The following is a 243,793-nucleotide window of genomic DNA, read 5'->3' as shown; positions in this document are numbered from 1 at the left end:
GTCCTAGACCCTCCCAGTCAACATGACAAGGGAACCCTTGGGCAACTTAGAGAACTCTTCTGGCCCTCTGCTCTGATTGGAGACAAGGACATGAGTCAGCTGCTGAAGACTGGTTCCTAGGGTCACTCTGGAGAAGACGTACAGGAAGTACATGGAAGAGAAGTTCTGTGTGCTCCAAAGCTAAGCATTTAGGGACACTGAAAACACAAGGTGCTTCAAAAGAAGGATGTGCAAGTTCTGTTACGTGCAGTGGAAAACACAGCTCCGAAAGACAATACTGCAGCTTTCCAAACCATTTGCCCATGTATTTGCACAGAAAATAGCTGATCTCACTGAAAGACAACATATGGAGATCTGCATAGACTGTTGCAATGCATCTCTAAAAATAATTATTATTGCATAATCTTAAGAAGGTTGTATAATCTTAGAAGAGGTATGCAGCTGTGAGGGGGCATGGCTGTTAACAGCTGAATTTGCCACTGCATTACTGCCTGGTACTGTCCCAGCTCCTGCCAACCTAGCAGTTCAAAAGCATGCCAGTGCAAGTAGATAAATAGGTACTGCTGTGGCGTGAAGGTAAACGGCCTTTCCGTGTGCTCTGGTTTCCATCACGGTGTTCTGTTACACCAGAAGCGGTTTAGTCATGCTGGCTACATGACCTGGAAAGCTGTCTTTTGACAAACACTGGCTCCCTTGACCTGAAAGTGAGATGAGCGCCGCAACCCCATAGTCGCCTTTGACTGGACTTAACCATCCAGGGGTCCTTTACCTTTTTACTGTACAGCATCCCTCCAACCAACACAGATTTCAAGCCCTCCCCTCCCTACACACAGCTCCAGGGTTCAAGACTGACTCTGGATGCATTGCTAGTCAATATTTTTTATTAGTCAGCAATCCATGCCCTGCTTTTCTGGGATGTCCAAGAAGTTGTCTGCATCCCAGTTAGACCATGGTGGTTCCGGGTTTCCTGCGGCAGGACTGGATGATGCTGAGGAACATCAGGAAAACAAGGAACATGGAGAGCCCAACAATCAGCGCTTCGATGATGGAGTAGGTGTGGCCATGCTCCCCAGAGACTGGCACGACCCCGGAAGAGGCCACAATGAACTTGCCCACCAGGTGCCCGTTGACATAACACTGGTAATAAGCCCCATGCGATTCGTTCTGGAAGGAGAGGCGTAGGATCCCGCCGCCGGTGGCCTTGTCCAGGCTCTGGGAGCTATTCTTCTGGAGAAGTTCAAGGCGGGTCAGCATGGTGGGTCCCGCTTGCCAGTACACAGGACTGAAGAAAAGAAGGGGGGGGGAGAAATGGGGTTGGCATTGGATGGGGGGGGTGCAGGCAGGCAGACTCTCCCAACATTTTGCAGACAGAAATGCAGGCTGTTACTGTCCAGTTAGCATCCTAGCCAATTAACTACAGGTGCCTGAGGTGATTAATTCATTGCCTTAGTCAAGGATGCTTTTTTTAAAAAAAAAGTAGGCTGTATTGAACTAAATTACAGCTCTCATTCATGATATACATATACAGTGGTATCTCAGGTTACAGATGCTTCAGGTTACAGACTCCGCTAACCCAGAAATAGTACCTCGAGTTAAGAACTTTGCTTCAGGATGAGAACAGAAATCGCGCAGTGGCGGCGCGGTGGCAGGCCCCATTAGCTAAAGTGGTACCTCAGGTTAAGAACAGTTTCAGGTTAAGAACGGACCTCCAGGACAAATTAAGTTCTTAACTCAAGGTACCACTGTAAAGCACTCTTCTAACACTTTAACAGTCATGGCAATAAAGGATCCTGGAAACTATAGTTTGCTAAGGGTGTTGGGCATTTCTGAGAGGGAATTTCCTAACAACGTTCAACAGCTTTAACAAACTACTGTTCCCAGAGTTCTTCCCAGAGGGAAGCCATGGGCTTTAAAGTGGTAAAATAGTGCTTTTAAATAAATTGGTGAGCCTCCTTTGGTCATCTCCTTTATTTTCAGTGGGTCTACCCTGAGTAGGACCAACATTAAATACAATCCAGTAATTCCAAGCATAACTTACTTTGTTTCTAACAGGGATAGAGAAACTTCACCCCCCCCCCAACACAACATGGCCCCAAACTGGGAAACTCTATTTGAGGTCTGCACTCCTGTGTGAGATCGTAAATCCGGAAAAAGTACTTTGGAGGGCAAAGTGCCCCAAAACACATGTTCTGGGGCACCATGTGAGATCACAGACCCCCCAAAAAATGCTGGGGGGGGGCAAGGTCTTGGCTCAAAATCACATGAGAGCACGACACCCAACATGGCCATCATACACTTCCAGGAAAAAACTAGTATCTGCAGAAGTGTGTATACACACGAAAGCTCATACCTAGAAAGCTTAGTTGGTCTTTAAGGTGCTACTGGAATTATTAAAAAAAAACTTTTTTTGAAAGATTCTTTTAAAGACTGTCTTAAGACAAAAAGACTTGATTCTCTTAAGGGAGTTCTTTTTGGATCATATATATAATATCTTTCATCTCGTTATTTATTATGACTACAACAGACCAACATGGCTACCTACCTGAATCAGGAAAAAACAAGGTGTTTGGTTTTTCCGGGGCAGTTGACACAGGTATGAACCTTTGGCCTTCCAGATTTTGTGGCTTATAATTCCCCACCCCCATGCTCGCTAGGGTTGATGGGACCTGGAGTCCCCAGCTCTACCTTACAGATAATATTAAGAAAAACCACACAGACTATATTCTACCCAAATGCTCAGCAAGAATTGAGACAGCTGCTGCCTCCCAAGTTTCTGGTCTTGTGGAAAGGCACAGAAATGATTGGCAGACAAAGGTAGCAGCAACATTTTGGACTCAGCTATACAGCTGCAAATATAATGTTTTAAGTCCATTCCAAGTGCATCATACAAATGTGACACTAGATGGCGATGGTGGGCTAATGGCAAATTCAATATATATTTTAACACTTTTTTGGAAGCATTTTCACAGCGTTTTTTAATATATGTCTAGATTCAGCCCTTGTTTCATTGTCTTGCTTTGCATTGGCTGACAGGTCGTCTACTTACTTATAATTATTACAAATGTCTATACTGCCTGTCATAACGAATGCCAAAGCAGTATGCAGCATATCACAAAATGCAATAACATGCAAATCAGAATAAGTTAATTCAGATTATCTATACAGTAGTTATGTGGTTGGGCTGCATTACAGGGAATGCCTGAATAAACAAAACAAGAAGTTTAAGCAAGTGCTGAAAACTTTGTACTTTTGACACATGACCTTTTGTTCTAGAAGCAATGGAGACTTGCTAAATTGTCCACATGCTATCTAAATAAACTGCGTTTTTTATTTTTTGCCCCTGAAAAGCACTTCTTGAGAAACTGGTTTCATTCATCAAATAGACGCTCGTTGCAGACTGATTCTGCATTGCCTCAGTGTGTGTCTGTTTGAAAACAGGTAAAAACAAATGTGCTTGTGTGTGTATCCATCACACCTGTCCAATAACACTGTGGGTGGATACATATGCAAAGACTTCAACCACCACTTCCTTCTCCCTTCACCTGGGAGAACGTGCAGGTAGGAAAAGGTGTGGATTACCTCATCAAGGAGAGCCCATCACGTAACCACATTCCCTATTGCATACAACAGGAGCTAAAATCTATCTAGATCAAAAGCATCATCTTCTTGAGGATGAGCACATACAATTTCAGGTTGAGAAAAGACGTTGTGCTACCAATGTCCTACACAACAAGAATGGCAGGGCAGGACCGGCTTTTTTCAAATATTTGTCAGGATGCAATATAAACAGCAGTCAGATCGTTATCAGGGCCAGATCCAGAGATCATTGGATTCCCATCCTGCCAGACCATAGCAGACTGTTGTTAAACTTTCGCTTTAGCCTCGTCTCAAATGTCTTTATTCCTACATAACTTCTTGCTTTTCCTGTGAACTGTTTCCTACTTCACTAAAGAGTAGGATTCAGTTTGCTGCTACTGATACTTTTTTAGTCCCGTCCCACCCCCCAGCTATTAATCGGCATTTTGGCCTTGCATCTGGAGGTGAAAGTCGAGTCACCTGTCAATCATTAACTGGCTTTTTTCTTTTATTTGAGAGAGAGAACATACACAGGCGAAACTTAAGTGCTATGAGAACACTTATATGGGACAGCATCTCCCCTTCATTCACACAGACATTTCCTCGTGCTGAAGATTGTGGTGGGTGAGCAGCTAATGCCTAGGATGGTGAAAGAATTGGAACAAACCATATATGGCTGCATACAAACCATGCATAGCTTCTTCCAAAGAATCCTGGGAACGGTAGTTTGTTATGGAAGCCAGGAATTGTAGCTGTGTCAAGGATAAACTACAGTTCCCAGGATTCTTTGGGCAGAAACAACGTGCTTTAAATGTACAACGTGGGTGCAGCCGACTTTAATTCTATGCAGACTTACTTGGGGCGGAAAGCTGTGTACACACTCACAGCAGAGTCGGTAGAGCATGAGACTCCTAATCTCAGGGTTGGGGGTTTGAGCCCCACGTTGGGCAAAAGATTCCTGCATTGCAGGGGGCTGGGCAAAATGAGCCTCATGGCCCCTTCCAACTCTATGATTTACTCTGCACCCAGCGTGCTCCCACTGCTTGCTGGGGGAGCACTGTGCTCACAATCTTGGCCACAATCCATATTTCCTCTGTAGTTTTTTATGAAAGCTTGCATTTTGATTTGCCCCTCAAACCAGTTTTGATCTGGATTGGGAAACATGTACCTAGCCGCGTAATGTTTACACAGCCTACACGGGATCTAATTCAGATGAACTTACTTCTGAGTAAACACATGTGGGCCTGTGCTACATTTGACTATTTTATTGGGGTGAAAAGGGGACAGATTAAAAAATCAAAGGTTCCTCTGTGCCCTCCTGGCTAGCGTGTAGGATGGGTTGCTGGAAGAAGTGGATAGCGAAGCCTTGCATAGATGGTGTCTTAGGTTCATGGCGTGGACAAGAAAGAGGTCAGTCTGATAAATCAAATCTTTCAGCCAGGAAAAAAGGAGGGTGGATTTCCCCTTTCCCATCTAAGGAAGGTGCAATCTGGGTCGGTCTCTCTCTCTCTCTCTCTCTCTCTCTCTCTCTCTCTCTCTCTCTCTGTGTGTGTGTGTGTGTAAAAGAGAGAGGGGGGGAGAGGGGGAGAGAGAGAGATCAGCTGTAAGCTCTGGATACATTTTGGGATGTGTTATGTACTGAGTTGAATAGGATCCAAAATGCAGCAGTCTGATTGGTCCTAGAACAATAGGATTCAGAATACAGCAGTCTGATTGGTCCTAGAACAATGCAGCAGTATGATTGGTCTGCAGGAGCCACTCAATCCAGCTCCAGATGGAAGTGAATCCACAACCTGATTGGCCTATAGGAGAATCCCGGAATTAGCCAATCACGTATAGCCCATTGTGTAAATAATGTACAGCAGTGTTTCCCAACCGGTGTTCCGCGGCACACTAGTGTGCCGCGAGACATCGGCTGGTGTGCCGTGGGAGGGAGGTGGGCGAGTCGGGCGGTGAGAGGCGGCGGCGGCGAGGATCCGCGTCGAGCCGGGGGCGGCTCCGCGGTGGTGGTGCCGAGCGGCGGGGCAGCGCGTGCAAATGGAGGAGCGCGAGACAGCGGAGGAGGAGGAGGCCGGCATGTCCGGGCAGCAGCAGCAACAGCAGCAGCAGCAACTCCCGCCGCCGCCCCCTCCTCCGCCCGCTATCGCCGCCACCATCACAACAGCCGCCGCCGCCTCAGCTGCCGCCGTCCCTCAGTCCCTCGCTCTGCTGCCTCCCCACCCCCACCCCCAAAGCTTGGAGGTTCCCCGGCAAGGGGGAGGGGAAAAAAGTGAAAACTTTCACTTTCGTGCGTCCCTCCCGGCGTGACGCTGCGCGCTGACGTCACGGGGCAGTAATGGTGGTGTGCCGCGAGATTTTTTTGATTAAACAGGTGTGCCGTTGCCCAAAAAAGGTGGGGAAACACTGATGTACAGTATATAAAAGCAGATACTTTGGGGGAACATTCATTCCTCCTCACCACTATGAGCTGAATAAAGAGCATGAAATCCACGCTCGACTCCAAGTATATTTCAGGATGCTGGCTGCTTTTCTAGAGATCTGGCACGGGGCACATTACCTGCATTGCTGGAAGAGGAATGCTTCTGAATAGCCATTGATGGCAACAACACCAAGGCAACAATAAGATGCTTTCGGTTCCTTGCAGTCAGCAGCCACCCGCCTGTGTGACAAACTGAAACCACCACCTCAGGCGGTGGAATCCGGGGGGGAGGGGCGTGCTCCCATTGATGCCCTTCCCCAACAGAGAAGTGAGAAGTGGCTGCGGCTTCCAGCGAGCTCTTTCAGGGCTTTCACTGGGTCTAGCCAAAAGCCACTTCTGCTTCTCCTCGCTTCTCCGCAGCCATCACGGGAACTCCACCCACTGTCACAAGAGAAGTGGCTTCAGTGCGACTGCAGCAGCGGCACCTTCCTGTTTTGCCTCAGGCGGCCAAATGGGATGTGCTGCGCCAGAAGGCAGTTGTTTCATGGAGCACTGAGCTCCACCTGTTCACTACACTTCCATCCCACCCACCCTTTGAAGAGCTCATGGTGGGATGCCAAGGGCTTTCCCCAATTTTATCGTCACAATAACCCTGCAAGGCAAGTTTGGGGCTAGAGACACGACGTATCAAGGAGACACAGCATATTGAGCTGCCTTACAGACCATCGGTCCATTTGCATTTGGTATAGTCTTAGTGCAGGGGTCAGCAAACTTTTTCAGGAGAGGGCCGGTCCACTGTCCATCAGACCTTGTGGGGGGCCGGACCCACCCTCTCCTGAAAGCACCCCCCAAAGGACCCCCATCCCCAAAAGACCCCCCCACCGCTGCCACTCATGCCGCAGCCACTGCCTCGTCTTCGACAGCGTCGTCATTGTCCTCTGCCTTGGCTCTGTGCCCCGCAGACCCCATGCTGCTGGCCTGGGTGGCAGAGACAGCCTCCCCACTGCCGCCGCTTCCTCTGCCTTGGCTCTGTGCCCCGCAGACCCCATGCTGCTGGCCTGGGTGGCAGAGACAGCCTCCCCACTGCCGCCGCTTCCTCCCGCTCGGCTCTTGGCCATATGCGGCCACCTCGGCGGGAAGGAAGGGGCATCGCCCAGAGGCGTCCATGGCTTCGGATCGGCTGCAGGAGCTTCTTGCAGCCAATCCTAAGCCGTGCCAGCGTTGCAGAAGTCAGACCCCGCGTGGCGCAGCCTCCACGCCACACTGGTTCAGCGTGGGGACTGACCGAGTGGGCAGCATGAGCCCGGTGGGCCACATCCGGCCCCCGGGCCTTAGTTTGCCGACCCCTGTCTTAGTGTCTGTCTGGCAGTGGCTCTCACTCCAAGGTCTTAAAGAGAGAAATATGCTGCTGCCTTCTACCTGCTCCTTTTAACTGGGGTTGCCAGGGATTGAGCCAGGGCCCGTGACTCTACCACGGAGCGAGCTTGAGGTCCGTACCTGTAGATGGAAGAGGTTGGGCAGCGCAGGTGGGCGACAGTCTTGAGCTGGGGGTGGTAGGTGGTGAAGACGAGGAGCGGAACGGCGCTGGCCTGATCCTGGGACAGCAGGTAAGACGCATCGCAGGGCACCTGGCAGCTTTCCACTCGCAGCTCCGGGCCCCTTCGCGGCAACGCCGGGTGCTTCCTCCTGACCATCCCACAGGGCAGTGGATCTTCATGCCGGTCCTCCCGGGTCACCTGGGCATAACAGAAACCCACTCGCTTCCTTTCTCCAAGGTTGCCGCAGCGGTCGCAAGACTGCCAAGGGCTCCAGGAGGTGAACAGCTTGGCCCGCGCTCCGTCTTCTAGCTCGGCGGTGGAATTGCCCAGGGTTGTCTCCCCGAGGCCCGCGTGCGAGACATGGATGCTCCCGGCATCCTGGAAATCCACATCGTAGTAGGCGATCGTGGCACCGCCTGCCCGGCAGGAGTACAAGCCGGAGTCCTCCTCGCTGGGGTTTGGGATATACAGGTTGCCAGCGACTAGGTGGGATTTGAAGCGCAACCTCCTCAACTTGGCATGGCCGAGCAAGGGCCAGATGGGGCCCCCTGAGCGCAGGAAGGTGACGGGCTGCTCCTTCGCCCAGGCTGGGTCCAGGTATTGCCAACTGACGAAAATCTTGAAGTAGACATGGGGGCAGCGCAGGATCACTGGGTTGTCAGAGATGAAGGCTACTGTGCAAGGCTGGCCTGGGACACATGGCGGCCCCAGGGAGTGGCCCTCGTACAGGCTACCATCAGTGAAGGCCAAGGCCAAACCCAGGAGCAGAGCCACAGTAGATGCCCAAGAGGACATGACCAGCTGGGCACTGTCGCACTAAGGGCAACTGGAAAGGAACGTTCTAGCTGACCTCACTATGACATCGTAACTGAGGTGGGCAAGAGGATGATGTCATAATGGAGTGTGGGGCTTAGCCAGAGTACGGTAATTCTAATTGCTGATGTTCAGCATGACTTTGGTTGTCTGGAGACCCAGACATGCCTCTCTCCACAACTGCTGCCAGGGGGTGGCGAGTCATTACTCATTCTTATTTTTGTTTTATTCCTGATCTGATCTGGGAGGCTTTATCAGCTGAAAAGCTGGGCAATATTATTTTTCACACGAATAAAATTATTAGATGTTTCTTTCTCCAAGGAATTTAGTGTAACACACATGGTTCATCCCTTCCCATGGCCCATTTTATTTATTGTTAAAGATAATAAACATTCTTAACAGCAACCTACTAAAAGGAGGGAAAGATGCAGCCATTGCCTTTACAAATGTATGTAACAACAGAAAATGGTAATGAGGGCAGTACAGATAAGTGAAGAATTATGGTTTATGAAGGTGCTAAAAACTTCTTTCCCTTACTGTATATATATATTTTTAAAAAATATTTTTCATCTTATTTTACAAATGTTTTAATGAAAAGACAAAATTTTTACATAATCTTTCCTGTACTGTAAATGCACTTGTTAGACTTAAAATAAAAATAGAAATAAAAAAGGGGAAAGAACATTAGAAAAGAGGCAATATTGTTATGCACCACCTCAATCTTTGAATGCTGAGAGATTCTGGGAGTTCCCATGCTTACTAGGTTTGGTTAAGAATTGATGCTTTTGAATTATGGTGCTGGAGGAGACTCTTGAGAGTCCCATGGACTGCAAGAAGATCAAACCTATGCATTCTTAAGGAAATCAGCCCTGAGTGCTCACTGGAAGGACAGATCCTGAAGCTGAACTCCAATATTTTGACCACCTCATGAGAAGAGAAGACTCCCTGGAAAAGACCCTGATGTTGGGAAAAATGGAGGGCACAAGGAAAAGGGGACGACAGAGGACGAGATGGTTGGATAGTGTTCTCGAAGCTACCAGCATGAGTTTGACTAAACTGCAGGAGGCAGTGGAAGACAGAAGTGCCTGGCGTGCTCTGGTCCATGGGGTCACAAAGAGTCGGACACGACTAAACAACTAAACAACAACAACAACAGGTTTGGTTTCCTTGGAATGAAGGTCAGAGGAGACTGTGGTGTCTTTGGGATATATTTACACTTACCGACACATATGAGCGTAGGATGGAGGGGCTCACAGCACTAACACCCCAAAAGGACTTGCTTCCCTTTTAAGTTTTGAGGGGAGCCCCAAAGTTCAGCTCAGAGCAACACAGCGAGCAAGCGATGTCTCTCTGTCTCCAGCTTCCAGCTCCTTCACAATCCAACTGCGGCTATTGTTCTCCTACATACCAGTCAGGTGAAGGGGGTGAGGGGAAAGGCCCACCCTTGCAGAGCAACCTCTTTGGATATGCTAAATTGTGGTACTTAACTAGCCACTCAAACAAAGGAACTGGTTTGGCAAGCCCTCTTTTATACCTTCTGCTCTCAGAGACACAGGATCAAAAGTTTGGAAGGGTTTTCATCCAAACTGAACCCCCCCCCCCACCAACTCATAACAATAGTAAAGGGAAAGAATACAGAAGAGGGAGAGAAGCAAGAAAGGACATTACCAACAATCTGCTATGAGATTTTGATTCCATTTAAGGGAGCTGGGCCTTAGTGGAGGGGCCAATGTGTTTGCCACCTAAATTGGGGAAGGAGGGGGAAGAAATGTCAGGGGAAGAGAGGCTGCAGACAAAGGGTCAGGAAAAAAGTGGGGCTTAAAACTGCGGGATCTACATGCACACCATAAAATGGTAGAGAACTTCCTTATAACAGGATGTTGCATTTGTTTACACTAGCCTTCACCAGCATGGTGCTCTCTCTCACTCGCATTGTTCAGGACTACAACTCCCATCAGCTGGCTGGGGCTGATGGGAGTTGTAGTCCAAAACATGAGGGCAGGGCTTAGGTTGGTGGCTGGCCTGCACTCTGACTGGCAGCAGCTCTCAGGGTGTTAGGCAGGGGCTCTACGTACCCTGATCCTCCTAAGTACGGCCTCATATTTCCATTCACCAGTATTTTTTAAACACACACACACACACACAAATAAAAGACCGGTTACACGAAAGATCTCTCTAACCATAAAAGGTCTCTCTTGCGAACAGAAAACATACACCGCTCATTCAGCAAACAGTGATGAAAAAGAAAATAAATAATGACTAATTCTTCTTTTTACTAAAGGAAACAAAGAGTGTTTTAAACAAAGTATGATGTGGTACAACAGGAATGCAACTGTAAGTTCAAAGTCTTTTTTTAAAAAAGCTCTTATTAATCTTCTGGAATAATAATCAAATTGAGGTTTCCGACCCAGGGATGGGCTGCCTGTGTTGGGGTTGGCTCATCTGTGATAATGGGACTGGAGCTGAACAACAGGTTCCCCATTCTGGCTATGTATATTTATTCAGACATAAGTAGCATTGAATTCAGTCGGGTTTGCACCCAGAGTTCCCTGTGAAGAGGGACTGATGGTTAAACCACTCTGCTCATAGCAGTTTCCCAAACTGTAGATCAGTGCCAGCATGAAACTCTGCAATGATAAGATTGTAGGAATGACCCCTGTGCCATTTGCTATATGCACAGGAAAACATCTGCCTCTGACTTTTATCTTTCGGCTTATGTTTTCCTTCCTTTCCCTTTCTCCTTTTATCCCAAGTGGCAGAATTTTAAAACAACAAGAACAGAAGTTATTTCTGGCAAGTAGCAAGCAAAGCCTTTCTTCATCTTTGCTTGCTTATGTTGGAAAGGGCCACATATATTGATGGTGCTGTAAAAATAAATAAATCAAAATACTCCTTTTGTTTATTCACGTTTAGCATTTCTCCCCCACCTTTCAGACAACTTATTTATCACAAGTTGCACCGGCTAGTTCCTGAAGGGGAAACAATTCAGTATATAGGAAGATTGTGATTGAAAGATTGTGCCACCAGACAACAGCAGAAGGGAAAAGATATGTAGGAAATTATCTCTCAATTTAATTCACAGGGTTATTTATTATGAGGATAAAATGGTATGGGAGGAGAAGCACATAGACTGCCTTGAGTTCTCCTTGGAGAGGAGGTGGGATAAAAATATTTAAAAATGGCAATAATAGTAGGCGTAACAGGCTGGTGAAATATCTCTCACAAACCTAGTGCGCAGAGATCGTATCAAGCAGTCCTTCAGCTCTTGCTCAGCAAAAGGCACTCACAACTTATGCACATTTAACTTGTGTGCATTCAGCTGAGCTTCAGGTGCTTGACCAAAAATTAAGTAATTAATTAATAAAAGAGGGTGGAAATCTAGGGGGGCGGGATTATTTGGCCATTGCACCCTATATCTTTTGACTATACTGTACACAATTTTGGCTTTCTGCACTTATCCCTGCAATATAAGCCTGTGTAAGTTGAGTCTCAGATGTACCTGTAAAGCACGTTCTTTCCCTCAAAGAACTCTGGACACTGTAGTTTGTTAAGAGTTGCTGGAAACTGTACTTCTGCGATGGGGGAACTACAGCGCCCAGGACTCTTTGAGGGAATAACGCGCTTCGAATGCGCTTTACAGGTACAGTAAAGTGGCTGAAACCCGCTCCCTACCCTCTTGGACCAACCCGTCCTCCACCAATCACGTTCCCTGCGCTTTTTAAATCTGCCCTCTGTATCCCTCCGCCTGCCAAGGCAGCACCTGGGCAAGTTCATTTCCATATAGGGGGAGGGGGGAAGGTGGATGCAGCAAAGTTTAATAGCTGGACGCATCCTCCCCCACCCTTTTAAGTTGGCCGGCTCGTCCTCAATACGGCCTGGGGGGGGGGGCTGAACCACCTACATAAAAGTGATGGGGGGGGTCGTGAAGGTACAGGTGAGCTTTACTTTTTGCCTTGCAGTAAAAGAGACTCCCAAAGGCGGCAAACGGACGGGCTTCCACACCACACCGAAAGCCTTTCCGTGGCCGGAAAGCGCCTCAGCAGGTTCGCGTCTCTCCTCCACGCCACCCCCCTTTCTCCTCCTTTATGGGAGTTGGTAGTTTCCGTCGTTTGGGCGAGGCACCCACAGCGAGCGCTGCACCTGAGGCGCGCGGAGAGAGCGAGAGCCCAGAGAGGGGCTCGGCAGTCGGACGTAACTCGGGGAGCTTTCCGCGGGACGCGGCTGTTCCTGAAGGATTCGGCTGAAGTGTCCGCGGAGGGAAGAAGGGGCCGAAGCAGTGAAGGATCCGACGGAGTTCTCGCTTCCCCCTCCTTTGCCTGCGGACCACCCCTCCCCTCCCCGCGTCTCTCAAGCCAGCGGGGTGGGAAATGGAGACTCGGCCGGCCATGCTGCCCTTGCTGTGGCTCTTGGGGAGCGCCTGGATCTTAGGTAAAAAGAACTTTTAAAAGTTGTTTGTTTGTTTTACAGCGCGAGCGGCGGGACCCCCTTCTACCTTGCCCCTCCACCCTCCTCTAGAGGAAACTCGTCCGGGGTCTTCTGTTTTTTTTGGCGGGGGGGGGGGAGACAACTCGAGAGCTGATTGGGCGAAGGGCTCGCGCTCCTTTCTCCTTCGCGCCGACCTTTTGTTTTGTTTTGTTTAGAGAGCTCAAAGGGGGTTTCTGTCTTCCAAAGGTTATGGGGATATTTCGCAACTTGGGAAACCCACCTGTTCCAAGGTGTGGGCTTCCTGGTGAAGAAAGGGTATATGACTGCTATTTTCTCTGCACCCACCCCCCCTTTCACAAAAAAGAAAATAGGGTTTCCGACAGGCAGACATTAACAGAGTGAAGCCTTTTTCTTCTTATGGAAGTGATGAGGGAAATCAGCACCTGTTAGGTTTCTAGCTGTTTCGTAGTTGTCGAAAGATACGGAAGTTGGCAACTGAGATGTTTTATCTACTGTATTTGGCTCCCATCTTTTTCTCCAAAGGGTTGCAGGTGGTGTACAGAGTTTTCTCTCTCTTTCTCTCGCTTCCCCACATTTAATTGCCACAACAACCCTGTGAGGTACGTTAGGCTTAGGGGCGGTGACCAGCCCAGGGTCTCCCAGTGATTTGAAATTTGGTCCTGTAGGGAGGCCAAGAAGCTTCAGTTTTCCCTAATCTGCTTCCTGTACCTCTGGGATGTAAAATACATGCCTTTTCTCTTCAGTTCCTGGGCCAACCTTGGATTGAAAAACCAAGTTGTCTTATTGGCTCCCTTCCGGCAAGGCAACAACCTTTCTCAGCTTGAGGGATTGTCTGTGTCTTTCTTTGCATATAGGTTTGTCTGGTTACAGCCCAATGATCTGCCTTGTTGACTTTGACTCCCTCAGTTTGTTGGGAGAGGAGGCTCATTGGGAGATTTAAAGGAACAGGGGCGAAAATAGGACCTAGTAACCCCATCTACGTGTTGCAGAAAGTGTCTGTGTTTTCAAGGATAGAAGGAAAGGTAGTAATATCCAGCATCAGGGAATCTTATTGGAATTTCAACAGTGTTTAATAGTTGGTGGAACATAATAAATCCTTGCTTGCTGAGAAAAGTACCTTAACAAGTTTCCAGCCCCATGGGAGATAAAAACATTTGCTCCAGGGGGAAAGATTGGGATCAACCCATTGGTGGCTTAAATTTAGGCATGCTTTTATACCCCTTCCCCCACTGTTGGCTGGGATTAGGTCTACCACATGGCAGGGTGTGTGCTTTGCATTTAATGGCCTTCCTCCAAAGTAAACACCCAGGAAGGGACTGATAATTGTTTTTGCTCAAACCTTAACCCTTTTCTGTAATCCTGGTTTCATGACCTAGAGAGAGGGATAGTTCTTCTGCAGCAGGTGATGTCACTTTTGTGGTGGGTGTCTTGCTTAGAAGCCTGGACTCTACTCAGACCCAGCTTGTGGGAAATGTGGTCATCTCCATTCCTCTCTTTTTCTCGGGTGATGTCTCATCTTGGCTGCTGTGGCAGCCATGACACGCCTGCCGAAACTGATCTCTGTACCAACCCACCCCCCTTCAGGCGAAACCACAGGAGCAAATAAAAGGAAGAAAGTTGATGCAAGCAGTGGACAGGGGTTTGCTTTTTTCGGTGAAAAGGAAATTTGGATTGAAAATACTAGTGCAGTGGACAATGTAAATATCCTTCAGGCACCTAATAAAAACAACCTTGATCTGTCAGGGGTTTTTTGTGTGGATATTGCTGGTTTGCGTGAACGCTTTGCTTTTCTAGACTGTTTGCTACCTGAGAAGCTAAACGGAAAGCAAATGACTGAGAGGATAGGAGTGAAAGGGGAGCAACCTGGGAGAAGGAAAAGAGAATGGCTAGGGTAGGGGGGGAGTTGAAATTTGAGTGCTAGGAAAGAAGGTTGGAGTGACACAGAATTGTGTGTGCCTCCCCCCCCCAAAAAAAACCCCTCACAAGTTGAATTCAGTAAATAAAGTGGTCCCTCTTGCAATTGTATAATTGTTTCATGAGTCGTCCCCCCCTATATGGTGCTTTTGGAGCTACCATGGCACAGACACATAGCTCTGAGGTACATTTCCTGATGGATCCTCATTTTTTTTATAAGGGGTCCCCTCAAACTACCATCACATCAGAGGTCACCTCTTTTTACACAGATATACCTGTTCTGTGATTTTCAACTGATTAGATGTAAAAATAATGAGGATCCATGACTTGAGCCAATGTTCTTTGGTACTGACAGGCACCAGAATCCCTAGTTTATTGTGACAGGACCAGGTATGGCCTTCCCTATCCTTCCCTGGTTGGGCCCTGAAGAAGAGGTAAAAAAATTATGCTCCTGTTTTTGGTTGATAACTGAACCGAACAAAATGTGTTTAACTTACTAGGATGTGTTTACAATAAACTAATTTTACTTTACTACACAACCAAACTGGTTTCTTTTAACAATCCATAGTTAACATTAAGCATATTTCAGAGTTCAGATACAACCATAATTGATTATCATGGTGTCTGAGCACAGCCAGTACATGAAGTATTTATGCATGCCAGCTTGGCTGCATATGTGGAAAGGTGAAATACTTGGGGCGGGAGACTCCTATTGGAGTTTTGAGTTTCAGGGTTGATTATGAACAGTGGTTGTTGCATGACTTGGTAATCAGATCAGAAGAATTTTATTTGCATCAGCCACTAGCCATAGCAATAAAATAAAATAAAATGTACTGAAGATAGATAAATGTACAGAATACATTTTAGAGGTTTACATCAATAAATAATAGGTAGCAATTGGTGTTGACAAGTGTTATGAATAAATTAAGAAGTAGCTGTGGCCCATCACTTCATTTAAGTGCTAGAATGTTGACTGGTTTGATTGGAAGAAAATGGAAGGTATGTTTATGTAGTATTGCAAATAGCTGCTCCCCTAAATTAGCTGCAAGTATGAATGCTCTGCTGAACTGGAAAAACTGTTGTGTGGCTAATGTACTGCAAGTATGTCTTTGTGGATTTGCAAGTTCCATGTAGGCTTATTTACAAGGCTTGGCTAATGAGTCAGTTGGATTACTGCGGAAGATGAGAATAACGTATGCTGGGTTAGCAGCCCATCGATAGGAAGTCATTTGTTCCTTTCAGAATGGGAAACGATTTTCTGTAACCCAGAAGCTGCTGCAAGTTTCCCCTTCTTCAGGCTGTTTTTCAGTTACTGATTAGCCCTCCTGGTTTAGCATGTGTAGCTCTAGTTCTGTGTTTAGAGCAGGGTGAGGAACTGGCTGGTGGTGGACTAAATTGCCCCCACCCCTTGCAGGCTGACTGCTGGGCAAGACCTCCGGCTATCTTAATGATGCAGTTGTGATTGACGCATGTCAAAGTTCACTGGAGGTTGCTGAGACGGCTGATCAGTAGTAACTGCAACCTCCTTTGAAGAGGTACTTTCAGCACCATTCAGCTGATTGGTGCTGGGAGTGCATCTTCAAAGAGGCTTGGTGTAGCCACCAATCAGCTGATTTAAAAATGGAGCATTTCCCGCTCTCTGCAGAGGAAGCAGTTTGGATTCAGAGTCCTTCCTCCAGTGTTTTGAGTCCAAAGCATTTCCTTTGGAGGAGAAAAAAAATTGCTCAGGTGTAGAGCAGGTGGGGATGATTTGTGGGAAATGTTTTTGCAAGTCAAATTGAGTCCTGTGGCAGGCCAGATTAGGGCTGGAGGTCTCCCACCTCTGGTTTAGAGAAAGTAGGCAGCTGGGTTGTGAAAGTGTCTAAAATGCAGAGCTGGAGAAAATGTTACTCTCAAACCTTTGCGCTTGTTTTTTCGTGAAATGTGGTATATAAATATTTGAGATAAAATAAAGCCTGGTGAGTCAAGGAAAGAGATCGTCTTGAGAAAGATTCCTTGAAGACAGACTAGAAACAAAGGCTCATGGGGTTCATTTCTCTCTCTCTTTCACCCCACAATCCTGCATTTCTTTTTGTTTGAAAGATGCCGATAACAACTCTCTGGCTTTCTTTTCTGCCTGTGAGCCAGAAACAGGTTAAGGGTATGAATGAAATTAAATGCATAATGGTTCTCTTGCCTGTGAGAGTGCATTTCCTTACTCTGTGCTAATGCCAGTTCTTGTTCCCTGTTGAAGTAGTGATAAAAACCCTTGGCTTAATAAATTTGCTTCTGCATTTGTGACAGCAAAGCTTTCTAGCTCACCTCACGTGTAGAACGATATATCAGATTCCCAGGAGGCTAGGCTGTGGGATATTTCCTGCCTTGTCCACCAACATTTGACATGTTTAGATGGCCAGCATTTAGTTACAGAAAATGCTGTGTTTTCACTGAGCTTGCAAACACCATGTCTGATTTCCACACTTGAGACTTAAATGTTTATTTCCTCTTGAAAGATGAAGCAGAGAAGCCAAACTGGCTTAACTAGGTGGTAGGGCTGACTGCATGCCCCTGAAATGAATTTGTTAAAAAGTGTAAGGGGCGTTTGCTAAGAGGATAAGGCAGGATTATTCACAGTCCTGGATTCTAGTGTGCAATGGTCGTAGTAATTGACTGTGGTGGAGAAACATTCCAGGAGGGAGCTCTGTGGCATTTTCTACTACTTTTCTGCTCATTACGATGTCGTCCTATCTGACTGTCTGCTCTTATCTCCAGATCCTGCCTCTGCAATGCAAGTCACAGTGCAGAACCCATTCAACGTGGTCATCCTATTTCAACCTGTCACACTCCAGTGCAACTACCAGACTTCGGCCACCCAACCACCTATTGTCACGTGGAAGTACAAGTCTTACTGCCGGAGCCGCTTGGCAGATGCCTTTAACCCCAGCGGCCAGGACAGCCAGATCACCAACCAGCTGCAGCAGAACAACCCCGGGTACAACCCATACGTGGAGTGTCAGGACAACTCCAGGACGGTGCGGGTTGTAGCTACCAAGCAAGGCAATGCAGTGACCCTTGGGGACTTTTACCAGGGCCGGCGCATCACCATCACCAATAGTAAGTAAATAGCAACAGGAGTGGTGGCTGTCTCCAAGAACCCTAATAGCAGCTGCTCTGTGAGGTAGGTTAGGTTGGGAATGTTGGGGCCAAAGTCACCCAGAGAGCTTCTTGTTTGGGCGGCGATCTGATCCTAGATCAAAGTCCCATAGGCTAACTGTGGCATCAGATTGGCTTTCTCAAAGCAGGTATGTATGTATGAAGAGAAAGAAATGTTCTAAGTGAGCACAGGATGATAAAAGTTAAGGATGTAGACAGGTCAGGCTCATGGAACAGAAGCCAAGATCTGGAAGCTGGACAAATGGAAGATATTTTTTTGGAAGTGTCTTTCAGTCAGATCTGGCTTACCTTGGAGACAAAGGCCATGATCTTAAAACACTGTGGCTTATTTGTGGCTACAGATTCACAGCTTGGTACAGCTTCGCAGTGGCTTTATTCTGCTGTTAGTCTTGATTTTTTGGTACCCAGTTCCTGCTGTCCTGTGATTCTGTCAGTTTCATTGGTGCAGGCTGCTGTGTTTGCAGTCTTCTTGCTGTGGCTCAGATTGCTAGGTGCCATAGGTTCCTTTGGTGAGAACAGCAGGATATGCATTCTAAAGACAAAATAACTTGGGCCAGAGGAGGAGCATAGCCTGAGGGTTGAAGGGTTGCATTTGGCCTGAGGTTCACCACCCCTGGTCACATGTTTAGGTGTCTTCAGTGGTGCATAAGCCCTAGAAGGATGGGATGTAAATTTTCACATAAATAAAATAAAAATATCACATTGCTCTTGTAATGATTATTGGGTAACATTATGTGAAGTGCTTTGAACATATAAAGCACTGTCTCACTTCTGAAGTATTCTTTCCCCAGGCTTTCTGTTTTGAGTTTCATGGGGCTTTTTTTAAACCTACGTCTTATCTGTAGCACAAGGAAGAAGAAAGGCAAAGTGCCAGGATTACAACTGGGTGCGACCAGATTCCACACCTTCCTGTGCCCCAGTTTCTCTGTTGGCTGGAGCTAGAGAACAATAAGTTTACAAGTGCTGGAATGATTAGCTGTGCTTCCTGGCTAGGACAACTCCTCCCCTAGCCTAACATACAACCGCTTAATGTGCAGAGAGCATTTCAGTTCTGCGAGAAAACTTAATCCTAAAAGCCTTTGGAAAAATTGAATTTTTGATTATTTGGCCTCAAGCTACAAAAGCTGAATTTGCAGGCAGTGCAGTCCCCAGAGTTCTGTGTAGCAGCACTCTACAGGCCATACTTGACAAGAGACTGATTTTGTCATGTAAACTCAGTGCATGAGTTCCCGGTAATCCATGTTAAAGCCAAAACCAATAGCCTAGATAGCTGAGTTTTTGTTAACTCTTGTTGGTAACAGCTTCCCCTTCCTGGGTCTTTCTCAGCCCAGATACTTGAGATTAAGTGGAGGTGCCAAGAATTCAGTGTGAGAGCATACAGGCAAAGAATGCTATGCCTCTAAGCTTCTAAAGAGAAATTGTGGTGTTGCAACAGTATTCACATTATTGTGTGTATTAGGAGTCTTCTGTGGTGGAGAGAGAGACTGGGTGATAGGTGCTTGAGTCACTTAACAGTTTGACAAATCACAAGCTTCAATGAAAAATGTTCTGCTTGGGCTGGTAGATTTGCAGGCAGCAGGTACTTGATATGGCAGGATTGGGGAGGGTCAGAAATCTGATTGTAATTCAGGGGTTGGCAAACTAAGATCCGCAGGCCGAATCAGGATCCGGCCTGCGGACTGTCTGTGGATCGGCTTGGGGATTCTGTTCGTTCGGGCTGCGCCATTTCCCCCCTGTGCCATTCTATTCCCCTCCACACACACACACACACACACCGTGGTGGCGCCTCCTCCCTCCCTCCTCCTGGCTTCTCCCTGCCCTGCCTAGAGGAGGAAAGGGGCTGGCTGAGCGCCATTTTAAGCAGCCCCTCCGGAGCCAGCCCTTTCGCGCCGCTCATCTTCCCTCCGCCGCCACCCTGGTGCTCCTGTGGTCCAGGGAGCGGAGCGGATGAGCTCGCTCTGCCTACCCACAGGAAAAAGCAGTGGTGGTGGCTACTTTCCCCCCTCGCCTCTTCTTCCAGCTCCTACTCCCTGATGCTGCTTCTCCGGCCCACCACAAGGTCTGAGGGACAGCGGACCAGCCTGCAGCTAAAAAAATTTGCCGACCCCTGTTGTAATTGATGGAACATGGCACTGAGATGTGTAGGGCCAAATCTTCTAAAGTTTTTGAAAGGTCAAAACCACCACCCTCGGTTGTACAAACCCTGGAGTACTTAAGCAATATACTCTCTTTATGTTTCGCTTGCATTCACTCTATGTAGGTTTTGAGTTGTTGCTTCTGTATGGATTGAATGTTTTTTTTTTTAACACCCTAAAGTATTCTTGCAACCAGCAAATGAACTGCTTGGGGCCCACTACAAAATACATCTTATCAATCGTAAAACACATGAAAGGGCTTTGAATCCAGTTCTTCTACTACCCCAACAACCCTGTTAACTGCTTTTTGAGGATATTGGCAGGTATTGCACAACTGGAGAACAGTGCAGTTCACTGGTTGATAGCATGACTTCTGAAAGCAGCAAAATACTAAGCCAGGGGGCAGGGAACGTGCTGGACTGCCAACTTGCATCCTTCCTGAGCATTGCCTATGTTCGCTGAGGCTGCCAGGAGTTGGAATCCTGCAGCATCTGGAGGGCCCAGGTTCCCACATTCCTGCGCTAAGGAGAGAGAATGGAAGATTCTTTTCTAAGGGGAAAGGAATCATACTTGGTGTTGTACCTGTCTTTTCCAGCAAGTAAAATCTTAGAGGCATTTTCCCTTTCTCTCTTGCAGAGAGGAGAATGCCTTCTGTTGTTGTTTTTTAATTGTCTCAAAATGACTTCCAACAGATTAATCAAGACACCTTTTTAGTCTGATTTAAGGTTGTAGTCCTAAGTACACTTAGTCGAGAGTGAACCCTATTGGCCGTGGTGAGGCTTGGTTCACGCATAACACCAAGCCAGACTATGACTCTGCAGGAGAGTCCATGTTTGTGGTTAACTGGAATGAAAATGGCAGCTGCTTTGCTCCAGCGCCATTCCTGCTGTTGCCACACTGGCCAGAACTAAGCCAGCCTCATGGTTTGTCTCACTCCGAGCAAATCAAGAGCTGTGACCAAGGTTTGCACTTTGTATACTGCTTATGGTTTGCCTGAGGTTTACAGACCATAAGCCTGGGATTGCATGTTATTCTAAAGCAAACCATGAACTAGCTCTGGGAAGAAGGAGGAGGAGGAGTTTGGATTTAATATTCCGCTTTATCACTACCCAAAGGAGTCTCAAAGCGGCTAACATTCTCCTTTCCCTTCTTCCCCCACAACAAACACTCTGTGAGGTGAGTGAGGCTGAGAGACTTCAGAGAAGTGTGACTGGCCCAAGGTCACCCAGCAGCTGCATGTGGAGAAGCGGAGACGCAAACCCGGTTCACCAGATTACGAGTCCACCACTCTTAACCACTACACCACACTGGCTCTGGAGCAGGGAAGAAGCAAAGTTTCTGCTCTGGGTATCTGCACCTTTGCTCGCTCCCTCTAAGCCAAAGATTGTCTTATTATTGGGACTGTTTTCCCAGTAAGCATGCATAGGATTAAGCTGTATATATTGCAGCCCTAGTTAGTTTAAAATAAAATAAACCAAATAAAAATAATTGCAAATTGGGACCAAGAACAGCAACCATTTTGCAATCTTTTCACTATCTCGTTTTTGCTGTTGTGCTTAACAAAATCAACCCTGCTAAATTCTGGCAAGTACTGCTGCTTTCTTTCTCTCTCTCTCTTATGAACTCTGACATCAGCAAAGACTTGAGAGGAGAGGCAAAACAGGAATAAACAGCATTTACTGTTCCAGCAGGTCAAAAGTCCATGGCAAAAACCTATGGCTTGTGATAACATGTTTCAAAACAAGTGTCAATCGCCAGATTTGGAGTCATCACAGGCATGTTCTCTTTCTTGCCTCCTTGCAAACCCATGGAAAAGATTGCAGTGTGATAACAGGGTTTTTTTCTCTCCTGCTACACTAAGGTCTGACTCACATTGCAGAAAACCAAAACAACCCTTTTGGACACCTGTGCTGTTTTCCCCCTGCTGCTTAAGCTCTGCATAGTTCTCGTCTTAGTAATGGGCAGAGTGAATTTAGTTGTGAAACCTTCAGCAGCACCATAACCAGCAGTTAAAAAAAATAATTGCAATGCACTTTCCATCCTCGCAGCACTTTCTAAGCACCTAATTGCAGTTATTTCAGGAAGCACAGAAGGTCTACTTACAAACTTGGTGCAGCTTAGGCTGATGTTCAGGTTCTGGAAACAATTGGTTTGTAGAATATGCTGATATTCCGCTGATTTCCAAGTGTTGGTGCACTCGAAACAGGGATGGTGAAGTGGTGGCTCAAGACCTTGGTGTGGTCCTGGCCTTTGTGCAGAATTTTAATCTTAAGAGTGATGCATCATTTGCTCAGTAAGGAACAGGAGAGGGTGGGGAAAGAATACACATGTGTATTTGCAAAACCCATCTATATAGGTTTTTAATGGTCCCGTCCAACTCTACAATTCTATGATTCTATGCTGCTGTGCTTGAGCATGTCCCTAGTATCTCCTGGGCTTATGCAGGTGGCGCTGTGGTCTAAACCGCTGAGCCTCTTGGGCTTGCCGATCAGAAGGTCGGCGGTTCGAATCCCCATGATGCAGTGATCTCCCGTTGCTCTGTCCCAGCTCCTGCCAACCTAGCAGTTCAAAAGCACACCAGTGCAAGTACCTCTGCGGCAGGAAGGTAAATGGCTTTTCCGTGCACTCTGGCACTCTTCACAGTGTCCTGCTTCATCAGAAGCAGTTTAGTCATGACCCGGAAAGCAGTTCTGTAAAAGTGAGGCCAACCCCATCAACTCTTGTATTGCCACTGCCGGTGTATCTGATATTTGCACATATATCGGTTTGCTATGGGGAAACATTCCTGAGGGCTGTTGTGGAACAAACCTTATTTTATTTATGCAGCTGTGAACCCCTATAGCAAGGCTGCGGGTTCCCTGCCTGAAAAGACCCAGTTTCTCATTCCTGCAAAACAGCAGAGATGCTGTTTGTACCAGGGGTAGTTGACATGGTGCCCTTAGGATGTTCTTGGGACTACAGTTCCCATCGTCCCTGACTGTCGGGCATTCTCACTATGGCTGATGGGAGAGAACATCTAGAGGGCACCATGTTGGCTATCCCTGGTTTTTACAATCGGAGATAGTGAGCAGTACTTGTTGCTTCAGCAACTGCGCTAGAATGTGTATGTGACCAGTTTCCTTCTCCCTCACCCAATGCTGCCTCTGTGGACTTGTTAAAGTGGAAGAAGTTGAAGGCATAAATTGCCACCAGGTGAGTTAGCACGTGGGGAATAATTGCATGTTATTTTGGGCTGTGTGAGGAAGTGGTTTCCCTGTGATCTTAGGTGTTGGTGGCTTGATCTACCCAACTAATTGTTGTTAACTTGGCCCAGCCAGAAGCCTTGGAGCAAATGAGGAGGACCAGAATCCAAACCAGCTGAGAGAAAACCCCTTTCCCTGCACTTCCTTGTCTCTCGCCCTATTTCACGCCTCCTATATTTTCTAGGATTGAGTCATTCATTCTCCACACTGGCTTTCCCTTGGAGAGCCTTGATGGGCCAAAGCTGTCTACTTTCCAGAGAAGGGAGAATAACTGGCCCATGAATTGCCACACAGCAGCAGTGCAGAGTTGTGCAGATGAGGGGGAAATAAATACTTGGGAGATTCAATACTTCCTGTGGGCTGGTCCTTGCCTGCTTGCGATTTAATTCTACTTCATGTTCAGCCATTTCTGTATCCTGGTATGACTCAAAGAAGGAAAAAAAGAGCATCTGCTAATAGCCCTTACCTAACCATAGCGAGAGCTTCCAATGCAAGGTGTTAAAATTGTAACTTCCCTTTTAAGAAGGGGAGTACCATGGTTGATGGTTGGAATTTTGTACAGGGAATATTTTTTTCCTTGAGACTTTGGGCAGAGAATCCAGCAAAAGTCTCAAAACAACCTTTCCCCCCTCCTGCTGCTGGTGAGTGGTCCCAGCGTGAACTACCACTGCATTGGATACTCCCTTCTTGTACCCTCCTACTAAATAGAAGCGCTTACCTGCAGAACTCTTCATCTTTGCATACCTCCATCCTTAGCCAGGCACAGAGATTGGGCAGTAGTGTAGCATATTCAGAAGTGTAGGGTCCCTTCATCATGGTCAAAAGCCACACCCCTTCTAAGATTATACAAGTTCACCATAATCATCATCATCCTCAGAGGTACATTGCAACAATCAATGCCGATCTCCATGTGCTCCCTTCCTGTTAGATTTATTTTCTATGCACACACATGGGCAAATGATTTGGTGTGCTCCAATATAGTGGCTTGTGCTCTACATGAAGTTCAATTGTGTGTAGAAGAACTTGCACACCATTTTTTAAAAAAACTGAATAGCCTTGTGTTTTCGGTTTTCATAAATGTTTGGCTTTCGAGCATACAGTGGCTAAGAAGCTTCCTTTTTGTGCTGATTGGGCTGTTCTTGGATGCTGGAGACAGGGACACTGCTGCAGAAATAGTATGGGTGTTCGACCCTTTATGACCTTGGACTGCTGCTTCACTGAGTGCAAGGAGGAGAGCCACCTTATATTGTGTCTCTTGTCTGTAAAAGAAGGTGTAGGAGGGACACCCCCCCCCCCGCCCAGTCAAGCCCTCTTGCAAGATGTTGCTGGGCAATTTAATCGTGAATTTGGAATGTGTTTCCTGGAGAAGCCCCTCTGTCAGTTTCTGGCTTAATCCCAGGACTTTTTCCCCAGGCAAGGTGGGGTGGCTCGCCTCTGCAAGAGATTTCCTTTTTTACTTTTCGCGTTCCTCTTGAACAATGAGTCTTCCACCAATTGAGAGAGGCCCAGTATGGTTGCCTATTTCTGATCTCCTTGCAGCACAAAAGCTAGGATAAGCTTTTGAAAATAATTCAGGCTGAAATTGGGGCACGGCTTCTCTCTAGGGCCCAGAGCTTGCTTTCAGAGACAGGTGCTATTCATCACTTGTGCACAAAATACCCCCACCTTGCTGCAATTTCCAGTTCTTACATATAGGTAAATTTCCTTAAATGAATGGTTGGAAAGGTAGGTATCCGTATGGTTTCTCTTCATGAGCAATGGTTTGCAGCTTCCCTACGATGCTCATAGATTCCCAAGACAAAAATCAAACTGATGGTACAATATATAATAACCAGCGGAAGAATATTATTTTTCTTTAGAACAATATTATGGTTTTCTATGTAGGAATATACCTTGAGAGAAGATGCTGTGACTCTGCTTAACATTCATCTATCCAAGGAGCTGACATTTAGCATCTGGGTTGATACCCTTTTCTTCTTCTCTGCCTTCTTTTTCATCCTTCTCCTCTAGATGCTGACCTCAGCATTGACCAGACAGCTTGGGGAGACAGTGGGGTGTACTACTGCACAGTGACTTCCAATCAAGACTTGCAAGGCAACAACGAGGCCTACGCTGAGCTCATTGTTTTGGGTAAGTGACAAGGCTGCTGTTGAGCACACAGGAATCTCTCAGGACAGATCAGGGCAGCTTAATTGCATGCTGTGGGAGGCTTCGTAGGGGAGGATGCTCTCGCACAAGACTAGCTGGCCTATTGGGTAAATCCCCAGGAGGAAAGGAAGACCTGGATGGTTGTCAAGCTTAGTTTGTCCTGCAAAACTGGTGCATGTACCTTTGCTTTCCAAGTCCCACCCACTCAGAGGAAGATAAGGGGTTTTGGTTCATCCACAGAAGAATGAAGTGATGTAGTTCATATTGCAGGTGGTAGCTTTTATTTTGTTGCTGCTAGCCCAGATTTGTTGGGTTACAAAAATACACCAAGGAGAAAAACAACACAGGAGAGAAGAGAGGTGCTGTGCTAGTTTTCACTCAGACTTTTTAAATGTAAGGAAGCACCCAAAATGTTTAACTCCCCACCTCAATAACTCAGGGTCTGAACTGGTGCAGTCCATTCTGTTGCCCAGGCTCTACTGTGGGGGGTCGGCAACCTAAGGTCCATGGGCCACAAGCGGCCCATGGGGGTTGTTTAACTGGCCCATGGACCCCCGCCGCCCACTCGGTCAGCTCCCATGTGCTGCGCTACGGCGTGGAACAGAGCGGGGACCGCCTTCTGCAACACTGGCTGGCTTCCTGAAGCTCCTGCAGCCAGTGGAAAGCTGTGCAATGCCTCCTCCATGCCGGAAGGCGTGCCGGAAATAGCGTTTGTGCGTGCATGTGTGCATGCGCACACACTCCGGCCCATGGCGGCATCTGTGGGACTGTGAACCAGCCCAAGCTACGAAAACTTTGCCAACCTTCTCTACTGCCTTAGCCTGATTTGTGCGCTGCACTAGCAGCCTGAGAAACCGCTTCTGGGACCCCAGCACTGTGCTTCCTGTCCTAGCACTGGCTGTATCCAGGCAGGCATATAATTCCTTCTGTTTGATTGCCTGCCATATCAGCCCCACTGCTTTATGCCCAGCTTTGTTATAGCTCTGGGTGCCTCGCACTCCCAACCTATGCCACACCCTATCTGGGACACCCATTTGTAGACACACAAAAATTTGCTACTCAGGTGTCCTCTTGTAGTCAGTTGTAAATACTCTCCAATGTGTGTGTGTGTTCTGGGAACAAAGCAGGGTCTCTGGACTGGAGCCAGGGTGCAGGTTGATCTTTCTTTGCTATGCACACAGGACTCTTTCTTTGCAAAATCTCTGTGTGTGCGTGTGCACGTCTGTGATACTGTACTGGAGGAACCAGTTCTAAGGGCGGGTGGAGACTGGCATTCTGAAGTGTCCCTTTATCGTGGGCAGTGCCGCGTCACCCTGCCCTGTAACATTGGCCCCTGTCATGAGGAATTTTGTGTCCTTTGTGGAGCTTAAAAAAATAATACTCTTGTATATTGTTACTTAAGCAAAATGCATGGAATTTTGCTTATTCTGCGTGTTTCTGCCTTTTTCAATGATTGTGTGCTACGAAGGGCACACAAGCCTTAATGCTACCTGCTGGAAATATTATTGCTTGAGTTGCCAGGGATTGATTTTGGGACATTGTGTATATGCAGTAGTAGTTGCAGTTAAGACTGTCTTGGGTAGCAGGGCTGGGGACAACCCTTTTGTTTTGTCTGTGGACTTGAAGAATTGTTGATGGTCGGAAATGGATCAGTGGTCTAACTGGGTGAAAGGCAACTTAATATGTTGCTTGGCCTAATCCCACTCACCCTCTTCCTTCCAGGTCCGTTGTAGTTGGATTTATTTCATAAGGCTTTGCCTGTGTACTTTTCAGGCTCCTTGTTACATACATTAGGACTAGAAGTTTGTTTTGTTCTTAAAAAAACAAAACCAAACACAGATCCTTAGTGTTGAATTTTGTGCACCAACACGCTGCTTGTGGTTGTGTGCTGTGAGCAGATCTTTGAAGCAGAGAGGAAATGAACATGAATGGACTTTCCTGCAGTGGCAGGGATTAAAAGTGTGGTGCGTCATATTTTATCTGTTTTGCTTATTAACATCTTTTGTATACCAAGGGGGCAATGTGCCCTTGGGACCCAGTGTGAGTTTGTTTTCAAACTGCTGTTCTTTTTCGTATGTCTGTGTTCTTTAATTTGTATTTTGCAATTTGTGCTGTGATTTTTACTTAACTTTTGCACTCATGGCTCTTGGCTAAATGGAACCTCAATGTCCAGAGCAAGTACCGTATTTTTCGCTCTGTAAGACGAACCAGACCACAAGACGCAGCTAGTTTTTGGAGGAGGAAAACAAGAAAAAAAATGTTCTGAATCTCAGAAGCCAGAACAGCAAGAGGGACCGCTGCACAGTGAAAGCAGTGATCCCTCTTGCTATTCTGGCTTCTGGGATAGCTGCGCAGCCTGCATTCGCTCCATAAGACGCACACACATTTCCCCTTACTTTTTAGAAGGGAAAAAGTGAGTCTTATAGAGCAAAAAATACAGTATATCTCTGTGTACTGTACGTCGAGGGCAAAAAACAACAACATGGGAGGGCTACTGGCTTTATGCCCTGGTGAGCTTCTCAAAGTCATCTGTGCGGCCAGTATTAGAATCAAGATTTCAACTAGGCAGATCGTTGGTCCTATCCTGCAGGCTCCTGAGCAACTTTCTGGCATTGCCTGACTGCCAAGTTAACATGTTCAGATCTGTGACCTGGTTCTCGTCCCACGCAATTATGTTGTTTACATCAATCCATTTCTCGGGGGGGCTCTAGGAGTTGTCCCACCAGAGGGAGCAGAGCAGGCAGGGAATATATTGGGACGCCTCTGTGCAGGCAGCTATTTCATACTGTGTGTAGTATTGTCTTGAGGTTTTCTACTCCCAAGTTGGCTAAAACTGGGAGACCTGCTTTCTTCCAGATAGTACCCTCTCCGTGGAACGTGTCTGCTTCCTGTCAGTTCCTGTACTCTTCTTTTTCCTCTATTTTTTTAATGTCAGAAACCATATTCCGCCCCCATGCTCAGGAACTGCAGCAGGGTGATGTGCCTGGCTGTGCCAGGGTTGCATGTTCTGAAAAAATGCCGGTTGCTTACAGCAGGGCCTGGGAGAGGAAATATTTTCCCAAACATTCCACTCTGTAGGTGAGAGTGCGTGCCTGGCTTGCAGTTGCTCCATCAGGGGGACGGATGGGGACACACACACAAACACCCACCCACCCAGGAATGTTAGTCCTTACCTCTCTGCCTTCTCCATTTCCTTAAGACAAAAGCAGTGGGCTTATCTTAGGACAAGGTAACATTTGCAGGCTCATCACTTCTTGACTGCAGCATTTAAATAAGGGCTTCTGTGCATCACAGATAAATCACTGCAGATGGAATTTCTGATATTACCATTTGCCCCTCTAGGGTTCCTTTTCAGTCTGCGGGCCGCATTTCCTCATAAACAGCCTTCCAGGGGCCACATGCCAGCACAGCGTCCTGGATGGTTTAGCCTTTGTACAGTGGGCTTCGTTCCAGCTGTGCAGAAGTCTCTTGTTTTCCACGCTCTCTCACACACACACCTCTCCCATCATTCGTGCAAGCGCAGAGCATTATGATAGTCAGAGGAGACATTCTAGCCAAGCCAAAGCTGTTGAGGAAAGCGCAGAGCAGGGACGGTGTGGGTCTGGGGTGAGTCCCAAAGACAGAGGCCTGGAAGGGCCTGCATTTGGCCCTAGGTTCCAAACCACTGCTTTAGCTGGCCCAGAAGTGCCTGCCTCCAGGAGCAGCCAGCTGTATTTAGTAACTTTCTTTTCCCTGTGTTTTTGTTTGTTCTGTAGGCAAATCCTCCGGTGTCTCAGAGCTTTTGCCAGGCTTTCAGATAGGGCATATGGAAGGTACTGGCTTTGCTTCTTTTTCCATGCTGTCTTTCCTGGGGCTGTGAGGGGTGGGTGGATAATACTCCTTTGTTCTTTAATATGTCCTATCCTTGAATCTGTCGGGGTAGCAGTAGGCGTGCCTGGGTTTGGAAAGGAGGCCAAAATGTCTGTCTCTTAGGGTACTTCTTTTGTTAACTTGCTAACGCTGCAAAACTCTGTAGGCTTCTTTTACGTTTCTTCCAACCTCCCCACCCACCCACCACCTACCTCTAACTGTGATGTACAAGAGAACCTGTCTTTTCATGTCCCTGCTGTAGAGATGCAGGCTTAAGTGCAGTGTGCGATTCAGGGTTCCTTGAGCCTGTAACTGAATTAGGAGTGGTTCACACATACATTGGGGGTGTTCACCTAAAAAAAAAAGGTAAAGTGTGAAGACATCTGAAGGCAGCCCTATTTAGAGAAGTTATTAATGACTGATGTTTTAATGTATTTTTAATCTTTTGTTGGAAGCCACCCAGAATGGCTGGGGAAACCCAGCCAGATGGGCGGGGTATAAATAATGTATTACTATTATTATTATTATTATTATTATTATTAATGTTACCAGCATCTGGATTGTGCAGAAAACACATTTGGGCAAGCTGGAACTGGCTGCAGCCTACCTGCCGAGTGTAACTTCATAGCAAACCTTGGTGTTCATTTGCACATGATATTGTTATGATGATGGTATGCACAGGGGTTGCTGTTGTGTCTTAACACTAGCACCCTCAATAAACTTTGTATTGGAGTTCCCCATTGTCCCTGATCACTGGCCATACTGGCTGGGGTGCTGGGAATTGTAGTGCAAAACATTGGGAGGGTGCCAGGTTGGTGAAGGCTGGGTTGTGCATTGTTCTGATGTTCTTTGGCTGGAGGGCATAAGCAAAGGGTCCCCAGCTTTGGTTTGTTAGGACTTGTTTAGGGGCTGCTGCTATGCAAGTCCTTTCAGCCCCAGCAGCTAATGAGAGGGAAGGGTGAACCACACTGGTATCCTACACAGAACGCAACTGCTTGCGAAGCAGAAAGGCAGTCCCCTAACACACTATTAGAAGTTGGTGGGAGAGCTATACTTAAAACCACGCTCTAGCCAGCTGAACACAACCAACTCATCCTGGAAAACTATCGTTAGATGATGAGGACTGCTGAGGCTGGCTTCAAAGCATGAATGATGGACACCAGCACTTGAGAGCTTGCTGCATTTGACAGACTTAGGTGGAGAGATCTGTGCCATGAGGCCTTGTCCCTCTTTGAGTTGTGGTGTGTATGAGTTTGAAAGAGAACACACTCCACACTGCAAGTTCTGCGGTCTTCATCTGTTGGGCTAATCCCAGATCCTGTGTTGGTAATATATGGAAATTGGTCTGCCAGTCTAGGATCATATTTCATTTTGCAGCTGTAGGGCCCTTGAGTTTAAAGAACCATGTATAAAAGCAGTGGATAAAGCACCCAACAGAAAAAGAAGGAACGAGAGTAGCAAAAAATGTGGCACACTGAAGGCTTTTGCTTCCCTTGGCGACTTGTTAGGTGTAGGTTCAGCGTTGACACTGGACTTCCACATCACTGACACATGGGAGGGATTTTGCCTCTGCAAAGCAATCTTGGTGCAGCAGTCCTTTTGCTTAGGAACAGCAAGGGAGGGGGGTGAGGTCCTGATCCTGTAGGAGACAGAACAGTGCAATGAATGGGATAGATATAGAATGAATGTCTAGATTTTTAGCAGCCCTTTGGGATCCAGGATTCAAGAGGACCTGTTGGCATGCACTCAGCATTCAACAGGATCAGTGAGTGTCTGAGAGGAGGGACTTCTGGGCCTGGGCGATGCAGGAGCTGGTGTGAGGAGGGAGCTGGAATTGTCAGTTTGCTAAGGCTGTCGCACTGTGAGAGCTGTATATTAGGGCAAGGAGTGCCTGGTATCACAACTGGCATTCTCTTCCTTAACGGAAGCTTGTTGACTCAGTGTAGAAGCTGCCAAGATGGCCTAGCCCTTCTCTCTAGATGGAACTTGATTCATAGGCTCTGTCTCAAAAGGACTTTTCCCTCCCCACCCCCCTTTCTTCCCAGACTGGCTCTTTGTCGTCCTGGTGGTGTTAGGGTTCTTTCTGGTCTTAATGCTCTTTGGGATCTGCTGGTGTCAGTGCTGCCCTCACACCTGCTGCTGCTACGTCCGATGCCCCTGCTGCTCTGAGAAGTGCTGCTGCCCAGAAGCACGTAAGTCGTCTTCTTCTCTTCCCCTGAACTGCGAGAGCAGGCAGAGCAGCTTCTGTTCTCAGATCTGCCATGAACCTTCTGCCTGACCCGAGGGCAAGTTCTCCCATCTTTGTGTGACTGCCCACAGGCTTATTATAAAACACCCTTGGCTCTGTGTCAGAGCAGTCCCTAACTTTCCCCAAACTACCTAATGCTGCATTATATCAGCATATTTCTGCAAGGGAAACATGGGCAATATGGAAGCCACCCTGCCTGCATTTGCCCTGATGAAAAGTGGAGCAGGGTAAATGTTATCGCTGAGCCTGAATTTGTGATTCCCCTGAATGTTGCTGGAGGAATGCCCTGAACATTTGGCTTAGAATTCCTCTTTTCCAGCATTAATATATTGTAATCCCTAACACAAGCATGTCTTCAGTCTACCTTGCAGGGAAAGCTGCAACTTCAGGGGCCCCCAGTGTTTATGCACCCACCCTCTATGCATCCAGTAACCATCTGAAGCAGGGGCCCCCAGCCACTGTGATCCCCATGGGTCCAATGCCTGCCATGTACAATGGTTATGGAGTGGATTACGACAGAGCCAGTTCAGGTAAGTGGCTTCTACTAGCCAAATCCTTGCTGCCTCAGAGCTAGTTCCCTGCTGGACTGAATTGACAGTTCTAAAAGGCTTTGTGCTAGCCAAGGGCCTGACTCTTGTGAGCTCTCATTTGGGCTTAACCCTGGTCTGCTGGGTGATAGAGCTGGTTCCTCACTTCCTGTAACTATTTGGGCAGCTGCTGTCTTGCTCAACACAGTGATAAGCACATTCGGCTTTGGAAACAATCATGTAGAAGGGGATGGTGGGCTCTCCTTCGCTGGAGTTCTTCAGGCAGAGCAGGTGGTGAGGATCCTCTGGCTTGCGGGTCAGATGTGGCCTTTGAGGCTGTTTGCCCCCATATCACACCCACCTACCCACGCCTGGTGTGTGATGTCAGGGGTCAGGCAAGTAGAGAAGTGGCTGCCAGTGCACAACCAAGGGCCTTAAAGTGATTTACTCCAGCTACAAAATATGAGGCTAATGAAGAGGCCTGAGACCATCTGGGCTGTGAGTCCTCATACCTGCCTTGCAGGCCTTCCCCTGCCCCCTGGCCTGGGAGGGCACAGCCCGGACTGACTCCAGCTACAAAAGCTGAGGCTGCTGAATAGACAGCTGAGTAGGGTTTATTGAGGGGTGTTGTTACTATCTTTATTTTAGCATTTACTATGATTTATGTGGAAATTGTCCAATTTGTGTTTTATTTGTTTATGCCTACTTTTGCCATGTTTGTAATTATCTGATTTTTTTTTATAAGCCGCCTTGAACCTATGGAAAGGCAGCATACAAATAAAATTATGAATGAATTAATGATTGTGCATTGGCAAAAGAAGGCAGGCTTCACCTCTGCCACCTAGTGACTAATAGGAAGTAGAGCTGAAGCCTCCAGAATTGACTGTGTGTCATGCTTTGAAGGCCCAGCTTTTGAGACTTCGAAGTGCCGAATCACCTGGCATCAGGTGCTTGACAGGCAACGCTAAGTAAAAGGGGACTTGTTTACAGGGTACAACAGTGAACCCCAGAACTGCAAGAATGACCTGATATTGCTTGTACAAGTTTGCAGGATTGAGGAGTGTAGGCTTGAGCAGTCATTCTCATGGCTGAATACTAAAGTTCTTTGACAATCCTTGCTGTCTATTTCATTGCAGTTGGTGGGAACAGCTCCCAGGTGCCCCTCCTGAGGGATACAGATAGTATTGCAAATGCTGGTAAGAAATGTGTGTATTGGAGATAGAAGCAGAACTGTCTGCTTGGACCTTCATTGAGGGGCATATAAAAAGGAAGTATTGACAGCAGGCAACCTTTTGGGTGGGCAAGTGCTTCACCATTGGCTGAACTAACCTGCTTTATTGTGGGGGAGCTGCTTATGAGCTCACATGGGGAATTATGCTTTTGTGTGATCCATCTGTTTGTATTTGCAAGCAACTGAGGTTGAAAGCTTATAGGGTGTGGGGAGAGGGATATTGAGGGCTAATGCTTCCCTCTGCTGCACAGAAGCAGAATTGCTTGCTAATTAATAAAGATAGAGCAGGAAATTGCTCATGTAGTGAGTTTGCTTAGGATTTCCTTCTCACCTTCCAGATGCACACTTCTCAGGATAGTATGAGAGGATACCGCATAGGCTTCTGAGATATTGTCCTGTTTAGTGCCCAGGAAGGGCACTTGCAAGGTCCTGGGCAGCTCCTTGCTACCTCTTCTATGCTGAGCAGGGCCAGCAATGGTGCCACTTGGAGGAATAGCACCCCACCCCCCACCAAAGTATCTTAACTGGGAAGAGTTCAATTCCCCCAGTGGGCCATTGCTGACCATATTGGGTGGACAAGTTCCTATATAGAATCTTCGAGTTCCCTAAATGCAAATATGTGGCCAGAAAAGAAAGCTAAAAATGCAGCAGCAGCAAAAACAAGCCAGAAAATGGAAAGACTGGCAGAAAGTGGACAGGTTTTTAAAACTCCTGCTTGGAACAGAGGTGGCAAAAGAACATAGGCAGGGTGCTGTTGCCCTCTTTGTACTGATACTCAGTTCTGTAGGACACCTAGTTTGAGCTGTTGCTCGGACTGTGTGTTACAAACATAGCTGTGCTGAATACTTGCTGCTGCATGGTTTAGGGTCATAGTGCCACAGATATATGAATGCTATCCTGCCATTTGCACTTAGAAAGCCTTGGAAAGGGATTCATGGAGACAACGACTGCCTCTTGGGGAGAAACGTCATGCTCAGCAGAGGCGAGAATTTTCCAGGCTGTGTTGGGAGGACCTTTCCCATCATGCAGAGAAATGTGCCCTTGTTCACAGAGTGCCTGTTGCATCCTGGAGGTTCCTCCTTTATTTTTAAATCTGCTGAAGCAGGTGATGAGGTTGTCGTTTATTCTCCCACTTTCCTGCCCCCTGCCCCTTCATCTGCTGTAGGCTGTGCAGGCAGGTTGGGGGACAGCTACAGATCAAAAGACTGGGAGAGGCAGGGTGCAGGAGAAGGGACAGCTGTTGCCTCTTTCCAGTTCAGAACTGCATTTTCTTGGTTGTAGCCCTGTTTGCTGCGTTTTGTCCCATGGATGATATTTGGCTCCCTGCAAATGGGGAAATGGGCCTCTGTCCTAAAGCCTGCTCCTGATGTCTCTTCCCCAGCTGTGCGCAGCGGCTACCGCATCCAAGCCAACCAGCAGGATGACTCCATGCGGGTGCTCTACTATATGGAGAAGGAGCTGGCCAACTTTGACCCCACCCGCCCTGGCCAGCCTAATGGGAGGCTTGAGAAAGGTACTTGGGTTGGGTCCTTCTTTACGTGTGGAAGCACACCACGGGGCTCCCCAAGAGCAGCCCTCAGGGACAGCTGTTTTTTAGGAGAGCATGATAACTAGCTGATGATTCATTTGCAGCACGGTGGCCTAGAAGCTTTTGACCCTCTCTCGCACTTACTTTCCAGCCTCCGTGATGAGCGAACTGAGCTCTCTGCATGAGGACGATCGGCGCTACGAACTGCGGCAGGGGCTGGGGCGGCTGCGCGGCCAGGCCATGTCTCCCATCAGTGACGTAGAAGAGGAGAGCATGCGGAGCAGCGAGACCAGGCGCTTGCTACCCCCCTTGCGGCGTGGCCACTACGAGGACCCTCCGTCGCGAGGCCATGGCCGGCGGCCCCGATCCCGCTCGGTGGATGCTCTGGATGATTTGGACCGGGACCCTTATCCAGACCGGCCCAGGAGCCGCGGCCGACGTGGCTCCGATGATGACGAGTGGCACCGCCGCGACTATTCCCCGGACTCCCGCGACGACTATGACCGCTATGGCGGACGGCGCAGCCGGAGCAGGGATGACCTGAGGGACCTGGACCGATCGCACTACGATGACCGGATCTTGCAGGAAGCGCTGCGGCGGAAGCAGAAGGCAGGCGGCCGTGAGGACCGGGATCATGCCAGTACATCGAGTGGGAGACTTGGCAACAGGAGAAACGGAGATGACGATAGCAATGGGTTCCCCCCGCCGCCACCACCTCCGTACACAGAGACAGAGTCTGTTTCTTCCCGTGGCAAGAATGACCGCAAGCTCCGGAGGGTGAGTAGGGGGGTAGGGCGAGCACCCTGCTAACGTGGTGCATGATAGCATTGCCTTGGCATTTCAGATGAAACACGGCCTTCAGTTGACTGCTGGATCCTTTTACGTTGCTAGCGAAGTGGAGGAATGAGGCCCTCAAGGGTGATTCTTTTCTTTCTCCTGAGGAGATTGAGCTGCTGTTGGAAGAAGGGGTTCAACAGAGGAGATGGTCCAGGGTAGGAGTGGGTATCTTCAGGTGTTGCAGGACTCCCAGTTGCCATCCACACCAGCCAGCATAGCCGGTCTTCAGGGATGATGGGAATTCGAGTCTAGTAATGTCTAGGGAGGCCACAGTCTCCCCACACCTGTTCTTGGGGCTGACCCAAATCGAAGACCCAGCGTTGTACTGATAAGAGCAACTGAAGTGATTGGGGTAGTTCAATCAGCTTTATAGGGGAAGATTATCCAGCAGCTACGGCTTTGTAGGATCTGCTATGTGAATTTTGCTTAAAGAAGACTAAAACTAGCTTTCTGGTTAGTGGCTCCAAGATAGTAGAATTGGAGACCCACCAGTATCTGTCTTTATTATTAAGGCTCAGGAAGCTGTGCAAAGGTGTTTTAGGGGGCCCATGTTTAGATCTTGATCAATAAAAGCGTGTGTATCTTCTATTTGTGGTGTTTTTGTTACATCTTGTGGTGTTAACAGCCTTGGGTTGTTCTAAAGATCTGGTGAGATATAAATGTCTTAAATTGTATTACTAAAGCTTGACTTTCTTTTTGCCCTACAGAACCATGCTGTCAGCAGGGAAAGTTTGGTGGTTTAACCCTTTCCATACCTCTGCCTTGGGTGTATGAGAGAAGTCCTGTGCCTTGGACAGCTACAGCAACTGCGGCTTGGCTTGTTGATATGAGCTTTATTCACCTGGAGTCTATAAAGTGGAGCAAGTGGAGCTTTCGTGTATGCCCAGCTGACAACAGGGACTGGTCGACTGGACAAAACTTGAGAAACAGACCTCTTGGTGCCTTAGGTTTAACTTCATTGCATATCAGCTGAGAATCTAAAGGAGTTTGCACTGCAGGAGAACTTTTAAGCTCCTTTTTGGGTGCTCCTTTTAAATTTCAGGCCTAGTTTTATTTTTTACGTAGTGTTCAGGAGGGCACTTGAACGCGATCCTACAGTACTGTACTGGAAATGGAAACCAGTGGTCTTATTCTGCCAAAAGGAGATCTTCCTCTCCCTTTACCCTTTTGAATAATTTTGAAGATGATTCCAAATAGAATCTACCGGAACTACATTTTCCACATAAGTTTTTGAAGTGCTTCAAACACATTTTTTTCTTTTCATTTTATTTTTTATTCCATAAAATTTATGTACCGCTTGATTGTAAAAAAACAACCACCACCACCTCAAAAGCGGTTTATGAAAGTGGTTTATACATGTTGTGTGTGCAAGATTTTTTCCCTTTGTAAACAAAGTATAGACTGCCTGTGCTGTAAATATTGTAAGGCAGGTGTGGGAAACCTGTGGCCTCGCAGGTGTTGCTGGACTACAAATTCCATCACCCCCGACCATTTGCTGCATTGGCTGGGGCTGACAGGAATCTTAACAACAGCGGCATCACTACAGGCTCCCAATCCTTGTTTCTAGAGTGCAAAGAGCTTATAATTTTGTTGAGATTGCTGTTTTATAGAAATGAAAATAAAACGAGTAGGATTGAATTCTTGACTAGGATGTGATGTTGGAAAAGGGTGGGCGAAAAACATCCCTCTTACTAGCTTTTGTGTATTTTTTTTAAATTATTCTGAGGTGGGTTTCTTTTTTAAAAAAACACATGTAGAGCATTTGAGAGGGGAGTTAAAGCAGCTCTGAAGTTAGTTGCATAAATGTTCATGTTTGTGCACATAGGCACCACTAATTAAAGGCTGAACATAACAGCATAAATTAAGGGGTCATGCAATGTTGAATACTACAGATTTCTCCCCCTCCCCCCAACAAAATGGTGAGTTCTATACCTGTAGTGCTGAGAATTATATCTTTTTTTGCCTTGACATTTTCCATTTTAGAGACCACAGTATTAAGTCATTTTAAGGCAACTGTTTGCTGCAAACTGTGTTTTCAACTTCCTATGGAAGATCCTCTGCCAGTGGTAGCAGTGATATTTAAGCCGGTTTGAGGATGGTGTAAAGTTTGTAATGGACACCCATTTTAGGAACTTGTAAAAATTTGCCATAGGAGAAGCCTTGAGAGGAGGAAAGGCTTGCAGGGGGAGGAGAGAGGTTATTATTAAGGCCTTCCTCCTGTGCCTTTTCCCCCACTCAAAATCTACGAATCACAGCTGCTTTTCCACTTCTGGAGAAAATGCTTTGACCTAGAGCAGAAAAGGCTCAGTTTTCTTTCTTCCTCTCCCTTCCACTCATATCTGGAGCCTCTTGCAAGTGCTTTTCATTTAAAAACAAAACGCCATCTTCCATGTCTAGTTTGAATCCCTTGTGATGGTTGCAGAGCGGTGGGGGAAAGAAGCAGGGGAGCTTTGATGTTCTCAAACTGCCCAGCAGGTGGCAAATCAACAGCAGCAACCATGGGGCTTACTATATTGGAAGTGATGGTTGTGCAATGTGTGCTTGCTGGGGTGGCGTCGTGAAATGCTGGAGCGTGCAGTTTTCCAGGCTGGCCATGAGAGGGACAACTTTTGGGCTGGCACATTCACATGTCGTGTTGCGTGACCAAGCGCTGCAAAGAGATGCATGCAGCCCAAAGCTTCTGCTGCCAGAGACAACAGAGGCCACAGGCCACAGATGCCCTCTCAATCCAGGATGTGTGATTTTGGTTGGGTTACTTTTTTGAATGAAGAGTATTAAATACTAGGATGTGCATTGTTAGCAGTATTAGCCCACAGAAGCGCACAGCCCTTCCAATATTTTGGTGTGTCTCTGCACACAAACGCCTGCTTCATAATAAAACTTTTACGACTAAAACCATACGCAACTAAGCAGCAGCTGGTTGCAGCAGGGCTATCCTTGCAACGAAGTCTCCCCTCAAAAAGGATATTGGAGAGTTGGAAAAGATTCAGAAACAGGTTGTAGGGATGGGGAGTCTTCCCTATGTGGAATGGTATGGAGTTTGCTTTTTTTAGAGAAAAAGTATGTAAGAGGTAGCAGGATAGAGGCGCATAAAATTATACATGATGCGGAGAACATGAGTAGTGGGAAGTTTACTTTCCCTTGCATAGTACTAGAACATGGGGCCATCTACTAATGAAGGGAAGTTTACTTTCCCTTGCATAGTACTAGAACATGGGGCCATCTACTAATGAGGATTAGAAAAATTCAAGGAGGTAGGGTGATGTTTTACCTGTCCTGTTGGGAGGCAGTAAGCCTCTAAATGCAAGTTGTTAGGAATCACAGGTGGGGAGAGTGCTGTTGCACCCAGGGCCTGCTTCCCATAGGCACATTGCGAGAACAGAATGCTGGACTAGATGGACCTTTACACTTGTATTCTTAAGCAGAGCTGTGTCCAGTATTTGGCATGCAGTAGTGCTTTAATATATCAATATATCCGATTGCACGTCAGCCAGGATTATATCTGACAGTTTTCGATTGCTTTGCATGCCATGGAACCTAATAGCTGGCAATATTTGATTGATAGTGTGCCACAAAATATGGATGTGGTGAAAGGTTCAGATTTATTTATTTGGTTTTATTTGGGCTTGTGTCAGTCATACAGTGGCTACAAGTCCTAACAATATAGGAAGCCAGCAGCACTTAAGGTGGTGCAAGTTACCCCTATTCCAAACTTTGTTCAGGAGTGGGGTTACTGCTGGCTAAGCCAGCCTGAGCCTAGTGCAGGGAAAACAAGCCTTTAAAATAGAGTTTGACCAGCTTTGAGCAGCCTGAGATGTGCTTGTGCCAAGCTTGCCCTTCCCAGCAAATCTTGGGCTTGGATTGCACAGTTAGACAGCAATCCTATACACGTTGTACCTTTCTTCATTGCACAGATGAGGAAGCTTGACACAAACAGCTTCTTCTGACACCGGGGTGCTTTAATGGAGGAGAAATATTTTTTTGATTGTATGGTTTTGTGTGTATTTTTGAAATGGTGCAGGAATTTGACTGCTCAAAGTAAACCAGTAGCAACCCTTGCAAGGGAGCGGATGTTAAGATTACTGACTGCAGCCTTTAAACCCTTACTGGCTTCCACTGCCGCACAGTGTTCAAGACGGCAGGAAAGGGCTGTGTTGTACTCTCCCCTTTATATTGCACAAACCAACATTGCAATGCAGATCATAGGCACCAGTAGTTGTATACTTGGGGAGGCTGCTGTGGCATTTGGGTTTGGGTTGACAAATGAAATAATCAGAAATGCCAACAGCTACTCCCAGTAGAGTATTTCTATTCTTAGTCTTGCTTTTCTAGAACAAATTATCCTAAATCCCCTAGTGCACTCCGGCATCCTTCCTCTGCCTGATGCTCACCAAGCTGAATTATTTAAAATGCTGAGTCACTAAACTCCAGGTCAAGGAGGAGATGGGCAGCTGTTAGGCCCTCTGCTTGCAGATATCAATGTGTCTTTGTTTTAAAACTTTGCAAGAGCAACCGCCAGGGAGAACATAAAAAGGCTTTCACTACTTCACCCCAAAACAGTAAAGGCCTCGGGAGGTATATTTACTGATGGTTACATTTTAAACTTTTTATATGCTGCTTTTCAGGTGTACTGTCAGTATGGTTGATGAAATTTGGAAACTCTACAAATGCAACCAACACAACCTCCCCCCGAAAAGGCTCTGATCCCAGTTGAAAAATAATGTTGTACCTGGTGCTGAAAGGATAATGAAAATGGTACAACCATTAGTAGAGAGAGTGGTGTGTTGACCTCTACCACATATCACCCATTAGCAGACATATAGAAATAGAATCTTATTGAGTTGCTGCTGGGAAAAGGCCTAGCCATAACGAAGACGTTTCCACCGTTTTAAAGATTGCAGTAGAACTATGCAATGTGCATAGATGTGCCCAGGTTTCGATTGTGAAGGGTGAAAGCCATGCGTGGCATGAAAGATCTTGCTGCTTTTGCCTTGGTCATTTTCAGATTCATTATTATTATTAGTTTCATTTCTATAACGCTTTATATTTTAAAGAAAAAAATCTCAACCTTCATTTAAGTTTAAAACATCCTGCTGCAGCCTTGGGTCCTAGCCTACTTCTGCCCTAGGCTTCCATTGTCTTCTAATGCTCCATGAATGAGGGAACATATGGCTTTCCAGATGTTGTTGGACTTCAGCTCCCATAATGACCCCACCCAACTTTGCCGATAGTGAGGGAAGAGGAGCACTGTAGTCCAACAACATTGGCAGGTCCCTTGCCCCTGTTGTAGGCTATCGGCAGCTCAAGCCAGATCACTATCTGTTTAATAATTTTAATAATAATTTATTATTTGTACCCTGCCCATCTGGCTGGGTTTACCCAGCCACTCTGGGTGACTTCCAGCAAAATATAAAAACACAATAAAACGTCAAACCTTGACTTGTCCTGTCCTTTTGTGACATCTGAGAAGCTCAGCTCATGGGTTGCCAATGGCTTCATCACCATTTCCCCACAAAAAATTGCAGTAGCTATAGAGTGAGAATTAAATCAAGAATGGCTCGTGTTACCTTTTCTGAAAAAATTATACTGAAGCCTAAAGTAGCTATGAAGTAAGCCCACTGAGCAAAAAAGCAAAGTTATTTTGAGTGCATCAAACTTATTTTGTTGTAAAATGTGGTTTTCACTGGATGCTTTTGATGTTGAATGCCTAGCACAAGTTATAAATTTAGATGGTGCCTTTCCCCCCAATCTATATGTTTGCATTCATTTTATGCTAATGCCCCAGTTAACCCAGAATATTGCATGTGTACCCTCCACCATCAGACTGCTTTTTGCCTTCACCTCTTTCTCTCTCATGTGATTCCTTCTTTCTCCATTGCCTTTTCTCTCTCTCGCACGCTCCACTGGAGCTCCTGATGAGTTATTTTTAGTGCTGCTCTACTACTGCCCCGGGCCTCCTGACCAATCTGCAGCAAAGAAGCTGCAGAGTTGAAACGCATCGAGAGACTCCAGCTGCGCCCACCCCTTCCTCGGCGGCACCGGGGTGTCTTTGAAGAGGACTGGGGTGGGCAAAAGGGCATTGCATGGCATTTCCCAAAGTTGGCAGTTTTGAAGGAAAGTGGTTAAGGCAGGGTGGGAAGGGGCATTGTGCAACACCTCAAGGGCTGATGGTGGCCTTGGCAGAGGAGTTTTTGCAAGCACAGTTATTGATTCTGACATCACAACCTCTCTTCTTCCTTTTGCACCCCATTCACTGGGGGAAGGAAGGAATGGTACTTTTAATTCAAGGAGGAGGTAGATACTTGACACCTGCTGGAGGTTCTGGTTAAAAAACAAACAAACCCCTCTTCAGCCACAAAGCATGCATACATACATAAATACATATATTTTATTTGTATGCCACCCTTCCATAGTTAAAACCATGCTCAATTAAATAATTACAAACACAACAAAAATAGTAATAAACAATTAAAAAACACATCAGAAAGTACACAAGCAAGTCAACAATTTCCACAGATCATAAGAACTAAAAATAAAGAAAAAAACAGATACAAAAAGATAAGTAACAGCAACAAGCCCTCTAAGCAATACCCTAGCCCAAGGGTCTGTTCAGCAGCCTCAGTTTTTGTAGCTGGAGTCAGTTCAGGCCCTGCCCTCCTAGGTCAGGTGGAAAAAGCCTGCAAGACAGGGAGCTGGTCTTCCAGGAGTCACAGCCAAGACTGACTCCTAGGTAAGAGGGTATAGGATGCTACTTGTCTTACTTATCAAAGTTACATAATTGAGTCTGATTTTGTCTGTCATGGGACACAGCAAAGAGATACGGACCTCATTCCAGCATCCCAAATTGCATAAGACAAAGATTGATTTATTGGACTATATGCTCAATATATATTCCATATATTTACTGGAATATATGTTCTGCCAAGGAACTCTATGGTGGCTTAAAATTAAAAATTACCTATGATAAAGATGCAAAAGACACAACAACAAAACAGAAGCAAACTCCATTGTCTGTTGATGCTTTGTTTTTCTAGGAGCTGATGGCACGAGGACACAAGCCTAGCCAACTCTCTCGCTTTCCCCTTGGGAAATATGTTGGTTAGGGCCTGGAAAGAGACTATCCCAACCAATTGAAACCTGAGCTTTCGAAAAGGACAAATGGGGTAGTTTTCTGTGTGTAGTAAAATCTCCTTCCCTACAGGCCCTCTCATGAGTGGTTCCACAGTTCTCAGAAGCTTGGGTGGTGGAGACCTGGGAGAGGGCATTATATGTGGCGTTGTGGAACCCCCTTTCCACAGAGGTGTGCCTGGTACAGTTTTTGTTGTACGCTGAAGATGCTCTCCTAAATCACATTCTTCACCATTGCCATCGGTTGTGTCTCCATACTGGTTGCGTGGAGGCAGACGTCTCCTTGAGGCCTTTTCAAAGACATCAAGGCAGGCAGCTGCTTCTGCGGTCCTCCCCCCTCCCACCCTGTTGCTCCCGTCTTCTCAATTATTAATGGCTCAATAGTGCTGGCTCATCCTGCCGAAGGAGACGTCAGCACGGATGCGGTGCCCCGCCTCTGTTGCTCCTTTGTGGCTGACTGAATGGAGGAAAGCAACTTAAAACAGGGAGGCAATAGCAGCCTGAAAGAACTCCTGCAGCTTTCATCTGCTTCTGTGGCTTCCACCACCACCCCTGTGGGTCTGCATCCCGCTGTTGCTGTTTTCATCCTTTTTTACCTAGTATATGTCTCGGTTCCATTTAATCAAACTCAGCGTCTGCATTTATTTGTCCCTTCCCTCTTTCGAGTGTGACAGTAATCTTTTAGGTAAAATACTTACCTAATTTGCCATGAATATTTCTGCCTCTTCCTCCATCTTCCTGGTTTTTTAAAAAATTATTATTATTCTGCAATTGCAGTACAGTGGTACCTCAGGTTACAGACGCTTCAGGTTACGGACTCCGCTAACCCAGAAATAGTACCTTCAGGATGAGAACAGAAATTGTGCGGTGGCAGCACAGCGGCAGCTGGAGGCTCTATTAGCTAAAGTGGTACCGCAGGTTAAGAACAGTTTCAGGTTAAGAATGAACCTCCAAAATGAATTAAGTTCTTAACCCGAGGTACCACTGTATAATCATAGAACTACAAGGGTTGCCTAGTCCAACCCCATGCAATGAAGGACTCTCAGCTAAAGCATCCATGATAGATGGCCATCTGACCTCTGCTTAAAAACCTCCAAGGAAGGAGTGTCCACAACCTCCTGAGGGAGACTGTTCCACTGCCAAACAGCTCTTCATTTATAGCAATCTATTTATTATTATTTTACTATTTCTTAAATTTGTGTACTGAAGACAGCAGGGCAGTTCACAACATAAATATTCAAAATGAGAACACAAAATACGTATTGGAGCAAAAACAAAGCAATAAGCCCCCTCCCACTACACATTTAAAAGGACATAGAATGTTAATCAGCCAAAGGCCTGGTAACAGAGAAATGTTTTCACCTGGCACCTGAAGAAATGTAATGAAGGTGCCAGGTGAGCCTCCCTGGGGAGAGCGTTCTACAAATGGGAAGCCGCTGCAGAAAAGGCCCCGCTCTCATGTTGCCACTGTATGGACTTCTCGTGGAGGAGACACATAAAGAAGGCCTCAGAGTCTGGGTCAGTTCATATGGAGAGAGGCAGTCCTTGAGGTATTGCAATCCTGAGCCATTTAAGGCTTTATAGGTCTAATCCAGCACTTTGAATTGGGCCTGGAAGTTAATTGGCAGTCAGTGCAGTTGGGCCAGGATTAATGTAATATTCTCAAATCGCCTTGCCCCAGTGAGCAACCTGGCCGCTGAATTCTGCACTAGTTGAAGTTGCTGAACCACGTTCAGAGGTACCCTACGCATAACATATTGCAGCAATGTAACCTAGAGTTTACATAGATGACAGAACTTAAGCTATCTCTGCCCAAGTAGGGATGCAGCTGGACCACTAACCAAAACTGATGGAATGCAGTCCGCACCACCTGAGCCTCAATGAAGCAAAGGATCCAGAAATACCCTGAAGCTATGTACCTGCTCCTTCGAAGGAGTGTAACCCCAGCACGCCACACACCCAGCCATCTGGTCAAGGGAACTGCCCACTAACAATGTCTCTGTCTTGCTTGGATTGAGCATCAGTTTATTGGCTCTAATCCAGTCCATTACCAAGACAACGGTCCAAACACATCCATTGCCACACCTGCAGATGTAAAGGAGAAGCAGAGCTGTATGTCATCAGCATATATATGACAATGTACTCCGAAACTCAATAACCCCACTCAAGAGGTTTCATGTAGATGTTAAACTGCATAAGGGATAAAACTGAACCCCACAATGAAGGCTCTATGGCGCTGAGGAACACTCCCCAAGCAACACCCTCTGCGAACAACCATCCAAGTAGGACAGGAGCCACTGCAAAGCAATGCCACCTACCCCTAACTTGGATAGTTGCTCCAGAAGGAAACCATGGTTAGTGTTCTCAAAAGCAGCTGAGAAATTAGCCCACAAAAGCTACCAGCCTTCCATTTTTAATTTTTTTTTTTTAGTAAGCTGCTGGGAGCTGGCAGAGGGTTTCTGTCCCTCCTCCTGCAACCTGCTGCATCTGCCTCTGCATGGTGCAGAAGAGGGAGTTTTCGTCATCTGGCAGGCTGTATGGTTTCAGCACTGTTGGCAGAGGATGATGAATCACTTCATTTTTTCTCTGCCAGTTCACTTACTCACCTTTCTGGCATTCCATGTATTTGCCTACATGCAATTTCTGCTGACTATAGCTATCAGACTACTGCTTAAACATCAGAATGGTTTTCTATGTTTATTCTGCATGACTGCTGTTAATAATGCAATCAGGTAGTGGAGCAGCGGGCCAGGTTCTAAGCATTTGATTTATTTCACAACAGGGGTGATGTCATCTCTTGGGATACTTTTTGCCAATCCTTTGCATGCCAATAAGCTTTTCTCAGAGAAAAACCCACCAATTAAGCTAAGCAGAGGGAGGTTACATTAGCACACATACCTAAGGGTTAAACTGCTACTTTTATTATGAAATAGCTCCCAAGTTCCTTTATTATGACCGAAGTGTTGCAAAGCAAGCTTTTGAGTTCATCAGAACTTTTCTTGAGGCTAGGTGTTAAGCAAAGGGTTAATAATGAAAGTGTCGATGAGGAACACCTGCACCTCAGAATGCATCAGTGCAATAATTATCACCACCTGTGCTTTCTGCATTGCCTTTCCTTCCGACCTCATTCTCTGCCGCTTTCTTCTCCTTTCTTCTTTGGCAATCACTCGTAGCTGAGTAAGATTGTCTTCTATAAACACGGTTTTAACAATGCACACACAGGGCATCTGTGTACAGTATACTATAATCCAGGCCAACACTTTAACACAGGCTATAGGCCTCAAAAGCCCATGCCATAATAATTTGCAATCAAGCCACATATAACTGCTGCTAAATCATCTTCCTTGAGGATTTGGCAAGCAAATATTTCAAACAGCTATTATTGTGAGGCTCGTGACTTTTTAACATTCTCAGAAACTTCTGCCCTGAGGTACGTTTTAAAAGAAGACATGAACACAAGGCTTCCAGATGCCAGCCAGTTCCACCCCACCCTTTCCAACATCTTTCATTGACTAAACCCTTTGATTTTCTTATTCCCACCCCACAAAAAAGTTTGGAACTGGATAGGAATTGTTTTTAGACGTTTTAATTCCTTTATCACTTGCGCTCCTCTGGCTGGAAAGGGGGGCATTAATAATGTGCAACATATTCGTTGCTAAGCCTTCAAGGTAACCCCATATCTTTCTTCCACGCGACAGAGCACACCTGCTGCATTCCTACAGGTAAAGGGTAGCTTTTCTTTTTCTTTTTAAAAAAGGAAACCCGTCACGTGTGAAGGCGCCTCAACGATGCACAAGGGGAGGAGGCCACAGAAAGCAAAGAATGCCCAGCGGCCCTGGTTTCCTTCCTTCCTCCCTGCTCTCTCTTCCCCTCACCTGGGCAGCAGGTGCACACACAAAAAAACCCCGAGCCGCGAAAGATGCCCAAGAGGGCAGAACTACGCATGCGGGAAGGAGGGAAGCGCGCGCCGCGGCCGTTGTGCGCGGATGGGGCCGGGTACCAATGGGCTTCGAGCGAGAGGGCGCGCGAGCGCACGCGCCGCCTCGGGCTGACTTGCTAAGTAGAACAAGCGCAGGCGCGCGTGCGCGCAGGTGCCGCAAGAGCGCATTCGGGGAGGGGGGAGGAGGAGGCGGGGGCGGGAGCTTAGGCGTTGCCTGGCAGCAGAGGGTATATAAGCTGCAGCCCGGCCGTTGCTTTCGCTTGTTCGACGCCATCTAGTCTGTCGCTTGGATAGACTTGTGAGTGGGGCGGGGTGGGGGGGATGCTGCGCCTGCAGAGGGAGCTTCAGGGGGGGCCTAGAGGGTCTGGGGGGTGGTCTGGGTTGTCCAGTCGACCATGGTGGGGTGGGGGGTGTCGTATAGAGGATGCTGGGAGGGGGAAGGGGCGCCCTATAGAGGATGCTAGCTGGGTGGGTGGGGGCTGCAAGGCTGGGCGAATGGGGATTGTTTAATTTAAAAATCGATGGTCTTGACATTTATTTGCCTGTTAATGCATTTATATCCTCCGTATTCAGTGCTTTTAAATTGCTCGTTGCCTTCTGATGACTTTTATTCATTCTTTCCGTACATGTGTGTGGGTTTTTTCGTTCTCAAGGTGCACATGGTTCTGCTTCGGCAGCTCACAAACCCTGTGAGGTAGGGAAGAGCCCCCCCCCTAAAGTGAGCAGCTGAACCACCACTTGGACACCTGCTCTCTTAGGTCCCTAATCTGGCGCTCTAACCCCTGAAAACCACACTAGTGGGCTGAGGTATTGAAAAGGTGGCTTAGGCATCTTTCCAGTTAAGAAATAGACTGTGGCTGGGTAACTAAAATGGAGGCGGAAGGAGAGAAGATGTCTGAGAGGACTGCGCTATGTTGGGGGTTGACCCCAGAAGACCACCGTGAGCTTGGCTCCGTCCAGTTTTGAGAAGGGATGCATGAGGGGGCAAGGGAGGCATGGGGCAAAGTGGATGTGTGTCGTCTTCAGAGAAGGGGTCATGTTTTGGGGTGGGGTGGATTGTATGTGTGGTTGTTGCGGGGAGTAGCCTTCAAGAGGTAGAGCATTAGGAGAGCTCTGAAGCATGAGTCAACCACTTAGCAACACGATACTTCTTTCTGCAGTGCTATGAAGCAGATAGCAGGAGGCTTGTGGTTGGGGGTTGGGGGGTGGGGGTGGGCAGGCTTGTGGACAGGAACAGTCCCTAAATGGCTTTAGGGCATAAATGGAGGAGGGTGCTGTTGTAGTGGAAGCTCAGCTAGCATGCTGTAGCGGTGAGAGTGTTTCACTAAGACATGGCAGGAACCAGGTTCAAACCCGCACTCAGTCCACTGTATTGGGTAACCTTGGGCCAGTCACCACTTCTCAGCCTAAGCCTACCTCACAGGGTTGTTGTGAGGATGAAATGGGGAAGGAGGACCATGCACACCACCTTGAGCTCCTTGGAAGAAACAGTAGTATATAAACATAATAAACACAAACACACCTACCCCACAAGGTGGTTTCAGGGCTTAAATTTGGACGGAGTGGGAGGAGAAGGGGAGCCATGTGTGCCACTTCGGTCTCCTTGGAGGAAAGGTTGGGGTGTAAAGGGGAATAAATTACAGGATTTGCTTGATGCTACAATGCAGCAGTTTGGAGAGAGAATGTTGCCCTTGATGGGTGCATGGTAAGGGTGCTGTGAGGAAGCTTTAGGGCTTGCTTTGAAAGTATTTGCAGTGACAAGAATGCTGGATACCAAGGAAGGTTCCCCCATAGGCGCCAGCAGGGAAGCTTCAGCTGCTGCTAGAGAAGGCACTAAACAACTGAGAGTAGGAGATGATGATGCAGGTTCATCTGCCTCTGTACCATGGATCTCTCTAGAAATGCAACTGCGTCAGAAAAACCACTGAAGAGTCAAGCCTGGACCATTCCATTTTGAGGACTGTTAGATGAGCTTTTTTACTGCCTTTTTACTTTTCTTCATCAATGGAAGGAGCATCTCCCTTACTGTGGTTTTTTTTTTTTTAAAAAAAAGGAATTTAATGAAAAATTCTGTCCCACCTACTCCCTTCTGTAGGTATAAGCCCAGGTTTCTTTTTTTTTTTTAATTGCTCATCCCCTTTGAGGAATAATATCACATCATTTTTATTGTATAGATTTTGCATAAACCAAAATATAAGAAGTTGTAGAGATTTGTTCTGCTGTATCAGTTCCAGGTGAGAGAAGGAACTGGTTCATGTTTATATACATTGCCTTTACCCTGGCTGGGTAGTTTTCAATACGTAGGGATTTTTGCAGAGGCAGGAAAGCAAAGACCCCTGTTACCTAGCGATCCAGTTGGTTTCTTCCAGATCAACTGCTAATTGTATGGATCCGCCCTGTTCATGTGACTGTCGCATCACATCGGTGAGATTAGGAAGCAGTGATGTCTGCGTGCAGCCAGGCACGCTCCAGAGAGCAGCAGTTGAAAGATGGCCAGGATTCTCCCTCAGGGATTTCAGAAACTGAAAAGCTACTTCCTCGCAAATAATGCCATTGTTAGAAGGGAAATTAATCTGACTCTTATTTTTGGTAGAAACTAGGCTGCAGAACCGTGTGCTCATTGCAAGAATGAGACCCTGCAAATATGCTGCACCACTATAAATTCATCCAGTGCCCTGCTGGCAGAATATAAAGCATTTTTTTTAATTCTACACTTTTTATACGTTGATAGCCTGTTCGAAAAAATCTACTTTCTTGGAGCTGTAGCTCAAAATTTAAGTGCACACAATGTCTACTTAAAACTGCAATCATAATGAAATATTGAGACATTGGAAATGAGACCATGAATATGTTGCAAGCCTGCATTATTGAGTACAGCAGGTGAATAGATGGACCTTCGGTAGAGGTGATCCACAGATCAAGTATATAGTCTTTCTGTGAAGGAGGTTGTAAGTCTCAATTGCTAATATGAGCAGACAGCTAACTGTTATCTTGCTCCAGGCTCCCCACAAACAACAAGAAGGGAAACATGCCTAGGCTTAGACTAAAGGCTAAAAAAACAGACTTCCTATCTTTGGTCAGTGGAGGTCAAACGCAAACTGTTTGTTCCAGGAATGCAGGAAGGAGATAAGAGCCCATTTTCTAACTGAAAATCTGGATCCCGGTTGTTAGCAAGGGTACACTGCAATGGGTGCCATAGGTTTATACTGAGAAATGTTTAGCATGATTAGAACTGTGCAACTAGCTCTAGGTCTGACTAAGACCACTGGCATCTATGAGCTTTGGCACATCTAACTGCATAGCAGTAGGGTGTGGGCAGACTTTTCTGCTGCACCAATACAGTCTCAAGGTCACAGCATCTGCAGCCAGGACGTGATGGTTGTAAAATGCTCTGGGGCTGTGAGTATGTGCCTGCCGACGCTGCTCTGGGCTGTGGTTGCTGCTTAATGTACTCTTGGATGGGTTTGGGACTCTGCTGTTGGCCACAGAGCATCACTGCAGCATTTAGATGCCTGCAGAAGGATGGGAATGTACTCCTGTGATGGACTGTTGTTTCTGTTGTGATGTACTAGGTACACGTATGGAAGGCCAAAATGGTAATGAAGCAATAGAAGAAAATATATCTGATTAATACTCATTTTGTCAAACTTCTGTGGCAGTCATACAGTTCCAAGCTGTTGCATTCATGGAAGCTGCGTAAACCGGAAGATCCAAGAACACCAAATAACGGTGGCAAAATTATTGATGCTTAGGCCAATGTCGTTTTCACAGCAATGCTGCAAAATTGCTATTGCTAAGTTCCCCTTTTTACCGTACACTGTTGTGAAAATGCGTTGGGAAATCTGCAATGGGTTGCAAAATTCCATGGGGCTGTCTGCCAAGGAATTGAAAGGTTTTTCTGTACCGAGCAATTTAGAAATAATACGCTTGAGAGGTTGCAGACCTGAGCTGTTCTGAAACAAAATGGCTTCCAATTGCGGTTGCTAAGATATTTATTGTTTGGCATGCAAAATTTTTAACAAAATCAGGGAAAATTCAGGATTTCTAAATAAAGGATCATTTGAGTAAGATCTTTGCTTCTTTCTTTCCTTGGTTTGATTCATTTTAATATCTACTTGTATGGGAAGCACTTGGTTGGCAAAAGAGGTACCATCTCTAAAGCATGGCTCCACTAAGTATCACTAGTGGAGCTGAAAGTCTGGCAAGCAGCGTTGCTAGAAATAATTGATGGTTGATGGTGGCTGTAGCAGGGAAGGTTGGAAAACCCCCACCTTAACGTGTTACTAGCATCATCTGCATTTTTGAAGTGTCATCCAGTATCCATCTTTATACAAATAAGAGATAATATATGACTAAGGTGATCCTGCTCAAGGTTGAAGTGGTGAGATACACAAATGTGATACTGGTTTGTATTGCAAAGCCACTATAACTCAGCGGGAGAAATTAATACTGGAACCTCAGGATGGTAAGAGAATGTATTTATTCTTTTCTCTGTCTTTTTGTATTTTATGAGTATTTTCCTACTTGCCGTTGGCAGAAGCCTAGGTTAAAATGACCAGGGGAAGCAACTTGTTCTGCTTGTAACAAACCATATAATCATGGTTATATAAACCTGTAGCTTAGACTCAATACAAATGGGGCCAACAGGACATAAAGCAAACTTGCGGAGTCATCCTGCTGAATGCAAACGAAGGGGCTCAGGAACACAAATGTAGAAAGTCATGCTTATGTAACTGTCTTCAAATGCGAAGCTGTGCTCTCTTGATTCATATATAACCTTGGCTATCATCTGCTTTCTGGTCTGGGCAGGAGCACTGTGCAAATAGCTGTCCTTGTTTGTCTAGCATTCTGCTATGCCCCCCAGGGCAAAAGTTTCTCCACTTATTCTTGGGTTCTGCACAGGATGCTGAAGCAAAAAAGTAGATTGAAAGCTGAAAAGACCTTGATAGGCAACTGATACAATCACCTCTGTGTCGTATTGCTATTGCCATTTTGGCATACAAGCAGTATATATATAAAAATATGGTATATGTTGCATTGTTGAAGTTATAACAAAAAGAGCCATTTCACAATTTTCGGAACTATCAATGAGCTGCTGTAATAAGGCATTTTTCTGTTGCTACTCTTCATCTTCAGGGATATGTTTGACAATGTTTTCCTAGTATCTGCTCAGTAGGGTAGAACTGGACTGTGGTTCTTCTGAAGATGGCTCCAAAAATCTATTGTTTCAATCTGAATTTTGGTAATCCCTCTAAATAACATTTTTTTTTTTGCTACCAGTGTAGGAACTAGTCTTTCAGACTAACATTTCCAGGAAAGCAAGTTACTTGGATAACATTTGGAGGTGCACTTCTAAAAATTGCCAGACCTTCTTATCTCCCCACTACCCCGATGCTCTTTGTTCTTATAACCACTTTTGGGCCAAAAGTCCCTGATTCTTATTAAGAACACAGTTTTGAATGGGTGGTGAAAAAACAGAAATGCTGGGGAGCAAAGGAATCTTTGATAATAGCTGCAGCAAGCTTAGCCGAGCAGAAGTTAACCAGCCTCCTGAAATCCTCTTTCAGTATTTCTAGGTAGAGAAACGGTAGATAGGTCAGCCAGCAGAATGAATCGCAGTTGCTCACCGCCACCGGATTGTGGCGGCACATCAGTTAGTGTCAAAGTTTTCAGGTAAGCAAATTTCTTGAGGGGGTTCTGATGAACGTTTAAATACCGGCAGCCTTCTCCATGAGTTGGTAAAGCCAATGTAACTAGAGGTAAGATATATAGTGATAAAAATAATAGTAAAGAGGTAAGATATATAGTGGTAAAAATAATAGTAAAGAGGTAAGATATATAGTGGTAAAAATAACAGTAAAGGTTCACAATATATGGTTTGAAAGCCACCCTGTTCTAGGTCTGTTAAACTTCATTTGTAAATGAGGTTCAACAATGGGTAAGGCAATATCCAGAACCTCAGTGAAACCCATTTAAGAGAACTTTTCTCCAAGCGAGATTCTCCCAAGCAGATGTAAGTTATTTAGGAACTTCCTTTAGCATGTAGTGTGCGCTTACTGAAATTTGGTTAAGCAAGCATGTTCTATCTGGATATGAAAATATTTTTTATTAAACCTTTTCACTGTTCTCCATATTGAAGGCTTGTTTACATGTTCAGAAGCACCCAAAGTTGTCATTTGGGTTAGTGATCCTAGGCGACCAGCCCTCTTTAGTGTGGCCAGGAATATTGGAATGTTTTGGAATTGCCATTTATCCTTGCTTGCCTCAGTGTATTGTGTGATGGAATCTTCAGCTCTTGGATGAAACTACAGAAAACAACTATGCTCTCATGTATCCTAGCTTTTGCTATGGCAAGGATTCATCTACTTTACATAGAAGCATAGCAAAGTGAATCTCACTCCGGAGAAAACTGTGTGTTCTGGTTAACCTTGACTTGGAGGCTCCCTTCAGTCTTAAAATATTTGGCCTCCCTCCAGGTTTTCAGTCTACAAGGCTATTTTGCTTTGTGACGGTATGTATTGTTACTTACTGGGGTTCCCCACTTGGCTGTCCTGTGTAATGTGGTCTTACAGGAGGTGCATCATGACATAATTAGTGAAGCTGTTTGCCATTTCCAAGCCTTTGGGGCATGTGGCCTGTCAGAAGTAGCTTAGCAGGCAGCAATTTTAAGATCTTATTCCGGGATGCTTGGTTTAATCCAAGAACAAAACAAAGCTACTGGCAAATTAAGGAGTGGACAGTCTCTTAGAGATATGTACAGGCATACATTGGATCTTGAACGCCTTGCGACTCGAACATTTTGGCTCCCAAATGCCGCAAACTGGAAGTGAGTGTTCCTGTTTGCAAACGTTTTTTGGAAGCCAAATGTCTGAGACAACTTCCGCGGCTTCTGATTGAGTGCAGGAATCTTCTGCAGCCAATCAGAAGCCGCACCTTGGTTGTCGAACATTTTCGTAAATCAAACGGACTTCCACAACGGATTCTGTTCGACAACCAAGGTACGACTGTATACTAAATCGGAAGTTTACATTAATTTCGTTGTTCTTGCCCTGGAATGAGCAAACAAGCTTCCTAATTACACAGTAAATCCCATTTTGAAACTCAAGTTGCCTGGCCCAATGCAACCATGTAATATGCATTGCTCACCAGAATTCCTGTAATGAGTGTGTTGTAGCTGTGCATTTTATCCAGAGTTAGACCCATTGAAAGTAATAAACCCAGGTTACTTAAACTTAGTTTGATACAACACATTAGTTCTTACAGTCAAGTGAAGGGAGTGGATCTGCAAAGTTAGGGTCTGAATAAATATAATGGAAGTGATAGGAGCTCATTTTTGCTGCATGGTAAGCCAAGCTTTCTCCTATCTTTGTAATAAAGGAATACTAGTAGTGTGAATGTTGATTAGTCATGAGTCTTCCCCCGTGCTTTAGGTGGCTATCTTTTTAAAGCATCACATGTAGGGCTTAAAAAAAAAAATCAATATGAGCTAAGCTGACTCTGGAATTAATGGAAGTGAAGAGGGTTCATGATGTCATAGGAGCCATCAAAGCATTGCTGTGTACAGCCAGCCTCTAGTCCAAATTTGAAGCTCAAGTTCCTGAATTCAACCCTGGAGCAGAAATTACCATAGAACAAAATGCTTGTGGCATACTCCGTTTGCCCCACTGCCCTTGGGAAACCCAGTCTTTAGTGGTGAATTGAAACAATCGGCAATTGAGGTTTCTGCAGATTGCCATTTGTTCCACTGTATTGCTAAAGAGCGAATTTTCTGGGGGAAACTGGTGGGGCAAGGCAAAACCACTCAGACCCATTTCTGAAAAGTGTGGGACAAGTGGAAGACCACTCAGGACCCCCCCCCCCCGGCACAGGACGAGCAGAAGTGTGCACAAGCCTAGAGTTCGTATGTAGACCAGTACAGTATCTGGAAATTCTCTTTGAGTAAGTAGTGGGTCTCTTCCTCCCCTTGTTGCAACACTGTGCAGTGGATTTGAGTCACATGTCACAGTGTAGATCATTGTAAACTAAGGTTGCTGGGAAGAAGAGAGATACATAGGACAATATGAAGTCCATCCTTGTTAGAAAAGTCCTGAAGTTCAATCTTCATGGCTTGCATAAATGATCTAACCGTTGAATAAAGAATGTGGGGGGGGGGGAGCAGGAATAATAAATATCCTTGGGTTAACCCACATGGGAGTGTGATGGCCCCTTAAAGAATCTTGGAAGTGGTAGTCTAGGGAGGGGGCTGATTATTACTGGCATCTCCTACCGTAGACTTCTAGTTCTGGGGAGTGAAAATGACTTAAACCAATTAAAATCTGCTTAGCCAATATGATCTGTAGTTGCCTCTGTCCAAGCCAGCATGCTTACTCCTTTCTGATGCTTCCAGGCTCGAGATAAGTGAAGGGTCTCCTCCGAAAATCTCTCCAGAGCCGGCATCTACCCCCGAGGCAGAACCACCTACCCCAGAGGCAGAACCACCTACCCCAGAGCCAGAACCAGAAGCTCCACCACCTCCTCCTCCTCCACCTCCACCACCTCCGAAACGTATGGCGGAATTTCATGTTGGGATCAATGGGTAAGGATTTTTCAAAAGGAGCATTTGCTTGCTGGTTTGTTTGTTGTAAAACAGTATACGGTAATACAGTGGGCAGATAGCTCAGTGAAGAAACTGGCAGGAGTTCCTTACCAGGGATTGTTAGGAAAGGGGTTGAAGATAAAACTGCCAACATCCTAGTGCTGTTACAATAATCTGTGATGAGGCTGCACTTGGAACACCGTACTGTGTACAGTTCTGGTTGCGGTACCTCAAAAAGGATATTGTAGAGATGGAAAAGGGTCACCAAAATAATATAGGCTGGAACAACTCCCTTGTGAGGAAAGGTTACAAAATTTGGAGGGGTTTTTCAGTGTAGGAAAAAAGGCAAGTAAGCAGAGGGACATGATGGAAATTATAAAATTATGCCTGGTGTGGGGAAAGTGGATAGAGAGAAGGCTTTTTTAAAAACCCTCCCTCATAATAACCAAACCCAGGAACATTTAATGAGCCTGAATGTTCGATAATTCAGGACAGACCAAAGAAAGTCCTTCACACAGTACAATATGTGTCAATGCATAGTTATAAATTATGAACCTTGCTGCCACAAAAATGTAATAATGGCCACCAATTTCAATGGGGGTTTAGACTTAATTCATGGGATAGAAAGCTATCGGTGGCTATTAGTCACAGTGGCGCAGTGCATTACTTCCAATATTAAAGGTGATAGGTCTATGAATAACATTTTCAGGGAGTTGGAAGGATTGGATCATAATTATGATTTCCAAACTTTGTGCTTTTAAGGAATCTTTTTTCTACACTAGTTGTCTGCTTGAGGAGCTTCGTACATGTCCACCACAAAACCCTTGCATGTTGCAGAGGATTTTTGGGCTGGCCTGCTCTTGGACAAGTGTGATCAGACATCAGGCTTGTTGGACCCACTACAATGATGAGGTTCACTGTGCAGAACCATGTGCAAAATGGTGGCTTTAAAGTAGAGCCAGCTCCCCATGAGCAATACTCTAGGATGACTAGCACATAAAAGTACTAGTCTGTATTTGAGTTACTACAGATTAGGGTTTCTTAACGTCTTAATTTGTGTGGGTGTTCATTGTTGTAGTGAAACAACTGGGGCATCTGGAATTCTCACCAGTCTATTGTAAATCTTCCAGTAATCTGCCAGTAGATCCAGATCTACCTTCTGACGACCCTTGTTCCAGGCAACATGCTTGACTCATGTCTTTTGAGCCTCACAGTCACTCAGAATGTATAGAGCATGCATTCATGCTACAACAGACCCAATGTTCTCCTGTGCTGAATCTTGCAGAGAAATAGAGCTATTGATGAGCAACATTTTGCAGCAAACTTCTGATTATCTTTACTGATCATTGTCATTGGAGAGCTTTCTGATAAGGTTCCAAGCAACCCTCTAGAACACAGTTTCTAGATTGGTTAACCAAAAGGTGGCTTCTTGTGCAAGAAAGCAAAATGCAGAGCAGGAATATCTAGTCTCTGAATGCTCATTTCAGTGATAGCCAACATGGTGCCCTCTTGATATTGTGGAGTTCAACTCTCCTCAGCCGATTATTGCCAGTAATCGGGGATGATGGGAGTTGCAAATCACAATATCTGGAAGGTACCAGGTTGGCTACTCCTAAGCACCCATGGGCTTCTAGCAAGGTTTTGAGCTTAATTGCTCATGCTCTGCATCCTGATGTCAACTATGGGTCTAAGTGGAAAAAGGCTTTTTAATGTTGTGGAAGCCTTAATTGCTGTCTAGAAGAAGGCCTATTCAAGTAACATATTCTGCTTGCTTTAGTTATGTAGAAAGGGCTGAAGGACATTTGCAACTCTAATGGATTGGCTTTTGTCTTTTTGCAGATTCGGGCGTATCGGGCGCTTGGTCCTCCGAGCCTGTGTGGAGAAGGGGGTCAAAGTTGTGGCTATCAATGATCCTTTCATTGATGTCAAATACATGGTAATGGCTTAATGGTGTCTGACTGAACTCCAAATGTACAATGGCCCTTAGTCTGTTTCCTTGGTAGACTGAAAAGGAAGGTTTTAGGGAGTGGTGGTGGTGGTGAATGGTCAAGATTATGCTGGTTGGTCCTTGGCATCCTGGCACCATCTCAAGTGAAACGTACACAGACACATTTATACCCCATTTGCATGTTAGTTTACATAAGTAAATCCCAGCGCACATAGAGGTGAAGTGTGTGAAACCGCAATCAGAAAATTGGAAATGTACAGATTTCTGCACTTACTGTATGTAAGGCCCTGTTCAAGCATGATATTAACATATGGATACAATAAGGGGGTATTGGGTTGGGGTGATCTGTACCATCCTCATGCTTTCTGCATAAGCTTTTATTTCTTTTTTTAAAAAAATAATATTTATTGAGTTTCCAAAAATTTAAACACTACAAACAAAGAAGCAAAAAGAAAAAACAAACAAAAAACAACACAATACAATGCAAAAACACTACAAAGCACTAACACATAAGACAAATAAAACAAAACAAAGACCATTTAAAACACATTAAACAATTTCAATGTCATATCTTTCGTTCGCTTATTTCCACGACTTCCTCACACCTCCCTTTTTGTATTCCACATCAATTAATTATTTCAGCAATTCCTTTCCATCTTCCTCTGTTTTCTATCCTATAATTATCTTAACACATTCTAACCTTATTTTGTTTCCTTTAATGCTCAATTGATATATTTATACTTTATTCCTTATAACATTTCTGCTAAAGCCATATAACTTCATTCCAACTTTGTTCTAACATTCATTAATTTTGCAGTATTTCTATAAATAGTCTTTAAACTTCCAGTCTTCTTCCACCAGCTCTTCTCCCTGGTCTCGGATTCTGCCGATTCTCTCAGCCAGCAAAAAGCAGATGATTCACAACAAAATTTAGGGGTCTGGCAGGGCAAGTCCACCTCCTTCTTTAGCATCCGTTAATATCTTAAATTTTACTCGAGGCTTCCTGCCCTTCCAAACAGATCTAGAGACGTCCCTCTGCCACCTCCTAAAACAATCCCTCCCATCCAAAACTTGCAATGTTTGAAACAAAAGCAACATTCCCGACATTACAGCAACCCTCATCCCCACCACAGCAACTCGGCCCAACAATAACAACTTCTAATTTAACCCTATTTCCAAATCCCCCTTCTCTTCAAGCCAACGTCCTTCACAGTTGCCCTTGAATAAATTCACATTTCTGGCAGTCATACTAACCCCCAAATACCTCTCTTTCTCAACCAATGTTAGTCCTATCTCCTCCTGAAACTCTATCAAGCTTTCCTTTTCCTCAGGTAGGGCTCTGATCCTCAATTTCATCTGTTTCTCTTTAAGTTCAGTCATATCAAGTGCCAGCTTGTATTCATCAAGTTGTCCTTGTATGGATGGGACTCTCTCTCTCTCTCCAGTTGAATTACTTTAACTTCAGCAGCAAGGGTTTTCTCCTTCATCCGTAGTTTGCCGTATCAGGGTAGATTCCTGTATCAATTTCTGGGTGGTTTCTGTATTGGTATTCACATTTTGTCCCAGGTTATTTAGACTTTCTACCATTAAGTCAGTTTTAATATTTGCAGCATCCACTTTCATATTTTTCACATCCATTTTCTTGTGAAGCTGTTCCAGCAAGTCATTTATTTTCACTAATACAACCGCTAAGGCCTCTTCTGGCGACATTCCGTCTTTCCCATCTGCCATAACACTCAATAGATTCAAGGTCAGCTCACAGTCTCACGGTTTTTATCTTACAGCTGGAAATTTCCCAGCCCAGATCTTATGTAGCCACCAGTTTCAATAACTTCCACTAGAGGGAAACAGTTTCTATTTGTATTGATAAATAATATCCTCTTATAGGCACAGTTCAAACGACCCAAAACTAATTTCAATTTTCAGTTACATTCACTGCTGGAGACAGTAGAAACAATGTATCTTCTCTTATGCTAGCTGTCAATGAACGATCCAAGTGCAGTCAATAAACGTCCCACCAAACGTCGGGCCTTCTAGCAGCCCGTTCCCAGGGTCTATTTACAAAAGGGGAAGGCGAACTTCCTGTATTGAACTTTCCCCGTTTTGATGCCAAATTAGACGTTTTAAAAATCCAATTTTCCCGATTAAGCTCTACTCACGGGTAGTTACTTTAGAGTCAAATTGTCCACAGGAAAAAGTCAGCGCTCTCCGACAACAGCTATGCGGCTTCGCTTCGTGGAAGAAGCAGATGATTCGAAGCACCGCGCCGCTCAGCCCACGTCGCTCTGGATCACCGAAACCGGGTTTCCCTGCGAGTGGGGGAGGCGCAAAAGGTGCCCGCCGAATCCCACGCTCACAGGCTTCTCCCGCCTGTGATTTTTAATGGGTCTCCGCCTTCGCCGTGACGGCCAGACCCAGATTTCCACGGAGCTGATTCCTCCCGATCAGAGGAATCCAGCCATTGCCGGAGGCGCCTCCCCGGAAGTCCCCCCATAAGCTTTTATTTCTAGCCAAGAAAGCAAAAATAAGTAAATCCAGTGCCCTCTGCTTGGCACAATATGGTTGCGGTTGACGCTTCTCTTCCTTCTTTAGGTCTACATGTTCAAGTATGATTCTACACATGGGCGCTTCAAGGGAGAAGTGAAGGCTGAGGACGGCAAGCTGGTAGTGAATGGCTCAAAAATCTCTGTATTCCAGAGGTAAGTGGGGATAAAAGTCAGGGTCTTGACTAGAGGCGTACCCATTCTTGGCAATAATCTGCAGCAGGCTTCTGAGATTTTTCTAAGGTTTGTGTAACTGATGACTGGCCCAAAGACTGCACCAAAAATGTGACAGATGCAAGGATTGTGCGTGTACCTGTGCGCCATCCCTATCCCCACAGAAGACTACATCTTTCTCACGGGCACGATAAAATGCATATCATCCTGCAGCAGGCTGTGATAGAGTTGAATGCAGAGAGCCAGTGTGTTGTAACAGATGGACTGGAGAAAGCCAGATTCAAATCAACCTTGTGGCTACATGACACTGAACTAGTCACTATTTTTGAAACCTAACCCACCTCACGGGGTTGTTAGAAGAACTTGGGGGTGGAAAACCTCTTTGGAGAAGGCCAGGATAAAATGTTACAAATATCCTGTTTTGCTTCCCACCTCTCTTGGGTCCTCCTGCGTACATAGATGTGAACCTGTCTGGGACTGACTTTGCCATTAGCCCGTTGATTGTATCAGGGATTGTAAAAAGCAACGCTCTACCATTTACTCCTCACTGGAATACTTAAAAGCATCCATTCATTACACTTTACAGTTATATATGGACTCTAAAAGAATTTCGTCAGTGCAGAGATGATCAGTTTATTCATACCTCAATTTTACTAAGCTCTTGATGAATAGTTTTAAAGACGGTTAATTAGCAGCCAAGTCCCGCAGGTACATGACTGCTAACCTGCCCGTGTCCTCTGGCAGCTAATACTTTTGTGAGAGATTTATTCGCACCTCCACATACTAAAACAGCTACTGACAAAAGGCCTTGCAATCTTGTATTTTGCAGCATGAAACCAAATGAAATCCCATGGGGCGAAGCAGGAGCTTTGTATGTAGTAGAATCCACCGGAGTCTTCCTCTCCGTCGAGAAAGCTTCGGTAAGTACCTTTGTAGCTTGTTCAGAAAAGGGAAGCAATTCTTGGGCCTTTCTGTGACTCTGTGCCGGACTCCCTCCACGGATGCTTGGTTTCTAAATGCACAGGGGCAGTTCTCTGTGCTGGAGCATGCTCCCCTTTGTGTGCTGTGTTTCCATCCTACTTACAATGCTTTCTGCATGGCCTGAGTTTGCTCTTCAGTGACTGACCAAAAAAAAAAAACCCTGCCACCTTCCACAGGCTCATCTCCATGGTGGAGCCAAGCGAGTAGTGGTGAGTGCGCCATCTCCTGATGCGCCAATGTTTGTTATGGGAGTCAACCATGAGAAGTACGATCCCTCCAGCATGAAGATTGTGAGGTAAGGCTCCTTTCCACCCCAGCGTTTCGTCTTCTGAGAAGTACCGTATTTTTCGCTCTATAAGACGCACCAGACCATAAGACGCACCTAGTTTTTGGAGGAGGAAAACAAGAGAAAAAATATTCTGAATCTCAGAAGCCAGAACAGCAAGAGGGATTGCTGCACAGCGAAAGCAGCGACCCCTCTTCCTGTTCTGGCTTCTGGGATAGTTGTGCAGCCTGCATTCGCTTCATAAGACGCACACACATTTCCCCTTACTTTTTAGGAGGGAAAAAGTGAGTCTTATAGAGCAAAAAATACGGTAATTTGCTGCATGGCCACTCTAGGGATGGGTCTCTGTGGATGCTTTCCAGCGAAAGAACAATCATGTAGGCAGGGGGCTCAGTCCTCCCTGGGGGTAGAGGAGTTTGGGTTGGCAGGGTGGTGACAAGATGGCCTTGCTTTCTCTCTTTTTCTGCAGAATAGCTGAGCTTGTGTTGCAAAGCAAGGTGCTAATGGGGGAGGTATAGTAATTCATAGCATATCCCCTGATGGTTGCGGGAGTTTCTACCCTACCTGGAAAGCTGATGATTTACACAAACTTGTTCAAGATACCCAGATTAAGAGAGAAGCCTGGAAAACGGGACACTACAATCAAAGCTTGGGGCATGAACTTTACCTAGCTTTGGAGATAACCCACAGGGCTTTGCTTGCAGTGCAGGCTCCTGGGTGTGTTACACACAAAAAGGTTGTGCTTTTTCCCTTGGCCGGTTGTCAGGTCAGCTTAATGTATCCTCTTGCTTTTCAGCAATGCTTCCTGCACCACCAACTGCCTGGCACCTTTGGCCAAGGTCATTAACGACAACTTTGGCATTTTGGAGGGCCTTATGGTAAGAGCAACACAGGATTGCCTTTGAGAATGGTGCTTGCATTCAAGAGCAGGACTTCTGACAAAACCTTTTATCACCCTGGTGCCTTCCTATAGACAGTGTGGTCTAGAAGAAACTGAAATTCCTACACAATGCACAACTATAGCTTTCAGTTACCGACTATAAAAAAGCATTTATCCAAATTGGTGGCTGTCTGAGGATTCAAAACAATATTCTAACAGTGCCATCCAGTCCTTAGAGGCCAGGCTTCTAGATAAAATGATTGGGAAGTTGAATCCTGTCTGCAGCTGTTGTGTGATCATGTATTGATTCTTTGTGGCTTATAGAAGTGTTGAAGCTCTTGTGAATCACTTTTGCTTTCACAAACTGCCTGCTGAGGGGCAAAAAGGGCATTTTTACTACAAGCGTGCAGCTTAGTTTTTAGGTCTCTGAATCCTGTCACCAGTCAAGATTAGAGTTGCTCTCCCATAAAGTTAACACATGTGCATCTCGTGTGAGTCAATCCCATGTTTTTACATGTAAAGCAAAAGTTTAGGTTTCCAAGAAAACCTCAGATATTGCTTGTTAGACCAGAATCTACTCTAAAATGTCTTGCATGTCTCCTTAACTGGCTTCTTCTGTTTGCAGACCACAGTTCATGCTTATACTGCCACTCAGAAGACTGTGGATGGTCCCTCATCCAAGGCTTGGCGTGATGGCAGGGGTGCCCACCAAAATATCATTCCAGCTTCTACTGGTGCTGCAAAAGCTGTGGGCAAGGTCATTCCAGATCTTAATGGGTATGGAATATATCTTATTCTCAGAGGCCTCTGTAGAAACTAGTTCCTGTGTCTTTGTAGTTATTGCAGCTGTTTGTTGACTACAAAACAGGTTAAGCAGTATTGGCAAGGTATGTTAATTGTGCTCATGCAGAAGAGAGAAACATGACATTGCCCAGCATTATTTTCTTAGGGTAGTTGCTTGAGGTCTCTCAACATTTCTTCCCCAGACCTTCTGCCCTGGCTTTCTGATGAGAGCCCAAACACTTGGCCCATACATTAGATTGCCATGAAATGGATTAGCAATCTTTAGCAGAACAATTGTGGCACTTTTTTCATGACTTACAACAACAGTAATAATAACAACAACAAATTATTATTATTATTATTATTATTATTATTATTATTATTATTATTACCCTGCCAATCTGGCTTGCTTTCCCCAGCCACTCTGGGCACCTCCCAACAGAATATTAAAAACATGATAAAAGATCAAACATTAAAAACTTCCCTAAACAGGGCTGCTTTCAGATGTCTTCTAAAAGTCAGATAGTTATTTCCTTAACATCTGATGGGAGGGTGTTCCACAGGGCGGGCACCACTTCCAAGAAGGCCCTCTGCCATGTTTTCCCAAGAGCAGTGCATAGAATCCAGGTGGTGCTAAGAATGTAATGTGCAGAACCACTCTCCTAAAGTGTATACAATTTTGGCTCCTATTTAGTAGTAATCCTCCAGGATAATCCCCCCCCCCCATTAATGACTAACCTCCTCTTTTAACAGGAAGCTCACTGGCATGGCGTTCCGTGTGCCAGTATGTGATGTCTCAGTTGTTGACCTGACCTGCCGCCTTTCCAAGCCAGCCTCCTATGCTCAGATCAAAGAAGCTGTCAAGAAGGCAGCTAAAGGGCCAATGGCAGGAATCCTGGGGTATACAGAAGATGAGGTGAGTATGGATAGTTTTCTCAGTTGAACAAGCTGTGGAGGGAGAGAAATCCCAAGGCACACCATTGAGCCACTTATAGGCAATGCAGTTCATCAGAACAATAATAATGCCTGCTTTGATTTACGCTGCTGGGGGAAGTGGTTACATTCTAAGTTACAGTGGTGCCTCGCAAGACGAAATTAATCCATTCCGCGAGTCTCTTCGTCTAGCGGTTTTTTCGTCTTGCGAAGCAACCCTATTAGCGGCTTAGCGGATTAGCGATATTAGCGGTTTAGCTGCTATTAAAGGCTTAGCGGCTATTAAAGGATTAGCGGATTAGCAGCTAAAAGGCTATTAGCGGTTTAGCGGATTAGAAAAAGGGGGGGAGCGGGGAAAAATCGGAACACTCGCAAGACGTTTTCGTCTTGCAAAGCAAGCCCATAGGCTTGCGAAGCAGCTCAAAAACGGAAAACCCTTTTGTCTAGTGGGTTTTCCGTCTTGCGAGGCATTCGTCTTGCGGGGCACCACTGTAGTTTTTAGCAAAAAGCTGTTTTATTCTACACCAGGTGTGGCATTTAAAGCTGAGGTATATTGGGAGAAGAAGCAATGGAGGAGGACTGGAAAAAATTTAAGGACTACCTGCAAAAATTCTATAAGTTATATGAATTATAAGAATTCGCATGATTTGGAAAGGTTAGCTCTTGCAATGAGAGTGGATGATATATGAAACTAAGCAATATCAATGAAAGGTCCAATGTTTAAATGTTTAAAATAACACTATATTGGTTTTTGGAGTAAATTAGTAAATAAGTAATTTAAACTTAAAAAGCAATTAGCTGAAAGTACAAAAGAAACGCATGAAACAAGGTTATAATTTGCTGATATTTTTATTGTTAAGAATGCACGGTGAGGGAGATGTGGGGAAGTCCGGTAGAAGATTGAATTTTTTTTTGAAATGATTCATCTTTCTTTCTTTTCTTTTCTTGATGCTCTTATGTCTTTGTATATCTGACTGTGTATTTTTATCTGGAAAAAATGCAATAAAAAATGTTTTTTAAAAAATAAAAATAAAGCTGAGGTATATTTTTGACTGTGGAATCCAACATCCAAACTTTTAATCACTTAGCCAAAAGTCGCTGCCATTCATTCACTAGTAAAATAAAATGTTGGGATGCTCTGCTTAAAGTATAAGTATAGCATAACCTGAGGGACTGGGCAAACAGTCTTTACCTGCTGGAGCATCTTACCAACATCTCACAAGGCTGGAATCCCAGGGTACCAGGTTGACATCTGTGATGAACCAGTCTTTTTTTGTTTTTCTTTTGTATATAATTTAATTCTCACGCTTCTTTTGCAGGTTGTTTCTACTGATTTCATTGGTGATAATCGTTCCTCTATCTTTGATGCTGGAGCAGGGATCTCCCTCAATGATAACTTTGTGAAGCTCATCTCCTGGTAAGAATGAGCAGGTGTTTTTCCACACTGGAGCATAGTTGGTGTGTTGCCTGATAATCCCTTCTCAGAAGGAGAATTTGCCACCCTGACTTAGGCTTGCTCAGGTAGCAATGCTGCTTCCTTTGAAAGCTAGCAAGGAACACCCAATTTTGACCAAGCAGGGATGACTTGAGGCAATTGGAACATTTTGGTTTTGCCATCTGCTGTGAACAACTTACCAACTAGGCTCAATATTTGTATAACCAGAGTTCTATTGTGTCTACATGAGAGAGGGAGTTGTATATGTCGTAGGCATTAGGGCTGGTTTTCAACATCGGAATATACTGATATGCCACAATGTCTGAAATAAGGATAGAGCTATGTAGAGGCTGACTTCAAAGTTTTGCCCACAATGTGATTTTTGCAAAGCAAACCCACCCACCCACATCTCATGATTCGTGATATATTACCAGATCAAAAACTATGAAACCAATATCACAATATGGGCTTCAAACCGGTTTGGGACACTATATTGTTCAGCCCTAGTAGGTGCTTCTATAATTGAAAACTGGGGTACTGATTATCTCCTGGCTCACTGTCAGAGGCACTTGGGAACTGTGGATTTGTGTGATTGAGTCATTTGGGCTATGAACATTACTTAGATGCAATTTTCTTTCCGTTCTATAGGTATGATAACGAATATGGCTACAGCTGCCGTGTAGTAGATCTCCTGAAGCACATGTACAGCAAGGAGCACGAATGAGCACTGCCCACACTCTGCATTCCAGGCTATCCGACAGAGTGGCCTCTCACCCCTTTAGTCAATAGGTTTGATCTCCTGGCCAGTTCTTCGCTTCGACCACAGAACCCTGAACACTGCACCTTTTGTCACTGTGTAAAGCTTTGTGTGTATGTGTGTACATGTGAGTGTGAATCCTGCTTTCCACAGCAGCTTGTATGAGCTTTAAAAACGTAGTGAAGACAAATGCACCGAATTTCCCCCTGGAGAAAGAGTCTAGCTTTTGGGGTTACACATTGGTTTGTGTGGCTGTAGTGTCCTTGAGATCTCGTAAGCATTGAAATAAAACCACTGAAGTTATGTGAACCTGGAAACGTTTTCCTGGGCTTTTATTTTAGCTCCCTGTGGGTCTGCTGAAATGTGCATTTTGACCACACCTGTGTATCAACTGGACACCTTTTGAGCATTCCTAAATGTCTCTATCGAAGGAGCATTCTGATTAAAATGCTCATTTTTTGCAAAGATCAGAATCCTGGTTGCCATTAATCTATGTGTAGGACTTGTGTAAAATCTGTCTCCTCAGCTATAGTTTGCTGAGAAACTTAGGGAAGACAGGAAGCTGCCTTTTATATCGAGCTTTTATATTAGTCCCTCAAGCTCAAACATGGGCAGACTTAAAGCTTGTGGGATCTACTTGGTCTCTATTCAAATCCTGAGGTCCACCAGTCAGAACCAAGTACAAAATAGTGGCTGGATGGTTGGAGGACAGCCCAAGTGCAAATGATGGTGGCGGCGGAACCAGTGACTGCTGGAAAGAGCTGTGAGATGATCTAAATCTATATATACACACACACCCATCTGAATTACTACCAATTGGGAGGGGGGAAAATGTTCTATTACTGTGGTTGAACAGGCGCTGATCTGCAAAAATCATCCAGCAATCTTTTAAGCAGGGCCAGGTCTACCTGCCGCCTGCCTCTGCTGTAATCTGGTGCATTCTGTTTAGTGGCAGTGGCTCTCTGGTGATGCTGCAAACTGATTGTGGGACCTTTCTGCATGCAAGCACAAGCTCTACCACTGAGCTCTTTAACTTTTTGCACTACCACCATGAGAATGTAAAAGGTACTGCTGTACAGAGTATCTACCTGGTAAAAGTCCATATACCTCCCTCAAGGAGGCTGTCAAACTCCTAACTTGGGCTTTTCTATAAACCTCTGTAGCCATAACTTATGAACTTTTCCTAGCATAAGAATCACAAGCCTTTCAGAAGGCTATAACGCTTTTGATAGTTCATACCATTTTGCAATACACCCATCAATCCTTATAGCCCCACAATGTAGATATTGCAGGAGAGCAGCTAAGACGAAAAGAGTGCACCCAGTCTAGCCCTAGTGAGATGGAATTTGAACCTAGCTCATAGCTGCACCAGATTTCAAAGTATGCCAAGTTTATTTGAAAGGCTGCATGGCTTATGGAAGTAATCACTCCCTGGCTCTACATAAGGTGGATTCCATTCTTCCATATTGTAAAAACTGCTGCCATTGTTTCTGCAGGGGGGCGGGGAGAAGTCTTTGGTGTGGGGCCTACCGATAGCATTGAGTTGTCTTCCCCCAACATCTGAAGAGCCAAGATGGATTCACAATATAACATGGCAGCAGCAAAAAAAGGGAAGAGTGACCAGAGACAGTTGCCACTTCAGACAGGTCGCTCAGGGACAATTTCAGCATTTCCTGGGCGCATATATTGCCTGCAACAGATGTCATGAGATTTGGGTGCTGATGTTGGGAAAGATGAAGGGCAGAAGGAGAAGGGGATGACAGAGGACGAGATGGTTGGATAGTGTTCTCGAAGCTACCAGGATGAGTTTGACCAAATTGCGGGAGGCAGTGGAAGACAGGAGTGCCTGGCGTGCTCTGGTCCATGGTGTCACGAAGAGTCGGACATGACTAAACAACTAAACGACAACGACCAGGCAATAGATGCATGAACGTCCACAGGATGTAGAGCTGTGGAACAGGAATAACCAGCAATATGATCCTGCAGATGTTGGACTCCAGTCCAACAACATCCAGAGGGCAGTCTGGCCAGCCACAAAGTAGGGGAGCAGGCCAGTGCAGAGCTGACCTTAAACATGCCCTGCTTATAATCTTCCAAAGGCAGCCGGCTGGTCACTGTTGTTGTATCCAGGGCTGCGTTTCACTCTAGCAAAAAGTGCTTCCTCTTGCGCAAGGGAGGACCCTGACCCTCTGCTAATCCATATTGCCCACTGTAGCCTTCTGAAAAGTTCCTCATGAGGACTGGGATCTTGTGTTAGCGGGAACAACCCTTGGATTCCACCCAGTGTTGAGAGCAGAGCAAGCAGGTAGGGAGCCTCTATCCTCCAAGTTTCTTACATTGCCCGTGAGGCTCTCCCCAAGCCCCACCCCTCACTGGTTCTACTTCGCATTTTCTTTTTTCTTTTTTAAATAATTTTTATTAACCGGCCAATCACATCAAATCAAATCACATCACATCACATAAATTCCGAATTACAAAGCCGAATTTTAAATTTTGTTGAGGGAACCCATATTTCAAGATCCGAAGGGGGATTCTGATCATCTACTTCGCATTTTCCAAGTGTTTTTGCCTTGCTGAGATGAGTTCTTGAGCTGTGGTGAAGCTTCTTGCCTGCCTGGATGGAGAGTTAGGGATGTGTATGTGAGCTAGTGAGGGGTGCGGCCTGGCTTTCGCAGAACTGTAATGTAGCCTGTGGTACAAAGGGGGAAGTCTTGTATGTGACCCTTGGAAGATTTCCCACAAAGGAATGCTGAAAAAGATATCTGACACCTGGACTAGAGGAACACTTTCAAATATGTTGAGCAGCTGCCTTCAGGTATTTTCCGCATGGCAGGCAAAGACTCATGCTGCACTTATTGTGTATGTGAGTGGACATATATCTAGTTCTAGTTCTGCAGTTTTGTAACCTTTTAAAGGTTGCTAACTGGCTATGCAAGCATTGGCGTCCTAAACAACCTTGTCTGGTTTCAGATGAAGTTGTCCTGCCTGCTGCAGGTTAGTTTTCTGAACAGAGCTATCCAGTGTCTGCAGAGAGCTTGCGTCCAAACGCAAAGTCATGTCAATGACAGAGGCTCTCAGTTCTTGGGAATGAGCTCCTTGCCAAGCCAAGTCAAATGCCTCAACGCAGCCCATTGTTACAGCTCTGTCTTTGTGAGCTGGCAGTTCTGGCAAATATTTCCTGCCTCCAGCATGGGATGGAATTCTCTGAAAACTGTAGCCTTATTAACACATTGTGCGCTGCTTGCACAGTCCAATGCGAAAGTTAGAGCAGGCAGTTTTCTCTATTGTGCATCTTGTGTGAACTCGCTTGCATTTGAGTTTCAGCATCCAAACCAAAATAGGTGGGAAGGGTAAGAAGGATAAGATCACATCTGGGCTTTTTTTTGGGGGGGGGGTTGATGCTCTTGTGCTCCTGGAAGATTTTGCATGGATGGCCCTCCATATGTTGTTGGACTACAGCACCCATAATCCCTGACCAAAGGTCATGCTGGCTGGGGCAGATGGCAGATGGAGTCCAACATCATCAGCAAGACCACAAGTTCTCTATCCCTGCAGTAAAAATAAGACTAGAATGGAATAAACTGATAGCAGGAGAAGCACTTAGAGCTTAGGGCCTGAGGGCCACGGCCTCCCCTCGATGTATGTCAGGCATGTCCAAAGTCCGTTTTGGGGGGCCATGTGGCAGTTCATCTCCACTTCATCAAATTTGGCTCTCTGAAAAAAGTTTGGGCACCCCCTGTCCTCAGCATCTCTTATTCTCAGGTGATGCTTCCTCCCAAAGCTGACAGGAGATATTGCCCTCCAGATATTTTGCACTACAACAGGAATAGGTATCTGCCTTCCAGCCTGAGGGCCTCATACTCCTCTCAGCAACCTTCTGAGGGACACAATCTATCAGTGAGTGGGGCCAGAGGCAGCAATGGGCAGAGCAGCAGCTGTAGATTTTACTTTGTACTGTGGGCTTGTTTCTACATGCACACACACTACCCTACCACCCAGGGAAGCAAGAGGCATTGCCAGAATTCAAGGACACCTTCCAACTAGGCAAAAACACTTGGGGCAGAGCGTAAAGCAAGTCCCATGAGGGCAAACTCCCTAGGCTGGAGGATCCCCACAGGTTGTGGGAGACTGATAACAGATAACATTAAGGCAGATGGAAGAGTAGTCTGATTTAAATGTAAGGTCACTGCTTATGTCCCTATCCAGATGGGAGACAAAATCTGTCCTAGTCTCTTTGGCTTTTAATAGTATTTGGCTGTTTGTATGCTATCTGACCCCACCTCCTACCCAGCTTGGGAAGCATACCTGTTGTATGATTTCTAGTTGCTGCCTTGTTTTCACAATTTTGTCTGCTGCTTGTTTGCTTTTATTATCTTCATTTTTGTGATTTTGTTGGGCTCCTTTCAGCTTACACAAAGGATAACTAGCTGTGAACCAAGTAGGACAGTTCCGTTTCCCCTTGATATCCTTCTAGTAGGGAGTCAGAGATTTGCCACAACCCAAGGAATACGCTTTTATATCCTAGTCCAGTGGCTTCTAGTTTTCACTTTGGTCAGAGGGGCAAACCTGTATGCTGCGTTGATCGACCAAGGGCAGAAGATGGTGCTTGTACCATCTTGTTCCGATCTTATCCTGCTTGAGCACTTCTCATTAGGCTTCACGATTCATTTGAACTTGTGTGGAATGCTCTCAGATCTGATACTCCCTGTTGAGTTGTTTGCTTTGCTCAGTCAATTGTGGCTGAAAACTGCTGTGACAGATCAAAGGCAGGATTCTATGGCTACCTTGTTGTGATTGAGGGAATTGCTGGAGGATGAAGCCAGAGACCTGTCCAGAATGCTTGCAAAGCCAGGTCTCCCCAACTGCACAATCCCCGCTCTTGCATGCATTTCATGCAAATGTGTTTGGATTAAGCCATAGGCAACTAACGTCCTTGCAAGGAACATGCTTCCCTCTTTCCTTTTCTAGAGAAACCCACAGACCTGTTGCAACTCCTCCTCCTCCCCATAATGCAAGATCTCTTAATGTGCAGGTGAATGCCTGTGTTTTCATGTGATCCATTCTTGAATTTTCAGAACAAATGCAAAACAGCAGGCTGGAAGAAATCCCAGCACTGTATCTTTCCCCCGACAGGGTTTGTGGTCTTCCAGGCTCCCGGTGAAAACTGGCGATCAAGGTTGAAATCCCTGTCCAGGTGCTCTCTTTGCAGTTGGAAAATATGGGCTCCTCAGTATGATTTAGTATACAGCCTAATATTTGTGATGGAATCATACCGCCCAAATGTGGATGCCGAAACTCATCATCCATAGTGCCACCTGGAGGCATCTCTTCTCATTGCACCCAAGCCAACCCTTTCTGTTCTGTTCAAGGTCATCCTGTCTCATTGGGTGCTGCTGTTCCCGAGGAGTGGGAGGAGGAGGGCGGTGCCTCATCCACTTACGAGATTACGTCAGCAGGAGGATGATGATGAGGTCCTTTAGCAGAGAGATAAAATCACTAAAGTGGAGCAGCTGATTTAGGAGCTGAACGTGCTCCTGATCCATGATCACAACAGCAAATCTCTTGCTACATCCCCATTGACCAAAACTGCCTCCAGTTGGGCTCATGGAGCAGATTAGAGGATTAACAACCTAATTAAACTGGATTCTCCTACCCTGTTGGTAACCAAAGGCCTGTTGTGCTTGAGATCACATACCTGCCAACATTTCACAAATGATAACGGGGAGATGCTCGCAGTGCCCTTAATTCTTGTCCTTCTCCAAGCATGTCCTACTGCTACCACTATCACAAATTGGTGACGCCTGTAAGTTTGCTCTGCACAAATTTTAGGAGCAAGAAGGTGTCTGTTCCTTGAGGATATACTGGGAGATTTTATTAACCAACAGGGTTGCCAGCAGTTTGAAATCCACCATGTTTTGGGAAGGGCTGTAGCTCTGTGGCAGAGCATCTGCAGAAGGCCCCGGGTTCAATCACCGGCATTGCCAGGTGGGACTGGGAAAGTACATCACCTTTGAAATCCTGGAAATCTGCTGCCAGTCAGCATACCTGCTGCTGAGCTGGATAGAGCAATGGGCTAACTCTATCTAAGGAAGTGTCCTACATTTCTAACTTCCAGGTGCTGTTGGAGCCTGACTCCTATCTGCCCCAGCCAGCATGGCCATTGGTCACAGGTGAAGGGAATTTTAGCTCAGTTAAAAGCACCAACAGGTAATGGAAATAACTCTGCCTGAAACTCTAGCAGAAACCTAACCTCTTGAGAGCCAGTGTGGTGTAGCAGTTAAAGTGTGGGTTATTACGACCTGAGAGACCAGGGTTCAAAGCCTCACTCAGCCATGAAGCTCACTGGGCGACTTTGGGCCATTCACTGCCTCTTAGCCTAACCTACCTCACAGGGTTGCTGTGAGGAAGGGGAGAACCATGTTACGCTATCTTGAACTCCTTGGTGCAAAAGGTAAATGCAGTAAATAAATAAAGTGTCTGCCTGAATTACAGCAAGTATATTTAAACCCGCATCAGCCCAGATTAGATTAGAATTTGCAATTTGGACACACTTTTGTGTGTGTGATACATTTCCTCTCGTTTGGCCATCCCTCAGCGGCAACTTTCGAAACAGCTACAGGCCCAGCCCTTCATCAACTAATGTTTGCTCTACAACTAATCCAGAATGCGGCAGCTAGACTGGTGACTGGGGGCGGCCGCTGAGACCACATAACACTGGTTTTGAAAGACCTACATTGGCTCCCAGTATGTTTCCGAGCACAATTCAAAGTGTTGGTGTTGATCTTTAAAACCCTAAACGGCCTCGGCCCAGTATACCTGAAGGAGCGTCTCCACCCCCATCGCTGAGGTCCAGTGCCGAGGGCCTTCTGGGGGTTCCCTTCCTGCAAGAAGCAAAGCTACAGGGAACCAGGCAGAGGGCCTTTTTGGTAGTGGCGTCCGCCCTGTGGAACACCCTGCCATCAGATGTCAAAGAGACAAACAACTACCCGACATTTATAAGACATCTGAAGGCAGCCCTGTTTAGGGAAGTTTTTAATGTGTGACATTTTAATGTATTTTTAATCTTTGTTGGAAGCCGCCCAGAGTGGCTGGGGAAACCCAGCCAGATGGGCGGGGTACAAATAATAAATTATTTTTATTATTATTCATCAATCAGCTGATTTGCAGTTTAGGAGGGTTGAATTGAATCTCCTTTCTGGATGTTTTGCAAACAAAGCAGCACCTTGCCCTCAAAGGACACTTTTGTTGGTGTTGGGTGGCTGGTGGTTTAGTTCAACAGGAAATCAAGCAATCTGTTCCAAGGGGGTGAAGGGATCCCAGCATGGACACAGGAAAACTGTCTAGTAAAAGCAGAAAGAGAAGGGTCCGTCTTTGCGCCAGTCTATTCTCTGACCCCACCCTTCCGATCCTTCCATCTCCGCCTTAATAAAAGGGTCAGAGATAATCTCTGTTTATGCAAGGGGATTAGGCATAAGGAAGAGAGAGAATCCCACACAGCTCCTGCGGCATCAGCAGAGAACATCTGGCCACGCAGGGATGGATTTAGTTGTCTTTGGCTTTGGAAGGGCTGAGGGCAAGAGGAAATGGGCAATGCAACAGTCACAGACCTGGCAAGTTTCATTCCTTGCCATCATAAATTCATAGGCTTGACTTGAAAAGCTTTCCACTTTTTAAACTGGCTGGCCCTCACTCTGCGGCTGTTCTCATGCACCATTTATCACCCCCATGGTAAACTGCCTCAAAAGCTTAGAAACCACTTCTATCATTAATAGCATTTATATCTCACCTTTTCATCCAAAGAGCTCAATGTGTGATGTACATAGTTCTTTCCCACCTCATTTAATCCCCACAACAACCCCAAGAGGTAGGTTAGGCTGAGGGAGGCTGGCCAGCCCAAGGTCACCCAGTGACCTTCATGGCCCAGTGGATATTTATTGCAGCAAATTATTATTATTATTATTATTATTATTATTATTATTATTATTATTATTATTATTATTATTATTATTATTATTATTATTTGAATTTATATACCGCCCTATACCCTGTCTCAGGGCGGTTCACAAATGCTTTTATGAACAAAGAAGAGGTCATTGATATGTGTGATGTGCAGAAGAGAGGGGAGGAAAATGTAAGCATTTGATCACTGGGGGCGAAGTGCAAGAAGTATAATATGTGGCGTTTTTGCACAAAGGACACGCGTGCAACAGGCGCAGTCTATGTAGCAGCAGGAACTCTCTGGTTTTGCCAAGTGAATTGCGCCCGTAGTTCCAGAAAGGGCGGCGGAGAACTACGATTCCCAGCACGCAACTGTCGCCGCAATGAATCTATCGAGCCTTTCTGTTGATTCCAGCGACAGTTCACGGATATCGCCGGAAGGCGCCGCTCGCCGCCCAACAACTTTGCGCAACAACACGCTCTTAAAGGCGTGCGATCGCCTTGCGAATGAAGAACTACGACGCCCGCCATGCCCTTGGGGCGCCGCTCGCGCGGTGCACCTTGGGAGTTGTATTGCGCCCGTTCCGAACGGAGGATAGACAGGGACTCGACAGAACTACAAACCCCATGATGCAAAGATAGTTCAAGGAAGGGAGGGAGAGGGGCGCGAAGCTGCACGCATGCGCAGATGCAGAGGGGGAAAGCAGGGAAGACGTGAGATCAGTAAGTACCGGGGGATCAACGGGAGTGGAGGGCTGGTCAAGCCTCTAGACCCGTCTACTCAGGAGTAAGTCCCGCTCAGTTCCATGGGGCTTGCTCCCGGGTAAATGCTCGCTTTCCCGCAGCCGAAGCAGAGGCTTCCTTGTAGGTTTTGAAGCAGAGGCTGAATGGCCACCTGTCATGGGTGATCTCGCTGGGATCCCTGGACTAGATCACCGTCAGGGTCCCTTCCAACCCGACAATTCTGTGACAGGTCCCCCTTTCCCCGACCCCGAGGTTACTTACAATCCTGGCAGGGGAACCTGCGGCTTTCCGGGGGTCGCTGGACTCGCAACTCCCATCATTATCCCTGGGCAGGAGGTGGGTGGGCGCGAGTTGGAGCCTAGAAACCCCCAGATGGGATTCGCGAGTGGGGGAGTCGGGACCCCTTGCCTCCGTGTTGTGGGTCAGGATGTGGGGGAGGCTGCGCCTGGTTCTTTGCTTCTCATCCTCCCTTTTCCTTCCTTCCGGAGGCGGCAGGTGGGACGACCTCGAGTCTCGACCCGCCAGGCTGGCTGCGAGATGACCCTCTTCCACTTTGGGAATTGCTTTGCCCTCGCCTATTTCCCCTATTTCATCACCTACAAGTGCAGCGGCCTGTAAGTGTTGGGTGTGTGTGTTTGAGGGAAGGTGGGAATGTGAGGTGCATTGTTGGGGGTGATGTAGGGAGGTTCTGGCCGAGCTGGGACAGATATGCTTCACCCTTTATGAGCAGGTGGCACTGTGGGTTAAACCACAGAGCTTAGGGCTTGCCGACCTTTCAGAAGGTTGGCGGTTCGAATTCCTGCGACGGGGTGAGCTCCAGTTGCTCGGTCCCTGCTCCTGCCAACCTAGCAGTTCGAAAGCAGGTCAAAGTGCAAGTAGATAAATAGGTACCACTCTGGCGGGAAGGTAAGCGGCGTTGCTCTGGTTCGCCAGAAGCGGCTTAGTCATGCTGGCCACATGATCCGGAAGCTGTACGCCGGCTCCCTCGGCCAATAAAGCAAGGTGAACGCCACAACCCCAGAGTCGGTCATGACTGGACCTAATGGTCAGGGGTCCCTTTACCTTTATGAGCAGTGCATTTTGAGGGGCACATAATGGATGGCAAGCTAGAATGGGAGCAGGCTTTGCATGGGATGGTGTGGCCTCATTTGTTTAGTAGGGCTTGTGGGGTATACAAAACAGACTGGTGCCTTTTAATGTGTAGGAACACAGGAAGCCATCCATTTCAGTATTGCCCACACTGACTGGCAGCAGCTCTCCAGTGTTTTGGGAAGGGTTCTCTCTCTCTCCCCCATTCCTACCTGGAGATTCCAGGGATTGAACTTGGGATCTTCTGCATGTGCTCCTTTTGTAAACCACTGGCAGCCTCAAGCTTGTTGTTGCTTGGGAATTCTAAGAAGCAGAAATATCAGTGCCGTTCCAAAGGCTCAGCCCACTCTCTTGATTCAAGAGAGCGTCAGATTGTATCCAAACACTGATGAGCACTCGGTGCTTGATCTCAGGCGCTGCATGCGAAATTTGGTTATGAAACCTTCAGAGGTGCCCAAATGCGTAGCAAGTAAACAAACCAAATTTCCAAAATATAAAGGGTGGTAAATAAAGTGCTGGTCCTACTCAAATCACACCCACTGAAACTAATAGACATGGCTAACATTGGTTCATTAATTTTAATTCAGAGCAGGGCTTAGCTTATTATGGGCTGCATGCAGTTATGTGAACCCTCCCCACTCTGATGCCCCCCAGCTGTTTCAGATTACAACCCCCCTCAGCCCCAATCATTGGCCATGCTGGCCAGGACTGATGGGAACTGGAGTCCAAAACATCTGGACACAGTACTGTCCTTTTATCTCATTCTGTGGGGCCAGGGACCAAGAAATAAAAGCTCTGGCGGGGGGAAAACAGCCATTAACAAGAGAGCTCCTTCTGCTTCAGAAATATCCCATCCCACAAAGTGCTGTCTTTTTTATTTCTGCCCCTTTCAGGTCAGAGTATAATGCCTTCTGGAGGTGTGTCCAAGCCGGAGCTACCTACCTCTTTGTCCAGCTTTGCAAGGTATTGCCCGACCCCTTCGCTCTCTTGAAGTTTTAAGGAAGTAGCACATGAGAATCTGGATGCCGAGAATGTGAAGTCCATTGCAAAGGAGGCACACAGTTCTCTCGGCAACACCCTTGCGCTGGTGCATAGTTTGATTGGTTGTGCCACGGACTTTCTGAGTTTGATCCCATTGCGGTGTCCAGCAAGGCAGGACTGGGGAATATGGGGCCTTCTCAGTGTTGCTGGACTCTTAACTCCCGTCAGCACCAGGCAGCATAGCAAATAGTGGAGGGTGATGGGAGATGAAGTTCAGCAACATCTAGGAGGCCTGTCACTGCAGCGGTGAGAATATTTGTTCTTGTTTGGGCCATAATTCTGTATCCACTAAGCTGGGAGTAAGTGCCATTATAGTCTGTTGGACTTCACCCTAAACTGGGCAATCCTATACAGTGGTACCTCGGGTTAAGTACTTAATTCGTTCCAGAGGTCCGTTCTTAAACTTAAACTGTTCTTAACCTGAAGCACCACTTTAGCTAATGGGGCCTCTTGCTGCTGCCACGCCACCGGAGCCCAATTTCTGTTCTCATCCTGAAGCAAAGTTCTTAACCTGAAGCACTATTTCTGGGTTAGCGGAATCTGTAACCTGAAGCGTATGTAACCTGAAGCATATATAACCCGATGTACCACTGTATATGTGTTAAGAGACCTGATTCTCAGGATCACCTGCAGAAGCTCAGAAAGTGAACAGAGAAATTGTTACTTCCCTCTCTCAAAGCACTAGAATTCCCAAGTCTGTCAGTGAAGCTGGATGTTTGAAAATTCAGGGCAGGCAGAAGAAAAACGCTTCTTCACACAGCACAGAGTTAAACTGTGGAACTCTCTTCCACAGGAGGCAGGAATGGCCACCAATTTGGATGGCTTTAAAAGAAGATTATAGACAGATCCATGGAGAATAAGGCTATCAATGGCTACTAGCCACCATCTGCTTCTGAATGCCAGTTACCGGGGAAAACAGTGGGGCAGAGTGTTTTCATGCTAAGGTCTTGCTTTGGGGGCTTGTCACAGGCTCCTGGTTTGCCACCGTGAAAACAGGATGCCAGACTAGGTGAGTCATTAGCCTGATCCAGCAGGACTCTTTGTATATTAGAATCTGGGCATATGAAGCCAGCTAACAATGGGTACTCAATGGACAGTCCTGTACGTGTGATTTCAGTAGCCTTTCTAAAAAAAAATGCTGTGCTGTGCTAACTTTTTCGCTCTTCCCCAAAGGGACAGGGCCTTTTCAGTGGTGGCCCCTGTACTTGTTGTGAAGTGCCCTCCCTGGGAATAGTGGCCCCCCCTGACTGTTGCATTTCACCACAATCCTTAAAATGTTAATCGTGAAATTTTGCTGCTCATTCTCATGGGCTGTAATGAAGGCTTGAATTGGAGAGTGATCTATATTTTCAGGATTCTGGTAGAACATAACTATGTCCATTTGTCCACTGTACATTTCCTTCCCTGTTTTTATAAATGTTTTCAGTCATAAATGTTGGTTGCTGCCTTCTCTCTCTTACAGATGCTGTTCTTAGCCACCTTCTTCCCGACATGGGAGGGCGGCGTAGGCGCTTACGACTTCATTGGAGTAAGTCTGGCACTTGGGCAAGCAGGGCAGGGTGGGAGCCTACAAGGATGGAGGTACAACTACCCGTATCACATACTACTGACCGTCCTATAACATTGGGAGCATCTGTGCTTGCATAGCTTGAGGGATGTGGATTTGGGAGGACGGGGGGAATTGGGGTTTTCCTGTCTGCTGCTCTGAAACCTTTCCTCTTGTACCAGGAATTCATGAAAGCCACCGTAGACTTGGCCGACCTGGTGGGCTTGCACCTGGTCATGTCGCGGAACGCAGGGAAAGGGGAGTACAAGATCATGGTGGCTGCCATGGGATGGGCCACAGCAGAGCTCATCATGTCCCGGTGAGTTGGGCCTTAGCCCCGCCCTAGGGGGTGGAGCCTGAGCTAGTGAGGGAGGTATGTGGGCGGAGCTCAGTTGGAGCCACTTATCCCAGGTGAATGTGAGGTTCTGATGTGGGTTTTTATGTCTCTGCCTCCTCCATCAGCAATGTTGCGTGCTTTTATTTTATTTTTTTACATGCTTTTAATCCACATTCATTCATCTGGAGAAACTATTAAACCCCTCATTCAAATGAACGTAGCAGGCACTAGTATTCTGACTTTACCCACAAAATGCCTCCAACAACTAAAAATGAATAGTACCTACCGTATTTTTCGCCCCATAAGACGCACTTTCCCCCCTCCAAAACTGAAGGGGAAATGTGCCTGCGTCTTATGGGGCGAATGCAGGCTTTCGCTGAAGCCTGGAGAGCGAGGGGGGTCGGTGCGCACCGACCCCTCTCGCTCTCCAGGCTTCAGGCAGCTCTGCGCAACCCTCGGGAGACCGGCTCTGAGGGTTGCGCAGAGCTGCCTGCAGTCCCGGGACCAGCGCAGCTCTGCGCGGCCACCGGGAGCCGGGGGAGAAGCCCTCCCCGCTCCAGATGGCCGCGCAAAGCTGCCTGCGGTCCTGGGACCAGCGCAGCTCTGCCCGGCCACCGGGAGCCGGGGGAGAAGCTCCGCCCCGCTCCCGGTGGCCGTGCAGAGCTGCCTGCGGTCCTGGGACCAGCGCAGCTCTGCCCGGCCACCGGGAGCCGGGGGAGAAGCTCCGCCCCGCTCCCGGTGGCCGAGCAGAGCTGCCTGCGGTCCTGGGACCAGTGCAGCTCTGCGCCGCCATCCTGAGCGGGGCGCTAAGTCCCGCCCGCTCTGGATGGCGGCGCAGAGCTGCCTGCCCTGCCGGGACTGCAGGCAGGTCTGCGCCGCCATCCCGAGCGGGGCGCTAAGTCCCGCCCGCTCTGGATGGCGGCGCAGAGCTGCCTGCCCTGCCGGGACTGCAGGCAGGTCTGCGCCGCCATCCCGAGCGGGGCGCTAAGTCCCGCCCCGCTCGGGATGGCGGCACAGAGCTGCCTGCCCTCCCGGGACTGCAGGCAGGTCTGCGCCGCCATCCGGAGCGGGGCGCTAAGTCCTGCCCCGCTCGGGATGGCGGCGCAGAGCTGCCTGCCCTCCCGGGACTGGTGCACTTCTCCCCATCGCCAGCCCCACAAGCTCGGGGGACAGCGGGGAGGCAGAGCGTGCCTTCCCACTGTTCCCCGACCTGGTTCTTCCAGCCCCGCACCTGGGGGGGAAAATAATTTTTTTTCCCTTTATTTCCCCCCCAAAAAACTAGGTGCGTCTTATGGGCCGGAGCGTCTTATGGGGCGCAAAATACGGTATTTGACCATCAATTGCATGGTTTGTTAAAAAAAAACTATTTTTGTTTCCTTTTTCATCATCACCTTACAATTGCTTAACTCCGCCTTCCTCCTCCCTTTCAGGCCAATTCTTTGCACTTTCAATTTTCTGTAAAATTCCCCACAAGCCTGATATGTTTCTGCAATCAGCTGGAACAAATATATCTCTTTTCTTTCTCTTCCCCCCAACGATTTAAATAACTCTTTTAAGTTGTTTAAAGGGTGTCAAGGGGTGTGAGCTTATTCTCATGAAGGTGTGGTTCGTTTCTAAAATGATAGGTGCTGGGACTTGAATCTGCCTGGAGGGGCTAATCCTTACGCTGCCACATAACTTGGATTGTTGTTGCTTCATTGCTGAGGCAGACACACTCTGCACATGCTTGTGGAAACTTCAGTGTGTTGGATGTCCCCAAGCTGAACTTTGACACAGAATAAATAAAAAAGATTGTCCAGTAGTACCTTAGAGACCAACTAAGTTTGTTCTGGGCATAAGCTTTCGTGTGCATGCACACTTCTTCAGATACCTTGGCATCTGAAACTTAGTTGGTCCTTAAGGCAGTGTTTCCCAACCACTGTTCCGCGGCACACTAGTGTGCCGCGAGATGTTGCCTGGTGTTCCGCGAGATGTTGCCTGGAGGGAGGCAGGCGAGTCGGGCGGCAAGAGGCGGGGCGAGTCGGGCGGCGAGGAGAGGCCGCCCAGCGCGGGGCTCTCGCCGTCTGCCTGCCTGGCTGCCTGCGAGGTCGGCGGGCAGCGCCTCCGTCTGCAGCGCCCGCCTCGCGGCTCTCATTCCCTGCCCCTGCCAAAGCTCACTCAGCCAAGCCGCGCTCTCCTTCCTGCCTCGCTTTGCTGCCTCCTCCCCCCCACCCCCAAAGCTTGGAGGTTCCCCGGCAAGGGGGGGGAAAATTGAAACTTACACTTTCGTGCGTCCCTCCCGGCGTGACGCTGCGCGCTGACGTCACGGGGCTGTAATGGTGGTGTGCCTCAAGATTTTTTTCATCAAACAAGTGTGCCTTTGCCCAAAAAAGGTTGGGAAACACTGCCTTAAGGTGCTAATGGACATTTTTTTAATTTATTTTGACAAAGAATATTAGGCTCTGGTGCTACATTCTAGGGAGCCTTTGTGATGAGCAATCCTGAGTGTGCAGCCCTAGGTTTCATTTTGAATTTGGAAAGACTTTCATGGCTCATAATTACAGGCTGATCCCTGGTTGTGCAAGAGCTTTTGGAAGGTTGCTCTTTTTTTCTTTTTCTTTTTGCAACCAGTGTGTCTGTGTGTGCATGTGTAATGTCTGGTTTTGAGATCCTTGGATGTAGCTGCATGCAATCAGCTGTGACAGACCAGCTCCATCAGCTCTCCTGCTGTCACCTTGGAGCAGCCATTCCATCAGGCTGCCTCTGTGGGAGAGACAGGAAGCAGAAGGCTCATTCCATTCCCTTTGCCAAAAGCCCAGCTCCATCATTGTAAGAACAGCTGTTTAAAAGTTGGTGCCTGAGTTTGACTTTTTCCTCTTCCCTCCTTTTCCTTTTCCTTTACATGCCATGCTTTTTTAGATTGCAAGCCTGAGGGTAGGGATTGTCTTGTTTAATTGATTGCCCACAGGCCACTCTGGGGGTCCTTTTGACTGAAGAGTTGGTACCAAATGCTCTGAAGAAATGAATAAATAAATGTGTGAAGTGTGCCTGACGCCGCTGTGCTTTTGACAGATGCATCCCGCTCTGGGTGGGAGCTCGTGGAATTGAGTTTGACTGGAAATACATCCAGATGAGCATCGACTCTAACATCAGTCTGGTAAGTGCTGATTCTGCTGTTGCCTGTTGCGAGCTTCTCTAAAGCAGTGCCCCTGCTGGCGGGGAGGAAGCACGACATTTGGATAGTCTTCCCTGCTTTTGTTTTCTTCCCCTGCTGTTCTAGTGGTTGTGTTTGTATAAACACAGCAGTAGAGCTGACAGAAGAAATACACTTTTGTTTGTGTGTCCCTGTGTGTTCCGATGAATCAATCCAATTAACTGTTTGAATAAAACTGCAAAACTTTGTATATGGGTCTGAATGCGCGTGAGAATAATAGTTCAAAAGAGACTATAACTCTCAGTGTTAATGTTTCTTCTGAACTGAGCTGTTCTTAAGTGACATTGGACTAGTTGCATTTTAAAATAATGCATTTTAACAAAATCCATGCCTGCTATGAGGCTTGTATAGCAGGCCGCCTGGAAATTTTACAGGTGTATACTTATAGCAAAGTCACTATCTGTGTGTGGATCCATAGGCAACCAAAACACCACTGTCTATATACAAAAGGGAAGTATTGCATCATATAATTTTGGATTGCCCTCTTCTCAACACCCATCGCAGAGATCTCCTAGTGACTCCCTTACAGCTCAAAATACAGTCAAACCTTGGTTCTTGAACATAATCAGTTCCGGAAGCCCGTTCGACTTCCAAAATGTTCAACAACTGAGGTGCAGCTTCCGATTGGTTGCAGGAGCTTCCTGCACTCAAGCGGAAGCCGTGTCAGACATTCAGCTTCTGAAAAACATTTGAAAACCGGAGCATTCACTTCTGGGTTTTTGGCATTCGGGAGCTTAAACGTTCTAAAACGGAGGTGTTCGGGAGCCAAGGTTTGATTGACTGTATCAATTTGCAAAGGCTCTGTAATCCAATATGTGTTGAGGGATGATACTCCTGAAACTACCAATATTGTTTTGCGGTACTTAGCCGAGGTCTTTAAAGCTAAATCTAAAGTTGCCTGATTTATTAAATGGTGGGTATCTAGTCTTTTATCAAAGTATTTGGGTGACTTCGTATGATTTTACTGTTTTAACTTATGCCAATAAAGTCTAGTTACAAGTTACAACTATGGATAACAGTGGTGTACAGGGTGCATGATGTAGCCTGTCTAGGAGAAGAAAAACTCTGGTCCTTAACCTCCGCTGCCTCGTGGGATGTGCCACAGAAAGGATTTGGAATCATTCCTCTCTCTGTTTGCTCCCTTTGCGCCCCCCCCCCATTTTTCTTCTCCTAGGTCCACTATATTGCTACGGCCGCCCTGGTATGGATGTTTACACGCTACGATTTACCCAAACACTACCGACTGCCTCTCACTTTTCTGCTGGGAGTCAGTGTCTACAAGGCTTTCTTCATGGAGTGAGTCACTGGGTGCTTGTAGCTTGGAGTTGGGGCTTGGGGCTTGTGTGTTTCGGGCCGTGGCTTCCATTAGCTGATTGAATATAAGGCAGCTTTCTTCGATTCCTTCAATACCTTGTTCAGTATTGTCCACACCAGCCTCCCAGATAATGTTCGACTGCGACTCATGTTATTTTATTCATTGCATCCACATCCCATCTTTCCTCCGAGTTGCTCAACGTGGTGGTTCTCTTTATCCCCATTTTATCCTCACAACAACCCTGCGAGGGAGGTCGGGTAGAGAGTTGAGGCACTGGCCCAAGCTCACTCAGTGAGCTTTCATGGCCAAGCGGGGATTTGAACCCGGGCGGGCCTCCCAGGTCCTAGTCCAACACTCTAACCACTGCGCCACACTGGCTCACTGTTAGCCTTAGTCAATATCATCCCAGTGGTCAGGGATGCACAAGGATGGCGAAAGAGGGGTCTACGCTGACTAGAAGAGGCTCTCCAGAGTTTTAGCTGAGAGTCATGCGGGTGGCACTGTGGGTTAAACCACAGAGCCTAGGACTTGCTGATCAGAAGGTTCGCGGTTCGAATCCCTACGACGAGGTGAGCTCCTGTTGCTCAGTCCCTGCTCCTGCCAACCTAGCAGTTCGAAAGCACATCAAAGTGCAAGTAGATAAATAGGTACTGCTCCGGCGGGAAGGTAAACGGTGTTTCCGTGCGCTGCTCTGGTTCGCCAGAAGCGGCTTAGTCATGCTGGCTACATGACCCGGAAGCTGTATGCCGGCTCCCTCGGCCAATAAAGCGAGATGAGCGCCACAACCCCAGAGTCGGTCACGACTGGACCTAATGGTCAGGGGTCCCTTTACCTTTACCTTTACCTTTACTTTCCCATTCCTACCTCGAGAGCCTAGCGATTAAATCTGGGGACGTTCTGCATGTGGAGCATGTGCTCTACTGCTGAGCTATGACCCTTCCCCAAATATATAAGCATTAAACATTGCAGGATGTTTTCTTTCAAGCATGGAAGTTGTAAGCACGGAACTGCGACCTCCTGCTCTCCTGCCCCACTAAATCCTTACAGCCACGGAAGGACTGTAGTTCAGTGGTAGAGCATCTGCCTTGCATGCAGAAGGTCGCAGGTTCAATCCCTGGTGTCTCCAGGCAGGGCTGAGGAATGCTTATGTCTCAAACCCTGGAGAGCTGCTGCCAGTCAGAGTGGGCAGCACTGCGCTAGATGAACCAGTGCTTTGATTTGGTAGAAAGCAGCTCCCGATGTTCCTCTGCTCCTTACCAACCCTCTCCCTTTTCTTTTCCTTCCCAGGTCTTTCGTCCATGTTTTCCTCCTGGGCAGCTGGACAGCCCTCCTGGTCAAGGCTGTCATCACTGGTCTCCTTTCCCTCAGCTCTCTGACTCTCTTTGTCACTCTGGTACACAGCAACTGAGGGTTCATTCCTTCCCACTCGGGAAGGAGACATTGCCTTTGCATCCTGGCGGGATTGTCCGGCCAAGTCACTTTCGCCAAGTCGAGACACGGTTTGATCCTGCCCGCGGTGAGATTGGCCTCAGCGCGGCCTCTGCTTGCAGGCGAGGGGAATAATAATAATAAACAGGTTTTGGTATTTCTGTGGTTTGCAGTGGTTAAGTTCTTTTTGACTTCATAGGAGGTTTTTAAATGGAGGTTGGGTGGCCGTTTGCCAGGGATTCCTTAGCTGCAATTCCTGCGTTGCAGGGGGGTTGGACTAAATTTCCCCTGGGGGTCCGTTCCGGTGCTACAATTTTATGATTCTGTGACTGTTGTCTGAACAGGCCTGTTACGCTGCATGGGAATGGCATCAAATGGGGGTCTTTGTTTTCTCCTTGAAGTAGGCGTGATCAGTGTCAAGTCAGTGGTGGCTTTGCAAGGAGGTGACTTGAGTTGTCACAGAGTAAGGCAGGGTAGGCATAAATGCATTGTAGCTGCTGAAAAGCATCTGCGTTAGACCCAGGAACCAAATGCCTGCTAGTGTGTCTTCCCATCTGCCTTCCCCTTGTCAATTCGAGGGCCCCACCACCCCAAAATAGGTTTGTTTTGTGTGAAAAGTGTAAATAATTGCTTCCTGCGCATCTCTAAATTTAGGGTGGAATAATAGGAGAGTCTAATAGCAGAAAGTGACAATTACATGGGTGTGTGCACCCAAAAGCTTCATGGGGAAGTGGGGTTCTTTCCGTCAGGTTGAAGGGAGTTAAGCAAGTGAGAGCTGGACCATCAAGAAGGCTGATTGCCGAAGAACTGATGCTTTTGAATTACGGTGCTGGAGGAAACTCTTGAGAGTCCCATGGACTGCAAGAAGATCAAACCAATCCATTCTTAAGGAAATCAGCCCTGAGTGCTCACTGGAAGGACAGATCGTGAAGCTGAGGCTCCAGTACTTTGGCCACCTCATGAGAAGAGAAGACTCCCTGGAAAAGACCCTGATGTTGGGAAAGATGGAGGGCACAAGGAGAAGGGGACGACAGAGGACGAGATGGTTGGGCAGTGTTCTCGAAGCTACCAGCATGAGTTTGACCAAACTGCGGGAGGCAGTGGAAGACAGGAGTGCCTGGCGTGCTCTGGTCCATGGGGTCACAAAGAGTCGGACACGACTAAAAGACTAAACAACAACAAGCAAGCTCTCTCTCTACAGTGTGTTATTTTCCCTAGTGAGTTGGTTGGAGGTTCTTGAAAATGTACATACCTATAGCAAAGGGATCCTTTAACTTTCCATATAAGCTGGTGCACAGGGCAGTGGGTGACTCTGCTCCCTGTTGAGGGCGACTGCCATATTTTGATTCATTCAGACCCTGCAGTTCTGCATGTTGTTGCAAACCGAATTCCAGTGACGGCGTATGAATAAATAATTGTGTAGTTCATGGTTGAGATCTGCTATGGTGGGGGGTGGGGGTGGGGATTGGATCTGGCTGACGGGCCAGGTCCTTATCTGTCCCACGGGCCAGGTTTTACAAGTGTCAGATCACTCAGTGCCATCGTGAAGCGGTGCTTTGAAGAGCCAGTGATCAGCTGGTGGCTGGGGCTTCAAAGCGCTGCTCAGAGCTCTTTGCACAAGCTCTTGCAGAAAGCCCTGTCCTGTGCTTTGACGTTTGGTTGGCTGGCGTGCAGGGAGTCTGGAGTGCCCAAGGATCTGCAGGTTGGTGGTGCTTCAGAAGCCCTTTTTGGCCCGGCTCAGCCCCATTCCTGCCTACCCACTCCTATATCAGGGATTCACAACCTGGGGTGCAGACTTACTCCAAAGGAGCAGTGAAGAAGTTATCCCACCCCCACCGCCTTGCCATCTGCTCCTTTGCTTAAAGGAGCAGGGGAGGATCCTTCAGAGGGTGCCTTTGCCAACATAGCAATTTTAGTCAATTGTACCTTAAGGCGAAGGAGAAAAACATCTGCAAAGGTACCTGGTCAGCTGGAGTAGACCCTGCTTCACCATGGTTGAGCAGCAGTATGGCTAGCTTCAAACCCGTTGACACTCAGTGGGCTACACAGTTGTGCAAATTTTGCTTGAATCAGAAATCCTTCGTATGATGACGGACTGCAGCACACACCATCACTGACTGTCTGCCATGCTCGCCGGGGTTGATGGGAGTTGTAGTCCAGCAAAATGTGGAAGGCTATGGGCTCCTGGCCTCTGTAAATAATGCTGACCCAAAATCACCAAAAACTTGAATGCAGCTCCCATATAAATGAAATGCCAATTTGCATTCATTGGCTTATCTTTTGTCATTTTATTTTAATTCTGTTTCTCATGCCTTGCTTGCCCTCCTCCCCTCTGCTCTGTCATATAGAGATTTTGTTGGCATGCTGCTTTTACATGTATATTTACAGCCTTCAGAGTTAGAAACTTGGTATTTATTTTTTAAAAAATGCACATGAAAACTCTCATGATCTAGAAATCCTGTGCCAATTTGTTACTCGGCTGTGATCTCAGCACCTGCAATCATACATATATAATTTCCCTCTGCGCATCAGCACCCTTAAATCATTTCTTGATGAAGGACTAGCTATCTTCCCCCAAAGTAGCTGAGTGGGAACTGTGGTAGCCTGAAGCTTAAGTTTTATCTTAAAGGTGTTGTTTGCATCAACAGAAGTATTGTGTCCAGATCAAGGGAAGTAATAGTACCACTCTATTCTGCCTTGGTCAGACCACACCTGGAATACTGTGTCCAGTTCTGGGCACCACAATCTAAGAAGAATATTGCCAAGCTGGAACGTGTGTGGAGGAGGGCAACCAAGATGGTCAAGGGTCTGGAAACCAAGCCTTATGCTGAATGGTTGAGGGAGTTGTGTTTGTTTAGGCTGGAAAAGAGAAGGCTAAGAGGAGATACGACAGCCACTTTCAAATATCTCAAGGGCTGTCACATGGAATATGGAGCAAGATTGTTTTCTGCTGCTCTAGAAAGTAGGGCCTGAACCAATGTATTCAAATGGACAAGAAAGGAGATTGTGACTAAAAATTAGGAAGAACTTTCTACCAGTAAGAGCTGATCAACAGTGGAACAAACAACCTTGGAAGGTGGTGAGCTCTCCTTCCTTGGAGGCTTTTCAACAGAGTTTGGGTGGCCATTTGTCAGGAATTCTTTAGCTGAGATTCTTGTATTGCAGAGGGTTGGACTGGATGACGCTTCGGGTCCCTTCCAACCTTACGATTCTTTGATTCTGTGGTGTGAAACGTGGCAGGCTTGGCTCAGCAGTTGTTGATGACAGAAGCAAATCCTTGATTTCCTTGTCTCCGTTGCACAAGCAGGGAAAATGGGAAAAAGCTCCATCCAAAAGAAGCTTTGCCTTTAGTAGTAGAGTTCTTTGTCCCACCAACCTGGAGGAAGGGAAATTTTTACGATTAATTTGCAGCATTTGTATCCCATCCTTTGGCCCCCAAAGGCTCTCACAGCTGCATACAAAAATAAGTTTCAAAGATGTCCCCTGCCCATAGGCTCATAATTTAAGAAAACAAGACAAACGAGGGAAAAAGTAACAGGATGGAGGAGAGAGAAAGCAAGCCGAGAAACAAGTCCTTAAAAATTCCAGCCAATGTCAGTGTCGGTTCTGGCTGTCTTGCACTTTGTTCAGATAAAAGGCGAGTAAGAAGTGTAGATTAGTATATGAAATCACACATGCCATGCAGAAGGTGGATAAAGAAAAGTTTAACACTAGAAATCGTGGGCCTCCAATGGAGCTGAGTGTTGGGAGATTCAGGACAAATAAAAGAAAATACTTTATGGAGCACATAGTTGAACTATGGAACTCACTCCCACAAGATGGCAGTGATGGCCACCAACTCAGATGGCTTTAAAAGAGGATTGGGCAAATTCATGGAGGACAAGGCTACCAATGGCTTCTGTGTCCTACAACAGGAATTCAGAAGCAGGCTGCCTCGGACCGTGGAGAAAGACCATTGCAGGCTTCCCTCACAAAGGCCAGGGAGCTGGAACATCACATTCCTGCCTGCTGTTCTGAGTGCTGCTTTGGCCGCCAGATGCAGGACCAAGACCAGAAGGTTGACCCAAAGGTCAGTAGCCACAACAGGGCAGGAGAGCGTGTCGTTTCTACATTGGCAGATGCAACAGGTGAATTCTCTTCCCCCAGTTACTTACTTCCAGGGTGTCTCCGGACTCCCAGCTTTCGGATTTCATCATAGACGAAGATGAGAAGGCCATAGGGTAGCGGCACCAGCCACCACTGGAATCTAAGGAAAAAGGGTGTTCAGTGCTACATTGCTAAGCCAGCCAGCTGAGCTCAGTTATCGTTATGTTGGCTTGGCCCAAGGCAGACAGGAAACCAACCTCAAAAATGAGGTAGCATCACTAGCAGGACAAACAAAGGGAGGGGAGTCCAGGAGCTACATATAAGTGTTTCAATGCATTTCAGAAACAACATACTTTCTCAAGGATACCGTAAATATGCAAATAGCCTTGGGAAAAGGGTAACTGTTGCAAAATAAAAGCAGAGTGAAATCTCCTTTGTAATCTAAAAATTAACCAGAGATTTACCAGTAGATCTCAATTTGCCCTTTGCTGGCCTAGGAGATGCTTCCACTAACAGAGCAAAGCTGCTGGGCTGCTGTCCACGGTGCTGGGTGAAAGAGAGCCCCATCTACTGTATACAGTGGCTGTGCTCATCTGCTTTCCAGCTTTCAGGCTAGCATGGAGAATTAGGAAGGTGAGCTGGACGGGTGAGTTAAGTGGTGGCGTCACAATTCTGTACAAGGTGATGTCCTAAGTCATACCAAGTCAGGCTACCTTGCTCCATCTATCTGGAGGTGCCATTCGTATGCTGCCGGACATCCGCTCCAGTTGGCATAGCAAAATGGTCAGGGGTGATGCTGACCAACAACATCTGGATGGCCCTCCAATGACTGCCATCAGTTCAAAGAAGGCCACTAGCTTTATTAGATCCAGCTGCCCTACTCTCTTCTACAGAGTATCCTCCACTGGTTGTTTTTTTTTTTTTTGGAGTGGAGTGGAGGGCTAAATCTGCCCTATAGAGGCATGTGAGGTCTTACCTTATAGGCATAAAGTTGAAGATGTTGGGCATCCCAGGGCAGTAGCAGAGGAAGCAGCCCAGGCAGAGCTGGAACACGATGGCTATCACCAAGACTTTGTTCCTGAAAAGGGAAGGGGGTGTTTCAGGATGGGTGGTGAATAGGAAGACCTATGGCTGCTCTTGGTTTCAGCGAAATAGGTAGCATGATTGAGGGGAGATGGGGCGGGGTGCTTCTATCACAATAACTTCTGTTACAAGAACAGATAATGCAGCATATTGTATAGCACAGAACTATGTTTGGCTTGGAGATTCGTTCGGCTCCCACATACCGGAAGAATCCCTGCTGGAAGACAGAAAGGCGTCGTGTTTTGCGGATGAGCACATCGGCGATCTGGCACATCTCAATGCTGATGAAGAAGACGGTGTAGCAGGTGTACTCCTGGTACAGGCGCTGCCCAAAAGTCTGCAGGTGGGAAGAATCGATCAGTGAGGACGGAGGGATGCTTGGCTATCTTCTGCCCTCTCTCCCTGCGCCAGCTGCGCCCACCAGCCTAGGGGGCCCAGTGGCGCCTCCTGCAAGGGAAAGGCTGGGCTTCTCATTCCCTACACAGGATCTGGGCTCTGATGGACAACCTGTGGCCTTCTACGTGCTGTTGGGCTGCATCTCCCTACTGTGGGCTATGCTGGCTCCTTTGTGAGTCATTCCAATAAACAATGGGGAACACTTCCATTCAGGCAGATGGGGCACTGCCCTATCAACCTCAGTCTGCCTGAAGCCAGCCCCCACCTGCCTCCCATCTTATGTGCAACCCGCCCTGGGTGTTGGTGTGCCTCCTGCTTGGTCTCAGTGCTGCCTCATGTGGAACTGAACGAGGAGAAGGAGGAGGAGGACAAAACCAGAATAAGCTAGCTCTGCCTGCCATTGGATCTCTGGCTCCACCTACTACTGGCCTCCCTGCCTTACGCCCTACCAGTCCTCAAGGGCACCAACCACCATTGATAAAATACTATACAGTCATACCTCTGGTTACAGACGCTTCAGGTTGTGTTTTTTCGGGTTATGGACCTGCCGAAAACCGGAAGTACCGGAACGGGTTACTTCTGGGTTTCGGTGGTTGCGCATGCGCAGAAGTGCTGCATCACAACCTGCGCATGCGCAGACGCACCACTGCAGGTTGCAAACGCTGCAGGTTTGAAACATGCATCCCGCACGGATTATGTTCGCAACCCGAGTGTCCACTGTATATGATTTTAGTGATTAGCTGCACCCTCCAGGATCTAGGGCAAACCTTGATGCTTTAAACCTACTCTATCTCTCCATAAACAGATGCAAAGTTCCTGCCTGATTAGGGCAATTTAAAGTTGTTGTTGTTTTAAATAATAATTTAACTGATAATTTAATCAAACATTGCAGGCCACATTCATCACACTGATTTCCAGTAGCTGGCATCCAGAGGCTTACTGCCTCTGACAGTGGAGGTATAGAATCATAGAATTGTAGAATTGGAAGATATAGGCCAACCCAAGGTAGGCCTATATCATAGCATCATAGCAAATCAACAGTGTTCTTTTGCTTCCTCAGTCAGCTGGCTAAGTGCTTCAGGACCCTTGTTCTCCTCACGTTTCTTTGTCTTTAAACGGGCCGCCTTTCAGAGACAGGACTGTCCCCAACAAAGCAGGACATCTGGCCATCCTGCCTGGAGGCCAGAAGCAGCGTGTCTCCTCCACTCACCCACTCTTGTCCATAGCTATCCTGAACATCTTGGATATGGTCGTTCTCCCAGGCTGCCCGAAGGCCCACACACTTCAGTGGGTACCAGCCCTCCTGGGCCATGGCAGTGAAGTAGTCGGTGAAGCCGGCAAAGGACTGGATGGCTCCTGCGTGGCAGGGAAGAACAGGGGAGTTTGTGTCAGTGGGCGGCCAATCCATTGGAGCACATGGAGCCACTGCCCCCCTGACCCAAGCTGTCCCCAAACATTCCCAACCTGCCTGCCTGGTGTAGTGGGCCTGGGGTTTTGGGAAGGGTCGTGGACCTGCTACCATTTCTGCAGCAGGGTCTTGGCAGCATCCCTTTCTCCAGAGTCCCAGGGCCACCCAAATCAGCTTGAAAGGGGAGCTTTTAAGCCACTGGGAAGAAGTGTTACCACCTTTCTTGCTGATGAGTGAAAGGAGGTGAGTCAGCCACGGAGGATTGGCTCCTCGGGTCAACCCAGAGAAGGCGTGTGGGAAGAACACCAAGGAGGAGAACTTGCTCCAAATCTGAGCACTGAAAATAAGGCACATCAGTTTCAAGAGAACAGTGTGCAAGTTCCGTTACGTACTGTTGACCTCTATGGAAAAAACAACTTTAGTTACTATGAAAGAAGAAACTGGAGCAGCTTCAGATCATTACCCAGCATGCACTTGCACAGAAAATAGTAGATCTGGATCAGGGTTTCCTAAATTTGGGTCTCTAGCTGTTTCTGCACTACAATTCCCATCATCCCTAGCTAGCAGGACCAGTGGTCAGGGATGGTGGGAATTGTAGTCTAAAAAAACAGCTGGAGACCCAGGTTTGGGAAACTGATCTAGATGAAAGGTGTCCTGCAGAGATCTGCATGGATGTCTGTAGTGGATCCCTAATTATTATTGTATAATTATATGTTTATTTATAATCTTAGAAGGTTGTATAATCTCAGAAGGGGCGTGGCTGTGAGGGAGCCTGGCTGCTCTCATCATGAACGGATCCTAAGTTTCTGAATTTGCCACTGCACAACCATCCATCACTGCTCAGATGATGTGCCTTTCTCCTCCCCACGGGATAAGGCATGGTGGGGCAGGTATCTAAGCCAATTCCTGCCACTCCCTATAGAAGCTCCACTCCACATGGAGCCCACCTAGGCTTTCCTGCCTTGTCTCACGCAACATAGCTTGCTCTCCCCCACTTTTCAACCTCTAGGCTCCCCCCTTCCAGCTCTAATACGCACCAATCTGGAAGTAGGAATAGACCGCTAGCGCTTCGTTGACCAGACGGTCCCGTCGAGGGTTGCGTGGTTTCAGGTGCATGATGTCACTCTCAGCCCTTTCATAGGCCAGGGAAACTGAGGGGAACTGAGAAGAGAGATGAGAAAGGTTTTGGTTTTGGAGCTGGGGGTCGGAAACAAGACCGAGGAGCCCTGGGAAAGAGCCTCTGCTGGATTAGTGTTGGCCACTCACAATGTCTGTGCACAGCTCAATAAACAGGATGGTGATACAACCCAGGGGGAGTGGGACACTGACAGTGATGTAGATCAGATAGGGCGTCAGCTCTGGGATGTTCTTGGTTAGGGTGTACGCGATGGATTTCTTGAGATTGTCAAAGATCAGGCGCCCTGAAAGGAAGAAAAGAATGAAAGAAAGATGGCGGTGGGTTTAATGGATGACTCCTGTCGTTGATCTGGGATTTCTTCCATCGAACCTTTCTGGATGTTATCTGCGGGTCCCTTCCAGGCCTGTGATTCTGTGTCCAGCAAAGTTTGGAATCTAATAGATGAAGCTGTTGAGCCAGTCATACCAGCCTCTTTGTAAGGAAATGGCCATATCTGGCCAGTTCAATGCTCTCATCAGCATCTCAAAGAGTGAGCCTTGTTGCCATAGTGATGCTGTCCAGGAAGGGGGCAGGCACAGCACTGTGTTCTCATCAGCTTCCCAGAACACAGTATCAACTTGCTATGTGACCACCCAGCCTCTAAATAGTACAAACTTCTACTGTCTTGCATGACACACAGTCAGGGTTCATGCATACCTAGCAGACCCCTTTAGACATCCCTGGCTAATTGCTAAGATCTCCGGAGGAGGGACTGCTTTTCCATGATTAGTGGAATGCCACCTTCTGACACTTAGGAAGCGGGTCTTCTCGGTGGTGGCACCTACCTTCCCACACGAAGTTGCCACCATCAGATGTTGATATATGACCCAAAGGCACTAACCCTCCCCCTTGTGCCACAGCCTCCCGAGAACAGACCTTGCTCGACGCCAGTGACGATGGAGGCGAAATTGTCATCCAGCAGGATCATGTCAGCAGCGTTCTTGGCTGCGTCGGATCCTGCAATGCCCATTGCCACACCAATGTCAGCTTTCTTCAGGGCTGGGGAATCATTCACCCCATCTCCTGTTACTGCCACAATAGCACCCTGCGAACAAGGAGAGAGAGAGAGAGAGAGAGAGAGAGAGAGAGAGAGAGAGAGAGAGAGAGAGAGAGATGGGCCTCCTGCAGATGGATGTTTTATTGCAGGTGCATGCTGTTAATACGTCCACAATACAATCTTAGCACATCCGTGGTGGATTTACCCCATTCTTGTTTGTTCTTTTATGTTTCCCTGGTGATCCCACATTTACTGCTGTCCTGAGCAGGAACAGTGCAACAAAACTGGGAGATAAACAAACCAGAACATTTTTGATATACAGTGGTACCTCGGGTTACAGACGCTTCAGGTTACAGACTTGGCTAACCCAGAAATAGTACCTCGGGTTAAGAACTTTGCTTCAGGATGAGAACAGAAATCGCGTGGCGGCAGCGGGAGGCCCCATTAGCTAAAGTGGTACCTCAGGTTAAGAACAGTTTCAGGTTAAGAACAGACCTCCAGAACGAATTAAGTTCTTAACCTGAGGTACCACTGTAAAAGGTTACAGGATTGCAGCAGGAAGTTACAGGATGTGCAGCGATTGGCAATGAAGCAGTGTGAACACCCCCAAAACTTTTGCAGGGACAAACAGTATTGAAAGTGGGATTGTGTGTGACATTATGAGCAGAAATCATTACTAAAGTGCAATAGAAAGGATGTCTGGATGGGCTCATTCATCTACACCTACAGATGGAACCTGCAACAAAATGTTGCTGTATGGAGTTCAGAGTCCCAGCCAACCAGTCCTGCCCTTTTCCAGGATATTCCATTCCACCCCCCCCCCATCAAAAGTCAGTTATCATTCCATGTGGACTGAGCATGCTCAGTTCTCATTGGGCTGTCCACACACCCCAGACTGCTTAGTTTCCCCTCCTAAAGATTTTTGTCCTTCTGCACACCTTGAGGTTTCCTCAAGTGCTTTGTCTTGTTACACAGATAGTGTTATTTTTGATGCACAACCATCGACGCCCATGCCTGAAGACTGGAAATGGAGGGAATGATAATCGTATGAAGCAGGTGGTTCAAATTCACAGTGCCCACAATACCTTCTGCAGTTAGGGTTTTGTGCCCCTTACCAATTTCTGACAGCTTTCCACAATGATGAGCTTCTGTTGTGGTGAGGTGCGAGCAAAGACCATCTCTGGGTGCATTTTGAGGATCTCCACCAACTCTTCGGTTTCCATGTCTTTCAGCTGGCCCCCATTGACCACACAGGCTCGGGCGTCCCTAGATGCCGAAGCAGAGAAAGGGAGAGCCCCAGGGTCACATACATAGACAGGGCCTTTGTAGTGGCTGCACCAATAATTGTGGGGAAAGTGTCATGGATGGGCCCTTTTCTGATTGCCTTTTTGCTGGCTGGTCAAGACATTCTTATTTCAGCAGCCTTCTGCCTGCTAAGTTCATTTTGACGTGTGATCAATGCCAGTTGTTTCAGTTGGGTTTTCAATGTGTATTTTATGGATTTGTATAGTTGCAAAACACTTTCCATTTTACATTGTCCTGCAATTTTACATTGCTGAAATCTGCCCTAAGTGATTCATGGGCACTAGAAGGGGTGAGACAAAAGTTTTTTTGTATAAATAAAAAGCCTCAAGTTTTCAAGTGAGAGCCTCTCTTCAGCGACAAACAAGATAGAGTTGGTGGTTTCAATGCTGGATAAAAACAACTCTGTCCTTCCTTTGTTTCAGTGTGGCTGGCTTACCACATTTTGATATTATACCCAGAGTCAAAAGTCACCTAACTGCACTTTGGGATGCTTCTGAGCAGGGTGGATAAAATCAATGATTTTTTAAAAATAATTTAAAATATCTGATTTTTTAAAATGTAAATCAGATTTTTTATATAAATTGCTTTTGGATGAAAAATCTTTCTAAAGATAGTTTTCTATTTAAGTTACATTATAGTCCAAAGGCTATTCATTAAGAAATAAGAATTTGTTTTATGTTTTTCATGTGTGCTAAAACTCAGTCTAAGGTTTTTTTTTTTTAAAAAAAAATGCTTAACCACATCAGTTAACAAACATGGATACATATGCTATAATGTTATTGTTTGAGTTAAATAAATTGTTTAAATTGTTATTAAGGAAATGATTTTTTCTCTCCTCCCAATAAAGTACAGCAGAAAAGTTGTCCCAATATAAACAGTTAACTTATTAAACCTCACAATAATTTCATAATTAACTCTGTCTATGTATTTCTAATAGTACAACCCAATCAGGAATTTTTGACATAAGTGTAAAAACTACTCTGAAAATTTATTATTCCAAAAACGAAACTTTCATCTGGTTGTAAATATGAAGGTTATACCAGCAAGAATGAGTCTTTCTGTAAAAAAAAAAGATTTAAATCAAGTCTTACTGACTAGTGATTTGAATCATGATTTAAATCGATTTGATTTAAATCAAAGCCACGCTGCTTCTTTTTTTTAAAAAAGTATCTTTATTAATTTAAAATAAATACATTTATGAAAAACAGATGTACATACAAGTAAGCAAACAAACATACAATCAAACAAACAAATAACAGAAAAATCGAACAAACCACCACACTATAAGATATAAGAAGATTAATATAATTATCATCATATATACTCCTAGTACAAAGCCATGCTGCTTCTGAGGCAAAGCTCTCTGTGTTTAGATACTCACCGCTTGTTGACCTGCTCCACGGGAATGCGCAGGCGGGTGGCGATATCTTCGACCGTTTCGCTGCCCTCAGAGATGATGCCCACACTGGCAGCAATGGCCTTTGCGGTGATGGGATGGTCTCCTGTCACCATGATTACCTGGAAAAGACAGGGCAGCGGTTCAAAATGGCCCTTCCTGAAGTGATCTTTGGTTGTCGTTGCATCAGCACAGATTGAATAAGCCTGACTGGAAAATGCTGATGAGAATGTTGGTCTAGGTTCAGGGAGGCACCTGCACTCTACATTTAAAGCACAATGAGACCACTTTAAACTGTCACAGATTCCCCAAAAGAGTCCTGGGAACTGTAGCTGGTTATGGGTGGTGCTAGGAGACGCTCTTCCCCACCACAAAGCTACAATTCACAGAGTGGATGGTGGAAATTGCAGTTCTGAGAGGGGAATAGGGGTCTCCTAGCACCCCTCAAGACCCTGAACAAGCTACAGTTCCCAGGGTTGTTTGGGGGAAGCCAATGAGTGTTTAAAGTGGTATGATATTGTATGGTGCAGATGGGGGTCCTGGATTCAAATCCTAGCTCAGCCATGAAGCTACTTGGGTAGCTGACCTTGGCTCAGTCACAGTCCCTGAGTTTGTCTCAAGGGAGGGTAGGAAATACATGTACAGTGGTACCTCGGGTTACATACACTTCAGGTTACAGGCGCTTCAGGTTACAGACTCTGCTAACCCAGAAATAGTACCTCGGGCTAAGAACTTTGCTTCAGGATGAGAACAGAAATCATGCCCTGGCGGCGCGGCGGCAGCAGGAGGCCCCATTAGCTAAAGTGGTGCCTCAGGTTAAGAACAGTTTCAGGTTAAGAACGCACCTCTGGAATGAATTATGTACTTAACCCGAGGTACCACTGTAGTTTTAATGTCAGGCCCCTGACGTTTAAAAAAAAGAAAGTAAAAGCTTTCCCAGTGACTCAGAATCGTATCATTTTATATTCAGGAATGCTCAGTACCTGCCTCTAATTTAATTATTTATTTAATGATAGTTTGTTTTATTATTAAGTTTATATCCCACCTTTCACCAAGGTGGCACACTCCCAAGTCCAAGTCTGACATTCTGACCACTAACCCACAATGGCTACATACCACTGCAACTCAATATAGACGACTAACGGCCACTAGAGATATCATCCCTATTGCCCATACAAAATGTAAATTTTTATTTTTCGCCAAGATGCTTGTTACTAGGGATGACATTTTGCAGCCTGCAGTGAAGAACAAGATGGTGCCCCCAGCCCTGCATGCCTCCCATTTCCACAATCAGAAGCTGGCTGAACTGGCAGAGAAGAGAAGAAGAAGAGTTTGGATCTGATATCCCGCTTTATCACTACCTGAAGGAGTCTCAAAGCGGCTAACATTCCCCTTTCCCTTCCTCCCCCACAGCAAACACACTGTGAGGTGAGTGGGGCTGAGAGACTTCAAAGAAGTGTGACTGGCCCAAGGTCACCCAGCAGCTGCATGTGGAGGAGCGGAGACACGAACCCGGTTCCCCAGATTATGAGTCCACCGCTCTTAACCACTACACCACACTGGCTCTCACAGGTGAATCTTATTCCAGTATTGCCTAGCCTTGAATCCTCAGATGTTGGACTACAACTCCCATCATCCCTGACCATCGGTCCATTCTGGCCGAGGCTGATGGGAGTTGTAGTCCAACAACATCCGAGGGACCATGGCTGGGAAAGGCTGCCTAACTTCAACACTGGTGACAGGATAGTGCGGGTGCAGAACAGACTGTGTCCTGCCCTCCAACAGAGGGGAATGGCACACAGTCTCAGGAGAAATGCTGCCGCTCCTCCCAGGATCTGCCACCTGAGGCAGTGACCTCACTCTGTCTAATGATAGGGCCGGCCCTCTTGGTTGCTGTTAATTCTTCCAATGGAGCCAGAAACATCTCGGAACAGCTGGCAGCATACCCGGATGCCAGCGGTTCGGCATTTCATGACGGCATCGGGCACGGTGGCTCTGGGCGGATCAATCATGGAGATGAGGCCTGCAAAGCAGAGCCCACTGGTGGGGAAGTTCATCTCGTCGCTGTCGAAGTTGTAGCCGCGTGGGAACTCACTCTGGGGAAGGTATAGGTGGCAGAAGCCTGTGGGGAAAGAGAGAATCATGTTGATGCCTCTGCCAGGGGTGGACACTTAGAGGCATCATCAGAAAAAGAGGAAACATATCACCTAAGAAGACTACATGGATCTGCATATAATCTGCATATGGTAATATTTTCCTTTTCAGTATTGTTTTACTACTAGGTTGTGTGCCACCTTTGGAAGGAAGGGGCAGGGTAGAAATGCAATTAATAATGTGTAGAGATGTGCATTTAGAAATAATTGGGCCACATCCACACCATACATTGAAAGCATTATGCACTTTGAAGAGTCATGGCTTTCCCCCAAAGAATTCTGGGAGCTGTAGTTTGCTAAGCGTGCTGAGAGTCGTTTGGAGACCCCTATATTCCCCCACAGAACTACAATTCCCAGAGTGGTTTAACAACCAAACACGGGGAATTTGGCTCTGGCTCCACCTACTGCTGGCCTCCTGGACTCCTACCCTTGTGGTCTCATTGGACACTTGCTTAGGAAGGTCATAGCTCAGGGGCAGAGCACCTGCCTTGCATGCAGAAGGTATCAGGTTCAATCCCCAGCATCTCCAGGTAGGGCTGGGAGAGATTATTTATCTAAAACCTTGGACAGCAGTTGCCAGTCAGTGTAGATGATACTGACTTAGATGGGCCAATGGTCCAACTCAGTACAAGGCAACTCCTTGTATTTCAGCCAGTTGACATGCCAGTTGCCAGGATCAGCATCCAGGCATCCTCAGGATGAGTGATGGGCGGCTTGGAGCTGTCATTGACATTTCCCACAATGCCCTTTGACGTTCCAACACCCCAAGCCATTGTGGGAAAGTGAAATGGGAGCTCCATGTCACTCCTGAGAGCACTGACACTGAGAAAATCCACGAGAGGGAGAGAGAGTTTTGCTAAGTGTTCCCTCAAATCTATACAGCTGGCTCTGATGGTACCTCAGAATACAGACCTGGCCTTTATCAGGTCCCAAGTTCTACCAACAGCACACCCACCCACACCCACCCCTCACCCTCCCGACTTACCCAGGACACGCTCGCCCAGACCGCCAAGGTCCATGTAAGCTGTTTGGAAAGCCTCCTTCCATTGTTCGTCGAGGGGCAGCTCTTGACCCTTGATCATGATGGTGGAGCACCGTTCCAGAATGCGCTCGGGAGCTCCTTTCATCACCATCAGGTAGCGCTGGTCTCGAGGGTCGTCGAGCTCATGGATGGACAGCTGGAGCGAAGAGAGGGAGCAGGAGACTCAGGAGGACTCGTTCATAAAAATACGCCCTGCGTTTTAGCCTCCTTTCTTTTGCCCTCTTGTTGGGGAGAGCAGGGCTGAGGCCTAGTCTGGGCACACGGCAGACAATGGTGCCATCAGGGCAGAACTTTGGGGGGGGCATTCTGCAGAACATCACCCCCAAAAGAGGGGTGGGCTTACGACATGTTGAAGTAAGTGGCGTCATAGGCACTGCTATTCAAAATCCAGAGTCCAAAATGATCTAATGGTACACACTGACAGTGGAACTGGTAGACTGCACCGCTTCAGGATGTGGGCAGCATGTGAAAAACAAACAAACAACAACAACAACAACATCTCCCCACAAGTTCAATACAACAACGAGCAAATTAGAGAGAAAGCTTCAGCCCAGATCTACTCCTTGCAGTGCTAAACTTCTACTTGCCTGAAGTTTCTCTTTTTTAAAAACAGACAAACATCCCCCATAGAGGAGCATTCAAAAATGCGACCTTGCATTCTGAAGCGATGCAGTCCACTCCACCACCTTGGCACTCTAGCACAGGGGTGGGGAACATTTTTATTTTTAGACCGAGGGCCACATTCCCTTCAAAGCAACCTTCTGGAGGCCGCATGCCAGTGGCGGGGGGGGGGGTCTGAGGCAAAATCAGGAGCAGCAACCCATGTAAATGTTTCCTATATCCTTCATCTATGCCAGCAAGGGGCGTTATCAGAGGTGAAGCTTGCTTTGCAGGCAGGGTTGGTGAGTACAGAAGAGAACTGGGTCTTTATGGGCCAATGGGCTGCCTCAGAGTTTTCTGCAGTTCATTCTGAGCTAACTGAACAAGGGTGGCTGAGGCTGGCAAAGACCTAGTCAGCCCTCCGGAGCAGAGTCAGCGGCTGACCTGGAACTTGTTGGTGGAGTTGAAGGGGATCTCGCAGGCTTTCTTGTAGCGGTCCCGGTACTCCATCACATTGCCCAGGGTGATCTCAGAGAACTTCAGCAGGGCTGTCTCCGAGGCGTCTCCGATGACGATTCGCTGGGGTCAGATGCCAAAGAGAAAATGGACATAGGTCAGTACAGCTGAAATGCAGCGCCAGGGGCGAGGAGAGAAAAGGAACATTTTAGGACCAGCCCTATGATCTGGAGACACCATCTCCACAAAAGGGACTGACAGGTTTACTTACAGATTGGCTGGAGATGGAAGAGTCTCTGAGCATAAGAAGGCAACCTATTGCCACACATGTAGGATTGGTGGGCAGGGCGTAGGCTCCTCCAGGCTTGATTTGACACAAACAAGCACCAGAGATACAGTCTTCCCTCAACCCTGGGTCCTCAGATGCTGTTGGACCACCTCCCATCATTCCTGAGCATTTGCCAAGCAGGTTGTGGATGATGGGCTTTGTAGTGTTTTCCCTATATGTTATTATATTGTGAATTGCTTCAGGATGCTTTATGGGAAGCAATTCACAAATAGAACGAAGAATAATAGTTCAACAGTGCCTCTGCTTATCGACGGATTTGGTTGATTCAATAATATATGATATTATTACTCCTTAAGATTCATTCCACCCATGAGAGTAATGGCTTTTATGTTATTCTGTGTTTAAAGGCTTCTATTTTTATTGTACCAGCCTGATGTGTAGTTGTGGTGGTGTTGTTGTTGTTGCTGCTGCTGTTAACCCAATGATGTGTTTTCTTTAAGTTGCTTTTCTTGCTTTAATTAAAAAGTATATTATTATTTTAAACAAATACTATTTAAATTATTATTTAATTTCAGCTACGTTGCTGCACTGTGTACTTTTGGACGGCACATTTACTAGCAGAAACGTATTCCAGCCATATCCCATTGCTCTTCCTTACCTTTGGGACAGGGACACTATCCTGGCCTGATTTGAAAAAGGCGCGGTTGCAGAGGCTCACCACTTTGCAGAGAGCTCTCCACGTCTCAGAGGACTGATCAAAACTTTGCCCTGGAAGGCACAAAATGAGACAGAGTGAGGGAGGTGGCACTAATAGTTTTTTTCTGTATCAAACGGCTTAGGACTGAGTTATCCAAAGGATTGCTTTCACGCATATGAACCAGCTTGGGCCATGACATTAGCCTCGGAGGTCTTGCTCACTGCAAGCATTTAATGATTCTAATGAACTGGTATATTGGTGTCCATTATAGTTCAGATATTATTGATTTATTTGAGGTGCCTGTGGTCCCTACCCTTTACACAAGAGTCCCAGGGTGGCCAACCATTACATTAAAATAACAAAAAAATGTCCAGTAGCGCCTTAGAGACCAACTAAGTTTTTTCTAGGTATAAGCTTTCGTGTGCATGAAACAGAAGTCACCAGACCCTTATATACAGAGGGAGGACATAAATCTGACATCAGGAATCACAAGACAGAGAAACCAGTAGGAGAACACTTCAATCTCACAGGACATTCAATACAAGATATCAAAGCAGCTGTCTTATTACAAAAGAATTTCAGAAACAGACTTGAAAGAGAAGTTGCTGAATTACAACTTATTACTAAACTGAAAACAATGGAGAGACCTGGTCCGAATAGAGATATTGGATTCTTGTCTCATTACACATGCTAAAGCTATTTTTGGTCATCTGCATACTATCTCTTGCTTTTTCCTGTAGGACTAATTGCAGTAATTAACAGTCGTCAACAGGTTTACCATACCCATTGAGACAATCACCCATCTCCTACTTCTACCTTTCTGAGAAATACCCCACCCCACCCTCTCTCTCTCTCTAAGGGTCTGGTGATTTCTGTTTCAGAGTATCTGAAGAAGTTTGCATGCACACAAAAACTTATACCCAGAACAAATTTAGTTGGTCTCTAAGGAGCTACTGGACAATTTATTTATTTTTATTTATTTATTTCGCCTGTGTCAGACCAACATGGCTACCTACCAGAAATTAAAATAACAATTGACATGGTGACACTGCATGGTGGTTTCTGACACCAAGGAGCAAGTTTCTGGCTGTGTTTGGATATGATTGGTCGTGCTGGGTGGCAGGAGGAGGGAGCTGACAGCCATGACCACCTGCTGGACTGCTTCTAAGTAGGAAGGCAAGCAGGTGGGGGCTGACTGGGAGAAGACTGAAGATGGTGGAACAGTGCCCTATTCGCCCTAATGGACCAGCCTCCACCAATAGCCATGGATGATGGGAACTGTAGTCCAATATTCCGCACCCCTGATTTAAATCAATTGACCCTGCCTTTCCTGGCCAACCCTATCCATTAGTCTCTCGGACACAAGTGCTTCTGGCCCAGCATTTGTGAAGCCCAGACTCTGCACCTGACTGATCTTCTGTGGTGTCTGCTGTATGGATCTGGTTGTCAAACCAAAGGTGGGAGACAGTCATGCGGTTCTGAGTGAGAGTCCCTGTTTTATCAGAGCAGATGACAGAAGTTGAGCCCAGCGTCTCGACGGCCTCCAAGTTCTTCACCACACAGTTCTTCCGGGCCAGGCGTTTGGCTGTGAGGGAAAGACAAACCTATGAAGAAAGAGAGAGAGACAAGGACAGAGAGATGGAAATGTAGAAAACTTCAGCTGAAAATGCTTATAATGAAGGAAAGGTTACCATGTTTCAGGGTTTGGGGCTGCAAACTACAACACTAAATCACATTTGAAACACATTTCTCCCCTCAAAGAATTCTGGGAATTGTAGTTTATCCCTCATAGAGTTGCAATTCCCAGCAACCCTGTACAAACTACAATGCCCAGAATTCCTTGAGGGGCAAAATTTGCTTTGAATGTGCTTCAGAGGAATAGCATGTACGCAATGTTTGTTAAAAGTGAGCAAGAGGGGCATGATAAATCTATGAAGATTATGCATAATATGAAGAAAGTGGACAGGGGATTTTAGTTTTCTCTCTTTCTCATAAATCTGTAACTCTGAGGCATCCACTGAAGCTGAATGTTGGAAGATTTGGGACAGACAAAAGAAACATGTCGAGGGCTACATGTTCCCCACCCCTGCCCTAAAACCGAGGGAGAGCGATACTTACAGTGACAGTTGCCAGAAGGCCCTCGGGGACGTATGCCACCACAATGGCCATGAAGAAGACCATGGCCTTAAGAAAGGGGTATCCAATCACCATGGCGACCACAAAGAAGGTGGCCCCAAAGAAGATGGCCAAGCCGGCAATGATGTCGACAAAGTGCTCTATCTCGATGGCGATGGGCGTCTTCTCATTCTCCACGCCCGAAGCCAGGCTGGCAATGCGCCCAATGATGGTACGGTCCCCAGTGTTAATGATGATACCTGTGGCTGTGCCTGTGAGGACACAGGGAGATAAACAGAGCTGGTACGGGTTCATAAACGTGACCCCCCTCCAAACTTCTTTAGGTAGGGGCATGTCCAGATGGCCAGGCCCCCCAGGGTGCATTCTTCACGATGGGAAACCATTCGTAAAGACACTGTGTGGATTTGGGCCAGGCCCTGCCAGCTTTGTAGATCACGGGAAGCAGCGATGGTTGAGCAGCTTTTAATGGTCCTTCCACTGCCTCACTCAGGATGAAGACCCTCAAGAAAAGTGGTCAAGGACTGCATACTGGCAGTGGGCAGGGCCAAATCCCAAAGCAGGACCATAATATAGATATATGCACTACACACACACACACACACACACACACACACACACACACACTATTCTCTCTCTCTCTCTCTCTCTCTCTCTCTCTCTCTCTCACACACACACACACACACACACACACACACTGCCCACATACACTTGGACACCTTCCTACCTTCTAAGCACATGGTAGAGAAGAAGGCAATGTTTCTAGTTTCCAGGGGGCTCTCGTGGGTGCATTCGGGGGCTCTTGTCTGAGGCTCTGATTCCCCAGTCAGAGAGGAATTATCCACCTGAAAGGGAGAGAGAGAAGCGTGATTCATGCATGTGGCTATTTGCCATGGACTGCCTCTCCCCACATGAACTGACATGGTCCTCACCGAGATAATCATCTGAGGCCCTTCTTTGTGTGCCCTCTCCATAGGACACAAGAAGGAGCCTTTTCAGTGGTGGCCCCCCTACTTGTGGAACGCTCTCCCCATGGAGGCATACCTGACACCATCTTTATGTACTTTTATGTTACAGGCAAATATTTTTCTCTTTATCTGGGCTTTGGTCCTTAATTTCAAGGGTGGCGTGGTGGCCTCTATTAGAGGGGCATATCTGTATAACTGTGTTTTTAGCTTTCCCCCTTGGTTTTATAAATGTAATTAGTTTTGTGCCACTCTGTGAGAAAAGGGACTAACGAATATTGATATTAATATCAAAAGCCCTTGCCTACCCCTCGCTTTCCTCCCTGAAATTTACCCTCCTGCACCAAGACGGCATTCCAGAAAGGTGGGTTTTATCCAATGTTTGTTAGCCTCAGAGTAGACCCTTGGAAATTAAAGGACACCATCACCTTAGGCCCATCAATTTCAGTGGGTGTATTCTGAGCAGAATTGAGTTGGATACAAACTCTCTGCATGTAACGAACATGTGAGTATGGACGCCTGGATAGGTGAAAATTCGTTGGCAGGGAGGGATTTGTTTAGGTAAAAGCGGCTGGTGGGGGAAGGGTGAAGCACCGTGCTGCAGTTGCATAGGAGAAAGGGAAGGGTGAAGCCTTGTGCTTCTCTGCTGCAACTGCGTAGAAGTGGCTATCAGGATTCACATGCTCCAAGTGACCAAGCAATGCGTCAGCTCCCTTCCCAGTCCCATCTTGTCCAGCACTTTCTTCTCACAGTGGCCAATCAGATGCTTCTGGGAAGTCCCCAAGCAAGGTTGTAGCCTTCTCTCACTCTTTTCTCCAGAAGTAGGCATACTGCCTCAGGTAGTGGAAGTGGTACATAGCCATAATACGTTGTAGCCATTGGTAGCCTTGTCTTCCGTGAATTTATCTACTTCTCCCCAGGCAAAAACAAATCAGACGTTATGGTTTGCTTCATCCAGGAGAGGGCAGCAGAGGCACAAGCTTGTGAGAAGGTAGCATTTGCTTAGAATTTTCCCCATTCCCCAAAAAGGTCTTGTGTACCTTGCAGCCTTGCGAGGTGATAATCCTGATGTCTGCTGGGACTCGGTCTCCCCCTTTGATCTCCACCAGGTCGCCCACCACCAGCTGATTGGCGTTGATCTGGAACTTGTCTCCATCTCGAATCACCGTGGCTTGCTGTGGTCGGGAGGAACAAGAGTCAGACGTTAAAACTTGGAAACCTATAAATCAAACCACACCTCCAGATGGGACTATTGTAATGCGGGGTGCGGGTGGCGCTGTGGTCTAAACCACTGTGCCTCTTGGGCTTGCCGATCAGAAGGTTGGCTGTTCGAATCCCCACCACGGGGTGAGCTCCCGTTGCTCTGTCCCAACCTAGCAATTTGAAAGCACGCCAGTGCAAGTAGATAATTAGGTACTGCTGTGGCAGAAAGGTAAATGGCATTTCCGTGCACTCTGGTTTCTGTCGCAGTGTTCTGTTGCGGCAGAATCAGTTTGGTCATGCTGGCCACATGCCCTGGAAAGCTGTCTGTGGACAAACGTCGGCTCCCTCGGCCTGAAAGTGAGATGAGCGCCACAACCCCACTGGACTTAACCATCCAGGGGTCCTTTACCTTTACCTATTGTAATGCACTGTATTTGAGTCTGCTGCCATGATCATGTAGCACCTCTGCTGAAATAGCAGCACTGGCTGGTAATTTGCTGCCTAGCCAAGGCTCTCTACACATTACTGCTTATTCTGGTTCCAGTGTTCTCCCACTGCTGGTGTTTTTGAAGCTGAATAGTCATGACATTAGCCACAGACCATAGGTGTCTTGTAGCTATGTCGCAGTTTACCCATCAACATCTTCTGCCTCATCCCTTTAACTGAAGATGCTTGGGATCAAACTTATTATTATTATTGTTGTTGTTTAGTCGTTTAGTCGTGTCCGACTCTTTGTGACCCCATGGACCAGAGCACGCCAGGCACTCCTTATTATTATTATTACTCCTTATTAATAATAATTATTATTAATTAGATTTATAGACAGCCCTTCATCATAAGATTTCAGAGTGGTTTGCAGAATAAAATATAGGATAAAAACAAGTTTAAAAAACATTGCTTGGTGCAATGAATTCTTCCTTCCATATGCTAACAGAAACTCTTCCCCAGAAGATAAAGAGAAGTCAGGGGAACTCTGAATTCTCTCATTTAATTGATCTTAACAAAATAAGTTACTGACCACAGAAGAAAGCACTCAAAGCATGAAGTCTGCTGCTGAGCTATGATTCCTTCCTTCAACTATTTGGGTGCAGCAGGAGTAGAAAAGATCAAATGCTCCCTCTTACATTCCTTTAGTCTCCTATGGCTATTTTTCATTAAAAGAAAGAAAGAAAGAACTTGGAATTGCCAGTTTTACTTCTACAAATTACAGGAGCCTGATCTGTGGTTGTGTGTGCACACCTGCGTGTAAACCTGGCCTGATCCTTCACTGCCTTCAGCCACATTTGCAACAGCAGTCACCCAGGAACTTTCCCCTTACCTGCGGCACTAGATTCTTGAAGCTCGCAATGATGTTGGTGCTTTTGAATTCCTGGTAGTACCCAAAGCAGCCGGTCACGACCACGACAGCAATGAGAGCAATAGCCAAGTATAGCTATATGGGAAAGAAAGCAAAAAAGAGCCTATGATCTTCCTGTAGTATTTTGTCACTCCAGCAGCTGTTACGCCTTCAGTTTCCATTTTAAAATTCTGCGTTTATTGGAGCATCACTGCTGGGTGACCTGAACCTCGCAACCTTTCGCTCACCAGTTTTATTTCTTGCCACTGTGTCCTCCTCATAGCATCTTTTAAGTCAGGGATGCAGAGGGGAATGGACAACAGGGCCCTCATAGGACTCCAGCTCCCATCAGCCCCAGCCAGGATGGCCAAAGCTCAGGGATGATGGGAGTTGTAGTCCAGTCACACCTGGGGGGACTACAGCTTCTCCCAGCCCTGCTTTCGGCACTTACGTTGTCTGCACTGGTGAGGTCACCTTGCCCAAGCTGGATGCCAAAGGCAATGAGGCAGATGGCTGCTGCCACCCACATGAGACACTGCAGCCCCCCGGCCAGCTGGCGGGCAAACTTCACATATTCCGGAGTGCCCTTGGGGGGCTTCAGCTCATTGGGGCCATCACGAAGAAGGATCTCTCCAGCCACAGTGCTGCTCAGGCCCTGGAAGAAGAGAGAAGGGGGGGGGCAGGACCATTAGAAATACTTCCCCCCAGGACTGGAGTTGGGGAATAGACAATCCTGAGTCCCTAGCTTGTCCTCTGCTTTGACAGTCCCAAATATCTGGGTCCAAGAAGGCTACCTCACTGAAGTGTAGGTGGGTTCCCATGAGGCAAGACAGAGTGATAGCAGGAAGAACTTTTATTGAACTACATCACTGGGAAACAGAGTCAAAACAACTGCTTATACAGTGGTAACTTGGGTTACATACGCTTCAGGTTACATTCGCTTCAGGTTACAGACTCTGTTAACCCAGAAATAGTACCTTGGGTTAAGAACTTTGCTTCAGGATGAGAACAGAAATCGTGCTCTGGTGGCCCCATTAGCTAAAGTGGTGCTTCAGGTTAAGAACAGTTTCAGGTTAAGAACGGACCTCTGGAACGAATTAAGTACGTAACCAGAGGTACCACTGTATACATTTCTGTAAGCCTGGGCCACTCCCACTCCCAACTTGATTGGCTGTCTAAACTTCCAGACTGCGAATCACGACTCAGAGTTCAAGGGCCAAGGGCAGAGGCCCAAATCCTGAAATGTTCTGTGATTGGACAACATGTATCGAATCAGAACACAGGCGCTCAGAATCCTTAGTCCGGAATCAAGCTCAGGCAAACACAGACCACTGAAAACACAACACTCCCCAAAGCCCATTTGGTGGCTGTGCTATAGCTGGAGGCAGTAATGCTTCTCAATCAACAATTTCTGGAAGCTACAGGAGGGGAGAAGACTCATGTTCTCAGGTCCTGCTGGAGGGTTTCCCCTCAGCTATCTGAGTGGCTGCTGTGAGAACAGGATGCAAGATTACATTGGCCTGATCCAGTAGGCTGTTCTTATGTTCGTTTACTCCCAAGACTATGAAGCGCGTTCCAAAGAGATCATGAAAGCAAATGTAGGTTGGGTGGGGGGAAAGCTTCTTCAACTTTTCTTTTACAAAAATGCATGGTTGGGAAAAAAATGCACCTTGAGATCAAATCTTGATATGGCAAAAGAACCGATTTCAAACGGATTGTGTTTCTAAAAGTTCTGACACAGTAGCTCAATATTTGCCAGAAGAGCTGGGGGTTTTAGCTAAAAAAACAAAACAAAAAACCACAACAATTGAATTCTCTTGGAAATAAAGTTAGTTGGATAGTTTAAGTACTCCTTCTTACCTAAGAAGCATAATATAAGGTCCAGAGGTAGCATTATTATCAATTTAAGGTGGGGTGGAAGGTTCACAGGCTATAAAGGACTTGCTCACTAATTTATTGACTGCTACACGAATTATGATAGCTATGAAGTGGAAGGGGCAAGCAGTATATAAAATAGGAGAATGTTATAAAGAGGTGTGGGGATATAGCTATTAATGATCAATAAACATGTGCCATTAAGGCAGTGGCGTAGCGTGGGGGGTGCAGGGGGGGCCGGCTGCAACATCTGGGAGCGCGCGCTCGCAGCTCTCTGCCCCTACCGGGTTAGGGGGCGCAAATTACTTGCCTTGCCCCGGGTGCTGACAACCCACGCTACGCCACTGCATTAAGGTAAGATGGGGAATACACAGGAGAAATGATTTTGAGGAAATATGGAAGGTGTTTGTAGAATCTGTATTGTTAAACAGAAAGGGGTCAAACCATCACAAGGGGTATTGAAATTTTGCGAGGTTGGAATGGTTGGGGGTGGGGGTGCACATTTTTATTCTTATTTATTTATTATTATTACTTTGTCAAAAGACAAAAGGAAAAAAGAAAAAAGAAAAAGCATAATATGCCACTGACGTGAGGTAATATGTGCTTTGAGTATGAATTTTGACATTTTGGACACATTTTTAAAATCCCTGTAATATTTTGTTTCAACACTAGATGGCGCACAAACATTCAGATCAGGAGGACCCCAGACAAGAATACACCACACTCAGATTGTCTCATATCCCCTCTTTAAACCTGTGGGCATCACCTTGGTGACACTGGTCCGATGCTTGAGCTCCAGGTCTTCTATGGACAACTGGTGATCGTCCTAAAAGGGAAAGCAGACCCAAGATGAAGAGAGAGTGGCTTCAGAGGGGGGAGGGAAAGGGATATTGGGTGGCAGGGACTGCCTGCAGCTGCCGCTGTCTCACAACTACCACATAAAAGGTAAAAAAAGAGAGAAAAGGTAAAGGGCCCCTGGATGGTTAAGTCCAGTCAAAGGCGACTATGGGGTTGCGGTGCTCATTTCACTTTCAGCCCCAGGGACCTGGCGTCTGTCCACAGACAGCTTTCCGGGTCATGTGGCCAGCATGACTAAACAGCTTCTGGTGCAACAGAACACCATGATGGAAACCAGAGCGCATGGAAACGCTGTTTACCTTCCCTATTTATCTACTTGCACTGGTGTGATTTCGAATTGCTAGGTTGGCAGGAGCTGGGACAGAGCAATGGCAGCTCACCCTGTCATGGGGATTCGAACCGCTGACCTTCCGATCGACAAGCCCAAGAGGCTCAATGGTAAGCCTACAGGAGCCCCTCAGAGCAGAAGGGAGCCCACCTTAAAGCAGCCGCCATCCCTGCCAAGGTCACCCAATGAGCTTGGTGGCTGAGCAGAGATTTAAACCTGCGCCCTTTGCCAAGTCACCAAGTTGCCTTTCCAGATAACAAGTAACACTGGCAGCAATAGATAGGATGGTAAATATGATAAATAAATATTATGGAAGTGTGACTGCAAGCAAGGGCCTTTCCTCAGTTGCCTCTCTGTCTCACGGAATAAGAGTCCCTTTGAGAACGTCCAAATCAGCATTCAGCTGACTTACCACATCCATCTCTTTCTTCATACTCTCCAACTTCTCTTTCTTCTTTTCCCCTTTCTTCTTCTTCTTGATCTTGACATCCATTTCCCCACCAGGATGTTTCTCCATTTCCACCGAGTACATCTCGTACTTGTCCTGAAGCCAAGAGTGAGGGGAAAATAGAGATTTGTGAACTTGAACTGATGCACCATGGCAATGTAATCAGCTGAAACTTTAGTTTTGGGGAAAGGCACTCTGCACATGCTCAGAAGCACATCCTTTTATTAACCGCAAGGGGAAGGGACTTATGAATAGAGGCATTATCATCTATTAACTGCTGGGAAAGGCACTTCATACATGCTCAGAGGCGCTGTCTTTCATTAATTGCTGGGGAAAGGGTACTTTGCACATGTGCAGAGGCACTGCCTTTCACGAATGGGGGAATGCAGGTGGCACAGGCTGAGAGGCACTATTAATGGGAAGGAAAGGCACTTCACACATGTTCAGAGGCCCTGTCCTTTATCGTATTTCGGAGCTGAAACCCAACAATCTCCCTTGCAGTAGAGACTGAATTCAAATTCGACAAGATAGGAGATTTTCTCAAAGTGAGGGTTCTTGTGAGGGCACCCTTTCTTTGTGCCTGAGGAACTGGGTGGTGGTGGTCACGAGCTTGGCTGGATCTGTTCCTCAGCATAAGAAAAAACAACTCGAGTGGATTAATCTGCCTGCATTTGCATAGGAGAACAAAATCAGTAGTTCTAAGCGGGGGGGGGGGGTGTCTTTTCTGTGGGTTGGATGCAGTTTACTCCAGGGGTAAGCGGATTTAAGATTGCAACCAAAATTAATTGAACCATGGCCAAACCACAGGTCAGCCCAAATCAGTTTGATTGGTTCAGGATCGAGGATTTTTAAACCCTGCTGATTTCAGTGGGATAATGTACTTGACCCCCCCGCCCATTTAACATGTGGGACATCTCTCTATCTCTCTCTCCTCTCTCCCTACACATAGCAATTCTCTCAAGATTTCTCCTCATATTCTTCTCTCTAGTTGGGAGAGGGGTTGTTCATTGATATTAATTTTTTGTACTGTATCTTTATTTCTTACAGTGGTACCTCGGGTTAAGCACTTAATTCGTTCCGGAGGTCCATTCTTAACCTGAAACTGTTCTTAACCTGAAGCACCACTTTAGCTAATGGGGCCTCTTGCTGCTGCCACGCCGCTGGAGCACAATTTCTGTTCTCATCCTGAAGCAAAGTTCTTAACCTGAAGCACTATTTCTGGGTTAGCGGAGTCTGTAACCTGAAGCGTATGTAACCTGAGGTACCACTGTATATCTTTTTAGAGTTATGTGGGAAATGTTCCATTTGGTTGTTTACTTTTTGGTGAGTTTTATTTATTGTTTATGACTACTTTTGTTATTTTTTTTTAAAATTATGCACATTTTTTCATGTTGTAAGCCACCTTGAGCATGGTTTTAACTATGGAAAGGTGGCATACAAATAAAAAGATTAATTAATTAATAGTTATGAGGTTTAGAAAATTTTTTAACACCCCTGCCGGAAGCTGAGATTCTGCTCAGATGGTTGGATTCCTATTTCTACCCTGTTCTATGTTCTGCTGTGAGTTCACTGCCTGGATAACCCCAGGATATGTGAAATGAAGCCAAGTGATGAAATCTTACATCTGTGCAAGACTCAACAACTGGCTCAACTTCCTAAACCCATAATGACGGAAACTGTATTACATGATTGTTCTCAGCCTTGCTATGTCTGTCGGCTGCCACTTATTCAACTTATGCAACATCTAATCTTCTATATGGGTGTTGCATTCACAATTAACAAGAAGGACTAGAACCCTCACTTTGCCTAAAAGCATTCATTGAAAGGTGGCAACACCTCACCCCGTTGGCTCTCTTTTACTAGCTAGATGTCGAACATGACAGGGTGATTTATAAGATGCCAAGGGCAGGAAGAAGCAAAGCTGCCAATTTCACATTCTCATTTTCCACTCTTCTTTTCAGCTCTCCACATTCCCACATCACTTTGCCTGTATGCATTTTAATACAAACTGTACCCTAGTACGGTCAAACCTCGGTTGTCGAATGTAATCCATTCCGGAAGCCCTTTCGGCTTCTGAAATGTTCGAGAACTGAGGTGTGGCTTCCGATTGGCTGCAGGAGCTTCCTGTACTCAAGTTGCGTCGGATGTTTGGCTTCTGAAAAGCATTCGAAAACCGGAGTATTTACTTCTGGCATTCGGGAGCCAAAACATTCCAAAATGGAGGTGTTCGGGATCCGAGGTTTGACTGTAAATGCAATTCTGTACACAACACTTGGCTGGAGAACTGCATTGAAAAATTCAGAGCAGCGAGAATTTCAAAGTAATTGCTGTATTTTTGTTTTCATGGTGTTGAATGTTAGGAGGATTTCCTTTTAAATATGAACTGGGTAGAATTTCTCCCTCATCTCTTGTCAAGGGGGACCTTTGGAAACCATCATAGCAGAGTGCAGGTTTAACTCTGGCACTGTTGCTCTTCTGCAGATTCGTGCATGAATCGAGTGGGTAGGGTTCTCCAGAAGACTGTGACACCAAGAAATACAGAACTGGAAGGACCACATTGGACATTTAGTCCAACTCCTGATCAATGCAGGGATCTTGCAACTGCAGCATCCCTGACTGATGATGCTTCCAGTGCTTCAATACTTCCAGTGAAGGAGACCCTGCAATCTTGCAAGGCAGTCTGGTCTACTGTCACACAACTCATTCCATTAGGAGGTTTCTCTTAATGTATAGCAGAAAGCTGCTCTGTTGCCTTCCCCATACATCCAGTCTATTCCTGTCCCTTGAAGTAGCAATAAACAAGTCCCCCCCCCTTTTTGCATGGCAGAATTTCAGATATTTGAAGGCAGTTATTCTGTCTCCTCTTCATCTCCTCTTCTCCAAATTAAAAGCAGCCAACTCAACTGTTCTTCATAGAACTTTATTTTCCAGATTCTGCACCATCTTTGCTGGTCTATTTTGCCTGCCCCCTGATATTTATGCAATAATAGTGAATTAGTGGTGGGTTCAGGCTGGGCCATCCACAAGCCATTCTGCTTTATTAGCTGTTCTGCAACACCTCTCCAATGTCACTGCCACCAGGAGGGCAGTTCTTGCGCTGTAACAGTGCAACAAAAGTGGAACACCGCCCCCCCCCCCAACAGAACATTTGTGGTATGAAAAATTACCAGACTTCAACTGGAAACTACGGGGCTTCAGAATTTGGAAACCAAGCGGTATATCTGCCCTGAAACATCTGCAGCCACAATTAGTATTGGAAGTGGGATCACGCATAGCGTCCCTGGTCCCACCACAATCACAGATCATCAAGAATTCACAAGAAAAAGGAGAAATAAAAAAAATTCCTTCCTGTAGCACCTTAAAGACCAACTAAGTTAGTTCTTGGTATAAGCTTTCGTGTGCATGCACACTTCTTCAGATACACTGAAACAGAAGTTGTATCTGAAGAAGTGTGCATGCACACGAAAGCTCATACCAAGAACTAACTTAGTTGGTCTTTAAGGTGCTACAGGAAGGAAATTTTTTTATTTTGACTATGGCAGACCAACACGGCTACCTATCTGTAACAAGAAAAAGGAAGCCAGAGATGGAAACCTAAAACCTCTGTAAAACGGGGGTGTCTAGGTGAAAGCAGAAGTTCCTTACCGCCTTCCCCATTTTGAGTCCTTCGGGTCTGTCTTCTCTAAGGCCAACAAGACAGACCCGGGTGGGTCTTGAGTGTCAGGCTGCTGCAGGTGCTCTGTGGCTCAGGGAGGGTAAACGGTGACCCCTCTCGGGTGTCCCCCTTTTATCAATTCCTCTGGGTGCCACCTTGTCCCAGGGAGGAGAGGGGATGCCAAGCCCTCTTGCGTGCTTTTTTGAAGTCACGCACCAGGAGGTGACAGCCTCGGAAGGGAGAAAACAAACACCCATGGGAGCAGGCTTCACCTTGGACTCCCCTTTCCACCCATGGCAACTCCCTCTGGAGCAAACACATTCAGGCGTCGAAGGCAAAGACCTTGAAGGTGAGGGGGATGAAGGAACAGGCCATATAAAAGGACAGAGCTGGTGCCATTAAATACAAGGCTCTGGGGGAAAGCCACGGCTGTGGCTCAGTGGTAGAACATCTACTTTGCATGCTGAAAGGTCCCAGGTTCGATCCTTGCCATCTCCCTGTGTGGCTGGAAGAGACCTCTTGATTCCCCCCCCCCCCCCAGTATTAGTGGCCACTGAGCATACTCAGTTCTCACAAGGCTGTTTCTGGGTCCCCCCTCCCCAAGATTAGATTATATTTCTGCAAACCTTGTTTATATTTCCTCCCCCTTGTGCCATTTTGGCCGGAACACGAGCACATCACACTGTGACATTTTGTTGCAGGCCCCTCAATGTGTTATGTTTAATGAATTTGATTTCAAGCTGTGGGGTGCAGTTTATTATTATTTCTACATGTAAGCACCCTTGATCGTTGCAACAGATAGCCCAAGAAGGGAGAAAGGAATAGTAAGGTCTGGTCGGTAGGCCACTAGTTATGAACTGTGTAACTGAGCCATGAAGGACCATCAACAGCGACTCCCCCCCCCCAAAAAAAAATTCTCTTGATGATGCCACTGTGGCAATGACACATAAAAAGAAGGCGATGAAAGTATGGCAATTACAATATTTGTTAAGAGTGCTGAGAGTTGTTCGGAGACTGATTCCCCTCACAGAGCTGCGGTTCCCAGAGTTCCTCAGGAAGAGACAATGTTTGCGAAACGACTTTGGAAACTGTAGTTCTACGAGAGGACTAGCGGTTGCCTTATTTATTTTATGTATCAGATTCATATAGCATCCTTCATCACAAGATCTAAAGGCGGTTAACAAGATAAAAATACAAGATAAAAAACACAAGATAAAAATACAAGATAAAAACATCAGCTCCCAGAATTCTTGGGGGGGGGAGGGGAGCTGTGGCTGTTTAAAGTGCCTTTAATAGCGGTTTTGCGGCATGGTATGAATGTGACCTAAATGGGAAATGAATCAGATTTCGTCCCCCTTCCCTTCCTGTGGCACGAAGCTTTGCGAAAGAACCACAGCCATGTCAAGTGGAAACTGCTATAGCCTCGCAGCAAGCATCCTACGTGGTCAGCCTTTCTGTGGGATTTGGAGTTGATCATGACTCTCAATTTTGAGTTTCAGTTTGTGGTTCTTGAGTGGGAGAACAGGAGAGGTTTGAGGGCAAGTGACTTCTGCTAGCATCTGAAGAGATTTCTTATTCCCCTCCCTTTGTTAAACACATTATTTAACTGACAAACAAAAAGCACAAAAACCCCAAAATACCCCCACAGTGCATCAGGTTACACTTCCCTATTTGAAAGAGAGGAAATTCCTTGGAGGCCAGATCTGCTGCCCCTATTGATCCTGCCATCCGAAGGCTGTTGCCCCAATTTGCCTCATGGTTGGGCTGGCCCTCACTTAGACCATTCTTGCACTGTACAACTCTCCTCATCCTTCCAGGGATTGTTTGTCTTGCAGCTACTAATAAGCTACCAATGTTGATAGAAATATAATAATAATATAATTAAAACCTGTTAGTTGTGTTACAGGAATTTATGTAAAGGTTGGGGGTGGGGTGGGTTGCCCCTCCAGCAGACACCATACACCCCCCCAACTACCAAACTCAACACAATCATTCCTGCATATGTCCCCACAAAACACTTTCCCCCTATCTCTATTCAACAAATACAACAATTCACTGACAAATGTACAGTGGTACCTCAGGTTAAGTACTTAATTAATTCTGGAGGTCCGTTCTTAACCTGAAACTGTTCTTAACCTGAAGCACCACTTTAGCTAATGGGGCCTCCCACTGCTGCTGCACCCCCAGAGCACGATTTCTGTTCTCATCCTGAAGCAAAGTTCTTAACCCGAGGTACTATTTCTGGGTTAGCAGTGTCTGTAACCTGAAGCGTATGTAACCCGAGGTACCTCTGTATCTATGTACTGGCTCACTGGGAAAACTTTAGAAAGTCATATAAAATCGCTCCAGTATGGATTTGCACCATTCCAACTTTGTTCTGTTCAGGAAAGGAATGGCTACCAAGGGGGGGGGGGAGTCTGGGATGTGGGCAGCCATAATCCCTGAAACCTGGGATCACATATCTCTTGCACAAGAGATAATCACTGGCACCCTGGCAAATGGGTGCCAGACAGGCAGTTGTCTCATGGACAATGGCAAACCACACAGGGATGGATTAGGTCCTGGGTCAGGACAAAGGAGTGTGATTACCTGATGGGGAAACCAGGAATTGTAAATATCCCTATCGTGTCACTTGATGGGTGGTAGGCAAGGGAGGTTGGGGGCAAAAATGACGAACTGGTTTCTACCAGAAAACCCGCCCCTGTTTGTAATGTATGTATGATGTATCTGGGATGTATGCATGATGCTTCACGTGAGGTGTTTATGGGAAAAGGGGAAACTGATAAAAGAGGAAGCATCTCCCTGCTTCTTCTATGGGGTGGCTAGAAGTTCTGTTGCAACAGTCTTTTAAATAAAGACCAGGCCTACAGGCTGCTGTTTTGCTTCTATTTTCTTGGCTGGTGTCTTTGTTTTGGAATCCAAGTGAGCCCGGGAATTTTCCTTTTACAGTTGCTTTTTACGCAAAAATAAACAAATCTCCAAGCAATTTACAGCATATTTAAAAACATAAGCAGGAGGCTCACACCACATCCTCTTTTTAGGATTTGCGCTCATAGAGTTGCAGAGTTGGAAGGGTGGTGTGATTGTGGCTTTTATTTTGTTCATAGACAATAACAGAGGCTTGTCACGTCCCACTTTTCTCAGTAACTCTTAGCGGGCTGCCCTTTCCCTCCTGGTTCTTCGCTGTCGTTCCTTCCCCCCCTGAGGGACCTTGACAAGACCTTGCACTAAAATGCCCCAGCCTTGCGTCCAGAGCTGCCTCTGGCATGTTCACAGACCTTCGCCTTGTGCTGGAGCCAGAAATCTCTGGGGAACAGGGCCCTCCTCCCCAGCCCCGGCTTATCAGCTGGTGACCTTACAAAGAGGAAGGAGAGATAGGGAAGATGAAGGATTAACGTAGACAAACACAACTCGCATATGTGAGATGTGAAAGCGTCAGTTTGCCTTCTCCGCTGTTACTCAGTGTGCCGCCTGTACAATAGCATTCTATTCCAGGTCACGTGCTACAAACTTGCGTTAGAAACCCTGCTGGGAGCCATGTAACCAACTGCAAACCACCCCATGTACACATATATAACCCAGTTCTAAGATAGCTGCATTGACTTCCAGTTCATTTCTGGGCCCAGTTCAAGGTGCTCATGCCAGGACTTAAAGCCCTAAATGATTTGGGTCCCACATACCAGAAAACCTGCCTCCTTCCCTCAGAAGTGCTGGGTGGTGGTGACTCAGGAGAGGGCCTTCTCTCTTGGCAGCCCCTAAACTGTGAAATTCCTTCCCCAAAGACCCTCCGAATGCACCTGTTTTCCAGGGCAAGTCCCGGATTTACAGAAGCCGTCCTGGTTTTTTTATTTGATCCCAGAATGTCCCACTTTCCCTTAGGAAATCCCTATTTTCATTGGAGAAATGGTGGAGATTATGGAGTTATCCAACCTCATCTGAAGGCAGCCCTGTATAGAAAAGCTTTCTAAAAATGTTTAATTTTTTTATATATGTTGGAAGCCACCCAGAATGGCTGGGGCAAACCAGTCAGGTATATAAATGTTATTGTTATAAATTGGTATAATGGTGTAAATATTATTGGTATACAGTGGTACCTTGGGTTACAGACACTTCAGGTTACATATACTTCAGGTTACAGACTCCGCTAACCCAGAAATAGTACCTTGGGTTAAGAACTTTGCTTCAGAACAGAAATCGCACGGCGGCAGCAGGAGGCCCCATTAGCTAAAGTGGTGCTTCAGGTTAAGAACAGTTTCAGGTTAAGAACGGACCTCCAGAATGAATTAAGTACTTAACCCGAGGTACCACTGTATTGGTATAAATATTATTTTTATTATTGAATAGGACGTCCCTATTTTCATTGGAGAAATGGTGCGTCCGGCTTCTTCACTTTACAGCTTTTGGCGAATGCTGAAGACACACCATTTTACCCTGGCATTTGACACCTGAGATGTATGTTTTCTGGGCCTATCCTATTCCTGTGATTTGCTTTTTGCTGTTTTCAGTTCTGAATTTCAAGTCGTCGTCTAATACCCTCAGACCTGCTGGTAAAGGACAGATAATTAATTCATTATGAATTCATTCACTCATTATAATAGATGGGATCATAGGAAGCTGCCTTTTAACTGAGTCAGGCACCTGGTCCTTCAAGCTTCATACTATCTGCACTGACTGCACTGCACTGACTGGCAGCCACGTGCCAGGATTTTGGGCAGCTTCTTTCCCTGCCCCAGATGGAGATGCTGTGGATCAAACCTGAGGTCTTCTGCATGCAAAGCAGATGCTCAGCTGCTGAGTTATGGTCCTGCAGAATAAGTGTGAACAGCACATGTCTGTGAGTTGTGAAATGCGTAACCAACAGCTTGAATAAGGGATGAAACTGCATTTCAAATTCCAGCAGCCTATGTAGAATGCCTAATTGGCGGTGGCGGAGGCAGCGAGAGAAGTATTTTAGCTAGACCTATCTTTCAAGGAGCTCAAGACAGCATACTGTTGGAGATGCAATAGGGATAATGCTTCTCTAAAACATATGTTTTTTCATTGTCCTATATTGAAAGATTTTTGGCAGCAGGTAACTGGAACTATCACAGAACTGTACGGAACAACCGTACATTTGCAGAGCAAAATATCCTCTTGAATTATATAGCCAGCACATGGAACCTTAGTAAAGGTAAAGGGACCCCTGACCATTAGGTCCAGTCGTGGCTGACTCTGGGGTTGCGGCGCTCATCTCGCTTTATTGGCCGAGGGAGCTGGCGTACAGCTTCCGGGTCATGTGGCCAGCATGACTAAGCCGCTTCTGGCGAACCAGAGCAGCACACGGAAACGCCGTTTACCTTCCTGCCAGAGCAGTACCTATTTATCTACTTGCACTTTGACTTGCTTTTGAACTGCTAGGTTGGCAGGAGCAGGGACCGAGCAACGGGAGCTCACCCTGTCACGGGGATTCGAACCGTCGACCTTCTGATCGGCAAGTCCTAGGCTCTGTGGTTAACCCACAGCGCCACCTGCGTCCCTCACAAAGGGACAATATGAGTGGATTCTCTGTGCCCTTACCACAGCAAAAAGACTGATCCTGATGAACTGGAAAAATAAAAATGTGGCTCCCTTCTATGATTGGATTGAAGACTTGTGCAAACTCGCAACATATGAACGATTTGCATATAGACTTGCCATGGACAAATTCAGTGGTATTTGGAATCTAATCTTACAAATACTGTAATAGGTTAAGATCTGGTGAAGTACTATAACAACCTTGTATACAGTTTTGTGTTTTCCCCCTCCCCACTTTGTTTTCCCTTCCTCATGGGTTCTGTTTCTCTTTCTCTTTTTTGGTGGGTGTCTCACCATGTTTAGTGCACATATAATTATGTACTTTTTGAACTTTCAATAAATATGTTACCAAAAAACCCCACAAAACAGCATACAGGGTTTCCTCCCTCCCCATTTTATCTTTACAGCAACCCTGGTTAGGCTGAGAGATGGTGACTGGCTCATGGTTGCCCACTAAACTTTGTTGCTGAGTGGGGATTTGAATCTTGATTTCCTGGATCCAGTCCTGGCCTCTAACCACTGCATCACAAAGGCTTTCGATCCGGTTTCAAATCACTTCTCTGCCTTGAAGCTCACTCTGTTGTATCATGTGTCAACAGGAAGGCAGATATGAACGCAGCCGTCAGTAGGTTTCGACTCTCCTATATTTCATAGGAGCCGCACCCTTGAGCCGAGCAAGTTAATACGCCATACATTGCTATCTTTCCTTCTGGAATTTTGTTTCCTGGCCTTGTGACTTTCCTTGCATTGTACATGGCCAAATTGTTCTCAAGGCGACAAGCTCAAGGCTGCTTATCGAGTCACTGCTTGCATCACTACACAAGGCCAGATCTTCAGTCTGGAGGGAGGACAAATCCACAGCGTGGGTGGTGCTGTGGTCTAAACCACTGAGCTGCTTTGGTTTGCTGCTCAGAAGTTCACCAGTTCAAATCTGCTTGATGGAGTGAGCTCCCGTCCCAGCTTTTGTCAACCTAGCAGTTCGAAAGCACGCCAGTGCAAGTAGATAAGTTGGTACCTTTGCGGTGGGAAGGTTAACAACGTTTCTGTACGCTCTGGCTTCCATCGCAGTGTCCCATTGTGCCAGAAGTGGTTTAGTCATGCTGGCCACATTACCTGGAAAGCTGTCTGTGGACAAACGCTGGCTCCCTCAGCCATAGTAGCCTTTGACTGCATTTAACTGTCCAGGGGTCATTTACCGATTTACCTTACCAAGCCACATAACCCATGGGCTAAGCTGTCAAACTGGTGGTTCAAGTTGGGTTCATCAGCTGCAAGTCCCCATAGCTGCTGATTGTCCAACATTCATTGGGCTTGCAAAGCCCCAAAGCCACTTGAGCTGATTTAAGGACCTTCTTCTGCGTTGTCCTTCCAAATGAGGACACAGCTCTGCACAAACTTTGCATATGTTATTTCTAAATGCAAATTGAGAAATACCATTTGATTTAAATAGAAATGCAATGCATCTCCTCATGGAATCATAGAGTTGTAAAGGACCCCAAGGGTAATCTAATCTAACCCCCTGCTATGCAGGATTCTCAGCCAAAACATAAATGGCAGGTGGTCATCAGAATGGGGAAGACTGGGATCTGATGACCTGGGAGCCTAGTCCAGGAGCTAACTGTTGATTGGCACCTTCAAGGCCTCCGATCTCCCTCCTTAGGGTCCTTTGGCTGTGTATACACAATACATTTAAAGTACATTTAAAACAGGATCCTCCCTTCCAAGAATCCTGGGAACTGTACTTTATCATACACAGAGCTACAATTCCCAGCACCCGTAACAAACTACAGTTCCCAGGGTTCTTTGGAGGGAGGGTTGTGCTTTAAGCATGCTTTAAATGTATGGTGTGCACACAGTTCTTTATCTTTAAAACCAGACTTGGACCTAGCAGCCCTTAAAATAATTCTACAAATAGAGGATTACCCTCTGTAAAATAGGACACATGGTCAGCCTAATCCTGCTACAGATATAATGACTTGACATGCACGAAAGCAGAATATGTTTGCCGAGGTCAAGTTAGATGTGAGTACAGTGGTAGCTGCGGACATGCCACTGAGATTGTCACTGCCAAACACTTTAGGGAAATATGGAAGTGATTGTACTGAACAGAGAGCACAGCACAGCATGGGTGCTAATCAGTCGCTTGCATATTCTCCAAGAAACTTGTGGAAGGCAGCAGTGTACTCTATTGGCAAACACGGCTGCTATGTGATCACTGGTGTTTCGCCACTGCTGTGTGGATGACATGTAACAGGGATAGCTGCTGATTGCAACAACTTCTTCTTCTTCTTCTTCTTCTTCTTCTTCTTCTTCTTCTTCTTCTTCTTCTTCTTCTTCTTCTTCTTCTTCTTCTTCATACCCCGCCTATCTGGCTAGGTTTCCCCAGCCACTCTGGTCGGCTTCCAACAGAATATTAAAAACACGACAAAACCTCAAACATTAAAAACTTCCCTACACAAAGCTGCCTTCAGATGTCTTCTAAAAGTCAGATAGTTGTTTATTTCCTTGACACCTGATGGGAGGGTGTTCCACAGGGTGGGCTCCACTACCGAGAAGGCCCTGTGCCTGGTTCCTTGTAACCTCACTTCTTGCAGTGAGGGAACCGCCAGAAGGCCCTTGCTACCATAGGCATGCCCCTGTCTTTCTGCATAGCCTGCCTCACAGGTCTGATGTGAGGCTAAAATGGGGTAGTTCGGTTCCTTGGAGGACGTAGGAGTCTTAAAACAAGGGGCAGGTTTTTCAGGGAAAGATGCTGATATAACACCAAGGTTGCAGGTTCGATCCCTGGAAGGGACAGCTGCATATTCCTGCATTGCAGAGGACTGGAATAGATAATCCTCAGGGTACCTTCCAACTCTATGAGTCAAGAGCCCTAGAAAGGAGCATCCAGATGGAATGAAGCAGGGATGGAGAAGCTTACTAGTCAACAGTAAAACTTACATTGGTTGCCCCACACCCTTTTGCCCCAGGCACCTCCTGGAGGGGTGTCCAGAAGGGAATGTGACCTTTAGGCTGAAAAAGTTTTCCCTCCCTTTCCAGAAAGCAAAGAGGAACCAAGGTTCTTGTCTTTGTGGTATTTCCAATCTTGCTGCAGCCCTTACAGCCATGCCTGTGATGCAGACGCAGTGACTAAGTCTAAGAGACCACAGTGCCTGGAGCTCTTGGCAGAGGTGAGATTTGAACCAGGTGCTCAGTCCCACATTTGCCGAGGTAACAAAGGTGCAGGGGAGCAACATTCACCACATAGGAGAAGCGAGCAGCGCATAAGACCTATGCTGGTTCGCCGGTTTCCCTGAGCCTGCGGTTCCTCTCTCATTTAGGCTGCACACACCATGCATTTGAAGCCACCCTGAAAGCTGTAGTTTGCTAAGGAAGCTGGAAAATGTAAGAAATGCAGTTCCCAGGGTTTTTGGTGAATGTGCTTGAAATATATGGTGTGTACAAAGTTGAAGATGTGTCTAGAGGGAGTGGGTTGTTGGGAAACTCTCAGCTTCATCTCCTAGCAGTTGCGGGAAGCAGGAAATGTCAACATTTTAGTTTATCAGATACTGCTTTTTGGGAAAGTCCCATCATCTCCCCATATGCTAACCAGGCTGCGAATGGCAAAATTGTAGCTTGCTCAAATTACTGTTGCACCACATGACTTGAACTGAGTTTGGTTTCTTTTTTTATTATTATAAAATATTTATTAAAGTTTCAGAAAAAGGAATTACATAAAAACAAAAAATACAAAGGTAAAAGACAAAAATAAAAATACAAGAAAAATACAGAATAAAAAAATAAGTACACTTACAGAAAGAAGGAAAAAAATAAAAATAAAAAAATCAATCTTTCCATATCTTACATTCATATCCTTGTTTCCCTGACCTCCTCATACCTCCCTTTTTTGTGTTCCAATTCAATTAATTCAGCAATTTCTTTCCCTCCTTATTATCCTGATCTTTAATCTTAATATATTGTAACATTAAATTTTTACCTATTTAGAAATCCAATTTTCCATATTCTTTTATATCATTACAGCTAGAAACCACTTAACTTCAATCAAACATCATTCTAACATTCATTAATTTTGCAATATTTCTGTAAATAATCTTTAAATTTCTTCCAATCTTCTTCCACCGACTGAACCGAGTTTGGTTTCAAGGCTGAGCTGTTTCTACGCTCTGGATAACTTGTCCCTTGACCCCTGCACAGGAAGGGGATTTTACTGTGGGGATCTGTGAACTTAAAATGGGCTGGACCCATCTATAATAATGCACATGGAAACGAGCCAATCAATATGGACTCACAGGAGAGGTAGATCTTAGGAACATAAAAAGGTAAATGTAAAGGACCCCTGACAGCTAAGTCCAGTCACAGAAAACTCTGGGGTTGCGGTGCTCATCTCTCTTTACAGGCCGAGGGAGCCAGCGTTTTGTCCACAGTTTTTCTCAGTCATGTGGCCAGCATGACTGAGCCACTTCTGGCGAAACCAGAGCAATGCACAGAAACACTGTTTACTTTCCTGCTGGAGCAGTACCTATTTATCTACTTGCATTTTTGGCATGCTTTCGAACTGCAAGGTTGGTAGGAGCTGGGACCGAGCAATGGGAGCTCACCCCGTCGTGGGGATTTGAACCGCTGACCTTCTGATCGGCAAGCCCTAGGCTCAGTGGTTTAGACCACAGCGCCACCCATAAGAAACTGCTTTATGCCAAGTCTGACCATTGGGCCATAAGGCTGCATTCACATGCCCTGGTGAATATTGCATTAGCCTTTGGGAAGCGGACAAAGTTCATGAATTTTTGCTATATTTCTCTTGCCTTAAAAGGAGGCTGAGGGTTTAAAAATGAAATCCCCAAAGGGTGGGGAAGCTCTGGCCCATGGGTGTAATCAGGCTGCACAGGCCACCATCTTTGACATTCAAGGCTGTTTTAGCCAAGCTACTTCTGCTATGAAGTTGTAGAGGAAAAGACATGGCTGGGCCACAGAGGGCTTTCAGACATTATTAATCGGCTGATTGGCGCCCCCGGCTAAAAGCTGTGCTTTGCATGTGCCAACAATCTGCTGATTGTCACTGGGACTTGCAACATCACTGCCATTTCAAGTGTCTGTTTGGCAGCTCCCGCCATATTTCTGATCAGAAATGCTCCTGGAATCTGAAGGCACTTTCCAGAGACAACCTGTTTAAATACTCATCCAGATTCGATAGACGACTTAAGCTATTCACCCTCATTTGTCTGCCAGGAGGCTAGATGATGCTGTGTCAAAGCAATGGTATCCCACATGCTGTGCCACATTTCCTCACCATTTCCCTTATTGTAAAAGTCCGGTATTTTGGGAAGCAGGTTCGTTGTGCAATTCCTCCCCCTCAGCTCTAATTGTGCAGTCTGAATTTGCCAGTATGTGTTTGAATCCCACTCAAAAAGAAGTGCAAGCAGGCAGAATGCTGTTGCACTCATGGCTTGCTGCCCAGCTTCCTGTAGGCTAATCTGGTTTGTCACTGTGAGAACAGGATGCTGGGATAAACAGACCTTTGGTTCGACCGAGCACAGTTCTTCTTCATGTTCCTGGTTTTCCCCTAGAACCCAAGATCTCCCTGCCGGAGCCTTGTGCACAGTAGTGTCTGCTGCCCTTTGGAACTGGTAGGCTGGAAAGCAGGAAGGCCAACAGTAGATGGCGTCAGAGCCAATGATAGCACAGTGAACTAATTCCAGTTGGAGCCGTAGCTAGGCAATCTTGTGCCCCTGGCAGAACCGTCCAGATTGCGCCTTCTAGCCACTGACAAATTAGCTCTTCTTTCTGCCTCTCCTCCACCCCCTTCAATTCACCCTCTATTTAAAACAATTTCTTATGAGGCAATAATCGATATTTATATTTATGGACATTTTTTAAAGCCAATTTTGCACCCCTCCCCATTGCCTGCACCCCTGGTGAGGGTCCACCTTGCCACCCCCTAGCTACGGCCCTGATTCCAGTCTTGTCCTCTTCCTCCTCCCTGTTGAGTTCCAACACTGATATCAAGGAGGAAGAAACTGACAGCCATTGCCCCTCTGCTGGTTGTAAGTACAAAGGCAGGAAGGTAGGGGCTCTCTGAAGGCAGAGTGAGGCTTGTGGGGCTTTGCCCCATGGGCCAGTCTTTACTTGTTGGTGCAAAAGACATGCACCCAGACATCCAAAATCCTGAGCTCAGGAATCTCCAGAAGTGAACATTGCTCACAGTTGTTCCACATGAAAATATGCCGCCTCCAAAGCTTTCTTCATTGCAGCAATATAATTCTGGGGTAATATATGTTGTTTTGTTCAACACTGGGAGTTGGAAATCCATGCTGATCTGTTTGACATCAACCAGATATCTGCCATTCATCCCCAGTTTTACCTCCTGCTGCAGCTTTAAGCTAAGCTAAGAGAGCTGCAGAGAGCTGTGACTACAGCAACGGTTGGGGAGCTATTTTCATTCTGAGGGCTGCATTCCCTTCTGGGCAACCTTCCAGGGGCCACATGCCAGTGGTGGGTGGGGCCAGAGGTAAAATTGGGCGAAGCAACCAATGTCCATTTCACCTTTGTGCAGTGGGCTAGTTTCTGCACGCACTCTCACACATCTTTCCACAACTTCATCTAGATCCCTGTTTCCCAAACTTGGGTCCCCAGCGGTTTTTGGACTACAACTCCCATCATCCCTACCTAGCAGGAGCAGCGGTTAGGGATGATGGGAACTGTAGTCCAAAAACAGCCGGAGAACTAAGTTTGGGAAACACTAATCTAGATAAACAAGAGGCATCGTCAGAGTTCAAAGACACATAGGAACCAAGCAAAAGTCTTTGAGGAGAGTGTGAAGGAGGACTTGTGAGTTGGGGTCCAGCTAGGAGGTGAGGTGTGGGAAGAGTCCCAAGGGCCACGTTGGGAGGTTTAGAGGGCCACATTTGGTCTGTAAGCCTGAGGTTCCTTAGCCCCGGGGCTACAAGATTAGGACCAGAAGATCCCCTGTCCTACTTACAACATTCGTTTGATGTCACTCTGTATTATTTTTCTGTTCTTTTTTTATTTTTATTTTTAAACTTTTACAAAGCCTTAGGAACAAAGCTGAAGACATGACCTTGGGAGAGTGGCAATGGTTTATCTCTCACACTTTCAAGATTTATCTACATTGCCCACAGCAGCTCTCAAAGCAGCTTACAAAACATTCTCACAAGACAATTGCATCCAAGGAGAGGAGGATGAGCGGAGCTCACAAGTACAGACATTAAGGCACCTGATTATGTAGTGCACACGGCCTTCCAAGTCACATGCTGGCGACGAATCTGATCACGAATCTTTAAAGCAAATTTGTCCATCTAGCATATATTTTCACCAAAAGCACAACCAGCTTCTACGCATTGAAAACATGCTACAGCAGCCTTAATGAACACCGGGGCCGACAAAACAAAGCAAAGGGCTGCTGCCCATTGGGGCTGATAGGGTGGGCGGCAGGGAGTTCAACAGCAGGGGGCACCAGAGGCAACGACAGGCAGAGCCACAGCTAATGCGAGGCAGAGCCAACTAATTCTAGTTTTGCCTGCTCCATCCTCCCCATACAAGAGCTATGCTGAGGTTAATAGGAGAGAGAGCCAATAATAAACCCAACCCCCTTGGCTGGATGTAAGTAGCAAGGCAGGCAGGTGGGTACTGGCCAAGGGCAGACTATGGTTAGGGGGGCACTGCTTCACTCACACCAATGGAGCAGCTGCCACTGAAACAAAGTCCTGCGTAACGGGGCAGGAGAGCATCAATTTGTGGTATGAGATTTCAGGTGACGGGCAGCTGCATGTCCCAGCTTTTGCCTGTGAAATACTGGAGAACCTGAATGGGAGATCAATGGGGAGCTTTGGCAGAAGGACTGGGAACAGCCCAGGAGAAAACGAGGAAGACTGGTAGTCCAAAGAAAGAAATCTGAAATGGGAAGGAAATTGGGCGGGAGGGGGGGATCAGTTTTCCTCTTCCTATTTTGGTTTGGGATCTTTGTGTTATTGTGCAGCTGGATCACACACAGTACCCATCTCTTGATGTGCAAAGCCCCCCCCCCAAATCTACCAGAAAGAACATTCATATCACCTGATATCACCTCAAATGCAGTCCTATGCAGTTCACATCTTCTGTTGGTTCTTGAGTGAAGCGCATAGACATTTCATGGTGTGTGTGTGTGTGTGTGTGTGTGTGTGTGTGTGTGTGTGTGTGTGTGTGAACCAGCCTGTAGCACATCTCTTTTTTCCTTTTTGGGGGGACCGATTCAAAAGGGCATGACATCAGAGGAGAATTTCTCTGTGCGTGAGGGTAGGATGGAGAGAAGGGGAGATCTTTTAGGATATGCACGCCGTGTCACACATCTTCAAGGGTTTTGTAGCTCATAACTTCTTGCCTTAAACATAATCACAGTTAAGATGATATACAGACATATGAATATGAGCCCCGCCCCGACTGCCAGGTGGGACAAGAGCTGCGCTGTCCGGGAATGCTGCCGAGCGACTGTTCCGTTTCCAACAAGGTTGGCATCACGAGTCTGGGGAAGAAGAGAGAAAACCCATTAAAAAAATGCAACTAGAGACCTTGTCCGGAATGCAGGAATGGCTGGTAGCTAGCAAACAATCCTTTTGTCTGAGGCTGTGAGGCACTAACCAATAGCCAACAAATTATCTTTGTGATTATATGAACTTGCTGTTCCAAAACATATCTTTTGTAATGTTTCCATAAACCTGTAGGCTGGTTTATCGGGTTCCCATATTTCAAAAAAGGATACCCCCCAAAATTGTTGAGCCTTTTAAAGGAAATAAATGTGACTAATTTACCTAAGATCCCAGGACAAAGCTCTGTATTTCGGAAATCCCCACCCCACCCCATGGGACATCAATTCTGCCTTTGAAATCCTGGTAATGTCCAAACAACTGGCAGCCCTGGTTTATATGTATTCTTTTAGAATTAGTTAGCTTAATCATAGTTACTATCTCGATCCATTCAGATTGCAGTAGCAGATCTGCTTCCCTCACAGTTTTTAGCTGTTATAATCTTAGCAGCAGTTATAAGGTGGAACACTATTTCTTGATCGTTTCCCAGAATAGCATCATTTAGATAACCAAGCGGGGATGTTTTAGGTTCCAGGGGCATATGATATCCTAACGTATTGGAAATGGATATGGACATGCATGGATTTCCAGAATATTTCTATCTGAGAGCAATTCCAAAAGATATGTATGTGATCTTCTTCATTTAATCTACATCTCCAACAAGAGATGTTGGAGATGTTTTAAACTGTTCTTAACATTGTGCTTTCATTGTTGTAACCCATTCCAAGACCTTAGGGTAAAAAGCACATAATAAAATAAATTATAGTTGTAGTCAGTGCCAGATTTATGTATAAGCTAAACAAGCTATAGCTTAGGGCCCCACTCTCTTGACCCGCCCCCCCATTAAAGAAAACAACAACCTGGATGTACATTTCCAAAATATAAGATAAAAAACAAATAAAATAAAACCTGCATACAGCAACAGTGTTTTGTTTTGTGTAGGCTCCTATGATGTAAGTAATGGGCCCCGCCTGCTAGCCTGCTCCCTAAAATATCACTGGTTTGCTCATTTCTATATATAGGGTGCCTACATTCTGCACGGACTGGTTGCATGGCAACATGTGCAAATGGCTTTAGAGACCTATTAGGTCCATAAATTACCATATAGCATATATTCTACGCAAAAAAACAGCAACAATTTGTTGTTGACAAAGGACAGCTGGACATAGAAAGGGCCCTATTACCTTCAGTAGCTTAGGGCCTCATCAAATCTCAATCCAGCCCTGGTAGTAGTAGTAATCACAAACAGAATCACAATTAATAATAATTTGCACCTACCAATAATTTAGGGGAAGAGTCATTGCTCCATGGCAGTGCATCTGCTTGGCATACAGAAGGTCCCACGTCCAGTCCCGGGCATCTCCAGGTGGGGCTGTGATAGAGCCTGAAACCCTGGAGAGCCTCTGGCAGTCAGTATTGGGAATACTGAGCTGGATAAACCAATGGTCTGACTCGGACAAGGCAGTTTCCTATGTTCCTAACCAGATGGTTTAAGACTGGAAGCGAGCAGAGCACAACAAGACTCAGAGCTTGGGCTGTATGCTCTGACTGAGTCTCAGAACTGGACACTCCTTTGGGTTTCTGCAAACACGGTCTGCGCATTGATGAGATCTATTCATCAGCAATTTGGACATTATTGACTTATTCAGAGTAATGATGTGTTGTAAACATAATCTGCCCTTCTTCCCTTACGGGGTATCCAAGAGCTTGTATAGAGTCCTTAAGTGAGTTCCCTATCGGTAGGAGAAAATAACAGAGGCCAACCAGAGAATATTGAGAAGCAAAGCAGCTAGTAAGCCTGATCTTTATTAAAGCTGTTGCAACAGGGTGCTCCCCTCACACGCAGGAAAGGAGGAGGACCCAGAACAAAGGTGTGCCTGCCCTTATATAGACATTTTAAGTTCTCTGCCCTAGAGCTCAAGACCACCGCTCCATACATCATACCTACATCACAGAAGGGGTGTAACTTAAGACCACCCCCCACAAAACCTCATGCCTACATCACAGAAAAGGCAGTCTACAGCAGAAATTTGAATGTTGTTGTTTTTCCTCTCTGCCTTATCTGATTGCCTTTCCTGGTAGTCTGCCCATTCCTTTGAGATGGTGATTACCCAATTCCTGAGACAATGGAGAGGCTCCCTCACCCCCTCCCTCCTCGCAGAGAAAACATTTGGTCAGTTTGGGAGTCAAAATGGTTTCTGGCCGGTCTTCCTGTGCTGCTCCAGACATGTGGTCCACATATCTATGTACGTGCTTGGTTGGTACATTCATGAACAGTTATTATATATATAAGACCTTAATTTTTTTTATTACACGATGTATGGATTATCTAATTAATTAATCCTCCCCCGAGTCTGCTGTGCCTTTTATTCTCCAAGTATGATATCAACCCACTATTCCAGTTGTAAATGGAGTTACTGAGGTTTGCCAGTTATTAAAAAAAAGGCTCCTGACTTTGCTTGGCCGGATAATCTGAAGAGGCAACTCCTCCCCCTCCCCCAAGTCACATCAGTTTGAAACGGCTGAGATTTATGCCGCCACAAACTTGGTTGCACCATCAGCCACAAGCTTATCTGGATTGCCACAATGATCAAACATACCCATCAGTTGTGCAACAATGCTACTGCTAGTAATATCAGTCAAGGCGCTATGCTTCTACAACCAGTGTCGATTTACCAGTTCAAACAGGCCATCTGCTATCTGTTTCCAAGGACTATCAAGGTAAGGGTCTTGTGATTAAAGGTTCCTTCCATTGTGTCAATCTATTTGCTCTGCAGTGCAGCATAGGTTAAGATTTTGTTCTTCCTATCAGTTGCAATACCCATCCGCTATTCCTTTGAACACCAGTAGGGCAACACAGACACATATTAAGTGATAATTTTCCCACATATTAAGTGATAATGTTCCACAGTCTGCATTAGGTTATTTGGTGGTGGCAGCAGCAGCAGCAGCAGCAGCAGGAGTAACAACAGCAACAACAACAATAATAATAATACCCTACCCATTTGGCTGGGCTGCCCCAGCCAACTCATATAAAAACGCCAAACATTAAAAACATGCTGATACAGGACTGCTTTCAGATGTCTTACGAATCATCTATAACATGATGCTAAGTGGAGAACCAACCAGCCGCTGCTGCAAAGATGGAAGGAAGGGGTACAATTCTTGTTACTGTTTTGAAAGGATGTTCAGGTTGTTCAGTGCACAGCAGCTGCAATCCACCACTCCACCACCACTTGGGGAAATGGGCATCTGATTCGGCCAGCTGATTCCCAGCTGCATTAAACGACTCCATCCATATCAGCAAAACTCAGGCAAAGCTAACACCGAAAAGAACGCTTAGATGTTAGAATTTAGTGGTGGCCCAGCCTAAACTTGGAAGGAGGCTCTAGTTCATTGCTCTTCAACCTTAGGTGCCCATATATTGGTGGATTACAGTTCCCATCATCCTTGACCATTGACTAAGCTGGCTGAGGTTGATGGGAGTTGTAGTCCAAAGACATCTGGGGACCCAAGGTTGAAGACTACTGCGGTCTAGTCCACGAAAATGGATGCCACCAACCCATACCCACCTGTTCATCTTTAAGTTGCCAGGAGACTCTCTTTCTGATTTCCTGCCCCTCCAGAAGCTACTCTGGAAGAGTAAACATGCGCCTTTGCAAGCCTGCTCTGTCTGCAAACACCACCCACTCTGTGCCTTATAGTGCTTTCGCCTTCATTGACTCCCTAGCCTGTAGCACATCACAACAGTCCTTGACATTGTGGGGAAAGGGCTCATAGTGAAAGCCACAAGCTTCGACTCTTCCACCCAGAGCGCCAGTTTTGGCCCAACCAGTGCAAGCCCTGAAGTCTCCTAATACACAGTTCTCAAGAGGTAAAAGTTAAGTGGGGCATGCCATCTCTGCCCCCTTGTATTCTAGCACTGCATAATGCCCTCCCACATTCACTTTCCCTCTCTTGTTTCTCACCTTTATAGAGAAAATCAAGGCAGCGATGCCCAGAGGTAGGCAGCAGCACAGCGTGGTGAAGATAGAGTAGTAGAGGTGATCGGGCTCATTGGTGGGCTGAGGAGGCACAATGAAGATGGCCTGCGGGGTTTGAGCCGAATCTTGGTAGCCTCCTGAATCTGGTGGGCCATAATAAGCTTGGTAAAGAGGTGGCATAGAGGGAGCTGACCCATAGCCCGGGGCAGGTGGAGGCTGACCAGGAGGTGCCAGCGGATCAGCCTCTGACTCAAAGGGCTGGTTTTCAGAGAAAGGTGGTGGAGCCTGAGGGTCAGGCCAGTTGCTGGACTTCTTCTCATAGTTTGGGTCACTCATTTTGCCAGTCTACTGCCCTCTTTTCCCTCCAGCTCTTCCCAGTTCTCCAAGTACAGTTTCTCTGCCTTTCTCAGTTCTTCACGTTCCTCCTTGCTGGCCACCCCGACTTGCTGCTGGGTATCTTCTTCTCTTCTTCTCACCTCCTCCAATCCTCTCTGTGCCTTTTGCCTTCCTCCTCTCGTGGCACCCAACCAATCCCTCTGAATCTTCTCTATGGCTGGACGCTTGCCTTACAATGCTGGTTGGTCTGCTCGTCTGCTTAATGAACAATTTACTGATTGCCCTGGCTCTCGGACAGGATGACTTCATGGTGTCTCGGAGCCTAGGCGGATGTGTGGGTGGAATAAGGCAGAGAACAAGCAACCCAGACAGACAGAGAGACAGACTCACGTACTGTGATATGGGTGAAGACTTACTGAAGTAGGGCACTGTGAACGGATGGGCTCCTTCATACATAGATACAAATACACTCTTCCCCATTTTACAGCTGAAAATGAGAACAGGAATCTATTCCTTGAGCTCCTTCAGGTGTTTCTTGAGCATTCATCCTGATTGGGTTATGCAGAGGTTAGTCTATGAGTATTTGTCTTGATTTGTTTGCGGGAAGATTAGACAGCAGTGTGCAGTGATGCTGATTTGCTTGCACAGTGGTTATGCATCTCCCCGTTGGTCATTTATTCCCTGGGTAAAACCACTCTTTAGGGCTCAAAGAGAGCACACAGCAAATTCAGGTTTTCTTGCATTGATGTTTGCTCTGATTTAGCGCTTAAGAGGGGGGTTTTGTCTGAAAAGGACGGTGGCAAGGGGGAAGACTGCTCAGAGCTTGCTTTCTAGGCACAGGGCAAGTGGAAGCATGGACGAACCCCATAGCTAACAGCCAGAGCCATTCCTGCTAAGTAGCATCACCACCATCTGAAAGAGGGAATTGTGTGGCCACATTGACAACTGAAGATGCATCTAGGAAGAGGGTGGTGGCGTCTTTTCCCCACCTCAACTGGCTGGAAGTCACATCATCCTAGGAAGAACAATATACTGGTGTTGGGGGCAGGGGCAGATGAAGGCGGGTGCAGTGGGGGTGGTCTGCACCGGGTGCCTTCACTAAGGGGAGTGACATTTGGCGCACTTTGTTGTTGTTTAGTCATTTAGTTGTGTCCGACTCTTTGTGACCCATGGACCAGAGTACGCCAGGTACTCCTGTCTTCCACTGCCTCCCGCAGTTTGGTCAAACTCATGTTCGTAGCTTCGAGAACACTGTCCAACCATCTCGTCCTCTGTCGTCCCCTTCTCCTTGTGCCCTCCATCTTCCCCAACATCAGGGTCTTTTCCAGGGAGTCTTCTCTTCTCATGAGGTAGCCAAAGTATTGGAGCCTCAGCTTCAGGATCTGTCCTTCCAGTGAGCACTCAGGGCTGATTTCCTTCAGAATGGATAGGTTTGATCTTCTTGCAGTCCGTGGGACTCTCAAGAGTCTCCTCCAGCTGTCTGCCCACATTTCCCAAGCCTACCTTGAGCCGTTGGAGGTGTGTGGGAGGAGCTGTGCTGCTTTGCCGGCGGCATTTTCGCCTTCCTCCTTCATTTGGGAGTTGCGGGTGGGTGGCGCGCTGAATGTTCACCATTGGTGACTCGCTCTGCCCCCGGCTGTAGGGTGCGCATGCCACTCCATGCATCTGAGCGGCTCTCCTGCCCCTGGAGGGCACCCTCTGCCCCCAGCACCCCTCGGGAGTGTGCCCACCCTAGGCAGTGTGGGCATATGCTCTGCTGCTGGTTGGGGGTTAGTTTCAGGAGTGAGTTGGGCTGATGCTGGGAACTGAAAGCAGACACAGAGGTGCTTGGCCTTGTCTGTAGGCTGAATCCCAAAGTGGTAGCCTGGGGTATGGGGTTCCATGGAAAGCGAATGGGGAGGCAAGGCCCATTGGAGTATTAATGCTGTGAGCCCTACACACACACACACACACACACACACACACACACACACACACACACGACTCAATAAAACCATATATCCTAAAGACACCACAGTCTCCACTGACTGTCATTCCAAGGAAACCAAACCCAGGGAAAAGTGCTTGGAATTCCTGGAATCTCTCACCACTTGGAGACTGGGGTGCATGCAACATCATTGACAGTCTGAGGAGGCCACCAGTTCCCCTTTCAGAGCCTCTGTTTATTCCTGATCATTAGATGTTTCTTAACCCTCTCCAGCGTTTCCTGTATTACCGTAATTGACTCTGCAATAGAAAACACTGAGAGGACAATCCTTTGGATTAAGCATCTAACAGGATTCATATTTCAAATGTACTCCTAAGGCAGCCAAATACAGGTTGTGGCCAAACGGAATAAAATAGCATAATAATATACATAAGAATTATACATAAAATTAAAAACCTTGCCCTATGCAATATATAAAACAAGCCTGGAAGGGGAATCAAGGCAACAAATATGACAAGCATTCTCTGTTGTGCTTGCAAATGGCAAATGATATGCAATTGATTACGTTTCCCCCACCCCTCCATTTTCATGGTGTTTTCTTTTGAAACGAATGAAGTGGAATCCAGCCAAAAACCACATTAACCTTCCAAGCCGCATTGCGTTGCTGACTCATGGGCATTTAATTTTTTCTTGATACCTAAATGCATTGGTCTCTGATGAATTTCATTTTAGTTTCTGCCCAGTTTCCCACTCTATCTAGGACATTTGGGATATTATTCCTGTCTTGCTAGCTAGCCTCTCACCTGTTAATTTGAGACAGAGTACCTCCATCCCTTCATTTAAACCAGGGCTAGGGGAGCTGTGGTCCTCCAGATGCTGCTCCCATCAGACCCATGGAGCTGACAAATTCAGATCTGGGCCACAATACTGGGGAAGGGAAGGAGAGATTAACCATTTGTTCCCTGCACCATTGTCCTGATCTGAGTTTTCCTCCTGGAGCTGCAGAGCGGATGGTTCAGTGTGAACCCACCACTGCTATAGTGTCAGACACATATTGCAAAATATACTCACAAACCCCAGCACCACCACTAGTCTGGAGGGGTTCCCTGGGTTGTTAGAACTGGGTTAGCATATGGTAGAGGCAAGTCTCCCCTTGTTGGCAGTGAAAAATAACAGCATCAACAAAATGAAAGCAAAGCAAAGCAAAAAGAGTCGAGCTGTTCAGCTGGTGCAGAATTGGAAATTTACTGGCTCAAATAAAAATGCATTGCACATCTCAGTATGCATCTTGGAGCCAAACTAGATATTTCTTTAATTGAATGGTTTGCAGTCATGTCTGGTTTTGTTTTTTTTAAAATAAAAATAATAATACAGGGCCTGGGGACAATATCAAGGGTGACAGTAGCATGTAGGCAGGAATGGAAGAGGTTGAGCTCTTCCCTTCCCAGGTGTAATCCTGGTGATATTTTGCATTAGGAGAGAGAAAAAAGAAACTTCTAGCTTGAAATTCACTCTCTCTTGACATTTCATGGTGATGAAACTGCGGACAGTGATTGGCTGAAGCTTCTCCAATAATCACAAAGGGTCAGGACACACCTGGAGAAGAGAAGACTGATAGCCATCTTCAAGTGTCTGAAGGACTGTCATATGGAAAACACAGTAAGTTTGTTTTCTGCTCCTCCAGAGGATTCAAATTGCAAGAAAGGATTGAAGTTATAAGAAAGGAGATTCCGACTAAACTTTAGGAAGAACTTTCTTACAGTAAGAGCTGTTTGACAGTGGAGTATCTTGGAAGGTAGTGGATTCTCCTTCATTGGAAGTTTTCAGACAGAGGTTAGGTCAGGATCGTTTAGCTGTGGTTCCTGACCTTTGGTCAGCTTTACAATTCTGTTTCCCCTGAAGTTGCCTCAAAGACTGTTTTGAAGTTCTTACATTCTACTGCTGTTCATCAAACCTCAGGGTTCCATCCTCCCCTCATGCTTTTTAACATCCACATGCAGCCGCTGGGAGAGATCATCAGGGGGTTTGGGCTGGGTGTCTATCAATATGCGGATGATACCCAGCTCTACATATCTTTCAAATTGGAACCAGTTAAGGTGGTGAAGGTCCTGTGTGAGTGTCTCGAGGCTGTTGGTGGATGGATGGTGGCTAACAGACTGAGGTTGAATCCTGACAAGACAGGATTCCCCTGGTCCTGAATTGGGTAAATGTGCCCCTGAAGGACCAGCTGCGCAGCCTGGGAGTCATTTTGGACTCACAGCTGTCTATGGAGGTGCAGGTCCATTCTGTGTCCAGGGCAGCTGTCTACCAGCTCCATCTTGTATGCAGGCTGAGACCCTACCTGCCCACAGACTGTCTCGCCAGAGTCGTGCATGCTCTGGTTATCTCCCACTTGGACTACTGCAATGTGCTCTACGTGGGGCTACCGTTGAGGGTGACCTGGAAACTACAACTAATCCATAATGCAGCAGCTAGACTAGTGACCGGGAGTGGCTGCCGAGATCACATAACACTGGTCTTGAAAGACCTACATTGGCTCCCAGTACATTTCTGAGCACAATTCAAAGGGTTCAGGCCCAGTATACCCACCCATTGTTCAGCCTGGACACTGTCCAGCACCAAGGGCCTTTTGGTGGTTCTCTCACTTTGAGAAGTGAAGCCACAGGGAACCAGGCAGAGGGCCTTCTCAGTAGTGGCGCCCACCCTGTGGAATGTCCTCCCATCAGATGTCAAGGAAATAAATAACTATCTGACTTTTAGACGACATCTGAAGGCAGCCCTGTTTAGAGAAGTTTTAAAAGACTGATGTTTTAATGTATTTTTAATGTTATACGGAAATCACAGGGTGAGCAAGCAATGTGTACCAGCCTGCACCAACAGAAGGATTCAAAAGGCATGGCATCAGACCAGGATAACTGGTCCATCTTTTCAGATATTAATGCTGTGCAATGCATCTTCAGGAAATGTCAGCTACTGAGCAAAGATCAGAGAGGAACAGCAAGGAAAGATACAGAGTTAGGAATCCAATCCCTACCAGGAGAGCTGTTTGAGCCAAGAGGGGTGTCAAGTGAGATTTTTGCTGAGCAGCCAAGCTGTTTTCAGTGGTATTTGCTTCGCGTGTCTGTGCAGAAAAAGAGAGAAGCAACGGATTAGTGGAAAAATGCAAAACATTGCGTGCATGCAGAAGTGGGTGGTCCTCCTGAGAAGTTGAGAAACAGTCGCCTCTGTGTTAGCCAACAAAGATTCCTGTTGGATGCCAAAGCCCCATGACCCAGTCACTCTCTATGTGATGAAATAAGCAGGCAAGACAGCAGAAGAAAGGGGGTTTTGGGGGTTGAAATAGGCCACAACTATTTGATACAGTTGTGAAAGGTTTGGCAAAGCTATTGGGTAAAGCCATTTAATTATTTCCAGCCCATCTGCTGGGAGTGTATCTAAGGGGAAACCACAAATGGGGGAGGCCTATGACCTACATCAAATAGGGGAACACCACTCCCCCCAAGGGATCCCCCTGGAGGAGTTATATGGCCCTGGCCTCTGTCTAGGCATCGGACAGAAGCAACTCCTCATGGATTCCTTTAATGAGATACCCAGAAGCAAGGAGGGGTAGGCAGAAGCTACGAACTCCTCCAGCATGGAATCATTATCATTATCATCAGTGGCATTTGGGATAATGTTGCAGTAGTGGAGTCAGCATGCACTTCTCTGCTGTGGCTGCTGGCTGGTTGTCTGCTAGCATAGATCCAGCCTGTGGTGGGGAATATTTGGTCCTCCAGCTGCTGAACTCCAATTCCCATCATCCCCAGCCAGCAGAGCCAGTGGCCAGGAATGATGGGATTTGTAGTCCAGCAACAACTGAGTAGTCACAAGTTGCACACTCCTGATAGAGATAGATGGCTTTCATTCACTCTGACTGCAATGTTTAAAAAATGAAAGAGGTGACACTTAAGTATAACGTTGTCCTCACTCCCGCTTGGACTATGACAACAGAGGCAAGAGCAAGGAAGAGATCTTTATTGACATAGAGGGTCTGGCTCAGCAATGGTGTTGAGTTAAAGCAGCCTTTACGCTCAGGCTAGGTGACAGGATAGGTGAGATTAGCCAGGTTAGAAGCTGTGATTTCAGCTTACAGAGCCCAAGATCAGGGCAAGGAGCTCACAACTGTGCAGAAGCAATGGAGTAATCCCAGTGGGTTGACACACCCACCTGCCAAGCTTTTGAAGAAAGGGCAAGGCGAGCCTACTCGTGCAACTCTTGTGCCTTGCAAGACAGATGAGTCATTGCATTGGTGCACTGATTGGTCCTGGGTGACTAGGCTGTGCCCCTCCTCTTCTGACTGTGGTTCTTCCAGCCCTAGTGAGATTGTGTGTCGACAGTGAGATCAGGAGGAAATTAAATGCATACTGTACTGATTGGCAATTGCATCCTTAACGCTGGCAGTTCACTAGTATTGGTTTCAAGGGGATCTGTTCTTCCTTTTCAGATGCTGTTCTGTGGCTTAATGTTATGTACTGAATTGAATAGGATCCAAAATGCAGCAGTCTGATTGGTCCTAGAACAATAGGATCCAGAATGCAGCAGTCTGACTGGTCCGCAGGAGCCACCCAATCCAACTCCAGGTGGAAGTGAATCCTCAACCTGATTTGCCTACAGGAGAATCCCAGAATTAGCCAATCACGTGGGGCCCATTGTGTAAATAATGTATATAAAGCAGACATTTCGGGGGAACTTCCATTCCTCACTACTATGAGCTGAATAAAGAGCATGAAATCCACACTAGACTCCGAGTATATTTCACTTAATGTGTCATGTTTAATGACATCACTAGGGTCCACCTCCGTGACATCTCCAGGGCCCGCCCTCCAGGTCTCAGCTTTGGGCTGTGAAATCTCAGAGTCTGGAACGTCCCTGGCTTGGCAACCCCACAGTGCAGGTCCCAGGTCATCCTCCTGTTCCCGCTCCTCATTCTTCTGAGCTTGCCACTCCATTCCTGAGCCTGGCGATGTCTCGGGACTCATGGCAAACGTTGTAGTGGTGGTGGGGGAATCTGCCCATTAGTGTTGATGGTAGTGGCCTGTTCCCCACTAACAGGGAAAATTTGGGGGTGGGGAACAAATATGCTGTGCAAAGACAAATGTGTCGTCCCTCCCCAGGTCTCTGCAATATGTAGACTCACCCCACTGATCACAATGGCAGACAGTTTGCTTGTTTGAAGTAAATACAATATCATTCGGAGGCAGGAGGTATTTCGAATATTTTTAATGAAACTGACAGCTTCTCTTCACTAACACTGAAAATCATCTTCATTCCTGGATTAAGCAATATTATATGATATACACAATTAGTTAACTGTACAAAACGTGGTCTGGGGCTACGGGGGGACCACCTTACGCCGTGGTTTGAAGAGCAGTTTGTGTCAACTGATTATTCCTTATTTATTTTCATTTCACAAAATGTATATCCTGCCGGAGCACATAGCAAATAGACAACCCTCAAAGCGGTGTAAAGAAAGAGAAAAGAATAAGAAGTGAGCCCCCTGTTAACAGCTATTTAAAACATTAAAAAATAATTGAATCAACGATAAGCTTGAAAGCTGATTAAAACACAACCCAACCTTCTACATGTCTATATAGGCTTGTCTAAATAAAAATGTTTTTAGTGGGCACCAAAAAAGAATACAAGGAAGGCACCTGCCTGGTGTCAATAGGTCGGGAGTTCCAAAGTGTGAGCGTTGCCATACTAAAATATTGATTCCTTATAGATGCAGAGGGAACATTATGTAGCCCTTGTAACAGTGCCAGTTCCACAGATCAAAGTGGTTGAGTTGGCATATATGGGGTAAAGCAACCCCACAAGTAAACATAGATTATTAGCTTGTTCATTCATAAAAGACAATTTTGAACTGAATACAGACACAGGCAGGCATAAAAGAAAGGCACTCAACAGTGCACTGGAAAGTTAATAAAGACTTTTAAAAGGCAGATATATAATGGATGGGTGTTTCAAATGTCACTACACTAAAGGCCCAGGGAAGAAACCTGGACCAGAGGTGTCAGATGGAGGAGAGGTACATCTGGGCTCTGGACGGGATATGGTCTAAACAGGTAATTCTACTTTAACATTGGCAAGAGCAAGGCAATTGACGCGGGCATTTCCCAAGCCATCAGGCAGGACACTGTTTCAGATCCTCAGTGCCCAAATCCATTTGCCTGTCCCTCTTCTGTTGTTTCTGTTCGGGATGCTTGCGTGTTGTAGAGCTGGAGCACAGATAATGCTTCTCGTTTAATGTGTTTGGGCTGCGGCAAAGCTCTTGCTAGTTGTACCTTTCAGGTCGGCTGATGCTGGCTCAGATGCAGTGCTCTGCAACCCTGTGCCCCATTGAAGGTGACCAAGTTGACTTTATGGAAGTCAGGTGACGCGAGGGCACACACGCATGCTATCTAGCCAGTGGCGTATCCTGTTATGGAGGACGATTGTCAAAGGGGGACTTCTCTTGCCTGTCTGCTGGGGTGGGGTGGGGAAGGTCTTTTAGAATCTGAAGGCTGCAGAGGGCATCATCAGGGCTTCTGTGGAGGAAGGTAGGCTGCTGTGGTAGAAACAATCACTACGATGATGATATATATGACAAAGCACCCCAGCCCAATCCCCAGAGCGATGTGACCGAAGAGGCGTGCCATGCGGGAATTTCTCTTGGCGGACGCGGCATTTCCAGCGAAGTTGGCTTCTCTTGTCTGCAGAGAAAGAGAGAGAAACGAGTGAGAAACCATGCAGCTGGAGAACAACTCCAGCATGCAGAAATGGCAAACTGAGAAACAGCTGCCTTGGTGTTAGCCAACGAAGAATCTTGTTGCTTGAGGCTATCAGTCACATACCAGTAACCTTGTGGTTTTAGATTGGAACCTAGCAGAGCAGAGCAAGACTGTAAACCAGGCATAGGCAAACCAGGCCCTCCGGATGTTTTGGGACTACAAGTCCCATCATCCCTAGCTAACAGGACCAGTGGTCAGGGATGATGGGAATTGTAGTCTCAAAACATCTGGAGGCCGAGTTTGCCTATGCCTGCTGTAAGCTCACATTGAGGCTCAAGACATCAGTTTGGATGGTCCTCTGAGTTTTCACCAGCACAGATCTGACCAGTGGTGAGGTTTCTCCATGAGCAATTTGCAAATCAGGCTCTCAGCGACCGCCAGCAGGCAGGCTGGGGCCTGCCCTTAAAGTATCTCATGATTAAAGACCCTCTCTCCTCCTCCCTTGTCACAGTTGGTGTAGGCCTGTTGAAACACCCACCCCACAAAAATCCTGGGAGCTGTAGTTTGTTAAGAGTGGCTGGGAACTGTAGCCCTGTTGGAGGGGAAAGCTACTGTTCCCAGGAGTCTTCATGGAGAAATGTGCTTTAAGTGGACTTTTTAAAATGTATGGTGCATATGCAGCTAGAGGTTCTATGGTAAGAGCAGGGGCATGTCTAGCCCAGTATCCTGTGCTCACAGTGTCTGACCAGATGCCTGTGGGAAGCCTGCAAACTGGACAAGAATGCAACAGCAGCTGTCTGTCTACCTGCAATTCTCAGCAACTGGTATTCAGAGGCATAATTCTTCTGACAGTCAAGGTAGAACATCAGCAATTGTGGCAAGTAATCGCTGACAGCCTTCTCTATGAATGTGTTTAACGTGCTTTAAAAGCCGCCCAATTGTTTTGTGAAAAGGGAATTGCATAACAAGGCAGATCAGGAGATTTTTCTGGATCATTGAGGGGCTAGTAAAACATGAACAGAATGCTAGGGCTAAAGAAGTTAATTTAATTAGTATTATTAATTAGAATGCTGCAAACGCATAAAGGCATGATGGTTAAGTTGCATTGGAGGAAATATTATTTAGAATTATGATTAATGATTTATATGGACTTTAAGCATGTTTTAATGCTTGAATGTCTATTGAGTCAACACACACACTATTAACCAACAGGAACTGTCCATTGTAATCCGTGGACTTGACTATCCTTGGACTTTACGACAATAAAAACATATAGAAGATTAATAGTAATATGATATGTTATTGCCATCAGGAACAGTGCTTTGCAATTTTTTTGATATGATGAGTATATTACAGTTTCATTATATATAATGTTATGTTACTTTACAGCCAGTTACATGTGTGTTGTGGTATTCTGAACATCTATTGGGTGCATGTACAGATATTTCTGTTGAGAAATACGGAGAGCTCACTTACAATGAGCAGTTGCACAACACATTGCTCAGAGGTGAGGTACAAAGAGGGGGAACGGACACTGAGCCATGTCCTGGACCACATCCTGTTCTAAAACGGGTCACATCAGTGGCTTTCTGCCGTTCTCTCTCTCTCTCTTTCTCTCCCTGCCTTTCGGTCATTTCATTTTGCATTGTTTTAAAAGGAAAAAGAGAAGAGGAGGAGGGAGGAGGGAGCAGCAGCAGCAACAGCAGCATGAAACTAGAAGGGTAGAAGGAGAGAATTAAGAAAGAAAGTGAATGTGGGTTAGAGAAAGGTAAATAAAATATACCCTAGAGAAAGATCAGATGAAGGTAGCCTATTCTTTGGTGGAGAGGAGGTTATGAGCCTCTGCTCCCCACTCCTTGGTGTTGGGGTATCCCGATAAAGAGATCCACAAGGAGGCGCTTCTGTCCATACATCCAGGCTAAGAGCCACAGCACTCCCCAATGCCGCAAGTCTGTGCAGGTTGCATTTATTTAATGTATGTCATGGGTCCACCCCAAATCAGGCTTGATCCCCAGAATCCCTCCAGCAGGCTGACTGGAGGAGATGGCGGCTGCTCAATGCCAAGCCAAAACTCAGTTACACTTGTAACCAACAAAGTTGTGGCCTAATTGAACCTCACTGAATGTTTCCTGTAGTCCTTGTTTTACTGATATGGCCCGATGGGGAGGGGTTCACGGTCCCTGGGCACACAGTTATGGAGAACTCGCTTACAATGAGCATTTGCATAACTCCTTCCTCGGGGGCGATGTACAAAGAAGGGAAATGCGCCCATTGACATGAGCCGTATCCTGGATCACATCCTCATTTAAGCTGGGTCACACCAGTGGCTTTCTGCCATACTCTCTCTCTCTCTCTGGTAATTTCGTGCACATTGTTTTAAAAAATAGGAGGAGGAGGAGGAGGGGAGAGGAGAGGAGGAGGAGTGGGGAACTAGAAGGAAAAGGAGGAGGAGGAGAGAATAAGGAAGAAAGAGAAAGGAAAATCAAACATGCCCCAAGAGAAAGATAAGATGGCTAGCTCAGTCTGCTAGAGCATAGTGCTGATAACGCCAAGGTTGCAGGTTCGACCCTCCAATGGGAGAGCTGCATATCTCTGTATTGCAGGGGGTTGGACTAGATGCTCCTCAGGGTCCCTTCTGACTCTACAGTTCTACGATTCTGTGAATGCATGCAGTAAAAGAGGAAGGAAGGAAGACAAAGGTGGATCCCAGTTCTTGAAACACAGAGCACTGATGTTGGATCCAGCATGAAAATGTAAAGGGACCCCAGACCTTTAGGCCCAGTCGTGGCCGACTCTGGGGTTGTGGCGCTCATCTCGCTTTACTGGCCGAGGGAGCCAGCATACAGCTTCCGGGTCATGTGGTCAGCATGACTAAGCCGCTTCTAGCGAACCAGAGCAGCGCATGGAAACGCTGTTTACCTTCCCACCGGAGCAGTACCTATTTATCTGCTTACACTTTGACATGCTTTCGAACTGCTAGGTTGGCAGGAGCAGGGGGATCCAGCATTAGCTGTGCCATAGAGGTGGCATTGGGGTATTGGGGTGGCATAGAGAGCTCTTTGCCCTGCAGCTGATCATCTGCAGCATCATGCCCAGTGAAGAATTGGCCCTTGATCTAAGGATATGAGGAACAATCTCTTAGCTGTGTGGCAAGATGTTCCAGGTGACCATCTCACCAAGTTGCAAACAGATCCATGGTAAGTTAGCCCTTGCCAAAGAGTCGGTTTTCCATCCACAATCTTTGTTGCATTAAAATAAAAAAGTTTGATACCACATCACACCCTTAACCATGCCTAGAGTCTGAAGCTAAGTGGTGGCATGTTATTTTTGTTTCTGGTGCACCAGAACAGATGCTGCAACAATTTGTTCCCTTTAAGGTGCTATGAGGCTCTCCCTTGCTCACACCGCAACAGACTAGCATAGCTGGCCTCCTCCAGATGTTGCAGTGTAACATGCAGCTAAGTAAACATGTAGTTTAGCAATGTGTGTCTGTTTCTCCTTTATTTACCTAATTCCTTGTAACTGTGTAGGAGGGCTGTGGGGTGGGCCCCTCTGTCAGTTTTGGTTTCTCTCCGTTTTTCATTTTCCCAATCTTAAGTTCGCTCCTACACTTTTCTGCACTACACTGTCATTTTCTTTTAAAGACCCTATAAAGACCTATCAGCTCATTTGCCCAGATACACATGTTTGCAAAGCAATTTTCCCTAATACGATGCAATCCTTTCTTAGGTTTGCTTTTACCCGTATATGCATTTTACGCATGCTTTGCCCTACTGTATGCATTTTGGTACACACACACTCAGCTGGAGAACTGCGTTGCAAAATTCAGAAAAGTGTGAATTTTGGGAGGAGGGCTGTTTTTTGGTTTGTGTATCGTTTCAGAAAGAGCAAATTAGGTGGGTTTATCTTCAGTTCAAACTGCATCAAATTTCTCTCCTCACTCCCCTCCCACTCCCAACGTGCCAGTGCTTGAACTTTAAAGGGAAATATTTTCAATGAAATACAGAAGCCCCACTCCCAATTATAGCCAAATTATAGCTTGTGATGCCACCTTCCAAAAACAACACTTTAGCCAATGCTACTCCTACTCAGAGCAGACCCACTGAATTCAATGCCCATTACAAATTTGGACCCGTTACCTGCTATGGGTCTTCTCTGAGTAGAACTAGGTTGGGTGCAATCCCTTGTTACTAAGGGGGGGGCATGCCTTTTTGCCTCCTTTGTTTTCTAGCAAAGCCTCACCCCCCACCCCCATTTGTTTGCCTCTCCCTTTCACACACACTTACCTGTATAGAGTAGACCAAGGCGGCAATACCAAGGGGTAAGCAGCAGCAGAGCATGGTGAAGATGGAGTAGATCAGGTAATCGGGTTCCTTGGTGGGCTGTACAGGTGTGACGTAGACCGCCTGTGGAGGTTGAAGGACTGGGCCTAGGTGAGATCCCGCACCAGGTGGGCCATAGTAAGGCATTCCCCCATAGCCTGCTTGGGGTGCTGGCATTGCCCCATAGTCTGCTTGGGGTGCTGGCCCAGGAGGCTGTTTCAGTGGGTCAGGCTCTGCATAGGCCTCTTTTTCAGAGTAGGCAGGGGGGTTCTGAGCGGCAAGTGCCTTCTCACCCAGCTGTTCATAGTTTGGTTTGCTCATGGTGGTGCTTCCTTCTTCCTTCGTCTTCTCAGTTCTGCAACCTCTGCTCAGTTCTTGGCATTCCTCCTCCTGCCCTGGTTAGCTGCTGGGTGTCCTGCTCTCTCTCTCTCTTTCTCTGTTCTCCTACCCTTTCCTCCCCTTCTGCCTTCCCTCTGCCTTTAGCGCCCTCTTCCTGTGGTCTGGGTCTTCTTTAAGGTGTGTGTATTGCCTCTGCAATGCTGGCCAGGCTCTGGGTCCTTCCTTCGGAGACTCCTAGACTCCTAAGCAGCTTCTTAGACAGGACAGATTTGCTGTGTCTAGCTTTCCAGAAGAAGAGCGTGTGGAATGAGGGGCAAGCAATGAGCAAGAGACAGTTTTGTCCTGGGTATTGCAACATAGGTCCAGGAAGCGGAGGATATTTCCTAGCCATGTAGTGCTGTAGTGTTTCTTTCGTCATCCTTGCTGTGGAAATGGACACACACGGCAGAGAGATTTTGCAATTCTCAAGTATCTGAGATGTCATCGGGTCTGCACAGGTTCATAAATTTGGGGAGACTAGTAGTTTCTCCCAGGCCAGATATACTGCTCCCACGTAGGAGAATCTGAGATGTTTCCTAATAAGGCATCCCTCTCTCTTTCATTACAAACTTTTAGGAAGAATTCAAAAATATTGCTGCTCCCTTAGGCATTTGTTGGCTGAAAATTTTTCTTGGCAGCCCTGAAATTATTTGCTGTGGGAGTAGAGGCTTCTTTTTTTAGAAGGTTTTTAACTGTTTTAAACTGGAGGGTTGTTTTAAACTTTTTTTGTAAGACTAAATCGCTTTATTATTGATGTGGTTACTAATCTTCCGGAGGAAGGATGGGATGTAAGTTTAATGAAATGAATGAATGAATGTAGTCTAGTCTATGTCAAATCCTAAATTTGGGTAGAAAGATACTGATCCTTTCATGCCACAAAAGACAGCTGCTGAATGCCATGGGATGGAAAACATACAGATACCATATATTATTTATCATCATCTATCTATCTATCATCTATCTATCTATCTATCTATCTATCTATCTATCTATCTATCTATCTATCTATCATCTATCTATCTATCTATCTATCTATCTATCTATCTATCGTCTGTCTGTCATCCATCTATCTATCTATATCATCTATCTATCATCTTTGCAGGTAGCTATGATGTATGTATGTATGTATGTATGTATGTATGTATGTATGTATGTATCTAGACACTGGCCGTATTTGAACACCACAGCAATATGCAGATAACGGTTTTCTACAAATGCTCTTATGACTCTCCTTTTGCTGTATTTCTCCTTTTGTGCAAACGGCAGCTAGAAACAGTGATTCCTGGCATTACATTCCACCACGGGGGGGGGGGGGATTGTGGCTCATTTCACTCCAAACAAACCACAATCTGAAATCATTGGCTTTAGCAATCATGGTTTGTTTGAGTGCCACAAACCCCCACCCTCGGTTTGGATGTGGTGCTAATCCAGGGGTCATGGTTTTATTGCTCCCACATCAATAATAAACCATTAGCCTTTGTCATAATTTATCACCCACCCTTCCTCCTAAAAGCAGCACAGGGCAGCAAACACCCCCCAAGTCAAAACATATACTGTTTTAGCCCGAATATAAGCCACACCTGAATATAAGCCGTACTTTTAAAATTAGAGGGGGAAAGTGGGGGGGGGACCCCAAAACCCAAATATAAGCCATTCCATTCCTCGCTGCTCCAGGCTGCATACTAGGGGGGCCGGGGGGAGCCACGCTGCATTGCCGACGGCCTTTCCCCTTCCTTGCTCTCTCCCTTCCTGGCCTTGGGGGAGAGGATGGGGGAGTATGCACAGGGCGGCCACCGCTTTTCCAAGCTCCTGGTGCTGTTTGCCCCACGCTCCTGGCTGCATACTGTAAGGTCGTGAATATAAGCTGCACTTTAACTTTTCACGGATGGAATTTGGGGAAAAAGTGAGGCTTATTTCCAGGCCAATGCAGTATTTGCCAAGTGCCCCATTTTCAGTGGGATGGACCTCCTTTCCTTGAGGGTGCCCTGCCTTTGTCCCACAATGCTCTGGTTTTGTCATGGTGTGGAGAAGGGAGGGATGGGCGGCAGTGAGGGGTAGTGGGCGATGTGGTGCTCCGGTGTGAATCAGCTGGGTCGTGCCACAACACTGGAATGTTTTTTGGTCTTGCGAGATCAAAGAATGCGTGTTTTGTTTCTGTGCTCTCACGCATGCAAGAAAGCTTGGAACAAAAAAATGGAGCTTTCTAATTTTTGCGGGTAAAATGTTGGACGGTATGAAAACATTCTAAAAACCACGACAGTTATAAAAAATAGTTCTAAAAGCAGTGAAAAATATTATCTCATCCAGTGATCTCATGGTTGTCAAGGACATTGTCTTTCAGCCACCAAACGCCTGTGTCAAATTCCTCCTGAAAAGTCAACAATGACTTTAAAAAGGTGGTTACACTGAGCCAATCTTTCTGCTGTAAGAAAGGGGAGCACAAATGTAAATTTGTCCTTCCCCATGGATTTCATAGAATCATAGAATCATAGAGTTGGAAGAGACCACAAGGGCCATCGAGTCCAACCCCCTGCCAAGCAGGAAACACCATCAGAGCACTCCTGACATATGGTTGTCAAGCCTCTGCTTAAAGACCTCCAAAGGAGGAGACTCCACCACACTCCTTGGCAGCAAATTCCACTGTCGAACAGCTCTTACTGTCAGGAAGTTCTTCCTAATGTTTAGGTGGAATCTTCTTTCTTGTAGTTTGGGTCCATTGCTCCGTGTCCGCTTCTCTGGAGCAGCAGAAAACAACCTTTCTCCCTCCTCTATGTGACACCCTTTTATATATTTGAACATGGCTATCATATCACCCCTTAACCTCCTCTTCTCCAGGCTAAACATGCCCAGCTCCCTTAGCCGTTCCTCATAAGGCATCGTTTCCAGGCCTTTGACCATTTTGGTTGCCCTCCTCTGGACACGTTCCAGTTTGTCAGTGTCCTTCTTGAATTGTGGTGCCCAGAACTGGACACAGTACTCCAGGTGAGGTCTGACCAGAGCAGAATACAGTGGCACTATTACTTCCCTTGATCTAGATGCTATACTCCTATTGATGCAGCCCAGAATTGCATTGGCTTTTTTAGCTGCCGCGTCACACTGTTGGCTCATGTCAAGTTTGTGGTCAACCAAGACTCCTAGATCCTTTTCACATGTACTGCTCTCAAGCCAGGTGTCACCCATCTTGTATTTGTGCCTCTCATTTTTTTTGCCCAAGTGCAATACTTTACATTTCTCCCTGTTAAAATTCATCTTGTTTGTTTTTGCCCAGTTCTCTAATCTGTCAAGGTCGTTTTGAAGTGTGATCCTGTCCTCTGGGGTGTTAGCCACCCCTCCCAGTTTGGTGTCATCTGCAAATTTGATCAGGATGCCCTTGAATCCATCATCCAAGTCGTTGATAAAGATGTTGAATAAGACCGGGCCCAAGACAGAACCCTGTGGCACCCCACTAGTCACTCTTCTCCAGGATGAAGAGGAACCATTGATGAGCACCCTTTGGGTTCGGTCAGTCAGCCAGTTACAAATCCACTGAGTGGTAGCATAGTCAAGACCGCATTTTACCAGCTTCTTTACAAGAATATCATGGGGCACCTTGTCAAATGCCTTGCTGAAATCAAGGTAGGCTACATCCACTGCGTTCCCTTCATCTACCAGGCTTGTAATTCTGTCAAAAAACGAGATCAGGTTAGTCTGATATGACATATTTTTCAGAAATCCATGCTGACTATTGGTGATCACAGCATTCCTTTCTAGGTGCTCACAGACTGTTTGCTTAATGATCTGCTCCAGAATCTTCCCTGGTATTGATGTCAGACTGACTGGGCGGTAATTATTTGGGTCCTCTCTTTTCCCCTTTTTGAAAATAGGGACAACATTTGCCCTCCTCCAGTCTGCCGGGACTTCGCCTGTTCTCCAGGAATTCTCAAAGATGACTGCCAGTGGTTCTGAGATCACATCTGCCAGTTCTTTTAATACTCTTGGATGCAGTTCATCTGGCCCTGGAGACTTGAATACATCTAAACTAGCCAAGTATTCTTGTACTATCTCCTTAGTTATTCTGGGCTGTGTTTCCTCTGCTGAATCATTTGCTCCAAATTCTTCAGGTCGGGCATTGTTTTCTTTATTGGAGAAGACTGAGGCAAAGAAGGCATTGAGGAGTTCAGCCCTTTCTGTGTCCCCTGTTTGCATTTCACCATCTTCTCCTCTGAGTGACCCCACTGTTTCTTTGTTCTTCCTTTTGCTACGAACATACCCATAAAAGCCTTTTTTGTTGCTTTTAACCTCTCTAGCAAGCCTGAGTTCATTCTGTGCTTCAGCTTTTCTGACTTTGTGTCTACACGTGCTGGCTATTTGTTTGAATTCCTCTTTGGTGGTTTCCCCCCTTTTCCATTTTTTTGTACACATCCTTTTTAAATCTTAACTCAGTTAAAAGTTCTTTAGATAGCCACCCTGGCTTCTTTAGGCACCTTCCATGTTTCCGTCTCATTGGTATTGCCTGACGTTGTGCTTTTACTATCTCCCTCTTAACAAACTCCCAGCCATCATGAACTCCCTTTCCTTTTAGTATTACTGTCCATCGGATCTCACCCAGCACTTCCCTAAGTTTTATGAAGTCGGCTTTCTTAAAGTCAAGAAATTGAGTCCTAGTATGCTTGGCTGCTCCTTTCCGCTGTATAGTAAACTTCAGAAGAGCATGATCACTCGCGCCTAATGATCCTTCCACTTCTACCCCACTAACCAGGTCATCAACATTGGTTAGGACCAGATCTAAAATGGCTGTTCCTCTTGTTGCTTCTCCCACTTTCTGGACAATGAAGTTGTCTGCAAGGCCAGTGAGGAATCTGTTTGACCTTATGCTCTTGGCTGAGTTTGACATCCAACAAATATCCGGGTAATTGAAGTCCCCCATTACTACTATCTCCCTTCCTTTTGCATGCTTGGCCATCTGTTCCAGGAAGGCATCATCTATGTCCTCCGTTTGGCTTGGGGATCTATAGTAAACTCCCACAATGAGGTCTCTGTTATTCTTCTCTCCCTTAATTTTGACCCAAATGCTCTCACTTTGGCTTTGAGGTTCTAAATCTTGGATCTCTTCACAGGTATACACATCCCTGACATATAACGCCCCTCCTCCTACTTTCTTGTCTGGTCTGTTTCTTTGAAATAGATTGTATCCCCTCATTTTTACATTCCAATCATGGGACTTATCCCACCAGGTTTCAGTGATGCCTATTATGTCATATTTAGTTTGCTGTACCAAGAGCTCAAGCTCATCTTGTTTATTTCCCATGCTTTGCGCATTAGTGTACAGACATTGAAGTCCATTAATCATTCCCCCATGTCTCTTATTTAAGGATTTTTTCCTCCCACCACTAGGTCTGCGTGCTGTTTGCTCCATTTGGTCTATGACATTTGGATGATCATCTTCATCAATTGATAGACTCCTACCTTCAGGAGCACTGTTTCCCTCCCCCACATTAGTCAGTTTAAAGCCCTCCTGATGAGGTTTCTGAGATTTTTGGCAAAAACATTTCTCCCAACCGTTGTGAGGTGCAGCCCATCACTTGCCAGAAGTCCATCTTCAAGAAACTGCAGTCCATGATCTAAGAATCCAAACCGTTCCTGTTTACACCATTTGCGAAGCCAGCTGTTCACTTCCACAATTTTTCCCTCTCTCCCTGGGCCACGTCGTTCAACTGGGAGGACAGATGAGATGACAATTTGTGCATTTAGTTGCTTCAATTTCCTGCCGAGAGCCTCGTAGTCTCTTTTGATCTTCTGGAGGCTATTGCTTGCAGTGTCATTGGTTCCCACATGAACCAAGAGGAAGGGGTATTTGTCAGTGGGTTTTATGATTCCTTGCAGTCGTTCAGTTACATCTTGGATCTTAGCCCTGGGGAGACAGCACACTTCCCGAGACATCTTGTCAGGCCCACAGATCACTGCTTCTGTTCCCCTCAGTAGGGAATCCCCTATCACCACTACATGCCTCCTCTTAGGTTTGGTCGGGGTTCTTCCGTGAGCTGTCCGTTCCAAGGTCGCCTGCACATTCCCTGAGGACTGACTTTGCTGCTCGTCTTCATATACCTGATCGACTGTAATGAGGGAGAGATCCTCAAATGGAGTCTGCTCTTCGTCTTCCATGCTAGGGGAGAGGACCTCAAAGTGATTGTGTATTTCTAAACAATCAGAGCGAACCCTGGGCCTCCTACTTCTTTGAGTCACGTTTCTCCATATATCTGGCTCCTGTGTTGGTGAACTAGCCTCCTTCTCAGGGGAGTCCCCTGAGTCCCCATTTCTTACGAATGGGTTCACCATCTGAATTGCAGTTGGTTAATTACACAGGTAAGCTTGCATAACATGTTGTGTGAATTAAACAGTTTTTCTGAAGGGTGAAAAAAGAGTTCCTTTGTCTTTAAGATGCAAGTGTGGTATCAAACATCTTAGAACAACATGTCCATCTGGTCTCAGATGAAACACCCCCCCCCCACAGAGTTGGGAGCACAGGCTGAGTTGATCAATCTGCCTGACTGATTAAATACTGCTGTCCTTATTCAAATCTACAGAATGAAGGATCTAAGCTGATAGTTCTAGGAATGTGAAATGTGTTCCTGGAATGCGAAATGGGCAAACACATGTAAACTAGTTATGAGTAGGCGAGCTCCAAAGTGAAATTACAGGAACTGAGACAAAGACATCTGCCTGTAGTTTGCAAGTCTACAGAGTTTGCAAGTCTAGAGAAGCGGACACGGAGCAATGGATCCAAACTACAAGAAAGAAGATTCCACCTAAACATTAGGAAGAACTTCCTGACAGTAAGAGCTGTTCGACAGTGGAATTTGCTGCCAAGGAGTGTGGTGGAGTCTCCTCCTTTGGAGGTCTTTAAGCAGAGGCTTGACAACCATATGTCAGGAGTGCTCTGATGGTGTTTCCTGCTTGGCAGGGGGTTGGACTCGATGGCCCTTGTGGTCTCTTCCAACTCTATGATTCTATGATTCTAAGTCCTTTGTTTAAGGAACCAAAAATAGAGTGTGGTATGCTTTTAGGGCTGATTAATCCTCACTGCGGTCAGGAACAGGGCCTTTCAGATTTATTTATTTTATTTCAAAAGCATTCATCCCATAAAGCATGTAGCCATGGGACTGCTGGGCCGGGAGGCAGTAAGTGGAGCCACAGCCAATCACAGACAGAACTGCCCCCTGACGGGCTGTAAGTAAGAAGGCAGGCAGGTGGGGGCTGCCTGAGGTTTGGTGGGCCACTGCCCCATTTGCCCTCATGGGCCAGTCTCCACTGAAAACACCTCCATCACATAATGTTGTTGGCATCCGTCTGTCTCAAGAGAATGAGGTGAAGTCAAACAGCTGTGTTAGCAGCACCAAAGTCACCTTCCTGGGGTGCAAGCCTGGGCAGTGTGTAAGGTGGTCCTGGGCTGTTCAGATGACAAGACTCTTAGCCTCACTGATGTGGTCCAAAGGGAAACAGAGCAATACATTTGGCACCAGCTTGGCTGCAAGAGTTGCTGGAAGGAGGTGTACAAGGCGCCACCCAACCGTCTTGGGGACTGCACTCCAGATTTGTGAAGGGGTTGCTCCTTAGCCTTTCCTTCTCCCCAAGATACCCTGCAAGCCAGCTGAGTTTCAGAATCAGAGTTTTCCTTCTTCTAGATGGGCTACCTTACAGGTTGACCAGCACCACCTGCCCCTCACTTGCCTCTACAGCACATGCGGATACCATGTGTTGGACCCACTACAGTGGTACCTTGGTTCTCAAACACCTCGGTACCTTGGTACTCAAACAACTTGGAATGCAAACTCCGCAAACCCGGAAGTAAGTGTTCCGGTTTGTGAACTTTTTTTGGAAGCCGAACATGCTCCGTTTTGAGTGTTACACTGAGGTCCATCTGTTTTTGCTATTTAATTTTGCATTTTTGTTTTTGCGGCTCTTTTTGTTTTGTTTTTGTGGCTGTTTAGAACCCAGTTCGGCTACTGAATGATTGATTGTGTGACTGTAGTACATTGTTTATTGCTTTCATTTTATGGATCAATGGTCTTGTTAGATTGTAAAATTCATATTAAATTGCTCTTTTAGGGGTTGTTTTTAAAAGCCTGGAACGGATTAATCCATTTTGCATTACTTTCTATGGGAAAGCGTGCCTTATATTTGGAACGCTTTGGTTTTGGAACGGACTTCGGGAAAGGATTAAGTTTGAGAACCCCAAGGTACCACTGTATTGGTCTGAGACCCATCAGCTACCCTCACCTGGTTTAGCCAGCCAACTGAAACCACTCTCAGGGTGTGGCCATTAGACAGATAGCTTCTAGGAGCCACAGATGAGAGCTGAGTGCAAGGCAGGGAAACCAGCTCCTGGGAGCCGAGCCTATTTGGCTCCCTCAATATTTTTGGGAGAGTCTGGGGCCTTCATGTCCAAAAAGCATGGAGGTGAAGTGTGGAGCTGAGAATGGCACAGCTCCAGTGGCCGACTCCTTCTCCTCCACCTCCTGCCATGGAGTGGAAGGAGGGTTGAAGCAGCTTCCTGCTGGTGGCTGTTCCAGAAGGAGGTGGAGTCCAAGCCACCGGCCATTGAAGCCAAAGTTTGCTCTCCTCTATTCTTTCACCTTCATCCTACCACAGCAACGACAAACCTTGGTGTTAGGGGTTTCATGGAGCATGTCACCTTGTACCTGCCACAATTTGGACATGTCGTGAGAGAGATGTCTTTGCCTTGACCTTTCTATGGGCTTTTATTATCATAGGCTCTGGTCTTGCACTCTAGGGAAGTTGCTCACTTGCTCTTAAGGACAAAAACACACACACAACAAATCGAAAAACCAAAAACAAACTACCGGTATTTGCAGCCTGGATACACTTGCCCAATTCAAACTGAGTCCAATTAGAATTTATATAGCCACATGGTTCTCAACTTTTCAAACCAATCTGGTAAAAACCATTCTAATAAAAGGGCAGTTGTCCTAGTCTCGTGGGACAGAGCATTCCACCAGGTTGGAGCCATCACTGAAAAAGCCCTGGCCCTAGTGGAAGATAGTCCTATAGCTTTCTAAGTTCCTTTTCTTCTTAGGTTGCGGTCAGAAAAGAGAAAATGTCCATAACAATTCAACTATTCAACACCCCTCCCCCACTGCCCTCAAGTCCTTTATGGAGAGAAAGTGCTGATGTCCTTTTGGCAGGCAATACTCTTGAAGCAATGCAGGCTGGTTTCACCATTCAGTTTCCAATAACACATCCTTTGAAGAGAAAGGCCTGCAGAGGGTTGGTATCTGAAGACACAATCGGTTAAAAGAAAAAAGGAGTAAGATAATAAATAGCCAAGGAAGGGGAGAATATCCTTCAAATTTCTTCTTAGGAAGCTGTAAACAATACAAAATTTTAGAGTTAAGCATTTTATTCATTTAATTATTATTATCACCTTTCCATATAATTACTACTGTTATTTTCTGCTCCGTCTGTTTACTTTCCTTCACTTAGTTTTTGGGTGTTGTGGGAGAAAAGAAGGAAAAAAACCTACATTTTTACACAATGCACACAAAGGGGTATTTCTCACTGCAATTCCCTCAATGGTTCCCAATTTTACATTAATAAATTTGAATAAAGTTTCATGTGCAGGGCATAGCTTTGTCACCTTTTGTTTTAAACCTTCTTTTTATTTTCTTTCTAAGCTAACATAACCTCTGTACATGTACAGAGTTCATGATTCAGCAAATCTATTATATCATTTAAAGTGTTGCATCTCCTGACTAAATTACCATTTGAATAAAGCCATGACTGACTTTTCTTACCAGGGACTCATGGAAGGGAAGGGGTAGATTTAAAAAATCTGTAAACAAAGAGCAGAAAAAGGATTGATAGAGGGAGATTTTTTTTAGTCCCTGGGGTTGGAGAGTCCTCCCTACCTTCTTCCCTGTGCACGGTACCTTATACTCACTTCTGCAAGCGCTGCTCCTGGCGATCCCGGGATCTTTTACTAAATTCTTTATGGCTGGCCTGATCAAGCGCTGCTTCCTCTGGTTAGCCCCGCTGGAATGCCAGTTATTTCCAGACCCTGGGATCGCTGGTGGACTGGTGGCTCCTCCTGGCAAATGGCCTGGTGCGCATTGGATCACCAGTCCTTCCTCACCCCCAGAATCTGGACAGCCAAAGCTCCTGCCTGGCTCACCATATTGATGTAAACAAAATCTGCTCCTTTCCCCTTATGGGGTATCCAAGGGTTCATATAGAGTCCTTAAGCGAGTTCCCTATCGGTAGGAGAAAATAACAGAGGCCAACCAGAAAATACTGAGAAGCAAAGCAGCTACTAAACTTGATCTTTATAAAACTGTTGCAACAGGGTCCTCACTCACCACAAGCAGAAGGGAGGAGGAACCCAGAACAATGGTGTGCAAGCCCTTATATAGACTTTTGAAATTGCCCACCCTGTATCTCAAGATCACCCCCAAAAACATCATACACACATCACAGAAGGAGGCGGTCTACAACAGAAATCCTGTCTGCCAGGATACCTGACAATGGCCAGTGATTGCTTACTTGGGGAGCCTGGCCATTATTTTGTGATAGTAAATACTTTAATTCCTGAATCCAGGTCACAGTCTCACCCTATTCATACAGAAAGATGCCCTAAAGACAGGTAAGCAAAAGACAATGGAGAGTCTTTCCCATTTCCTTCCTCCTTGCAGAGAAACATTTGAGGTCAATTTGGGAGAGTCAAAATGGTTTCAGGATTGTTCTCCTGTACTATTTCAGACACGTGGTTTACATACTCATTTATATATTTGCCTTGTAAATTTATGAACATTTTTTATCTATAATTTCTTGTAACAATGATGATATATAAAATAAGGAACCCCAGCCCAATCCCGAGAGCGAGGCGAGAGAAGAGGCGTGCCATTCGGGAGTTTCTCTCGGCGGACGCGGCATTTCCAGCGAAGTTGGCTTCCCTTGTCTGCAGAGAAAGAGAGAGAAGCGAGTGAGAAACCACACCGCCAGGGAACACCTCCAGCAGGCAGAAGTGGCAAGCTGAGAAACAGCTGCCTGGTGTTAGCCAACGAAGAATCTTGTTGCTTGAGGCTATCAGTCACTTACCAGTAACCTTGTGGTTTTAGTCTGGAACCTAGCAGAGCAAAGCAAGACTGTAAGCCAGGCATAGGCAAACTCGGCCCTCCAGATGTTTTGGGACTACAAATCCCATCACCCCTAGCTAACAGGACCAGTGGTCAGGGATGATGGGAATTGTAGTCTCAAAACATCTGGGGGGCGGGTGGGTTCATATCGTATGTTTAAAACACCCACCCCACAAAAATCCTGGGAGCTGTAGTTTGTTAAGAGTGGCTGGGAACTGTAGCCCTGTTGGAGGGGAAAGTTACTGTTCCCAGGATTCTTCAGGGAGAAATGTGCTTTAAATGGACTTTTTGAAATGTGTGGTGTATATGTAGCCACAAGTTCTATGGCAAGCCCCACTGCATAAGAGCATGGCAACCCTGATCAGGCCAGTAGCCTGTCTAGCCAAGCATCATGTTCTCACATTATGCAATGTTTTAAAGGGAGAAAGAGAAGAGGAGGAGGGAGGAGGGAGCAGCAGCAGCAGCAGCAGGGAACTAGAAGGGTAGACAGAGAGAATAAGAAAGAAAGTGAATGTGGGTTAGAGAAAGGTAAATGAAATATACCCTAGAGAAAGATCAGATGAAAGTAGCCTATTCTTTGGTGGAGAGGAGGTTATGAGCCTCTGCTCCCCACTCCTTGGTGTTGGGGTATCCCGATAAAGAGATCCACAAGGAGGCGCTTCTGTCCATACATCCAGGCTAAGAGCCACAGCACTCCCCAATGCCGCAAGTCTGTGCAGGTTGCATTTATTTAATGTATGTCATGGGCTGACCCCAAATCAGGCTTGATCCCCGGAATCCCTCCAGCAGGCTGACTGGAGGAGATGGCGGCTGCTCAATGCCAAGCCAAAACTCAGTTACACTTGTAATCAACAAAGATGTGGACTAATTGAACCTCACTGAATGTTTCCTGTGGTTCTTGTTTTACTGATATGGTGGGGTTCATGGTCCCTGGGCACACAGTTATGGAGAACTCGCTTATGATGAGCATAACTCCTTCCTCGGGGGCGATGTACAAAGAAGGGAAATGCGCCCATTGACATGAGCCGTATCCTGGATCACATCCTCATTTAAGCTGGGTCACACCAGTGGCTTTCTGCCATTCTCTCTCCCTCTCTATCTCTCTGGTAATTTCATGCACATTGTTTTAAAAGGAGGAAGCGAGGAGGAGGTGCGGGGAGAGGAGGAGGAGAGAATAAGGAAGAAAGAGAAAGGAAAATAAAACATGCCCCAAGAGAAAGATCAGATGGCTAGCTCAGTCTGCTAGAGCATAGTGCTGATAACGCCAAGGTTGCAGGTTCGACCTTGTATGGGAGAGCTGCATATCTGTGTATTGCAGGGGCTTGGACTAGATGATCCTCAGGGTCCCTTCTGACTCTACAGTTCTACGATTCTTTCAATGCATGCAGTAAAAGAGGAAGGAAAGGTGGATCCCAGTTCTTGAAACACAGAGCACTGAGGTTGGATCCAGCATGAAAAGGTAAAGGGACCCCAGACCTTTAGGTCCAGTCGTGGCCGACTCTGGGGTTGCGGCACTCATCTTACTTTACTGGCCGAGGGAGCCAGCATACAGATTCCGGGTCATGTGGCCAGCATGACTAAGCTGCTTCTAGCGAACCAGAGCAGCGCACGGAAACACTGTTTACCTTCCCGCCAGAGCGGTACCTATTTATCTGCTTACACTTTGACATGCTTTCGAACTGCTAGGTTGGCAGGAGCAGGGGGATCCAGCATTAGCTGTGCCATAGAGGTGGCCTTGGGGTACTGGGGTGGCATAGAGAGCTCTTTGCCCCGCAGCTGATCATCTGCAGCATCATGCCCAGTGAAGAATTGGCCCTTGATCTAAGGATATGAGGAACAATCTCCTAGCTGTGTGGCAAGATGTTCCAGGTGACCATCTCACCAAGTTGCAAACAGATCCATGGTAAGTTAGCCCTTGCCAAAGACTCGGTTTTCCATCCACAGTCCTAGTTGCATTAAAATAAAAAAGTTTGATTCCACATCACACCTTTAACCATGCCTGGATTCTGAAGCTAAGTGGTGGCATGATTTTCATTTTGTTATTATTTATTAAATGCACACCCTGCCCTTTATCTGAGGATCACATGGTGGGTACCTACCTATCAAGGTCAAGTCAATGAAAGGGGGCTCAGGTCCACCAAAAGAGATGCTGCAACAGTTTGTTCCCTTTAAGGTGCTATGAGACTCTCCCTTGCTCACACCGCAACAGACTAGCAGACAGACGCGTTTGCAAAGCAATTTCCCGTAACACGATGCAATCCTTTCTTAGGTGTTGCTTTTACCCGTATATGCATTTTACGCATGCTTTGCCCTACTGTATGCATTTTGGTACACACACACTCAGCTGGAGAACTGCATTGCAAAATTCAGAAAAGTGTGAATTTTGGGAGAAGGACTGTTTTTCGGTTTGTGTATCATTTCGGAAAGAGCAAATTAGGTAGGTTTGCCTTTCAATTCAAACTGCATCAAGTTTCTCTCCTCACTCCCCTCCCACTCCCATCGTGCCAATGCTTGAACTGCAAAGGGAAATATCTTTCAATGAAATCCAGAAGTCCCACTCCCAATTACAGCCAAATTATAGCTTGCGATGTCACCTTCCAAAAACAGCACTTAAGCCAATGCTAGTCCTACTCAGAGCAGACCCACTGAAATCAATGCCCATTACAAATTTGGACCCATTACTTGCAATGGGTCTTCTCTGAGTAGAACTCAGTTGGGTGCAACCCCTTGTTACTAAGGGGGGGCATGCCTTTTTTGCCTCCTTTGTTTTCTAGCAGAGCCTCACCCCCACCCCATTTGTTTGTCTCTCCCTTTCACACACACTTACCTGTATAGAGTAGACCAAGGCGGCAAGACCGAGGGGTAAGCAGCAGCAGACCATGGTGAAGATGGAGCAGATCAGGTAATCAGGTTCATTGGTGGGCTGTACAGGTGTGACGTAGACCGCCTGTGGAGGTTGAAGGACTGGGCCTAGGTGAGATCCCGCACCAGGTGGGCCATAGTAAGGCATTGCCCCATAGCCTGTTTGAGGTGCTGGCATAGTCCCATAGCATGCTTGGGGTGCTGGCATAGCCCCATAGCCTGCTTGAGGTGCTGGCATTGCCCCATAGCCTGCTTGGGGTGCTGGCATTGCCCCATAGCCTGCTTGAGGTACTGGTATTGCCCCATAGCCTGCTTGGGGTGCTGGCCCAGGAGGCTGTTTCAGTGGGTCAGGCTCTGTATAGGCATCTATTTCAGAGTAGGCAGGGGGGTTCTGAGCGGCAAGTGCCTTCTCACCCAGCTTTTCATGCTTTGGGTTGCTCATTGTGGTGCTTTCTTCTTCTTCCTTCGTCTTCTCAGTTCTGCAACCTCTGCTCAGTTCTTGGCGTTCCTCCATTGTGGCTGCCCTGGTTAGCTGCTGGGTGTCCTGCTCTCTCTCTCCCCCCCCTCTGTTCTCCTACCTTAAAGCCTTAAAGCCCTCTTTCTGTGGTCTGGGTCTTCTTTAAGCTGTGTTTGTTGCCTCTGCAATGCAAGCCAAGTTCTGGGTCCTTCCTTTGGAGACTCCTAGATACGCAGCTTCTTAGACAGGACAGGTTTGCTGTGTCTAGCTTTCCAGATGAAGAGCGTGTGGAATGAGGGGCAAGCAATGAGCAAAAGACAGTTTTGTCCTGGGTATTGCAACACAGGTCCAGGAAGTGGAGGATATTTCCTAGCCATGTAGTGCTGTAGTTCTTTTCCGTCATCCTTGCTGTGGAAATGGACACACACGGCAGAGAGATTTTGCAATTCTCAAGTATCTGAGATGTCATCGGGTCTGCGCAGGTTCATAAATTTGGGGAGGCTAGTAGTTTCTCCCAGGCCAGATATATAGCTCCCACGCAGGAGAATCTGAGATGTGCCCTAATAAGGCATCCCTCCCTCTTTCATTATAAACTTTTAGGAAGAATTCAAAAACATTGCTGCTCCCTTAGGCATTTGTTGGCTGAAAGATCTGTTCTTGGCAACCCTGAAATTATTTGCTGTGGGAGTAGAGGCCTTTTTAAAAGATGTTTTTAACTCTTAAACTGGAGGGTTGTTTTAAACTGTTTTTGTAAGATTAAATTGCTTCATTATTGATGTGGTTGCTACTCCTTAGGCGGAAGGGCAGGTTGTAAGTTTAATGAAATGAATGAATGAATGAATGTAGTCTAGTCTATGTTGAATCCTAAATTTGGGTAGAAATCCAAAGATACTGATCCTTTCATGCTAGAGAAGACAGCTGTTGAATGCCATGGGATGGAAAACATACAAATCCCATATATTACCTGTCAGGGGTTCAGGGAGAGAGGCACAGAGCAGGCAGGAGATGGACAACGATTGGGAAGAGTCCGAGGACAGCGAGGAGGAGGATGACAATGACTCGAGGGATTCCATGAGTCTCTCCAGCGAATCAGAGGATTCCCAGAAGGGGTCGCCTGTGGTCAAGACAAGGGGAGTCCCAGGGGGGGACGCATCAGGGGCAAGGGGCCAGCAGGGGATCCCAAAGCGGCAGCTGGAAATCAGGACCAGCTTCCCCACCAGAGCGCAGCGAAGGGGGGGAAGGTTCCAGTGTGTCAGGAGAAGCAGCTCCGGCAGCAGAAATGGAGGGGAGGTCAGAACAACCCATCCTCCCGGAAGGGGAGGGGAGCAGTGAAGGGAGTAGTGTAACTGTCAAAAGGAAGGTTAGAAGTTGGGCGCGCGCGCCAAGTTCAAAGGTGCAGGCGCGCGGAAGAACAGAGAGCCCGGAGGAGGAGCCAGGTCCCAAAGCCCGCAGGAGGGAGGGAGAGCAGTCTGGGGATTCAGCGTCAGGGGAATCCAGGAGGGGCAAAACCCCAGCGGGCAGGAAGACCCTGCGGAAAAGGAGAGAAAGGAAGAGGTGGAGCAGCACAAGCATCTTAAACTGGTGCAGGGGAGGGACTGACTCAGAGGGGACTTCAGCGGTCTAGCGTTACGGACGTGAGGCTGCGCGCCTCGGCTATGAAACGGAAAATGAACCACAATAAACGTTTCTGTATATAAAGAGACACTGGCGTTGGTCCCTTGTGAGCTGGGACCTGAGGCAGCCTTGACAGTAAGTCCCCTCTCCGAAACCGCAAATTTTTTTTTGCAAGCTCACGAAGGTTGGCAGACATGACTACTGAGGAGCAACTAACAGCCCTGCAAAACGCAGTCACAGAGCTTTCCACTGCGGTAGTCATCTCCAAACAGAAAGGAGAAGAAGCAGAAGCGCGATGCCAGGATCTGCAAGCCAGGTGGGAGCGTGCGTGCAAAGAAGGGTTCCTGGGGTCCTGATCAGAGGGAATTGGACTTGGACGGTGGGCGGGGGGGCAGTTTGGTAGCCCACTTCGATGGGAACCTGAAGCATTATCCCAGTTTCAGAGCTGACGTCGTATATGCGCTGCATTTGCTTCGGAAAGACTTTAGAGATGAGGAGGAGAAAGTAGGCTTCATTGTATCCCACTTGCATGGGGAAGCTAAAGCCTGGCTACGCAATTTGTGGCGCGAAGATGGTCCTGCCCGCAGGGATTCTGACGAATTTATCGCGGCCATGGACGCTTGTTTCCAATCTACCGTGGACGTGGATGTGGCGTGACGGGAGATGCATGGATTGCGGCAGGGCAAGGCTACAGTACGACAGTACCATTCTCGCTTTTTTGCTTTGCTGAATGTGCTTGGCTGGGAAAAGGACTCCGTGGCAGTGCGAGATTTGTTCTGGGAGGGACTCAATGGCTCCGTAAAGGATGAGTTAGCAAGGGGGGACAGACCTCAGACCCTCGCAGACGTCGTGCAGAGAGCGCTCACGATAGGAGTGCGCCACGAAGAACGCCCTTGGCACAATGATGAGGGTCACCAGGTGCGCGCACCAGCTAGAGCGCCTCCTTTTCTTCCCAGGGACCTGGGATGTGCGCATCCCTCGCCTCTGCTGAGGGAGGGGGAGGAACCAATGGAGCTTGGTGGTGCTAAGGCTCAGGCAGCAGCCGGAGCCCCAGAGCCCGGAACAGTCAAGACGAAGCCTCCTAGAGGGAGCAGGAAGTGTTACACCTGTGACAGTGTGCAACACATGGCCAAAGAGTGTCCCCAGAGGCTCCAGAAGCATACTGCAGCCTTAGCAACAGTAACAGAAGCAGCGCACCATGGAGAGCAGTTTCAGGGAAACAACAATGCCTGGCTGGAAGCAGAGATGCTGGGGCTCAGCCAGGCGAGTCAGTGAAGCAGTCCCCAGCGATTTTGCAGCCTACAGACCCCCTACCACCCAAGCCCGTGGTGCAGCTCACTGCAACTCTCCAGTTACCTAATGGACTCACCCTGGAAGTCCCCATTACCATTGACTCCGGTAGCAACGCAGACTTCGTGGGGGTGCAGTTCATCAAGCAGCATCGCATAGCGCTCCTACCAGCCACGCTGCCCTTAAACGTCGTCACTGTCGATGGCAGGAAGCTGCTGGGCGGGCAGGTGGTACAACAAACGCCACCCATGGTGATGCAGATTGGAAATCATCACGAGGTCATCAGTTTCAACGTCACCCACCTGTCAGACACGCCTATAGTGTTAGGCATGAGTTGGCTGGATAGGCACAGCCCATCATTAGCGTGGTACCAGCGACAACTCACCTTTGGCTCATCCTACTGCGCACAGCATTGCATCCAGACCAGCCAGGAAGAGGAGGGCCTGGAGGAAGGGCAGCAGCTGCACCTAGGCATGGTGCAGGCGGTGCCCCGCAAGTACAAGGGGTTTTTGGAGGTTTTCTGCGAAAAGGAGGCTGACCAGTTGCCCCCCCCCACCGGCCCTACGACTGCGCAATTGACCTCCTACCAGGGGCGACGTTGCCGACTACGAAGCTGTATTCCCTGTCCGAAGATGAGATGCAGGAACTCAGGGAGTTCATAGAGCACAATTTGAAGTGGGGATTCATCCAAGAATCCAAGGCAGTGGGGGGCAGTCCTGTGTTTTTCGTGAAGAAGAAGGACACGCCCCAAAAAAGACTCATTGTGGACTATAGGGCCATAAACTCGATGACGAAACCCAAGGCCTTTCCCATGCCCAAGATTGACGACTTGCTCGCGACGGTGAGGAAGGGGAGGATCTTCACCAAGTTGGATTTACGCGGCACATACAATCTCATACGCATGCGGGAGGGTGATGAGTGGAAGACGGCCATGTTCACGCCGTTGGGCACCTATGAATACGGAGTTATGCTGTTTGGTCTCCAAAATGTCTCCCACTGTTTCCAAGCATTCATGCACCACGTGTTAGCGGGACTCCTTTACAAGAAGTGCGTATGCTTCCTCGACGACATCCTGATCTTCTCGGAATCGCAGGAGGCTCACGAGAGAGACGTCAAGGAGGTCCTGCAGAGACTACGGGAGCACAGACTTTACGCCAAGCTGGAGAAGTGCCAGTTCGATGTGACGGAGGTGGATTTTCTGGGCTACAGGCTGTCCGACAAGGGACTCACCATGGACAGCGCCAAGGTCCGCGTGGTGTTGGACTGGAAAAGCCCGCGCAATCGGAAAGAGGTCCAGAGGTTCGTCGGCTTCGCCAACTTTTACCGCAAGTTCATCAGGGGTTTCGCGAAGGAGACGGCGGCTATCACAGACACCCTCAGTTCCAAGAAGAAGAAATTCACCTGGACGGACCAAGCAGAACAGTCCTTTCGGAGACTCAAGAGCCTCTTCATGTCCGAGGAACAGCTTCTGCACGTGAATCCCAGCAGACCATTGCGAGTTGAGACTGATGCCTCAGACCGAGCGGTGGGGGCGGTCCTGTTGCAGGAAGATCCGCAAGGCAACTGGAGGCCGTGCGCTTTCTACTCCAGGAAGCTCAGCAAGTCGGAACAGAACTACACCATCTGGGACAGGGAGTTGCTGGCCATTCATGCGGCATTCAAGGCGTGGAGGCACTTCCTCATCGGAGCCAAACACACCATGCAAGTCCACACAGACCACAAGAACTTGGAGTATTGGCGCACGGCGAAGCTCCAGAGCCAGAGGCACATACGCTGGGCGGAGTTCTTTGCGGATTTCGACTTCAAGATAGAGTACATCCCGGGAGACAACAACGTCATAGCGGATGCGCTCTCCAGGAAACCACAATATCTCGAGGAAGCAGCTCCGGTGGCGGCCAGACACATTTTTGCACCGCAGGCATGGGCATGCGCTTCAGCCGCTGTGGACCTGGACGCGGTGCGTTGCGCGCTGCAGACGGATCCGTTCGCACAATCCAAGATGGAGGAGGTGCGAAGGGGCACAGCGAAGGACGACGAGTTCCAGATACGCGACGGACTGCTAACCCGCAAAGGTGCTCTATACATGCCGGGAGACGAGCTACGCACGAAGGTCCTGCAACAGTTGCATGACGCGCCCAGCGCGGGTCACTTTGGCAAGGAAAAGACGGCGGACTTAGTAGCCAGAGGCTTTTGGTGGCCCCAGATGCGAGGAGAAGTTGTGGATTACGTCGCCAGGTGTGACACTTGCCAGAGATCCAAACCGGTGCACAAGAGGCCAGCGGGACTGCTGGAACCGCTGCAGACGCCGCTAGAGCCGTGGGAGAAGGTGGCGCTGGACTTTGTTACTGATCTAGCCAGTTCGCGAGGCAAGACCGCGGTGCTTGTGGTTGTGGACTTGTTCACCAAGATGGCGCATTTCATTCCTTGCACGAGGGTGGCCACAGCGGAACAGACCGCCAAGCTGTTCATAGACCACGTGTTCAGAGTTCACGGCTTGCCACGGTCCATCCTGTCCGACCGGGGTCGCCAATTCATTTCCAGTTTCTGGCAGAAGCTGCTGGGTATCCTGAACGTCAAGATCAACTTAGCGTCGGCGAGACATCCGCAAACCAACGGACAAGCGGAGAGGGTCAACGCCATCATGCAGCAGTACCTGTGATGTTACGCCAATCAAAAGCCTGCGACTTGGGTAGACTACCTACCGCTGGCCGAGTTTGCCTCCAACAACACGAAGCACGCGTCAACGGGGGTGACACCGTTCTTCGCCAACAATGGGCGGCATCCCAGAACCTTCCTGGGGTTGGAGACGATGGCGCAGGGGGAGCCGCAGGGAGCTGAACACTTAGCAGCAGAGTTACAGGAGGTCCACGAGGAACTCCGACGGCACTTAGAGCTAGCTAAACACGCCTACAAAGTGCAGGCAGACAGGCACAGGAGGGCAGGGGAAGACATCCAGGTGGGGGACTGGGTATGGTTAGCGGCCCAGGCAGTGCCGGCCAAGTCATTAGCTAAGAAGAAGCTAGGACACAAACAGCTAGGGCCGTACCAAGTCGAAGCCCAGATCAATCCAGTAGCCTTTCGGTTGACCCTCCCAGAAGGTTCCAGAATGCACCCGGTCTTTCATAGGTCGGTGCTCACGCCCTACAAGGCCCCACACAGGTTTCAGGAGCCAGGGACAGCACCAGACCCACGCAGAAAGTCACCGGGGGGGGGGAGTCACCAAGGGCCACGACACTCAACGAGGTCACGGAGATTTTGGACTCGAGATGGGGGGAGGAGGGAGTAGAATATCTCCTCGCCAGGGAAGGTACCCCGGCCAGCGCCAACAGTTGGGTGTCGGACTATGCTCTGGAGGAACCTCTTCTCAAAGACGAGTTCCATGCACTCTTCCTGCACAGACCCATGCCAGCGGATTATTTCGACGACTGGCTTTTTACGCCCACACTTTCAGCCAGCACGTTCCAGGGGTTCTCCTCCGCAGAGGAGACGACGCCGGAATCGAGCCCTCCAAGGGGATCGTGTTCGGGGGTGGACACGGACTGCTCTCACTGGTGGGACGATCAATCAGAAGAGGGGTGGAGCAGGAGGTGGCTAAGGTGGCCTTGGCAAAAAGCATCGACCGAGGTAACAGGGGCAGAGGCGGACATGGACGTGTTGGGGGAGGAGCCCGGGTTCGAGCACACATACACTGAACTGGAAGCAGAGGAGATCGACGTAGACGAGGTCGTCCCGGACTGGCCGGATCCAGTTGGGGGGCGGCAGACCAGGGGAAATGAACAGTTTCCCGCACTCACCCCCACAGCACTGGAGCACCCGGAACCAGCGCCCGAGCAGCAGGAGTGGGGAAGGGGGGGGCTTTGAGGGGGGGATGGATGTCAGGGGTTCAGGGAGAGAGGCACAGAGCAGGCAGGAGATGGACAACGATTGGGAAGAGTCCGAGGACAGCGAGGAGGAGGATGACAATGACTCGAGGGATTCCATGAGTCTCTCCAGCGAATCAGAGGATTCCCAGAAGGGGGCGCCTGTGGTCAAGACAAGGGGAGTCCCAGGGGGGACGCATCAGAGGCAAGGGGCCAGCAGGGGATCCCAAAGCGGCAGCTGGAAATCAGGACCAGCTTCCCCACCAGAGCGCAGCGAAGGGGGGGAAGGTTCCAGTGTGTCAGGAGAAGCAGCTCCGGCAGCAGAAATGGAGGGGAGGTCAGAACAACCCATCCTCCCGGAAGGGGAGGGGAGCAGTGAAGGGAGTAGTGTAACTGTCAAAAGGAAGGTTAGAAGTTGGGCGCGCGCGCCAAGTTCAAAGGTGCAGGCGCGCGGAAGAACAGAGAGCCCGGAGAAGGAGCCAGGTCCCAAAGCCCGCAGGAGGGAGGGAGAGCAGTCTGGGGATTCAGCGTCAGGGGAATCCAGGAGGGGCGAAACCCCAGTGGGCAGGAAGACCCTGCGGAAAAGGAGAGAAAGGAAGAGGTGGAGCAGCACAAGCATCTTAAACTGGTGCAGGGGAGGGACTGACTCAGAGGGGACTTCAGCGGTCTAGCGTTACGGACGTGAGGCTGCGCGCCTCGGCTGTGAAACGGAAAATGAACCACAATAAACGTTTCTGTATATAAAGAGACACTGGCGTTGGTCCTTTGTGAGCTGGGACCTGAGGCAGCCTTGACATTATCTATCTATCTATCTATCTATCTATCTATCTATCTATCTATCTATCATCTATCTATCTATCTATCATCTATCTATCTATCTATCTATCTATCTATCTATCTATCTATCTATATCTATATCTATCTATCTATCTATCTATCTATCTATCTATCTATCTATCTATCTATCATCTATCTATCTATCTATCATCTATCTATCATCTATCTATCTATCATCTATCTATCTATCTATCTATCTATCTATCATCTATCTATCATCTATCATCTATATCATCTATCTATCTTTGCAGGTAGCTATGTATGTATGTATGTATGTATGTATGTATGTACGTATGCATGTATCTAGGCACTGGCTGTATTTGAACACCACAGCAATATGCACATAAGGGTTTTCTACAAATGCTCTTATGACTCTGCTGTATTTCTTTTTTTGTGCAAACTGCAGCAAGAAACAGTGATTCCTGGCATTACATCCATGGGGGGCGGGGCGACTCCTTCTTCTCCACTTCCTGCCATGGAGTGGAAAGAGGATCGAAGCAGCTTCCTGCTGATGGCTGCTCCAGGAGAAGGTGGAGTCTGAACCCCAGCCATTGAAGCCACCTGGCCGCCATGTTTGGCTGGATGTTCCCCTGGCTCTTCCAGATGTCATGAAGTCACATGTGTGGTGTCATGCATGGCATTGCCCCCCCCTTTCATCGCCCTCCCAAGCTGGTGCAGGGTGGGGACCAAAGGTGGGCAAACTACCCCAGAAGGAGCACGGCATGTCCCCCGCCAGAGGTACTGTCCCCTACCCTAACACTGCATAAAACCCCAATCATATAATATGTATATTACATCACATCATTTTTATTTTTATCACTCCGAGAGGCTTCCAAAGCATCATACATGCGCATTATTTGCCTTTAAAACACCAGACTGGATGAATACAAGAGGTGGCATTTAATTCACGTTCAAGACACATCTTCCTCTTTCATGTTAAGGGAGGGGGACTGAAGCAGTTCAGGACTGGGGGCCAAATGTGCTGCTGTAAGCCTCACTATTTGACCCTCCGCCTCACCTTCACTGCCCCTCTTCTGCAGAGCTTGGGCTGAAATTTGTGCGATGAGAATACGGGTATTCGAAGCACCGAATGCAACTTAATATTTCCTATTTGGAACTGTATCGTTTGTGTATCAGAAAGGAATCACCCATGATGTCCATCACTTGCTATGTGTAGAGCATATGGATACTTTGATTACTTTCCCTCGGTAGAATAGAGTTTTGGGTCGTCCCCCCCTTTATTTCCCCTTCTACACGGGTTCTGTTTCTCTTTCTGTTTCTCTCTCTTTTATTTATGTCTCACAATGTTTAGTGCACATAAAATTATGTACTTTTTGAACTTTCAATAAAGATGTCAAGGAAAGAAGAAGTGTAGACCATTTGAATATTTTAATTACTTTGCTTTGGTAGAATTGGGTTCACATTTTTCTGCCTTGACTTGTTTAACCATTACACCTATGTTATAAACAGTTTGAGTCATTACCTTCAACACATTCACATACCCATGGCTTATTCTGGCTCCCGGCTTTATTTTATGTCTGCAGTTGTTCATCTCAGATCAATAATGATAAGTGGAGTTGGCATCATGTCATCAGATCCTGTTTGATAACATTGCATTTTTCAGAATCTCTTATAACCCCCCACACCCCCTTTTCAAAAATTATATATATACCTAGGACTAGATTTCCAATGTGTATTGGAATATATGACAGGATGTATTACAGAATATATTACAAATTTGCTCCTAGGTATTGCTCCTAGGCATTGCCTCTAAAGTGACAACATCAAGTGCTCTGAAAGTTCATGCACCCCATTGCTCGTCATTGCGTAAATTCAATAGAAATCATGTGATGTGCATGCATGTGTATACCAGCCCTTTAGTTATGGAATGAATCAAAATGCACAGCATCCAACCAGGCCTTCTCTGATTATTGCAGTGATGGGGAGGTTTTTCAGGGGGTGGAGGCTGTGCGGCAAATCCTTAGTTAGGCGGATGCTGATTTTTTGCATTTGTATACACAATTGCCATTATTATGATATACACAACAATTAAGACGCATCCCACCCCGAGGGCTGTGTTGGCCAAAATGCGCGCCATCTTGGAGTTTCTCTTGGCAGCTATGACATCTCCATTAAGGTTGGCTTCTCGGGTCTGCGGAGAAAGAGAGAGAGAGAGAATTGACGGCAGATGTAAAGGAGAAGTACAGCTGTGCGTCATCGGCCTATCGCTGACAACTGTGCTCCAGAACTCCAGATAACCCCACTCAGTGGTTTCATGTAGATGTTAAACAGCAGGGGGGATAAAATCATACCCCAGGGGAATCCCACATTTCTGAGAAAGTTCATGTCTGTGTTTGGGTGAAGGAGGACTAACAGGAAGCAGGAAAGATAAACAAAAAGAAAAAGTGACCTTGCTAGAAGAGGTCATAAAGTGAGGAACAGAGGCGACACAGTGTGGTGGGGAAAATAACTACAGGGGAATTTGTGTTTTTAATTCAGCCTTTAATATAGCCTATACTCAAGAGTATGCAGGAAGATGAAAAGAAATGAAAAGAACCACAGAAACACGGGGAAGGGAGTCAAAGTTTGAAATGCTAAAATTATGATGGAATAATTGTTGTAATATATCTAAATGAAAATTATAAAAAAATTAAAAGATAAATAAATAAAGGATTCAGAGTTTTGTCTTCCCCAATGGCCAGAGGCTGTGGCAATGTCATCTTTGGACTTGGAAAACTCAATGCAAGCAGAGACTCATTTGCTCCACCGTAACACAGAGGGCTGGGCCCATTTAAGCAAAACAACAACTCACACTGCTGGTAGAGGCAGCTGTGCTGATACTATATAGGGCGGAGGCTGCCTTTATTTCCTGCTGAAGCGTAGGAGATTCAGAGTTGCAGATCTTAGTTTGAGCCCCTCCAGCCAGCTGGAACCCTCCTGAACACAGACTTGATTCAGTCCCCTCTCTGAACCTCACCCTGCCTGAGTTTTGCTTTGACTGAGCAAAAGCAACATCTGAACGATCCCCTTATCCTGTTCTCTTTGAAACCACCACCCACTTTGTGCTTTGACATTTCTCCTGTAGCACAACACCGTGGCTTAAATGATGGGTGTTGTAGGTCTCTAATATAGAAGAAGGTCTCAAATATAGAAGAAATGTTGATAATTGCACACATGCATAAGTATATACACTACAATAGTACAGGAGAGCAATCCAAAAGCCAGCTTGGGTCTCCTAAAGACTCTAAATATTTCCTCTGCCTCCTTAATCCTTCTTGCCTGAGACCACGTAGGCAGGTAGCAATGAGGGGAAGTTCCTGAAGGGATTCCTCTCCTATACCTATTGAACCTCCTTTTTATTAAATGTCACTGTTTGCCCAGATGAGGGATGACTGACAGGCATCCTGATTGTCTTATCCAGGGGTCTGCAAGGTTTACCTTGCCTGGGTCGGTTCACTCCAGCAGAGATCCCTCTGTGGGCCAGATCGTGTGGGCGCCCGTGATTTCCGGCATCCGCACAGATGCAATTTCTGGCGCTGCGAAAGTGAGTCCCTGTATCAGTTTAGCACAGCACACGGGGACTCGCCGAGCAGGCGGCTCGGTTTGGGGGTGGCTCGTGGGCTGGTTAAATGACCCACGTGGGCCACTTGTGGCCCATGGGCCTTAGGTTGCTGACCCCTGGTCTTATCAAATGCCTTTTCTGCAAACTGTGTCTGGAACTATGTAAATCTTGCCAAATCCTCAGGAATATGAAACCTTGGCCTACCTGAGCCACAGTTGCCCCACATTATGTGTGATGTAATTTCTGACTGTTTGTAGAGGGGATGTCCTTCTTCTCCATGCCAAAATGAAAACCCTTAAAAGAGATGTTTCTTCTTGGTTCTGAGTTTCTCTTTGCTCTTTGCTAGGTGGGGAGGGAACTCTGTTGCAACAGAAAAATAAAGATCTGCCTTGCTTTCACTGCTTCCTGCCTCCATCCATTTATCTCTGACTGATCATAGACTAAGGGGACTCGGTCCCTTAAGAAGTTGGGCAGCAAAAGTCAACCACCCCTATTTTTCTCTATCAGTTGGGGTGAGGAAAGAATCCCCAAAGCCTGAATCCAAAATCCCTAGGCTCCCCTGCTTCCTGAATTTCAGCCACACCACAAGCCGCCTTCTACAGACTGTTGCTAGAAGGAAATCAGAAAAGGTCATGGGGCCTTTTGGACCCCCTCTTATTATAGCACTACATCTCCCCCAGCCCAAAGAAAAAGAGGGAGGAGCTCACCTGCATAGAGTAAATTAAGGCAGCAATGCCTAGGGGGAGGCAGCAGCAAAGCATGGTACAGATAGAGTACACCAGGTAATCAGGTTCATTGGCAGGTGGACCACGAATGATGACGGTGGCCTGCGGAGGTTGAAGGATCGGAACCTGGTAGGATCCTGCACCAGCTGCACCATAATGTTGGTACTGGGATGGCACAGCGTTAGAGGGCCAGCCCATGTGGCGGGGTTCTGGTCCAATAAGAGGTTTCGTTGGCTCAGGGTCTTCATGGGAGTCTTTGTCAGCGTAAGGAGGTGGATCCTGAGTGGTGGTGGAATCGTCTTTCAGCCTCTCGTAGTTGCTCATGGCGAACGGCCTGCTCTCCTTTTCCTCCCCTTTGCTCCCCGAAGCTGGCAGTCTGTGATTAGCTGCTGGGTGCTCTGCTCTTCCTCTCCTCAGCTGCACCTCTAACTCTTCTCCCCGCCTTCTGCTGCCTCCCTCCCTTCCTCTTTCTCTTTTGGTGAACTTTGGTCCTCTTTTGCCTAGGCGTTGGCTTTACATTGCTGGCTGTTCTGCTCAGGTGGCCGCTAGTCCGTGCTCTGTCTCTGGAATAGGACAGCAGCTCCACTGAGTCTTTCAACCCAGAAGTATGAGTGGCTGGGAACGAGGAAACTGGTAATGACTCCTCCCCTAAAACTGCATACACCCCAATCATAAAATATGTACAATCGTACCTTGGTTTTCGAACAGCTTAATTCCTGAACATTTTGGCTCCTGAATGTCGCAAACCTGGAAGTGACTGCTCTGGTTTGTGAACTGTTTTTGGAAGCCAAACATTCTACGGAGCTTCTGCAGCTTCTGACTGGCTGCAGGAGCTTCCTGCAGCCAATCAGAAGCCACAATTTGGTTTTTGAACGTTTTGGCAGTTGAACGGACGACCGGAATGGATTCCATTTGACTTCCACGCTGCAACTGTATATTATATCATATCACATATTTATTTATATAACTCTGAGGCTCCCAAAGCAGAAGAAGAAGAAGAAGAAGAGGAGGAGGAGTTTGGATTTGATATCCCACTTTATCACTACCCTAAGGAGTCTCAAAGTGACTAACAATCTCCTTTCTCTTCCTCCCCCACAACAAACACTCTGTGAGGTGAGTGGGGCTGAGAGACTTCAAAGAAGTGTGACTGGCCCAAGGTCACCCAGCAGCTGCATGTGGAGGAGCGGAGACGCGAACCCGGTTCACCAGATTACGAGTCTACCGCTCTTAACCACTACACCACACTGGTATACAATTGCAGTATTGCCACACTGGCATACAATTGCAGTATTTGCCTTTGAAACACAAGACTGCATGAATAGAATAGATGGCATTTACTAATTAACGTTCAAAGTGCATCTTTTTCTTTAGCTTTAAGGCAGGGATAGGGAGCTTCAGGACTGAGTGACCAATGTCCTGCTCCAGGCCTCACTGTTTGGCCCCAGGCCACACCTTCCCTGCCTGAGTACTGTAAGGCTTGGGCTGGAATTTGTGGGATGAGAAGACGGGTATGATAGGCATGTATTCCTGTTGGTGAAGCGTTGGGAGAATTTAGGCACCAGGCCCAGCAGTACTGAGAAGACGAGGCAGGAGGGTTAGAAAAGGGAGTTAATTGTCCGGATAACAAGAGGAAGGGAACAAAACTGGAGGATGGAGTCTTATATAGGAAGGTAAAACTGGGCAGGATGGTGGGATAATAATAATAATAATAATAATAATAATAATAATAATAATAATAATAATAACAATAATAATAATTTATTTATACCCCACCCATCTGGCTGGGTTTCCCCAGTCACTCTGGGCGGCTTCCAACATAATATTAAAATACATTAGTCCATAAAACATTAAAAGCTTCCCTAAACAAGGCTGCCTTCAGATGTTTTCTAAAAGTCTGGTAGTTGTTTTTCTCTTTGACATCTGGTGGAAGGGCGTTCCACAGGGAGGGTGCCACTACCGAGTAGGCCCTTTGCCTGTTTCCCTGTAACTTGGCTTCTCACAGCAAGGGAACCGCCAGAAGGCCCTTGGAGCTGGACCTCAGTGTCTGGGCAGAATGATGGGGGTGGAGATGCTCCTTCAGGTATACTGGACCAAGGCCGATTAGGGCTTTAAAGGTCAGCACCAACGCTTTGCATTGTTCTCAGAAGCGTACTGGGAGCCAGTGTAGGTCTTTCAAAACCGGTTTTATGCGGTCTCGGCTACTCCCGGTCACCAGTCTAGCTGCCGCATTCTGGATTAGTTGTAGTTTCCGGGTCACCTTCAAAGGTAGCCCCACATAGAGTGCATTGCAGTAGTCCAAGCAAGATATAACTAGAGCATGCACCACTCTGGCAAGACAGTCCGCGGGCAGGTAGGGTCTCAGCCTGCGTACCAGATGGAGCTGATAAACAGCTGCCCTGGACACAGAATTGACGTGCACCTCCACAGACAGCTCTGAGTCCAGAATGACTCCCAGGCTGCACACCTGGTCCTTCAGGGGCATAGTTACCCCATTCAGGACCAGGGAGTCCTCCACACCTGCCTGCCTCCTGTCCCCCAGTGAGGAGAGTTGCAGCTGGGAGCCAGAGGGGTAAGCCCATATCATGATTTTAAGGCAGGGGCAGACTTTGGTCTTTCAGATTTCAGAGACTCCCAGCCCAAGGCCAACATTTGGTGCCTCCCACCTCTCACTTTCCATTCTGCTCAATTCACCATGCCATAGTTGTGGCGCCCAGTGCGGCAGAAGCAGTCACACTGCCCTAAATCCCCCTTTGTTTTAAGGGCATGTATTGTTATATTTTATTGTTGCCAATTCTGGGGCAACTAACATGGCCATTGTCCATGGGACTCTGTGTGGTATCCAACTGAATTCTACTCAGGGTAGCTCCACTGAACGGAATGGACCTAAGTCAGTCATATCCATTAATTTCAATGGGTATACTCTGAGTAGAGGAAGCACTGGATACAACCTAATCATTCCTACTTGGAATGTTTGTGTATCAGAAAGGAATCACCCGTGATGTCCGTCGCTTGCTAAGTGTAGAGCATTTGTCCATGACAAGTCTGCGTTTGTAATGCAAGTTGTTCATATGTTGCGAGTTTGCATAAGTCTTCAATCCAATCGTAGAAGGGAGCCGCATTTTTATTTTTCCAATTCATCAGGATCAGTCTTTTTGCTGTGGTAAGGGCACGGAGAGTCCACTCGTATTGTCCTTTTGTAAGGTTCCATGAGCTGGCTATATAATTCGAGAGGCTATTTTTCTGCAAATGTACGGTTGTTCCGTACAGTTCTGTTGATGGTTCCAGTTACCCTCTGCCAAAAATCTTTCAATATAGGACAATAAAAAACATATGTTTTGGAGAAGCATTATCCTATTGCATCTTCAACAGTTAGATACATTAGATAGCGCTTTTTTAAACAAACGAAATGGGGTCCAGTATATTCCAAATATTATTTTTTGTTGTATGAGCCTCAATCTAAGGTCCATTGACACCCTTGTTATAGCACTTAAAACAGTTTCCCACTGTGTGGTCGAAATGGAGATCTCTGATTCTTCCAATCCTCCCTCAGTACCTGTATATCAAATTGGTTTGCTAATAACAAAGATTCATATATGTTGATGGCTGGTTGTTTTTTGTTGTTGCATAAGATTTAATCAGTGATATTTGGAATCCATTCTTACAAATACTGTAATAGGTTAAGATCTGGTGAAGTACAATAACAACCTTGTAAAGCATAGAGTTTGGGGTCCCCCCCCCACTTTATTTCCCCTTCTACACGGGTTCTGTTTCTCTTTTTCTGTTTCTCTCTTTTATTCACGTCTCTTAGTGTTTAGTGCACATATAATTATGTACTTTTTGAACTTTCAATAAAGATGCAATAGTAATTTATTATTTGTACCCTGCCCATCTGGCTGGGTTTCCCCAGCCACTCTGGGCAGCTTCCAACAAAGATTAAAAATACATTAAAATGTCACACATTTAAAAACTTCCCTGAACATGTCAAAAGAAGTAGTAGTGTAGAGCATTTGAATATTTTAATTACTTTGCTTTGGTAGATTAGGGTTCACGTTTTGTAACCTTGCCTTGTTTAACCATTACGCCTACATAATAAACAGTTCTAGTCACTCATTTCCACACATTCACATACCGATGGTTTATTTTGGCTTTATATTATGTCTGCATTTTTCCATCTCTGATCTATAATTGTAAATGGAGTATGCCTATTGTAACCAGATCCTGCTTGATAACATTGTGTTTTTCAGAATCTCTTATAAACCCCATCCCCGTTTTTAAAAATTATTATGTGTACAGTGGTACCTCGGGTTACATACGCTTCAGGTTACATATGCTTCAGGTTACAGACTCCGCTATCCCAGAAATAGTGCTTCAGGATGAGAACAGAAATCGTGCTCCGGTGCCGCAGCAGCAGCGGGAGGCCCCATTAGCTAAAGTGGTGCTTCAGGTTAAGAAAAGTTTCAGGTTAAGAACAGACCTCCAGAACGAATTAAGTACTTAACCTGAGGTACCACTGTATAGGAATATATGGCAGAGTAAAGGATATTATATTTTCCCCCCTAGGTAGAACTTCCAAGAGCACTTGATGTCCCCTTTGGGACAATGCTTTGAAGTTCACACATCCCATTGTTGGTCATCAAGTAAAATAAACAGAAATCATGTGATGAGCCTGTACGTGTGACTCAGTCCTTTAGCACTTCCTGCTATGGAATGATTCTTAAAGCACAGCGTCCAGCCAGGCCTTCTTCTCAGTAGTGCAACGGTGGGGAGGTCTTTCGAAATGTGGAGGCTCTGCAGTGAATCCTCAGTCAAGTGGGTGCTGGTTTTGCAGCTCCCAATACAAAGTTGCCATTATGATGATATACATAACGAAGCAGAAGCAGCCCACTCCGAGGGCTGTGTGGTTCAAGATGCGAGCCATCCTGGAGTTTCGCTTGGCAGCTATCACATCTCCATTAAAGTTGCCTTCTTGGGTCTGTGGAGAAAGAGAGTGAGAACTGATGACAGATGTAAAGGAGAAGTAGACCTGTGCATCACCAGCAAGGTACAGTGATACCTTGGTTGTTGAACGGCTTGGCTCCTGAACAAATCGGCTCCCGAACGCCTCAAACCTGGAAGTAAGTGTTCTGGTTTGTGAATGTTTTTTGGAAGGTGAACTTCTTACGTGGCTTCTGTGGCTTCCAATTGAGTGCAGGAAGCTCTTGCAGCCAATTGGAAGCTGCACCTTGGTTTTCGAATGGTTCTGGGAGTCAAAGGGACTCCCGGAATGGATTAAGTTCGACAACCAAGGTACCACTGTACTCCAAAACTCCAGATAACCCCACTCAGTGATTTTATGTCGCTGTTAAACAGCAGAGGGGATAAAATCAAACCCAGAGGAACCCCACACTGAAGGGTCCAGGGGGTCGAAGAGCACTCCCTGAGCATCACCTTCTAGAAATGACCATCCAAGTAGGACCTGGGCCACCATGAAACAGGCCACCCACCCCTAACTCAGAAAGCTGCCCAGCAGCTCAGACAAAGCCTAGTTTGTGAAAACAAACGCCCCAAAGAATCCATGCAACTTTAAAGTGGTCATCAGAGACTCTTTCCTGTTTCGCTGCAACAGGCTAACCCAGCTGCCTCTCTGGATGTTGGCTGCCTGAGAGTCATCCTGCGCCTGCCGGGGAACAGGAGTCAAGTCCTCTTTAGGTGGTGAGGTACAAGACTCCAAAACGAAAGGAGGAAGGCCACACAGGAGACAGCCCAGAAACATTGCTACCCAAAGTGCCTGTGTGGCCAGAGTCTGACTCTTCACTGGTCAGAGGCTGTGACAATGTCACACTTAGACTTGGAGGACCCACTACAAGCAGGGAATCCTCTGCTCCACCATAGCAACAAGAGACCAATGCAGAGGGCTGGGCCCCTTTAAGCAAAACAAAAACTTCAGCGCTGGCAGAGGCAGCTGTGCTGAGGCTCATTTTATTTCCTGCTGAAGCGTAGGAGATTCAGAGTTGCAGATCTTAGCTTGAGCCCCTCCAGCCAGCTGGAACCCTCCTGCACACAGACGTGATTCAGTCCCCTCTCTAGACCTCACCCTGCCTGAGTTTTGCCTTGACTGAGCAAAAGCAACATCTGTTCTCTTTGAAACCACCACCCACTTTGTGCTCTGCCATTTCTCCCTGTCCCTGTGGACAACATGGTGGCTTGAATAATTGGGGTGGAGAAAGGGCCCCCAAACCTTGAAATCCAGAAGCCTTAGGCTCACCTGCCCCCCTGAATTTCAGCTACAACACAAGCCACCCTGTAGCCTTCTACAGGCCTCTGCTACAGGGGCCACCAGAAAAGGTCATGGGGCCTATTGGACTGCCTGTTATTATAGCACTACATCTCCCCCAGCCCAAAGAAAAAGAGGGAGGAGCTCACCTTTATAGAGTAAACTAAGGCAGCAATGCCCAGGGGGAGGCAGCAGCAAAGCATGGTACAGATAGAGTAGGCCAGGTAATCAGGCTCCTTGGCAGGTGGACCACAAATGATGATGGTGGCCTGCGGAGGTTGAAGAATCGGAAACTGGTGGGATCCTGCACCAGCTGCAACATAATGTTGGTACTGGGATGGCACAGGGTTAGAGGGCCAGCCCATGTGACGTGGTTCTGATCCAGAAAGAGATTTAGCTGGCTCAGGGTCTTCATGGGAGTCTTTGTCAGAGTAAGGAGGTGGATCCTGAGTGATGGGTTCCTCTTTCAGCCTCTCGTAGTTGCTCATGGTGAACAGCCTGCTCTCCTTTTCCTTTTTGGTGTTCCCTGAACGCAGCCTCTAAAGTCTTTCGCTCTGCTCCTCCTCAGCTGTCTGTGATTAGCTGCTGGTGCTTTACGCTTCCTCCCCTCGGCCGCTCCCTCCAGCCCTTCTCCCCCTCCCCTCCCCTCTTCCTCTTTCTGCAAACTTCGGTCTTTTTTTGTGTCTGGGAGCTGGCTTTACATTGCCGGCTTCTCTGCTCAAGTGACCCCTAGTCTGGGCTCTGGCTGTGGAAGAATATAACAGCAGCTCCACCAGGTCTTCCAGCCCAGAAGTATGAAGGGCTAGGAATGAGGAAATTGGTAACCCAAAGCAGTCAGATTAATACTGAGTGTGGCCTTCACTTTCCTCATATTTTCTGTGTGACTGAATGGACACACCATTTCAAAGCTGCAAATGGGCACATGCTTCCATATTTTATGTTATCGCAAAGTCAGAAACTGAGGCAAAAATTGGTTGTTGGAACCAGGTCTGGTGCTGGAAATTGCTTTAGTAGTCCTGGCAGAATTGCCAAAAACCTTCCTTTTGTTTTGGGGACCGGCTGGTCACTCTCAATGAGTAGTTTTTCGAATGGCTAGGAAATGCATGAAAGAGGGATGCCTCTCTCTGTCCACCAATCTTATCTCCAAGTACTCCTGACTGGGAACACGTTGTAGCCCAGGTTTCAGCAAACAAAGGACAGATTGCCTTTTGAGAAAGAGATAAATGTTGCTTCCAGCTGACTCGCTTATTGGCCACCCATCCTGATTTGTTTGCACAAAGTTGATGGGGGAAATTAAGATGACAGCAGCTGTTTATTAAGCAATCACTCGTCCTGCTTGTTAGATCAGAAAACATTATCCCAACTCAGATCTCATTTTCTACCATAGACATTCTCAGATCAACATGGTACAAAAACCAAAGCAAGGATCCCCAGCACAGGGAAGCTGTCTGCAGCGCCCTAAAGCCGGTGCTGGAACTGGGACTGTTGGAGGGGCTGTAGCCGTGGCGGCTGCTCCTGTAGCCCATGCTCTTAGGCATGGGTAGGCAAACTAAGGCCCGGGGGCTGGATCCGGCCCAATCGCCTTCTAAATCTGGCCCGCGGACAGTCCTGGAATCAGCGTGTTTTTACATGAGTAGAATGTGCCCTTTTATTTAAAATGCATCTCTGGGTTATTTGTGGGGCATAGGAATCCCCCCCCCCAAATATACTCTGGTCCCCAACAAGGTCTGAGGGACAGTGGACTGGCCCCCTGCTGAAAAAGTTTGCTGACCCCTGCTCTCAGGCTTATCCGCACTTAACTTTTTCCTAGCTCTTTTCAAATCTTCACATTGAAGTGTGGTTTTCCCCCCTTCCCAGCAAAAATCCATACTTTAGCGCTCGGTCAGTTCGGATTTTCCATGCTTTGCGGTTTGCTCCAATTGAGCTTGAAACAACCAGTTTTCCAGAGTGTGGATAAATCTTTAGTAAGAACGGGTTTAGAGCTGTGCGACACGAACTGGGCACTGAGCCAGGGGGGAGCCTTTTGAAATCCAGGTAAGGGAGACTTTAGGACCCTGTCAGAAGCTTGCGCCTCCTTCCTAAAGTTTGGAAAGGCCTTTGGGGGGTGGCGAAGTCCAGTGTTGGCGTCGCACAGGGCCCCCATGTTACCCGTGTCCGCCACCGCCCTTCCTTTTACGCGTCGTTTTTGCAGAGCTGGAGTCTGAACGGATGGCACCCGCTGCTGCGTGACCAGCTCCTGCCGGCGCCACGTCGGGGTGCGTGAGCAAGAGAGAGAGGAAGCCATGGGTGTGGGCCTTGTGCGGCCCCGTGGCTTCCTGTCGCTGGAGCCCAGGAAGAGAAGCTGGGGAAGGCAGGGCGAGGATGGGGAGAAACAGAGTGGGCATTTAGGGTTGCGAAGGAGAACTGGGGATATCCCTAGGTTACTTGCATAAATGACTGCCCCGCTGGCCTTTACCGTTTGGCGCAAAAGCGCAGCAGGAGCGGGCGAGGGGGACGGAGGGAGAAAGCAGGGAAAGGCACCGAAACTTCCACTCTTTCCTAGACATTTCTCCTACCACCCCACACTTGGGAGCGGTGGGGATGTTGGGGGGGGAGAGGGAGGGTGAGCAGCCAACTGGAGGAGAGGCTCACAGAAGCTGGAGACAGATCGGTTTGCAACGCATGTGGAAATGGGCACACTGCGCATCTTTACATTTGTGTAAGAACGCCTGGCGTGCTCTGGTCCATGGGGTCACGAAGAGTCGGACACGACTAAACGACTAAACAACAACAACAAGAAGAATGCACAAGCACGCGCACAGCAGGCAGTGCACTCACCACCTCGCTCCCAAGACAGCCCCAGGGAGATTGGCGTGTTGCACGGTCTTAATTCAGATCACAGCCGTGCAAGTGGCTCACTCATCCCTCCAACTGTCCCTCCTCACTTTTTGCAACGTTTTGAAAGCTGGTCTCTCTTTTCCCCACCCCAGCACCATTTAATCCAGAGTGAAGGTAAAACCACCCATAGGATTGCTTTTGTTGGGTGGTCTGAATGGCTAAGAAATGCATGAAAGTGAGAGACCTCTCCCTCCTCGCCCCCCCCATTATTCCTGCTCTGAATGGAAGGAGCGTCTCCACCCCCATCCAGTTCCCTGCGAGAAGCCAAGTTACAGGGAACCAGGCAGAGGGCCTTCTCGGTAGTGGCACCTGCCCTGTGGAACGCCCTCCCATCAGATGTTAAAGTGATAAACAACTACCAGACTTTTAGAAGACATATGAAGGCAGCCCTGTTTAGGGAAGCTTTTAATGTTTGATGGACTATTGTATTTTAATATTTTGTTGGAAGCCGTCCCGAGTGACTGGCGAAACCCAGCCAGATAGGCAGGGTATAAATAAATTATTATTATTATTGCCTAGGTTTCAGAAAATGAAGGCCAGATTGCCTTTTTAGATAGAGATAAAGGTTGATTCCTAGCAGAAGAGTAGTGGCAAGTTCGTAAGTGGAGGGTCCTTTCGTTGTAGCCTCCCCTCCCAGCCATGCCCCTTCTAAGACTTCTGCAATAATAATAATTAGGGTTGCATTGCCATGATCAATGCAGATCTCCACGTGTTGCCTTTCACTTAGGGGTCCTATTTCCTGTGTGTGTGTGCATGGGCAGATGATTTGGAATGTTCCAATATCTTCTTTCAGAGCCACTTAAGTTGTCTCTTCCTTGAAGCCCCACTGCATGGAACAAAACTTGCACACTGTTCTCTTGAAGTGAAAGCACCTTGTATTTCCAGTGTCCCTTAAATGTTTCTTCCCACACACCTTCTCCAGAGTGACCCTAGGAGCCACTCCTAACTCACCTCTTTCCATTCTGATGGGTTATAATCAACACAAATGGTGAAAAGAGCTCTTTTTGGTGCTTAAAAAATCCCCAAACCCCTCCCATGCTGTTCGGGAGGCTCTGGGACACTGGAGACAGAGACTGTGCTGGGACTTTCCTGCAGCAGGGCGTAATGGGTATTTTGGGTATTTGACCTCCTGTGACCCTTGACCACTGCTGCTTCTAGATGACCTGTTTATTGCACCATTCACCCTGATATATTTGCACAACAATTGCAGGGGAACGTTGATGTCATTAGCTGCTAATGTAACATTTATATGGTGCATGCTTTTATTTGTATGGTGAAAGGTTAGGTGACGTTGCAGTGCATTGCCTCATTTCTTCCTGTATTGCAAAAAGTCTGATTATTGGGGGAAGTGGGTTCATTGCAGAAGAGCATAAAAACTGCTGCCATGTGATTGTTGGACAGTCTAGTTTGAAGGACAGCCACTGAAGTTTGGAGGTTTCTCCCTCTCTCATTACACTAGAACTCATGGATCTCCAATAAAGCTGAAAGTTGGCTCATTAAGGAGAGATAACAGAATGTACTTCATGCAGTGCTTAGTCCAGCTATGGAACTTGGGATGGCCACAAACTTAGATGGCTTTAAAGAAGAGGATTAGACAATTTCACGGAGGAGAGGGCTATCAAAGGCTGTTAGGCATGATGGCTTTGTTCTGCCTTCACAGCTGAAGTCAGTGAATCTGCCATGAAGGTGTCATGATTAGGCATGTCAGGGAATTCTGATGAAAACAGAAACGAGAGCGGAAATGGACAATGTTGGCTCATTCGCCCCCATATCTGTAATTGAAACCCCTCTAGCAGGTTAAGTCAGTGTTCCCTGTTGTTGCTGCTTTCAATCTACAAATTACATCCCCTCTCCCCACCTCCCATTTGTGTTGTGTTTTCTTTTAGTCAAAATGAATGGGGTGGAATGACTTAATGACAACATAATGTAAGTAATTTATGTAATTTCACCACAGTGGACAGTAAGACGAATAACTAGGGCTGCCATACGTCTGGAAAAACACAGACATGTCCTCTTTTGGGGGTCAACATGCCCATCAGGGTGGATTTGTACATTTTAAAGGAAATGTCCGGGATTTTTTTTTGTTTTTGGCAGTGGCTTGGGCTGGGGCGGCTTGGGCTCAGGCTGCTCTCGTATGCTATTGCCGCTGCCAGCCCGAGCCGGTGAAAGAGGCACATGGACGCTCTGCATGCCATGGCTGCTGACAGTCCAAGCTGAGGAAAGAGGTGCACCCACACACCTCTTTTCCCGGCTCAGGCTGTCCTCTTTTTTGCTCTTCAAAATATAACAACCCTAGAATAACACACTTTGGGGCAGAAGGTGAACTGCAGCAGAATGGAGAAAGAGCTGCATGTGACAGATAATGAACATTTATCCCACTGTCCTTTCTCTATGTGGAACCAATAGCAGTTTTGTGAAAACATCGCACAACACAGAATCATGGTGATCTCATTGTATATTTTATTTATTTTGCCTCAGATAGCTCTCTAAGCATCTCACAAGTGCCTTCTTTGCATTAAAAACATATGGGATAAGTTATCACAGGATCTTCTTCTTTTTCTTCTTCTTCTTCTTTGGCGATCACTCGTAGTCGAGTAAGATTGTCTTACATAAACACGGTTTTAATAATCAGTCCGTAGGTGACTGTGCAGGCCAATTCTGGATCCACACGTCCTTCCACAGTGGGGACATTGGTTTCTGGGTGGGAGCTGATCACGGTGTGGATTTGCCAAGCGTGCCTTCCTCTTAGCACATTTCTCCCTTGCATTCTGAGTTCAAGTGTCTTCAAAGCCTTTGGTAAAGGCTGTTCCCCAACTGGAGCGCTTGCAGGCCAGTGTTTCCCAGTTGTCGGTGTTCATACTACATTTTTAAAGATTTGCCTTGAGATAGTCCTTAAACCTCGTTTGTTGACCACCAGCATTACGCTTTCCATTTTTAAGTTTGGAATAGAGTAGTTGCTTTGGAAGACGATCATCAGGCATCCACACAACATGACCAGTCCAACGAAGTTGATGTTGAAGAATTATTGCTTCAACACTGGTGATCTTTGCTTCTTCCAGTACACTGATATTAGTTCGTCTGTCTTCCCAAGTGATGTGTATAATTTTTCGGAGACACCGTTGATGGAATCTTTTGAGGAGTTGGAGATGGCATTTATAAGATTCCATCAACGGTGTCTCCGAAAAATTTTACGAATAAAGCCAAAGAAGTAGGACGATGGGGAATGGGATGGGTGTCAAGGATAGGGCTTGGGTAGAAATGTGTGCTCTGACAACTGTTGTGTTACATGCATGTCCCAATTATTATCTGTGAAATGTTGGAAGAATGGTCAGCAGTGAAGAGGAACAGGACAAGACCAGAAGACTCTCGAAATCGAAATAACTCTGGGTGGGAGAATGAGAGAGGGGAGAGATACTCTTGGAAGGAGTTTGAGATCTTTGGGTATCACAGAGCTGGTTCACACATGATGTTCATCGCTTGACATTGTAAATCTATCCCTAGTTAGAACAAGGGTATGGGAGTCAGCTCAGAACATACCACTTTACAGAACGATTCAAAGAGCATGACGTCAATTTAGGAGGACTTCTCAGACTTGGGCATCTTGGGCAGGGAATGACTTTTAGCATATGAACGTTGTGTATCCTCAGGGGCTGATGGTTGGCACTTCAACTATCTGGTGAGAAATATTCATCCAGAAGATGATGTATATAATCAGGCACCCAAGACCCACTCCGAGTGCCGTGTGAGCCAATATGAGTGCCACTCTGGAGTTTCGTCGAGCGCTTATGTAGTTTCCATTTTGGTTGGCGTTTTGGGTCTGGGGAGAAAGAGAACAAACTGGATCAGGGGAGGAGCACACTGACCCCTTATCTCTTCCCGAATGTGTGTGGCATAGTGCGAAATCAGACACCCATGTACAAAGTGGTAACTTGCCCTAGTCTGCAGGGGCATAACTGACCACTGTAACATCATGGCAAGTGAAGAACCATCTCCCGAACCAAAAATACAAGGCGGAGGTTCGATTCTCCTTGCTGCTTGACAGGAGGTTCCAGATGATCATCTGGTCCAGTGGTAACATGCAGTACTGTCATGGTAAACATTGCCTCTTGTCAAAATGCAATGTTTTCTGATTTATCCGCACTCCCAGATGCAGTAACTTACCGTATCAGCAAAACCCAGACAAAAGAAACATTCAGAACACTGCTGCACACAGCAAATAGTTCCAGCTATGGAATTCACTCCCTCAAGAGGGAGTGATGGCTTAGGTAAAGGTAAAGGTACCCCTGCCCGTACGGGCCAGTCGTGACCGACTCTGGGGTTTCGTGCTCATCTCGCTTAAGAGGCCGGGAGCCAGCACTGTCCGAAGACACTTCCAGGCCACGTGGCCAGCGTGACAAAGCTGCTCTGGTGAGCCAGCACCAGCGCAGGGCATGGAAACGCCATTTACCTTCCCGCTATAAAGCGGTACCTATTTATCTACTTGCACTTAGGGGTGCTTTAGAACTGCTAGGTGGGCAGGAGCTGGGACTGAACGACGGGAGCTCACCCTGCCGCGGGGATTTGAACTGCCGACCATACGATCGGCAAGTCCTAGGCACTGAGGTTTTACCCACAGCGCCACCCACATCCCTAGCGCCACCTGCGTCCCTAGTGATGGCTTGGATGGCTTTAAAAGAGGATTTTAAGGTAGTTAAGACTTAATAGTGGCTACTAGCCACAATAACCAGCCATAGTCACTAATTGTTGCTGGAAATTCCAACTGGCTGCTGTGCTCTTGTCCTGCTTGCAAGCTTCTAGTGCACATCTGGTTGGCCACAGTGAGAACAGGATTCTGGACTAGAAGGGCCACTGGCCTGACCCAGCAGGCTTTTCTTAGGCTGTTATGGATTCATGGGTGGCATGCCACAGCTCAGATAAAACACAGAGGGGGGCTCTGTTCCATAAAAACAGTTGCCACCATAAATGTGCTTGCCTTTAAGCTTCCACGAGCTTCTCTCTTTGTTTTGCTGCAACATATTGTCTCAGCTACCAGGGCTAGGCCTAGACATTTTGCTGCCTGTGGGCCAGACGGCACCGCCGTATTTCAGTGTATGGAATCCAGCTATATTGGCAACAGCATTTTGCTTCAACACAGGTGATGGTACGGTGTCCTCAGCCTAGATCAGGCATAGGCAAACTTGGCCCTCCAGATGTTTTGGGACTACAACTCCTATCATCCCTAGCTAACAGGACCAGTGGTCAGGGATGATGGGAATTGTAGTCCCAAAACATCTGGAGGGCTGAGTTTGCCTATGCCTGGCCTAGATTGTCTCAGAGCCCTTAGCCACAGGGGAGCTAGCTGGGTATTTTGCCCTGTGTGAACCCTCAAGGGGGAAGCCCCCACCCAGTTTCCCTCTGAGTAGCCTAGATTGTCTCAGAGGAAAACTGAGCGGGGGCTTTCCCCTCGAGGGTTCACACGGGGCAAAATACCCGGCTGGCTCCCCTGTAGCTAAGGCCCTGTTTTAGCTCTAACTAGGGGACTCTTAACAACTCTCAGCACCAGGGTTCCCCCCCCCCCAGCTGGATCTCACCAGAACCGAATTCTGGCACCTCTCAGGTGGGTGCCATTGCCTTCATAAGAGAACAAGGGAGACATTCGTGGTGAGTTCCAGTGCCTCTTTTTCTATAAAAATAGCACCCTTAAGAAGTTACAGTCCCCAGGATTCTTTGGGGGAGGGGGAAGCCACGACTGTTTAAAGTGGTATGATACTGTTTTAAGTGTATGGTGCAGATGGGGCCTTAGATGTCAGCATAGGCAGGTAACCCTGCCCTTTAAGGTCCCCCCAGTCCTCTCTCAAACACTCACTCAGCTCCCACTCACCTGAATCGAGTACACAAGGGCAGCAACACCCAAGGGGAGGCAACAGCAGAGCATGGTGAAGATGGAGTACGCCAGGTAATCCGGTTCACGGCTGGGCTGCACGGAACTGATGACGATGGTTTGCGAAGTTTGTGCTATGCTGGCTGGACCATAGTAAGGGGTGTACTGGTGCGGCATAGCGGGAGTTCCTCTGCTGCCCGTGGTGGGTGCCATCCCAGCAGAAGGACCAGGCTCCTCGTTCTTTGCAGAGTAGGGCGGTGGATTATCCATGTGCAGAGCATTCTCGTTCATCCTCTCATATTTGATGTCACTCATGGTGCAGGTCTGGCTCTCCGTTCTCCACTGGCTTGCTGTTCTGCTAGTGAAGTCTCTCTTCCTTTTCTCTCGGTATCCCTGCTTCTTGGGTTGTCTGCTGCGTGACCTGCAGTCCCCGTCTCTCCTCGGTCGGTTGCACCTCCAGCCCTTTCCCCTCCCCTTTCCCCTCCTCCTGTCGTGGTACCAGACCCACTGCTCTGAATATTCTTTCAGAAGAGTCCTTGCTCTATAACCTAGGCTGATCTGTTTGGCTCTCTTGCTTTAGGGGAGCTGTGTGCAATGCTCTGCCCTTGGACAAAACAACTGGGCATCGTGTTCCTCCCTCCCACCCTGCAAAATGTGTGGGTGTTTGGAATGAGGAATTAGATAATGAATAACCCCAGCCGATTGATACTGAATGTAGAAGCGCCAGGGAGCATTTGATATCCCCTTATCCTTCCCTAGGAATGGAGGATAAATATTTTTTTCTCTGCATTTTAATGCAGAACTACCTAAACTGTACTTCTCAAACCAATATACACTTCTCCAGATTTTGCAAAGCATTTCTCCAACCAAACGATATCCATATATTAGGGTGAGAGGTGCCTAAAAACTCATGTTTCAGTGAAAATGATATACAAAACTGCATTATAAGTTGGGGGAAATTGCTTGCAGAAATATGTGCATTAGTCAAAATGTGTTTATTGAGAGAAATTAACACTGAAATGCTGGTATATATACAGATAGATAGATAGGTAGGTAGGTAGGTAGAAAATTTATTACGGTCGGAGACCAGCTTATAAAACACACTTGGGGTACAATCCCAGAAGGAAAACAAATATTTAAAACAATGTACAGTACAACAATAAATTTAAAATTTATAAATGTGATAAGCTTAAAACTTTAAGATAAGCTACTGCAGAGAGATGACCCAGAGTCACCCATGGAACCGAGTTTGGGGATTTTCTTAACGAACTAGTTTGAGTCAGGGGATGGTCTGCACCTGCGGATCTGTACACAGAATCTGGCGACCATCCGGGTCATCTTATGATCTTTGCCTAACAGGAAAAGGTCTACCGTATTTTCCCCTCTATAACACACAGATTTTTTCTCCTAAAAAGGAAGGGGAAATGTCTGTGCGTGTTATTGAGCGAATGTGTGGTCCCTGGAGCCGAAAAATCAGGCAAAAATCAAATCGCACTTCACGGAGAAGGGAAACCTGAAAAGAGGAAGCGGCTGCTTTCCTGCATTCTGCCTCAGGGTCTTACTGCCCACCCTGCTCTGTTTCGTTGCTGTGTTTGCTGAAACGGGACAAAGAGCAGGGAAAGCCCCTCCCCTCCAGGCAAGCAGAGGGGAAAGCAGAGTGTCGTTCCTTCTACTTCCTCTCTGTGCTCCGGTGCTGCAGGGGGAGAGGGAGAGAGAGAGGGGGAGGGAGAGAGAGAGGGGGGGCGGGAGGGAGAGAGAGGGGAGGGAGAGAGAGAGAGAGAGAGAGAGAGAGAGAGAGAGATGGCTGGCTTGGGTGGGGAGAAACTTTTGCCTTTCTTTCCTCCCTCCCGTTAAATCCCTCTCCTGCATTCTTAGCCAGCTGCTTCTCTGCACACCCCTCTCATGTCCCTTCTTTGTTTTTCCTTCGCTCCCCACTTAAAATGTGGTTACAAAGCATAGATCCATATGGATCCTCAGGATCTTTGCATTGGGTCACCCCAAATTCACCATCAGATCACATAGCATGTCCATGGCTACAGCCTGCACCAGAAAAATCACGCACCCACTGTTGCCTGGGGCTGCAATGGTGCAAAAATGTGGTTACAAAGCATGGATCTACAGGGATCCTCAGGATCTTTGCATTGGGTCACCCCAAATTCACCATCAGATCACATGTCTGTGGCCACAGCATGAAGCACAAAAATGATACATCCACTGTTTCATTCAGAATGTTTTTTCCCTTGTTTTCCTCCTCTAAAAACGATGTGCGTGTTATGGTCAGGTGCGTGTTATAGAGCGAAAAATACGGTAATGGTCTCACTACGTGCCTCTTCATAAAAGGGACACCTAAAGAACAAGTGCTCTGGGCTTCCTATATCCCCCAATGAACAGGCGCATTTTTGGATATGAGAAAGAAGAAATATGCTGCCGGTGTGGCTATCTCTTTCTCGATTTCACACACACACACACACACACACACACACACACACACACACAGGTTTTGGAAAAAAGAAACTACTAATTGCTGCAGAAATATGGAGAACTGAACTTAAGTTTGGAGAAATGAGAAACTTGGGTCACGGTCACACTGTACATGTAAAGCACGATTTTACCACTTTAAACAGGCATTGGTTTCTCCCAAAGCCCCCCCCCCCCAGTTTATTAAGGGCATTGAGAGTTCTTTGGAGAGTGATTCTCCCCTCCCACAACTACAATTCGCAGCAGGGATGCCAACTTGAATAAAATATGGCACCCACCCACCATTTGAATGGGAATTCCCTTCAACTTTGGGAGGGGGTGCCCCCCTGAAATATATTTTTTTGGGGGGGGGGGCAAAGGGACTCGGCTCCTACAATTCCCCCTGACAGGGTCGGCCTGGACTTGCTGCCTCCTCAGCAGTCCCTCCCCAATGTTGCCTCCACATCAGCCTCTTGGCAAATAGGAGCTCCTGCTGGGATCCTCCCAGCCCTTTGTTCCTTCACCCCAACCCTTCTCATTGTTGATTTGATTCCCTCCCTTGTTCCTGGTGCAGATCTTCATTCCCCCTTCCTCCCGTTTTTGCAGTTTGCCTCAGGTGCCAAAATGTCTTGGGACAGCTCTGTTTCCCCCGCGAAAGGGATCGATTGTTAAACCAGAAGTCGGAGATTTGGGGCTGCTGGCCCTATGCTGTGGGACCTTCTTCCAGCAAAGTTTCAGGCATTCTCACTTTTGATTTCAGTTTTCCCTTGGATACTTTTGTTATTTTATGTTGACAGGTCTATGTGGCTGCTTGAAGCTTTTTTCTTTTTTTCCTGACTAGCCAGGTGTTGCTTTACGTTTTGTTGTCGTGAACCACCCAGAGATTGCAGTATATAAATAAAAGGACACCTGGATAGCTTTCGAGAACTAATGCTGAGTTTCCCTCCTCCCTCCCCATTCCTTTTCCTTTTGTGCCTTTTAGATCGTAAGCCTGAGGGCTGAGATTGCTTTGTTTGGCTTTTATGAAATTTACCTGTGAGCTGCTCTGGGAGCCGTTTTTGGCTGAAGAACTGGGCAAAGCAATTCTAAATCAATGCATGCAGACATAAATTAGCAGCAATGGCAACAAGGAACCTCCATGCTTAGGGGCACAATATCTTAGAAGACCAATTGCAGTGGGGGCGACAGTGAGGGATGGGATTTGTCTTTATGCCCTGCTTGTCACCTTCTAGAAGAAGGGATGGGAAATCTCTGGTGGTCCTCCAGGTGGTGTTGAATTCCACCTCTTATCAGAGATGAGGAGAGTCAGAGTCCAACAACAAGCCAAGGGACAAAAATTCCCCTTCTCTGTTCCAGAAGCTTCTGAGCAACACTTCTGGGAAGAAAGCCTTGTGCTGGACAGCTGTCTGATGCAATAGCTGTGATGCAACAGGCAACTTCTTATCATAGCTATAATGAAACTTGTTTTCCACAAATTCGGTGACATTATATTCAGGGTCATTAACCAGCAGTCCGTTCCTAGTTGCACTTCCCCCTTTATCTCCCCGCAATCGTGACTTTTGGATTGAACATGGAGGTCTCCGGCTACAGGATCAAGAGAAAAGTCCTGTGAAAAGCCCCCCCCCCATACAACCATTGCTGGCTGCTGTCCAGTGGAACTGGTAGGGCAGAATGCAGGGAGACCCTCACTAGGTGGCAGTAGATGACTTATTCCTAGTATGACCATTGATCCACCTAGCTCAGTATTGTCTACACTGATTGGCAGTGACTCTCTAAGGTTTCAGGCAGGGTTCTGTCCCAGCCTTACCTGAAGATTCTGGGGATTAAACCTGGAGTCTTCTGAAACAAAGAATTTATTTATGTATGCAACAACAGCGGCAAGAGTCTTGATAGCACAAGGATGGAAGAATGAGGAAACCCCGACAAAAGAACAGTGGCAAGAGAAATTGATGAACTATGCAGAACTGGCCAAACTGACATACAAACTGCCAGATAAGGACAACTGTGACTTTAAAGAAGAATGGGAACTTTTCACAAATTAGTTAAAAAGACAACAAAATGAATTGGACTCCTTGGCAGGTTTTGAATAAACATACACTTATTTATTGATTGATAACATGGTAGACAGATAATGTGAGGATTTGTAGAAGAAGAAGAAGAGTTTGGATTTGATATCCCGCCTTTCACTCCATTTAAGGAGTCTCAAAGTGGCTAACATTCTCCTTTCCCTTCCTCCTCCACAACAAACACTCTGTGAGGTGAGTGGGGCTGAGAGACTTCAAAGAAGTGTGACTGGCCCAAGGTCGCCCAGCAGCTGCATGTGGAGGAGCGGAGACACGAACCCGGTTCCCCAGATTATGAGACTACCGATCTTAACCACTACGCCACATTGTATACAGTGGTACCTTGGGTTAAGTATTTAATTCGTTCCGGAGGTCTGTTCTTAACCTGAAACTGTTCTTAACCTGAAGCACCACTTTAGCTAATGGGGCCTCCTGCTGCTGCCACGCCGCCGGAGCCTGATTTCTGTTCTTATCCTGAAACAAGGTTCTTAACCTGAAGCACTATTTCTGGGTTAGCAGAGTCTGTAACTTGAAGCGTATGTAACTTGAGGTACCACTGTAATTTTATAACATGCAGAGAATAATATGGGTTGAGAAATCAGAGAGAGGAGCTGAGGGAAGTCTTTGGGGGGGGGGAGGAGGGTTTGAGGGGGTGGGGGAAAGGGGAAAAAATAATGAATATGATATGTTTTGATACGTTGTTATGTTGAAAGTGCTATTAAAAACATTTTAAAAACCCTGGGCTCTTCTCCATGTAAGCAGATGCTTTGCCACTGAGTTACGGTCTTTTCTCTGACCAGATCTCCCTTGCTTTAAAAAAACGAAAAAGTTAACGCATAAAAAGAGTCTTGCTGGATCACGCAAACGGTGCTGAGATTTTCTGCCATCTATCGTCGAAGAGTAGGTAGGAATGTAAATAAAGATTGTTTGTCATACTGTGCTGCTGTGTTTATAGCACTTCGAAATGGCTACCTCCATCATGTAGCATGCAGGATTTGTTGCTTCCAAAGGCCTGTTTAATATGATGGTTAAAGTAAGACATAAACAAGCTGTCTTAGGGCTGGGCTGCTTTGCTGTGCAACTGGAGATGAGGAACGGTTTAAACATTCCCGAGACACTGCATTTTGAAGCCAGAGCTGGATTAAGACCTTGAGAGCTTCTCAGCACTGAAGAGATTATAGTGCCCCCTGCAGACAGGTAGTCCAAAATAAAAACTAAACACTAAAATAAAAAAGCTTTATTTGAAATGACACAGAACTTACATGTATGCTACAATTAAAATAACTTCTTTCCCCTCAGTTTTCTGATTTCCAAATTCCGGATAAGTTCATCGAAGTCACTTGACAAAACATGTCTGATTCCATACAGAGTACGGAAAGTGAATCAAGTTGGCACCGCCACATGGTTGCTCTCTGAGGAGTCCCCCCCCCCCTCAGCTGAGGAAAAGAGTGTTCTGATGTACAGTTCTTAATCATCAACATCAGAAAATGATGACTACTTCTTCTGAAATAACAAAAGTCAAATTCTTTCCCCCCAAAATGGGGTTGCCCTTATTTTGCTGCTGCCCTGAGTGTGTGTTTAATCTGCTTATTGGGTAATCCAGCACCGTTTGAAGCATACCTGAAATGATCCAAGTTCTCTTATGATAAGGTTACCAGATTTTTTTCAAAGAATCCGGGGACACTTTTTTTTTTTGAAAAGAGAAAAAAAGTTATTTTTAAAAAGTTAATTTTTAAATAAAAAATTAAGAAGTAATATCTTCTCTTCTGTGGTCTCCTCTGTTGCGCTGCCTTCCTCTGGGCCCCGGCATGCTCTCTTGGAGCGCTAGCCACTGTGGAGTAGGCTTGGGTTGGGCCTGGATTCGGCTATGTGTCCTTGCTCTCCCAGTGCTCTTCTACTTCTTTTCAGCAGCAGTGGCAGCAGTAGCAGCGTGGCAAGGTAATAATAATATTATTTATTTATTTATATCCTGCCCTCCCCAGCCGAAGCGGGGCTCAGAGCGGCTAACAACAGTAAAAATAACACAGTTTACATAAAATCACAATCAATTATTTGAAATCCATTCTGAAATCCATTCTAAAATCAATTCAAAATCAAATTAATGGCAACCATTGGGCTAGAGTGCTATGAGGATTACAGAAGGGTCAAAGGCCTGGTGGAACAGCTCTGTCTTGCAGGCCCTGCGGAAAGATGTCAAGTTCCGCAGGACCCTAGTCTCTTGTGACAGAGCGTTCCACCAGATCAGGGCCACAATCTCCTTCCACTTTCTCTCTCTTCCTTCTCATTCTCCTCTCCTCCTTCTCCCTCCGTCGGCTCCGGGGTTTTCCTAGCCCTGGAGGCTGCTGGGCAGTCGGCTGGGTGGCTGGGCGCTCTCGCTCCTGGCTCAATTTGGGTTGCGGGGGTGTGTGTGTCAGTGGTTCCCCCAGTTGACTTGCTGGGCATTCCTGGTTCCCCCTTGGCAGTTGGCAGTGGCATTCTCAACAGCCCGGAGCCAGCCTGGTGGCGCAGTTGGCTCTGGCTGGCTTCAGGAGCTGCTCACTGCCATGGCGCCCACCATTTTGCCTCGCCAGAAGTCCCCATATGATGTGTCTTGTGCTGCTGAACCAACCACACAACATTCATTCCCTACTAAAAAATCTACAACACTTAAGCTATAAATCCGGGGACATTAAATGAAATCCAGGTACATCCGGGGACGGATTTTGTCCGGGGACAGATTTGTAAATCCGGGGACTGTCTCCGGGAAACGGGGACGTCTGTTAACCATATTTTAGGATTCCCTATGAAATTATCCAAAAGCTTTTGCTGATTCACTGGTAGAGATAGAAAATAAAGCAGGAACCCTGGCCATGCAACCATTTTAAGGGAACATATTTGCATGCCACATTATATTCAGTTACCTCCACTGTTTCAGCTCTGTCTTAATGAAGCCAATTAGCTTAATGAGATTGTTTTCCAGGAGACAGGGGATATTTGAAACAAGGCAGACTCCCATGTGCTTCCGTATGCCATTTCACCCCTTTGCATTATTTAGATTTAAGAGGCTCCTTAGCCAGGGAATGAAATAGTGATTGGCAGAATCTCTCATTTTATGTGATTTACTTGGAACCCAGAAGCTGTGTAATAAGCCCCTTGCAAAACTGATAAAGAGGATAACTAGTTCTGTAATGCATAATGTGGTACCATTAGCAAACTGGTTTTTATGGCTTGCTGCCCTTGCCAGCATCCCCTTTGTTCTTGTCTTCCTAGCAACACTTGCAGCAAACAGCTTAATGCAAAAAGCAATGGGGACAAAGCATAGCCCTGCCACAACTCATGGTGAATGGGAGGAAATCTCTGGAGCTAAACTGGTATTTACCTTATTCTATATGTTAACATACAGAACATATGTTAACATACAGAATAAGAGAACAAGAACGTATGTTTAAAGAAGATTGGAAAATGTTTATGGGGGGAAGTGGTGTATATTTGAAAATGTGGGCAGCATTAAGATAAATTCAGCAGTGTAAATAGGTTTTGATGGATGTACTGTAATAATGGAATACTCAATGGTTTAGTTTACATAAAATATGCAGGGATTTATATTATGCAAAATGAACCATGGAAAGAGAAGAAGGGAAGTCATTGATACTTTAAGGATATAAAAATGAATATTCTAAAATGTAAAACAGAAAAGTTAATAAAAATAATGGAAAAATAAACAAAAATAAACTGGTATTTATCAAATGCTTGAGGTGTTCAGTGGAAGGCTCTGCCCCCCCGGAGGAGACCCAGGCAGCATCTCCTGTGTCACAATAAGGGATAGCTTCTGTCCTGGCCAGCAGGAGTGCCAACTTGGCCCGCAACCATGGGTGCCCAGGGCTGTGGGTGCCATGCAGCGTGCATGGCCCTGGCACCAAAATTTGTGGGTGTCCAGCCCCTTCATGGAGAATTTTGTGGGTGCTTGAGCACCCAGGGCCCGAATGGAGTTGGCATGAATGCTGGCCAGGAACGGGCAAATTGTCAATTTTGGTTCTCCAGGTTATGTATTTTTCCAGTCATAAATTCAGTTCTCTGCATTTCTGCAACAATTTAATTTAATTTTTTTAAAATCCTCATGAAATTTCACCCATACTTTACTGTGAATTTTCCCCAAGAAACATAGTTCCGTATTCTGTTTGGACTAATGCACACATTTCTGCAAGCAAATTCCCACAATATAATGCATCTTGATGGTCATTTGGAACTGCCTCCCCCACTCTCCAAGACCTTGGCCCCAAGGTCCTTTCCCTGCAGCACAATTGCTGCCGAAATGATGGCTTCAAGCTGAGCAGCTGGAACTCATTCAGCCTGTTATCAAGGCAAGCAAATCCTCCCTTGCTGGGAGCTGGCTGCTGCCGGAGAACAGCTTTCGCCAAGATCCTCTACCAAGGCTGGACTTATAGCCTTGCTGGCAGCAGAAGGAGGACGGCACTGAGATATATTAAAAGGAAAGCAAAGTATGGGTCAATTTGACACTGGTGCAGAATTAGGAATTCATTGGAGTGAATAGATATGTCTTGCATGTATACCACTACTGTGGCCTATGTTTCGTTAGCCCCCAAATGGAAAATGAGTGAGGTCCCAACCAAAGAAGGGTGGCAACTTCGGTTGACAGAATATGCGCAGTTTGCAAACTTAACGTATAGAATAAGAGAACAAGAAGAACATACATTTAGAGAAGATTGGAAAATGTTTATTGAATATATGGGAAATAACTGTGCAAAGCTGAAAATGCTGGCAGCGCTAAGATAATTCAACTGTGTAAATAAGTTATGATGTACATAATAATGGAATACTGAATGGTATAGTTTCTGTAAAATATGCAGGGATTTATGATATGTAAAATGAACCACGGAAAGAGAAGAAGGGAAGCCATTGCTATCTTAAGGATGTAAAAATGAATATTCTAAAATGTAAAACAGAAAATTCAATAATTTTTTTTTTTTAAAAAAATGCATCTTCGAGGGCTGCTTATATAGCTACAAAGGTTTTGTCCCCCCCCCATCCCCCCGCTCTGCTGGGCGGTAGCAAGATATCAGGGGTTCCAGACGCTGAGCCATGGTTGAGAATAATAATAATAATAATAATAATAATAATAATAATAATAATAATAATTTATTATTTATACCCCGCCCATCTGGCTGGGTTTCCCCAGCCACTCTGGGCGGCTTCCAAAAGAATATTAAAATACTGTGATACATCAAACATTAAAAGCTTCCCTAAACAGGGCTGCCTTCAGATGTCTTCTAAAAGTCTGGTAGTTGTTCTCTTTGACATCTGGTGGGAGGGCGTTCCACAGGGAGGGTGCCACTACCGAGAAGGCCCTCTGCCTGGTTCCCTGTAACTTGGCTTCTCGCAGTGAGGGAACCGCCAGAAGGCCCTCGGTGCTGGACCTCAGTGTCCGGGTAGAACGATGGGGGTGGAGACGCTCCTTCAGACATACTGGACCAAGGCCATTTAGGGCTTTAAAGGTCAGCACCAACACTTTGAATTGTGCTCGGAAACGTACTGGGAGCCAATGTAGGTCTGTCAAGACTGGTGTTATATGGTCTTGGCGGCCACTCCCAGTCACCAGTCTGGCTGCTGCATTCTGGATTAGTTGTAGTTTCCGGGTCACCTTCAAAGGTAGCCCCACGTAGAGCGCATTGCAGTAGTCCAAGTGGGAGATAACCAGAGCATGCACCACTCTGGCGAGGCAGTCCGCGGGCAGATAGGGTCTAAGCCTACGTACCAGATGGAGCTGGTACACAGCTGCCCTGGACACGGATTTAACCTGTGCCTCCATGGACAGCGGTGAGTCCAAAATGACTCCCAGGCTGTGCACCTGGTCCTTCAGGGGCACGGTTACCCCTGCAGCAGAGACTGTAGCATCTTTAAGAAGTTTGGTTTATTCTACACTGGAAGCTTTCAATGAGGGGAGTGCAGAGTTTATGGCATTTGCACCTTGTCTTATTTCCCACTGTGGCGCAGCATTGGAGTCCAAGGCATCTTGCACCCCATTCCGGTGCCTCCGTCCCAGACCTCCCATTGAATCCCCACAAAAACCCTGAGCGGTAGCTTAGGCTGAAAAGCAGTGTGTCATGAATATGCGTGTGTGTGCACGAGTGTGGTGCATTACAAATATGACCGATGCACAGTTTATCTTCAGTTCTTGTCAGGGAAAAGCACCAGTCGTGCGATGTTCATAATGAGGAATACAATCCCCACGCCAACTGCTGAGTGGGCCAACTTCAGTGCCCGCCTGGATTTTTGCTTTGCAACCACGGTCCTTCCCATGCGGTTGGCATCTCGGGTCTGGGAAGAGAGATAAGTGAAAGTGCCTGGGATGAATGGGATAGAAGAAGAAGAAGAAGAGTTTGGATTTGATATCCTGCTTTATCACTACCCGAAGGAGTCTCAAAGCGGCTAACATTCTCCTTTCCCTTCCTCCCCCACAACAAACACTCTGTGAGGTGAGTGAGGCTGAGAGACTTCAAAGAAGAGTGACTAGCCCAAGGTCACCCAGCAGCTGCATGTGGAGGAGCGGAGATGTGAACCCGGTTCCCCGGATTACGAGTCCACCGCTCTTAACCACTACACCACGCTGGCTCTGGATAACCACCACACTGGATAACCTTTCTTCTCTGGCATGGCCCATTGTCCAAAGGGTACCAAGGACACTCCAGCCTCACATGCTCACCTGGCATACCTGCGTCATCTCCAACATCTCCACACCTTCCGTGAGAGACATGGATTTCCAGTAACGGTCCTAAAGCTTGCAAGCCCAAGCTTGGAGGTTTGAGCAAGCTTGTTTTCTCCTGCTCCGAGGGTACGACCTGAACCAATGGCTTCATGTTACAAGAAAGGAGATTCTGACTAAACTTGATGACAGTAAGAGCTGTTTGACAGTGGGATGGACTCTCACGAGAGGTGGTGTACCTCATTGGAGGTTTTTAAGTAGAGGTTGGATGGCCATCTGTCATGTATGACCTCACTGAGATGTCTGCATTCCAGGTGGTTGGACTCTTGGGGTCCCTTCCAACTTGACAATTCTATGATTCTATAATTCTCAAGAAATTCAGCCCACAGAGCTGCCCCTTCACTCCAGGGCCTGCATACCTTTTTGTGCTATTCAAGAGGCTGTGCCCCACCCCACCCAATCTCCTGATGGCAGTAGGGCTGCCAAGACCAGTAACGGAGGAGTCAGCCTAGACCTCCTGCCTAGCTATGCCCCTCATGTCATGGCTGAATCTTGGATGTCTGTGTGGGCCCTGCCCCTCTTCCTTCACAATCTGGAAGCTGCTGGGTGGGGGGAGCAGCAGCCACAAGAGCCCCCCCTGCAATCAGAGACCCCCTTAAGAGGAGTTAGGGCAGAGCAGACAACCGCAATAGTTTCTTCCTTGCGGGGAACCACCAGGGTGCCTTTGGACACTTAGTTCCAAGGTATTTCCACCGCAGAGGTTACAGGAGAAAGACAGAGACAGGCTGCAGCTTGGGCCGTTGAAGGAGGCTGGACCAGATCCCAACTCCAGGTTTGCTTGCCTACACCCTCTCATCTGCGGAAGCTGCACAACTCTGGGGGGAAAGCCCCCCATCACAAGGCTGGCGATGGTGGCCCTTTCTGTGGCACCCATACAATAAGCCAGTCGGGCTTTAAGGTGGGCAAGTCTTTGGTCCTGGATCTGTGCAGCTCCTGATAAGGGCAGATGGATTTTTCCTTTTTTGCTGCGATGGTCCAGCACAACTTGCCTTGCTGGGTTTGACCCCAGGAAAGGAACCGACCTGGGCTTCTCCTCGCAGTCAAGAAAACCTTGACTACCCCACTCCCAGGGAGGGCCCCAAGGACTCAAGGCAGCCAGACGCTGCTTGAGGCAACTTTTGGGGGAGAAAGAAGGGTGTGGGCAAAAGGAAAATGACCAAGGTGGGTCTCAAGCATCACCCCTGCTTAGTCACTGCTGAAGGGCAACTTCAACTGCCTCCTCTTCCTTCCTTTATTTTAAAGATGGGACTTGGGGTGCAAAGTAGGACACCCGCTCCCTCAGCCAGGGTTCCTTTCATGCTCATGGAGTCGGGCTCCCTTGTAAGCATCCCCATAATTTATGCTTATGGTTATAATTCGGGGGAAATTCAATTGCTGACCTCGAAAAGTTAGCTGATTGAAGTCTGGTGCACAGCCTCGATGGTGAAAAGGACTAATCTGATTTGGGTGACAGGAGGCAGACAGAACTATGACTACTTTGCTGAAAAATGAGCCTTTTCATTAGGAACTCATATAACAAGGGCAATCAAATCCATATACTTCAAGATCTTTATCTAGATAAGTTCAACACAGCAACCTTTATTATTATTATTATTATTATTATTATTATTATTATTATTATTATTATTATTATTATTTCATTATTACCTCAATGTTTGCTTTGGCTTTTGTTTTGCATTGTCTCTGCATGATTGGAAAATACAATACAATGCATCATTGTATAATGTCATAAGATGTGTAGATCAGGGGATGGCAAGTGAGGATCTTGGTTCATCAAAGATAATGACCCCTCCCCTTGCCGAGGAATGGACAATTGACGGAGGACAATGTGGGGAGCTTGGCCCCCTCTGGGAATTGAAGGCTCTGTCTCACCTAAACGGAAACAAGCTTGAATTTAGTAAAAACTAAAGCTTAACTGTTTGCCTGGATATTTTATCATGAGGGAATCCCCTTGTACCCATTACACTGCTTCCCTCCCTCCTTCCCTCCCTCTTTTTTGCACACTCACCTGTAGAGAGTAAACTAAGGCAGCAATACCAAGGGGTAGGCAGCAGCAGAGCATGGTAAATATGGAGTAGCTCAGGTGATCGGGTTCATTGCAGGGTTGTACAGGTGTGATGGTGATGGTCTGTGGTGGCTGAAGGATGGGATCTACTGTGGACCCTGCACCGGGTGGGGCATAATAAACTGGGTATGGGGGTTGGAAAGGAGGAGGTGCCCCATAGCCCATGGGGGGTGCCCCATAATCCATGGTTGGTGCTGGCCCAGCAGGAGGGATCAGTGGATCGAACACTTGTGAGGGTTCTTCTTCAGATGGGAGAATAGGTGGCTTCTCATTGCTCAAGGTGTTGACCTGGTCTTCTCCAGAGGGGATAGGTGGCTTCTCATTGCTCATAGTGTTCGCCTGCTCTCCTCCTTCTATCCCGCTTTGCAGTTCTGCAACAAGAGTTTCTTCTCCTTTCTCCATCCTTCTTCTGTTCTGGCTGCCCCGATGAGCTGATGGGTGATCTGCTGTCTCTCCGTCTCTCTCTCTCTCAGGTGGTACCTTCAATTCCTTCCCTGCTCTTTGCCTTCCTGCTGTTGTGGTACCTGACCAACCACTCTGAATCTTCTTCCTTCAGGATGCCTGCCTTTTGCAGCGAAAGGCTCCGGGCTCTTCTTCTTCTTTGCTCAAGGGGCTCTTGGGTATCACTCGGGCTCTTTGATTTGGTGACTTTCCTGTTTCTCACTATCTGGAAGGGAAGTGGGTAGAATGAGGGGTTAGGTAATGAATAATCCAAGCAGGCCGGCAGCTACCGGGTGTGGTTACTAGGTTAAAACAGGAAAGCAGTTCCCGTCAGTGAGGTGACCTTGGGCCAGCCATTGCCTCTCAGCCTAAGTTACCTCACAGGGTTGTTGTGGGAGGGGGAGAAACATTTCCACCCTCTTGAACTTCTTGGAGGAAAAGGTTATACAGTGGTACCTCGGGTTAAGTACTTAATTCGTTCTGGAGGTCCATTCTTAACCTGAAACTGTTCTTAACCTGAAGCACCACTTTAGCTAATGGGGCCTCCTGCTGCTGCCGCGCTGCCAGAGCACGATTTCTGTTCTTATCCTGAAGCAAAGTTATTAATCTGAAGCACTATTTCTGGGTTAGCGGAGTCTGTAACCTGAAGTGTATGTAACCTGAAGCGTATGTAACCTGAGGTGCCACTGTATATCTCCCCCCCTTTTTTCATTAAGTTTTTATTAGGAATTTAAACAAAACATATTATCTTGAACACATATCATCCTTAATTTCCCCCCATTCCCCCCTCCCTCCCTTTTTTGTATTCCAGTTCAGTTTGTTGGTTCAGCAAATCCTTACCCTCTTTGTTTATCCTAGTCTTTAATCTTAAAATATTGTAACGTTAAATTTTTACCTATTAATAATCCATTTTTCATATTCCCTTCACTCTGTTGCATCTTTAAGTACTTTGTAAAAGGTTCCCATTCATCTTTAAAGTCACAGTTATCCTTGTGCCGTAAGTTATGTGTCAGTTTTGCCAATTCTGCATAGTCCATCAATTTCTCTTGACATAGTTCTTTAGTCGGGGTTTCCTCAGTTTCCCATCCTTGTGCTATTAAGACTCTCGCTGCCATTGTCGCAAAAATAAAGATGTTTTTCAACTTCTTTGGCAGGTCTTTCCCTACAATCCCTAACAGAAATGCTTTGGGTTTTTTAACAAATGTTAGATGGAACATTTTCTTAAATTCATTGTATATCATTTCCCAATTTTTTAAAATTACATTACAGTCCCACCACATATGATAAAATGTCCCTGGAAAAGGTTGTATATCAATGTAATTAATAATGGTAACAATTACTATGATGCTAAAAGAAGACAATTAAAAATAAATAAAAATACATTTCAGAGCAATGAAAGGCTCTTCACCACTTTCTGTATTACTTGATTATTCGACAACCCTGCCCTCCACTGATTGAAAAATACCAAAGGGGAAGCAATTCTTTTCCTGGGAGAAAATAATAATAATTGTCCTACAATATCAACTGCTCAAAATGGTCTTTTATCAAGGTATGAAATAACAGCAGCAGCCACAACAAAAAATTATTTTCTTTTTTTTTTTTTTTAAATATTTTTATTGGGTTTTCACATTTTATATAAACACAAACAACACACCAAAACAAACATAAAAAAACAACAAACATGAATAGTTCCCGAAAATCTTATTTTCTAACCCTAAGTTTGGGAATAGGGATGCAGGGGAGGGGGTGGGGGGAAGTCAAAAAATTATTTTCTGTACCCCGTCCATCTTACTGGGTTGCCCCAGCCACTCTGGGTGGCTTCCAACAAAACATACAAAAACACAACACAACATCACACATAAAAAACTTCCCAATACAAGACTGCCTTCGGATGTCTACAGAAGGCCACATACTTATTTATCTCTTTGACTTCTGATGGGGGGGGGGCATTCCGCAGGGTGGGCGCCACTACAGAGAAGGCTCTCTGCCTGGTTCCTTGCAACTTCACTTCTCGCAATGAGGGAACCACCAGAAGGCCATTGGAGCTGGACCTCAGTGTTGGGCTGAACGATGGGAATGGAGATGCTTTTTCAGGTATACAGAGCCAAAGCTGTTTAGGGCTTTAAAGGTCAATATCAGCATGTTGAATTGTCCTGGGAGCCAATGTAGTTCTTTTAGTGTTTTATGGTCCTGGCAGCTGCTCCCAGTCACCAGCCTGGCAGCTGAAATCTGAATTAATTGTAGTTTCTGAGTCGCCTTCAAAGGTAGCCCCACATAGAGCGCATTGCAGTAGTCCAAGCAGGAGATGACCAGAGCATGTACCCTCTGGCGAGACAGTGGGCAGGCACTTCATAAGAGGATAGTGTCCATGCACATGCATTGAGATTAAGGATGAGTGAATCTGTCAGTTGTGATTTCACTCAGTTTCTCATTTTAGATTTTCTTATGATTTATGTGGAATTGGTTCAGTTTGGTTATGTACTTTTTGATGTCTTTATTGTTTATGGCATATTTTGTTATGTCTATAATTATGTAATTTTTAAATTCATTGTATGCTGCATTGAGCATGGTTTTAACCTTGGAAAGGTGGCATACAAATAACATGATTGATTGGTTATTTCCATATCAATTAACTTAAAAAAAATAAAATCCCCACCAGCATTTTAGTACACACCCCATCTACTTTATTCCATCTCTACTCTGGGAAAGTTCACCCTGGTCTTCATGGCTTGAAGAACCTTTAACCCAGCAATGTAGAGACTGAAGAAAGAACTGCTGTCAAAATTTTCTGTCCTGTATCTGAAACTTTTAGGGTGGACAATAAATGTGGATTGATTACTGCTGTGTGTGGCCTGTGTTTCTGGATCATCCAAATGACTTTCTCCTGTGTGTGGCCTTGTAGGTCTGCTTCTTTTTAACAAATACTGTTTCATTTGATATGAAGGTTAAAGTAATACATTAACTGTGTGCACTTTAGATTTGTAGGCTCTATGACGTATATACTTTGTTAGCTTTTGTCCCATTTGTACTGCCATATAGTGGCTGCAGGTTATATTACTGTTGACATGCTTTAATGACAGACAGTTTGCTTTATGGTGACTTTAAGATGCTATAATCATGGGAGGAGTTCATTGTCAAGCTAAGTTAAAGTCCCTTCATGGTGTGCTGGTTGTGCTAGCAGAATGGTTCGTGCAAGGGAAGATTCAGGAAGGCACCACAGTTTTGTGGTTGGTTGCACAGCCGATTGCTGTAGCCCCAGTACTTCCTGTGGGACAACCCATTTCTGCTGGTGCAAATGTTGTGCTGGATTTCATGAATGTTGAATCTGGGCCCCAGGTTTGTATAATCCAACCCAACTGGACTGGTCTGTTTGAAATGATTTAGTAAGCAGACCTTATTTGGTCTCCATATTTACAGTGGTTAAAAAATAATAATGAATGGAAATCATACCCTCCAACATTCCTCAGATGAAAGTAGCGACATTTCTCACCCCCTGGACCCTCCTTGACACCCCATTTTTGTGTGTGTCCCCCAAGCATTTCCTATTAGAAGGGCGAGTGCCACCCCCCACTTCACCAAGAAGTCACCTGCCCCCCACTGTTCCAAGGAAGCCTCTTAATCCCAATTTGATTTGATTCTTTGGTAGATTTTTTAAAAAAGAAAAACACACACCAATAAATAAATTTTAGAAAGGGGCAAGATTAGACACTGACATACAATGTACAGTCTTGGGTTACAGACGCTTCGGGTTGTGCGATTTCGGGTTGCGCACAGCGCCAAACCCAGAAGTACTGGAACTGGTTACTTCTGGGTTTCGGCACTTGCGCATGCACAGAAGCGCTAAATCGTGCTTTGCGCATGCACAGAAGCACCAAATTGTGACCCCTGCGCATGCACACGCGGCACTGCGGGTTGCAAACACTGTGGGTTGTGAACATGCTTATGGCACAGATCACGTTCGCAACCCGAGTGTCTACTGTATTTTTTTGTTTAAATCAAGGCTCCTTGACTCTGCTCTACGTCCACTTTCTTCCCATCCAGGGCAACCCTGCCCTCTGCCTGCCCCTCAGACCCGGCACGTAAGGCGGGGCTGGGCCTTGGCATCCGCTGCCTCTCCTCTTCCTCACCTGCTCTCCAAGCAGCAACTGCTACAAGCTGCCTCAAGGGAGGAGGTCAGCAGTGGTGGCCACCGATAGTCCATGGAGAGGCAACAGGATGCTCCTTCACAGTTGCCTCTGCTCAGGACAAGCGCTGGCTCACCCTTCCCCCTGAGCTCGGTGGTGGCAGTGCTGGTGGGATCATCATGGTTATAAATCTGATACTCTGAAGGAGCTGAATGAGCTGGGTTTTCACTGCCTCTGGATTTGTGTGTACAAGAGATGGTCAACGTCCCAACAGAAATCCATCGACATTGCTGTACAACTGCAGTGCTCTCTAGTGAACTTCTGTTAACTATTAGCAGGCCCTGTTCCAACTAACTTGATTTCTCAGTATGTTTCCCAAAATGGTTCAAATTCCAAATGAGGACATCCATCCAATGTCTCCCTCCATCTCAGAGCTGAGACAATTTACTACACGGGTGGGCAGGGACCCTCTGGCATGTGGCTCAGTCAGTCTTGGCCCACGAGGGGCTCTAACCTGGCAAAAGAGGCCATTTCCCCTCAAACCACACCCACCTGTCCATCATGTGCAGGAGAGCAGGGTTTAGTGCTACTGGGTGTTTTGAAAACCAGAGGTTCAAAGGGCACCAAGAAGCGTTTAAAAGCCCTTTTGCAAACAGACCTGTGCTGTTCTTTAGACCTCTGAAAACTTGCCATTAAATGAACAGTGCAGGGCTGTTTGCAAAAGGGCTTTCAAAGAGCCCCTCACTGTGCTTTGAAGTCCTAGCAGTCAGGCCTTCAAAGGGCAGCATCACCTGATGGCTGGGCAAAGATTCGACACCTCACTGCTCCAGTCTGGCACAAAGAGTCCTCGGATTGCCACGGTGGTCTTCTATTTGTATGGAGTTTTTTGCATTGTTTTGTTTCCAAAATATGATCTGTAGACTAAAGCGGCACAGTCCATTCTAATGTATCTGAATTCTGCTATTGCATTCTGGGGCCTGGGTAGCTTGAGACAGAGAAATATTCTAAAGTCTGGTGGATGATATTTGAAGACCAAGCCTCTGCTTGCACTCTGAATCTTTTCTTTTCGAAGCAAAGGATATGGTGTTTGTAAATCGTTTCATCTTCACTTCCATTTTTGTTCCTTTTAATAATCCTTTGATAGTACAGCTCTGCTCACTTTACACTTCAAGCTAAACTGCTCTACCTAGAAAATCTCGACCTGTTGCTTGCCAGTTGATAATTTGGAGACATCTGAATTTCATAGGGTAACTGTATGTTTATGCTTTGAACTGCATGTTCATGCTTTGGTTTGAAAAGTGCAAATCAGATTATTTCTCATCAAAATGCAAACAACCTTGCATTTCTCTCCCTGTCTCTTCCCTTTGCATACAATCATTAAATAAACGTCCCTTGCTAAGAAACCCACGCTGCTTTTTGTCCTGCCAAACGTAGAGTTCATGGTCCCTTGAGTTCAACCCCACTGTTTACACTCAAGTTCATGCTGTATTTACAAGATGTGTACCTAGGTTTGAGGCTGTTTCTCCAGCACCTGCTCATAACTTACAATGACACATTTCTCTGCAAGGACTCGTGGTTTTTGTGTGTGAGTGTGCATCAATTTTAGGAGGAAGAGGGGGAAAAGCTCAGAAGGACCGAAATGTCTTTAGCTTTCTTTCACCATCTCCCATAATCTGTGCTTTTTGCTGGGCTCTTAACCCAGATAAACGATCAGAGATTTGTTTAACCAGTGAGGTTCAGAAAACATGTAGCAGCAAGAGATTAATTTCTCAATCAAGGCATGGCAGGGACAAGTCCTGCTGAGCAATCTTAGCCCAGCCTTTCCCAACCTGATATCTTACAGATGTTTTGAACTACGGCTCCCATAAGCCCAAGCCAGCATAGTCAATAGTCTGGGGTGATGGGAGATGCAGACATATGGTGGGCACCAGGTTGGGGACGGGTGTTGCAGTTAACAGCCTGGAAGCCTCTTCCTCAAATCTTACATGCACAGGCTGGGTTAGTGTGGTCGTGGCTCCTCAACTGCTCACCTGCTCATGTGCCTCTTTGTGGCAACTGGCAGATGAGCATGTGTGAGTTCATCCATAGAAATCTTCACCTACTGGTTTCCAGACCCCCCCCAATTATTATTTTTATTAATTTTCTAGATTTTTAACAGATGAACAACAATTTAATTCAAGTGGAACACAAATTTAAAGATTGACTTCCCCCCGCCCTTTAAAGATGCGTTTCCCACCTCCATCCTTTGCTGCTCACAATAATTTCTTTATTTCTAATACTTTCCCATCTCTTCTCTTTTTCCATCGACTGTGCATGTTCAATGCCTGCATAGACTTTTATTTAGCTATCTTCCCAATTAATCAAATAGAGTTAATCCTCATATTTCTTCCAATACAACTTATTCATCATGTCTTTATGCGTTCACCACATTCCTAATTAATAATACTAATTATATTATCTTATTTAGCCTGCTGGTTTCTATGTCAAAGCCTCAGATGGGTTGTTCTCTACAGAGCAGTTGGCAACCTTATCTTAATTTTTGTCCTTGCATGGTGGTGTTACCATTCAATGTCTGAATCATTTTCAATCAGACACATTCCGGCAAGAATCTTCTCCAGCAGGGTTAGCTGATTTAGGTCTTTCCAAGATAGCTCTATTCTCCAGACTGCTTCATGGACTGGATATACATTGTCCCACTCTTCTGGTTTTAAAGAAGCGTAAGAAAACCAGAGATCTGTTCAAGAAAATTGGAGATATGAAAGGAACTTTTCGTACAAAGATTACCATAATAAAGGACAAAAGTGGTAAGGACCTAACAGAAGCAGAAGACATCAAGAAGAGGTGGCAAGAATACACAGAGGAATTATATCAGAAAGATATGGATGTCTCGGGACTTCCAGGTTGGCGCCATCGCCGAATGGCGGACTCCCTCCGAGCTCCGGAGGGAGCCTGCTCGGCAGGGGTTGGGTCCTACCGCGCCGGCGATGCGGGGACCCTCAAAAACCACGGGCACGGAGCCCGTGGACATGGTTGACTCGGCAGGCACCGTTAGCGCCCCCCAACCCGCGAAGGAGCCTTTTTAAAGGCTACGGAGCGGGGGATGGGGGTGGCGTGGTGCTATGAGTCCTCTGCTTTCCCTGCCGAGCGAAGCCGCATGCCATTCGACGGAGAGCGCTGACTTCTTCTATTGAAAATTTGGACTTTAAACAACAACCCGTGAGTAATTTGGAAATTGGACTTAAAAGGAGAATTTTTCCCCCCCGGATTCGGCACGAGCGGGGGAGATCCAAAAAGGAAGTCAGTCTCCCCCCTATTGTAGACATTTTAAAACAAGGATTTGGCAACTAATGTCGAGAAAGGAGCGTTGCTTCTGTTTATTGATAAAAATTATTGATTCCACGATGGGAAATTATAAGAACTGTGCTGGAGGAGAAGAGTGGATGGTGAGAGTGAAAGTGCAACCTCCCCGGGAACCGGGGCGATCCTGCGAGAGAGCCTGGCGAAGAGAGACAGAGACTTTGACAGCTGTCAAAGTAGCTATCAAAGTTGGAGAATATAAAGAGGATTTTGCTATGAGGACTTTGCTGGTTAGTTTTGTTACAATTTGGATATAAATTGTCGAAAATAAGGAATAACAATTTGACTTTTGGATTTGAGGAAACAAAGTTACTACAATCCCCCTAGAGGGGCTTTGGGACATTACAAGAACAGTCGTAAGTGGAAAAATACTCTTGGAATCGTACAGGACTTGTTATCTTCTGGGAAAGCTGCAAAAACGAAACAGTATTTTGTCTACAGAGGTGTTTATATTTAAAGGAGACAATAGAATCATCTATTGAAGAATGGAAGGGACTGGACGTAAGTTTTTGTTCCTGAACTAACAACAACCTCTGTAGAGGCATTAAATTTCTGAATTAGAATGTTTTTGCAGCGGAACAGGAAAAGAAACCTGAGAAATTGAGAAAAAAGAACAAAGGACTCATGACGACTTGGAAAGAACAAGGGAGGAGCCATACTATTGTGAAAGACCAAGGAAAACTAAAGGCCTGTTAGGGGCCTCTTTAAGACTGGGCATTTGAAGTTAAATATTATTAAAAAAAAATAATAATAAACCGGCAAGGTGGAACTGGCTATGGACGTGAGATCTCCAGGCTGACAGTAGATAGATTGATGGACATGGGGATTTGAAACCGGGGAAGGGTGGGGGGAGACCTGGAATCCAAAGGGTGTACAATTATTTTTTGAATTTTTTTTATATTCTTTACCTTGTTTGGACGTGTTTATCAAAAAAAGGGAATTCGTGGAAGGAAAATTGGGGTGGGCCTTGGGGGGAAAAACTTTCTTTTAATGATGAGGGATGGTGGAATGTAAAGGGAAAGTGGTTATATTACTAAATTGAATAGTGGGTAAAACAAAATAAGTTTTAAATTGGGAGTAAGAACTTGTGGAATTAAATTAATGAAAGGGGAATACAATAGGGAGGGGGTTGGGGGAGTCCTGGAAAGATGTTAATGAAAGTAAGGTTTCAATTTGTTAAGGTTTATTTTTTCTTTCTCTTTTCTTTTTTCTTTTTTGAGTTTTGGAAATTTCAATAAATATGATTTTTTTTTAAAAAAATGGATGTCTCGTACACCCCAGGTAGTGTGGTTGCTGACCTTGAGCCAGACATCCTAGAGAGTGAAGTCAAATGGGCCTTAGAAAGCACTGCTAATAACAAGGCCAGTGGAAGTGATGATATTCCAGCTGAACTATTTAAAATTTTAAAAGATGATGCTGTTAAGGTGCTACACTCAATATGCCAGCAAGTTTGGAAAACTCAGCAGTGGCCAGAGGATTGGAGAAGATCAGTCTACATCCCAATCCCAAAGAAGGGCAGTGCCAAAGAATGCTCCTACTACCGCACAATTGCGCTCATTTCACACTCTAGCAAGGCTATGCTCAAAATTCTACAAGGCAGGCTTAAGCAGTTTGTGGACTGAGAACTCCCAGAAGTGCAAGCTGGATTTCAAAGGGGCAGAGGTACCAGAGACCAAATTGCAAACATGCGCTGGATTATGGAGAAAGCTAGAGAGCTCCAGAAAAACATCTACTTCTGTTTCATTGACTATGCAAAAGCAAAACTGTGTTGACCACAGCAAACTATGGCAAGTTATTAAAGAAATGGGAGTGCCTGATCACCTCATCTGTCTCCTGAGAAATCTCTATGTGGGACAAGAAGCTACAGTTAGAACTGGATATGGAACAACTGATTGGTTCAAAATTGGGAAAGGAGTACGACAGTGGATGCTTGGGTTGCGAACATGATCCGTGTGGGAGGCACGTTCGCAACCCGCAGCGGCGTGTCTGCGCATGCGCGGATCATGATTCGGCACGTCTGTGCATGTGCAAAGCATGATTTAGTGTTTCTGCACATGCGTGAGTGCCAAAACCTGGAAGTAACCCATTCCAGTACTTCTGGGTTTAGCGTGGTGCGCAACCCGAAAACGTGCAACCTGAAGTGTCTGTAACCCAAGGTATGACTGTATGCAGAATTCATCATGTGAAAGGCTGGACTGAATGAATCCCAAACCGGAATTAAGATTGCCAGAAGAAATATCAACAACCTCAGATATGCAGATGACACAACCTTGATGGCAGAAAGTATGGAGGAATTAAAGAACCTTTTAATGAAGGTGAAAGAGGAGAGCATAAAATATGGTCTGAAGCTCAACATCAAAAAAACTAAGATCATGGCCACTGGACCCATCACTTCCTGGCAAATAGAAGGGGAAGAAATGGAGGCAGTGAGAGATTTTATTGTCTTGGGTTCCATGATCACTGCAGATGGTGACAGCAGCCATGAAATTAAAAGACGCCTGCTTCTTGGGAGAAAAGCAATGACAAACCTAGACAGCATCTTAAAAAGCAGAAACATCATCTTGCTGACAAAGGTCCATATAGTTAAAGCTATTGTTTTCCTAGTAGTGATGTATGGAAGTGAGAGCTGGACCATAAAGAAGGCTGATCGCCGAAGAATTGATGCTTTTGAATTATGGTGCTGGAGGAGACTCTTGAGAGTCCCATGGACTGCAAGAATCAAACCTCTCCATTCTGAAGGAAATCAGCCCTGAGTGCTCACTGGAAGGACAGATCGTGAAGCTGAGGCTCCAATACTTTGGCCACCTCATGAGAAGAGAAGACTCCCTGAAAAAGACCCTGATGCTGGAAAGATTGAGGGCACTAGGAGAAGGGGATGACAGAGGACGAGATGGTTGGATAGTGTTCTCGAAGCTACCAGCATGAGTTTGACCAAACTGCGGGAGGCCTGCCGTGCTCTGGTGAATGGAATCACGAAGAGTCAGACACGACTAAATGACTAAACAACAAAGAAGCTGCCCTATACAGAATGAAACCATTGATCCAGCAAGCTTAGCATTGTCTACTCTGACTGACAGCAGCTCCTGAAATTAGTCTTCCCTAACCCAGTTCCCTAAGAATGCTTTGTCCCATCAGCTGCAGCCAGAATGGCTGATCTTCAGGATTGATTGGAGGAGGAGAATGGCAGACACAGACACAGAAGAAGGAGGAAAGCAAGGAAAGACTTTGTTAAAGTAGGAGGGAATAAGCAGGGGAGGAAGGGAACAAGGGAAGGAGGTTGCCTTACTTTATCAAGGGCTGAGGAACTGGGAGGAGAGAAAGGGAAGAAAAAGGGTAGGTTGACTCCAGTAATGAGCCAAGAAAAGATGACAAAAAAGGAGGGAGGACAGGACACAGGATAACTACATGTTTATATCAAAACAAATCTTGGGATGAAGAAGAAGAAGAAGAAGAGTTTGGATTTGATATCCCGCCTTTCACTCCCCTTCAGGAGTCTCAAAGCGGCTAACATTCTCCTTTCCCTTCCTCCCCCACAACAAACACTCTGTGAGGTGAGTGAGGCTGAGAGACTTCAGAGAAGTGTGACTGGCCCAAGGTCACCCAGCAGCTGCAGGTGGAGGAGCGGAGACACGAACCCGGTTTCCCAGATTACGTGACTACCGCTCTTAACCACTACACCACACTGGATGAAATGGGGATCTTAGGCAGGGCAAACTTGACACTCCTAATATTAGTTCTGCCTAATTTTGCCTAGTATATATGCAATTTTTACAAGCAATTCCTCCCTAATAGAATGCATTATTGTATCTAATTTTCAGCGGCATACTCTTTTATTTTTCAAGAATGTATACTTTTTTATGAAGCTATGCATTTTTGTGCACATTCTTTGGTTGGAGAAGTACGTCACAAAATTCAGATGGACTTTCCAAGGAGAACCATGTTTCACTTGTGGTTTGGTTCAGGAAGTGCGAATTCGGTAGGCTCACTTGAATGCTTTTCTCTCGCATCCCTAGCTCTGCCAAAGAGCTCCAGCTTTCTCTCTCCTCACATGCCTTTATGCTGGGATGCTACCTATAGCAGGCAGACATACCATTGAAGATGGTGGATGGGTGCTGAGCCAGTCAAAAGCCTTGTTTCCCACAGTGGCCAATTGCATCTGTTGCAACTGTTCCTTTCTTTATCTTCTTCTTTTTTAAAAAAATGCTTTATTAATCATTTTTCATAGAAGAAGAAGAAGAGAAGAAGAGTTTGGATTTGATATCCCGCCTTTCACTCCCCTTCAGGAGTCTCAAAGCGGCTAACAATCTCCTTTCCCTTCCTCCCCCACAACAAACACTCTGTGAGGTGAGTGGGGCTGAGAGACTTCAAAGAAGTGTGACTGGCCCAAGGTCACCCAGCAGCTGCATGTGGAGGAGCGGAGACGCGAACCCGGTTACCCAGATTACGTGACTACCGCTCTTAACCACTACACCACACTGGCTCTTCAGTGTGGTGTATATATATATATATATATATATATATATATATATATATATATACACAACATGTAGTTATCTTCATTTCAGTCTGTCCAATAAGGATATCTATGCTCACAAAGAAAATTACATATAATTTAAACTATGTGTTTTCTACCCAAACATAAGACCTCCCATTCTCTCTATGTTTCCCTTTGTAATAAACATATTACTTTAATTTGTCATTATTTTTTGGTAAAAATTCTTTTTTCTATTTTAATGTCATTTTCCATTATATATATCATTTACAGAAATCTTTCAAAGGCAACTACCGTGCTTATATTACAGCTATTTTACAAGTAGTTCTTGAAGTTATCCCATTCTAGAATGAACTCCTGTCTGGGTTTGTCTCTGATTCTTTTGCAGCTGTTTCTTTCATTAACTCTGCAACGTTTGCATTCAGCCACCCTGAGCCACCACTCAGGCAACAAACCAAACCAATAAAAATGGGATGTGGGCTTACAGCATGAAGAGGGAGGCGGCTGGGCTGCGGTGCATGTAGCACAACAGCATGAGGCTAAGCACACAAGCTGAAATATCCTCTGATATGGGAACGAAGGGTTATTTGAACCCCTGGACTTGGCAGTGATTATCGAGGGGTTTTAATAGCCTGTGCCAGTGGAGAGTGAGGATTTTCCCCAGTAACAGACCCAAACACATCTTTTCATTATTATTCAGTGAAATCCAGATCTCTTGTGCGTGGCATCAGTCGGTTTGTCCAGTGCTTTACAGAGAAGACCCGGGTCATACCAGATTTTGAATCTGGCTGATAAATTGATATTTTGTGCAAATGTTTTGCAATTTTCAGTTCCCCTGCCATAAGAAAGGACTTTTTTAAAAAAACAACACACCAGTGTATTCATGAGAGAGAAGGAAGTATGCATATGCTATCTTCTGGCTGTTGTGGTTTAGAGGATTGTTTCAACTCTCACGCTATGCTAGGGAGGGTTTACCCTAAATACTTTTCTGTCACTAGAATAAGTTATGCTTGATCCTTAATGCTGTTAGCTCAACATTTTTTTGCAAGGCAGATTGTATATTTATAGCCCAGGGTGATAGGGCTGAAGTCTCATCACAGTGAGCTAACCGTTAGGTTAGGAAATGCCTGGTCTCTTCATAAACTGAAACCTCTCTGTGCTTTTGAATGAGATGCTCATTTGGCCAGTGGGGGATTCCTGAAAAACAAATATTGGCTCCAGAAGAGGGATTTTGCCCACCCCAACACCCCCATTTGCTGAGGATTTATGGACTGAAGGAAGACCACAGCAGTGTTTGCAAGAGTCCCATAAATAATGCTGAGTCCAGAGAGAAAATAAATACTGCTCACACTTTAGGGAGGAAAACGAACAAAAGCAGTGTATGAGGAAAAATAAACAGTGAGGCTTTTTTCTTTCTTATTTCAGGCCTTCTACATAGCAGGGAGACATTGAATCAAACATGCAGAGGAAAACTACCTCCAAACTAGACGGCCAATCAGGGTGTGTATTGCCTCAGCAAACATCATGCCACTGGGTCTGGTTGCTAAGCAACATTTCCACCTGTACCCTTCTTGGCTAGTTGACTTTAACACTAACCCTTTAGTTACAGATGGAATGATCTCTGCTGTTGCCACTTCCAACAAGCAGAAGTCAGGCATTAGCAACGGGATCCTGGAGACGTGTGTGTGTTTCTTCTTTGAGTAAACGTAAAGCTGGCCGCAAGCCAGGGAACATAGTCTGTCTGGCTCGGACAGATGCCAGCTGATAACTGTCATGTTTCTGCATGATGCTGGAGCCTCCCTGACTCCTAGGTTTCATTGACTTTACTCCCCTTTCCAAGATCAGTATGCAATTCCCTTGCAGATCAGCCCCACCTCATCTCTGACTGCTGGATCCCACTTCCTGATCTGTCAGTCACCTTGTCTCCTCCAAAGAGAGACACTGAAGCTAAACAGTTTACATGACGACCTCGGACTCTGTCTTCTCTTTCCCAGAAGACTTTGCTGGCTCACAACAGAGCTATCATTGCAAAGAGGGACGCAGCTTAGAGGAAGGCGCTGCAAAGGGGGTGCAGCTTTGCAGGAAATGGGAAAGTTTCCAGGACTGTTATTTTTAGCTGCAGTACTAAACGGAACTGTGGAAAGAGATCTGACAGACCCCCTCACACAAACATGAGTGTTTTAGGAGCGAGGAAGCTAGACAAAGAGGGGCCAGGGTCGTGGTGGAGGGACGTAAGCCCTGGAAGTCAACAGGGGACCAGTTGCAGCAGTGGAACTTCTGCCTCTATTCCAGGGAGAGAAAAGTTTGCAAACCTACTGGGGTCAAACTGAATGACCTGACTTGCATTAAGGCAGCATCCTACCTTCCTATGATATTCTCTGGAGGGAGGTGGAAATCTCCAGCAGTTTGTGGGTGGGCAGGGGGAAAAGAAAACCCCTGGAAAAGTCCCTTCTGGAAAATTTTTGGCTCAAATGAAATGTTAGTTCGCCTTAGTGCACAAAGGAAGCAGTGGGCTGAGGGAGAACGGAAAGATGCAAAGGTCACAGCTATTGCTGTCTTCAGCAGGTGAGCAAACCGCACTTTGTGGGGAGCCTGAGGAAAAAAAAGAACCAGCAACAACAGCTTGCCACTAAGTAGGCTTCTAAGTGGTTCGTAAAATACCAAAGCCAATCACACAACCTTTAAAACATGTTGCAGGAACCCCCCCCCCAATCATTCAGTTTGTACAAACACGACACATACACACTCACACACGACATACACAACGCTTCTGTTATAAATTCATAGAAAATCAGCCATACATTGGCCAGAATCTACGATATTTTATTGGAATGGTACACAAAAGATGAGGAGGTGAAGGAGGTTATGACTAAGTGGGCAATAGACATCGGCTATAATATTGATTTTGAGAGATGGCTAGAATTATGGAATATTAACATGAAGTTTACGGTGTGTATGGCACTAAGGGAAAATATATGGAAGATGATATATAGGTGGTACCTTACACCAGTGAAACTGGCTAAGATTTATAGGTTAAAGAACAAAAAATGTTGGAAATGTGGAGAAGTAGATGTGGAGAAGTGAAAGGCTTTTGGGAATCGATCTATAATGAGCTTAAAAAAATCTTTAAATACACGTTTCCCAAAAAACCCGAAGCTTTCCTGCTAGGAATGACAGGTAAAGAAATTAAAAAGGAAGATAAGGTACTATTTTTATATGCCACTACAGCCGCAAGAATCATGTTAGCACAAAATTGGAAAACGGACGCCATACCTAATATAAGTGATTGGCAGATTAAATTAACAAATTATGCCGAGCTTGCTAGAATAACTGGGAGAATAAGAGACCAAGATGAACAGAAATTTCATGATAACTGGATTAAATATTGGTTATATATTGGGACCAAACTTTAAATGACACTGGCGGGACTGGAAACAACTCTAACAGTAAAAGGCTATTATATAAAAGAGATAAAATACATGTTTATAAAGTTTATTTGATACTTACCAAAGGAGTGGAAGGAAGTCCAAGGCTCGGCAGAGCCTAAAATAAATATATTTATGATTTATGGAATGAATATATTTTGTGTAATTTAAGTATTGGATTTTGTATAAGTTTATATGTATATATGTATAATATTAATAAAAATTTATCAGCAAAAAAGAAAAAAGAAAATCAGCCATACATTGGATCTGTACCATTCCACTTTTATTTTACACCATGAAGGAAGGACTATCAAACGGGGGAGACTTGACACAAGGCAGCCATAATCCCCCAAGCATACCAACACATCTGCAGCAAGCCCTACCCAGTTGGCATGCCAACCTTGATGGTCCTAGACAGAAGATCATTACACTCACAAAGGACCTGCATATGGAAGTGGATTCAGTACGGACTGAAACAAAGGACAGTGATCAGCCCTTCCCTCTGGGGGCAGGAAACACTGAACTCCTCTTTGTCCTCAGGAATGTAATCATGGGGAGGGGGAAAGGAGGAACCGGACAGGTGACAAGACACTCAGGTTACCACCACAACTCCCTGAAACCCGTCCTCTTTGTGATGTGTCAATGATATAGTCATGATGTAGTTATGATGTAGTCTTTGGGGTGTAGCATGGGGGATCAGTAGCTAATTAAAGTTGGGTCTTCTTTTGTTCAGGGATTCCATCTTGTTCCACCTTGTGGCAGGTGGGAGTCCTGTCGCGACAGTCTTCAATAAAGACCAAGCCTACTGGCTGCTGTTTTGCTCTGGTATTCCTGGCTGGTGTCCTTGTTTTTTGTCCAAGGGAGCCCTCAGATTTCTCCGTTAACAACATAGACGTTTAAGTTTCTTTTTTTCTGTTAAATTGTGCAGCAACCGGATTTTTGAGAGACGTTTACCTTCCAGGGAGCTGGAATTGTACCACCAAGCTCATGTTATGCCTTTAGTAAAGCTTTACTAATACAGTAGAGTTTACTGAGGTGGTTGTTGTTGTTTTGAATTACACATCATCTTGCAAGTTATTCTACTCTGCTACCAACCAAGCAGGCATGGCTGGGGTCATTTGAGCACAAACCCTGACATACTGACATGCATTCTACTAATATTTATCCAGAGCACATTCCAATGTATACTTAGCAGAGTAAAAACTTAAACACATTGCAGGATTGCCAATAAAGAGACCAGAGGCAATTAAGATTTCATCCAGCAGAGCTTTACTGCTACAGAAGGCAAATGAGCATAATGGTCACAAATCCAATACATTCAGGATTGGCACTGTCCATAAGAAATCCAGTTGCAGCAGACTTTATTTAAACATAATATAATAACTTCTAATATAATAAGTTATAATAACTTATAATAAAACTAAAACTAAAACTGTAACAGTAAGCATACTACCGTATTTTTCACCCTATAGGACGCACTTTTTCCCCTCCAAAAATGAAGGGGAAATGTGTGTGCGTCCTATGGGGCGAATGCAGGCTTTCGCTGAAGCCTGGAGAGCCCCAGCACCAGCCCCACAAGGTCGGGGGACAGAGGGAGGCGGAACGCCGCCATCCCGCTGTCTCCTGAAGTGGTTTGGAAGCTGATGGCAGGGAGACCCCGCCGCCAGCCCCGCAAGCTCCGGGGACAGCTGGGAAGCGCAGCGCGTCTCCCCGCTGTCCCTGGACCTGATCTGAAGGCGGGCGGCGGGGAGAGGAGCGCTTCTCCCCGCTGCCTGCCCCGCAAGCTCCAGGGACAGCAGGGATGCACAGCGCGTCTCCCCACTGTCCCCGGACCTGATCTGAAGGCGGGCGGCGGGGAGAGGAGCGCTTCTCCCTGCCGCCTGCCCTGCAAGCTCTGGGGATAGCTGGGAGGCGCAGTGCGTCTTCCCGCTGTCCCCGGACCTGGTCTGCAGGTGGGCGGCAGGGAGAAGAGCGCTTCTCCCCGCTGCCAGCCCCGCAAGCTCCGGGGACAGCTGGGAGGCGCAGCGCGTCTTCCTGCTGTCCCCGGACCTGGTCTGCAGGTGGGCGGCGGGGAGAAGAGCGCTTCTCCCCGCTGCTGGCCCCACAAGCGCCTGGGAAAAAATAATAATCCCCCCCCTTTATTTCCTCCCCTAAAACTTGGTGCGTCCTATGGGCCGGTGCGTCCTATGGGCCGAAAAATACGGTACTTACATGAGTCTCTTTCTCCCCGCTGCCGGCCTCGCAAGCTCCGGGGACAGCTGGGAGGTGCAGCGCGTCTCCCGCTGTCCCCGGACCTGATCTGAAGGTGGGCGGCGGGGAGAGGAGCGCTTCTCCCCGCTGCCTGCCCCGCGAGCTCCAGGGACAGCTGGGAGGCGCAGCGCATCTCCCCGCTGTCCCTGGACCTGATTTGAAGGCGGGCGGCGGGGAGAAGAGCGCTTCTCCCCGCTTCCGGCCCCACAAGCGCCTGGGGGGGAAAAATAATTTTTTTCCCCTTTATTCCCCCCCCCAAAAAAAACTTGATGCGTCCTATGGGCCGGTGCGTCTTATGGGGCGAAAAATGCGGTATATACAGAACACTATACCAAAAGGACGTGGGTGGCCCTGTGGTCTAAACCACTGAGCCTCTTGGGCTTGCTGATCAGAAGGTCAGCGGTTCGAATCCCCGCGACGGGGTGAGCTCCCATTGTTTGGTCCCAGCTCCTGCCAACCTAGCAGTTCAAAAGCACGTCAAAAAGTGCAAGCAGATAAATAGGTACCACTCCGGCGGGAAGGTAAACTGCGCTTCCATGCTCTGTTCTGGTTTCGGTGTTCCGTTGCACCAGAAGCGGCTTAGCCATGCTGGCCACATAACCCGGAAAAACTGTCTGCAGACAAACGCTGGCTCCCTCAGCCTGTAAAGCGAGATGAGCGCCGCAACCCCAGAGTCATCTGCGACTGGACTTAACTGTCAGGGGTCCTTTACCTTCACCTTTTTACTTTTTTTTAAAAAAATATTTTTTATTAATTTACAACAAAAACACACAATAGTTTCACATCCAATTTTTCACAAAATATTTCTTTTCTGGACTTCCTTCAGCTTCTCCGTAAATCATCCATAGTCAATATTTAAGTTACGCATTCCTTAAGTTTGTATTGTCATTATTTAATCCTTTCCCCTTCTAATCCCTTTTAACAATACTTCTCAAATTTCACAGTGCTTCTTTAAATCCCTCTAGCGTTATCTGCCCCTCACTTATACTTCTCAGATATTCCACAAATTTTCCCCAGTCCTCGATGAACTTTTGGTCTCTTAGATATCTAATTTTCCAGTCAATTTGTCCAACTCAGCATAGTTTAACAGCTTCATTCTCCATTCTTCCATCATCGGTATTTCCTGTTGTTTCCATTTCTGAGCCAGTAACATTCTTGCAGCTGTAACTGCATATTGAAAGAATTTACAGTCTTTTCTCTTTATCTCATTTCCTAAAATCCCTAACAGAAAGGCCTCTGGTTTCTTTACAAATGTGTATTTTAGTATCTTCTTCAATTCATTATATATCATTTCCCAGAAGCCTTTCACTTTCTTACATTCCCACCACATATGGTAAAAAGAGCCTTCTTTGTCTTTACATTTCCAACACTTATTACATGTCTTATACATTTTCGCTAATTTTACCGGTGTTATATACCATCTATAAAACATTTTCATAACATACCTTTACCTTTTTACACCCAAAGGAAAGAGAGACAGAAAGTGAAACCCAGGCTCCTTCTGGCCTTATGATTATAGCCAGCATGACCTTGACAAAAAGAGAGAACAAAACCAGCTTAAGCCAGCTGTACTCAGCTTCCCTGAAGAAATGACCCAAATATCATGAACCTTCTGCTTGCTTCAAGGCAGAATAGAAACTTACATGTCAACTAGAAATTTCCAGCTTACACCAGTTTCTTTCACACAGAGAAGCTTTGAGAACCCTCTTGAATAAATTGGAATAGGAAAGATCAGATCAACACTTTCTGTACCAAGAAATGCAAACTGATGCATACTGCTAGGTCAGCATGAGAAAAAGAGTGTGCTACAATTTCAGAGGAGCTATGTCGATGTACTGGATCACAGACACAGTTTACACCTGGGGCAAGCTGGACCTGGAGGAAATGACTATACAGTGGTGCCTCGCAAGACAAAAAGAATACGTTCTGTGATTCTCTTCGTCTAGCGGTTTTGTTCGTCTTGCAAAGCAAGCCCATTGAAGGATTAGCGGATTAGCACTATTAGCGCTATTAGAGGCTTTTAGAGGCTTTTAGCGGCTTATCTGCTGATCGGATCAGCTGATAAGCGGCTTAGCGGCTTAGAAAAAGGGGGGGGGGAGGAAAAAAACCCAGCAGGAACTCGCAAGACATTGTCGTCTTGCGAAGCAAGCCCATAGGAAATTCGTTTTGCGAAGCACCTCCAAAACGGAAAACTCTTTCGTCTAGCGAGTTTTCCGTCTTGCGAGGCATTCGTCTTGCGAGGCACCACTGTACTTTTGTGATGAAGCTAATACATTATACAATAGCAATGGGGTTAAGGAATAGCAAATTCACAACAAATTGGAAACTGTTAACTGAATACTGAACTTGCCAACTTAATGCCCTCCAAACGCTGTTGTGCTATGTTGCAGGAATTTATGTATAGGTTGGGGGGGGGGGGTTGCCCCGCCAGCAGATATCATGCACATGCAGCCCACTACCAAAATCAGCACAATCGCTTTTGTGACTTTTGTGATATGTCCCCACAAAACACTTCATCACAGTTTCTTCCTATCTATTCAAAGGGCCTTTGCTGCACGATACCAAATGCAACAATTCACTGATAAATGTATCTATGTACTGGCTCACTGGGAAAACTTCAAAAATTCATATAGACATGTGAGCTCAGCTAGTTAGCAGCCCCTCTGCCTGAGTGATAATCCCTGGCATCCTGATACCAGAGTACCAGACAGGTAGCCATTCCAGAAATAACAAACCCAGATGAAGACAAAAGGGTGTGATTAACTCCGAGACCAGGGAGAGGAGATGGTGGAGGAAGATTGGAAGAAATTTAAAATTTATTTGCAGAAATACTGTAAAATTTATGAATGTTAAGGACATTGAAATGAAGCGCAGGGGCTGTAGCAACAAAGTAAAATGTAAGATTGGACTAACAATAGATAAATTAATAGGATATGAATTTGCTGAATTAATTTTCAAAAAGGGATACAAGAACGGGAGACGTGAGGAAGTCGGGAAAATAAGCTAATTGAAGATGAGAAATTAAGAAAGAGGGAATTTTTGTTTTTTGTTATTATATGTGTTTCTATCCTTTTCCCCCCTTTGATGTGTTTAATGTTTGTATTTTTGTATTGTATTGTTTTTTGTGATTTTGTATTTTCTTTGTCTATGTATGCTTTTTTATTGTGAAAACTTAATAAAATATTTATAAAAAAGGGTGTGATTAACTTGGCTGGGAAACAGGGAAATGTAAATATCTTTTTTGTTACACTTGATGGGTGTTTGGTGGAGGGCAAGGAGAACCATGGGGCAGGGTCCAGGATGCTCCGATTACTGCCACCAGACCTCCCCTTTCATGATGTAACCATGATGTATGAGTGATGTAGTTTGGGGTGTGTGTGTGTAACATGGGGATTAGCAGCTAATAAAAGTTTGGGGGCTCTTTTGTTCGGGGCTTCCATCTTGTTCCACCTTGTGGCAGGTGGGAGTCCTGTCGCGACTGTCTTCAATAAAGACCAAGCCTACTGGCTGCTGTTTTGCTCTGGTATTCCTGGCTGGTGTCCTTGTTTTTTTGTCCAAGGGAGCCCTCAGATTTCTCCGTTTACAAATATAATCATCCATACTTAAAATACACCACAAAACAATCCCATCAAAACATTATCGTATAAGAGATGTTACTAGCCCAGAGATGGAAAGAAGACAAAGTCCCTACCGAGAGGAATGGCAAACCAAGCTGATGGACTATGCCAAAATGGCAAATCTGACTGGAAAGCTCAGGAACTAAGAGGACAAATACTTTATAAAAGAATGGGAAAAACTTATAAGGTACTCAGAAGACCACTGTAAACAGATAGAAACATTAGCAGAATTTTGAATTCACTTGTAGTGTAACAATTACCATGGATAATATGGTTTGATATAAAAACCACCAGTACAGATGGAGCCTCTTGGATTTTATTGTACAGTGGTACCTCGGGTTAAGAACATAATTCATTCCGGAGGTCTGTTCTTAACCTGAAACAGTTCTTAACCTGAGGTACCACTTGAGCTAATGGGGCCTCCTGCTGTTGCTGCACCGCTGGAGCACGATTTGTATTCTCATCCTGAAGTAAAGTTCTTAACCTGAGGTACTATTTCTGGGTTAGTGGAGTCTGTAACCTGAAGCATCTGTAAGCTGAAGTGTCTGTAACCCGAGGTACCACTGTACTGTACTGCAGTGCTGCCAGTCAAAAAGCCCACCTGAATTTCACCATCAGGCTGTAGTGAGATTAACAGGGCCCATTTTTTAATCTAAATGCAATGGAGGGGAAGTTGGTCTTTCAGGTTTCCTGATAAATTTCTGGTCAGTCCTAACTTTTAGTCTTCAGCCAATCCACTTTTCTCTTCACTGAGCTGTATCGACTGGGAGTGACCCCTGCCAAACCCTTTAAGCTCTCTTCCCTGTACTGAAGTACTTTTTTGAACACCATTTTAACAGGGATGGCTTTCTTTTGACCAATTCTCCCTCCTTTCCCACTACTATGCACATTTATGGCACAAACATTTCATTCGCTGTCCCCAACTCTTTGATTTCCTGTCAGGCTGACAGGCTCCCAATCTTTCTTCAAAAATAACAGTAGTTAGTATGAACGGTACTTCTTCAGTTTTTTTTCTTTTTAATTATGCACTGAAGAGTAGTATATGAAACTAAGGAATGGTACACAAAATTTCGCAAGCTCTTCCCTCATCTTATCTATTCTCATCTACAGCATACACCACTTTGGTGGTCATAGTTTCCTCTAAGGAATTATTTCTTTCAACCATACAAGTTGGTAGCTATCACTAAGTGAACTGAAGCAACTTCAGACCCTCCAAGTGTCCCTATTTTCCAGGGATGTCCCTGATTTAGAGAAGCCATCCCAGTTTCTGATTTGATCCCGAAATGTCCCACATTTCCTTAGGGCGTCCCTATTTTCATTGGACAAATGTTGGAAGGTATAGATTTGTCCAGCCCCCTGGGGCATCTGAAGGCAGCCCTGTATAGGGAAGTTTTTTTAAAAAAAGTTTAATGTTTTATTATGTTTTTATATAAATGGGCCTTCTCTGTAGTGGCTCCCCGCCTGTGGAAAGCTCTCCCCAGGGAACTTCGCCTGGCGCCTTCATTATACACCTTTAGGTGCCAGGCAAAAACGTTCCTTTTTAACCAGGCCTTTGGCTGACCTGACTGACATCCTATACCCTTTTAAAATGTAGCTCTTTTTTGGAGGGGTGTTATTGGGTTATAGTTCTTACTTTGATTTTATATATTGTGATCTTTTCTGTGAACTGCCCTGAGACCTCCGGGTATAGGGCAGTATATAAATTCAATAAATAAAATAAAATAAAATAAAATAAAAATATATGCTGGAAGCTGCCTAGAGTGGCTGGGGCAACCCTGTAAAATGTGCGGGGTATAAATAATAAAATTCTCATTATGGAATGGAACGTCCCTATTTTCATCGGAGAAATGTTGGAGGGTATGCAACCCATTCGGCATACATGCCTAGCAACTTGCCCTCCCTTCTTTTGTCTGTACACAAATGTCCCCCCCCCCTCCCCAGCTTAAATAGGGACTATTACTGTTCTTTTGCTTAAAGTGTAGCAGTGAACCTGCTTTAAAGGTGGGAGTGGTTTGCTTGCGTAGATTGGGCCGCATGCTGAACTTACGAGTGTTTTTGCTTCAGGGGTAAAACTCCCTCCCCGCTGGGATAGACGCAGGATAATTCCACAGGGAACCCTTAGGGAACGTGCAATTTGGAATGAAGGCACAGAAAACAATGGGAGATTACTGTGATGCAGGCCTGTGGTCTCATCCCTCCCAGGTGGTGAGGAGGGGCCTCTGTCAGGCTTGGATGCAAAGACAGGTTGGAAAACCATTATCTGCATCTCTGTGCACGGTAAACATCAGAGCAGAGGACAGCAGAGATAAATAAAGCATCCACCATACAATGGGCTTTGTCAGGAGACAGAAACATCCTGTCTTGTTTTCCCCTCAGCAATCCTGGTTATTGTCCCATCTCTGAAACCACACCCAGATATGTAAGGGGACAATGTAATATGGTCCTGGGTGACGCAAGGAAAAACATGTGGCCTTGTAAATAAGCTTGGCACTGGCTGTTTAGATGTGGAAGTGAGAGGCCTCATCTTCCAAGCTCCAAATCTCTGGGCCCCCTTTCTCCTCAAAACTCTTGAGGCACTTAATTATTAAGAACATAAGAAGAACCTGCTGGTCAGGCCTGTGGCCCATCTAGTCCAGCATCATGTTCTCACAGTGGCCAACCAGATGCTTATGGGAAACCTGAAAGCAAGAACCAAATACAACAGCTCTCTCCCCTTCACCCAATGTTCAGTGATACTCTACAAAGGGTCTTTGCACTCCAGCTTCCAGATTCTACACTGGTTTTTACACAGAAAACCATGAAACCATACAGTTAGGACAACCTTTCCAGCCTGGTGATGACCTCTCAATGTTCTGGACTACAACTCCCAACATACCTGACCATTGGCCATACTGGCTGGGGCAGGTTGGGGAAGACTGACATAGGAGGGTTGAAGCAGTTCCAAGCAGACACACTGTGTCTTCCAGGAGACATGGTTGAGCTTGAGGACAGAGCATGAAAGTGCTGCAGAAATCTCATAGGCATAATATAGTTGGGCATTTCATACTCTCCTGAGTGTTGCAGAATTCCAGGCTTACCACAACAGACCCAGAGTTGGTTTCCTTTGGAACAGGGAGCACTGGGGACCTTTCACTTTGTGTGCAAATATATCAGCAGAACACCAGTGTTGGCCTGTGCTCCTTTACCTTAGTGAACCATTCTTTCTGAAGCAAGAAGCATACTTCATTTGTTTTTATACATGTCACAACAGGCATCAACTCAGCAGAGGTGTCTCCTCCTATGTGAAAGAAAAGGAGGTAATGCCTTGTGTACATCTAAACCATAGGGGATCACCAACAGAGAATCCCTTAAATGTCTTTAGCTAATGGGGCCTCCCGCTGCCACTGCGCCACCGGAGCACGATTTCTGTTCTCATCCTGAAGCAAAGTGCTTAACCGAAGGTACTATTTCTGAGTTAGCAGAGTCTGTAACCTGAAGCGTCTGTAACCCAAGGTACCGCTGTAGAGACATCTGGAGGGTATGTAATCTTCAAGTGTCACAATTTTCCTGGACAGCCCTGGAATTCCAAAAGCCCTTACGGCTTCTGGGTTGATCCGGGGCGCCCTATTTCTCCTGGCCAGCTGACAGGGGCCGCAGAAGCAGTTGGTGCGGGGTGGGGTGGGGGGGAGGTCAGCAGCATTGGGAGAGAGGCATGAGGGCTCCTTCCCAAAGCCTAGTTAGCGCTTTCTAGGCTAGGTGTCTAAGCAAATTAAGATTGCAGCTGTCTGGGTGCCTGCATGTCCCACCAGCACTGCATTTTACAGCATGTTCAAAGTATAGCAGTGGTGTAGCGTGGGTTGTCAGCACCCGGGGCAAGGCAAGTAATTTGCGCCCCCTAACTGAGAGAGAGTGAGTGAGCCAGGTAGGGGCAGAGAGCTGCGAGTGCGAGCGCGCCCCCCCAGATGTTGCGCCCGGTGTGGCCGCCCCCCCTGCACCCCCCACGCTATGCCACTGAAGTATAGGCAAAGTCTTTTTGTTTTTACAAAATTAAAACTTTAAAGTTTAAAAGCGGGGGAGAGGTAGGGGGATCTGGGCCGCAGCACACACCCGTCCCAGTGCTTGTCCACCTGGGCCACCCCTAACAATGGCATTGTTCCACATGACGCCATGCTGACCTTTCTCGTAAGTTCTTCCATCATGTACTTGCCATCACAGGCTGACTAGGTGAGGCACTGTCTCGAAGGAAGAGGAGGGGTGGCAAGGGCTGGGATGGGCAGTGGCCGGGGAAGAAGCGAACAGCTTTTCTGAAAAGGAACTCAAACGCCAATCCCTGTCTTTCCTGCTCTCCTCCTCTTCATGTCCCCAAGTCCCTCTGCTTTCCTGAGATGGTGGATCCTTGCGGAGATAAGGAGTTGTCTCTTGTAAACATAATAAGCAAAATGCCCATCACGGTGATGGATGGAGGCAGAGAACAGGACTGTAGATTGCAACTGCAAGGACCTGTTGCATCTCATCCCCCATGGGGTGGGTGCGGTGGTCTACTGGCTGTGAGGGACAGTAGCATAGTGGTCTAGGGTCTTGTGGGGGGGGGAGTCAATGTTTTTGTTTAGCCCACCTGGGTAATGTAGAATATTAATAGAATCACTGAATCGTAGAGTTAGAAGGGATTCTAAGGGCTATCTGGTCAAGCTCCCTTGAATGCAAGAATGCTGATGGGTTTTAATCTGGTTTTAGCTGATACAGCGGTACCTCGGGTTAAGAACTTAATTCGTTCTGGAGGTCTGTTCTTAACCTGAAACGGTTCTTAACCTGAGGTAAAAGGAAATGGTAAAGGGACCCTTGACCATTAGATCCAGTCGTGACCACTTTAAAAAATATGGTCTGAAGCTCAACATCAAAAAACCGAAGATCATGGCCACTGGGCCCATCACCTCCTGGTAAATAACAGGGGAAGAAATGGAAGCAGTGAGAGATTTTACTTTCTTGGGCTCCATGATCACTGCAGATGGAGACAGCAGTCACAAAATTAAAAGATGCCTGTTTCTTGGGAGAAAAGCAATGACAAACCTAGACAGCATCTTAAAAACCAGAGACATCACCTTGCTGACAAAGGTCCGTATAGTTAAAGCTATAGTTTTCCCAGTATGGAAGTGTATGCATGGAAGTGAGAGCTGGACCATAAAGAAGGCTGATCTCCGAAGAATGGATGCTTTTGAATTATGGTGCTGGAGGAGACTCTTGAGAGTCTCATGGACTGCAAGAAGATCAAACGTATCCATTCTAAAGGAAATCAGCCCTGAGTGCTCACTGGAAGGACAGATCCTGAAGCTGAGGCTCCAATACTTAGGCCACCTCATGAGAAGAGAAGACTCCCTGGAAAAGACCCTGATGCTGGGAAAGATGGAGGGCACAAGAAGAAGGGGACAACAGAGGACGAGATGGTTGGACAGTGTTCTCGAAGCTACCAGCATGAGTTTGACCAAACTGCGGGAGGCAGTGGAAGACAGGAGTGCCTGGTGTGCTATGGTCCAAAGAGTCGGACACAACTAAACGACTAAACAACACCACCACCACCACCTTAGCTAATGGGGCCTCCAGCTGCTGCTGCGGCGCTGTCACACGATTTCTGTTCTCATCCTGAAGCAAAATTCTTAACCCAAGTTTCTATTTCTGGGTTAGTGAAGTCTGTAACCTGAAGCGTCTGTAACCCGAGGTACCACTGTAGTTGATTCCATTTTTTTTTTTTAATGCTTTCAATAGCTTTTTTGGACTGCTTTTACTGATACTTTCATTTTCCTGGTTTTTTTGTAAATTGCTTCGAGGTGTGTTTTTAAAAAAAAACAATTAAGTGGTAAATAAGTTTAAATAAACAGGTAAATGAAATCTCTGGAATCGGGTTTGAAGGAAGCATTCGCCAGCCTAATCACAGCATGGGGTTAATTTTGGTGTGCTGGGAAGAGTCACAATAGTTGCTCTACTTTGCAAATGAGCCAAAGGGGCCATGAAGGCTCGTGATCCCTGAAGCAATGCAGGAAAAATCACTCAAAAAGGCACAATTAACAAATGTAAAATATACTTTGAAACCCCTGGCAGGAACAAGAACTCCCGCATTCAACATAAACTTGCAATACCACATTCAACTCAGAGTCAGGTTGTATTTTTATATATTCATTGTGTCCAGGAAAGGGAAGGGGCTATCCTTTGTTTTATGAGCTGTTCTGCAGGATTAGATATTGGCCCAAGTCAGCTGAGATTGTTGTTGCTTGTTTTAAGTGGCTATATATATATAATGGGGGAAAGGAAATATTTAGATTTACTAGTCTGTTGCCTTATTCAGTTGCATAGGAACCTGGCCAAGGGTTTTGTAACTGTAAATTATCTATTTCCTCTCTACATCAAACCCCCAAGCTTTATATTCCTATATAAACAATAGTATCAGTGCCCCATGAGATCAAACCCCACACTTTCTGCCAGGTGAGGGGGAAGGAGACACTGCATCTCTCTCCCACCAACACTTTATGTTTAATTAGTGTTTTAAAATTACACAGTACATAGTTAACCTGTGGAACTCACTCCCACAGGAGGCGGTGATGGGCACGAACTGGGATGGCTTTAAAAGAGGATCAGACTTTAACATTTGTTAAAAAATCTGAGGCATTTTTGTTGGGGATTGTAGGGAAAGACCTGCCAAAAAAGTTGAAAAACATCTTCATGTATGCGACATCGGCCGTGAGAGTTCTAGTAGCACAAGGATGGAAGACTGAAGAAACCCCAAATAAAGAATCATGGCAAGAAAAATTGATGGACTATACAGAACTGGCAAAACTGATATATAAGCTATGGGAGAAGGATAGCTGTGACTTTAAGGATGAATGGGAACCCTTTACAAAGTATCTGAAGACGCAACAAAGCGAACTGGACTCCTTGGCAGGTTTTGAATAAACATTCACAAACCTTTTATTGATAATAATCAGCTAAATCGTTTGAGGACCTATACAATTTTGTAACATGCAGAAAACAGCATTCTCAGAGAAACCAAAGACTGGAACTGAGGGAAGTCAGAGGGTGGGGTGGGGGTGGGTGGGTTTCGTGTGGGAGGGCGGGAGGGAGGAAAAATGGGGGGTGGGTGGAAACAAGGATGATATGTTTTTGGATAATATGTCTTGTAATATTGAATATTTTTTTTAAAAAAATAAAAAATAAAAGACGATCAGACAAGTTTGTGGATGTTCTCTGCCTCCACAGTTGGAGGTGGTAAATGCTTCTGAATATGAGTTGTTGGAAGCTGCAGGACAGGGAAAGAGCTCAGGTTTGGAGATTTCCCACAGGCATCCGGTTGGCTGCAGTTAAAACAGGGTGCTGGGCTGGATGGAACAATGGCCTGATCCAGAACGGGCTGGGTGGGTGATCTCCATAGCGGGTGGCTCTTGAGGAGCAGCACCCCACAGGATCGAATCCTCTGGCTGCTGCTGCAGAGTGCTACTCCTCAAGAGTATTCCGTGTATGGCAGGGTCTTGTGCTGCAGCGCTTCTTTGCCTGATCAGAGCCCCTCTGTATGTTTAACTAGGGTTTAAAAAGCTCTCATTAAACATCAGTCCTTCACCCAACTTGTTTCAGGGATGGATCTGGGGCTGGGCAGGTGTTCCCTGGGGCAACCCGGATTGGGTGCCTGGATTGGGGCCTTGGGATGGATCAAGGTGTGTGTGTGTGTGTGTGTTCACATCCCTACTAGGCCTTGTCCTTCCTATTGTATTATTGAATGAGCTTTTAAATGCATTTTGTATTGTACATTTGGTTTCCCCTTTTTTTAAAAAAAATGGTTTTTAATTGATTTTATCTGTCTGCATTTTGTTATTAAGTTGCATCGGCACTATTTGTTTTTATAAAGCGACTAACAAATGTAACACTTCGCTAGCTAAATAGCAAGTGTGGAGTGCAACAAAATGTTTCGGTGTGTTGTGCTGTTGTTGAGAATTCCAGCTAGGCCACACAGCCCAAGTTTCCTTTGAGTTTATCCCATTCCATTCTGCCACCCCTAATTCTGCCTCCCTCTAGCAAACACCCAGCATTCTGTGGCAATGGATTATGCTCAATCCTCATTGAGATATTCTATTTTGAATTTTTTCTTTCTCTTTCTCCTCCAAATCTTGGAGTTCCGCCACTTGAGCATGCTGGTGGTACCCTCTTGCATCTTAATGGTACTGTTTTGACTAGGTAGCCATCGTAGCTGAGCACCTGAGTTGCTGAAATATAGGCAAATGCACATTTGGAAATGCATATCCGCATGCCTGCACAAGCGTGCATGTACACAAATCTTCCTATTTTCTTTCTCCCCTCCCATCCTGATTTCCTGCTCCAGCCCTTTCCCTCCCCCCCATGCCACAGGGGCACACAGCAGGGAGGAAAGAAAAAGGTGGGAGGGAGGGTGGTGGGCGGGCAGGCGAAAAAGCCTTATAAATAGCCCAGGACCCAGGAGTCCCTGTTCCAAACTGCTGGTGCTGAAAGGCAAAGGAGCCCAATTCCTATCCCCACCTTTTAAAGATGGAACCAGGGAGATTCCTCATTTTCATGTTTGCAGCAGGTAAGATGAATGAATGAATGAAAGAAAGGGCCCTGTTCCACGAAGGGAGACTGCATGGGTGTCTAGACTGCACCCCCCACAATCCCTTAGTATTAGCTCTTTGGCTATTTCGTTCCTTCCTCTTTATGACTTTTTCTTTAAGGGAGCAAGTGAGACCTGCAACAAAATATTGCAGTGCGATGTGCCCCTCTTCAAGGTCCTAGCCAGTCTGGCATACTCTCTCCCAGAATACTGCATCCCATTATCCTTCCCCCAATTTCCCTCAGTGCTTTTGTGGCCGGTGACCATGCATGGTCCTAATAAGACTTTGCTCGCTTTTTAATCTATGATATATTTCCTACCCCTCCAACCCCCTCCCTGCCCCAATGGTACTTCTGCAAACTTTGGGGGCTCTCTGAAGCCCAGTAATGCTTCCTTCTTGCATGGGGATATTGTGGACTGCCTGGGCATTTAGGCTACAAAAGGACAGAGGATGAGATAGTGATGGGCTGGAGTGCCCCTGGATCAGAAGGCTTCTGCAAGTAATCTCAAACCTAGAAAATCTAGGAATGTACCAAGCCAGCCAGTTTGTCCATCTCACCCAGCAATATCTGCTCTGACTGGCAGAAACTCTCCAGAATCTAAGGCAGAAAAAGGTCTTTCCCCGTTACTTGCTCTCCCTATCCTGCTAACTGGAGATGCCAGCTGAACTGCCATTTGCCCTAGCTCAAACCTGCAAGCAAATGTTTTGCTTAGTTTTCGTAATGGCAAATTACTGCTGCTGCTGCTGTTTTCTGAATGCCTAACAGGATAGTTTTGAACGAGTCAACACCTATTTTGGGTTCTAGTTCATGCTAGACCTATTCAGGGTAAAGTAAAGGGACCCCTGACCGTTAGGTCCAGTCATGACCGACTCTGGGGTTGTGGCGCTCCTCTCACTTTATTGGCCGAGGGAGCCGGCATACAGCTTCTGGATCATGTGGCCAGCATGACTAAGCCGCTTCTGGCGAACCAGAGCAGCGCACGGAAACACCGTTTACCTTCCTGCCAGAGTGGTACCTATTTATCTACTTGCACTTTGATGTGCTTTCGAACTGCTAGGTTGGCAGGAGCAGGGACCAAGCAACGGGAGCTCACCCTGTCGCGGGGATTCAAACCGCCAACCTTCTGATCGGCAAGTCCTAGGCTCTGTGGTTTAACCCACAGCGCCACCCGCGTTGAAATCCATGACTATGATAAGGGGCATGATACTGTTTTGATTGTATAGTGCAGTTGGAACCACTGAAATTAATAGCCACGACTTAGGTTCCAACTGCACTATACAATCAAAACAGTAGTCATGGTTTTCCCCAGCTCCAGATTCCTGGATAGCATACTTGGTTGAGGATTGTTAAGAGACCCCCCAGAACTACAATTCCCAGAGGCCCCTGGGAAGAGGGATTGATAAACCACTCTGAGAAATGTAACTCTGGGGGTGGGGGTGGGGATTAGGAGCCTTTCCTAACAACTCAGCACCTTAACAAACAACAGCTCCTAGAATTCTTTGGGGGAATGTTTATAGTGGTATCATAATGCTTTAAACGTATGGTGTGAGTGGGGTCAAAGAAAGCACACTTTCTCCCCCTTTTGAGTGATTTCCCCCGTATTTACATTTAGCTGACTCACCAGTATAGTGACTGAAATGTAGATAATCAACACATACATTTTACTTTTACTGGACTCCAAAGTGGTCCAGGGCATGTTTTTGTTGTTGTTGCAGTGGCGTAGCGTGGGTTGTCAGCACCCGGGGCAAGGCAAGTAATTTGTGCCCCCTAACCCGTGGATTTGCGCCCCCTAACCCTAACCCCCAGATGTTGCGCCCGGTGCGGCCGGCCCCCCCTGCACCCCCCACGCTACACCACTGTGTTGTTGCACCATGCAATTATAAAGCTGCACCCTGGCGTCACTGTGGGGTCGGTGAGGATCATGAGGGTATGCCTCTTGAATAATCTGCTGCTTAAGTGGTGCCCTGAACACCACTGCCACTGGCTGTGGCTGCTTGGACTGCTTGCTTGTGCTGGTCAGCCAGCCTTGACTAGATGCTCTGAGCTAAAAGGACTTTGCCTTGTGATTGGACGAAACAATGTGCTTCTTTCCTCTTCCTAGGGGCTGTTTACTCCGCCAAGACGTCTCTGGAGATCATTCCTGGCAATGGGGACGTGCAGCTGGGCGAGAAAGCGTATTTCTTGTGCAAAGGTGAAAGCGGATAATGGAGAGCGTGTGCACGAATATGCATCAAAGCAGGAGCCAGCACAGTATTTGGGGCCCCTGCAGGGTGATCTGAGTGGCAGAGTGCCTGCTTGCATGCAGAAGGCCCCGGGTTCAAAACCCCAGCATCTCTTCCTTGTCTGAAACCTGAGAGATTCGCTGCTGCCAGTCAATAGAGACCAGCAGTGGGGAACTGGTTGATTCCCCTTACCCAGAATGTCTGGGATAGCTCAGCTGGTAGAGCATGAGAATCTTCATCACAGGGTCATGGGTTTGAGTCCCCCCCCCCACATTGTTGGTTTTTTTTAAATTTCATTTATGCTTCTCAGTTTTATACATTTCACTAGTTTTACAATCATTTTAACATTTCAGAACTTGAATTCCTTTCCTCTCTTCCTGCAGTTCCTTAAATTTATTTTTAACACCTTCTTCAAATTAACTTAATTTGCTCATTTAGTCATCTACTTTAAATATATACACTTATATAAAACTGCAGGTTATTACAATAATACTGCCAAAGTTCTTATCTGTTTACAATTTACCTGTAAATATTCAACAGAACATTTCCATTCGTTTATAAAAAAGTTTTTTATCTTCTGGTAATTTTGATTTATGAGGTGGGCATGTTTACTACTTTAGTGGTAGGCAGTAGTTTTAACTGGGACATTTATTTAGCATGGGTCCCACTATTTTGGTCCTTTCGTACTAAAAATAGTGCTGCATAGATAGAAACCGACCTGGATTTCTCGGGTCTGAACTCAGATCACGTAGGACTTTAATCGTTGAACAAACAAACCTTTAATAGCGGTTTCGCCATTTCTGTATGTTCTGTAAGTTTTTGTATCCATTCTTCCTTTGCTGGGACTTCTGCTTCTTTCCATTTCTGGGAGAGTAGCATTCTTGCTGCTGTAGTAGCATACAAGTTTCTATACAGTTTAGGTAGTTCTGTCCCCTATACCGGCAATTCCCAGCACATTGGGCAAAAGATTCCTGCATTTGAAGGGGTTGGACTAGATGACCCCCCGGGTTCCCTTCCAACTCTACAATTCTATGATTCTAAAAATATTGTTAGGGGAATTTGCTTATCCAGCCTGCACTAAGGAGGTGTGTCAAGGACGTTTGTGCAGGAAAAGCTCAGCCTTGACCCAGCCTGATAAGAGTGAGCACCCTCTTCTTCTAGCTGGATCAGGCATCCAACTGTGATGGCGCAGGGTGACTTTTCCTCCGTGAACAGGACTTGGGGCACGTCCACAGTCCTGTTTGCCCCGTGATTATCATAGAATTGTAGAGTTAGAAGGGGAAGGAGAGGTTCTTTTTTTTTTTTTTGTCCCCGGCAAAACCGGCTGCTTACTGCTCAATGAGAACAAAGGGTTTGTGGCAGAAGATCAGCACTTGTTTCATTTCAGTGGTAAACAGCAGGTTTTTCCAGGGAAAGCAGTGGGTCAAAAAACATGAACCTCTTGGACCCATGCCTAGGAATCACGGGACAAATGGAAGGAATACCAGGAAAAACAGTGTGGAAAAAAAGAAAAGAAAAACAGTGTGGGTGAGCCCTTAATTTCTATGCATGTGTAAAGCTAAGGTGAGAGAATGCCTCTGTATATAACTGTGTAATCTATAGGCCTGTGGGACTCACCGTGGAGGCTTCTCCAATGCCTTTGCCAAATAAACTTGCACCAGTTCTCACCAGAGTGGTGCATGCTCTAGTATCTCTCGCCTGGACTACTGCAATGCGCTCTATGTGGGGCTACCTTTGAAGGTGACCCGGAAACTACAACTAATTCAGAATGCAGCAGCTAGACTGGTGACTGGGAGCGGCCGCTGAGACCACATAACACCGGTCTTGAAAGACCTACACTGGCTCCCAGTACGTTTCTGAGCACAATTCAAAGTGTTGGTGCTGACCTTTAAAGCCCTAAACGGCCTCGGCCCAGTATACCTGAAGGAGCGTCTCCACCCCCATTGTTCTGCCTGAATACTGAGGTCCAGAGCCGAGGGCCTTCTGGCAGTTCCCTTGCTGCAAGAAGCAAAGCAACAGGGAACCAGGCAGAGGGCCTTCCCGGTAGTGGCGCCCTCCCTGTGGAACGCCCTCCCCCCAGATGGCAAAGAGAAAAGCAACTACCAAACTTTTAGAAGACATCTGAAGGCAGCCCTGTTTAGGGAAGCTTTTAATGTTTGATGGACTATTGTATTTTAATATAATGTTGGAAGCCACCCAGAATGACTGGGGAAACCCAGCCAGATGGGCGGGGTATAAATTATTATTATTATTATTATTATTATTATTATTATTATTAGTGGACTTTAGTTCCCATTATCCACAGCCAGCATGGCCAACAGTCAAGAGATGATGGGCATTGTAGTTCAACAGTATCTGCAAGACCTCAGGCTCCCAATCCCTGAGATAGACAGTGAAGAGCGAGATAAACCAATGATCTGTCTCGGTATAAGGAAGCTTCCTATTGGAAAGATCCACGGCACAGCGACAGAGCACATCTTTTGCAAACAGCATCTTGAGATAGGGCAGGGAAAGCTCACCCCACATCTGAGCTGCTGCCAGTCAGTGTAGGCAGCACTGAGCTAAATAGAGCAATGGTCTGACGTGCTCCTACAGAGGACACACCTGCTTCCCTCCACAGTGGAAGTTGCTTGCGTTGCCAGTTTGGCCTCTCTCCCACCCTGCTTCTGGGGGTGTGTGTGGTCTGCCTTTAAAAAACTTGTTTAAAATTATGTTTGCTGCTTATGTATTTAAATAACCATGCGGCATCTGGTTTGTTTGTTTTTTAAAGTCCAATTGTTTGTGGCTTTGGGGAGACAGGAAGAGGGCTCAGAGGTGGGACAGGCTCCCAGCCGCTCGCTGTTCTATCTGCACATTTCCTTTTGTTTAAAATTCACAGAACCTCTTCCTTCCCCACCTGCACTCAACTTGTGTACACAGCATACATTTAAATCACACCCCCCCCCGCCCCAAAGAATAATGGGAACTGTTAAGGCAGCTGGGAATTATAGCTCTGTAAGGGGTAATCCCTGTTGCTTCCCGGGATCCTTGGTGGGATTTGTCCAGACTTTAATTGTACATAGATTCGGTCTTCAAGAGATGATTGGATATGTTTGACAACTACATAGTCCCTGCCCTTTCCAGAGCAGAGTGGCTCCTGTTTTTGCGAAAATCTGGGCTTTCCTTAAAACAACAACCCACCCATTCATCCAACTTTTTAAGATAGTCTATTTGTGTGTGTACAACTTTTCTATTATACAACTCTCCACTCATTTGATGGAAGGGTTGCCAACTGTCGGGGGGGCTGTGGACATGTTTGCAAAACAGAGAAACTGTTATAGGCACTTTTTTCTTCTTCTTCTTCTTCTCTCTCTCTCTCTCTCTCTCTCTCTCTCTCACACACACACACACACACACACACACACACATTCTGGAGGCAGCAGGGCTTCATTCCTCCTCCTGCTTTCCACCTGCTTCACCTGCATCCAGAGCTCTACACCTTGCTCCAGGTGTGCATGCAGACTCATAAACCTCTCTTCATCTTGAGCCCAGCCCATTCCTTTTCCTTCCTCTGTGCTACCTCCCATCACTGAGCTGTTGGAATGGAGGTTAATTGGCAGAAGTGGGGAGGGAGTGGATGAGGGCAGAACCTCTCGCAGAGATCTAGGCAATCATTTGCAGCAGGTGCCTGCACATTCTCTTTATTATTGTTATTTTTTTAAAAAACCCTTTTAAGGCAGTCTTACATACCTGGAGATACAAGCCCTCCCTCTGCCACTTGAGTGGAGGCAGGCAAACCTGAAGATTTCAGGTCAGCCCTGAAGGTTTGGCAACCCTCTTAGCAACCCCTGATTTAATGGATAGCCCTATCAATCAGAAGGGACGAGGGTGGCACTGTGGTCAAAACCACAGAGCCTAGGGCTTGCCGATCAGAAGGTCAGTGGTTCGAATCCCCGTGATGGGGGTGAGCTCCCGTTGCTCAGTCCCTGCTCCTGCCAACCTAGCAGTTCAAAAGCACATCAAAGTGCAAGTAGATAAATAGGTACCGCTCTGGCGGGAAGGTAAACGGCATTTCTGTGCGCTGCTCTGGTTCGCCAGAAGCGGCTTAGTCATGCTGGCCACATGATCCGGAAGCTGTATGCCGGTTCCCTCGGCCAATAAAGTGAGAGGAGCGCCACAACCCCAGAGTCGGTCACAACTGGACCTAATGGGCAGGGGTCCCTTTACCTTTACCTATCAATCAGGTCAGGTTTCTCATCATTCCTCCTTCCCTTGCTACCACCCCACCTGGGTGATCTATTAATTGTGCATTTTAATTCCTCCGCATGTCAGTGAGAGCAGGTGGGGAAGCTACCTTGACCTGGACTGACCCAGAGGATACCGACATCGAGGATTCAGAGCTGTACACATTGCGGCATATTGACGAGCAGTCTAAGGGGTTGGAGATGACTCTTCCTGATCCACAGGCGGGAGGGATCTTCACCTGCAAAGGCGACTTTGAGTCTGGAGACACGGCAACTGCCCAGATCAAAATCCGTGTGGTCCGTAAGTGACATTCTATTGACGTTCCTGCAATATGCTAGAGCAGGGACCGAGAACCTCAGATCCAGGGAGGAGGGGATGGATGCGGCCTCCCATGCCTCTCTACCTGGCCCTTGGGACCCCCAAGGCCACTCAACCTCAGGAGCTCTCTCCTTACTGAAACGTTCCCTTTAATGATGATAATGTCTCTTGGTTGACTGGCTCATCTACATTTGCCCCATTTCTTGCCTCTGGCCTCGCTTGCCGTGTGCCCCCTTGAAACTAACCCATTAGGGAATGCATCCCTCATATTGAAAAGGGTCCCCCAGTCCTGGTCTAGAGTGACAATAAATTGGGAATGTTAGGTGAAACTAACGCACCGTAGGTCACGTTTACACCATACGTTTAAAGTGCTACGATACCACTTTGAACAGTTCATGGCTTCCTACAAAGAAATCTGGGAGCTGTAGTTTCTTAAGGGTGCAGAGAACTGTTAAGAGGCCCCATTCCCCCCCACAGAACTACAGTTCCCATATTTTCATGTGAAGACGGATGAACTGTTAAACCACTCTCTGTCTCCCCCCATCATATCCTTAAAAACAGCAGGCAATAAGGTCAATGCAAAAGATAAGGTTAGGCTCCCTCTGCCTCCAGGTTTGAACACTGTGTACATAGCTCATCATACCATGATGTCACCAAGTGCAGTCTAGTCCACCTGACCCTGATTTTTTACCCCAAGTTGTGATTTGCCTGTGGAAGGTCCCAGGTCTTCAGTTGGGGCCAGAAATCCTGGAGAAGTACTGCCAGTCAGCTAGATGGCTTGGCTCGGTACAAATCAACTTCCCATGTTCCTATCCATAGAGAGACCGAAGTTTGTGACCACCATGGAGCCCACGAAGGAAGTTGTTGAGGGCACAAGTGTAGCCTTTGATTGTCAAGCCACTGGAATCCCGCCACCGACTGTACGATGGACCTTTGGAAACCAGGAAATCAGTAAGATCGGAGATGGTGAGTAGGATATTCTGTTCAGAGGTGCCCCTAGATAGAAAACCCACGCGAACCTCTGCTATTTTGCTTCTCCTGTACTATTAGAGGACAAGGGGTTAATACAACATCTCTTGACCTCTGCCAAAATTATTATTTGACAAAACTTGGGTGGGGGGAAGAGAATGGATGACTAAAATCTTGACCAATGTATGCAGGGTTAAGCTCACACATATGGTTAGAACCAGAGAGAGCATAGACAGTGTCTTTATGGAGAAATGAAGTCTCTTTCTAATTTATTTTGAAGCAATAAGGTACAGGATAATGCAAACCCATTTATGTTACTTGGAAATGTGTTATACTGATCTGTCATTGGTTATTTGTTATTGGCTGATCTTGATTTAGGTGCAGGTATTTGTCTTGCTCAATGTTCAGTTCTCGACATCCCTTTTGCTTTTGGCATTTGTTATGATATTTTGCTAGTATGTACCTGCAAAACATATATCCCACTATCACCACTAATTTGCTTCTCCTTTCTGGGCAGGAGGACGAGTCTCTGTGCTTGCAAATGGGACGTTGGTGGTAAAGGACTCCCAACCCTCAGATGCTGGTGTCCACACCTGCGAGGCCAGCATTAAAGAGCGGAATGAAACTGTTGTCATGGCCGTCTCCCTCAATATTAAATGTAAGAGATGTTTGGAATCTCTTAGCACAGGGCTGGGAGATAGGAGCCTTGGCCTCTGTTAGGCTGCCAGGGTTGTAAATTTGGTTGTATGTGGAGTGGATGGACCTAATCAGAGGTAAAGTTTAGGAAGCAAGGAGTGGATGGGTCTTTTGATTTGGAAAGAGAAGGGTAGGGCTGAGAGAGATTCTTGCCTGAGGCCTTGGAGAGCTGCTGCCAGTCAGTACAGTGGTACCTCAGGTTACAGACGCTTCAGTTTACAGACTCCGCTAACCCAGATATAGTACCTCGGGTTAAGAACTTTATCTCAAGATGAGAACAGAAATTGCACGGCGGTAGCGGGAGGCCCCATTAGTTAAAGTGGTACCTCAGGTTAAGAACAGTTTCAGGTTAAGAATGGACCTCCAGAACGAATTAAGTTCTTAACCCGAGGTACCACTGTATAGCTAATACCCACATTCTTTATTACGGTCCAAAGACCAGCAAACAATTTTTCAAAAGCAAAGTACATCAGAAATACAGGAAATATATTACTTGGCAGTCACTATGTTTTACCCAGAGGTAAAATAATGGCAAAAGCTAGCTTCCTATGTAACAAATGTCAATCTGCTTTGCTTTCCCAGTCACTCCAAGGATAGAGCTCCTCACAGGTGACTCATTTGCCACCCCAATTGGGACACCTGCCCAATACAACTTCAGCATCTTGGCCTACCCTCCCCCCTCTGTCTCCATTGCTTGGAAGGGGAAGGTTTTCAAAGGTGATGATATCAAGAAAGTGGCGCAGGACCAAGACAGACATACGTATTCCTTTGAGGTAAGGCTGTTTTGAATTACAACTTGCATCATCCCTGAGCATTGGTCAACAGCCAACTCATTCCCGACAAATTGGTCAGTTTCAGTTTCAGTTTCTCTCAGTTCCTCATCCCCACTTCTCCAATCTTAAATTCAGTTCTGCACTTTCCCCTATCAGTCTGCATTTTTTTTTTAAATCTTCATGAAAATTCAGCAGCATTTTAGGGAGCAGTTGTCAGAATATATATTAATTTTAGAGTGCTATTTTGCCTAACATAGTATGGGGTGTGAGGGGAGGGGTAGTTCCACTGGTGGGGGGCACATTGTGCTCCTTCTGGGGTAGTTTGTTCACCTTTGGTGAACCTTGCACTCAGCTCTCACTTGTGGCTGCTAGAAGTTGTTGGCATGAAACAACTGCCAAACCCCAGGAAAGGCTTTGACGGGCCAACTAAACCAGGTGCGGGTAGCCAATGAGTCACAAATCCTTGCTGAGTTAAGATGCTTCCTCTGCATGTGAAGACAGGCTCTGGCAGATTGAGCGGACAAGAGCAATAGAGGGTCCAACAATTAAGCAGGCAATTTCTGCATGTGCTGTAGAGGGAAGTGAGGGGGCAGATGGGGCTCCTCAACCTGGAAAGATAGCCCATCCGGAAGAAGGAAAACTCTGATCCTAAACCTCCACTGCTTTGTGTATGGCATCTTTGAGAGAAGGAAAGGCTAAGGAGTAAACCCTACACAAATCTGGAGTGGACTCCCTAAGATGGTTTGATGGCATCTTGTACCTTCCAACAACTTCTGCAGCCTGGCTGGTGCCAAAAGTATTAGAATCATAGAATCATAGAATCATAGAGTTGGAAGAGACCACAAGGGCCATCGAGTCCAACCCCCTGCCAAGCAGGAAACACCATCAGAGCACTCCTGACATATGGTTGTCAAGCCTCTGCTTAAAGACCTCCAAAGAAGGAGACTCCACCACACTCCTTGGCAGCAAATTCCACTGTTGAACAGCTCTTACTGTCAGGAAGTTCTTCCTAATGTTTAGGTGGAATCTTCTTTCTTGTAGTTTGGATCCATTGCTCCGTGCCCGCTTCTCTGGAGCAGCAGAAAACAACCTTTCTCCCTCCTCTATGTGACATCCTTTTATATATTTGAACATGGCTATCATATCACCCCTTAACCTCCTCTTCTCCAGGCTAAACATGCCCAGCTCCCTTAGCTGTTCCTCATAAGGCATCATTTCCAGGCCTTTGACCATTTTGGTTGCCCTCCTCTGGTTGCTCTGCTTTCCTTTGGACCACATCAGCAAGGGCCAGAGTGGGGCCCAGGACCTGCATACACACAGGACTCAGCTACAGCGATTTGACTGCACTATAGGCATGCAACAACAGATGGCGCAAGAGAGCAGGAAATTTTAAAACCCCATTTTCCATAGAGATTTATTTTCTTTTGTTATAACAATCTAATTTCTGACTTAATTATAGTCGTCCGTCCCCCCCGTGTCTAGATCCACCCACAGTCCAGGCTTGCATCCTAGGGAAGTCACTTTGGTGCTGCTAAATAGCAGTTTGACCCCCCCCCCGAGGCACACTCCATTGTCTCTTGAGACAGATGGATGCCAACAGTATATTTTTAACACGGTCATTTCTGCAAACATATGCACATCTATGCATGTTCCCCCCTATTATGGAAGTGTATGCTTTTCATTTGGAGGATTGCATCACAAGATTAGCAGAAGTTTCAGCTCTGAGGGAGAGCTATGCTTCAGTTTGTGTCAAAATAGTCCGGCATGAAAATCCCCAAACTCGGTTCCATGGGTGACTCTGAGTCAACTCCCTGGGATAGTTTATTGTTGCACATTGTTTCTAAATTTCTTGTTGTACATTGTTTTAATTGCCTGTTTTAACCATATTTGCACACCAGTTTCTAATGCTGTGAGTGTCCTCTATTTCAGAGGCTTCTACTCTGCAGCCTCTTATAGTTGTTTTAACTGCGAGTCTTTTAGTTCTTATGCTCTTACAGTTGTTTTAACTGCATGTTTTTATTTGTTTTTAGTTTTTATCTGTTTTAATTATCAGTTTTTATCCATCCATTATCCGTGTTTAATCTTGTATTTTATTCAGATGTTTTATCCTATGCTTGTTCCTTTGTCCTTATTTGCTCCAACATTTATCAGTTTAAAAAAATCTTAACTGCTATTTTATTTATATGTGGTTTTTTTTTTATCCTGGTCTGTGACCGTAATAAAGTTCATTCATTCATTCATTCATTCATTCATTCATTCAAACTGAACTGGATTTCTCCTCCATCCCTAATGAGGACTGAACATGTTCAGTGGCCATGGAAGACCAACCAATTGTTTCATATGTGTGTGTGTTTGTGTGTGTTGGGATCTAAAACTGGTGGTGGTAGCAAATGGAACATCTTGGAAAGGGATATGACTGACTAGAATGGAATCCTGAACAGGAGCACTCCTCAGTGAAACATTTGTCTCAGGATCCACTTATAAGGACTGACTCATAAGATATAAGCCAGGAAAGCATGTCTGCCATTAATGATTTTTAAATAAATATCTTCATTCAATTCTCTTTTCCAAAATGTGCAACCATAGCAACACCATTAAAAAACAGCAACATATTTTTTTTACATCAGAACACCCAGAGATGTGGCTAGATCATTTCATACGCTGGGCTGAGTGAGCTTACAGGGGTCCCCCTTCAAAGGAACCCCAAAATTCCACAAAACACTTCTTGAAAACTCAGTGATGACCTCAAATGGCCTTTTCTGGAAGTTGGGAAGGCTGTGTACTGTGCCTGTTTTTTTAAAAAATGAAAATCAAATGAAAATTTTAATGCAAACTTTTATGGAGATCAGTGAAAGGAGTTTTTTTAAAAAAAAGAATGGTAAAAGGAAGAACTTCATTCAAAAACAAAATAAGTGAGCTCGCCAATTGCAGGTGCATGGTAGCCAGCGTTCTCAGTTTCCTATGCTGATATATTATGCTAACTGTGTCTTCATACACTGCCTTTCAGGCAAGAAGGCCCCCAAGACAGCTCACAAAACATACAGGCAAATAAAGGTAAAGGTAAAGGTACCCCTGCCCGTTCGGGCCAGTCTTGCCAGACTCTAGGGTTGTGCGCTGATCTCACTCTATAGACCGGGAGCCAGCGCTGTCCGCAGACACTTCCGGGTCACGTGGCCAGCGTGACAAGCTGCATCTGGTGAGCCAGCGCAGCACATGGAACGCCGTTTACCTTTCTGCTTGTAAGCGGTCCCTATTTATCTACTTGCACCCGGAGGTGCTTTCGTACTGCTAGGTTGGCAGGCGCTGGGACCGAACGACGGGAG

General features: G+C 46.4%; 8 protein-coding genes and 6 long non-coding RNA genes across 18 annotated transcripts in view; 5 read left to right on the top strand and 9 right to left on the bottom strand.

Annotated features, from left to right (window-relative positions):
* Positions 1-863: 863 nt before the first annotated feature.
* FAM187B (family with sequence similarity 187 member B) lies at positions 864-8,369 on the bottom strand. The gene is made up of 2 exons (XM_081199934.1): positions 7,493-8,369; positions 864-1,282 (listed from the first exon to the last, which is right to left on the bottom strand). The coding sequence occupies exons 1-2, from the start codon at positions 8,326-8,328 to the stop codon at positions 943-945; spliced, it is 1,176 nt and encodes a 391-aa protein (XP_081056060.1). The 5' UTR covers positions 8,329-8,369; the 3' UTR covers positions 864-942.
* Positions 8,370-12,218: 3,849 nt separating this feature from the next.
* Positions 12,219-37,242, top strand: LSR (lipolysis stimulated lipoprotein receptor). 3 transcript variants are annotated; one of them, XM_081203543.1, is made up of 10 exons: positions 12,224-12,774; positions 17,458-17,799; positions 25,247-25,366; positions 29,140-29,196; positions 31,279-31,425; positions 31,841-32,011; positions 33,145-33,204; positions 34,621-34,752; positions 34,919-35,544; positions 36,312-37,242. In XM_081203543.1, exons 1-10 carry the CDS (start codon positions 12,714-12,716, stop codon positions 36,345-36,347), a joined length of 1,752 nt encoding a protein of 583 aa, XP_081059669.1. In that variant the 5' UTR covers positions 12,224-12,713; the 3' UTR covers positions 36,348-37,242. The 3 variants fall into 3 exon arrangements, with proteins under 3 accessions (XP_081059671.1, XP_081059669.1, XP_081059670.1); XM_081203545.1 differs by lacking the exon at positions 34,621-34,752 and having other exon boundaries at positions 12,219-12,774; XM_081203544.1 differs by lacking the exon at positions 29,140-29,196 and having other exon boundaries at positions 12,230-12,774.
* Positions 37,243-38,838: 1,596 nt separating this feature from the next.
* On the bottom strand, positions 38,839-46,727 carry LOC308592294. The gene is made up of 3 exons (XR_014010466.1): positions 46,608-46,727; positions 44,652-44,817; positions 38,839-41,132 (listed from the first exon to the last, which is right to left on the bottom strand). It is a non-coding gene; the product is annotated as an uncharacterized lncRNA (long non-coding RNA).
* Positions 46,728-46,841: 114 nt separating this feature from the next.
* Positions 46,842-66,284, top strand: GAPDHS (glyceraldehyde-3-phosphate dehydrogenase, spermatogenic). Of its 2 annotated transcripts, XM_081203556.1 has the most exons (12): positions 46,842-46,970; positions 52,240-52,345; positions 55,059-55,247; positions 57,087-57,183; positions 59,788-59,894; positions 60,742-60,832; positions 61,070-61,188; positions 61,976-62,057; positions 62,685-62,836; positions 63,596-63,758; positions 65,095-65,192; positions 65,859-66,284. In XM_081203556.1, exons 2-12 carry the CDS (start codon positions 52,281-52,283, stop codon positions 65,932-65,934), a joined length of 1,239 nt encoding a protein of 412 aa, XP_081059682.1. In that variant the 5' UTR covers positions 46,842-46,970; positions 52,240-52,280; the 3' UTR covers positions 65,935-66,284. The 2 variants fall into 2 exon arrangements, with proteins under 2 accessions (XP_081059682.1, XP_081059683.1); XM_081203557.1 differs by lacking the exon at positions 52,240-52,345.
* An 8,249-nt stretch (positions 66,285-74,533) lies between these two features.
* Positions 74,534-84,759, top strand: TMEM147 (transmembrane protein 147). 2 transcript variants are annotated; one of them, XM_081203616.1, is made up of 8 exons: positions 74,534-74,628; positions 75,138-75,263; positions 76,632-76,701; positions 78,242-78,307; positions 78,508-78,644; positions 81,714-81,798; positions 83,030-83,151; positions 84,458-84,759. In XM_081203616.1, the coding sequence occupies exons 2-8, from the start codon at positions 75,187-75,189 to the stop codon at positions 84,576-84,578; spliced, it is 678 nt and encodes a 225-aa protein (XP_081059742.1). In that variant the 5' UTR covers positions 74,534-74,628; positions 75,138-75,186; the 3' UTR covers positions 84,579-84,759. The 2 variants fall into 2 exon arrangements, with proteins under 2 accessions (XP_081059742.1, XP_081059743.1); XM_081203617.1 differs by lacking the exon at positions 74,534-74,628 and adding an exon at positions 74,649-74,692.
* A 2,107-nt stretch (positions 84,760-86,866) lies between these two features.
* ATP4A (ATPase H+/K+ transporting subunit alpha) lies at positions 86,867-114,611 on the bottom strand. The gene is made up of 23 exons (XM_081203511.1): positions 114,475-114,611; positions 110,794-110,925; positions 109,962-110,021; positions 107,772-107,975; positions 107,303-107,416; positions 105,822-105,956; positions 104,544-104,661; positions 103,802-104,070; positions 103,089-103,287; positions 101,645-101,754; positions 100,686-100,820; positions 99,585-99,777; positions 98,393-98,568; positions 96,432-96,568; positions 94,861-95,011; positions 93,625-93,793; positions 92,838-92,992; positions 92,609-92,732; positions 91,374-91,519; positions 89,971-90,104; positions 89,661-89,762; positions 88,753-88,844; positions 86,867-87,974 (listed from the first exon to the last, which is right to left on the bottom strand). Exons 1-23 carry the CDS (start codon positions 114,484-114,486, stop codon positions 87,946-87,948), a joined length of 3,096 nt encoding a protein of 1,031 aa, XP_081059637.1. The 5' UTR covers positions 114,487-114,611; the 3' UTR covers positions 86,867-87,945.
* Positions 114,612-128,274: 13,663 nt separating this feature from the next.
* Positions 128,275-133,119, bottom strand: LOC308590824. Its single transcript, XR_014009920.1, has 2 exons — positions 132,582-133,119; positions 128,275-128,552 (listed from the first exon to the last, which is right to left on the bottom strand). It is a non-coding gene; the product is annotated as an uncharacterized lncRNA (long non-coding RNA).
* A 6,983-nt stretch (positions 133,120-140,102) lies between these two features.
* On the bottom strand, positions 140,103-146,731 carry LOC308592278 (proline-rich transmembrane protein 1-like). The gene is made up of 2 exons (XM_081203630.1): positions 145,895-146,731; positions 140,103-141,590 (listed from the first exon to the last, which is right to left on the bottom strand). The coding sequence occupies exons 1-2, from the start codon at positions 146,249-146,251 to the stop codon at positions 141,417-141,419; spliced, it is 531 nt and encodes a 176-aa protein (XP_081059756.1). The 5' UTR covers positions 146,252-146,731; the 3' UTR covers positions 140,103-141,416.
* An 8,956-nt stretch (positions 146,732-155,687) lies between these two features.
* On the bottom strand, positions 155,688-160,390 carry LOC308592289. Its single transcript, XR_014010461.1, has 2 exons — positions 160,265-160,390; positions 155,688-157,259 (listed from the first exon to the last, which is right to left on the bottom strand). It is a non-coding gene; the product is annotated as an uncharacterized lncRNA (long non-coding RNA).
* A 9,337-nt stretch (positions 160,391-169,727) lies between these two features.
* LOC308592104 lies at positions 169,728-173,495 on the bottom strand. The gene is made up of 2 exons (XR_014010380.1): positions 172,627-173,495; positions 169,728-170,509 (listed from the first exon to the last, which is right to left on the bottom strand). It is a non-coding gene; the product is annotated as an uncharacterized lncRNA (long non-coding RNA).
* Positions 173,496-176,493: 2,998 nt separating this feature from the next.
* LOC308592288 lies at positions 176,494-179,510 on the bottom strand. The gene is made up of 2 exons (XR_014010460.1): positions 179,047-179,510; positions 176,494-177,616 (listed from the first exon to the last, which is right to left on the bottom strand). It is a non-coding gene; the product is annotated as an uncharacterized lncRNA (long non-coding RNA).
* A 4,701-nt stretch (positions 179,511-184,211) lies between these two features.
* Positions 184,212-188,230, bottom strand: PMIS2 (PMIS2 transmembrane protein). Its single transcript, XM_081202478.1, has 2 exons — positions 187,635-188,230; positions 184,212-185,591 (listed from the first exon to the last, which is right to left on the bottom strand). Exons 1-2 carry the CDS (start codon positions 187,947-187,949, stop codon positions 185,418-185,420), a joined length of 489 nt encoding a protein of 162 aa, XP_081058604.1. The 5' UTR covers positions 187,950-188,230; the 3' UTR covers positions 184,212-185,417.
* A 771-nt stretch (positions 188,231-189,001) lies between these two features.
* Positions 189,002-189,571, top strand: LOC308592571. Its single transcript, XR_014010560.1, has 2 exons — positions 189,002-189,324; positions 189,390-189,571. It is a non-coding gene; the product is annotated as an uncharacterized lncRNA (long non-coding RNA).
* A 41,578-nt stretch (positions 189,572-231,149) lies between these two features.
* The window catches only part of LOC308592247 (neural cell adhesion molecule 1-like), a 20,841-nt gene continuing 8,197 nt past the window's right edge, over positions 231,150-243,793 (top strand). Inside the window, exons 1-6 of the mRNA XM_081203558.1 lie at positions 231,150-231,245; positions 233,370-233,459; positions 237,802-238,014; positions 238,852-238,998; positions 239,519-239,659; positions 240,280-240,470. Of these exons, the coding sequence (XP_081059684.1) occupies positions 231,206-231,245; positions 233,370-233,459; positions 237,802-238,014; positions 238,852-238,998; positions 239,519-239,659; positions 240,280-240,470 (822 nt within the window). The 5' untranslated portion in view covers positions 231,150-231,205. The remainder of the gene's footprint in view (positions 231,246-233,369; positions 233,460-237,801; positions 238,015-238,851; positions 238,999-239,518; positions 239,660-240,279; positions 240,471-243,793) is intronic.

This window comes from Podarcis bocagei (assembly GCF_964188305.1).
Source record: "Podarcis bocagei genome assembly, chromosome: 7".
NCBI classification, from domain to species: Eukaryota; Metazoa; Chordata; class Lepidosauria; order Squamata; family Lacertidae; genus Podarcis; species Podarcis bocagei.
This window is presented reverse-complemented; position numbering and strand designations above follow the sequence as displayed.

Excerpts from the sequence above, each read along its gene's own strand:
- FAM187B (XM_081199934.1), bottom strand. The coding sequence starts at position 8,328 with ATGTCCTCTTGGGCATCTACTGTGGCTCTGCTCCTGGGTTTGGCCTTG. Across the intron at positions 1,283-7,492 it reads CCAACCTCTTCCATCTACAG|TCCTGTGTACTGGCAAGCGG; the intron begins GTACGGACCTCA and ends TCTTTTCTTCAG.
- LSR (XM_081203543.1), top strand. The coding sequence starts at position 12,714 with ATGGAGACTCGGCCGGCCATGCTGCCCTTGCTGTGGCTCTTGGGGAGC. Across the intron at positions 34,753-34,918 it reads TAATGGGAGGCTTGAGAAAG|CCTCCGTGATGAGCGAACTG; the intron begins GTACTTGGGTTG and ends CTTACTTTCCAG. Across the intron at positions 35,545-36,311 it reads ATGACCGCAAGCTCCGGAGG|AACCATGCTGTCAGCAGGGA; the intron begins GTGAGTAGGGGG and ends TTTGCCCTACAG.
- GAPDHS (XM_081203556.1), top strand. The coding sequence starts at position 52,281 with ATGAATCGCAGTTGCTCACCGCCACCGGATTGTGGCGGCACATCAGTT. Across the intron at positions 59,895-60,741 it reads AAAATCTCTGTATTCCAGAG|CATGAAACCAAATGAAATCC; the intron begins GTAAGTGGGGAT and ends TGTATTTTGCAG. Across the intron at positions 62,058-62,684 it reads GCATTTTGGAGGGCCTTATG|ACCACAGTTCATGCTTATAC; the intron begins GTAAGAGCAACA and ends TTCTGTTTGCAG.
- TMEM147 (XM_081203616.1), top strand. The coding sequence starts at position 75,187 with ATGACCCTCTTCCACTTTGGGAATTGCTTTGCCCTCGCCTATTTCCCC. Across the intron at positions 78,308-78,507 it reads GCGCTTACGACTTCATTGGA|GAATTCATGAAAGCCACCGT; the intron begins GTAAGTCTGGCA and ends CTCTTGTACCAG. Across the intron at positions 78,645-81,713 it reads GCAGAGCTCATCATGTCCCG|ATGCATCCCGCTCTGGGTGG; the intron begins GTGAGTTGGGCC and ends TGCTTTTGACAG.
- ATP4A (XM_081203511.1), bottom strand. Across the intron at positions 107,976-109,961 it reads ATCGGACCAGTGTCACCAAG|GGCCTGAGCAGCACTGTGGC; the intron begins GTGATGCCCACA and ends CTCTTCTTCCAG. Across the intron at positions 105,957-107,302 it reads TCAAGAATCTAGTGCCGCAG|CAAGCCACGGTGATTCGAGA; the intron begins GTAAGGGGAAAG and ends TCCCGACCACAG.
- LOC308592278 (XM_081203630.1), bottom strand. The coding sequence starts at position 146,251 with ATGAGCAAACCAAACTATGAACAGCTGGGTGAGAAGGCACTTGCCGCT. Across the intron at positions 141,591-145,894 it reads CCTTGGTCTACTCTATACAG|ACAAGAGAAGCCAACTTCGC; the intron begins GTAAGTGTGTGT and ends CTTTCTCTGCAG.
- PMIS2 (XM_081202478.1), bottom strand. The coding sequence starts at position 187,949 with ATGAGTGACATCAAATATGAGAGGATGAACGAGAATGCTCTGCACATG. Across the intron at positions 185,592-187,634 it reads CCCTTGTGTACTCGATTCAG|ACCCAAAACGCCAACCAAAA; the intron begins GTGAGTGGGAGC and ends CTTTCTCCCCAG.